The sequence below is a fragment of the Scomber japonicus genome, chromosome 15, assembly GCF_027409825.1.
Source record: "Scomber japonicus isolate fScoJap1 chromosome 15, fScoJap1.pri, whole genome shotgun sequence".
Classification (NCBI taxonomy): Eukaryota; Metazoa; Chordata; class Actinopteri; order Scombriformes; family Scombridae; genus Scomber; species Scomber japonicus.
In genome coordinates this window covers 26,405,442-26,693,799 of record NC_070592.1, presented here as the reverse complement: position 1 = coordinate 26,693,799, position 288,358 = coordinate 26,405,442, and the positions used below count along the sequence as shown (strand labels likewise).

Genomic DNA, 288,358 nt, shown 5'->3' with positions numbered 1-288,358 from the left:
CAGGAGAGTATCTCTGTAAATCTCTACATATCTATGGAGTGTTGTTTTTGACTGTGGCATGAGTTAATATCCGGACTTGTCTTTAAAAATAGGCACAAAAAGCAATGTTTTCCATACTACTTGAAACCTAAAAGGGTTGTTCCCTTCCCACCAGCAGCCTGAATTTACATGGCTGAGTCAACATGTGTATCACGCCTCTTCAAAATATCTAAGAAACCCCCGTTTTCCAGAAGTTGGCACGTCTGACTCATGCCATCCGCCGATGTCTTACGATCATATGGCTCCCGCAGATTGTCCGAAAACTATATTTTACTTTTCTGCAACCATTTGCAAAAAACATTTTTTTCTCCAGTGCGTGTGTGTAGTTTTATCATTAGGCTCTACTAATATTTACATAGAGGTGTCATAGCTTTTAAATGTTAGAGAGATCCTCTTCTGGCAACAGTGACTCAGCCCGAGCAAACCGGTCATATATTTGTGATGTGTTCAATAATACTCTGAGTAGACTATGACCTCCGGCTGATGATCATCAGTAGGCAAACAGTCACCAGCGTAAACAAACATGAAGGATATCTGCAGGAAAGCATTTGTTAGCTTCCTTAAATTCTGCTCTTTTTTAACAATATTTAACAATAAGACTGAAAAGTGGATCAAATCTATTCACCACATAAGTTGTCCTTGAAACAGAACACTGTTTGTGTCCTACATGCACATGCACATGCACAGTATATAAAGTCTACAGTGCATAGGTTGTCCTTCAGTTTGCCTAGTCAACAAATGGCATGCGTTTGTTAGCTCCGGCAAGGAAGCAAAATGAATCTGAGAGGATAATAGCTGCTTCAGATATGGATGATTTTTTAGCAATTGCTGGCAGAGCAGTGCCATGCTTGTTAGTGAGGCTCAGGAGGAAGATGGCTGTGTGAGTGCTGTGTTCCAATCAAATCAAAATGACAGAGTGACCTTGGAGAGGCAAAGAGAGAATATATTTTTAGCCAGTCATCCTCCTAGGGATGCTCTTTTTCCTGGCTTCTCTCTTTTTTTTTCTTCTTCTTTTCTTGTCTTTTTTGCTCAAATACTGTCCGCCTGGCTTCTATAGGGACGCCTGTTTACAGAACGGAGCTCATGAGACGATCAGGCCTTTCAGCTGAGGGAGTAGAGCGGAGGGTGATTGACTGCTTCACATCACTCTCAGGTCTTTTTTTCATGCTGTGTCAATAATAAAAAGGCATGTCTTTGTGCGCTGGGTGCAGAAAAGAGAGCTTGACTTAACAACTGAAATGAAATGTCCAAGGTGTTTGGGGAGCTGTTTATTGTTTCATGAGTATGGATGAATATTGGCTCTATTGCATAGATAATATGTAAGGTGATGGAGAAAGTTGGTTTAACTCAAGTCAGTTGCATAATGTTAGAGCCCGACCGATACTGGATTTTTGGGGCTGATGCCGATACCAAAATTAAGGAGTAAAAAACGTCTGATATCGATACATCAGCCGATAATTTTATATATATAAAGAGTATATACATAAATACATTTTTCATTCATCGGGGTCTACATAATATACTTGCTTTTAACTATACAGATGTGTGTGCATGATGTCTACCCAAGAATATAGATGGTGAGGTCAGTTATTTAACACAAAATCAATGGTGAAAACTTTAGAAAAGAAGCTAATTGCAATTCCCATATTAATATCAATAATGCAGTGAGCGCTAAGACATACCAGTGTCCATGAATGATTTTTCCAATGATAATTTTGTGTATTGTGACTCATAAAAGAACCACTTGTTCTAACAGATTTGTCCTCAAGTGGCATGTACAAGTCATTTAAGACTTGCACTTGTTACACTCACTTCTCTCTGAGCTACCAACAAAATTCATGAGTGGTCCAGACCTGTCGTATGAGTCATGAACAGACAGTTTGCCTTCTTCCACAGGGCAAGAAATACTTGCTTAACTAGTATAATATAATTATAGTATAACTAATATGGAGTTTAAATATGATGCCAAAATCAACAGAAAATATATTTAACTGAAAATCAAACAGATAAAAATTCATTTTCCGCTCACCACATTATCATCATCATCGTGGTTGCTAATTTACAGGAAGTGTTTTCGATTTAAATATTTATCAGTTTTTACATCTCCACAGCTGCCTCAGGTCTCTCTGCAGGTCTCTGTCAAGTATCATCTTATGTTGCAGCTGACAGTGTAATATCACCTAATGTAGGCTATCCTCACCTCTACTAAAACAAGAGAAATGACCAAATAGATAAAACTAGAATTATTACAGTAATAGTGACAAGTGAGGTAAGGATTACTAAAACACTGCAGAATCAAGTGAGGTGAAAAATGAATAACTAATTCAAGTGAAAGCAGGTTGTTGGTTGGACGTCGTCTTGCTGCAGCATTTTGAACTAGTTGAAGTTTGGAGAGGTTGTACTGAGTAGGACAGAAGTACAGCAAGTTACATTAACCTAGGTGGAATGTAATGAAGGCGTGGATGACAGTTTCCAGATTCATCGCGGAAAAAAAGATTTAATTTATAAGATAATACACATTTCCAGAAAATACGATTGAATAACTGATTTTAAAAATTAAGTTCATTTTCAAAGATAACACCCAGAGAAAGATTTGACCTAGAGGTAAACATATAAATAGAGAATAATAAAGGGCCAATTACTACATAATAAAGGTTAAATGAGAGGTAAAGGATTTCAAATCACCAATGGCTACAAATAATTTTCTATTAGAAAGATAGGAATAAACAAGTCTGAAATCTGATATGCCTACTCAGTGTTTAAGATATTGAAATCACATGGTAAACTATAATAACAGCTGCAGTAAGATCTAAAAGCAATTCATTATTGTCAGTTCCTAAACTAATATCATTGGAACTTAAAAGGCATTGTCTCAGTGCTATGACTCACCCTAAAACCTGAATGCAATTTATCATAGAAGCCTGTTGCCATTCATATGATTGCTAAGCTGCCCAATAACATTTTTTTACAGGACATTCACAAGAAGTGAAGTTTAGATATTGGGCGGAAGATAGTTCAAATGGATTGATCAAGAGATGGTGCTTTTTGAGAAGTGGTTGATTTAAAGTAATCAGGTACCAAATAAAAATGAGGGATTGGTAATAGCAAGACAAATGGGGAGACTGAATGAAATATGTCTTTTAAAGGTGTGAGTTGGGAGAATATCCAGTTAACAGGAGGATGGTTTCTTTTTAGTAATGACAATGGTCAGATAGTTAGTAGTGACTGACTTAAATTCTGGCAGGGTGCAAGGTGTTTCATAACTAAAATGATAAAAACTCTTCACCTTTGGTTCATGTTTATTGCGTCATTTTTATCTTTAGCTATACAATCTGAACTTTCAAATGGATTTCAGCATTAAGCCAGGGCTGATGTGGCTGATTGTATGCTTTTTAAGCCAAACAGGCAATATAATCTAAGATATTTATATAAGTGGAATTAAAACGTTTTTTAAAATATCCGAAGTGTTCATTGAGGAGCTGGAGGCCTGGGGTTCGGCATAATTTACCTGCTGAGGATGAACTGATAAAATAAGACCAGTGGGTCATGCATGATAGCTCATGGTAATGGAAATGAAGTATTAAACACACTTTTGTTTAAAAAGTTGCAAAATAAGAGAATAAACCAAGATCAGATATAAAACTTTAAACTTTTAATATTTTATACACCACTAAACCACCCCTGCATATAGTTACTGTGGGTTCATTTACTAAAGTGTTACCTGTTAGCAAGAAAAGCCAATTTTGTAAGAGGTAATGGGATCATTGCATATGAAAGATTTGTAAGCTAGTGACCTGACATTGAGCAAAGCGAAACTAATGTGCTCTAATTGATTATTGGCCATGACAGTGCGGCTGCAGTGAACAGGGAAGAGGTTATCCATGTTAACGGATCTATGAGGTAGATGAGTGTGTTGCCTGTTATTGAGAGGTACTGGGATGTCAGATACGGGGTCAGAGATAGGGGGTCTGTGTGTGGATAGTCAGTCAGTTGATAGACTACTAATTTGTCATATAAGTCTAATTTCCGGTAGGCTTGTGACCCACATATCATCGTGAAGGTTATCATTTCTGAAAAGGTCTCTCCCTGCTCAAAATGAATCAAAATGACTGATGAAGCTGTAACCAGTAGCAATGCAAAAAAATCTGCAGCCACTGGTCAATACCATGAAGATGACTGAAACACCTTTCTTCAGTGTGGATATTAGTCCAGAAGAGATACACTGTTTACCCAGACTTTAAATCATTCTTGCAAGGAGTTTAAAGTTCTGATGAAGCTTTATAGGTTGTCTATACTTAAATGTCATTTAGCCTATACACAGTAACAGTGTGGACAGTGGGGTGATGGTCAAGGACAGACCAAGAGTGACCAATGCAGCTATGTCCAAGGGTTGTACAACCTGTTGCTATAATGGGCACCACTCAGCAGCTTGGGAGACCATGACATGGGAGTGCTTCCTCTTGGGAGATGTCGCTGGGAAGTTGTTGAAGGAATGGAGACAGGCACCCTGCTTCTTGACCCCTCAAGAGGCTCTCTGGGGGTAGCCCTGGGGAGAAGATGATCTGCCATCCATCGAGTAAACCAGTGGTGCAAATCATCCATTGGGTCAAAGACAGGGAGAGACTCCTCTAGAAACAACAGTAGCACAGGAAGGCTGACAAACAGTACATCAATTTTCATCCAGCAAAAGAACCAGAGAGACACCTGGAATGATGCCAGTCTCGAACGCAGCCAGCCGAGACCCGAGTTGAGCTTGCCGCTGCAGGAGTTCATTGATCAGAGATTCAATGGCTCTTAGCTTTGATTTACACCAGACAAAACATCCGTAGTAACCATCCTGGCCAGTGATACCACACGTCTGGGTTTGGTGGTTTGGTTGTTAGACAGAATCAGGAATAATATCAAGTATTATTGTCTCCCTCAGGCCTCCCAGAGCTGTGCAGTAGTGGTGACTGCCAATGACCCAAAAGCCCCCAGAACCAGGCACACCAAGTCCGAGATCTATACCAAATTGTCAGTTATAAAGACTTAAAAGTTATTAACCCAGCATTCATCTCAGTTCAGTGCAAAGAAACTTTTAAAATATCAAGGATTATAAAGAGGGTTTGGTGTGTTTGTCAAAGCAACAGTACTGTGAAGAAATCAAACTGTTGCAGAACAAGTTAGGTCACAATGTCCCCACTATGTACAGCTCCTGAAAACAACTTCAAATTCAGATGTCCAATGACTAAAATCCTTTATCGGGTTAAAAGATGTAGTTAAAAACAACCAAGATTTTAAATGCATATTATAAAAATGTGGCTTAAAACAGAATAAAATGTTAATTTAAGAGAGAGCTTCTGGCAGACAGACATAACACATTGTCAGACACATTGTCTCAGCAACTGTCAAATGACCACCTCACATATTACTCATGTAGAGCTTTGTTTTGGTGAGAATTGTTTTTTTAGCATCTAACTTTGTGTCAAAGCTTTATTTCTGTCACAGAACAGCACTGCTTTGATGACACATCATTGACAGACATACTATTATTACTCTCAATGCTAAGGGTCCTCTAATAAGACTACCGACACAGATACACTAGTTACATTTTGGTCGGCTGATTTCTGACAGCAGGACTTGCAGCTGCACAGTATACAAGTAATTTTTTCGCTTCTCGCAAATGGAGTGGAATATGTGACGTGGCTACATGTCATAGCATGAAAAACACAGGTGTAATCAATACCACAATCTATGCTTCTATTTCATTTAATGCTGACTCAGTGAAATGGCTTCCTGGGGCACTACAAAGGAACTAAGCTATAATTAATGCAATGAGTAGCATTTTAATACATTATAACAAGAACTGATGATGGCTCTGATCATTTTAGGTGTTTTGTACCTGAACATAGCCTGGAATATTCATAATTATTGAAAGGTCAATAGTAAATATGACAAATTTGTGTTCATGTTCATCCATGATTTGACTCCAACAGAAAATGAAGCGCTCACATAATATGCTTAAAATGTAAAGACCCATGGTAAACCTACACAGTTGTTTTCAGTTAGTTTCAGTGATTAGACCTCCTCTCACAGCAGTGTTGGCATATAAAGACCATAACAGATTGACATTTTCCTTATCTCCTTTTGAAGTGGCTTCAAAAAAATCATGTTATATATCTGAAGCAGCAGACAAGAGTGGGCTTCAATATCAATCATAAAAATGTCACACAACTCTTCCCCAGCGCCATTGCATTCTATCTTGACTTCATCAGGGTTTCCTGGACACCTTATGATGATGGTAGCTATGGTAGGGTGGACATGACTTCAATAGCAAGGGAGGGCAAAATAAGCAAATGGTGTATAACACTCTGATAAAGATAGGTGACCATGTTTAGGGAATAAAGCCTTATGTGTTTGAGTAGACTTGTGAGATATATTTAACTTTGGACAGCTCAGACCTTTATTATTACATTAGTTGGATGTCATCATATACTTCTCAGTATCCTTCCATCCCCCTTCAACCTGAGATGATGTCTAATCAGTCAGAATAAATGGAAACCCCTCTCTGGATCAATATGGCCACTGTGCTCACTTTGCTGCTACAGCCTTACTTGGTCTGGTATGACCACACTACCTGACCTTTAAATTCATCAGATCACTATACTCTTTATACTACACAACTTTCTGTCTGTTAATTAGTAATCTTGGGGTCATTGAAGTCATGGTTTGCACACTACATGACTGATTGGGGACAGGGAGTAACACATTAGGAGGAATCGCCAATGAGTCTTTCTAGTCTGCAAGTATGCTGATTTGTAGCAAAAAACAAGTAAGAAAAAGAAAAAAATATGGATGAGAGAAAGGATTGGGATACACAGGCTGCAATGATTGTCTGTTCTGCTGAGAGAGAGTTAGAGGTCAATACATATTTTTGAGAAGACAATAGAGAATAAGCTTTATTGTCATTACACAAGAAATACAATGAAATTTACTGTGCCATGCCTGGATATAAAAAATAGAATAATAAATACACAAACACACACATGTACATAATCAACCCAAATCAATAAATATAGAGACAACGCATTTAAAAGCAGCTTGATAATGGAATGCAATGAAAAAGAAGCTGATTCTTTTGGAAAATTAAGATGTCTGTTAGCAAACATACGGTAGACTTTGCTTTGTTTACTGACATTTGAGTCATTTTGCTGATTTGATAACTCTTCTCCACTTCTGTAACACTAAATTTGCCAGTATTACATAACTGTCTTGTATCCATATTGTTACTACAAACAAAATAATGGCATGCTCACTTGAAAGTCTTTTAGGAGTATCAGGTGCTGACCCAGAAAAATCAACCAACTAATTAAATGACATTTTAGGGTTCGTGCTTTTATGCTGGTTTGCTCAGTGATATTCGATTATTTGAGTTCTGAAAATCAGAATTCCCAGTAGGACTACAGTTGGTGTTAGATACTCTATGTAGGTCTAGGTGGAGTGTGGATCAGTCTTTCGATCTTTCTGGCTCTTGGAGATCTTGAAGGTTGGTTCTCTAGGAGATCTTGAAGGTTGATCTTGAAGGTCGGTTGGCCTATTTGGCCACTGGACAAATGGGGTCTTCTTATCTCGATCTTTACTGTTTACAGGAAGTTGTAAATCTCAATGATGTCTTTTGGACCAGCATTCTTGGGGGTTGAAGAAAGAGCCGGTCCTGTTGTTTACGGGTTGTACGTTCAACATTGGAAACATGCAGGGACTTTCCCCATACAGCTGTAATGTGAATATAAGGAGCTGATTCACAACAATGTGACGTAACTGAAAGAGCGACCGTCAAACCTCAGACGGGAAACCATGTGAAAAACATGATGACAGTATGATATAGTTTGATTTGTATTAATATACGGGAACCATACAGTCTGCTTATCGCTCTAGTTCCACCATGTTATATCTCTTCAATTGAAGGTGGTTACATACTTTCCAAAAGCATTTTGTAATAACTAAGCTTAATATTCAAATATCTGAATTCACAAACTGAAACACGTGACATGGAAACACATCTAATCTCCTACTCTGACAATCAACTTTCAGGGCCGGCAGAGTCAGAGAGTCAGTACATTAAAATGGAATAACCTGAATTTCTATGATAATCAGTTTGAAGTGTGCTAGCCCAGATGACGAATTGTAAATGCCATGGAACAAGGTTTGGTCTGGTCTGGTTGGTGCCCTCTGTTTTTCCATTACTGATAACCAGTAAGTGCTGTTAGTGTATGGAAACAGCTGTCAGATAAAACGTGTGCACATGACAAAGGAAAGTGAAAAGTAGTTCTCATTCATTGTGATCCTTTAGATAACCTGTGTTCAAGGTGTTTAGTTGCACCTATCAGAGCATTAGTGTGCATATAAACACAGAGTAAGAATAAAAGAGAGAGAATAAGTTGGGGGAGGGGAGCTTGTAGTTAGTGAGTCCTCAAGGACACAATGTGCTGTGGGAGCCTGAACTGAGGTGTTTGCAGGGAGGCAGCGTGGATAAGAGGAGGAGGGAGGGGGATGGGAGGAAGGACTGCTGACGCATTTAGGAGCTGGTGGAAGGGGGGTTGCTGACGTCTGGACAGCCATGCAAATCTAGGAAACCAAGGAGATGGCCCTGGTCCAAAGTCTGTGTGATGAACCGTGGAGATTTCTGGCAAAAGATGAAATGAAGCAATGGGGAGGCTCAAACGACAAGTTTGCATTTCTCTCTTTCGTTGTTTGGCAGCGCTCCTCTGTGTTTCACAGAGAGCGGTCCACTTAAGTGAAGAGCATCATCTTGACAAGGGAGTTTTGGATACAGATAACAGAGCACTTCGCTTTGCTTTTTCTAAAGCACAAAGTGGAATGAAAAACAAAACGGATCTAGAAGTGCCTGATGTAGAACTGGTAGCATTCACTGTCACAAATGTGTTAAATTTGATTATGACAAAAAGAAGCCTGAGGAAAGTCACGTGAATGATAAAACCAATCAGTTGCATGTATATACAAAGATAAAACAAACACAAACACATTTCAGCCACTCTACTGATAAGACTCAATATGAATCAATACAGCTGTCTACACTGTCATTGCATCTTGTCATTACATCTTGTGCTTCACGCTCTGCAATATCACACTTGCACATTTGGTGCAGGGTTAGGGTCAAAGTTATCATAGCAGGAGGAAATAAAGTTAGAGATTGTTGCAGCTGCTCTGGAGTGCTCAGTTTGGAGTGTTAGCAGTAGGGTAGCAGCAGTGTTCTAGCATAGATGTGGCTCCAAATCAATGCATTTAATTCCCTCAAACCTACATTGTCATCAGCTTAATTCTGTTTGACTGCACATACTGTATGCTGCTGTGTCTTGTATGGACAAATCTACAGTAAATAAGTTAATCATTTACTGAGTTAATCCAGTTTAGTTTTAGATTGAAGTATGAAGATACAGTGTGGGTGTTGGCTGTTGAAAACATAACACATAGTTATATTATTGACAGTTTTTGAATTGTTGGGGATAATAGATTCTATTTATTGGATATTGTCTCTTTACGTCTCTTTTCAAACTAAACTAAAAAATATGTTATTCACTTGCAAATGTCAGTTTAGAATATTTTACCTTCACAGTGAACAAGAGCAATAAATCATCAGTAAAAACCTTTTATAACCACACATCTTTTTCACCATGTATTTAATTTTTTAAAAGTATGTGTAAATCTGAAGTTATTTCTATATGCAAGAGCCACCTGTGAAAAATGTATTTGAGTTCCGTGTTTAAAGTCAGAATTTTGACTTTAAAATCAGAGCTCAAATACATTTTTCACATTTGGCCTTAATAATCTTCCGTATCTTCAGCAGCGTTTCCTCATATCAAAGTGGACATAGTGTATGATGCCTTATTTCCTGGAGTGATACAGGGGTCAGAGCTGCTATATATAATACAGATTTCCACAGATACACGTTGCCATAAGGAATAGTCACGTTACATAAGCAGTAAACATCCTGAAGAGATTATTAACATTATTTACATAGTCATATAACATTTAAACCCTTTCACCCTCATTCACATACAGCAGGTTTGATATTAAAGCAGTTTTACTCCTGAGTGTATTATCTTGACTAGGTAACTTCTGTCAAAGTGAATATTGATGGAATATTTGCTGCTGTGTTACCACTGTGGCTTCACACTGACGTTACAGACCTTAAAGCCAAGGCTGCAGTAGCCGCACCATGTCAAATATTGACTTGTTTAGGTATGCATGTGAAAATGCTTTACAAGTTCAAGGCTCATTGAGCAAAGAGAGCTTCTTCACTGCAGCCAACGGCAACAGCAGGAAAGGAAACGGGCAATAAATTGTCATAAAATATTAAAGATTACCCCAGTTCACCTTAGCTTACATCTTCATTTCATATTCTTCATACACATGACTGTACACTCTGTTTGTATCAGTGCTATACTTAATCTAGAACACATTTTATTTTAGTTACTGTCATTCCTGATTAGTGGTAAAGGGATATGTTTGCATAAAGTCACTATAAGGAACAATTTAGTGGCCCCTGTGGACAAAAGTGGTAGTGCTGCATTTCCCATGAGTCACAAAGATCTGTGTGAATTTGTTTGGAGTCGAGGGAAAAAAAGAGACCCTTAATTTTTAATAGTTGTTTTTTTTTTAACCCTCATTTTTTCCCTGGGTATCCCAAGAATAAACTACTGCAAGATACAACCATCATAGCAAAATATTAACTTATTTCTTCACAAAACATTATTAGTTGTGTAATTAATGTCATCTGAAAAAAACTGCTTATTTCAGTAAAGTTACAGTTAATTTGCATGTTGCGTAAAACAAAACTATATAGGCTACTTTCCTTTAATACAAATTTCAGCTTTTATCCCAAGTACAATCTGTCAACAAAGTGTCTAAAATGACCCTACCACCCTGATAGTGTGTGATATTTTCAATGATCCATGGCAAACAAGAACATGACATCAACATGAACAAGCATAGGCAGAATTGATTGCGTTTGACTGAGGTTTGTTTATGTGGGTCATACAGAGGCATCAGATGCATTGTGAAACTGATTAACAGTTAAATGTTCCTTGTAGTAGTTTAAATGGTTCTACCTCTAAAAAGGTGAATTACCCTATTTCTGAAATTGTATGATGTCTGTGTACAACTAAAGTGAAGACATTGTGGAAATTATTGAAAATTTCCCCTTTTTAATAGATCATGTAGTACTGTACTAGTTGTCCTTGATAGCTGGGAACCTCTTGCTTATTCAGGCATTTTTTTTTCATTTGGGTAAGGTGTTATGAAATCATGTTGTGAAACCAAAGTAAGACTCGTATCTAAGAAAACATACCAGATGACTCATTGTTTTGTCTCAGTTCCAGAATAACACTACAATGTTAATGGGGCAATGATCAGCTTACTCATTGTAAGGCGTGCGACACAATCCTGAAAAACAGTTTTGTAATGTTTTTTGTGGCTCTAAAGGAAGCTTTCTAAAGTCTGAAAAAATATTACCTGATGATGTCATCATGGTTTTCATCATCTTGGGCATGACAGGGGCGTTTACCAAGAAGGGAGGATTCAGAATATTTGGAGCTTAACTCATATTAGGAAGTAAAAGTCAGATATCTCATGCTCTATTTCTTCATTGTTAGCTCATTCTTTCTATTATCCATTCTGGTGGCCAGTTGTCTGTCCACCACTTTGGCCCTGACTGAAATATATAACTATGGCATGGATTGCCATGGGTACACATATCCATGGTCCCCTCAGGATAAATTAATCACATTTGGCGATGCCCTCAGATTTTGTCTACTGTCACCATCAGGTCAAATTTTTCAGCTGTACTCTGTGTTTAGTGCTTATTAGCATGCTAACACACAAAACAGGCCCGTTCATTCCTATGAAAGCTGCTCGGTGGCGCAGGAAGTTAAAAGATGTTCTTCCAGGTTCTTCCTCTGTCGTTTTGCTTCTGCATTCCTGGGCCCATGGAGCAAGCACACTAGTGACTTCAGCTAGCCAAGTCGCCAAAGTGTGATCCGACCAGAAGTAATGGATTAAATTCTGATGGTAAAACCAGTCATTTTGCATTTTGGGTTTGTGATACTAAGAAAAATGTATCTTTGTATGTATGTATGTATCAATGTAAGTCTATGGAAAAAAGTATTTTTGGACCCAATAACACCACATGACATTGCAATTACCTAGTTTGGCAGCTATGCCAAATTAGCTTCAAAGCCTGGTGCTCTTCCTGGGGGCTTGGTTGTTGCTGTGGACATGTTGCCATGCTATTAGCATGGCTATACCCACTCATACATCTTCTGACATCAGATTAGGAGGGTCTTTGTTGGGCTATTTCTGTAACTTTCAGAAAACTACCACTTCATGCTGTGTCTGGCCAGCTAGTCTGAGGTTTAACATCTCCCTCTAGCGCTCCTTTTTCATTCATGACACAACTATTCCTGTTCACTTTTTGTGTGAACACCATGACTGTCTCCCAGGAGAGACTGTCTGAAAATGTGCACCGTTACCCCCATTCCATGACTTCCATGACTCCACCCTCAAGTGTGACCATTCAGAACAACAATAAACACTTTTGACTTCTGACATGGTCGGACAACACATAATACAAACTAGCTAGTGTTGTGCAAAGAGTGGTCAGTTGCACATGTGTCCTTTCTCTTCAAGGTGCAGAAAGCCATGATTCTCAGAGTGAGCAATAACCTTTTGAAAAATGCAAATTTTTTCTTTGGTGAAACTTTGTCACCTTATTTCATTAATTAATTACAATTAAATTATACTGAAATTACACACATCAAATTGAAATTCAATGCCAAAATAGCTGAATAACAATGACTTAAATATGATTCTACATGACTAAAATTGTTCAAAACAGCAGCTATAAAAAGCCTCCTTAAAGTGGTGATGGGTCAATCCACTGTCTGCTAGATCAACTGAACACTGACACCACCTTTTAGTATTAAATCACTTTAGCTTCCTACAATCACCTCAGGACAGAAGTGAGTTTGTGGCAGTGAGAATAACACTTGATCTGTGTTGGCGTACAATCACATCAGCAAGCGCAAATCACATTTCCTCAAGCTGAGGGGCATCTCAAACCACTCGCACCATGTCTTCTGTTCTGCCAGATTGGCCCGGTCCACATTTGATGACCTGTAATTGAGGACAATTGCAGCTTGTTGCTGCACTCATTATCCAAATGACCGCATTCTGCATGTTCTGCAAGCAACTGAGAGACTAAAGACACGTTAAAAGAGAACTGAACACCTCTCCTGGTATTTAATTGTATTTTTAACCTACAAGTTTCAATTATCAATCAGAATCTTAGTACTGTATGATTTTTTGTTTGACTACACCTTTATCTCCTTAACTTTCTTTTTCTCTTGGTAGAGACAGCTTTATAATGCTACATCCTGTATACCTTACACAAAAATATCACTACTTGCTTCCCTACAGTCTGTCCTTTAAAGGAGATGAAGGAGATGTTTTGAATCTTTGGGTTTACTTTCATTTTCACTTACTGGAACCTAAAACTTTAGGCAATGTAGGGAAAGACAAATATGGAGTTATCTACTCCGATCATGTAATGTCAAACTGTAAACATACCCTTTTGAGCAAAACAGAAGTATTCTCAACAAAATATTCAGCTAATTTCTAACCACTTTATATATTGTTGGATGCATTATATTGTATTTGTGGATCATAGATTTTGTGTTTCAAATTTGAATCTGCAAAGTAAACTGTCAAAAAAATGCAGTAAGATTGCAAATTCAGTGTTGCACTTGCAGCTGCCTATCTTGCCTAATAGTAAAGACCCCCCCCCCCCCCCGACAATGTTAATTACAATTAGAAATGATGGCTAAAGCCAAACCAGCATGATGTAATTAGTTGAAATGATCCTTAAAGTTACGTCCTTATCAGCTTCGGCATTTAGCCATAGTGGTTGGCAATTAGCATCATCTAGGCCTGACCACACTTAAAAAACATGTTCCGTGTCCACTGGACAGCTGTAGACCTGCTAACAGACCGTGGTCGCACATGTGGTTCTATTCAAACTTTTCGGGGGTCCGCAGACACAGACACGTTCCACATGTGAGCACTGGTAAACAGAGTTGCAGATAACTTTCCAGAGTTGTAAAACACAGTTTGTACAAACCACTGTGCAATGTTTTTTTCAGATAATCCTTTAAATACAATGATCTGTTACAACAACCAGACTTGTTGGATCATATTTGATTGTCTCACTGTCTCTTGAAACAATACGCCCACACCGACACATCCTCACGTATTGTTTTACACAACTCTTTTCAAGAGTTCCTGTATGTTGCCTAACAACAACAAAATGTTGGAAAAAGAAAAGCAACAGTACATAAATACAGTAAATGAGACTGATTATTTTTCTAGCATTTGCCCAGTTGGTATGCTTGAAATGTGTACAGTCCACGCAGTCACACATTTTATAGGCTGCACATGGATGTCCGTAAAGGGTTCTACGTGGACATGAGTGGATGACATTTACGTCACATGGACCAATGTTGCCACATGGACACAAAAAGCCTGAATTGGCCTTTTAGGGAGAATCTTCGGAGCTCGTCTGGGTGGTGAATCACACCGGTCAGTTGGTCTTTGGAAATTACCTAGATATCCTGAAGTCAGTATGTCAGAATGTGAGGAATGAAATATTCTAAAAAGAGACAACTTTGAGTAAGCAGTTCTTATGAGCAGTGCGTATGTGAGTTCTATCAGATAACCATCTATGATTAAAAAAAATAAAAAATAAATGGGTGAGATACACAGTGTACATACAATGTCATAATGAGATGGAGTCATCTGTTAATAGACTCATTCTTTGACAGCCAATGCATCATTGCCTACAGCTGGTTAACAGCATCATATGATCAGCTGATTCTTTATTCATACATCCTCGCTTTATTTCCACAATAGACAAATGGACTGAGTGTGACACCAAGCCAAATCAATCTGAGGCAACTTCAAACAAAAAAGCATTCCCCAAATTTGGAGGATGTTGTTCTTCCACAAAGCTTCAACTGAATTTAAACCATTCCCAAAGCATCTGAGTAGATTCATAGCACACAATGAGAGTTATTTGTTTTAGATCTAGTTTAGGTGTAGGGATACTGTGATAGATAAAGATAGTAAATCATACTGATCTGATTTGTTATGGCTGTTCCTATGCCTTTACTGAGTCATTCAATAAAAACAGCTGATCTCTGTATGTGCTGGTCTCTGCCTGATCCTTCACACATTTCAGGCATCCTAGAAAGGAGGAAGTACTGGCAGACAAGTCTAGTGTGTACAGAAACCTGTAATTATGTTTGAGTCATGGCTGCACCTGAACAGGGACTGGGTTATCAAAAATGAATGTTTCAAGACACAAGCTGCTGTCATGTCTTCTACTGACTCATACAACAACTCCTGGTGTAGACAGACAGATTTTCAGTCACAGTTTTAAGTCTGGTCTTCTGACTCAGCACTATGTAACACCGTTTTAGAATATGTAACGTTTCGCTTCATTTTGAGTGTAAAGACACTCTTGCTGTCTCACTACAGTAAGGCCATGAATTAATGTTTTTCTTGTGGGTGGTGCTTTAGAAAAGGGTATGGGATCATTACATTTAGTGGGTTCGGAAACACAAGTGTACTCAGAATATTTCCTAGCAATCCATCAAATTAGACTTTTCTGATTTGTACTTTTGATATGTGTTATTTCTTATGTAATTAAATCTTAGTGACACAAATAGCATAGATCTAAGGATGGTAGTGTCAGCTGGTCTGTCCACCACTTTGGTCTAGACTGAAGTATCTAAAAAAAAAAAAGGGTTGAATTGCTGTTAAATTTTGCTAATGACTTTGGTGATTGTACCACCAGCAGGTCAAAGTTCACAGTTGTCCAGCACAACATCTGGATTGGCACAAACCTTTGTATAGACATGAATGGTTCCCAGATGATTTCTTTGCCGATTCACTAACTTTCACCTAGTACCATCATCAGGTTGATATTTGCGTCAAAGTGAAATTACTATTAGACACAAGAAATCTGTCTAACAGCCATGAAATTTAGTATTAAAATTTGTGTTCCCCTAAGGATGGATTGTAATAACTTGCCATCATCAGTTCCCAATTTCATTTTTGGATTTTTGACGAAATGCCTGCGAAACTAATGACATACCCAACAGCCTCAGCTGTACTTTGTGTTCAGTGCTAATCAGCAAACATAAATGAAGATGGTGACTAGGGTGCCATTATCTGATAAAAAGCATCAGCATGTTAATATAGTAAGCATATTAACAGCTAGCAGCAGTTACCACCCATGAAATTTTGGCCAGTAGGTGTTGACATACTAAAGTCCTGGATGGACTAATAGATGAACTGACTTACTGACCTGCCTTGCCATTTTTAAAGGGGGCAAAAATATCACTTTAAATGTGACAAAAGTCAAAGTTCAGGTGTCCACAGTTTAATATAACACACAATAAAGTAAAAGTGGAACACTCTCCCTTGTTGTTTGACACTGTAGTGACCTTGTTGCACATGCCCTGGATACTTGTGCATCATCACTTTTCTTTTGTCTTGGCAGTTTTAACTACAGAAGCACCTACTTCACTAGAACGCTGAGTTGACTCATCTAGTGAGCTGGTGAGTTGAGTGCGGGGTAATGGTGATGAGGCCGCTTTCTCAGACGGCTAGACTCAGCCTTTTAGATTGGAGTGAAAAACAGACATGAGCAAACCTGAGAGAAACACAAAAGTAGTACAGCTCCAATAGTCATACCTGATTGTCAAAGCTGTTGACAGGAAAACATGCAGATGGATGACACCCAAGCCTAGGAAAGGGTGTGGTGTATGCTCTGGTATTCTTGAATCACACTGAACTCCTGAATTTCATTTTCAACTTTTGCTTTTAGCAATTCAGTATCACTGGAGAACAGAATGTTTTAAGAGGTTACACTTAGCTATCATTAATCTGCAGAAAGCTGTGTTTAAGAGCTAAAGTCCACCACTAAACCAGGTACTTAACTTATTATGAAAGGAGGCATTGGGCTGAGACAAAGTGCATTGTATGACTGGGATTAATGTATTGTCTGACACTCTTTCATCAATGGTGACACAAGAATGTTGCCTTTAGTAGCACTTCACCAGGCATAGCCCCCCCCCTTTGGTACCTAGCTTGAGCCAGGAGGCTATCATAGCATAAAGGTTAGAAGCAGGGGGACACAGCTAGGTTGGCCCTATTCAAAGTTAATAATAGACTATGTCTTTTAAAAAAATCAACCTAAAGCTAACTAATAAACTTGTTGTATCATGTTTGAATGAATCAATTCACAAACAAAGGTGTAAAAACAACAATGAGTGATTTTAGGGGAAGTTACAATGTGTTACTATTTCTTGATAAGCAACAGTTTCACTCCACCCAGCACTTCTGTTGCACTGTGTCCTGTTACAGTTTGGTTCCCACACATGGTTAGTGAGCACATGTTTTATTGTAGCTTTCTTTGCTTGCACAATAGTACTACTTCACTGTGATGAGAAAGACTACAGGAAGTCACTGCACCTGCCCTTTTCCTGTTAATAGATAGCTGCAACACATAACTCCGCCTAAGACCACAAATCACCATTGTTACATTTCTTTTTATTTTAAGGATTAAACAAACAAGATATAACACATGAGGCATAAAGGTACAAAGCCAATCTAGCTGTTTCCATCTATTTTCAGAGTCCTTTTATTAAGCTAGGCTAACCATGTCATGGTCAGCTCTAGCATCTATCATTTATTTCTTTATTTCTTTATTTGGATCTCCATAGTGGTTACTAGTGTATCAGCTACCCTTTGTAAAAAACACACAAACATGAGAGCTGTATCAGAGCAATAATTACTGAAGTGTAAATTATGATATTTGTATCAGTTTAAATGCCAGTAAAGTGGAGCGTCATATACTTATTAGTTTTCTACTGTACTATTACTTCTACTAAGAAATGTACTTTTGTTACGTTTAAAAATATTTTTTGGAAAATTAAATTTTTTGACAAAGAAATTATTTAAGGTCTGCTTCTGAGCATTGTTTCAGAACTTTAAGGCGCACCTAAAAAAGCTAGTAAGTGGTCCTTGAGTTACACCTATCTTTTATTTTTTGTTGCGCTACTGTTTCCAAAGTCGAGATTGAAATTCTGTATATAATATTACTGTAGAGTAGTAGAGTATTTAAAGTAAGTGTGCAAATAGTCAGTGCTACTTCAATTGTAAGTTGGTGTATTCTTTCAAAGTACCAAACAAAACAACACAAGATAATCACAGACACGCCTGGGCTTGTGACTGTTTGCCAGTTGTTGCTGAACAGGCCGAACTGACTGCTGTCTAACTCACAGACGTCGGTTATCTATGTGACATTACACTTTGTTTCACATCAGTCTGACTTCTATCTCTCTCTCACACATAAAGACATGTTTATAAAAGCAGAAGGAGACTGTACCTGGCTATTACAGCAACCTCATCTGTTGTGAGTCTAAAAAGCCCTGGTGTCAGCACTGCTTTAAAGTATTACCATGTCAGAGCCGATGTGGCGCACAAAGCCACCCTGCTGTCCCGCCAGGTGGACTTGGCAGTGCCAGCCCAGCTCTGTATCCTGGATTAGTCTTGGCTGGCAGACATAACAAAGAGATTGGGGCTAAGAGATGGTTGCACATGCAGGACAGTGCAAGTGACAACAGTGACGCTTCTGTTTGAAGTGAACCAGTTTGGTCAGGAGAGAAAGCACACACTTTACAGAACACTATCATAGAACACATGACACATTCATGTGTATACTGTACACAGCGAAATGTGACGCCTTGGTCTGTAAGTTACTGCTTCACTTTGTGGTGAACAGTGCGACCGCTTTCACGTCAAGACTGATGTCATTTCTCTTTACGCACATCCACACCTACCAGCTCAATGCACTCATTGCCACACATTCTACTTTTCTTTTCTTATTTTCAGTGGTTTGCAGAAACAAATCGTTTGACTGGAGCGGCAGCAGAACACAGGACAGACTCAGTAAACAGACAGTACAGTACATTGTGCCCTAGTCCTTCAAATTGCATTGATGATTCATGCAATTACTGCTATTGTAAACCCAAGATTCAATCATAGATTTTACAATACATGCAAATGCAATTTCAGATTTTGAATACAGCGACAGTAGATGTTATTATAATAAATAGACACCTGTCTAATCACAATAGAATAATCCATTCTGACTAAGACAGGTATGTTCACCCTAAAGAGGAAAAAAATGGAAACTTCAAGATAACATTGGTGCAATTTATTTTCCTATTTCCGTTCAACGGAGCTGCTGCAGTAACTACATGGTTGAGTGGTTGTGATTGCAGTAGCCCACCACAGTAATTTACTATGATCATAATTGTTGTCTTGCCTTCGCATTAACATTGTTGCTCTTCATTTTCCAGTCAAAGTAAATATGTTTTCCAGTGTTATACACATCACTCCCAAAGCAGTTTGCTGCTCATGATCAATGTGGCAACAGGTAGTTTTTGGCGGATGTACTTTTCTCATTTTATTTACTGGATTCAGTATTTATTTTGTATCTGCTGTATATGCTTTGGTTCAAGATGAAACAACACTTTCTATGGATGCCACTTTTTGAGCAATGTTAAAGGGCTGCAATAGATTTGTTCATAACCTAGCTGATTGTTGCAGTTGTTGGTCACTTGCTGTCCATACCGGCCTGTTAAGAGTGAGCAGTCAGCAGTCAATTGCAATATAAAATGTGCTATAAAGTAGATTTTTCAACAATTGTGAATCATTGCAACCACAAGAGATCCTTAAACATATAGTCATATGTGCACAAAGAATATTAGGCTGATGTATCCAGTAGTATGCAAGATTTGTTACGGACAGATAAACTCACAGAGACATGGATGCACAGACACACACACAGGACAAAACACTTAATCTCCTCCAGGCTTACGCCTAGCAGAGATAATAAACCTTATTTTTAGAGCACCTTTCTAAAACAGGGTTTACAAAGTGCTTCTCAGAGAAAATAAACAGATGAGGAATTATTTCCAAGAATGAAAAGAATAAAACAAGCAAGAACAGGTACAAGAATAACAGAATAAAAACTAAATACAGCATAGAGCAAATTAAAGACAATTAAAAATTACAATATGACACAGTTAAAGTTAAGAGTATATGATAAAACCTGATGTCTTCAGGGAGGCTGTTCCAAAGTTTAGGAACTCTGACTACGAAGCCTCCTTTTCAGTCATTTTTCAGGCTACAAACTGCCAGAAAAGCTTTATATGTGGACCTCAGAGTATGAGCCACCATGTATGGCTATGGGGCTTTAAAAGTAAGAAATAACATTTTTAAATCAATCCTAAAACTAACTGGCAGTCAACGCAAAGTTGCTAGAATGAACGTGAAGTGCTCTCTTTTTGTACCTGTTAATGGTGGTATAGAAAGGCTAGCTGCAATAATTGAGGTATGATGAAATGAAGGAAAGGATAAGAATTATGGTTTAAGGTGGATAGGAATGACTTAATCTTTGAGATTCTCCGAAATAGATAGGAGTAAGATTGCACAATTTAATGGATATAAGCAATGGACTTAAGATTGTTGCCAAATAAAGTACCAAGATTTCAACACTGCTAAATGGAATGGCGGGGGTTTCTCTGTGATTTTAGGATAACACCATCATCAGCGAATACAAGGACATCAGTTTTAAACTAGAGGTCCAGTTCTCACTGCAACCAACATAAAAAAGGAGTCCTATCTTTGAGGTAGAACTTAAACCAACCCAGACCAAAGACAAAGTCACCAACCAATGAGAAAGATCATTATCGTATGTAAACCTTTATATACATTCACAAATGAGTATCACACTTCCAGGACAAAGGCTGATCTGGCAAAAACTATTGAATTATAAGTTGATTTTGGACAAAATCCACAGTTAAAACTATTTTCCAGCCACTACGTTTATGAGAATAAAAGAGTAGTGTGAGCTAAACTGCAGTTAATGGCCCATGAATGGTAAAATCTGAGATGTATTCATGCTCTGTATCCATTGTTCTATACTCTGGGCTCACACTGGGCCTAAAGGGACATTACATTAAGATTACACCACGTTTTAAAGTGCACGTACCAGTGTTACTACTGGGCTTGCAATGATTGTTTTGTTTTTTTTTCTTCAGTTGGAGAGAAAATGACTCAAGATTGACACATACAGCTACAAATGGCTCTGCATTAAAAAACAAAGAGAAAAGAGAAAAGGATGAAGCTGCGTGTCGGGGGCATGTTGCTACAAGTAGTGGTGAGACAATGAAATACGATCCAGGACAGCTGGTTTAAGTGATACATTCATGAATTGGGGGGAGAGTCAGGATTCAACACCTCTGGATAGTTATCACAGGGACAATCAGTTTATCCTCAATTTAAATGGTGGCTTGGAAAGTCAGTGTTCACAATGCAAATAAGTGTTGTCGGGCAATTTTGTGTTGAACTGTGGCAAGGGTCAACATTTTTGCTGTTTTTTTGTTTTAGGGTTTTTTTTTTGCTTCCTGTAACTTTGATGGTGTTATGATTGTGGCCTTACAGCTAGGTACAGCCAAAGTGCAAGTTCAACATTTCATAGCAAGACCATCATTTCTAATGGCAACAGTGTTTGCACTGCGCTGCGCAAGCCATAGCAGTGAGCACTAAATTCAACTAAATCTGACTTCATGATGAGACCATATACCCAGACCTTCACAATGCATTTCAAACCATTATAACCCTAATCCTAACCCCCTAATTTAACCCTGATTCTAGAGAACAATGATGCTGGTAAGAAACATTTCTTCTGTTGCAATTTTGGTCTGAAACCAGCGTAAAACAGCAACATATATGGCCAATTTCCCAGACAGGGATTATGTCTCGTCCAAGGCTAGACTTGTTGCACAATGGATATTTTCACAGAATCTTGTCTGTAGTCTAGGACTAGTATAAATCTTTATCTAGGAAAAAAAGGTCCATAATCATCTGTTAACCCATATACACAGACCTCCACGATGCATTTTGAACCGTGAGAACCCTAATCCTAACCTCCTAACCTCAACCCTAACCCTAAGCCTAGAGACAGTGATGCTGGTTAGAAACATTTCTTCTGTTGACAGAGGTCCATAGTCATCTGTTAGACCATATAGACAGACTTCCACAATGCATGTTGAACCATGAGAACCCTAATCCTAGAGAACAATAAGGCTGGGTAGAAACGTTTTTTTTCTGTTGCATTTTTGATCTGAAACCTGCATAAAAGCGCATTGTATAGGGCCAATTAACTGCACAGGGTTTCAGTCGAGTTCAAGACTAGACTTGTTGCTTAATGGATATTTTCACAGAATCTTGTCTTTAGTCTAGGACTAGTCTTAATCTCTGAGAAACCGGTCCATAGTTATCTGTCAACTACCGTACTCCTAGTTTGACCCATCATCAATGTTATTACTGAGAAACTCAACAATATGTACCTATTTCCAAATATAATTTTACAACATTGATGTCAAAGAGTCTTTTCAGGCTCATGAACAATCAAAGAACGTTTTTTTCCCTTTTCAATCAGTCAGTCACAAACTTAAATCTAGTCTTCCTCACCGCCACTTTTTTCAGTTAGGTATAGACTAAGAACTTTGGCAGTCTTTCAATCACTTTGACGCATGGCAGTACATCTTTTAAGACCACCGCTGAAAAAGTTCAAACATTTCGGGTCACAGTTTGTTGATCTTCTCACACAGACCACTTCCTCCACCCGTGTTAAAATGAGGCATAGAGGAGGGAAGCACGATACCAGAGGAAGACTTTCGGAAGAGGGGTTAGATAGGATTAAGTGATGTTCCATCAATGCTAGACTTGAGCTCATTGCATATATTCTTCAAATACCATGCTGAATTGGATTTACCCTTTCTATTACAACCACATCTGATACATGTCAATTGAAAGACCATTGAAAACAAATTGACAAAATGATTTTGGTTGTGCCCAAAATTAAAGACATTGTTGGTGAAACAATTTTTCATCTTTGACTGTGCTCTTGCTGTAATGGGTTGCATTGTGTCCCTTTGAGTGACCATATGAGGCCCAGAAGGCTCTCATGTTTGGTATGCTTACAACTTGAAGGGTTATTCTGAGAGTGGCTATCAAGCTCCCCTCATTTGCTGTAGGAAGTAGCACAATGATACAGTTTCCTGTTTATATTTAGAGGAGATAAGCTTCTTCTCGGCTAAGTCTTATACAGAATGTGTGCAGATTCGAGGACCTTTATCAGCAATTCAAATTATACTGGTGTAAGCTACAAGGTTTCAACGTGTGCTGCAACGTGTGCTTCAACATATATTTCGGGGCAGTGGAAAAAGCTGTAAACACAACATTCACTTGGTACCTTGCTAAAGCTACTGTGGCTAATATGTTAGCAAACGGTTGCCTTTTTTCACATCCGACAGACACAGAACTGTCATGAGACTCTTTGTTTTGCTGCTTTACGTTGTTACACTTTTATTGCTTAGTCCTTTGAGTCATTTGGTTTTTGCTCATTTGTTGTTTGACTTTTTTTGAAGGCCTTTCCAGATTTTTTGGTTAGCTTGTGGTGTTCTGGGATGGTTTGGTTCATGCTGTGTTTTTATTTGAGAGGTGTTGTGTTTTCTGGGTTTCGGTTTGCCCCACTTCGCACCTGTCCTGCATTTTCCTCATTAGCCATGCCCCGCTCATTGTGTCTTCCCCGAGACTAGCAGCTCTCAGCCTGTCTCTGTGTTGTGCCACCTGTTCCTTGTCTGATTAGTATGGTTTGTATTTAAAGCACAGTGTTCAGTCCGGTCTCTGTCGTCTGCTCAGTTCAGCCTGCTAAGTCCATGTGTGTCTGTCTCTTTTGATTTTTTTTGCCTACATCTCCCATAATAATTTCATCCTGCTGTTGGTTTTCGATCTTTGCAATTGTATCCACCTGCTCTGTTCTCCTATGTGATACACAACATTAGCATTCATCACATGTTTGTGTCCATCTGAAAAATACCATTTGTGGTGCTGCACAGATATCTGTGCCTGCACATCATATTCTGCAGATCTCCACAATAATCACACCATAATCATTTTAATATGTTTTTCAATGAGGATGAGAATAATGATGTAAATGTTATCACTCCCTCTCATATCATTAATCATATCGCAATTACAATATCAGTCAAAATAATCGCAATTACAATGATATTTTTTCAGCTCTAAACTAAATGGATTTTTTTTTGTGTGTGCAGATAGTTGCTAATTGCATCTATCGGCTGTTAGCTGCTGGTTAATGTAGAATAAGTTGATTGCTTCATGTTTCACAGTAAACAGCGTGAGACAAGTTTGATGAGAGCTGAGAGACTCAATCAAAACAGCTAAAACTCTGTAAAGCTATAACCGTGTAAAACTTAGGGGAATTCCACAGCCAGGTGATAACTCTCTGTGTGTTTATCACTACAAACGACACCTTTCACATCACCTTGATCAGGCGCTATTATAAAAAATATTGATTAGTGTAGTGTTAAATTATTTCATGCTCTTATATTCCTGCAACTAGAAGCAGGGAGATGATTCCTGATCCTGTTACTGTACTGAGACTTAACTTCATATATGGCCTTCTCTGTTAATATATCACTCATTTATCAACCTCTGTGTCAGTGTATAGTCACACTGCATGCATATATGGCGAAACAGTGCAGGAATATTCCTATCCTTTATATAAACCTGTTATGTGAAGACTTCAGCATGAGCATTTCTGAGAACAGATCCACGTATCAAGATAGAACTGGCAGCTGGCAGGTTTTTGCTGTAGTGTTTTTAATATTTTCTGCTGCTCCATTTCCTTCTGCCTCTTTTCATATAGGTGGATGGGCTTTGTGCAGTTTTTATCTACTGAAACAATGCATTTTATCCATTGTGTAAGGCTGCATACTTGTAAGGTGCACTGAACTTGCAGGCATAGCACAGTGTAAGTGGTGCATTTCAGCAACAGCAGGAAACAGGTGTGAGACACTGGAGAACCACACATGGAAATGGCACATATGACTGTAATAACAGCTGGTATATAGGGTTAGGGTTTTACATAGTAGTAGTATAGTTTTATTTATTTAACAATTTACTTCTTATAATTCCTTTACTGTTTTATTGTTTCTCTTCTTTTTTCTCCATTAGGACTGTTTTTACTACATTGCTTTGAAAAACTCCATATTTGTTGGAGCTCATATTCTCATGTGTGTATGACTGATGCCTGTGCTTATAATATTCAGTTATGTGTGATTGTTTGACCTAAAAAAGCTCTGAATAGGGTCGATTTTGGTCTTGTTTTTTATTTTACAGCCAGGATATATTACAGACTTTTTATCTTTTTGTACTCGAACACAGCAGGAGACTGTCCTGTAATGAAAAACAACAGCATTTTGGTGTAATCTCACCGACCACACACACACACACACACACACACACACACACACACAGTGGATGCAGTGGATGCTCTATGACTTTTTTCGGGGAAAATGTTACTAGTGATACATTTCCATGGAAATGATTACTGAACAGGATGTTTGTTCATCCGCTTGTTATTTACATTGAGCTGTGGCGTCTTCATTATCTGACATTTCTCCAGCCAGGCATTCTGACCAGAGCTGATCAAAGTCTTTTTACATGGTAGCACAAACGTACAGCAGAAAATATCCACATACAAAATGAAACATAAAAAAAGTTTTTTTCCCCCTTTTTTTTGTCTTTTCAACTTAACTTTGCTGTGTTGCTTTTTTTAATTTTGCGATATTTGTATGTAACATTAATTAGGTTAATGATATTAATGTTTATTTTAATATTCTACCTTGCATTATCTTGCACCTTATTGTGCTTTATCTCTTACAGATAAACTCATAGTGGGTTTCTACCTCACCTGCACGTGTTTTATTTTCATTTTACTATTTTTTAGGGAAAGTTCAATAGAGCTGCAACGCAGACATTAGAAAGTAACTTTGGAGGGCTCTTAACTACTGTAGATATTATGTTTGCATGAATATTGATGATGCATATGTCATATTCTTAGACTGTCCTTTTAAGCAAATGCAAGTAAGTGACAAAGCCCTCTAATGGAAAAGCGAATTAGGTGCTGTAATTATACAGCAGCCATGTCCAAACTATTCTATAAAGGGCAGTGTGCCTGTATGTTTTCAAACAATCAAAGAGCACACATGATTCAAATCAACTGTCTGAAGGATGAGATCAGCTGATTAAATGAGGGAAGCTCCTGCTGGGTTGGAATGAAAACCTGCAGACATCCCTGTTATATAGTGTATACATACAGAGGATGTCTGGCTGGATGGATGAGTTGACCAAATGTATGACTTTAATACAAGAGACCATCTGTTTTGACATATTTTTTCCAACCTTTTGCTTTCCTCTGGATAATATTTAAGCATTGCACCAGCAGCAGCAGCAGCATGGTAAACACCTGCAGCTGTGCTTTCCTAGAAACCTCACCTCCTAGCAGCTAATGACCAGCACGCACCTGCAGAAACTCAACACTCACAATGTAATGGTCACAATATCAGACCACTACACTACATCTGTAATTCACTGGCTCTCCTAGTTTTTCAAAAGTCCATTAAGAACAAACTCAAGGACGAAAGCCGCTGCCTTTTTACTAACGTCATCTAGAGCAGCACGTGTATTCCAGGTCTTCTTAATATGACTTTACTGCGCAGCTAATTAGAATTTTAATGAGACTATTTTTATATTTGTCTCCACAAATCCCCACAGAAATGCTTCTTTTCTAACGGCGGCAAAAAAGAAAAAACCCTGTGGGCTGATTTGTGGCGAGCTCTTCATTCAGTTCAGATTGAGGCGAACTGAAGTGACAATGTCGATATATACGGTCGTATTAAAAGAGAGAATACATGTCATGTAGAATGATTGATTACATCAGTCAATGCGGCAGGATGTCTGTATGAGCTGTTAGTGACAGATTTTTGTTGTGTTTCATCACATCAAATAAGCTAAAATTGAACATGGCAACTATAGACTTTAAAAACAGCTGTGCTATGATTGACACTTTGTCATTTTTTTTGTCATATATTACATAGTTACCTTTAATAAACAAACAAAAACAATGTAGGTTCCAGCTTTGTGTTGACAAAGTGCTGACTCATCACTGTTTAGGACCCATACAGTAGTTTGTACTTTGCTCTCATGTTTACTCATCACTTCTCGTGGGTGTGGAAGTGTCGGTAAGCAACAACAGTGAGAAAAACTCAAGCAAACAGGATGAATCAACAGAATCTCACAGCATCAAGAAAAGCAACATTTCAGTATTATCTCCACGTCACCTGTTTGATGACCAATGGAATAACTGACGGACAAAAAAAAGCAGTTTCTTTAAATAAATATTTTATTTGAAAATAAATACATTTTCTTAAAATAGAATCAATAACATTACAAAAGCTTTGAGGAAGCGGGAAAGAAGGAGGAGGAGGAGGAGGAAGAGGAGGAGGGTTTACCCAAAACGAATCATGTGTAATTTGGAACAAGGAGTACAATCTCACACGTTTTTTTTTTTTTTCTACCATCTTAAGACGAGTTCCCACAATGTTTTTTTTTTTAGTACTGTACATTCTCAGCTGCTTTGTGGGGATAAAAGTGGTGGCATCACCTCACGTTTTGCTTTGAACATGCAGTCCACTCGGTCTTAAAGCTTCTCAAAGGCCACGCACCCGAACCAACCGGTACACTCAAGACTGTATCTACACACTCGTTTCGTAAAAATGTTAGGATATAATCTCTTAACACGTCAAAAAATCGGCCACTGATTTTTTAAACTTTTTTTTTTTTTTAAACATTTACATTTGACAATGTTTTTTTTGTTTTTTTTTTACCTCAAGTACCTTTTTAAATGTGTCTAGATCAACTTTCACCTCTAGTCTACAGTACAAAGATACAATACACGTGAAGGCGGCGCTTATTGATATAGCGGTGATCGCAGGCCACTGTCTCGCTAAGGCCAGAAGTATTTCTGTCTTTTATCGTGTGAGGTCTTGACTGCAGTTTGCCAGGCAGAAAGTGCCACTTCAACAGCACTGTTTTTCAATGCCCACTGTTTTCTCTCAAGAGCTTCGAGATGGCAGATCTCCAGAGTAAAAGAGGGAGAGAGAGAGAGAGAGAGAGAGAGAGAGAGGCAGGGACGGCGCAGTTGTATCGGAACAGATTAACACAGTGCACCAAGCGCAGCCCTGACCTCTCCGTCAGCTCCACAAATAGCATTACGACAGCGCAGGAAGTTCTCCCTCCAACCCGGCAAAAGCAGCAAACCTTGACAAAAAAACCTAATTACTTTACTGTGCTAAAGAAGAAAAAAAAAAAAAAGAAGGAAAAAGGCGCCACAGAACATGTCCGTTTTATAATTATTGAGTCATTGGAGAATGTGCAAGCCGACCTCAATTAAGACAAGCGTGTGAGAACATGTAATTTAAATCTAATCAGTAGAAAAGCAGCAGAGTAAGCTAATCTACGGTGGAAAAAAAAAACCTAAACACAACAACTTTGCACGCTTTGTGGTCTTCGCTCGCCCCCTCCCCCCCGCTTAATGAAATCAATGCCACAGGTAGCGGCGGCTTTAAATAATGATTAAACTAAGTGCTGCCGGGGAGTGCTGTGTCCACACATTGTGGGACTCGCCAAATTCTCTCTCTCTCTCTCTCTCCCTCTCTCTCTCTCTCTCCCCCTCTCTCTCTCCCCGCGCAGCCTCCAATCAGCTCCAGCACAGCCGTCCGTGGTTTAGGGAGGACACACACACACCGCCATTTGATGGGTTTTAAATGCCTCACTGCGCTGACCACACACACACACAGATGCGCACAAATAACACACAGATGCAAACTTCGCAATCACGCACTTGTTTTTCTTTTTTTTTCCTTCTTCTTTTTTTTTGAAAAACCAATCCTGCTTTTAGAAAGAAAAAAAAAACTCAGATGCGAAGCCAAACAGCTCTTGATAGCACTGCCTGGCTGCTTTATTTTTTTCTCATATGGCTTCTCGTGAGTCTTTTCCAAGAGGCCACAGTTTCTCATACTAATTAGCTTCCTCCCTCCTTAACTCCTCTCGCTATTCTATTAAGCGGTAACCCAGGATTGGCTCGCGACTAGAACCGAAACGTGTGACTCGGAGTAGCGAGGGGGGGGGGGGGGGGGGGGGGGCAGAGCCATTTTCTACAGATGAATGCTTATTTTTAAGCTGACACTCTCTAAGCAATGTGCCGCTTTGCCAGTGAATCAGCCACAGTTAATTAGAAGGGAACAGATGCGATACATTTAATGATAGCCGATGTTATCGGAGTCAAGGTAAATGACACTGAAGGCTAAACAATCAATGTAGCACATTTCACCCAGACAATCCCCAGATAACCCCCGCCCCCCCCAAAAAATCAGTCAGTCAGGAATGCAGTGCAACCTCAATCTCTCGTTCTCGTAGGAAATGTGTGAATTACTTGTAGGAACCTTCTCGGTTTTTTGAAGAGCCAGCCTTCAATATGCACATAAATTTCCAGAAAAAGAAAAAAAAAACTCCTCTTAATCCCTTCATCCTTGTATAAACAAAATTCAGAGGACAGCCATTTATAAATTTGTAAAACATCTGCTACTAGTCTAGTTGAAGGTGTCATCAAGAGATAAAATACATTTAGAGATGCCACAGAATGTAGCAGACCCAGATGGACAGTCTTTTCAGGTCGCCTTCCCCCTGTCGTTGTGTGTTTAGTTTACAATTCTCCCAAAGCCTCGGCACCGCAGGCACATGTGCTGAGGGCCAGATGGGTACAGACAGAGTCGGCTGCATCAGGATGCCTCAATTTGGCCAAAGACGACAGATCTTACTGGCACCGGCTCAAAGAGGAGATACTTGGTGCTTTCGGTGCGATTTTATTCGCGTTACATTTCAACTGGCAGGCAGGGTCAGTGTGAAGTCATACTAGACACTGTCAAAAAACACAGACACAGAAACACCCAAACAGAACAGAGAGATTGTCTCCTCTTGCTGTGCTACTGTGGCCACTCAGTCATTTCTTTGGGGGCGTCCAGTCCAGTCCAGTCTAGTCCAGTCCAGTCCAAACAGACCAACCAGCATCTATCCATCTTTGCTTCAACAGCTCACCGTGCTCGGCTGCTGTTTGCACACAAAGTCTGATATGAAGTCAAATTCGTTCTGTCCTAGGAAGAGCTCCGGCAGCTCCTGAACGCGGTCCAACCCAAACTCCAGCACCAGCGAAGTCAGAACTTCCTCGTCAATCAGGTCCATGTCCATGCCGTTTAGACCCAGAGGGGCGCCTATGTGCTGCATGCTTGAAAGCTGGGCTGGACCCATCCTGTACTGAGCACCGTTGGGCATGTGGTGACCGTTGGCCGAGCTGAGCGGGTGTCCATGGTATTGAGTGTTGAGTTTCTGCAGGTGCATGCTAGCCATGAGTTGCTGGGAGGTGAGGTACTGCTGGGGGTGTCCACCCTGCTGCTGCTGCTGCTGTTGCTGCTGTTGTTGCTGTTGCTGGGGGTGCATATGATGGTGCTGCTGCTGCTGCGGACCCTGGTTGCTGTACATCATGTTCCCAGACATCATCTGGTGGTGATGGTTGGCCATCTGAGCTCCGTTGACGGGGCCGGCCATCCCTCCTGGTCCCACCATACCTTGCCTTTGTCTCATGGCCGCTTCCATGTTGCTCTGAGGATTCCTGCTGTAGTGCATCACCTGGCCGTTGGGCAGGCTGCGCATGGGGGGCTGGCCGTTGTGCTGCGGTGGTCCGTTCATGCCCATCCTGAAGCCGTGGGTCATGGGCATCATCATGTGTTCAGCCATGGCTGCTCTTGTTACTCTACAAATGATATTAGTGAACAACAGTCAACACCAGTTCTTAATACAACACATATATGTAACTAAATGTACTTGGGGGGGGGGGGGAACCCACAATTTAAAGGGGCATTCCACAAATTTTACACATTATGTTCAGTTTTGTCATCATCTGTAGCTTTAGCCTTTAGATGGCGTCATCAGGATTTCATCTTGACTCAATCTATATTACAAACTGGACGTGTGAGGTTGGAAGATGTGAGCATTTAGTAGGCATGGAAGGTCTAATGAAAGAAACGCTCCCTAGCTGCATTATGGGAAATGTAGTATCCTGGTTTTTTGTAGCTTCAACCATACTAGAGACTAACAGCTAAGATATCTGAGCTCCTGCAGCTTTGATTTAAACAATTCTTTCTTTAAACTGTCTCCTGTGAGTCATCTAATGTTATAGCAGTGCAGTACTTAACTACTTGAGTACTCCTTTAAAACAATCATATTCATTGTCTTGGAGCTCTATTGCTGTACTGAAACTATTCCTCCACACCTCCACAGTTCCTCCTTCTTTATTAAACACTTCCAGTTACATCAGAAGTGTCCTGTTAAAAAAATAAATAAAAAAAATCCCACTTCAATCTTCCCAAAATTACACCATCAGTGAATTACCACTGGATATCCCACTAGACGAGGGAGGGCAGCAATACCCTTGCAGCCAAAAGGACGCATTGGAATGCTTCTCCAGACCACACACACCTCTTCCTCTTTACATACACACTCACACACACACACACACACACACACACACACACACACACACACACACACATTACCTCTTCATACAATCATTACTAAAAGATCTCCAATTAAGATAAAATACAGATGACAAACAGATTCAGCTCACGCGGAGGCCATAATTTGTCGCCAAACGTGATTGGCTTGTTAAACACTAGATCGTATTATTTTACAACCTGCCTCTGTAGAATGGAGATGATCATGAAATGAAACATCAAGAGACAGAGCGAGAGTCATGTACTGATATCCTTACTGTGTGTCTGGCTGCGAAAAACAAAGACATTTCAGGCTTTTAACCCCCCAACCACCACCACCAAACCCCTTTTACACCCCCCCCCCCCCAAAAAAAGAAAAAGAACAGTGGTGGTGCTCCGGGCTGCTTGTGGCAATTCAACCCTTTTTACTGCTGATCAAACAAGACAGCAACACTTTCCTCAATAGCCTAAATCCTCGGAATATTATGCTCTTGTGTTACCTAATTACAGCCTATCAGCGGAGCCTTCTCCTGCAGATCCATTCAAACAAATGCCACTTTGTAAATAGATAGCCTGCTGGAGGATGATGATAATAATAATACTAATAATAATATAAACTGGCATTATTACACACGCTTCAAAGCTCTTTTTTTAAAATCCTGCATGCGGACTATTTCTTTTAATTCGAGGAATAAATGAGGTTGATCTGTGTGTGTAACCACATCTGATCAGTGTTGAATGTATGAAAAGAAGAGATGAGAAATGACAATACAAAAGGGTAAAGTGCTGCTTCTACCTGCTGTAGTAGGAACAGAAAACGACACCTACCCGATGTAATAATGTGGAATCCGTAACAGAGTTAAGTTAGATCGGCGCCGGTTGGGTTTATTCTCCAGCTGATGCTCCGGCTACATGCAGCCCTGCAGCGGATTCAAACTCTGCGGCGTCTCGGTAGTCAGAGGAGTTTGTTTTCTGGGTCAACTCAGGGATTATATACATCTATAAAGCACGGAGAGAGAGAGAGAGAGAGAGAGGGAGGGAGGGAGAGAGAGATAGGGAGAGAGGAGGAGCTACCGTCCTCTCTGTCTCCTTTGTTGCCATTGGTCCTCCCCCTTAATCACTGTGCAAAGAAACCCTCACTAACTACCTCCACTGATCCACCGGAGCAGCAGCGCTCCAGCTCCAGCTCCAGCTCCAGTTCAGCCGCGCTGTGCTGCACGATCCGCCGGGGAGGTTTCACCACCGCCCCCCGCCCGCCCCACTCTGCATTACCCTTTACACTATTATCCCTCTAATGATCTTTATAGTGTCTTAAATGAAAGCTTTCTGTGTAAAGAGCAGCAGGGAAGGATTCCTCAACAACAGAGAAAATGTGATTTTGAATGAGATTCTTTGGAACACACTTAAATGGATCCGTAGCCATTTATAATAAATGTAGCTATTAAGTGTTAAAAGTCCACAATGATTTTTTAATAGCAACCGATGACACACATTTATTATGTTTACAGTTTCATTTCATTACCTTGACTTTGTTTCAAGCTCACTTTGTCTTCCAAGCAATATATTTCATAGCATTCATTTGCAAATTACAGTTAAAAAGGTCACATATGACTTAAACTACTGTTGTGAAAGAAAGTGTTTTTTTTAATTAACTCATTGCCAAGTCATTAAAACAGTCACTGTATGTATGTCATTTCTTTTCCCCACAATATCTGCTCATAGCAACTGACACATGATGACTGTTTTTATGATTATGTTTAAGAGAAAGGGTTTGGGACACATTGTGGTTTTGAGAAAAATAGCTTTTAAAAAGTCAACCCAGGCTGGAAGCAGTAGATCACATTGTTTATTATTTCAAGTCTTGGCCAAAACCATCCGCCGTCTTTCCCTAAAGTTAAACATAGCTGACTAGGTGTATTAATATTGAATATAAAGTTAATACCACATTAAGTAAAACAAATATTATTCAACCACAACATTGGTTTCCCAAACTCAGCATGTGAACAGGTTATTTTGGGACTGTGTAGCTTCATGTGTAGTTCATAACATGAATGAATGAATGAATGGTCACATCCATTTAAGGTTACATTTATGACCATACAGTCAATCTGGGCCCTTGGGAAGAAAGGGGCCCTCGATGATTCTTTACGGTTGGGCTCAACAGCAAAATGGCCAAAGGCTTGATCCTTTCCTTTGACGTTTATCATTATAGTTTCCAATTTGTCCAAAACTAAATATGGAGTTACATGGTTTCCACCTGGCAGCAGCATTATCCAATCAGAATAAAATAAAGATTGTAGCATGAGTTTCAACAGTGTCCAGGGGCCTCTGGCAGTGTTAATCCAGCCTTGGTTAAACTATTATTCAGTGATTGAAATTTGGATGATGTTAGTGGATGTAATATATTGTAAGAATATTCTTCGCCTTATAAATAAGAAGTTGAACTTATAATCAATAAAACAAACTTTTACCCAGTTCAATACGCTCAGGGAACTTTCTACATCGCCTCACAGGGTCTGATATGAGCAGCAGCTAATTTTAGCAAATGTGAACAAACTTAAGATCGATACAGATAGGCTTGTAAGGATTCACTTTGCTTTCTGTTCATTTCCTCTGCAGTAATACTATTTTCCCCCTAGCATTACACAGGTAAACATTAAAAAAAAGAGTCAGACAGGAAGTAAACACACTTGACTAGGAGACATTTTTGTTGTGTCCTGCTTGCCATGCTGTTTATGGCTGGATTAAGAGTGATGGATACCTGGCAGATAAATTCCTACTATCTCTCTCTGATTATTATTTTTACATAATCCTATTTATTTGATCTAATGAATTGCATTTTAATAAGTCATGTTGAGGTGTTTTGTTGCAGTATTTTGTAGCCATTTCTTTTATAATGATTGTGTACAAGTCTTTTTGGGTCTGGTGGCAACATGTGAGCTGCAGTAGCAACTGTGGCCACAATGTGATAACTGTCTCACTTTTTTTTTTTTTTTTTTTTTTTGCATGTTCGAGAACAAACTCTGAAGCTAGAAACTTTTTTTGGTGTACGCACCAGCCGAGCAATTCTTATCAGACCGAATGGGCACCATTTTTAATCTGGTATCCAGCTCTTGTAAAACATCCATGAGCTAAATCAGGAAAATCAAATAAAGGGACATTTAATGAGCACTGAGCATCTTGTCATTACCAAATGTGGCCACAGAGGCCGCTGTTTAGCAAAGATTAAAACCTTCCACTTTAAGGTTTCCAGAAGCTTCAATTATTTGGATAAGGGAGGGGTAACGTTGTCATCAGTGTCTGTACTGTTAAAACATGTCATAGATGAGTCGACATGGTCCACACCTATTCAGATGAAAAATATATTTTTTGAATTGTCATACAAAAAAAACACACCTGTCATTTAGTATCTCCATTTATCACCATTGGTCAAAGCTACAAGATCCAATGTGGCTTATTTTTTAAGGCAAAATCTCCACTCCATTCCACTAATGTATACGTGTGTTCAAGACATGATACCTTGTTCTTTGCAGCAAGATGGGAAATCAAACTACTTCCATCCAGCTCCAGAGCCAGCACACACCAGCTAGTCCTTTTGTTTTGGCCTCCCTCCCTGTGTGGAGAAAGTCAAGCCCCCTCAGCAGGAGCTTGGTATGTATTCCTGTTGACATACACACACACACACACCCTCTGCAGCAGAGGAATGTGTCCTATTTTTGGGCCCCTAAAGTCAGCCAGACTTCCAGCTTCTTTCTAATTCTCGATTCACTTGACCATTGTGTCTTTTTGGGCAGGACTCTGTATGTTTTGATCTAGCAGCCACAGCCTCCTCCATTTATTTATAAGGAGCTGTTGTTCTCAGCAGTGACGAGCACATGCTGCAGCTCGAATCAGGCTTACATTGTTTATTGTGCCAAATACAGCTGGAGTTTGGGTGCAGACTTCCTAGTGATGGAACCAAGGATATGTACTCAAGTATTAGCTTCATACCTCTACTCCATCGGAAGGATTTCCTTATACTCACATTGTTACTCTACACTGCTTTTAATGAACAACTACAGCTACTAGACACTTTTTCATAGTAGCACCCAAACAACTTACAATGACTTCATAAAATATAATGCATTTCTTAAAGATTTAAAGGTGCAGTGTGTAGGATTTAGTGACAACTACTGGTGAGGGTGTAGATTGCAATCGATTGAATACCACTTCCCCCTCCCGTTTGCCCTTTCAAGCTTGCAGGACAACCTACAGTGGCCACGAAAATTACGAAAATTTCAAAAGTCTCTCTCAGTCAGTGTTGGGTTTGTCTGTTCTGGGCTACTGTAAAAACATGATGGTGTTACATGGTGGCCTCTGTTGAAAGGGACCCACTCCCTATGTAGATATAAAGGGTTCATTCTAAGGTAATAAAAACACAATGGTTCTCATTTTCAGGTGTACTCATGATTATTAAAGTCCATTCTGATAGATGCCAATAAATTCTACACATTGCACCTTAAACCACCAAGCAGTATAGAAAGTAGGTGTGAAATACACTTAAGTACTTAACTGCCAACATAAAGCAGTGTCAAATGTCAAACTAGTCCTCTAAAATTGGATCCAGCTGCAACATTAAAGTACTGCTTACAAGTCAATAACAATTATTCAATAACACTTGACATTAATTTTGAATGCAAGGCTCTATGTAGTCTTTTTTATATAGTGTAGTATTAATATTGCTAGAAAGTTATCTGAATACTTCTTTCAGATTTCAGACAAAGTGCCACTGTAAAGGCATCAGAACAACCCGCTTTTGTATTATGTCAGTAAGAGTTTGATCTGGGGATAAAACGTCTTTTCCTAGATGCCACAGGACAGTACATCATTCATTTGTGCACTGCTCTGCTGAATGCTGTCAAGTGCTGTTAGACATGGCCGGATGTGATAACATGACAACCCTTCAGACTGCTTATTTTACCTCATCTGCTTGTCTGAGAATTACTCGCCAGGTCCTAACCAGACGGCAAATGTGTTCTGACAGTTAACCAATGAAACGGTTACTCTTACTGGTTATCGATCATGTGCGCTGCGCTCCATCTTTATTGGTGACTCACCTCTCTCCAAAACATGCTAATCTTCTGCAGCCTTGAGCCAGCAAATTCAATCAAGTGAATGTTATTGTGTCTTTATGTAATGACGGCAGCTTCCATGCAAAAGGTAGGAGGACGGATTGGATGTCATTTGTTTATGTGCAACTGCTAGATAGAACAAAGACAACAACAGCAGCTCGCACTGATTCACTACCTCTCTGCTTGTTTGTCTCTTATTTGTCTTTCTATCAAGCCTACTTCTTTTTCTTATTTTCCTCCCTCGCACTGTATATGTCCAGGTTTCATATTACTCATTGCTTCTTGTTCCCTGTTCTTCCCGCCCCCGCATAGCCCCCCCCCCACCACCCCTGCCCATTCACACTGACTGTCTCTTTTTTCTATGCTTATTCCAATAAAGGCTTTATGTATTGTCACAACATGATTAATGCAGTTTTTGCAAAAGGCAATTATTGCCAGCAGAAGGGCAGAGCCACACACGAGGTAATCACAACAGACCACTGCTCCAACTGCAGCTCCTCACTCTGCCACTTGCCCTCATCTAGAGAGAGAGAGAGAGAGCACTGGGAAATAGATCTGTAAAAAGGTCATTGGAATAAATTGCCTCTTAGGTACAGTAAATGTGTTTCTGTGTGTCCTCCGGCAGCGAAAACTGCCTCTGAAGTCATTGAGCCATATGAGTGGCATATTCATTAGACAGTCTCTCATGACATTTGTGATAAATAAGAAGATTATGGGTATTTTCACATTTTGTTTATATGATATGAAGTGCTTAAGTACAGCTGTAAGGACATATTTTATTTCATTCTTTAAGCAACACAGCAGGGGAAGTGAGGCGCTAACTGCTGGGCTCTAATTAGCTGGTGTGTTGACTCGAGTGCGGCTGAAATGTCTTAGGGCATGACAGTCATATAGTGATATTTTAGAAAAACCTCCAGCTTCCAGTGTTGAGAATTGTAAGCTATCCTAAAAGAGATTTTATTTATTTATTTTTTAATATTATGGGGGAAAAAACTGATAGCTATGTCAGAGGGAATCTAATCTTTCTGATGTTGTGAGTGTTTGGATCATCAAACAACTCAAGATGTATGATGGCACAGTTGGTGGTATGAGGGTTAAAATACTGTGCATTCACAAGTAAATGAAGTAAACAAAGTAAATGAAAGAACTTAATCAGGCCGTATCATGCTGTGTTTAAGTACAATACAGTGTTGCCGCTATGCCTTTAAAAGAGAAATCTGACACTGAGCTGAAAAGTTAAAGGGCCCATTAGTAGGGCTGTCACAGTGTCAGTTGCACTACACGATAATTGTAGCCAAAATAATCCACAATAATAATATAATCAAAATATCTAAAGAAAATTTGAAATAAAAGGTAACGATATCAGTCTTTAACTTTGTTTATTGTGTGTGTTTTGCCTATTTTCTGGCATATTACTCTCAAAATACAAGTGGAGAAAGAGCCTGTAACCACAACAGTACAAAACGCCTTGGAAAAGAAGAATTGCACTTAATGGATGGTGAAATGGCAACCAGATGAACTGATAAACAAAAGATCCTCAATGTGTGTGTGGGTCGTTGGAAACCAATTGAGAACAGGAGGAAATGGAAATGATTCAAGAGGTGCTGGATTGTTTACACAATATTATCAATGTTTCTTTTTTTTCAAGTATCACGGTTATCGTCAGTATCACGATATTGCAATACCCCAACACTGTAGGTATCTACGCTGTAAACAGGTAACAGGTAGCATTAATCTGGGAACCTACAGCCGTTCATGCAGCTCAGTGACACTATATGCACTTTTAATGGTGTGTTCCATTTGTACTCGGAACTCAGAATTTCCGAATAGGACGAATCTCACCAGCCCTGACCTCAAAATCGAAGATAGTAGCCCTGTGCATCAACAGTGTGAAAGTTGTAAAAATACCCTGTTTATTAGCAATTTTGTCTTATTTGTGTCACACAGCACTGTCCAACTTCTATCTATGGACATATTGCTACAGTTTGTATGCGCAAAATACAATGAAATGCGTTTTTATCAACTGGTATTGCTATCAATGGCTAAGGTAAATGGAACGCAGCATAAGTTCAGCCAATACTTTGAGCTAAAAGGTAATGCTACCATGCTCACATTGACAATGTGAACATCTTGTTTGGTAGTTTAAATTTAGCATATTTACTACAAAGTTTACTATTTAGTGTGGTTTTGCTGTTTTGCTAATTTGCCCTCAAAACCAGTAGTCTACAGTGGAAAATGATAGGAATGTTATTCATCTTGCAAGTCCTTCAGTCACAAACTGGTTGTACACACAATCAACAAAATGATCACAGTTCATCCTGAGGGGAACATGAATGTCTGTACCAAATCACTTGACAATATATGTGATAGTTGAATAGACAGATTATCCATAACAGTTATCCTTTAGGGATGTCAAATATATGTCCAGAATATATGCCCCAAATGCTGGACCACAAACCAGTGACATCGCCAAGCCTAAAGCCGCACAACTAGCATGGCAAGACAAATATAATACTTTTAACAGATTTTTTTTAAAAGTGCCCTTTCTATCAATAAGTGTTGTATAGTTTGTCCACAGAATGCTGCTCTTGTGAGGTTAAACAAGTTGGATCAACATGCCATACTGAGACCATGAGACCATAGAGCATTGTGTATTTGACCTGTGAATTCAACAGTGAATCAAACTGCATTCTACACATCCTTTCACCAGTGGACAAAGATGAGAATACCAGCTTTATACATCTGTCTAACCACAGTGTTCACTTTCTTGTTGCATGTCCAACAATAGAGGGGTGGGCTCCTATCCCCTTTCCTTTCCCTTCTCTTGCACTACTCATTAGGGAGGGGAAGGGGGGGGGGGCGGGTCCCACCTGCTGCGCCAGGTAGTAGAAACAAGAACATATGTTGTTTTATTAGGCTGTGTTTGTGTGTGAGCGGCCATGTCCGTTCATGCATGTGTGCTCGAGTTGCTGTTTCACCACTAATGCCTGTGTTTGCATGGTGGGGGAAGGGAGGGGAATGGGAGGAGAGGGGGGGTGGGTGGGCCAGCTCTCAGATTCCTGGGTCTCTTGGTGTGAACTCTGTTTTGCTCCAGCAGTTCCATTTGGCCAACATCACACCCCCCCCCCCCCCACCCACCCACCCCTCCATTCTAACCCCCTCTAACCATTAGGCAATCTTGACAAGTTTTGCCTGCCAAGATCAGGTCTGATCCTACTCTTTGCTTATTATCTCCTCACTTGCTGTAGCTTCAGATATACACCGGACATGAAGGGGTTGTTGCTGATGTGAATGTGACATGGGATAACACAATGCAACTGAACACAAGGCTGCAACAGGAAACTGGTTAAGTGGTGGTTACTCTGTCAAACAACTTCCCTTTTCAGAGTCTGAGAGAGACACAGACAAATCTCCTCGAGTTAGAATATCAGATATTGAGAATAAGATTGTCACACTCTACTTTTTTTTATAGAACCTAGACTCTGGAAATTTAACGAGTGTTTTGCCATGATTTAATTGAAAGTGTTGAGATAGATATCCATCCTAGAGATTTTTGCCTCCTTTCAATACAATGCAGGTGAATGGAATTTTCCTCATGGTGCTTACTCTTCCCAGAAACTGTGTCCCAGATACTGAGGATAATCCACAGAATACACTGTCAACAGTTTCACAGGAACTTTTTTCTTTAGTAGAGAGTGGTTTCACTGAAAACTGTCCCTGTAAGAACTGTGGTTTTTCTAGAGAAGCCAACACTTTCAATGACTGTCAGCTCACTCTCCTGTAAATAAATGTTCATTAAGAAATTCCATTTATATGAGCAATGCAGTTTCAGTAATAGGCGTAGGTGATCAGAGAAACGTGATTTAACTAGAAAAATGATTAAACGTGGAATAATGAGGCTGTCTGCTTTGTTCAAAATGATTAATACTTATGTTCCTGACAAACCTCCTTTCACAGTCATGATAACTGTAATGTAAGGTTTGGTTAGATGTACAAAACATGAATGCAACATCAGTTTGTGTCCATCTTCTATACAGTCAACACTGGTTTCTTTAAATCCCTAAAGGAATTATTTCATATTGTGGGAAATTATTTGCTTTCTTTCCAAGGGGTTTGATGAATGAAGATCCAGAGGCAGTTTTGAATATAAAGTTGGTGGATGTCTTTATCATAGTTTTCACATGTAAAACACTCTTGTTTCGGGTCTGTAAGGTACGCCAAAGCACAGGCATGAGCAGTCACTCATTTGTAACATCTTACATTAGTAACTGCTGAAATTTGCGAGCACAGACCCCCTAGTTCCTCCTTTGTTTGCCTGTTTGTTTGCTTTCTCAAATGCCACCAAATAGGGAGATGACGAGAGGGTCAGTGTCCAGGGATTTGCTAGAAAAAGCATCAGGAGAAGTCATCAGATTGGGTCTCTTTGTACAGAGTGTGGCAAAAGCATATTGCATAAGCCCTGTCTCTTTGTACAGGTATTGTAAAGCAAGGACAAGCCTGGAGGAGAAGGGGAGCTTCCAAAGTCAGCATATAAGAGCCACTTTAGAGTCTTTTCAGAGGAGCAAGAGAAGAAACTAATGACTTATTTGATGAGGGCAGCTGCTCTTTACTTTGGATTTTTCCCTAAGGAAGTGAGAATAGATTGAAAAAGTAGTAGCTTAGTCATCATACACTAAAATAGAATAGCTGTTTTTGAATTTATGTGGTAGGTAAGAAATTCATGGTCTTAAATTCAAAATTTAAATAATTCAAACTTAATTTGATATGATAAAATGTTATGTGAAAAGTCATATGGAGATGGAACAGTACATGGTACATTGGAAGGCATTTTTCAGGACTGCAGACTTGCATACCAGCTGGCAAACCAATACAGCAGCAAATACCCAGAGGTATGGCAAGAGAAAGAAATGTCAGTGAAGGATAGACTCATTGGATTCATGAAGTGGCACCAAAGCTTTGTCTATACAGCGTCCACAGGCTGCTAGCGTTTTCCATACCACCAGCTTCAACCAAGTCTACGTCCAAGCATTCTCCAATATGTGGAACATGGAACAGACTGGCATTACAACCAGTTCAGACATCAAACAAAATAATGTCCACCAAGGGTGTGACACACAAAGGGGCAATCACCTTCGCAGAGTGGGGCACCCTCATCACCATGGCCTTTACAGTTAATTCACTAGGTAACAACATACCTCCCCAATCCATCTTTCACAGAAAGAAGTTCCAGCCCCTCGTGATTTATAGCAGACCCACGGCTGCACTGGCAATGGTTCAGGCTGGATGCAGGAGGACGATTTCAATGTATTTCTCCAGAATTTTGTGAAGCACTCCCATTCCTCACCACAGGCCAAGGTGATCCTTCTTCTTGACAACCATGCCTCACACTTGTCCGTCTAGGGGATTTACTTCTGCAGGAAACACAAAGTTGTTTTGTTGTCTTTCCCTCCCCATTGCTCCCATAAACTCCAACCTCTGGACAGGAGTGTGTACAGGTCTCTCAATATGTGTATCAACACCACCACGGACAGCTGGATGAAGAACAATAGTAGTAAATAACAAATTCAAGAAATGAGAGAAAATGTAATTGACCAGCTCAGCATTTTTCTTTTCTAAATGAAATATAGTTTATATTTGGTTATCTGTGTTGTGTTATGATGTGAACATATATTGTAATGCATTTTTGAAAAAAAAAAAAAAGTATATTGAACAGCTTGCATGAGCAACCTCATTTCTGGATGAAATGTTGTTCATGCATTGGAAATATCATTTGTCTGTTCAATGTAATGTTTAAATTCTGAGAGGAAGTTGATGTTTTTTCATACTACGGCCTTGTATGTCTGTTTTTTGTCATTAAACCTTGCCAATACCTATGGACTGTGTGCTGGCGCATAAACTTCAAAGCTTAGTGATTGTGTTGCTACATTTTTGACCCTCCAGGGCTCAGTGTGTAATTACACAGGGGCGTCACCAAAAAGCACAAGTTATATTAGCCAATACTCTGTGTTTAGTCAGATGTCATTCAATTATCTTCTAAATCAAAGCTATATAGGTGTAATCAATCCAACAAGGAATGCACATCCACTAAGTTTTAATAATATCATTATGTTTTATACATTATCTGATCACATCTTTGGTATGAAATCTGCATAAAAACTGTTGTTTGAGTGAAAAATTGAAATGTTTGATGCTGTATTTTTAGCCACGCTGTTTCAATTGAGACTCACCTGTGCTTCAATTGTAACATCTACTTTCAGTTTAATTCCTCATGATTTGTTTTCTGTATTGAAAATCTTTAAGTGGTTTATGATAGCAGACACATGTGGGTTGCTTGTCCAAAAATATGACATATAGGCTATAGGTAAAGGGGGAAAAATCAGTAGAAGAGTGAAAAGTGACAAATATGGTGACTCTCCCCTGCTACTCTCATGAGTAAGTTAAATAAGTTCAAAGTAACAGTCAGGAGGCAGTTAGCTGTTAGTCAAGAAATATTTTTAGCACACAACTCTTCCCTAAACCCACAAATAGCCATTTTTACATTCATGCTTGCATATAGGTTAAACACATAAGTGTTAAAGAGTGAAATAGAGATGTTGGTAAGTGTATTTTTTAGTTGTTTCCCCTAGCTTCCAGTCTTTATGCTAAGCTAGGCTAATCATGCAGTCTCTGGATGTAGCTCCACATTAAACCTTCAATAACTGATTTTCTTGATGGGAACAGCAGAAACAACACACAGCACTGACTCATAATGAAGCTGACATGTTAGCAAACAGTTCCTTATTTCAACATCCAGCAGTTACAAATCAATGTTATTATTCATTTTGTGTTTCTGTCCACCTGCCAAATCTCAGTCAATAAATATCTGAGTCTTTAGCTGCTAAATGCTCCACTTTGTTAACAAGTTACAGTAGTCGCACATCACACACTGTGATTTTTTACAGTTATAAAAATATTGATTATAGCCCCTTTAAAGCAGCAAGGTGGTATCATCTAGCTCTTTAAATGAAAGCAACTAAGCATATTTCCCTGAATGTCCAACTGAAGCCTAAACAAGTAGTTTCAGTTGCCTAAATTTAACCACACCTGTTTTTTTTGGAACAGTTTTCAGGTCAACATGAGAGGCTCTTGTACTTTGACTTGTATTTAGAAAATCTCTAAAACCCAGCATTAACACCAATAAGTGCCTCTGGCCCTGTTGACACAGCAGGCCTTTACTCCTTCTGTCTGATTCTTTTGGATAATTATTCATATCTATTCTAGGACACAACCCATATCTGATACCAATATGAGCTGACAGCAAGGTCGAGTAGACCTTGCCGTCTGCGTCAGAGTAAGAATAAAAGATGTCACAGTTGTTTTTGTACCTACACCGAGCTTCTCCTGCATGTTTCAAAAACCCTTTGGTTGAAGTCAGCCCACACACCAATCATATCACCATTTGGCTTTTTTCCATCATTAGGTTTGGTTGTCTTCCACGCTGATGCTGGCTCAGCCAAACGGTGCGAAATGAATGACAGATGATTTTCATATTGTCATGGCAATGCTAACTAATTCCAATTTGAGCTTTTAAATACTAGTGGCATGTGTGCATGTTGCTTTTCATTTCAGTCATGTGTTCTTGCAGATCAAGCTTGAAGTGAAAAATGTGCCTTTACCCTGGTTATAAAAATATAAGACAAATAAGGGAAAAAAAGGAAGTGGAACTCTTGCAGTTTCAGCATGAACACGGATACTGAACCACATTTGTACAGCATTATGAGTAATAGTAGCACAATGTGCCTGTTTGTACACAGCCATCAAGACTGTCTGTTTATTCCGGGTTGTGGTAATGTCCTATGAGTCATCGCTGCATGGTCTCCCCTGCTGAAATACTTTATCCTAACAGATACTTATGAAATAAACTCTGAGATAGATATGCTGTTGGTGTCACATAGGAGAACCACACATGATGCAGGTCTCATGAATGTCTGCTCTCCTTGTGTCTGACCTGTTCATATGACAACAGCTGTCTCAGGCTAACCTCTTGTCTCACTGTTAAAAGGGACATCATACACCACTGTAGTTTCATAACATTACAGCAAAACCATAGAATTACACAGAACTACATCAGGCTACATTGAAACCAAATTCAGTTTCAGTTTCACTCATCTCTGTATTTGTTCTTTCTCACACAATCCTACATGCCGTCTTTCACTTTCCATCTTTTTAATAGATACATGTTTTATATGCCATTAATGTAACAGTATTACTGAAATGTGTGTAATCAACATTTTGGCCACTTGCTACATATGTTAAAGGGAACATATTGTGTTGTTCTTATATACTGTTATTGAAGCCTGGATTAGTACCCCTGGGCACTAAACCCCCTCCCATGTCCTCTTTTTCATTTTTACCCTTTTTGAAAAGGCAACTTATTTGTGGGACATGTTTTTTTTGGTTACTGCCAGCATTGTCCACTTTGCACTAGTTGATCATTTTTTCCCACACACTTGTTGATACAACCAACCCACAGTGCATTGTGGCCCACTAACCAATCATTACTCAGATTCAAACTGACACATAAAACCCATCAGACTTAATTTTATTGAAAACGGCTTTTATTTTATTCTAATTGGATAAGGCTGATATCAGGTGGAAACCTTGTGAATCCATATTTTGTTTTGGATATACTAGGTGTCTGACAGTGACTATAATTATTAAAAGAGAATAGGTCATTTGCCCCCCCGCCTCCAAAAAAAAAGTGATGAATGATGTTGGATAGTAAAGGTGGTCAAAGTTCTAAAACTTGACGTGGAAGTATGTAAAATACTCCCTGCAAGTCAACATCCAGGGCTTCAACCTGCTCTAAACAGTTCATTTCATAATGTTACCTTTACTTGCGCCATGTGATGACATCATTGTTAGCAGATGCCTACAAAAGGCTGTCAGTTTTTTCTGTAGTTTTTGTTGCTAAGGTAATTCTGTTGATTTTTTTGCCTTGTCCGCTTGCATTTTACAGATTAGAACAAGAAAAATACATGAAATCCTACTATTACTGTTTGTTTACATAGTGTGTGCTAGCCAATCAGGACACAGTGGGCTCATGAGGAGGCCTTAAAGAGACAGGAGCTGAACTAGCCTGTTTCAGGCTGAACTGAGAAGGCTGTGTAAAGGGCCACTATAAGAAGAATTGAGGTTTTCTTAACTGTTTATCATGCAAAGATATTCCAGCAAAGCCCCAGATCCATAAATATAGATCTAGAAATGTGCAGAATGTCTCCCACAACATTTATCATTATGATGAGAGAAAAAAGTAAAATATGTTTGTGGTTGCAATTTAGCAGTACTTAAATGTCATTTCTGGGAGAGAGGGTTGTTAATCTAAAGTTTGGATGTTGCCAAGTCTCAGAATGACTGTGTTCATAACTACTGTGTGTGTATGTATTATATATATCACACATGAATAATCATATCATTCTAATTTATTCGTGTTACATTTAAATGATCGCAGTAGCTTGAATATTTATAGATCATGCATTAATACAAATGTATACTATAGATCAGTAGTTCCCAGTTGACTGAATGAAAGCTGAACCACATATGAAAGTTACCTTAAAGCAAAAAAACCTCAAGATGCTAAAAACAAAGACAACTAATAACTCATTTTTACATCACATATATCAGTTTCATCCCTCATGACGACTCTTGCTTCTTTTATCTGGGTTTTACTTGTTTCCAGTGTAGCGCGCACACACACACACACACACACACACACACACACACACAAACACTTGCCCAGAGTGATACATCATATATTTTTAGCACCGACATGCCAATAATGACAGTGAACAATATTCACATATGTATGTTTACTGCCAGGAATCCCAGGGCAGTCCTCGCCTGGGCTTCCTCATATCAGACAGCAGCTGTTCTAAATAACAGCAGGTACATTTAATAATATATCATACAAAAATTGTAAAGTGGCAGGCGAGCAGGCCACTCTGGGATTTCTGTTGTTTTGTGTTATTCTTATATTCTTACTATAGAGTATGCAGACATTATAGGTTAGTCTTTTCTTAGATATAAACATAATATTTTGTCTTTACTGCAAACATGCAAAGAAAAGAAAACATAATAAAGAAGTGGATCACAGGTGTAGTCGAGCTTATGAAGTGGCTCAGTCTCTCTCAGGAATTGTCTTTATATTGGAAGATTTGTCAGCATAGAATTTACATCCAGTATCAACATTCAGCGCAACATTCACAAAGACGGAAGGAGCTTGAAATATGTTTAATGGAAGTTGGCCAACCTTAACCCTACCTTGACCATATAGTTGTAGCCATGCACAGATATTGTTTGGATGATTAATATAAGACATACTGGATGTAAGCCAGTTTAGATAAATCCAGGTAGCCGTTCCTACAGAGGCATCTCACTTCCAAACCAGTGTAGTAATACACATATAAACATACATAAAGGTATGGACAGGTTTTTATCTTTAACTGGTTTTGCCAAGAAGCCTGACCACTTTTCAAACAAACAAATCTTATCTAGTTTTTTGTTTAGCTTCTCACCTGCTAATGAAAAAAAAACAACCCTGACTGTTGATCATATCTATCCAACTCCTCTCTTGGTGTATAGTGTAAAGGGAGATGAACAAGGTACAGTATGTGTTTCATATTATTTTATCATATTTGGATTAATAACATTTTGTATTTTATTTAGTTCTTTTTTTTCTGTCTTGCTAACCTCATCATGTATTTTTCTTGTATAGGTCGGTATCTGTATTGTTGTATATGGTCAGTGTGGACCCCAGGAAGAATAGCTGTTACCATTTATAATAACTAATGGGGATCCTAACTAACTAACTAACTAACTGTGCCATTATCACTAGGTCTGTCCAATAGCTACTTTTATTGGACGATATATTGTCTCAGATATAATCGCGATAAACAATATTATTGTCATTTGTAGGCGCTACTTCCATAATGGGCCAGGACAGTGTTATTTACCTTTAATTGAAGGGTTTAGATTTCATCTGAAGTATGTTTTCTGATTTACAACCATAAGCAAGCAAGTAATTAACATCCACGCTATGGCGGTCGAACAAAAAGGTTCAACATTAAACATTGGAGCTTCCACGGTCAGCAGGTTCAATTCTGCTACCACAGACAGAAATTCCCATTAATCAGTAAGCAGATCGGTCTAATACAGAACTGTAACAGGGTCATTTCTTTTTTCAATTGGTGTTCACTTAAACATGTTTAGCTCACACTTCTGTGGTTTATGAGTCACTGCGCTGTACACACCAAGTAAAGGTCAGGAGAAATGTAACCTTTCAAAAACAAAGAGAAATTCAAATCAACGAACACGATGAGGAAACATGTGCACATGACCTAAGAGCTGAAAACACATGCTTGCTCATTCTAAGGCTTGTAGGAGTGTGCACACTGCAGATAGTTAATTTGGACACTACATGACCAACTTACTGCAGTACAATTTAGATTTAGAGGAGTATTGACAGAGTCCACAGTGATTTGTCCAGGTAACAAGTCAAAAACTGACTGCAACCTGCTTCACTTATGTGCATGTAAAACACACTGAGTGAAATTCAGTACAGACACTTCTGCTGCAACTGAAGCCAAACACACTCTCTCCAGGCTCACAGCTGTCAATCTGTGATGAACGTCTCTTCCTGGAAGATAAATCAACGAGGACGACGTACGGCAGATCTGTTCTTCTTTCATCTAGGTTATCTTTCACTTCTAGCAGCTGTTCAACTTTTTCAACACAGTAACTGCTAGAAGCTTTTATTTACTTGTATATTAGTCTTTGCCACAACCAGTGCAAACATTTCAGCCATTGTTCAGCCATTACTGAGCCGCTACTGTGGAAGCAATGCTGATAAATGATCATTGACACTGGGCTCCAGTTGTTATTTATACTTTAGAATGAACGTGGTCTGGAGCTATAGTTTAAAGTCCTCGGCTCGGCTCGGCTCAGCAGGCACGCAGCAACTTGGCAATGTTTTAGCAACGTGCTCACACTCACTCTGCTTGTTGTTGCTAAGACAAGTTGTGAACTTAGTGCCGGGAGCTCAGGGTCCAGTTTGCTATTCTTAGCGCTCGTGGAATGCTGTTTCTCCGCCCTGTTATTTTGTTTGCTCTCTCTCCTCACATCGGTCATGTTAGGGGAAACTTGTGGTTGGCTTGACTGCTTATAGCCAGGATAACAAGTGGCCCCCGAGGTCTGTGACGTACTCTTGAACTGTTACTGATAAGAGGAATTGTGAATAACAAGTTGCTTGGTGGTTCATTTTGAGGGAAATCCCTGGAAGTTATAAATATGTTCTTAAGGATAAATGTTCTAATCTTCAGACCACTCAAAGAACTCTACACTATATGCAAACATTCACACACACACACACACACACACACACACACACACACACACACACACACACACACACACACACACACACACACACACACACACACACACACACACATTAATATGATGATAGCAGAGGCTGACATGCAAGGTGTCAACCTGCTAGTCACCTGCTCAACCTCTTCATATTTGGGGTTCAGTATCTTGAGATTGAACCAAACAGAAGATTGGATTGAACCACTGATCTTCTGACTGGTAAATGACCCACTCTTCATCTGATCCACAGCCACATGTGAAGACTATGTCATATAGATTATCTCCCTTATCTCTTTTGAAACATTTCCTCCATAATAAGAACTGTTTTTGAGCAAATAATAGATTTAGCTTTTCAAATTCCACTAAATAAATACCAGTTTGACTTTTCTGACACACACTCCTCAGCGTTAAAAGGCACATTTTCTGCTTGATGAGGGAACGTCTTGTTATAAATGGTGAAGATGTGAGTGTAAAGTCAGTAATGACATGCCCTGCAGACCAGGAAGTAGTGACGCTGTGTGCATGAGCAGGTGATTACGTGCTTGGGAGAAGGTGTGTGTGGGAAAAGAGTGAGCGGCACTCCTGACATGGCCTTAAGCAAGGTATTAACTCTCTCCTGTAGAATAGTGTGGTTGTAGAGGGCAGCTGTCAAGTGTGAATGTGTGGAGCTGCATGAATGGAGCAGAGTCTTACTGGAGGAGAGGTTCACTTCCACCTGGATAGACTAAAGGTTAAAATAACTTGAAGTGCTGCAATAGATAGATAGATAGTATTCTGCACCAATCACACCAACAGTCATCTACCTTACACAGTATTTATATCTGTAATTGTACCGTAACTATTTCCCACATTAGTGTTATTATTGTATTATTAACAAGATTGCCAAGTCTTTGGTCAGGATGTAATAAGTTGAACATCAGCTGGCACTACAGAATGAAAACAACTTACCCAATACTCAAAAGAGCTTGAAACAACTTTATTCAAAACAGCTGGTTGGAAACATTCACTGGCATTCACCAAACATATGATATTTATTGCTATATAAATATAAGTCTGTCCTTATAGGCATTCAGATGGTCCTTGGGAATATAGTTTTAGCACTATTGAATTCTTGGAGGACATTTTGCTGTCTTCATTATGTTTAACTGGCCTTTTAATTGGCCTTTTATTACTTTGCACATATTGCATCGTTTCCTGTTAATGAAAAACAGTATACATGAAAGTATGTTGATTTCTTGTTTACTGCAAGAAGGTACACTACAGATAGATTATAGTATATAGTTTACAGTTACAGTATACAGTATGGATATTACACTGGACTCGTAATGGATTCCATAGCTTTTAATAAAACCTGCTTGCCTAGTGTAAACCAACCCAGTCTCACAGTCTCACAACAGTTTGTGAAATAGTGTCAAAATGGAATCTATAGATTCATATACATGGATATGAATTTGCCTCCTTTTTTTGTTAAACTCAGCACAACTTTCAAACAACTGTATTTCAATTGGAAGTATGTTTTGTGCCTGCACCATGTGCCTTGTTTGTTTCTTATATATCTGCTATGTAATCAACAGATGTTATCCATGTTTTTAATTATTTATTTTACTTTTAACAGTACAGTCAGTGGTCGATGTCAATCTGGTGTGCAGGTAATTCATGTACAAAGAATAGACAGAAGCATGTGGAAAAAGAAAAGAAAATTAAACAAAATAACATGACAGGAAAAAAGAAAAATCCCAAATGAACTGCTCACAGAGAAGAACTACAGTATAGCTAAAGAGCTTTTTCTCCTCTTTTCTAAGGCTTTCTCCAAGTCACTGGCTAATTTATATGTTTCATGTAATAAATGACCATATACAGTTGTGTGTGCTGACATAGGTTTCATAATAGTGGTCTATTGGGAAAATGCTTGAAGGGCTGCACAGAATTGTCTTTTCTTTTTTCTTTTTGCTGCAGTACTACAAACAATTTAGCTTTGTGCTAAATGCTAACGTCAGCATGCTAGCATCTCACAATGACAATACAAAATAGTTAAACAAAAATGTTGTAGTAGGCATAATATTTTGCTAAATTAGTTCAGCATATCATCATGCTAACATTTGCTAATTAGCTATAGCCGAAGCTGGTGGGGATGTCATTATTTTAGGTTCCAATATCTGACTTGATGAGAAATCAGCAATCACCAAAGTCATCAAAATTCAATTACATTTTGGGAACTTGAAGGTTTGTTGCAGATTTCAAAGCAATCTGCCCATTGCTTTACTCAATTTCTGATATGACACTGGTGGTAGATTAATATAAAGAGAATAAACTAAGTACCTCATCCTAAAATTATTTTTCTAGGCATTATGAATGTATGTAACAAATATCATAACTATCCATTCTACAATTGTCAAGATACTTAACTCAAAATCAAAACTGTTAACCTCATGATAGCACTAAAGTTAAAGTCAGGGGATTACCAAAGTCATTAGGATTTATCCTCTGGGGAATATGAATGTCTGTATCAAATTTCAAGATAATCTATCAAATTGTGAGATTTGTAGTCTGGCCCAAACTGAACAACTAACATTGTCATTCACACAGAGTTACACTGCTATGGCTCAAAATGTAGTCAAAGATGTTGTGGCTTTGTAGTAACATGTATGTTCTTCATGTACTCTTTTATTCTCATGTACAATCAATTATTTATCATATAACTCTCCAAGGCCTAAGGACTCACGTACTGTACTCAAATGAAACGGTCATTCCTCTTAAGTAATCAGTGACTTTAGGCAGAATCTACTTGTTCTCAGGTCGAACAGAATGTCCTGATAGTCAGTTGTGTCAGATTGTTTTCCTTGTTCCTTCTCTTCCTCCTCCACCAAAAACACTGGCTGCCTTGAGTTCTTGGTATCCAGCAGGGTGATCACATGTCTCTTAGTCTTGAGTAAATCACACAGCACAGAGCAAGATGGGCTGGACAAAGGAAAAACAGGCTGATAGACAAGAGAGGAGAGAGGTGGTGGTGATAGGAGGAGGGAGGGAGGAAGGGGGTTGGAAGGGTGGCACTGAGCACGTGTTTGAAGTAGCCCTGCTCATACCCATCCAGATGAGCGAGAGAGCACGTGGACGGGGGAGGAGGGACCGGAGTGACGGCTGGGAGGCAGGGGAGGGGAGGCTGTCTGAGGGGAAAACAAGGCACCTCTGCAACAGGAGGCAACAACAGCACTGAGTCCATGTGACAGCTCCATTGTTGTTGCAAATAACTTCACTTTCACGGTGAATGATAAGATCCAGTGTGTCATGTGATAGGAAAGCAGAGCTCAGAGTTGTTATCATTATAACTGAGAGCTGGCCAACAGTCACTTTGTACGTAAGGAATAACACAGCAGAAGTTTTTATTAAAAATTAAGTTTTGTTTTGACAGGTTTACCAATAATTTCTATCAGTCACTACTTTAATTACTGAAATATTGGAACACAGCGACATTGTTTAAAGATGGCCGAGAGGACAAGAAATAACAGTTTAGATAGGTTGTAAAGTGATTCAGTAAAAACAGTAAAACATAAAACACAGTAAGGGTAATTTTCAGGCCAACTGCTAGCTTTTCTTTCAACAAAAACAACAAATTTGAGGTCACTGCTTGAATTATTCGTAGAATCAACATCAGTTCTACAACATATTGTAGGATTAGGCATATGACTTCAAATTAGTTTCAAGTGGCAGCTAGCATGGCTTGAGGCTGAAGCCAATGCACCACCTACCTGACTTTGCTTCAATTGACTCCCATTCAAAAAGCCTTAACTCTGGAATTATACTTCAATGGTACGTGACGTCATTCCTAGCTCCAACCTCCAACTTCTAAGGTAAATGGAACACAGCATAAGTCAATGTTTTTTTTTTCAATGTGTCGTTATCGTCTCAATGGCTAAATTCAGGCCCTCTAGTAAGTGTGTTAGTGGACATTTGGGAAATGATTGCTCCATTAATAAGATTTGAAGACTTATAGTAGCTTTGATGTGGGCACTGATTGATGGCTGTGACAGTTGGCTCACTTGTGGCTCACCCCATCTCTGAAACTTGCACTGAGTCGGACAGTACTCTCACAATAATTTGATAAGTTGAGAGGTTTTGAGAAGTTTCATGTTACTTAATTATATTACCTGCCCTGTTAGCACAATTTAGCAGAGTAGCTAACGTTAGCCCAAGTGTGCAGCATGAAGTGTTCCTAGTAAGCTTGCGTTAGCTTGGGTCTAAGTTAGAAGGACATGTTTCCAGAGTTTGAAAGGTAACACCTTGCACTCCTTATCCAGAAGAGCCTGGCTCCAAATGGAATAGATGGAGCCAAGAGCTGCAAGTTTGGGCTTCAAACCAGCTCCAATGCAAACCAATTGGTGATGTCACACCTCAGTACGTTCAGCTTTATATACCATCTGTGCTTATTTCTCTTCATCTGTGTTTGAGTTTGTGAAAAACCATCCAAGCTAACCACTGCAGATTTATCAGAGTTCAAAGACCAACTTCCTGGTTAACAACATTTCAGGCACTCTCAGTTTCAGTTTTACCTTAAGATAAAGTTGGCTAAGCTGTTGGCTGGTTTACAACCTGTCTAATCATCTTACCCAGTTGGACTTTGTAGCAATGTCACATCACAATGCTGCCAGGTCTGAGAAATAACTTTTGTGAGTACAATGTAACAATGAGAGATAAGAATGATGGTAAAAACTATGCAAATAAGACCCTAGTTGTAAATTGGAAAAGTGGAATCCTCTTTGTGTTTCTGAAATAATTATGAATAATAGAAGGCAACTGAATACAAAGCACAGGTGATACCAGGGTTGGGCAGGGTGTGGAGACATTACATAATTTAGCAGAAAAACAGACTTCCTTAAATTGTTTATCACTATGTTAGACCTTATTGCCAAACTGGCTACAGTGTTTTACCTCTTATTTCTTTTTCCTAAGGTTCTGCATCAATATGTGCATGATCTGAACAACAGGATTGAAACTGGTTCACAGATAATCTATCTGGCAAATCTTATTCGGGTTAAGTAAACATATTTCTAATTGATTTTTCACAGTATGTGCAGCCCTGGGCTAAGACTTCTTTAAACTGGGAACATGGTAACATTTCTCAAACTGAATCCAATGGACAGGAAACACAAGATATAAGGACTTTCTGAGTTTCACATTTTCCCATGATTAGCTTGTAGCTTTTTTGGATGTTGAATTTTAGCTTCCAACAAATAAATAATGACACAAAAAGGAAAACAAACAGATACATAACAACACAGCTTGTATCTTTTTAGCTAGGTTGACTGCATGTTCTTGTCTTTTGTTATCTTTAAAAGGCCAGAGGGAACAGTGGAAGCATGCAACTGTTAGCTAGTAGGAGGGTTTGTTTCATATTAGCCCTGGGCTAATAGTTGTTTCACCCTTACAAACTGGAATGTGGGATGTCCCACTCTTTTCCCAGAGCACAATTAACATCACTACAGGGCAGAATTATTAACATTAACAATGGACTTTTCTCTTTTTTAGTGAAATCTCAACAAGTTGCTTCTTGTTAGCATTCTGAAAATGTGAACATGAGTGAACACGAGGCTTACTGTCAGCCATATGTGTATAAACAGAAGTGTGACAAGGCTTTGCCATCCCAGAGCTTTTATTTACCAAAGGGTTTAGGGTAGCCATGCGGGGGGGGGGGGGGTTGTTATGTCATTTGTGGCTGTTCCTAAGATTAGCCAATTTCACAAGTGTTTGATTAACCTAAAGTCATGAAATATAGTCAGTGAACATAATTTTTACCCAGACACTGAAGCCCATGTTACAAGTAGGAAACTCATATATTTTTTAAGAATCCCATCGAAGTTGATAGTTGTGTGACCTCTGTCCCTGTTTCTCACACTGACACATTTAGATCATTTATAGTGGGTGTAGAAATGTTGGAAGCAAACAATATTAGATGCAGGGGCAGTGCCAAAGCTTAGGGCTGAGCGAATTAACAGCCATGCTCAGCAAGGTGAAAAATAAATCAGCATCACTGTAACCTTGCTGAAGATTCACTGTATATTTCCGTGCTGCAGAGGCTCCAGCATGTTCGGCACTGAGCCATGCTGACACATTACATGCTGCTGGAGCACACCTGCTGGGTTTTGGTCTCCTTCTCCCTTTTCTCCTCCTCCTTGCCCCCCCCCCCACTATCTAAACCCAACCCGTTTCCTGGCAATGTGGTGAGAGAGAGCCGTTGGGCTGCGTCTTTGTTTGCGTTCCCTTGGCTTCCTCTTTTTTTTTTCTACTGAGTGCTTCAGCAGAACAGAGATAGTTAGAGCAGCGTACACCCCTCCCCCCACCACACAGTATCCACGCCTCAGCATGGTGCTACATGCCAAGCGACCTGAGACGCTCCCTGACTCGCAGTTCAATCCACTGACTTTTACTGGCACGGCTGTTTATCACAAACACTGTGGCCAAAGCACGCACCATAGCAGCTTCTGCATTCAGACTACAATGAGGTGCTCTCTTGGTTGTTTTGATAGATAAATAATTCAATATCCTCACAGATTCAAAACAGATTACCGTTTGTATCACTATCAACAATTATACATTTGAGAGAATAGATTATACAGTTGTACATGCTAATCAGTATTTATAATGATGAAAAGTGCCTCCAAATGTGAGATCATGTAGTGTTTGTATCTGCATGTTTGACTAAGATTATAGCAGCAACTGTCAACACTAGCATTCTTTAAATTCTGTCTTCCTGGTTGGATTTTCTAGGCTTTTAAATGCTTGTTGTTGGATAATATGGCACCGGCTTGACTTTTTCTTTACAACAACCCGTATAATTTAGCAGGATATAAAGGGATTTTTACACAACAGTTAAACCAAGCAATTTGGGAGTCATTTTTGTCCCAAATTATGATGTGACTAAATGAACAAAACCTCACTAATTTTCTTGTGTTTCACTCCTCTTAAAACTAATAGACAGGGATTGGATTTCAGGAAGCTCATCCCAGCATGCACTAGGTGTCTGTTCACACCTGTGGGAAATTTACAGTCACCATTTGACTTGAGCAGGATTGTGAGAGGAAATCTAAGCACCAAGAACACAAGGAGAACATGCAAATGACAACAGAAAGCCACCTGCAGATCCCCTGCCTGAATAACAAAATTAAAAATGTAGTAGAGGGCGCATTATATTATATAATATCCTCACTTACAAGTGTGTGAAGCCTGGCTCATTGTTCAACTTACCCATGATGGAAACACATGCTCCATGTTGAATACATATGCGGTAGAGTGAGTTATGATAGGTGACTCACATTAAAAGAGGACATCTTATGGTATGAGAGCTACTGCACATTGTATGGGTTTGACATCCACAGTGTTAGTACTACTTACCTAAAGATCTGGCAGTTTAAACTGCATTTGACACCTCATGATTATATATTGTAAGTGTGGTTCTATGAGTACAGAGAGAGTCATCCAACTCTGTGTACACTTAAACACTCCTCTCTTTAGAGAATGTATATTTACACAGAATATGTACCACTTGTTTTCCAAAAGTAACTACTGAGCTCAAACAAAATGTGCTGCCAGACTCATTTTACAAGTGAACAGGCACAGTTGGAAATAAGAGGGAGCAAAGTCCCATCTCTGCCCAAAGCCAACGCTCTTTGCAGTATAAATAAATAGTATAAATATTTAATTGCACATTCTTCTTTCTTTAAAACAATAGTTCCACATGTAAGGAATTACGTGTATTCTCTTTCTTGTTAAGTCAAGTCAGTTTTATTTGTGTAACATCACATATCACAAATTTGCCTTTAAGTGGCTTTACAATCTGTACAGCAATACAACATCCTCTGTCCTTAGACCCTCTTGCTTCTTCCGGAAAACTAGATCAGAAGATTGATACCACTCTCATGTTTGTACGGTAAATATGAAGCCACAGCCTGCAGCCAACCACCATGAGTTGGCCAGGCAACCAGCAGAGACTCAATCAGTATTAAAGGTGCAGTGTGTAGAATTTAGTGGCATCTAGTGAAACAGACTTGGCAAAAATTGAATATAATATTCAGTAAGTATGTTTTAATTAATGTATAATCCCATGAAAATAAGAAATAATTGTATTTTCGTTACCTTAGAATTAGCCCTTTATATCTACGTAATGAGTGTGTCTCCTTCCACTGGGGCAGCCATGTTGCACCACCATGTTTCTACAGTAGCCCAGAACAGAAAAACATAGCTCTAGAGAGGACATTTTTCACAAGTTTCATGGACACTGTAGGTTCTCCTACACATTTGGAACTACTCCTTTATACTCTTAATATACATTCACTGTTATAGATATATGAGTAGCTCATTTTCAATTGAAGAAGATCAGACTGTATTTTTGTCTTGGCTAAAGATAGCATGTTTTTTTAACAGGTCAGTGGAGCTGTTTGAGGAAAGTTTTTATCACAATATATAATGAAAAAACAATCGAGCTCAGCAAAAATATAAGTATATGAGTGAATAGAGGAGAAGTGCCATAGTTCCAGGGATAACTTCTATATGCTGCATTAGCTGAGAGAACCTCCCATTGTACTGGAACCATGCCATCTTTTTTCTATGACTTTCCAAGTAGATTAATAGATGTTCATTAGCAAAAGACAGCGGAAATTGTCTGTGGAAACATTAAGTTACACTTATTCCAGTAATGTATATATGATGTTTCCGTTTGACTGAGAAGTGAAGATGTGTGAAGAACATCTGTGATTTAAGGTTTAAATCATAATAGGTGAGCTTTCATATATTTATACCACGCAACACCTTTAGCTCCTACGCAACAACCTAGTAAAAATAGAAATGTTCCTGTGAGTCCTGACTTACATTACAACCACTTCATGTTTTTACCTCATCAGTACTTTCTTGTAAATTAATAACTTGACATTTCGGGAAATGGAAAAAGTTTTCTTGCCAAACGGTAGACAACAATACCACTCATATATGCCTGTAAAATACGAGGCTACAGCCACTGCTTTGCCTAGATTATAGACAAGAATTCTGCTAACAATGGTAACAATATTCACATAGCAACACCTCCTAAGCTCCCCAATACATGTTATATCTCATTTGTTTAATCCTTACAATAGTTTGTTGTTTTATGGGGGGTTATGTAACTAGGTGCAATAAATATGGAGATGATTATGGTGTCCTATCAGTAAGTGTATTGACCGACTGGCCAATCTCCAACTGGGTGTATTCTTGAACAATATACAAGCACAAGCAAATATAAAGCGGTACAAGACATTTACTGCAATGATGCTTACAAGCTCTGGAAGAAAAACAGACACAGATTTGAATTATAATTAACCAAGTTAAATCCATATTTTATGAATTGTTAGATTGGTTCCCCATACAAAACAGGCAGCATGTTAAAGATTCATCGAGGAGCGCAATCAACCCCCAGGGGTAACAACACAGAAGAAAGCAGATACATAATGAGCTCTGGAATATACATAATTTCAAGAGACAGCCTAAAGAAATAAGACAGCGCAACTAGATTGATTAACTGGAACCAGACAATAGTTGTGAATTTGATTAATGTGTGTTTGGATCCATTATGGATCCCTTATTGAAGTGTACTCAGTTTGTCTTGTGTCAGTTTGTTATAGGAAGCTCTAAAAACACCTTGTCCACAATATCCATTCATGTATCATTTTTTCCCCTAGCTTGCTAGACTCTGGAGCCTATCAGAATGCAGTTTGGCTAGATGTAAACAGGTCATCTGTCAATCATAAGCTTGAAGACAATCACAGGGAATCTTAGATCTCAGTGTAACCTGCATGAGAGAGTAAGGTGTAAGGTATGATACATTGGAAAACCAACACCATGTGTGCTTCCACTTCCTGTTCTGAGGGTGAGAGAATGAACTAGTCATTAAATAGGTCCTTGCAACAAGGTTCTGAGTGACATCTCTATTTGGAGAGTCTTGTTTGGTGCCAGAAAATAGCCAGAAGTGAAACAACCATGCAGAACCAAAAGGGTGTGACTGATCATGTAGCATGATCAGCCGCAAACTCGAGGAACAAGCTTATTGTGGTTTGGTCTCAAAGTGATGAATTCACAGTCAGATGCCTGCTGGTCACTCTGGTCGCCTTTATAATGTTCTGGAACATGTATTAAATGTGTAAACGGGTGCTTATTTACACATCCAGTGAGAAACATAAGTATTCTTTTGGAGTCAGGTTTTGGGCCACCTGATGAAAGTTGTCCAATATTCACTCTCCTTTGAAAAACACGTTTCAATACCTGTTAATTCTGTCATTTGGCGCAGGGCAAGTAATGTATTTCAATGAGCTGACAAATGCTAAAAAAAAATCTATAGAGCTGAAACAAAATACAGATGGGTGATAATTCTCTGTGTTTGTCAATATGAGCCACTCCTCTCACATTACACATATAATATTTTGGGTGCGGATGAGTGTGGAAAAATGCAGTGCACTATGAGTACCCAGATGGTGAATTTAAGACTAGGGCCAATGCCGATACTGATATTAGGCAATAAAAAAATTCTGATATTGAAATATCAGCCAATAATCTTATATATACAGACTATATACGTAAACAAAAAATTTTATCCAAGGGTGGTTACCAAACATTTGTGACAAAGATGTGTAATGGAGGCATGATATTTTACAGTTAAGAATAAACTTATTTTTTATTAATTGACGTCAGTATGGCATTTAATATATTAAACTTGAATTGGGAAAAAGGATTAAATATACATGAAATGCTGCCTATATATTAAAGAAAATATCGGCATATATCGGACAGCATAAGGACCCATACCAATATATCTGTGATAGGCCTGTATCGGCTGATAATATCTATTGACAGATATGTCGGTCAAATATAAACCATCAGTAGGTTTATTGGCTTAATTTAGCAGTCTGTAATGATTTGGTGCCGCAAACACAAACCTTTGTGCACTGCACAAGCAAGTACATAGTGTACACAGTATACTAACATAAGTGTACTAACAGAATTATGAGATTTAAGAGTCATATTCCCAATAATTCTCAGTAGTGCAACTTTAATACTATATCTGTGTTTTTAACTGGAAAAACCAAGGCCGTCACCAAAAGAGCAGGGCTTTTGGCTCAGCACCCATCCAGTCCTCCTGGATGTTCTTGTTTTCACACCATGCCTCAAACACAACAACAGTACTGAGAAAATACCCTTCACTCTTCTTGTTTGCTTGCTTTGCTCCACAATTAGTGTGCGAATGAATCATCCTGAAGGGCTTATTTTCACGACGCCGTTGCTGCTCTTGTTTTCACCGGCGTGATAATGATGAGGAACAGGAGTTATTAATACACACATTTCCTTTGGGGGCTCAGTCTCACACACAGTGAAAACGAAAGTTGACAGTGCTCTGAGAGGTTTTCACTAGCTGCCCGCAATAATTTTAATGTTTTGCTTATCTGCAGTTGAAGATAAACGGTTGTAATGTTTGGGATCCCCAGGTACTGAGAGAATCTAAGTCTACCAAATTACTTAAAAAAATGTTACAAATGTCAGCTGGGTATTATATACATAAGCCGAAATGAGCCCAACAGGAATATTGCAGTTGTTATGGTATTAAACAAGATCAAAGATCAAACAAACTGTTTAAGTAAAATTGGACATTATTAATAACAATCACATTAGAACCAGTGTTCCCTCTGCAACAACTAACAGATGTGGCCTACATCTAAAAGCTCATTATTAAATAAAGAGTAATATCTTGTCAGTCAGCATTCACCACTCCATTTTGTCCCCAAACAGTAAAAGGGGGCATAAAGAAATTTTGGAAATTTGTAAGTTTATAGCAGCAGACTGTGACTATTTGCTGAATGGACCCATGAAGAAAAACTCTTTATTTTTGATGTTCTTCTCATTACAGTGACTGAGGAGGAAACATCCCAAAGTAAACACATGTCCATTTGGCTGAAGGATCCCTGCTGTTGTTCTTCTAAACAACCACCCCCCCCCCCTCCCCGACTCCAGTTTCCCAGTGCATTGTGGGATGGCAAATAAACAAATCCAGGCGGAGGAGGAGTCCAATGTTCAGCCTCCACACCAGGGATCTGTGGTAAGAGTGTTTTCTCAAAGCCAGCAGAAGCACCATAGCTGAGTCATTCTCACTGTGAATCAGCCTGTGCTCAAACATGTCATTTTCAACACATCTGTGCGTTCAGGCAACATAATACATCCATTCATACATTTTAGAACAATATCAAACTGTTGGATCCCTCTGAAGATACCTGCTGGCTCCAGGAACAAATTGTACCAAAATACAGGAACGAAATAGAGAACATAAACACAAATAGAGCAAACGTACACATAATAATACTGTTTACAATGGAAATATATACATGACTGCCCAAGGGTGTCCAGTAAAATGGTGGTTTAGAAAATCTGAATATTATCTATATGTATGCATGAAAAATAGAGACAATATGACATTGTTCATAGATATATGTAGTTTAAGTAAGTCATGATAGAGTCTACAGCCATACTAGCCTTTCTTTGACTCTGTACTTAGTTTAACTTGGTTTTGTAGCCGAGCTTCGAATGTCAATGCTAACATGGCCAGCATGAATTAAATGTCAATGCTAACATGGCAAAGTGCTCACAATGAAAATGCTAATATGCTGACAATGTTTACTTTGTCTTCCATCTTAGTTTAGCATATTAACATACTAGCACTTGTTAATTAGCACTGAAGACAAGTTACAGCATGAAAAATAGAGACAATATGACATTGTTCATAGATATATTTAGTTTAATAAGTCATGATAGAGGTAAGAAATATTAACAATAGTCTGCAGCCATGCTAGCCTTTCTTTGACTCTGTACTTAGTTTAACTTGGTTTTGTAGCCAAGTTTCAAATGTCAATGCTAACATGGCTAGCATAAATTAAATGTCAATGCTAACATGGCAAAGTGCTCACAAAAAATGTTATAATATGCTGACAATGTTTACTATGTCTGCCATCTTAGTTTAGTTTAACATGCCAGCACTTGTTAATTAGCACTGAAAGCAAGTTACAGCTGTTGCTAACGTCATTAGCTTTGCTGCTATTCGGTCATAAAGCAAAGTAAATTTGACCTGATAGTGCTAGATGAGTGGACAGGGATCACAATAGACCCTTTTCACAACAGACTTTTTGTCTTGTCATAGCAGGAAACGGTACGTAATGGCTTGGTGGCATTCATTTTCTCCCTAAGCCGTGTCAGTAAGGTAGTCACAATAGCAGGTCCTTGAACTGCCTCACCTAAATGGAATGCAGTCATTATTAATGTTATTAATTCCACCTGTGCTTGTCAGGCTTTGACAAGTGAAATGTCAGCTGTGAAAAGGCTCCATTCATTCTGTGTGGGACACACACATTTCATGGTGATAAATTTAATGGTTGTTGAGGTATTGTACTCATAACCATGCCCTGGCACTGGCATGGTTTCTGGGTTTAAAAGCTGACAATGAACAACAACAGTTGATGGTAAATTATTTTGTTACATGTCTCTCTCACTCATTTCTTGCCAATTCTCTATTGTCTATAAAAATAAACAAATTAATTAAAATGCCACACGAAAAAATACTTCATGGCATGAAAGGAGCAGTCATGGAATCATGAGAGCACATCCATTGGGTACCATGAACACAGTATCTTTGCCAAATGTTATGACAATCTGGCCAACAGTTGTCAAGAAATGTACTAAAAGATATAAATGTCAACATCATGGTGGTGCTACAGGAAAAATCTAGTCACCATTCTCTGGAGACCATGAATATTTGTTCAAATGTAGCAATCTATTCAATAATAATTTGGATATTTCAGTCTGGATGACAGACGTGGTTAGAAATGTTTAATTGTCCTTTAAAAAAAAAAAACAATACTGAATTATACAAACATTATTTACATACAGACATTATGTAAACATATTCACAGATGCACAAAGACATTTATAATGTACACAATAGATTTTATGAATAACTTGTTTTGCTATATCTTGTCTTATAGCTCAAACATCCCTTGTACATCCAATATATGTAGATAATAACACAAACTTTACATTCTGAGTGTAGTGGGAGTGTGTCCTGCTGCTTCAGCACACTGTCACCATGGCGATCCCTGGGGAAAGGTCATGAGCTGCCCGACTGGGATGTTTGAAGGTCTGCAGATTGGCTATTGATGCTGATGACACGAGACTCGCTGGCACATACTGGTTTTCCTTCAGCTGGCTCATATTCAAACTTGGCTCTTTTAGAGGATCATTTTCACAAAGCTCCTCAGTTCTCTGCACTGCTGTAAACATACAGCCAAATTCAGTAAGGAAGCCTACTGTTCTTTCCTTTAGCCAAAACCAAGGACAGACATTAACAATAGGCTAAACGAGTAAGTAGGTTAAGTATTTGTATAGAGCTATTCATAGGCCTTGGTCACTAGTTAGGGCATTACACAACATACAAAAAAGAAAGAAAATCATAGCAGATGAAGTGACCATATGATTACAAAAGTGCAAAATGGAAAAAACACAATGTACAATCAGAATAACACAAAGAAACACAATAACAATACACAGTAAAAAAACATAATGCTGCATTCCATAGTTTAAGTGTTGCTACCTAAAAAGCTTGATCACCGTACTATACTGTAAGATATAACGGTAAAATACAGTATTTCATTTTTGCTGAAGCCATGTGCAACCATCAGCACATTTATTATTATTATTTTATATTATTATTTATTCTTCTTTGTTCTCATCAACCTGAAAGATCAGTCAACATTCGGGCTTGATATCGTCATTAAAAAAATGACGATATCATTACCAATCTAAGTACCATTAAAGTGATACTGATACCAACTGATTACTTTATTTGAAACGCATTACGCATTTTGTACACTTTATTTTAGTGTAGACACACTTTAGGGCATTTAGGTTGCATATTGGCTGCTGCACTGCAAAGCGCGCTAACTCAAATTCTCCATGATTTGACCACCACAGACGAGTCGTAGCTGCTGTGGCAGTGGGCCAATCACATGTTGCATTAAACTGAACAACCCCTGCATTGATTGGCTGTGACCAAGTCCATACAAATGGTCATATTTTCTAGCTCTGTCGATCGATTGCAGGTATCATTTGACGGGAGGCGTTTCGATTGATTTTGGTTGATACTTTAAAGGTATCGAGTACCGATACCCAACCATAGTATGATCAGAACATCATACTGAGAAAATAGAACTACATTTGTACTTCTGGTTATCCAATTGGTGAGTACGATTAATTTTTTGCTAACATTATTTTATGCTACTGTAGGTATAATCCTAGCAAGCATCTGGCAGGCACAAGAGAGCATGTTCAGGTGTGTTCTTCAGTTGGAAGTTGGAAGTACCGGTATTTAAACATTATTCTCAGACTTATACCTTGTTTATCCCACATAACAAATTTGCTATATCCATGCTGATTAAGATATGTTTGCTCCTGAGCCCCCCCCCCCCCCCCCCCCCCCAAAACACAACATGATCCTGTTGATTATCTTAGCTCAACCCAATTGTATTTCTAAGCTGTAATTTAGAAGGTTGTAGCAAATATACTGTAGGTTGTTGCCAATCTGTACGGAAACCTGGGACATAATAGGTGATTTGTTACATGTTATTTTCAGGTATTTCATTATGATTAACCATGAGAGAGGAACAGAGACATGGCCAGGGAAGCCAATGCCTAAAATGACAAACAAGCAGTAAATCCCCATCACCACTCTTCTGAAGAATTTAACATCACTTCAGAAGGGTAAGTTATGTGCTCCACTTGAAATGTTTCTTTCTGCCCTTCAATTGTTTCATTTCTCTTTCTCCCACTCTGTGCTCCATTTTCATTCTTGCTTCTTTCTCACTTAGTTAGATGTGAGGTGGTAAGCTGGTTGCCAACCTTATGCCAATTATAACAGAGGGCATTTGAAGCCACTACAAATTGTGTATCCCACAATCTGTTTGTTTGTGCTTTTTAAATATTTTTCTACACAAAGCAGGAGCTGTTTAGACTCATTACTATGTTTTGCTGGCAGCTTGGGATATCATAATTAACACACTGACCCCCTGTGAAAGGGCACAAACCTTGAGAATTATTTTTCTGATTGAATATTCTTGGCATATTGAAAGCTTTTGATTAAATGTTCAGTTCCATAAATACATCACTTGTCTCATTTTCTTTTATGATTAGATGTTGAGGGTTATAAGTTCTTTAAGTGTAAAAGAGAGCTGATCTCATTCTCATTAAATTTCATCACTGCAGCATTAAGATTGAAGACACGTTGTTATTTATAGTGTACATTTTTATTAATTTGAATAAAAAGAAGTCCTTGTTAACTGTAGCATTTATAGTATGGAAGTGTTTATTTAGATAGGAACACACACATACATTATTATACTGCAGGTGTACATACAGTATCAATATAAACCTCACATTCTACATCAGAATACTGACAGTTACAGTAATTGACTCTTAAAGTAAATTAAGGTAGCGACATGTTTCTTAGCATCCAATTATAAGCATTTATTTATGAGTTACCAATGATTTAAACATTAAAATGAGCGTTATTATAAGGTGTGTAAAAGACATCACCATTTACTAATCAAATATTAACATTATAACATTTATAACTCCCAAAGGAAAACATCATTGTAAAGGAAAACACATCACCAAATTTTCTAATCTGCTGCCTGACAAAGTGACAAAATAGCTAGATGTGATAGCCTATTTAACCTAGATGGATAAGAATGCAGTAGTATAGTATACCTTCATCTTGCCAAATAGTGACCCCGAATGGATGTATGGGAAATTAGGTTGTAACTCATTTACAACTTTTAATTAATGGTTTATGAAGGTTTACAATCTAATTAATAACTCACAACCATTTATAAATCCTTTATAATAGTAGTGTTATTGTCAAGTGGTGCCATATATTTGAAACAATGCTGCAAATACCTGACATCTTTACAATTTGAACATTTTTATGTAAAAAATGATGAATACTGAAACTCACACTCATAAAACTGCATTAGGTGAGCTAACAGCTCCTCGTACACCTCCTGTGCAAATTCATTTAGGCAATCCAGTAAGTGAAGAGCACTCCTGGTCCATTTAAAAAACACAGAAAACATTACCCACATTTTACAAGTGTTTAGATAACAAGACACATCTGCCCACTTAGCACTCGCTCATTTATTTCCGTACAAAGTGCACATTTCACTTCTGTCTATAAAACCTTCATTTTAGCTTTCCACGCATTTGTTTACATTTGCTCCACCAAATGTACACTCATTATCTCTGGTAACAGAAATCTGCATTCTGCATACATTGCAATGCAAATGTAGACACCTGCAGGCATGCTACAGTGTTTTCCTCCCATCTAAAGGCTTTGCAGAATTGACAGATCATGAGAAGCGGTGGAGTTAGGTGTGCATGTAAAAAGAGTGGAGAGTAAGAGAGCAAAGGAAACATTAACCTACATGTGTTTTGGACCTAACAGGCCTTCAAAGTCTATCAGCACATCTAATGTTATGCAGAGAAGATCTAAATTTAAATAATAACAATGTAATGTAGCATCAGATCAACCAGAGACTGACTTGAGTGAAAAATGAATAATATTCAAAGAAGATAATACTAATGAGATAGTAATTCCATTGCATGTTTTCACACATGTGGCTGCTGGAATTTTAAAGCATTAGGGAGTGACAGAACCTCTTCCCCCTAATTAATATGCAAAAGTATGCAGCAAGATGCCAGCTCTATACAGGTGTACACGTTTCATGTTTGCAAAAATGTGGCTACACACACACACAGAGACAAACAACAAGGCATACCAGTATTTAAGACAGTGGAGGAGATGGAAGAGGTAAATGTTTAGTTTGAGTTTAGTTCGGTGGATTTTGACATGCAATGTGACTCATAGCTGCTTTCTTTTACGCTCTTTTGCCGCAGTTTAACAAAACCCCCGGGAACAACGCTGGGGCAGCTGGTTAAGAACAATTAAAAATCCTGTATCAATAAATTATTCTCATGCCATACATGTAGGAGGGGCAGGGAGTCAGTCAGCTCTCTGAGGGACTCTATATAATGTGCATGCTGTATGCTGTATGCCTTAACATATGGAGGCCTGAGGAAGCCAACATAAGCTTTTTAGTGTATAAGGAGATTTAATTGGAATGAAGAAAAATTGGAATGGACACCATCTTTAATCAATCAATTCATCAATAAAACTTTACTTGTACAGATGACTGATAATAAGACACTACAAATGTAAATATTAAACTATTACAGTACAATATCAGTATTTCAGGTACACCACTACATTCAGTTTGTGCAATATATAATTATACTTTTTCCCCCTTTAAAATCTGGGCAATAACAATATCAAACTCAGGTATATTATCATTCAATACCAATAATATTCTTGTACATAATATTACTATTTTTTAGCATCTTTTTTTACTGCTATTATTTTATTGCTTTTGTACAGACTTATCTATTGTTCTTCTTTTTATTGATGCTGTGTCTATTTTTGCTAACCATCTTGCTGCTGCAATACAGTAAATTTCCCCACTGTGGGACTAATAAAGGATTATCTTATCTTATTTCAAAAGAAATTATGAAAATGTAATAAAACCGATTAATTGATTTAATAAAATAATTATAAAATGAAATGAAATACAACGTAGATAAGATAAAAGACAATATTTTATCACAGTTATTTTAATGCATCAATGAGTATAGCTTACTTTACAAAAATAAATACAAATGCAATCAATTCTAGATGGGCTATTGAGGCTAGCAACAGTGGTTTACCAACTAGCTATGTAAGCTCTGTAAGTAGCCTACTGTGTTTCCAGTAAAAGGCAATTACAACAAATATACATTGCATTATTTATACATAATGCAGCTTATATTTTAAAGATATGCATATTCCACCATGTACTGTCTACCAGTCCAGCAGCTGCACTGCATAGAATTGTCAGATTAACAGAAGTCATTGTGACAGTAATGACGGTCTGGTTGCACATTATCAAAGTGGAGAGAATCAACTTGACTTCTACATATAGTCTGCTCACTGATGTCATGCAACAGAGACAGAGCAGTCACCTCTCATTAGACATGCAGGTATCACACACCAAAAATACATACATCACAGCATGGAGTTCAACACCTACAGTTTTATATTGATGGAAGGGAGGTAGATTAGTTTGAATGTTTAACATTTTAAAGCCCCGCATTACAAGATGAAACTATATGTGTCTGACTTTGTTGAGTTGCTGAGTTGAAAACCAGATGAAGTTATGACCATTCCATGAAATTTCTAAAATTTTTCTAACAAAATTATAATATTTCTCACTGCATAGCAGACGATAGAAGTATTTCCACTCTTGGTTTATGTTCAGCTTATCAAACACAATCCAATTTACCAGCCATCATGCCAACTATTAAGCTAAGTAGTAGTCATATCCTGCCAGGACTCTCTATGTTTTTGTTCAGACCTTTTAATTTAGTTCCTGTTTTATTTTGAAATGTTTCTCCTTGTGTTTTGTTACCTTGGCTTTCTGTGTTTTCCCGCCTTTGTTGATCATGTGTTTCACCTGTGTCTCGTTTGTTGTATTTAGGTCCAGTTTCCAGTCCAGTCCTTGTCCAGTTCTTTTCAGCCCTGTGGTAGGTTTTGCTTTGCTCAGCCAGCTTTTGGACCTTTTTTCCCCACGAGTCTTGCTTTTCTCTCTTTATTTGGGTGCACCTGCTCCACTATTGTGACAAGTACAGTCAAAGGTAATTGCCAAGTTATCAGGAATTGCTCAAACTACCTGGAATACTAGAATATTATGAGTTGTACAGGTTTTTCCTCTTATCTTGGAAAAAGCAGGTGACAAAACAATCACCTCTTCCTGGATGATTCTTTCACTTTTGATTTTATCGTGTAGTCTTCATCAGCAGATTGAGTCAACGCTTTTAAAAATGTTTGGATGTTATTTCACCAAACACTAATCATGGTCAGGTGCTTTTCTTGGATCCACGTTACAAGCTGTTAGTCATGCTTTAACCTGATCTTCAGCGTCAGTGCATCATATGAAAAATGTGAAAGGTTTTTGCAATAACCCAGCTGAACAACATTTTAGTAGTTTAATCTTACAATAAGCTGTTACCCAAGTTATTCACAACTTCACTTCTGTCACTTTCAGGGTGTGATACAGCTATGATTGTAATGTTGAAGTATTTTTAGCCATGCTAGCTGTGTGTTGATTGGTCCGTGCACTACTTTAATCAAGAATGAAATATAATGGCATCTGGATGAATTGGACAATTTTTGGGTCTTTCTAAAACCAACAGGCTAGCATTCATGCACTTCACGCACCAATTGTCCAGGTGTACAAATGATGTATGAATAGGGTTTGAATTCCTCCCTTGAGCTCTCTTTGTCATTCTTAACTGCAATATGTCAGTCAATTTTTGTGTGAACAAAAGAACAACACTAATGCTTTCCAACCTGCTGGAAGGCAATCTGGCAATTCTGGCAAATGCCAGATGGCCGACCCACCTAGTCGACCGCAAGGCCAACGGCAATGTGGTAGAAAAACGTGTGGGGGGGAATTCAACCTGCCGTCAACCTGCCAGCTACAGCCTACTTGATTTTAGAAGAGCCCAAGTGACTGGGGGTTACATGGTCTCAATTGTCGCTAGGCTACTTATACAATTAGGCAGGTGTGAAAGTGCTACCATCATCTCTTCTTAACCCCTTCAAGTGGATGCGTCCATCCATGAGGTAGTAAAAGCTAGCCCATAGGAATGGATAAATGTGGCTGCTGGAATTTAAGGTAAAATAAAAGTTAAACGGTGGATCAGGAAATATCAAAGAGAAAAAGAAAAAAAATCTTGTTGCTGATCCTGCAAAATACGCAACAAACTTCTGTTAGCATTAGCATGCCTAGCTATAGCGATAACATTAACGGTCCAAAACCAACCAAGTCCAGACAGATGAACAGGTTGATTCCAGTGGAGAAAGGGGGCAAGAAGAGGAGGCCACTGCCAACGATAAGGGAAATGTGCTCCAGCAGGTGACACTGCTAGCGTTACGAGTGGCATGCGAGTTCAGCTTTTCAACTTTAAAACTGATGAAGAATATATTACGCAGCACTGCATCTTGTAGCGTCCATGCTTATGACTGCAGAAAAATACATTCTTATGGCTTTGGACACTGATGGATTAATCAACTGGATGGATGGCAAAGAGTGTACTGAAGAGATGTCCTCTGGCTGCCTAGGTTGGACCTGATATTCTATTCTATTTGCTACTTAAGGCTGCTGTGCCTTAAAAAAGTCATTAGCTGATTAGTCACTCTGGGTCTTCTCCAATCAGGTACATGCATGCTGCTTGTCACAGTCTGATAGTACCAGTGAATGAATGTTAAAATAGTGTTGGTAGCATAGAATCTGTTTAGCTTGATGTGTGAATTGCATCAGATCAGCTCCAAACACTATGTTGGATGATTGATTCTAAATAGCTCATTTCCAGATCATAATAAGAGTGAAAATGATGTTGTGGTGTTATGTAACATGTTATTCCACGTTGACAGCGTTGCATTTTGTCATAGACCATTTTATTTGTGAAGTTGCAGATTGTAGCATACAGTGGCGGTTCTATCTTGTACAGCGTCTTGGGCAAACCCCCTTTTCGGTATCCCCCACCCCATACATACCAAAATTATATACACTCATAACAATCACAAATACCAAAAATGTAGTATTAAGAATAGAAACAAATCTAGTATATATTACAAATTACATAGAGAACCAAATTATCATGAATTATAACATATTGCTAATAAAAAACACAAATAAAAGTAAATCGCACAAATCTTCTATCACACAAATACACAATTAGAACAACATTCTTAAAATAAATTGTGGTTTATTTGGTAGTGTCTAATTTAAATGTATGCATCATTAGGCTACCATACAAAATGAGTTGCGTTAGATTGCCCCGCCCCCCCTACTCAGCAGGTAGAAGCTATTAGTTCTCTAACTAGAACAACAACGTTAATGATCGACACAGTGACATTATAGATAGAAAAACAATCTTTTTTGTTTGTTTGTTTGGGTGGCTTCCCCTATAGCCCATATCTAAATCTACTACTGATAGTTTAAGTGTGCTGAGAGTTGAAGTTGCCAATTGTCAAACAAATGAAATACTAATTGCGCCTCTTGGGGTGCCAACTTTTACTCTAGGCTATCTCTTATTTATTTATTAATTATTATTATGTTATGAAACCCTGTAAGTACACCTGTTGTTAAGGTGTTAACTTGATATCTATTGCTTAGGCTATTCATGTATATATAGCCTTATATTGCCTTATGCAACTCATGCATGCGTATGTTGTGGAAAAATCGGGCTGATCCAGTTGAAAATTACCAGGGCAAATTTTGTTCCCAGTCTGACCCTGCCTGCCAGGAAAGATTGTCCAAAAGGAAACACAGTTATTGCTTTTTGTGTGATTCATCATGTCGTGGCCATTGACGTCCAACTCTTCACAGTTTTGGGTGCAGAACAGCTATTATAGTTCTACTTTTCAACATAGTTGGGTGACACATTGTATGAATTCTACTGCGTTTTGGAGAACCTCCTTTAGCTCTTGTTAATTAACGCTAGATGACACATTTGATTAATTATGCAACAAGAAGAATGTGACAATATCAAGTTAAGCAAGAAAAACTGCAGGGACCCAGTGGGGAAGCTTTTGTATCCAGTAGTTAATGACTGTTCAGAAATGCAGCCACTATGAAGCAATATTTCCCACCTGCGCACGATGGGAAATGTAATGTGATTTATAACATTTTACCTGCTTTTACCATTTATTCTCTTCCCATATTCCCTCTCTCCAAATATAGGCTGAGTTACCGAATGCGTCTGCGGGCCAGAGTGAATGTGCAGCGGTACTCACATTGACACATCAAATTGGTTTTTACACATTCCAGACTTTGCATTGGTAGATATTTATTCATGTTTTTGCAGCTATGGTTATTTCTAGTGTTCAATCACATTAAACTATCAGGTATTCAGACACATTTATTGTACATGCTCCAAAATAACAACAGAAAGAATCATGTTTCACTTTGTCAGGAAACATTTCTCATGCACCAGGTGGAAAAAGGGTTAAATAGCAAATCATTTAGGAGATGCACAGTTTGATTAATTGCTTTCCACAGCAATGAACTGTCTTGATTATCCACAGGCAACGTCCCCGCTCGCTGTTTGTATTATGACCCACTTCTGCCTCCAATTTCAAAACACTTAGGCAATGTAGGGCAGCAGTTATGCAGCTCCAAACCATTCAGCCAGCCAAACAATGACACGCAGTTACACTGTGTAGTAGGGCAGTATTTTATCAAAGCAGAATGATTTGTTCCAGCAGGTACCGGAGCCTGCAGGGACAGGGAAAAAAACAGATGGAGATTCAGGAGGGAGGCGACATTTTTTTGCTGTGGAGTTAGCAGAGCAGCATTTGGCAGAGTGGGGGTGAGAAAGATCAGAAGTCAGGCTGATGAAAGACAACAGAAAACTTGTACACTGTATAATAGACGTACAATGGCTTATGTGTGAAGTGAAATATGATGGTGATATCTGGAGAAACGGCTTCCAAGGATTACTCACACATGATAAATATGATGTGTGAATGTCATATAATTGAAACTGAAATTTAACCAATCAAAACAGCCAAAAAATAGAAATCTGTTTAATATTTTTTAATTAATGACCATGACCTCTGTCTGTGCAATGTTTCTTTTTCCTAATTAGCGTTTCAGCTCTCCATTTAGATACTAAGTGTCTATAATCAATATACTGTATATAAGTCTATTAATACTGGATCACATCATTACTTCTATATGAGATAAACTAATGACAAACTCCCAAAGAATGATCACACAGCATTTTTTCCTACAGCTGTACGTGATTGAAAGGTTTAGGTCATTGTTTGAACTGATAGTAGTGAACAAGTTCCACAATGTGAATCCACTGTACACTACCTGCCCAGCACCAAACAGCAGATAGACACAGTCATGACGAGCTGGGGAACATCACTGTTAGCATTTGTTTAGATATTTCCCTCAGGAGTTGGCAGAGACCAAAAAACAGCCATTATTGTTGATCTTGAAGAAGGCCAGAGGGCCCCAACGTCATCTAAATAAAAGAGACGTTCATATGTGGAGCCAAAGTGTACAGCAAGTCTTTCTCCTACTGTCAGAGACCAAAACCAGACTGGAATACTGGACTTTATATTTGTCAGTTGGGCAGAATGACGACTCCAAATGAATGCTAATGTTGCTCTGTATCTACTGGAGGTGTAAATAGATGCGTTTCCAAGCAATGAAAATATTGAGATGAACAGACAGGCATGGGGATAGAAGACAAAGCAGAATGACGGAGAGCTTCTGATAAGATCAACATGTTAAATTGTTTTTGTTACGTAAACTGCACAAATTGCAAAAGTGATAGATGGAGAATGTTCATTAATCCCATGAAGGAAACCTCCTGTTTTGCAGGAGTGCAACTGGCTTGAGCAAATCTGGCCAGAACCCTGGATTTTATGAAGGAGATGGATGATTTTTACACAAAAACTGCAAGAAAAACCAGACATGTTTATTTGAAAAGATTTGGATTGCAATTTTCTACATTTTTCTAAGTGTCAGCAACTATGAACAATGTTTCTCAAAGAGCTTCAGTACAAGGTTAAGAGGTTGTGTTATGTAGCGCAACAAGCTAGTGAAGTTCTATGACTGTAACATTGAAAATGTGCATGGCTGTGTCTGAAATCACTCCTTATTTACTATATAGTGCTCTACATTTACCCTCCACCATTTTATTTAAGTGTGTAAACATCTCTCGCTATATTTTGCCCTCAAATATTCCACCATGAAATGAAAAAAATAATGTCCATGTCATGTACATTACTGTCTGCTAATAATCCCACAATGCAGTGCTCCACATTTTAAAGACATGAAAACTACTGTCATGTGACTTTACAGCGGATGACAACAACAAAACTGAGGATTAGTTAGTGTCTGAAATGTTGATTTGCAGCTCACTGTTGAGTGAACTATGTAGTGTTTATTATACAGGAAGTAGTGAATGAGTGAATACACAGGGACACACAAAACTAAAAATGTGTGTGCTTCTTTAAGATAGAACTCATAGCAGAGCTGTTTTATTGGATTGAATTAGATTGCACATGTTTACCTAATGAAGTGGCCAATGACTGTGTATATATATAAGATCTTATTTTAAAATATTTGTAATGAATTTCAAAATCATTTTCTGTTTTCCCACAAATATACAAATCACTTCAACGTGATTTTTGACTGCAAGCGACTGTGATTTCACCCTGAGTCGAAATTCACCAAGTGCTGTACACGGTTGAAATTTTTACGATATTACTCTTCATGACTTAACTAAGCACAGCTGTAAAATTCTGTAAAGTACTTCAAAGCCTTCCTTCACGGTTCCTTTCATCTGTTATGACAGGAGAAAGAAGGGATTTGTGCATCGATGAGAAGACAAAGAGAAATAAATGACGTGCCAAAAACAGACAAGCAAACATGTCGCTCTCCATAAATTATCTAGGCACCACTGGGGCCAATCACAGATAAGATAAGTATAATCCCTTTAACATTTTGTTCAAATTAGACCTGTCATATGGAAGCATGAAATTTTTGACCTTGAAGTCTAACCAGTTTTTTTTTCAAAGAGGAACTACTAAAATATTCTCCCTCATCTGACATTGTTCAAAACTACAGAACATTTAGGATTTTTGTGACCATCAGTTATTATATCTCCCAAATATATCAGAAAATCTTTGTAACATTGTGCACTGGATATGATTGTTTCATTTAATTTAAAGGAAAAAGAAATTCACATCTTCTTTATAAGATGTATGGTAATATATTTTCCAGTTTAAATAGTCTTACACACTGTGAAAAATAAGTATATATATACAATATACAGCAGTCAGCTCAACATTAGCGCAGGCGTGTTTTCACCTGTCTCACCCTGATGTGTCTCTGAATTTCACAGGCCAGGTGAAGAGATTAGAACTAATTCAATGAATTAGAGAGGAGGCAGGGAGGATATGCTGCTGGAATGACACACACTTAATGTGCCGCCAGAGGCAACGTGAGCACTCAGGTCATCAAACACGCACTTGTAGTTATCATGTTTGGTTAGCACATATGATTAGTTTACACATGGGTAGGTTGGCTTTGTCAGGCAGTCGTAAGAATAACCTGTTAAACGTGAATAATCAACTGTTAACAGTAAAACTCATAATACTGTCCACATTTTCATTTAGCTCTCTGTCTGAGTTTGACAGATATTTTATTTGACAACCCTGTAATGCATTTGTGAATCATTATGTGTGCATTGTCAATATTGGAAAAGTAACTTGTTAATAGAATCTACTCTTCTGTTTGTAACACAGTGTTTATCTTTTTAATCTTTAAAATATATATTTTATATTCACTGATTCTCATGCTCATTATTTAAAAAATGCCATTTGGAGGCTTTGAACATTGTGACATTATGAAGTTACTCACAATGACAATGCTAGTTTTGCATGTTAGCATGCTAACAATTACTAAGTGCTAGCTTACACTAAACAGCCAAAAACCAAAACAAATGGTTACAGTTCAAAACCCCAAATGTCAAGTGACACTGGAAGAAAAGTCATTAGGATTCATCATCTAGAGTTCTCTGCATGTCACTAGCATGGCTAATAAGAAATATTGATTAGCACAGCTTTAAATTCAACTGTGTGTGTGGTACCAGAATGTTTTAGGGTTTGTTCAGCCAGTAAGTCAACATATGAAACCCTCTTCCTCCACAGCTTTCCCATGTGGGAGTCCAACCATTTCTGTAGCTTTCCAAAAACTGAATATACATGTAAACACTCACCCACTTTACACAGGGATTGGCCAGGTGTGTGGAGCTGAGAAAGTGTTTTGAGTAAGTGTAGTGTTTTGAACCACTCTCTTTTTTCATTCTGTACACAGGAATATCCAACACTGTGAATGATACTGTGCTGTTATCCAATATTAGAACTATTATCCATCTTGTATGTGAGCGCAGGCTATGTTTGGTATAGCTGTAAACACTTTTGCCTTCAGACATTTAACAAGAATAACCCCAAACACATATGTCTCAAATCTTGTATTTCTGTACTTACGCTTAATATGTTGAGTGTGTAAGTGCGTTCACACTGAGAAGTATGGAAAAATGCAGTGTACTATGAGTACCTGGATGGTGCACTCAAAACTGTCAAAACGTTGAGTGTTGAACAATGGACACTTCTGGCCCTCAATGGTCGTCATCTTGGCTATATAACGGAAGAGGAGGGACCACAGCCTTCAGTAGGTTTATTGCGTTAATTTAGCAGTCTGTAATGATTTAGTAAAGTGAACAATAACGTGAATGCTAACACCAACTTGCTATTGCTAGCTTGCTATCGCTAGCTTGCTAACTAGTTAATCGTTGATGCCAGTAAGTGCGCAACAGCCGTGTTACGAAATTACTACTAAATTATCGAAATTTGCACACTACACAAGTAAGTGCATAGTGTAAACAGTGTACTAACAGAAGTGTACTAACAGAAGTATGTGCTATGAGACACAACAACAGTTTAATGGAGACAAGATTGATCTGCATTAGGGATTACATTTTAGGGGGAGAACTAAAAGCTGTATTTGTTTAGATATTTTTAGATAATGCAGAACACTCTTTCTGGCACTTTCTTGCACACTGAGTATTTTATTATTACATAATTACATATATTTTTGTTTTAATAGTAAAAATTGTTTTGGGAATTTCCGTAATTATTTTAGTTTTTTTTACCTACAGATAGTTACAGACCTTTTTTATGTCATGTGTGGCTGCCTTAACCACTTAGTTTTTTAACAGCTTATTCCTTTTCGGTGATTGTTCCAACAATATTCAGTCTTTTTAAGGTTAGGGACCAATTCTACTCATAACTACATCTGGAAAATCAGGGTCATTTCCACCTCCATACTCTTACTTGTCACTACACTTTATTTACACTACTACCTCTGTTGGTACTGAATGTTCTGTCCGGCTTCATTTTTGCACAAAACAGTCGAAAATAGACGCTTCTAAACACAGTTCTAAGAAGACAAGGTTGATCTCTATTATGTGTCTAGAAGACAAAGTGTAAAGCCACGCAAAGGTTTTCCCTGCTTTGTATTATAAAATGTACAGTTATGAAGGACACAGTGACTGCACAGAAGCCACAGTTCACATGAAAAATTCAAGTTTGACGTACAGGAATTGAAGTTGTGTGAAGTGCATACTGAAAGCACAAAGGGCAACTGCTGAAATACACTGTTAAAGCATGAATGGCTGGTTATTCACAAAATACAGAAGGCGCACATATGTGATAGAGCGCTCACTAACTTTTCTTCACATTTGATATTAATCTTTTGGTAGAAAGTAGTTCCAATTAAAACTGTTCCCATTGAGGTTTGTGGATTTTACAGTTTAAGAAAGAAACTGTTTTGACAAAGATGTGTTGCCGTGGTGACTTTTTTAAAGGTCGTGTTTTAATGCTGTGAGCAGAACACATTAAATTCCAATCACATACATTGTAGGGGAGTTGCAGGCAGAAAACTCAAGACATTAGTATGCATCGAACGGCAAAAGAACAGCAAAAGTATTTATACCTCTAACGGACGGCCTGCCATTATAGAATAGTGGTGGTGGTACAGTAGTAGTATAAATAGTTAGGGATAACAGCGCACACAGTCTGTCCTCGAAAGCATTGATAGGGCCCTGTGTGGACTGTGTGGGCGTCTCCCAGAACACCTGTTATTTTTGGTTCATGTACCATGTGCAGCAGTGCAAAGTACAGAAGGGAATGAAGTGTAGACCAGCGAGTGTGATGATTAATCAACAGCCACAGTCACATCACCAGTGTCACAGCTCTGAAACAACTGAGCCAATCACAGTGAAGCGTGACAACATCATATTCTGCAAATTGAAAGAGGCTTCATTAGGAAATATAATATTGTTGTATGGAAGGTATAGAGTGTCACAATGTTTGTGTTTGTTTTTTACAGTTGATTAGTACAATGGTGATATAAATGAATAATAGCAATTTAGCATTTTTAGGTTAATAATCACATCAATCTGATACTCTTTCTACTCGATCTCATGTTGATACTCAACACAATGTGCGAGACCAAATTACCAACAACTGGCTTTGTGCTGCTTCATTAAATTGAACCTCACACCTGTTTGTACCTCTTCTCCCACCAAATGTGCATCAAAATACCACAGGGACACCCTAAAGTGAATTTCGAGGTCAGGAAAATATTGAACTGTCTGCTTGTGCTGATCATTGCACCACCCCGAAATTGGGGCTCCCTCGATTGTACACGTGAAAGGTTACAGAAAATGTTGAGGAGAATATTGAGCTCAAAGGTTGCACACTTCAGGGAGATATTTTATCATATAATTAATAACATGAATCATGGCGGCATTCCATTTACATGTGAAGGTTTCGTGGCCTTCATTAGGTCTGTCACAATAATTGCATCATCGACTTATCGTTTATATATGGACTTATCATATAATACATGGACGTGACCTAGATCTTTTTTTTGACCTACTATTGCCACACTTCACATTAGCAACTAAGAGGCTATTCATGTCATATTGACTAAACAAGTAGTGTCCTCCATTCCTCACTGTGTACATCCTGAGTGGAAACTGTAGAAGAATTAAAGGTAAATAACTCTGTGCCCAACCATAATGACAGTCTGTGTTTTTTTAAGTATAGCACTCTCTCTCCAATCCACCCACCCCACCTTGCATTATTATACTATTATATCATCATTATATCATTGATATAAAATGATCTTCAAATGACAATAATATCGTTTATCGCGATTATTTCTGAGACAATATATTGCCCAACAACAGTAGTGATCGTTACAGGTCTAGCCCTTGTATCGGGAATGCTCACTGGCTTTTGAACAGTGCTGTGACAAAAGTCTATTTCTGCATGAAGTGGGAGTGTTTGTGGAATTGTTGGTTTTGTTAGAAATACTGTACTATTCCTGACGCAAAACTCCAGACACTTACTAAGAAAATGGGATTGCGTAAACACATACAGCAGTTTTCATTTAATTTTGCGGTTCAATCCGTATGTGTTCAGTGGCTGATTTACGACTATGACGGCAGCTCAAAGTCCTGGGCTGCAAGATGCATTCTGTGGTAAAATGGGACAAATGTGCAACTGAAAAAAGCTGCCAAAGGAAGGAAGGAAGGAAGGAGGCATCAAGGAAGAAAACAATATTCATTCAAACCCTCACATGACTCTCCAAAAGAGCGTGGCGAGTAGGCTCACTATGGCCTTGTGTGTGTGTGTGTGTGTGTGTGTGTGTGTGTGTGTGTGTGTGTGTGTGTGTGTGTGTGTGTGTGTGTGTGTGTGTGTGTGTGTGTGTGTGTTAAATGGAGGAGGGGTCAGACTTTTGTGTTTCAAATTGGGCCCTGGCTGAGGAATGTGGGTCGTGAAGGGCAGGAGAACAAAAAAAAAAAAAAAAATTGGATTCACAGGGATTAACCGTCAACACTGAATGACAGCGCTTTAACTAATTCATTTTCTGTATCTCATGTTTTATTCATCCTCTCTTTAATCAGGTAGTTTAACTGAAATCAAGATGTCTTTCTAAAGGAGTGCCCTGCCAACAAAGACACATTGATAGAGTAGATTTGAATGTAGTTCGACAACAGAGTTTAAATCAGCGAGGTGTGGGGGAGTGAAAGGTAACGACATATCAATCCTAACATGTGTCTGAAAGCCCCAGCTGACACAGAGCATTTAGAATAGCAAATATGGAAGCTTTCATGAGCTGGCGAGAGGCTGAATCATTACTGTGTTCTATCAATCAGCCCTTGAATGCAGCAAAAGAGCCATTTATTCATCTGACAGTTTCTCTGTCTATTTTAAAAAGCTTTGATTTGGACTGCTCCCTTCGTGTCTGCTACAAAATTACTGAAGCCTCTATATTGAGCGCTGACGGTAACAAAAACACAGTCTCATGCATAGTCACACAAGGATTGACATACGCCAGCCGGAGCGAGCGAAGCAGCTTGGCTGGGCTTGTTCACGGCCTTAATCAATGGGAGGCTTAGCTGGTGACACAAACGATCATGGCAGCAGCAGAAGCCACAGACTGTAGCAAATCCCAGCTCATCTCATTACCACAGATGCATGAGAGGAGCCATATTCTGCCAGATCTGTCACTGTGAACGTTCAGGGGGGGTGGACAAAAATATGAAACAGCTAGCTATAGACAGTATGAAAACATCTGGCGCTATGTAAATATCCAGAAGCTAATCAACGCTGCTGATACGTGTGTGTCTGTGTGTGTGTAGATTGTGTTTGGCATATGTTGTCAGTCTTCATGCTGCTCATCTCGCTACATTACAGGTGCTACAGTACGTGTGGCATTTTAACACCGAAGAATCATTCATGTTAAAATGCTACCCATACTGTATTTGTGTAATTGTGTTGTGTGGTATTTTTTACAAGGCGTTAAACAGCTTCATAGGGGAAAACAGCTTTTACTACAGGCAATCATTTACAAGTCAACACAAATTAAACTTAAGTGTGTCACATTACAAGCATGGTATGCTAATTGTATGTTTTCAAAGGGGAAATATTAAAGTTTTTCAGTTTGTGCTCTAAATGGAGCGACACTGTGGAGATAGAAGGGGAACAGTAAGTTATCTCTGAAATGTTTGTATTGTAGTAATTCTGGCTCGTCAGTAAGCAGAGCTCAATGATTGAAGAGAAATGTCCCTCTATATATCCTTCTCTCCAGCTATTAACTCATGTACATTGATGTATTATATGAGCTGGATAGGGCGCTGCCACTCAACCTATTAACTGACCTTTCCCAGTGGCCAATCATGGTATTACAACAAGAAATCCCTCTGCGGCCCAGAAAGCATTTTCTTCATAGACCACATAACATAGACATCTGTAAAACTTTTGAAAGGACAGAGTAAATTACGACTCTTTCTATTATGAATTTTTGGAACTTGTGGACAGGGTCAGTGGGGGAAACACTTCTGCACATATTCAGTGGGCCATTTAACATGGAAGTAATCCTGGAAGATAGAAACTTTGTGTGCTGTATATGCCAGCCGAACAATTCTTATTGGATTGAAAGAGTGCCATTTTTGGTCTAGTATCAAGCTCTTATAATAGAGTAAGGCAGTTCGGCATATCAGGAACTACTAAAAAACTGATGTTAAATCAGTTCAACTGGGAATCAAGATTACTACTAGCTTCAGTATGTGGTACATATACTAATATTACTTTACAGACTATAAGTCAAACAGTTCAGTAGAATGCAGTATGTACCATTCATTATGGATGATCATACTGGGGCTGAAATTACCAAAAGGAGTTAGGGGGCTATTTTGTTACGTTTAATTTGTGAGTTAACAAAATGATCACTTATCAATTTTTAAATACATCAGAAATACCCATAAGGTTATAAAAGCTTTGACATTCTCAACTTGTAAATCCCTAAAAAGTCAAATAAACATGGATGCCTAACATCAGCCATAGGATATTATCCAAGGTATGGATGTGAATTTAATAGATAAAGTGCTCCATTGATCACGCACAGTATTTTTCAAATCAAACTCTGCAAGTAAGATTCAGTGGTGGGTTATATGGCAAAAATATTATATCACAATTTTTTTAAGGCAGGATCAAGGTCCACAGTGTTATTGTGATTTATTTTTTTATCATGATTTTTCAGATTTAGCATAAGTTACTAGTACTCAAGATTTAAGATTCAAAAAACGTCTATCTCAGAATTATAGAAATGTGTCTTAGGTTACGGGCTCACAAATAACATGTACCCATTAAAGACATCAAATGACATTAAAACACAAATAATTCCATAAATAAATGAGAGCAGGCATGGAACGCTGCATTTAAAAAGTAGAGAAAGTCTGTTTGGCCTTGTTTAAAATAGATATTGCAGTGAGAAATCAAACTAACAGTATAACCAAACTAACTTCACAGCTGAAAAGCAAACAGCTGATGTTGACAGCAGGTGTTAGTGTGTTGTTTTGATAGCTAGCAGGATGTGCACTGTTTAAAAAAGGCACTAACACAGTACACCAAAGCTAAAATCATGCTAGCTTGCGGCATCACAGCAGTTTGTGCTGTGTTGGTTTTGTTGCCCACGGCATTACTATTATTGTGCGGCTTCACTGTTTATTACAAAGAAAAAGCTCTAATCAACCCATTGTAGGCCAGGAGTTGGTGGAGACCCAAACTGAGCTAAAAGGATAGTGAATATTAGACTTGTATTTATCGGGTGGAGACGAACATGAACACGACTGAAATATAACAACTTTATGTAGACAAGAACATCAGTGATGCAGCTTTAAGATTTGAAGACGATGCTTGAGTTTCCTTTTTAATTTAGCTAGTTTCCACGAATGCCCATATGGGTATGTTTTGCGATCGAAACGACAGAGAATTATAAGAGTTAGACTGTAATACACCTTCTACTGTATGAGTGAAAAGCACAAACATAATAAGACTGGCAGGTGTCTCATTGAACAAGTGGTAAACATCTGTGTCTTTGCCATTTTCACATTCAAATATGTGAACATGCAATTATCATAGAAAAAAAGGTAACAACGTGTATACAATATAATTTCTATTCCATTGTGTATACTGCACTGCTGTTTTTCACTGTAATATCCAATATGTTGTTGCTATGGGAACAACAAGACACAAAGAAGTATGGGACAGTTTTGGTCATTCACTGACCATCTGCTCAACACTTAAAAAATTCCATTCATGCTGTATAACCATACTAGCGCTGCACATTACTTTGAGAACATTTAAAAGCAATTACTGATAGATCTCTTCAAGCTGACACATACTGTTACTCATCTTCATATGACAGGCCTGTACAGCTGTGCCTTTGTAGTTTAAATGTACTTACTTCAAAGTAAAAGCCTGTTTCAATGTGGTATTTCTAATACAGTTGCAAACCACCGTTGTGTTTGTCTTTTTCGGCACAATCATGCTATTAATACATTCAGTAGTCAGTCATGATAAAAAACTGAAAGCCTTTTACATTCAAGAAAGATCCCGATAAGAGGAAGCACAGGTCCATCTCCTTTGTAGCCCGAATCAAACAGATATATTTAGACCTGCTGCTCTGAGCTCTACAAACCTAGTGGTATTCCCCTCTCAATCTGTACGGCTGTGTTCTGCCGGCGCAACACAGCCAGGGGTCTTCCACACTGTCAGAGGCTTTGTTGAAAGAATACCCACACTGAATCAATCCCTTATGTAGTGGACACAGGAGCCGATTCACGGCTATAGGTTCCTCATAGCCGATCCATGTTTTTGTACAAAGCCCGCTGTTGTGTAGACAGGAGCCAAGCTGTCTTCCCATGACCGGCAGGACCGGCCATGTCTAAAGCAGTGTCAGGGCAGTGTGACGGTCCAGTGTCATGGATAACAGGACATGAGTAGCCACTGGCTCCCACTCTACTGTGAAAAATAGTGAGCAGCTTGTGTCTGAAGTGACCCAGAATATTTGATAACGGGGATTGAGAGCGGGGCACGCGAGAACACTGGGATATAGATTTCTAATCATTGTGGATTCATGTGGAAGTCACAAGTATCAAAAGTACTGGACATAAGTACTAATTGAATCTCTTGAGGGACAATAAACCCTGGCACGTACCTGAACACTAGAACATTGTGACAGCTCGTATGAGAACAGGGAGAAAGTGGTTTTGTCTTCCTTTTTGGACATTCTGTACAGTACCGCTGTTATTATCTGCCTGCTGTCTTGTAAGCCCCAGGCAGAGTAAGCTTCAATGTCCTCATTTTGGGCGTTGGGTGATAACATGCAACCACATTTTATTTCACTACAGCACAGTATATTATTGTTTAGGCTAGAAAATGTAATTGTGCTTTTCAAATATTGTCTTTTTGACTTTCAGCTGGTTGTTAAAAACAATGCCTGTAGCACTCATAGGACATTATAGTCAAAAAAGGCTACTTAGATGCATTAGTGTTATTGTGTTGATGTAGCAGGCCTGTATGGAAAGAAATCTACCAGATGTGAATGCCTTGAGAATACTGCTCATCTCACCTGTGAACCCTAATTAGTCTGTTTTAGCCAAGCTTTCCAGCTTAAGGGATGGTTTGTCAATTGAACAATTTGGTCCACACTGAAATATCTCAACTATTTAGATGTTTTGCATGACATGTTGTACACATATTCAAAGTCCTAGCAGGTTGAACCCTAATGACCTTACTCATCCCCCAAATAGTCCCATCATCAAGTCAAAATTTGAATTTTACTAGAACTTTGGTACTAAATATTTTCACGAATGGCATTCCCATCAGACACATACTTTGTACTTAGTGCTATGTGCATGGTGCTGAGCTACAATGGTGAAAATGTTAATACTATACCTGCTAAACATCAGCATGTTAGCAGTGTTATTAGGAGCATGTTAGCAAGATGAAATTAGCATGTATCTCAAGTCAGTGGTCTGCCTAAACCTCACAGAGCTGCTATGTCTTATTTATCTGACAATGCCAATACAATTCCTCCTAAAATACATTGGTGCACAGCTGATTAGCATTAGCAAATTGGTTATGAAGGAAAATCAGATTATGATTATATATGTTATAAACTAGGAAACATTTATATTGAATGTTTCTACAAACTGTTCACTGCCAAAATGTTCATACTGAACATAATGTTTACTCCCTTTACAATATTCCCTCCTGGCAGCTAAGACATGACACTGTTATGGTCATGCTTTGGCAACTACAGTGAACACAAGCTGATTCACATGGCACCTAATGAAGCCAAGCATCATTCTCTGTAAATTTTTATTACCTCTCATATGTACTTTCCAGTATTGTGTTTTCCTGGTTTCTTTCTGTATTGATTTATCCTCAGTTTTTAGAATGTGTTGTATCTGTGAGGTTCCCTGTGTGGAATCCTATCATTTTGGCACTGATGGTCTACTATCTTCATCATTAAAAGCTTAATTGAATCTCAGTGTACAGAGCCTTCTTTGCTCCACATATGATGTAATTTGCCCTTTTGCACTTTGTCATGAGTGCAGTCATGTTCTTAAAAAGTATTTTTAGGACATTCAAAGCTCTTGCTTAATGTTAGGAAAAGATCTGTCATCCCAGTAAAATATTTTTAAAAGGCAACACTGATTTGAAGCATGAGTAAGTACTCAACTAAAACCAAATTTTTCTTAAAATATATCATGGTACCAGAAGGCCATACAGACTGAGGCCTCCTGTTTGACAGGAGCAATAACAGAACCCAACAGACAAAAAGAGAAATCTCCAACCACTGATAAGCAGCCTGACCTTATCTAACATTACCTATCATATGATACTTGAAATCCCTCCTGTGTTCTGTCAATGGGCACAGCAACCTCCACTGCTTTCATGTTGCTCTATTCTTTTTCTTTCTTGTTGCACTTCTGCAGTTAGTATGAAATATTTATATATATTACAGAGTTTGAGACTTCCTAAACTGATGAAAGAAAAGATATGATAAAAAGACATCATCAGTTTTTTTATGGTCATGCTTTGGCAACTACAGTGAAAGCAAGCTTCTCTTCCTTTTTATTACCTCTGATATGTACTTTCCAATGCGTGTTTCTGGTTTCTCTTTATATTAATTTATCATCACTTTAAAAAAAAAAAGAAAGTTGTATCTGTGGAGTTTCCCGGGTGTTAACTGCCGTGGCAGCTGTGGTTCAGGAGGTAGAGCGGGTCTTCCACTAATTGGTGGTTTGATTCCCGGCTCCTCCAGTCTGCATGTCGATGTTCTTGGGCAAGACATTTAACCCCAAATTGCTCCCAATGGCTGCGGTGTATGAATGTGTGAGTTAATGGGTGAATGTGACTTGTAGTGTAAAAACCATTTACCATTTTACCATTTACTTGCTATAAAAAGTTATCATTATAAGAATCCTATAATTTTTTGCCCTAATGAAAGTCTACTGACCAAAACTTTATCTTCCTCACTAAATACTTGAATTTGACACATCCTTCCTTGTTCCATATTTGATGATTTGGGTTTTTCTTGCCTTTTTTGGCACATTCCTCAAAGTATTTTTAGGCCACTCAATCACTCTTGCTCAACGTTAGGAAACAATCTGTCATCTTGGTTAAATATTACAAAAGACAACACTGATTTGAAGCATGAGTTAGTACTTAACTAAAACCAACAAGGTGTTTTTGTTGCCAAACCACAAAAACAGGTAGGAAGCAGTGTGTTGTTAATGTCCTGTATTCTGTATGTCCAAACTTCTAGCTCAGTCTTATCTCCATTTGACAGACAGCAATGAAGTTTCTACCAAAAAGTGTTTGGCAAATCAAATTAGAGGTATAGAAACATATTTCCTCAGAGATATGGTGACACATTTCATGTCGAGCACAAACAAAATTGACAGATCTCGACAGCTGCAGATGCTTCCAGACGTTCAACCATTCGTTAATCACTTATTTACATCACCTACACACGGCTAAAAGACAGTGCAGCTGGCTTCAGTTAGTTTTTTCCCTCATATTTCTACATTTTCTTGGGATTTGTCACACTGTATCGCTGTGTCTCTGTTTAGCCCCCCCTCGCCTCCTTTTATCCCGACAGACAGAAGGTCTCTTCAACGCACACAGTACAAACTCAGAGTGGTTAAGGAACACAAAGGGGGATTGAGATGATGGGTGGGGCAGAGTGGAAGAGGACAGAGGGATAAGTGTCAGAGAGAGGACAAAGACAACAGCATCTGACTGCGGATGATTGTTTCAGTCATTAGCATGGGTTTGGGCCTTCACTGAAGTCTCAGCAGGGCTTTTCTCTAATGACACAGGCAAAGCTTTTATTGAGCAAATGATGATGTTGCAAGTCAAGCTAATGTGACTACTCCCACTTCTCCATCTTCGTGTGATGACTTTAAATTTCGAAATGTTTTTAGACAAATTTTCCATCCAATACATCATGCTACTAAAAAACTGAGGCCCTTTAGTTTGACAGCAGTAAAGTGGCACCATCACACAAAGAAGTCACAACAAAAAGAGAAATCTCCAACCACTGATAAGCAGCCTGACCTTATCTAACATTACCTATCATATGATACTTGAAATCCCTCCTGTGAATGAGCACAGCAACCTCCACTGCTTTCATGTTTCTCTACTCTTTTTCTTTCTTGTTGCACTTCTGCCTTTAGTAATAATGCAATAATGTAATGACAGGATATTTCAAAGTGTTTGAGAATATGTAACCTCCTCAACTGATTAAAAAAGTCAGGACATGCTTTTAGACTGACTTTGGGTGGCTTGTGATAATTTTACATAAAGATATAGATACAGCCTTTTCTGTTCTCCAATTGTTGAGTTACTGATACCTGATGACCAACTTGGTGGTGATCTACCATACTAGCTATCTGGTCATGTGCCAAAGGGGCCCTTTAGCAGAAAGGTGCCCTCAATAATGCCAGAAAAATTTGCGTGCCCTTTTTTGGGACGCAAGTCAATCAATAAATCAATCTATCGATCTTTAGTTATATAGCAAAGTCATCTCATGGCACTTTACATATAGAGCAGGTCTAGACTGTACTCTTTCATCTCTTAATGTTGATAATTATGGTCGACGTTAGGTTTGGGTTCACCTCATTTTGGGGCAGCGGTGGCTCAGGAGGTAGAGCGGGTCATCCAACAATTGGCGGTATGATTCCCGGCTCCTCCAGTCTGCATGTCGATGTTCTTGGGCAAGACATTTAACCCCAAATTGCTCCCGATGGCTGCGCCAACGGTGTATGAATGTGTGAGTTAATGGGTGAATGTGACTTGTAGTGTAAAAACCATTTACCATTTTACCATTTACTTGCTATAAAAAGTTATCATTATAAGAATCCTATAATTTTTTGCCCCTAATGAAGGTCTACTGACCAAAACTTTATCTTCCTCACTAAATATTTAGTATTAGCTGTGGCTCAGGAGGTAGAGCGGGTCATCCAACAATCGGAAGATCAGTGGTTTGATTCCTGGCTCCTCCAGTCCACATGTTGATGTGTCCTTGGGAAAGATACTGAACCCCATATTGTTCCCAATGACTGCGCCAACAGTGTGTGAATGTGTATGAATAGTTAGTCTCTTCCTGGTGAGCAGGTTGGCATCCTGTGTGGTAGCTCCTGTCATCAGTGTATGAATGTGTGTGAATGGGTAAATGAGACATGTAGTGTAAAAGCACTTTGAGTGGTCAAAAAGACTAGAAAAGGGCTATATAAGTACAGTCTATTTACCATTTAAATTGTTCCAATAAAATAAATAACTTTTCATCTCACACATGTAAGTACAATTATCTCCTTACTGAAAATGTCAACAAAAACTGATAATATATAAGCTTTGTAAAAGTAGAATGTATGTCAGAGGTGTGTGTTTGGCCTGCTTGGTGTCATTCAAATCTGTCAGCAGACTGAAGTTTTAACTGTGTCACAGCAGAGATCAATAATGTAAACAGTCACCATTCATTACCTCTAAGTCCTGTTTTATAAGTCCTGTCCTACTTGTCATGTATCTGCTTGATGATCAGCTGCTGGGAGGTTTTTCCATAGATGTTTGACTTGTTTCTTATGTAAGCTTTTTGAACCAGAGTGTTGGACTGACCGACCCATTGACCAACATTAAGACGCTAAATGCTACACCTGGCACAATCATCCATGTAGATTACTCCCTCACATCTTCATTTATTCATGGAGGTGTAATGGAAGGTTTGCAAAAAACACTCAAGACCACCTTCGTGTGAATTCTCATACGCAGATAGAAAACACCTCAACCAGTACAATAATAACCTTCACATGCATGTCATCTTCACAAACAAGAAATCAACCGCAAAGATACAAACAATGTGTCTGTGATTACTGACACTCGTTGTCACTTTCAGACACAAAGAACTTTTTTTCTGGAGAGACGATGAGTTGAATCAAACTTGTGGATCTTTTGTCACTCTGTCATCTCCCTGACAGCATTGTGTTTTATTATATAACACGTTGCGCAGTGCAGCAAAAAAAGTTGATTGCCTGTAAGCCAACAGAGTAGTGGACATGAAATCCGTTGGGACAGGATTTATTTCTCAAGAGGGGAGGTTGAGTGATTTTTAATACGGCAGGCAGTAATCCTGTATCTGTGATTTTTCACCCCCTTGCTCTGTAATTACAGCACCACTGTTGCCTTCTGTTTTTAGCAGGCGTGTTAGTCCTGCTATCATCCCAAAGAGAAGCTTGCATTTTAAAAGTGTATCTCTCCATTTCCTGATTTTTTCTTTTTGCTGATAGATGCTAATTTGTTAACGCCAACACTCAAGTCAACTCATCCGCTGACATTAGCAGAGCCAGACCTTACAAGCTCATCAGGTGGGCAGCTGTAAATTCATGTGGTTTGGTTTTGTTTAGTCTGCCTTCATAATGAGTTAAATGTAATTAAAGCCTCCGAAAAGTTGGTTTTGAATGTTTAATTTTTTTGTATGAAATATTCTTGACTAAACAAGCAAAAAATATGCTTATTTACTCAAGAATGATGTTGACTCCCATCACTCTACTACTCTAAACTCTGCTAATCTTTTTAAATGGGGACTGTGTGGGTGTGGCAACTTCAGCAAACAACCGCACAACTATCATCATGTTTAGATTCAGATGTTCTTAAATCCTGATTGGTGCATGAAAAAATGTGACTTTTTTTCCAAATGAGCCTTGCCAGCTTTGAACCAGTGAGAAAAGCCCAGAAATACAGAAACTTTTCTTGAGAAATAACCAACAGTCTTCTAACTTTGGCAGACACTAGTGTGTTCATGTAGGAGCCCACTGATCACAGTGAGAACCTAATTGAGAAAATATGTTGCCAGGGTCTTTAATTATGTCACCGTGCAGACACCAGACCCTTATTACTGTAATGTCATAACAGGAGCTCAGGAAGAACGGTCTGAGTAGCACACAGCAGCCTGTGTATAATCATAATATAATAAACACTATTACAAAAAGTTACAAGGTGCTTCACATAATACAATATACACCATTTAATGAGCAGAATATCATACACAAAAACACAATAAAAAAAACCATCAAGCATAAATAGATGAAACTAATACAACATCACACATTAAACAATTTTTTTAAAAGTTTAATAAAAGGTAATTATTATAATGTTATTACTATTATTATTATATTATTATTATTACGTATTACTAATTATTATTAATAATAATAGTTTTTACCTTTATTAACTATTTTTATTTTTAATATTATTTTTGTTTTTTCATTATTTTATTGTTAATAATAATAATGACATCATCATTGTCAATATCTATTTATCAATCAATATATATCTCAAAATATATCAATCATATATATATATCAATAATAATATATATCAATTAAATATATATCAACAATAATACATTTCAACAATAATAATATTTATACATTAATGATAATAAATTAAATACGTTTGATAAAGATAGTGGTTTAAAAGGGTCTTCTTGCAGAATGTTCTTGTATATTACAAAAAGCATCTCCCTCTATAGTAGTAATCCCTTCCAAATGGTGATATAATGTTAACTGTATCTCCCCCATATCACATGTATTATAATCTATAATTAATTCAGTTTGAAGGTAATATGGAAACACTCACCTCAAGCACATTGTTAAATATTGCTCAGGGTTGTTTTTAGTGCTTTATGTGCAGCCTCATGCATTGTAAACAATAACCTGCTTCTTTTTAGAATATATTTCTTATAACAGATGAGCTGAAATGAAAGTTTGCATGCAGAGATTCTTTATGAGCACATTTTGCATATCCAGGAGCTGTAAAACCAGCCTTGGAAACTCTCCTCAGAGCAACATTTAAGTCAGGATTTGAAACAAAGGAAGCAGGTAGCAGCTTTAATGTTAACTATGTGTTTACCCAGGGTGTCAACACTAGTGCAAGCTGCCCTATCAGCAACTGATCAACATGTTTGTTGGGGAGCGCCTCTGATAAGACAGATCATTGTGAATTTCTGACAATGGGTTGAATGCCGGCCCTTAGAGAGACAATAGTCTGCAACAACAGTGCACGATACAGAAGATGTAACATGAGCCGTGACCCTGCCAGGAGTCAGGGAGCCTTTGCTGAATCTTCCTGAAATACTAGTTCCCCAACCAGCTCATTGCAATGACACCGGCTGTCTTTGACTTATGCCCTCTGCTGTGCTCTTCCCAGGCAGCCTGATTATGTAAGCTGTTATCCAATCGAAGCCTGTCTGGATCGCGCAGTCCTCTGTGTGCCTGTTTGTTTGCATAGAATATAGCTGAGAGCTGTACAAAAAAAAAACCCTGGAAATTTGAAAGAGCTTTATGTAACTAAAAGCCACACAGTTTGCCATCACAATACCTGCATGAGCTGACTGCAAAATCACGTGGCACTGTTTGTAAGGTGAGAGACAATTCAACAGTATAATGATGTGGGTGGTATTGTCCCAGCTTTATTCATAAAACTTCCCTTGGCTCGGTTTGTCACGAAAGCTTGAAAAAGTGTGTCCTGTACTGGCAGAGATGATCGAACTGGGAGGAAAGCCAGTTAGTGGGCAGGGAGTGAATGGCAGGTTCCTACTCAGAGTACAGTATGTAGACCTTTTAGAGGAACAAGAGGGAATGTTCTGCCACACTTGAAATGTTACTTGAATGTCTTCTTACAAGTAGGTATGAACCGTGATTCTTTCAAGGCTTGGAAAGACAAAAGGTGAGAGCTTAAGGTCACATATTGCTCTTTTGGAGTAGATCAGTAGGACAACATAGAGTCCTTATGTTGTTATGGAGCTTAGGTTCAGTGAGGAAGACTATCTTATGCATGCTCAGGTCTGTGATTTCATTCCTCAAACCCCTTGTCCATGCTCACTCATAATATCCTTGCTATGATTCTCCTGGGCTTCAATGAAAACATCAGCTGGTCACATCCAACCAATAGCAGGGTGCTTGGTGCTTTCATGGTGCCGTTTCTTGTCAGATTCATCAGCACATCATTTCATCAACTACGTCAGCTTTATCAGTCTAGGCAGAAATCATCAGCTACCACCACCACCAGCATCTGGACTCCACGGGGGGGATTTATCTCACTGCTACTCAGGACTGATGCCCCTTGATTCAAAATCTCCCTGCAGAGTGTAAGACTTTCGATAACACTTAATCATGAACATCATCTGCATAATAAACAATTCTTTTTGCTTCATTCACTTGTCTCTCCTGATAAAACTTTATTTACAGCTGAGCAGCAGTGTCATTTCAATGTATTCCCACATTTGACCAAATAGTTTTTGGTACTTCAGGTTTCCATTTGCATCATATCATGATATCTGTGAATATGTATATTTATTGAGAGTGGTGGTGGAGTTACAGGCCCTTAAAATTGATTAGAACATTAATAATGTTTGAAAGTGATTAACGTATCATCATTCATCATTAATAGATATTAAAATAATGCTTTATTTACATTGTAGTCATTGAACAATCAGTTTGTTTTTCTTGTGTTTGGCAAGAATCAACCATCTAAAGCCTCTGTATTGCCCCCTCGATTTACATGAAATGGTTCAGTCCTGCATTCAGACCAGGTGTGGCGCATGCTAGCAAGTGAGCATTAGCAAACATGTTTCAGCAGCTTCATAAAATATAAGCAGGGTTCCAAAAACAAAGAAAATAAAGACAAGAGAAAGAACTGAGAGGACATTTTTCATAAAAATATGGGTTTAATCCATCAGTGGTGGAAATGGTTAAACTTAGTCTACAGTGAAACAGGCTAAAGTTACTTTTGCTCCTCCAACATTAATTACTGCTAACATATTCACAGAAAACACTGAGTGTTTGTATTTCACTCCTCTTTCAGCTGATATTTAATTAATGCAGGGGAACTTTTAGCAAGTTCATCATACTAACTTCCTGCTCCTGGTGCCCAACAGATATGTATTGAGGCTCAGCAGGGCCCCTGTCCCTCCATGATAATGAAGCAGCCCTACTGCAACCTGAAGAAGCAGGTGAGCAGCATTGTGTTAAATGACATGTCACTTAACATAACTGAAGGAGGTCTGTGTGAATATATTTTGTCAGTATTATGAAAAAAAGATGATAAGTAGTGGTAGTTTAAGTAGTATACTTAGTCCCAAAATGTACTGCTGATGTTATTATTTAGTTGGTTATGTCATCCTATAGCTAACAACGTTCATTTATTTTAATTGAAAAGGTTAATTTAAGTTATATTTATTTTATGCTTTTCATTAATCTTAAGAGAATTTTCCATTTAAAAATGTTCCATTAAAATTACATTTAGCCTCTAAAAGACAGTCTAAAGCACAGTACTCGTAGAGCAGGGATGTCAAACATACGGCCCGTGGGCCAGAACCGGCCTGCCAACGGGCCCAACCCGGCCCACTGGATTACTTTGCAGCAAATGAAAATTGCAGGAAAGTAATTCCAATTTTTCTGCCCCTTCAGAGATTTTTTTCCACCCTGACCCGAATGCAATTATAAAAGAAAATACAACAATACAATACATACGTACATATTGTGGTCATATTTAAACCATTCATATATTGAACATTGTACAAAATGTTGTCAATGAGCAGCTTCTGTGAAAAATAATCAGAAAAAATCTGAGACATAATATTGTTGACATTGCACTCATTTTTTATAGTAAAGTCATAATATATGTTATATTATTTATTATTTGTAGGTTATTATGCAGTTGTTTTACTGGCCCACTTGAGATCAAATTGGGCTGTATGTGGCCCCTGAAGTAAAATGAGTTTGACACCCCTGTTGTAGAGGGTGTCAGCTTGCATCAAATAGTAAATTCCACTGTATGCAGAATGTTGCATACATGTCTACACAGTGTTATAGTTTCACAGCTCAATGTCAGAAAATATTGTACAGTTAGTATTTGACTACAAGAATATTTTAAAGCTTTGAATGGGTCGGTTGGGTTCTGCAGGTGTGGTTACAGCAGTTGCATATAGTTGGTGTGGCTCTATCTTTTCATTGGCCCTGGATGCAGGCATTGTTTGGTTGTCTTGACTGTTGCATGACTCATGTTGCAATTAATGAATGCAAAGGAAGTATGTATAATGTGAGTTGGGGTTAGTAAGTAGCACAAGGTGTGTGTTTGATCAGTTTAATCATCTCTAGTCACTGGGCCTAGCTGGGTTCCTCACTTCAAAATGCAGGTAAAATTCCCGAGTGCTTAAAATGGTTTCTGGCTACTGGAAAGGCTCCTGTGTATAAAGCCAGAACAGCGTCAGTTAAATGTTGGCATTGAAAATAAAACTGGGCATTGGAAACCAAACCTGAACTAAAAAAGGAAAAACTGGCATTGAAACACTTGTTCTAGAAAAAGTTGTTTTGGCACTGAAAAAAAGTGAAATACAGGCATTAAAAAATTACAATCTTATTATCTTATTTTATTTTGATAATTTTTTCATTATGGTTGTTTTTTTCAGTGTCCCTGGTTTTCACTTTCAACTTGTCAGTGTTTTGGCGTAGAGAAGAGGGATTTGAGGGAGAGACTACATCCAAAATATGCCTTGCAGTCTGACAAAGTTACTCGAGGGCGATGGCGGAGACTGTGAGCCAGTCTGTTGTTATTTTCGCTCTAGGACTGTTAATATGTCACTTTATTAAGTTTTAATGTTTTTCCTTGGGAGAAAGTAACCATTTAGATTCCCAGTATGTGGTCTCATCCACTCATGCAAATAACGCCTGTTTGTAAATCTGCTGCAACATTTTCGGAGGCACAACTGACACTTTTCATGCGCTCTCATGCCACACATCCATTTTCTCACGCAAAACAAATTCATAACTGATAATGTCACAGTACCAAAAGCACACAGACAGACAAGACAGAGCAGCACAGCGATATAGACAAATCAGTTATGAGTGTGAGTTGCTATGGTTACGGGGATGCTGTCTGTCTTTGAAACTTCTTTGTGATTCCCACTCACTTCGTTTGTGGTGCTATTGAGAATAGCTAGAACCTGTATGTAAAATTAAAGTGGGATTGGAATGAGATAGGTGTTGTGGGGCAATGATTGTGCTCTGTTACAATTGTTAGACTTTGAAGCTGGCCTTGAGAATAGCAACCCTCAGGTTTATTATTGTTAATCAGGTTTAGTTATCCAAATCATACTGTGATGTGTTGTAAGGGTATTTCATTTATATAAACTGTTTGTCCTTGAAGTTAGACTAGTAGCCTTCAACCTACTATTATTTTCAGGCTTCACCATGTTTTTATGAATATAATTTTAAATATGAACTAGCCATTCTTCTGATAATCATTTCCTGTCCTGATCCACCCAATTACATACTGTTATACATACTTGATGCATTCTTGGTTTTCATAGCACCCTTAATCTAAGTAATCTAGGCTAGTAGAGGTGGCTGTTTCTTGACTTAATCCAAGAGGTTAGGTGATATGTAATGTAGAAAATTTGTTTTAAATTATAATCCACCCCCAAACACCACCACCACCACCACCAAGGCACCATCCCTCAATACCTTGCAGACATCTAAAGTGCCCTGTCATTGTCTGACAGTTTTTGTAATTTCTAAAAATCAAGAATCCGAAGAGCATGCTCGCTTCATAGAGTGAATTGCCAGGTGTTCAGGAGTGAGAAAGGAAGCAGAATTTAAACATCTCTGTCAAGCCATTTTTATTCTTCACGCAATTACTTCTGTCACGTTTTGTGACAAGTGCAACACCGTGAATGCCTTTGATGAAAGAGGTTCGGAAGGTGTGCTCCATTACCCCGTTTGTACGATTCTTCATCTTTCACGCCTCTCCAAGACAGTCGGTTTGTTACCTCATTTTTAAATGTGACCATTTATAACACAAACAGACACACCTTGTGCAAACTAACATTCCTACCATACCCTGGTCTTTAATTGAGACCCTCGTTTCTAGAGTCCGAAATAAAGGTAAAGTTCCTGGATGGTTACCAGGTTCCTGAAAAAGTTTAATGGGACATTAATGATTGCAGTGGGTATGTTACAGTTGAGAAGGTGGTAGGAAGTGATTTTTCTTACAACAGAACCATTCCCTGCTTCTAACCTTTGCACTCCTAATCAGTCATTCATGGTGTGCACCGACAGGAATGAGAATCCACTGCTACCCTTCTAGTTGCTATTGGCAATGTAAAACAGGACAATCTTACACATTGTGGTATTGATTCAACTGGAATATAGAGAGAATAAGCTCTGACAGTGTGATGATTGTGGTGTGTCTGTATTCATTTAGTCATGAGGTGAGAAAAGGAAGAGCTGATTCTGTAATCAGAGTCACACGGTGCCAGATCAATACGATCCAAGACACATGTTGCTGCGGAATATCGCTCTGCTGACTCGAGGGTCACTTGCAGAGAGTCACGCTTTATAATCAAGCGCTCAAATAACATGAGATGTTTTTACTCCTCTGTGAAATCAGAAATCAATCATTTTTAGCGTTGGCTGTATCCTGTGTGAAATGGACATAAAATAAGGATGAGCAGCTGCTGCCATGAAAAGGTATCAGTCAAGTGGAGCAGAGGAGCTAAAAAGAAAAGGACGTTAGAATGAGGACAGTGGATCTTTGCAGCCTTTCTCTCCGGTCTCTGTCAGTTCAGTCAGCTGTGATTTCCATATCAATATTTGAGTGACACTGAATAATTTAGAGGCGTGCAGTGACACAACGGGATGCAAGGCTGAGTGGCGCCCTGCCACCGCTCTTATTGTTTGTGTGTGTAAGTGTGTGCGTGTGTGTATTATGCGCATTTTCCAGGTTGCATTCAGAATATATATTTGGAAGTCGGCTGACAGAGATTGAAAAAGCAATCATGTACGTGCACGTCAACATTGGGGAATAGGCTCTCAAATGGCCTGCCAAAGAGCCATTTGGCTCCATAAGAGCAGGTCTGACTAATACAAGTTCGGCTCAAGGAACATTCAGAGGTAATATTTATAAAGCAAACATTCACAGTGTGACTGATGACATCTGAACACAACTTATTCTCAATAGTGTAGAATATTCACAGGGAAGAGAAATGAAAACATGACAGAAAAGTAGCATCCGTTTCCCTGTTGGTCAAAACAACTTACATTCTTATCTAACAAAAGTGCATTATAAAATACTATAGCTGCAATTTCAACCTGATGCTCCTGTCCTGTGTAACATTGTTTTTGTGCATGCCACTAAAGTTAGATTTACTCACATTTAAAGTGGCTATAATTGATATGTTTTATAGTAACAATGTATCAAATTACTGTGTATTGTCGGAAGCATCGCTCATAGTGATGAACCTACAGAAAATTATCAGTTCTTATAGAAAAGCTGTAAAAAGCTACTGTACACTACCTGTTTAGCACTAAACAGCAAACAGACACAGTTAGCTGTACACTAGCTGGTGAACATAGTGGAGCATTTAGCAATTATAGAGCCAAATATTTCCCTCAGGAGTTAGAGGAGACCAAAAACATAAAAACTATCGGAGAGTGAATGGACTTACAATGCTCACTACTTGTTTCCACTGCCCCCAAGTGGCCAATAAATAATGTAATGCTGTTTTAAGTTAAATATAGATAATAAACAGCAGTATAGCGTATAGCTAGTGTAGAATGCTGTATTACCATAATGTTAGAATAATGTAGTATATAGCATAGCATAGCATACTATAGTATGTAATTGTATCGCCTACTATCGTTTATCTTACTATATCATGTCACATATTGTATTGCTTCATAATGTAGTATTTTGTAGTATAGTATATTGTTCCATACTCTAATATACCATTGTATGTCATAATGTATTCCACTGAAGTATACTAGAGTGTAGTGTACCAAAAAGTAGCATACTGTGATATAACATAGTGTAGAACAACTTGATGTAGGATAATGATGTATATCATAGTAGATCATTATGTAGCATACTGTAGTATACTACTATATACCACAATATAGCATACTGTAGTATAATGATAATATCACATACTGTATTATAGTACAGTGTGTAAACATGATGTACAATTAACACTAGATACAATACTGTAGTATAGTACTGCAGTACTATATTGTAAAGTAATATATAGCTTCACTATAGTATAAAACAGTAGTTAGTAGAATATAGTTTAACACAGTGCACACGTAATGCATTCTAAATGATACTATAATATATTATGCACAGAATTGATAGTGTAGTATAGTGTAGTGCCAGCTGATTAAACTGCAGGTACTGCAGTCAGTGTCTGGTTAGAGGAGAGTGAGCGGCTGCTCTTTGCATTCCACTCAGCCACTGTTGACCCAGAGACTTTGCCCCTGTCTCTGTGACTGATCAGCCATTTATCAGCTTTGTATCTTGTGACTGGAGGCTGCTGTCACTGCCTCCCTCCCTCGGAGTTGCCTGGAGACTGTTGCTCCTTTATCCACTTCAGGTATGAGCTGGATTTAAACTGGGGCAGGGCTGTCCAGTGTTCAGCCCCTGCACATGGATGTACATTTTTCTGTAGCATTAGATGAACTTTGCACATCTTCAACAATGTATATATTTTACTTGGTCTTAATATATTCAAACAATGACTAAAATATGTTTTCTTGCAAACATCAGAATTGAGTTTCCGTAGGTTTCCTTTAAAGCTACCAAGCAAGAAAAACAGCTCAGGAACTGAGAGAACATTGTAGATTGCTCTGGTACTCTGTTTAAACAATGTTTCAATGTTACAAAATGATACTATAACTTTAACGCATGCTAGTTTGCGGCAGGTTGCCTCTAATCTTTGGTACCTATCTGGTACATTAAGAAAACTAGTGAGCTCTAGTTAACTGTAGCATTAAACTGTCAAGCCAGCTAGCACGCATTGAAATCTGTCAGCATTATTAGGACAATTGTGGTTTGAGCAGAAGTTCAAAGCAACTAAAATTACACCATTACTAGGTAATGCAGGCTAATCTGAATATTTCCTAATTATAACATTAATCAATGAATGACTACTTCTGGTCTTTGTCCTGCCTCTAATAGGAACAATACTTTAGTTTTGTGTAGCCTCTATCCCCCAAACATACACACACATGTGTTTGAATAGCTATCCTAGTGAGGACATTTGTTAACATAAAGCATTCCCTAGCCCCTAATCTTAACTGCCACAACTAAATGCCTACCACTGAGCCTAAACGCAATTCTAACAATAACCCTAAAACAAAGTCTGAAGACTCAAATAGCTCTTTGAAGGTGTGTCACAAAGTGAGGACCGGCCAAAATGTCCTCACTTCTCAGGTATAAAACTCAAATTGGTTCTCAATATGATAGTCATACAAGAACACACACTCACATAAAACAAATCCTTATTTTTAACCACTTTGTAAAAGGACAAAGGGGATGATGCACTAATCTGCTCTGGAATATTGTGGCACCATGCAGTGTTTCTCAGTGTGATGCCTGATTATTGCTTAACATGAAAAGAGAAAGTCAGTGTTGCTGAATTTAATGCCTTCAATTAAATAATGTACCAACATATACTGTTGTCATGCAGCTAAATTATAGCAGTAAGTTAACACAAATTACTGTGTAAAAATGACTTTATATCAGCATGAAAGATATCAGAGTCTACTAAAATATTCTCTGTCAGGTCTGAGCTGCAGCATCAGAGTCATATCAGAACTGAGTCAACAATCAACCCTCCAATCATCACTTAACTGCACATAATAGTCACTGAAAAATCAACACTGAATATTTGGTGTGCACACAATCAATCAGTCTGGATACTGTCGCCGTGCTTCCTTTTTCCTGGCTTTCACAGAGAGCAGCGAATGCTCACTAACATATGCCGGATTTTCAAGGAAGTAGGAGTGCCGACTCTGTGGTTTTGATAAACCGCGCAGGACGTCAGTCAACCAGAAAGCAATAATTATTTTGATAAACACGGGTGTACAATTGAAGCTTATCAATTAATAGCACAATGCGCTGGCTTATTTTTATATCTGATTTCAGAATTTTCAAAATGTCAAATTTTCTCAGTCTTTATTATTTGTTATGATTGATTCAGTTTGAATAATTAGAAGGCTGAGCAGGGAATGTAGATGTGCATTTGTTTACTAGTTTTTCTCCGCTGCCTCCAGAATGGATGGTGGGCAGCAGAAAAATGTTCCAGCTGCTTTATTTCATTGGAAAGGGAGAACAGAGGATTACAAGACATTTATGGTTATAGTGGCCCATCACAGTTAATAGAAAAAGAGGGACTAACTATTGCCGCAAGCTGAGAGAAGACCACCTAAAAAGTTCTGGAGAAACTTCTTCATGTGGCCCTTAACTTATTAGTTTTACTACTTGTATTTCATATATTTCAACAGCGGATTTTAGCTGAAATGCACAGAATTGCCAAGAAAAACTAGGATATGGCAACTTTTGTTTCAGTTGAAAGCAGTTGGCACGAGGCTGATACAGTTTGGCAAGTTTTTTTGTGTGCAGGCTAAATAAAAGTCCCCACCCTCCTCCATCAGCGCAGATCCCCAAGCCAGAACTTTTCACATTTTGTCAGTGATGGCCGATGTATTAATAGATATTGGATGCCTCCACTCCATCAAAAATCCCATATGTGACCACAATGTTGCCCATTCTTGTCCAGACAAGGGGCTCATGTTCTATGTTAAATTAATTTTCACTGTGGCTCTTAAAACACTATAGGAATGAATCTGCAGAAGGGACAAATTCATTACAAAAACACAAATGTTTTCTCTGTGTGTCTGTTTGTAAAGAACCAGCCTAAGATTCTAGGTCTAGCCCAAGAGCCTACTTCCATGCATGCTTTGGCACTTTGGTGGATTAAATACAGTCTTTATCCAGGCTATCTTGAGTTAAGTAAAGATTATATAGGTTTAAGTCAGGAACACCAGTTTTAATTATATAAAACTTTTATGAGAAATCATGTTTTGTCCGTCACTTTAGCATGGTGGACCGATCAAAATAATACAACACCTATGAGACAAGGCCGCTGTTGCTATGGAGAAGAAGCCAGTGCGAGGTGCGAATCAGATCAGTAGCAAATTCAGAATTCAAAACACAAGCACATAACGAACTAAAAATATAAGTGAATTGATTTATAATGGAGTTTGTGCAGTTTTCTCCAAATGGTATTCCTTAGATTCCACCACTAGCCCAACATGTAACTTAATTTTAAGCTCAGGGTTTGGGTGTTTCATTTCAAAATGCACCTTGGAAGTCTTCTTTGAATTATCTATGTACACAGTGTTGTACGTTCAACTTTTTATCAAGGAACCAGATTTTTTTTAAATCAAAGTTCATCTCTTATACTGATGACGTAACTGGAAGAGTTTCATGCCAAGCAGTAGAAGTGCTCCAACTGTCCATTCTCTATGGGCTGAATATATGGCATATTTACCCTCTGGTATCTGGATTCCCAATGTAGCTCCTCCCTATGGAGATAACAGTACACTCATTTGGACAGTCTCTACTCAAAGGCACTGCAGGTGTCTCATTCACTTGACTCAGTTGTATATGTGGCAAAGTGACAGAGGAACCTGTGACATGCTTACGAGACAAGGACACACCCTGGTCACAGCCAAATAAGCAGTTTGTTTGAAGCATACTGATTCATTTACTTCCCAACATTAACTAACTTTCCAGAAGTTTCCAGAAAAGCAAGGACTTTATCACATTCACTCCCAGATCAGGACATCCTTGATACTGTGTACATCCTGACTACTTCTTCACACATGGCATGGTTTGGTTACATTTGCATTTATACTACTTGCACTTCAAGGGGTATAAGTTGGATGTTTCAACATTAGTTATGACTATAACTGTACTTAGTACTTGCATTTTCTGTACTTTTTCAACTGTTTATCCATTACTTTGAACCATTTTGACCATCTAGATATCTGTTAATTGTTTACATCTGTGTTCAACTGTTTTTATTTTTTAAGGTTTTTGTAAATTTGTAATTTCCTGATTGAATCATATTAGTTTAGCTACTCCCCTTTGGAACAATACCCCTTGTTTGGAAAGCTACAACATGATACATCCGGTGTGTGTTACACTTGAATTATTGGTGCTTGATTAAATATGTAAGTATGTCACATCCTCTTAATAAATAAATGTAGGTGATGAAATCATGCACTGAATCATTGTGTCAATTTTTTTAGAAACTTGCATAAAACTTGAATATTTTCATGGAAACACACTGAAAAACAGACACAGTATCTCCACCATCTGCTTTAACTGTAGGAAAATAGCTCAAAATTCAGATAATTATTATTTTAGTCACTATGTTGCTCCTGCAGGCATGACTTTATGCCAGCATTAGTGGATTTTGTCATTATTCCTCCATTGAAAACAATAACAAATTTCAAACCATTCCATATCCAGCTTGAGCATCCACCACTATCTCTGGCCACCAGCCACTAAACATCCTTTGGGGACTTTATTCTGGCTCCACGAACATGATGGGGACAGATATGACTGCTCCTATCTCCCTTTGATTTTTTCCCCTTCATCTCTCTTCCCATTTGTCTGCCTTGTCAATTTCAGCCTCCCCAGGCAGCCATATGGAAGCATGTAGCCAGGCTCATTGTTTTGTTGCACCAACTATTTCCTTCTCCTTTATAGCCTCTGGATACATGAACCAGGCTTCATTTGGCACACACGTGCATTCACGGATAAAAAATTTAAAAATTGACAGGAAATCAAGAGGAAGAGAAATCAGGAAGGGAGGGGAGTAAGACAGACATATGACTCGGGGCCATGTTTCCAATCTAATCTTGTGTTTGTCTTACAGGATCTCTACTTTTAAAGGGCTTGACATCAAATTCAATAAGAACATCTGAGGCCAGCATACCATGGAGCTCATTGGCTTTCAGTCCATGTCTCTCTCTTTCTCTATCTCCGCTTCATCCTATCTCCTTGCGAACTCTTACCGGTCAATACTGTTGGTTTTTTTGGAGGTCACAGTGACGAAAGCCCCCGCTCTGATCCGATTTAAAAGGACAGCCATGATCCGAGTCCATCGCGATGAAAAGTTAACCATAAAAAAAGATTCCTCGTAGCCCTACACCTCTTCCACTTTTAAACCTGACCTCATAATGAACTTTATTCTCTTCATACTTATTTCAAGAGGATAAGCGTTTATATGCAAACCCATGTCCACTATGTGTGGTCTGAAGTGTGTCTAAATTTACAAAAGAACTTCTGTTTTTCCACATTTTGCAGATGTGAAAAAGCCTTCCCACACGTAGTCCTTGAGTGTGGTCACCTTCCCCATGGTCACACATCAAAATATAGCCTGGAATGGAAGAAAGGGAGAGAGAGAGGGGGGATGTGGGGATAGAGGACAAAAGGAGATACTGAGGGATGTTGGGGAGAATAGAAAGGGTGGAGGCTGTTGTGTTACTCATTATGAAAGAACCAAGGTGGTGAATATCCCTAAGAGCTCTTGGGAGCACACCTAACTGGATGTCCTACACTCTCTGCCAAGAGCGCTTGTTAAATTTATGCGTGTTCAATATATTTTAACGCCGTCTCTAATAGGGAGGTTATATCTTTTGTACTCATTTTGCCTGCTTGTAGAGTCATACTGATTCTTTGCACAGTGCTTGGTCTCTAGTGGAGAAAAATGATAGAGATGATAGAGTGTATAGTCATGCCAGCAGCTCTTTGAGGCTGTACATAAGCACAATGGTGCTTTGAGCTACACAATGACATGCGGGTGTTTTATTGTAGGCAGTGATTCCGATTTTTTTTCCTTCCTGCATAAATTTGGGCAGCCATTCAAACTGTTGCCATAACTGCCATAAAAATGAAAAATAAACCTCAGATGTTATAATATAAATGGTTCCTAAATACCATATTGGCCTAAATATAAGGTATTCTTGATTATAAGGCGATTCCCCCCTTTTCCAACACCTGTTTTGTGAATATAACTTACATCATAGTATAGTTGCATACTCACACACTCTCTTATCAGCCTCTTGGAAGCAGTTATAATTTATTTTCTCCAGCAGTTAGTATTTATAAGACTGCCTGTGTCTTTTTGAGTGTCTTATCATCTGTCACAGTGGTACTTGGCAGTGTGACATGATACATTTCTGCAGTACAGACGTCAGAAGGCGCTTTTGGACTCGTTTTTGCTCATCATGAACTTATTTCCTCTGTGATAGAAAAACATGTTATCCTTCAGAGACTCCTGCAGGTTTAAATTGAGCTAATTAAACACTTTTAGTGCTCACTGACTCTAACAGACTCACTATAAACAGGCTTTAAGACACTTGCTAGTCTAGTGACTTTAAGGCTACAAACAACCCATAATGTGGTTTTACACAGCTATTTAATCCATTAAAAAAAATCTGATGTTTTGAACATGTAATTGTCTAGACCACAAATTCAAGACAACACCACTACTTCAGACATATTTCCAGAAAAATTATATTCAGTAAACTTTTATTCCTGTCGTAGTCTATTCTTTAAAGCCTCTATAGTCTAAATGTCTGTCTTTATTCCTGTGTTGTCATTAAGACTTTGCTGCAGGACTACTGGTACGCATTCAGCAGTCACATCATTCTTTATGTCAAGTCTGAGAGAATAATGTCCCATCACTTGAGCCACAGTGAAGCGGTGATCAGCTTGACTCTACAGTTGGCGTGACATGATCACGTTACTACAGTAACCATGGCAGCTTTATGTTTCCTATCTTAGTCTTGCTTTAGTTTAGTTTTAATGACTTTTGCTAATGAGCACTTAACCCAAAGTACTGTGGCTTATGGGAATGTCATTACATACATGAAGGTTTTTGGTCATGAACCAGACTATTGGAAAGTTGTAATTTTGACCTGACAGTTGCAGTAGATGTAACAATTCATCCTGTTGGGTGCATGAATGTGTACACCAAATTTTATGTACATCTGTCAATAGTTCTCAAGTCATTTTACTCAAAAGCTGAGATCACTGAGATCCCCATTCACTTTGTTCACAGGCACTTAAACCTCCACTCAAAACTATTTCTTTCTTCTTGTTACTTCACTGTAATGTTTGAGCTTCACTGTGCAGAATGATCTATGAGCAGAGTTTGACACTTGAAGGTTGTTTTCACATTCATCTGCTGAAAGTAGAAAGTTCCTGTGGTGTCATAGAGAATCCAGTTTTTAATGGTGGATATATGAGAATGATTTGTAACATCACAACTTGTATGGAAGCCAATTCTAGTCCAATATTCAACTCACACAAATGTGATGATGGAAACTTGAAGCCTCCAGTGCAAAAACACTGAAAATGAACTCAACAGTGAAGTAGGAGACATCTTGTAGATATCATTTTAATTTGAAGGATTTTAAGCTGGTAAGTATAATTATTTTGTGGAAAAACCATGAGAAATACACATTATTATTTTAATGCATGTTTGGAGGGGATCTTTAAGTAACCAGGTGACTCAGAAAAAAACAGGTCACATGAGTAATCAGAGAAGATGTTTACATGCACTGTGGTCACATGGTTACTGTAAATCCACATATACATGCAGCAGATCAGATCAGTACCAGTAACTACATTTTCGCCCTTTCCTGACCTTATTCATGAAGAATGGCTTACGGGTTTTGACTGTGTAAGTGATAGACACTCATTTCTTACTTTTTTGTAGTTGTGTGTGCGTGTGTGTATGTTTAACAAATATGGTTAAATGCTCAGTGGTGTAAACTGACTTATTCAGTCTTTTACAGGCTAGATTCAGTTTTTGTTGACCTTTGGATGGATCTTTTAATACTTTTGTATTATTAATATTATTATTGACAAAAACAGAACAAACACACTAAAGGACAATAGACATGGTCACATAGGTGAAATACTTAACATAATGTAAAAGACAGCAAATAAAAAGAAAACACTGCAGTATGAGAGTCCATGAATCTTTCATGTCCTATGACTCATAGAGGTCCTTGACGGGAAGCAACATAACACTAGATTTAGTTGGTAAAATAAAGCTATTCATTAACAAGGAACATTACAAAGAAAGAGGGCCTGGGAGTGTTGTTCAAATCTATAACCAATTATAACCAAAAGAGAACTCTTAAAAACAAAATCTACAACTTCCTGTATCTAAAAGAATCAAAACCAAAATGAAAACCTCACGCCTAACTCTTTCTTGACCAAAAACCAAAACAGGAAGTTGGAAGGAGCAGCCAAACCTTTGGGTCTCCCAGACAGGCACGCAAGGCAGGGCTTGTCTGTAACACAAAGCTAAAATACTTTTAAGGAAGTTAGGCTCTTCCACTCAGTTTTAACCTAAAGACAATTCTGTAGATATTACCACTGACAGAAATAAAACAGGGATCTTCAAATAAAATGAAGACATAATAAAGAAATCCCCTCAGATTCAAATATAATATTCAGTGTTTGCAGTATTTTTTTTACATTCTTCAGAGGTATGTTGCAGAGAAAAAGTCAGTTCTTGCATAATAATAATTTCCCTGAACTATTTCTATCCATTCAAGGTTTGTTGGTGAGTGTTTGTTCAGCCATTTCCTGGTTATTGCTTTTTTACTTGCTGACAGTAGTATTTGTAATAAATAACAGTCATGCTTTTTGAGCCCAATTGGACTGTTTCCCAAGTAAATAAATCTAACCTCAAAAATCAAAGTCATCAAAATCATCAAAGTCAGCTGATTACTGATTGTATCTGTTATTCCATCTAACCAATAAGAAGACATTTAACACTCCCCAAAAATATGAACATACCAAGCAGACATGATCACATATTCAACAATGTTCAGGGTTGTTACTTTGTTTTTTTTATTTTATTTTTGGAGTTAGGAAAAACCTCCAAGTGTTTTTCCAGGAGAATTCCCTCCACAGAGCTTAGCTGGAGGTGGTAGACTGTGTTCTACATATGTTTAACCAATCACTGTGTTAGCGTTACGTTAGCTTCTTTCTCCTACCTTGATTTATTGTTGAGAGATCCCCGTCTGCTTGTAAAGCTGAGTAAATCTTGGAAATCAGTTTCCTGTTAATATTGACTTTGTATGCATCAATGAGTACTGTACCTTAATCAGACTTAATCCTTTCTATCTAGTGGCTTTGATATTGTTAAAATCATTTCTCTAATTCCTCAGTTTTTGATGAGATCTTCGTTCTTTAAATGATAAGCGTCTTTGCATTGTTGGGAGGTATCTAGAACTCTATTGAAGGATATACAGCAGTAGCTTGGCCCTGGACCCTGGTCTTTCAACAGGACCACATGTGGTAATAAAAAAATCAAACATTGAAATAAAACATCAGACAGATTTCGTCACATGGAAGTTCAGCATATTAAAGGTTTCTTTGCCGTAACTGGCTTCACAAGTCGCGAAGGCCATTCCAGAAAACCAGTCACATAAAGCTGTCTATCAGGACATCACTATATTTTAATATGACATGTAAACAGATAGGTCTGTATTATTTAGTGAAAATAAATCAATCAATTTGTTTAATTGTTTAATGATTAAGAATAAAGATCAGCTACTGTTCAACAACTAATGATGGATCCATTGCTAATCTAATGCTTTTGTTTGTTTGAGCTTTGACATAGAATTTCAAAGTACATTTTTTCTCTCTCCACCAGCCATTTGTTGCTATTACATGTCCATGACAACAAGACTAGGGATGCAAATTGTATGTTTACAGTATACTTCGACTATCTGCGACTATCACATGACAAAGATGATAAAACAAATCTATTTCTCACTGAAATGAGTCTTGACTGCAGGCTAGTTAAAGGAAAATGACAAACGTATCCATTTCATACTGACCTCTATGACTGACCCAAAATGAATTCAAAAATAAAAACACAAAAATACCAATGCTCACAATGAGACCAGTTAACAACCAGCTATTTGTGTCCATTATGCAATCATCAGCAACTTTCTGCTTCCCCGAAACATCCACCAAATATACTTCAATGTTCTTGTCAAATCTTGCCCAGAATAAGGCAACAAATAAATGTTGTAGGTAATTGGAGTAGTGTCAGGAAACATTCTGACTTTCACAAAGAATGGACACACATGGAAACGGAGCCCCTTTTCTTTAAGTGCTGTTTTGATGGTGGAGTACACCTTTCTTTTAATGAGTATTTTGGTTGGGTAGTCTTGGTCCAAAAACACTCTTTTGTAGTGAATCTCTTTCTTTTTCCAACCAGAGACAAACACAAGTTCCTTAGTTTTATAATGCAGTAACTAGATGAACATAGATCTTGGGGTAGAACCTTGTGGTGGTTCGGGTGCAAGGGACTGGTGGCAGCAAGAGACAGCTCTTTTTAGAAAAACCTTTCTAGAAATGCCTGTATATTGTCTCCTTCACCCTCCTCAGGGATTCCTAACAGTAGATGTTCATGTTATTTCTGCATTAAAAGCAACTCCAGGTCTGATAGTTGGGTTTTGGATGTTCTCTGGAAGTTCCAAGGTGTGGGGAAGTACCTAACTAATTCAGCTTCTGGCTAACTTCTTTTCTGAAATCAAGCAGTTCTTTCCTTAGTAATCCCATAGTTTCACTATATTCTTTTTGCATGTCTGGACAAATCACCTTTATTTTAGCAATGATGTTAGCTTGTTGTTAAGCTGATGGTTTATCACGTTAACCTCATGTTTTGTTGTTGCTTTCTTCCATTCCATGTTTTGTTTACCCCTTTTGTGTCCCTGTGGACGCATGTTGTTTTTGGCCAAAAAATCTGTTTTAGAATTTAGCTGCCTTAATGTGGACATAGTCCTATCTAACCAATGTTATATACAAGTGATGTATTAATGATTCTGCCTCACTCTATATTTCTTTGTCACTGTGATATAGCTGTTGTCTCTGTTCATTTTGAAGATTAAGGGGTTAAGAATGTACTGTACGTAAGGATGAGGCCTGTAATTGCCAGATGGGGAGTGGGGGGACTGACTAGGGAGTGCAGGGGGTAGCTGTGGGGTGGTCAGAGGGGTGGGGAGGCCTGGCTCATTGATTTCTAGGAATTGTGGCCAAGCAGTTTCCTGCTGCCCTTGCAATAAAAGGTCTGTGCAGGAAAATAATCAATGTGCAGGGATTCTTGCCTACTTGTTAGTACATTCTTTTTCCTTGCTCGAGGTTCATGGCCTTATTACACCTGACACATCCGGCAGCAAAGACAGCAATTGCCCCAGACAGTATACAATGGATTATAACAGCTTCAGCAATAATATAGCTCTTGAAAAGAGAAATGTTGTTAGGTAAGCAGACTACACAGCCTGGGAAGCAGCTGCTGCCAGTGGACTATGTATGTGCACAGTAATCCAATATAGTCATGAAATGTTGTAAATAAATACATTTCAGTAGAAGTTCAAGAATCGAAATGGTTTTCATGCTTCATAATATTGACTAAATGTGTTTAGGTATGTTTATGTTATATATATATGTATATATTATATTTTTTTAGGGGACACCCTGGCAGCCTTAACAAAGGACCATCAATGACAATGTGATTCAGGGATGCTGTTTGAGTAAAGCACCCTTTTAAGGTCAATGTTAATTACTATGAATGATGAAAATACAAACCCAACAGAGGACAGATGAATCTCAGCAGCTGGATTTCTACCTACTGTCACCCAACTGGCCAATCTTTACGTAATGTTAGTGTGATTGTTAGATTGTTTCAGACGCTGTTTGACAGTGTGGCTAGCATTTTGTTTGAAGAATACTGAGTCAAAGTATAAGTACAGCTTTTGGGAAGTGTGGTGCCTTTTGATAGACACTTTTCACTTTACGTTCACTTTTTCCAACTGATGACCTGATGGTCACAAGCCCGCACAATCTCGTAACCATTGTCACACTCTGTAAAGTGAATGTACTCACACAGGGTCGCTGCTGTTTGAACAAGTTCATTGACTAAATCATAAAGCAAAGGCTTGTTTTCTTGTGAGTGTCTCTTGAATCTATCAGGCTATTGAGGCTTGACACAGACAGATGAGAGACGCAGAGCAGATGCTGTTGAATGAAAGCCCTGTCAAGACCAGTGGTCTCAGACAGTCCCTCCTTTCTTCTGGAGTCTTTCTGTGCCGACTTAGAGCCCTCCAGCCACGCAGCCTCTTCCTCGTCATCTGTCGGTGGCAGACGTCAGGTCAGCTCAAAGCGACAGCAGGTGGTCTGTAGTGACAGTCAACCTCTGAACTCTGGATCTGCTCGACTTGCAAGAGTCTCAATTCAGCTCTGCTTTATGAAGTGAACCTGTGCAATGCAGTGTTCCCATACCTGCAGTGACAGTGCAAGTCAACAGCAGTTGATATAATTTGACAATAGAAAGTCCCTTGTTTTCCGCTAACCCGACAGACATGGAGCTACAGTTGAGAGCTTCAGTATTGAGTTTCAGTACTTACTCAAGGTGTGTGTGTGTGTGTCTGTGTATGTGTGTTTTTTCTCACTGTTTAATCAAGCATACAACCCTTCCGGTCAAATTCAAGATTGATTTCCCTTTGAGTCATTCTCTGACAAAGATGGGGAAAAGTTACTCTTGCTGATGTAGAAAGACCACTTCAAACAGAAAAAAAGTTTTAAAAGTTGGACTCTGAGGATGACATGAATCATCTGGTTTACAAAGAAACTCTGTTAAAATGTAGCATCGACTGAATAGGTTAGACTTCAGTCTCCTATTCCCACTGACTGATGATGTAAACACACTAGACTGCTACAAAGGTAGATTTTGATCCACACGAGCAGCTCTAGGGACACCTCTTCACTCCAGACTGAAATATATCAACAACCATTTGAAAGATTGGCAACAAATTTGGTGCATTCATGATCCTCAGAAGATCAGGTCTACTAACTTTGAAGGTCCAATTTTTCACTTATCTGGTGAAATGTGTAATAATCTACTGGATGGATTGGCACATTTATGGTTCCCATTCCCAGTGGATAAATCAGTCTGACATTACTGATCATTGATTTTTTTTATTTATCCCTACCTGGGGCTTCCAGTTTGTGGTTTTCAGAGAAATGTCTTTTAGATGGATTGTTATGTAATTTGGTTCAGACATTCATGCCCCCATCAGGATGCATTGTAATCATTTTAGTGATCCCTGACCTTTCATCTAGTGCCATCATCAGGTCAACATTTGGATTTGTCCAATATTTTTTTTAGTTTGAATACCAGGCAAAATTGATGGTATTCCAATCATCCTCAGCAGTACTTTGTTTTTAGTGCTAATTCGTAAATGTTAGCATACTAACAGACTAAGCTAAAGTGAATATGGTAAGCATTATACCTGCTAACATTGTGAGCACGCTGACCTTTGTTTAACTCCAAATTTGTCCAAGCAGAATTTAACGGTAGACTCTTATACTCTACTGAGACTGATCCAGTGACAATGGTTAAATCTACATTGGTATGGGTCTGTTTGGCTCAACTGGCATCAATTGATCCCCTTTCACAACACGCCTCAACACCAGGGTTGGATGAGGGTCAGTGGCTATCTTTCTCTTTTTCTTTTTTTCTTTTTCTTTTTCTAACCCTAACCCTTGTCTGGTAATTAATTGATGTAAATCAGTGTAATTCCCAGACTTATTAATCTGGAGTCACTATGAAGCAGGTTAACAACAACATGGATATGTTCAACATGGGTCAAATTTTGACCAAAGAAAGTGACATTAGTCTTGCTTTTACTAGGCCACCTTGGCAACTATTTTGGGTGTTAGGGTACCTTTCAAAGGCAGTTCAATATGAGTGTTGCTGGGGAAACATACAGCCAGATCAGAAGTGTTATGGTAGGGTAGTTTATACTGTATCTGTGGTCTCCAGAGATCTTTCCTCTTTGTCTCTGGTCTTGGTACAAAAATAGAGATTGTACTGAATAATACCAAACTCCAAATCTATTATTGACTTTATCATTGTTAGTAAATACACATTATTTACTGCAACTTCAAAATGCTAGTAGACTGAAACGTTAATATTTTATTCATATGAATGTCGGCTGTGGAGAAAAAGAAGCATACTGTTGTGGGCTGAAGGTGCAAGGTCTGCCAGTATCTAATAATTAAACACAGTACTGTAAGTGTGTCAGACTTCTAAACTAGCTCAGTCAGGTCTATGATTTGGACTGTGTTATAGACTTATCAATTGGTCATGAGTAACATATTATTTCTCTTAACTGCTTATACAGTATACAAAATCATTTCTTCATTGTTTTGCATCAACAAAAAAATCGATCATCAATAACTAGGAGCTGGCAGTAGCACATTTAACGGGTCATGCAGCAATGAGGAAATCACTGATGCAACATTCCTCAAAACATGATGAACAGGGGGAAAAAATACTGAGCTCTTCCTTCTGTTCAATGATTTTCTTAAGTCGGTGACACTGGGTTAAAAGCCCAGCGGTTACACAATACAACAGAACCTGCCTGCTGCTTTCAGGTCAGATCTACCTGCAGGCAAGTCTAGCACACATCCAAGTTAGCTCTCAAATCCTCATTTTACACCTAAGTCTTGCTCAAGACTACAACTCTCTGTTACCTTCTGTATTTCAAGCAAGCCTTTGCATCACATGACAGATTAACAGCAGTAATTCTTGCACAATGAAACATTAATTCTTAACATGCATACCTCAATCATGCCTCACATTGCATGAGACAATATGTGCATGCAGGAAGCAGCTCTTGTGACAAGCTCAAATTACAATGAGAAAACATCTGTGTTTTATGGCAGTCTGGGATGGTATGGTACTTGCCACACCCTGGCTCAAATGGTTTCAAAATGTGTTTGGTAGTTTTGATGTTGGAGTGACTAAGAAGTAGAGCAAACATCAAGAAAAGATCCCCCAGAAATCCAGTGTTTTAATCTGTCATACCAGAGTTGCCTTTAATGTGTCTCCTATTCACTTTGCCCAGCCCATTGACAAATGATCCTGTCCTTTAGAACAAAACTGTTTAGTCAAAGGGTTCAGTAAAAAAAAACACCTAATTCCAGTCCATTTATGTTTAGTTAAGTCTGATTTAACTTGTTGCACGTAACCCTTACATATTGTTCAATATTCTACACACTTGCAGTATGTTCTGGGTCAATTTTGACCCGGTCTTAGAATCCCCTCATAAAAGTGTCTATACCACATTTTGAACCACAGATCTATTTAGAAAGCACCAATAGTCGATCTTTATTAATATTTCAGACAGCACAGAGTGTATTCATTTTTGGAGAAAAAACATCTATCACACAATATCATCTTCTATTTGACCTAAGACATGAAAATATAACATAGCAATAATGATGGAAATGTATTTAATGTAAAGTGAAAATGAACTGTGGGGTTTATTGTATAATCATTAGAGCCATCAGTCTTCACTGCTACATCATAAAAAGAATGATTCAAACTATGAACTATTCATTTAACATAAACACATGTCAATAGATGCGGCTCAAATTTGACCCAGAACAGACTCAATGGATAAAAATTTGTGACCTATACAAAGGTATAATATATTAAAATATTTTCATTTTTTGTGCATTTTGGGCCATTTTAGGAAAAGTCATCAGATTTCAGGGTAATAAACATTTGTTTGTTTTTTACAGGTGTCAAATGTCAAAACAGGTCAAATTGGACCCGAACAGTATGTAAGAGTTAATTTAATCTCTCTCGAGTTAATACCATTTAGGAATGCATAATGAACACTTCCATTTTGGGTAGTGTAGTACATTATTATGACCATTTAGCTTAGAGGAGAAAAGCCCAGTATCATGCTTCAGCTTTTCAAATCGACCCTTTAAAAACATTCTATGGCAGAATACATTTAGAACTTAAAGCTTTTAAAACTGAAGCTGAACTCTTTATAAGGTGATACAATTAATCATGAAACAATTATAATTTTAACTAGCATAATATATTGAATTTAATTGGGTGAAACAATTGTCTACATTCACATGTTCCTTATTGCTACTGTATGCAAACTGTGAAATCAATCACAGGTTATAGTTTTGAAACATTATGAGTAAGTGGTCTGTGCTTCCTGCCTAATTACATTTAAACAGTTGTTCAATACAGACAGTCTATCAGGTTAAGAGCATTTTCACACCACAAGTCTAATGTTAATTCATTTATCATGTAAGCATACATCCTTGATAATTAAGATGTTACATTTTCATGCAGGCAGACAGATTCAAAGTGAATGAAATCATGTGTACGTTTAAAACAATGTCTTTTTATACTACAAACCTGAGTGTGAAATGTTTTGTGTTCATTTGTGGCCTTGTGAAGTTGACATGACTAGCATGTTAAATGGAGGAACATTAGCATGCACTGGTGTGCTTCAGTGGTGGTAATTCGAAACTTAAAAAGCGAAAACTCACAAAGTCTTTTACCCTTTGTACATAATCCATAAATCACTGCTCACTCTCTGAAGCCATAAGCAAACAGAACCTCCCTTTTCCCAACGGACACAAACTCACCACCGGTCTTGATGAAGTGAAATAAGCCTCTTTCAGCTTAACCCAAGAACGTCTTCCCACGGGTTTCACCTCATAGTGGGTCTTATCAATAAAGTTAAAATAAATTAAAAAGCATGTACAATAAACAAGCCAATTGAAACCTTTCCTGCTGCATCTTTGACTCATTCCTGTAGAATACATTGTAGTATATTCTAGAGAGGTTCAACTGACTGTATTTTACTGTACTGTATTAACTGAAGTATATTTAAGGTTTGTCCTTTGCATTTTGTGCCTTGTCAGTCACAAATGTGTCATAAAAAAATCCAGAAAGCAACACTCAAGTTACAATTAACCTGAGAATGATGCTGAACAGTATATCCACCTTTTAAATATTGCCTACTGCCTTTAAAGCTGTGGATGGGGCTGACATGAACTGTACACTTGGTTGAACTAGAAGATTACAGCCTTCCTCCTCTGATATCTTGCGAGTACTATTTCTAACCACATTCAAGTTGAAAGTGAATTCTCTGAATTTCCTTCCCGTTGAGTGTCCTCTTTACAAATGCATGGAATGAGAGTAATGTCAGCTGCCTGTGGATACGAAGCTGCTGTTTTCGGTGGTAGGTAGTCGACTCCCCTAGAAGAGAGAAAGTGGACCGCTGGATGTGACCTCCTTTCTCAGCTTTTACCGTTGTTTCTTAATGCAGTCGAGAAGCTTGGAAACCTTTCGGCTTTACATTACACTGTTTTTAGATGAAGTTGGCAGAGTGAAGAGAGTGTGTGTGACTGTGTGTCTCCTCCTGCCAGGATCCATCATACTGTTGTTAAGGGGCTATGAAGCTTGCCACTGCCACGGACCCAAGTTTAAACACTTCCCCTCATTGTCTGTCCCTGGCTAGAGGAAGGAGTGGATGGAGATAGATTGCATTTCCTTTCAACAAACTGTCACCTTGTGGGTTTCTGTTGAGCAGAAGTGCTTTCAGGAGGCTAATAGGCAGCTGCTGGTGTCTCTCTCTTTTTTCTCTTGCTCTTTTTTTTCCCTTCTTTGCCCAGTGAATGGATGTAGTGGTGGTGGTGGTGCTACATGAAGGGATGTTAGGAGGTAGATTTGTAACCCGAGCAGAGCATCCCTAGGGTGTTAAGTTTAGAAAAAAAGGACAGGAGCTGGTGAGGCGGAGCGTGAAAAGAGAGATTGTGAGGGGGGGGGGGGGGGTGTTGCAACGGAGGAAGAGTGAGGTAAAATGATCTGATTGAGTTTTAATAACTGCAAGCCACAATAGAGAAATAAAACAACAACAACAAAATGACAGCTGCCCAGGAAAACTGAGGCAAGACTGCAAAGGTTGGCCTTAAGTCAATGATTACAGCTTTGACTCTAATCAACACTTACCTCTGTCTATCTCACACACACACACACACACACACACACACACACATATATTTACACACATGCACTGACACTCTCTCATGCCATGCTCACTCTTGCACGTCCCACATGAAGAAACACTCACCGCCACGGCCGCTATATTACATTATCTACCACAATCTGGTTAGAGCAGGTCAGAGTGCTGATCCCAGGATGTTGGTCATGCTCCGTTTCTACGGCAACAACATTTTGATCAGGTTTAACATGATTGTGATAATTGTATTCCGAAACAAATATATTAAAAATACTGAATTTTTCAGGTCGGCAACTTTTTGGTGTTTAACAGACGCACGTTGTTCCAGCTCTAAACAACACATACTGTGTTATGCTGTTCTCTGTGTGTTCATAGAGTCATGCTTCACTCACAATAGCACGTGTGCACCGTGTCCATGAATCATTAACCATCTCCTGGTTGTGTGGAACAAGGGAAGAAGGGAGGGAGGGAGGGAGGATGACACAGAGAAAGAGGGAGAGAGAGAGAGAGAGAGAGAGAGAGAGAGAGAGAGAGAGAGAGAGAGAGAGAGAGAGAGAGAGAGAGAGAGAGAGAGAGAGAGAGAGAGAGAGAGAGAGAGAGAGAGAGAGAGAGAGAGAGAGAGAGAGAGAGAGAGAGAGAGTGTGTCTCGAACAAAGTCTGCTTTTTTTATGGTATCTCTAAGACCCAAAACAAAGGATCTGTTTAGTTGCCTGCAGGAAGATGGGAAGATTGGGATGCGAAGATAGTGGGGGAGTCGGGGGAGGGTGATATGGGGGGGGGGGGGGGGGGGGAGTATACTACAACAGGCAAGAACACAGAAGCCCAGTAATCAGTTATGGTGGTTAGGTGAGATCTGAGATACCACTTTACACAGTATTGTTATCCAGTCCAGCGTGATGAAAATGAATAGATAACTTGACATTATAAGCATGGAAGCATGATCTTGGCCTTCATGGAAACAGCAGTTTAAAAAAAAAAAAACAACAATAAAAAACAATCCCAACTCACGGTCCACTTATTGCCTTTTTTTTCAGACTTTCAAACGTATCACATGGTGTTTATCAGCAGGTGGCGTTTGCTCCATCGTCATGGAAATGAATCTGTCAAACATAGATAGGACGTAGTTGATTTCTGTGGCTCTGAAACAGTGGTTGACAAATAGTGGCCCCTGACCCAAATCCTTCCTACAAACACACTTGGCCCCGTCAACGAAAGCTACAGTTTTTACTTCAGCTTTTATGTGATTTTTTATATAAATATAATAATAATAATATAATGTTTATTATATGTGGAAACACTATAAATGAACCTTTCATGCTCTTACAACACATCACTAATTTACACAAAGGTTTTTTTTCAGTTTTCAGTTCACCATAACAGCTCTGTTAGGTCATACCTACTAATGTGAAAAATGACATTGATCATCTGTTACAGTCCTATTGATGTTGGCTGAAATACTGGAGGTTTTGGTGCACAGACAGTCCTTCATGTGTCTTTATTCATGGCATAGTGTGTTGATCTAAACATCATAAACACATATAATGCAAGTCTCTTAATTGTACTGTACTCTATCCAAAATATGCAGACTGACTCTGCAGTACTGAAGGCATGCCTGATTTGGTTTGATGACTTACTGAAATTCCAATAACTCAGTCATGATTGCTGCTGGATCCAGGGGAAGGCAGCGTTTCCATGGCCCTGGTAGAGAAGTGTCCACATGGTTGGAATGTGTGATGATGCTTAAAAGCAGCCTTGTCTGCTTGGAAGTCAAGTCCACCACCATTTTCCAATTCCATTGCAGCTGCAGATTGAGAGCAACTGACTGAATGTATTGGCCAAAAATGCAACATTTGGCCATGAAGTCCTTGCTTTATAAGATGTGAAGGTGGTCAGGTGGGGTGTGCAAGTTTCTCTCTTTGAGGAAATGTATTACCTGGTCATACAGTTCCATGAAGCACCTCAGGGCATCTTCCTTATTTAATCATCTCACGTAATTGTACGGCAGGAGATGGTTGAGTGCTTCATCTTCTGATACGTCACGAGCTGTCGGAAAAGAGGGTATTTTGACAAACTTTATCACACGCATGACACTGTCCATAAAAATGTGTACAAAGCACACTCTTATGAATGAGAATGCAATCCTTTTAAGCTACTGATCACTCTGATGTTTTTTTCCCACCATGTCTGAGCCCCATCAGTTATATACAGTTATATACTTGTCTTTTTCAAATGACAGTCCGTGCCAACCAGTGGTACGCCCCTCAAGAGGGATCAATGCAATTGATTAGAATAGCAAACAAAAATACACGGTTGAGCTACATAAGTCTTATCAATACTTCCATGGGCTAGGCTTTTGGCCCAGTAATGCCACCATTCCAGTTTTCCCTCTCTATGGAAGCCACTTCCTCTGCCCCTCATTGACACACACACCTGGAGACTATTGCCTCATTAAGAGCAGATATATAGAGGTACCACATTGAGATCTCACTCACGAAAGAAGAAAATCTCAGTCTTGATGTATTTTTTCTTCTGTAGGTAGGGAACAAGCTAGGCTCCTGGAAGATATTGTTTAAAGCTGACTTTGTTTCAACCTTGATGGAAGTTTTACTGATCAGTTTTACCTCTTTTACTGTAGGCACTTTAAGCAGTGTGTTGCCTAGGACCTGCAGGCTGGATGACCTGCTTTTGAAGGTATGATTCTGTATACAGATAACTGCTGTACTGGAGCTCATCAAAGTGAAAGCACTGGAAGTTTATAATGCCACTGAGGTAGTAGTAGTCTCAGTCATTCAGTTGTATGTATTTGTCTGATGTATAACTTTGGCTTATGTTACACTGTTGTCGCGTTGAACATCCTGTGGTTGCTTGATATAGCATTGACTCTTGAGCCAGATCTGGGTCACCATATACTGCGTAATTTGAGGTAAATGCTGTTTTGCCAGTCACCTTGCTGTAGTTTATGCCTCCTTTTGTACATACATTAATTTATTTTAGTAACTAGATCTAGCATATAGGTGGATGGTCCGTGAAAATGTTGGTGCCAACGAGGCTCTTCTAATGTTTGGTCACATTGTTATCTGGGCCTTCTAACCCCAGGTGGCATCGTTCAATATTGAGGTCACTACCCTCTTTAACCAGCCTCAGATGCACAACGAAAAGAACTCTACTCAACATAGTTCCTCAGTCACATTATACACATCATCTGCCAGTCACAAACACGCCACTGCACTGACCTCGCAAATAGCAGCACCTGTTAGACTGCAGCAATCACGCCATTTATGGACTTATCAATAGCTAGTTCATCCAAAATACTAACCATGCACTCCTAGAGCATCTGTGAAAGGCATGTTGTACTTGGTTAGCAGCCAAGCTGCTTAGAGAGATGCCAGCTCTTATCAGTTGATAAACTCAGTTACTATGAGAGTATCTGGCTGACAATGCCTCATTTTTGTTCTTGAGGCCTTGGCGTCAGGCATTAAAGCAGTCTTGAAATCACCATGCCTTGCTCAGAACTGTTAAGTTACAAAGAAGACACACAGGCTTGGCATTGGCAAATGAAGGTCAGACAAATGTATACTTCTCTGTCCATTAATATTTAAAACTGCTGCTTTCACTATCCACCTTCTGTGTGATTTTGAGAAAGACCTTGTGTATTTTATCAATAGCCGCTGGCTTGCTTGGCTTTGATGGTTGCCCAACACTCACCTGATTAGTCAATTAAGAGATTTATGCATGTCGTAACTTCACAAACACTGCTGGGCTACGTCTGTACTCTAGTTTACAGCACTGGCCATAACTTGCCCTGAAACCACCGCAAGACTAATTTAAACAGTAAACAAACACGGTCCAATCTTGAATGAATTAAAATTATAGTCAAACACAACATATTAAACATACAACAACAACATGCCTATATTCTCACTATGCTTGTACAGTACTGAAAATATCTGGCCAATGGTTGAACCGTATGATCCCTGCTCTTAAATAATTAATGTTATAGTAGTACAACAGACTGCATAGACACCATAGACGGTTTGACCCAACCAAACAAAAACATAAACTCAAAATCTAGTTATCTTTTTCTGGAGCAGGCTGAGTAGTACTCATAATGACTAAACTGATTCAGAGGTCATTCTTGTAAATACTTACCAGCTTTTCATGGAGCTTTCAATAAAAACAAGAAATTAACTCTTACTATAATAAGATTACAACTAGGCCTACTTCCTTTGATTATGCATTTGCTTCCAAGTGCAACACCATGAATGTCTTTAAGAAGAGACTGCACAAAGGTACACCATTATCCTCATTCAGACTGCTTTGTTCACTTCAAAACATGCTCTTTATGGGCAGACCACTTAACCAACTGTATGTACAGTATGTCATGACTGAGCTGATAATGGCGTTTTCAGTCACAAATGAAGGAAAAAGCAGCTGATCAGGTTATGTCAGCGATGATTATGTTCACTTTGCATTGAGCATCCATTCATGTACTGAACACCTCTAATTTCATTTTACTGCAGATAATGCAGGAACTGGTTAAATGTGTGTGAGCCCAGAGCAGCTCAGGGTGTCTCTCAGTGCCAATTGCCCTGCAGCCTAAATTAGTAGGTAGAAATATGTGTCACTGAGTGTTGACTCAGCCGCGGTGAGCGAGGGAGATGAATGACAGCCGTGGCAAATGCTATAATTCATAGGTATCATATAACTCTTTATTGTGGCATTTTCTTGCAGCATATGAGCCAGTGGGAGAAACCATTCAGTCCCACTAAACATTACTGACATGTTCACTTTAAATTAATGCACAGCAGTAAAAAATATGTTATTGATTTCTTAATGGGGCCTCGTGACAGCTATTATAAAGCAAAATGAAAACCCAGCAGTCACACCATATAAATCACTCACCTGTGGTTAGTGTTTAAACACCTGGCTGACAGTGTCAACACAAATTGAAATTCATTAGAAGCTGGGAATGCATTCTTCTAGGGCTGTATTGTACAGATGTATTTAATAAACTCTGTGTAAATATTGGATAGGATAAATTCTTCAAGTTGACTTTGACTAATTTGAGAGAGGACTTAGATGAATGAGGAACAAGGTACTTTGGAGGTAAAGCCTCAGCTGTAGTTTGTGTTTATTGCTAGTTAGCTAACCTTACGCTGCTAAAACACTAAACTAAGATGGTGAACATGGTAAAAATTGTACCTGCTAAACATTAGGAGGTTAGCATAATCATTGTGTCTACATGCTGATATTAGCTTTTAGCTCAAAGCACTTCTGTGGCTAAGTAAAGTTCTCATAGCTGCTAGCATGGATGTAGCCTTACTCTTGTTCCGTGCTTGTTACCAGAGCTAAATACTGGGGATCTAAATGCCAAATAATAAAGCTAATAGGCTTAAAATATATGCATAAAAGTATGACTGGGACATCCTGACTCCTGAAACTAATGTGACGCAATCAGCTGGGTCATTCTTCAGAATACAGAATAGTGTTGAAGTGTTGACTTCCATCAGAGGGTGTGTTTGATTTGGTTTCACAAAACAGACTAGGAAGAAATCAATTAGCTTCAATGGAATTGTGTCAGCGTGAAGTCAATCTGCAGAGCTTTAGCATATAATTCAACTTTGGTGAACTCTTTATACATATGAATTGTTTTGTACCATAGTCACTACCTCACCAAACTTCCAGCACAACCTTTTTTATGAAGGTGTGTGAATGAATTTCGCTGTGCCACACTCTGGTCTGACCAGGTAATCAGCTGACTTACCTTTTCAGTAGTAACTGCATAATGTTTGAGTGTTTACAGATACAGAAAAAGCAACTGAATGGAACTTGAGTTAGGATGATTTTGTCACACAAAACACCTTGATTTCATTTAGCCTTTGCTGAACACCGAAAACACTCTGAAGATAATTCATAGTATTGATGCATTTTTAATACTATATATTTTTTCTGCACAGTCATGCAATTACTAAAACACATTGAGAAATTATAAAAAAGACTGTCAATGATCACAAATTACAACTCAAGCCGCTGAATATTCATTATTTTGGCAGCAATGATAACAACAGCAACAAAAAGAATCCCTCTCGGTGGACTTGTTCTGTGTGCCACAATGCGTCATTGTGCACAAGATAATGCTCACAAAGTGTATGTGTGTGGCAGCAAACAACAGTGTGTTGCAGTAATGGCAGGGGGCAAGGATCGAGCGTAGCTGCAAGCTGTCACACTCCTGACTTAAAGAGGCAGTGCACTAACTCTGCATACATACACACACACACATACACGCACACACGCAGAGTTACACACCAGCTATTATACCCAAGCAGCCAGTCTGGAGGAAATGAAGCATCATTGTCATACGCAAGCACACACACACACACATCACAGCCTGAAGTGTTCTCTTTTGTTGAGGAGGGCAACAAAAGACAGTGGGACAATGAGAGGAGGAGATGGCTGCCTCTGAGGGAGGCAATGAATGAAAAAAGAAGAAATGGAGGGAGGAGGAAAGGAACAGAGGTGGTGGTGTTGTGATGGACAGGTGAAGACAGCCAGGGAATGAGGCACTGGATGAGCAAATGCTTATTTGTATGGCATTTAACCACAGGCCCTATGTCAATAACCATGTAGGTGGGGTGGGGAATGTTAGCGTGCAGCACAAGACTAAGATATGCATTAGGTCACTTGCGTGCAAGCTCTCCAGTAACCTTGTCTTTTTATCTTGGAATGGAAGTTTTGCATAAACAGCATTTGTTGAAAGAAAAGCAAAAGCCAGGGACACAGTCTGTGCCCCGAACTGCTTTTATTTCTGGGATTTTATCGCAGCCCAAGGTTATTAACGTGTCCTTGTTCTGACCAAACCCTGTGATTTGTCCTTCACTTTTTAAATCCCAGCCTCTCCACTCAGATTGCCTCAACATTCACATCACACTTCTACCTTCTACCCACCGAGTACTTGTGCAGTACACACACACACATACACACACACACACACATACACACACGCACGCATATATATGTGCGTGTCTGTAGACAAGACATACATCCAGATACGCACAGCTCCCCACCCACACACCCTCCAGAGCAAAGCAAGAGAAGGGCTGCGGATGCCTGATACCTCCCGTGCTCTGTCAGAGACCCAGTGGCAAGAAAGTGGCCAAATGCGTGTGCAAGGATGGGGGTGGGATTAGAGCTATTTAAAGCTGTACGCGTCTGTCTCTCCAGGCTCGAGCACCAGATACGTACCCCCCCCCCCCCCTCCACCCCCTTCTCTCTGTTTTTTTTTTTCTTTTTCCACAGAAAGCATCCCATGCACCACTGTAGCTCGGTAAAGCAGGCATGCAGGCCTTTGCTCCTGGGCTCAATCCACTTATGTAACATCGTCATTGGTGGAGAAGGAGCACCATCTGGGCCTGGGGCTACTGTACTCACTGTCCTCAGTGTGTGTGCTAGTGTGTGCGTGTGTGTGTGTGTGTATACATGCCTTTTTTGAGTTTGTTTAACAGAGAGGGAAAGAACATTTTTTGTTATCTGTTTTCTCAGTCATTTAGGGTGTTAGAGGTCACATTTAAAAATCTGTCAGTGCAACACAATGTCTACACAGGTTGGATAGTGAAAACAGCACATAAGCATCGTAACACCTTTAGTTCACCTGTTTCTACTGAGGATAATACACTTAGTATGTCATCTGTGTTGTGACAGCGCTCACAATCAACACAAACCAATCCATAATTGCTGTCATTACCTTGAAGAAAATATGAAGAAAATAGTGGTTGAGTGTGGATAGATGTGTATAGCGCTAGTGAAGCATGATTCATTGCACAGTAGCCAGATTGATTGATTGATTTTATTGATAACAGAAGTCTATCTTTTCTCTTAGACGCAAATGAGGCAACTGAAAAATGGCTGCTATCTATTTTTTCATACCTTCCTACCTTACTGATATTTCCCCAGGGTATATAGTGATGGTATATGTGTTAAGGAAGTCATTGTACCATATATGATATTGTCAAGCCTACAATGCTGTGTGTCTAATATGCAATTAGCCTACTTAGACAAGTCTTGCTGGGTTTGAATACTTACCATAGAATAATGAATAGATAGGAAATAAGTGTCCTTCTGCCATAGATTCAAGCTGGAGGACTTGATGACACTTGTTGCTATGGTGGATACAAGAACAAAAGTGGGCTGAATGGAGATTATGTGCAGGTGGTGGTGGCAGGCTGGCAGTTGAATAAAACCATCTGGCTAATAAACTGCTTTCATAGTTGGAAGAAATCATCTAAAGACAAAATTGTTATATTTTCATGATTCCAAACCACTTGTAGTTACCATCTTTCACAGCTCAACTGTGTGTTCCATTAGTAGAGGCTGCCCTGTGGAGATGCGTGCTGGGCATAATAATACATCACCTCAATATAGCATCTCCATCAGTTTAATAGAATGAGTGTCTGTATTTTTGACAGCGTAAAAAATGATACCTTAGGGATTCTAAATACCCTGGTGTACTGTATTACCTTAAGACTACCAAAGCCTAAGCTATAATATTGTTTTAAGACTGTGATGGTAAGTAAATGTGTTAGAATTAATGTATCTATCTGTCTTTTCATCAGCCTTTTAGCTTCTCATACCCATTTGCACTGCAGGATTTGCAATGCTGTTGCTATTGCTATTGGGGTAAAATTGGGGAAGATAAGTTATGAAGTCTGGAGTGCCTCAGGCCCTGTCCTTGGCCCCTAATCATTTTCTATTTAGATGTTCCTCCTAGCACATGCCGTCTATAGACACAGTATCAGCTTTCACAAGTTGTGGTATGATACACACACTGGTTCAAATGATCCGAACAACCTATCTAGAAAAAACTGCACAACTGACATTCAAATCCAAATGTTTCTTAATTTCTGTCAGAGAAATTATACCTCAACGGCTCAAGTACAATTTCAGCTGACTGTCCCGATATCACCGAAAGGGATTTGTGTCACTTTTAAACAAGGGTCTTATTCTTATAATTATGGCCTTTCTGACTCAGGGTCATGTTAATTTTGCACTCAAATCAACATAAATCTGGGAAAGCATTATCTCATAACTCTTTTGAAATAAATGTAAGTCTTCCATAATTTATTTCGAGCACTTGTTTCTGAATCCAATATAAAAAATGGATGCAGAAAGAAGCTCCCGTTATTGGCTGTGTTGGGATATATTTCTGGAACAACTTGCAAGCTTACCAAGAAGCTTTCAAAGTCTCTTCACCTTCTCATTACATTTGGTATTGTTAGTTAGCTCATGAAAGCATTGGTCTTCTGCACTCAACAATCAACACTTGCTTGACACCATCAGTGCCACAGAGAAACTATATTTATATTTTTTTCTGACATCAAACGTGATTACAAAGTACTGTACTTCAGCCTCTGCAATCAGATCTGTATGACATTTTTAGTTCAGGACTAGTGTGAATAAGTAATAAAGGCTCACCTTCTAGTGTTGGTCTTTTCTGTTGCCCGGCTTAAATTTACAGAGAATTGATTTTAACAGAATTCCACATAGCAATGTTATAACTGAGATACATGTTTTATGCTTCAAAGGCGAAAAACATAAGAACTAAAAGTTGTCTGGCAGGCTGATGTGTTCCCTTGTATGTAAGTTAAGAAAGACTTACATCTAGTGAATTCATTTAGGTGCCAATCAAATCACAAACTAGCCTGCCTTCAAAGACAGGCAGTTGTTTGTTGCCATGCATCCCATATCTCAGCCAAAGTTAACTTTAGCTGAGGCAATTCTCCTACTGGACAGGAAAAACTGTTTCCATATTCCTCAATCCTCAATATTACTTCACTTGCATTGATTGTAAGCCGCTTCTTCATGTTCTGAGACTCTACTTCTATAATGTTTGGTGTTGAGAATGACAGCCAGTTATGGACCCTGCTGTCAGCTATCAGCAGCAGTAAAAGTGCCAACAGGAAATTATATGCAAGTAGATGTCCGGGGCTATTGCCACCCAAAATGGGTTATAAAAGGATTCTCACTTAAACCCTTTTGAACTCTCTAGGTTGTTTTTCTACCCTGGCGAAACAATTTTCCACTGTTCGCTTAGTCACAGTGCTAGCATGTTTACTTCAAGAGTGAAGTCTAGAGTTCTCCAAACCCAGACCTCCATGATTTGGTTGAAAGTAGTGAAAGTTCAGCACCAAAATGAGCAACAGGAGTATTCTTAAGTAGAAATTGTGGTGGTATGTTCTGTTGCTTTAGCTAATATTCTTATGCTTGTGCTCCATGAAGGTGGTCCATCCTCCTCTCTTGCCTCTTGTACCTTTTTTATTGATCTTTGTCGTGTGTACACACCTTGCCATGTCGTTCCACGCCTGCCATTTCACACCTGATTAGCGGCTTCTTCAGTTTGCCGCCACAACATCACCTGTCTAAGTCAACTCTCCACCAAGCTGCTGTTCTTTTGCTGCCAGCTGCAGTAAACTGAGGTAAAATGGCAGTCATTAGTCACTTAGGTTGTCCTTCAGTGTTTCCCCTATAATTGTGCAATGGGAAGCCAAGCTTCTTTTTTAATGCCATACCTAATGGCAAATATCCATTCATTCAGAAATCATTTGTGTTTTGGAGCCTCTCTGCAGTGCTGTTCTGAACATGAGTCAACCTGTATGTCATTGCCTGGGAAATTCTTGGCTGTTTTAGGGTGGTGTGACAGTGAATGGCGAGCAGAGGAAAAGGTTTGGCAGTAAATGTACAGAATAGGCTATTCAGGTCAATCGATCAATACCGCAGCTTCTCAAGACAAAGAAAAGTCACGTCTGTTTTTTCTCCAACTGCTAGAAAAGCAGAGGCCTGAATTTAGCAACATTTGGTCAGCCTAACCTGATGACACTAAACAGAGTAACAGAGAAGCGGGGAAATGTGTGGCTGCTTAGTCTCTCCTGTGTTTTGCTCAGTGCATTAACCCCCTCTACCCCCTAAAAGGCCACCACCCCCCTAGAAGCAGTCACCCTAAGGGTAACACTGCCCTTTATTTGTTGCCTTAATTGTCCATGCTTTATTCTATTCTGCCTGCCTGCTGTAGCCCTCTGGATTTGTTTTCTATCTGCCTGTTTTCTTGTAAACCTGCCTTTTGACCCAGTTTTAGACCATTGTCATTATCACAGCTGCTCTTCTTTCTCAGTCTGCTTTGCAGTACCATGTCTTTGATTCAGCGTTACACCTGCAGTTTGTGTGATGATTCTTTTCTCATATGCAAATCCATTTAGATGGCATCAAACAGCGGTGGACCGTACTTCTGAGTTCATCTTTACATCTGAGATGGCAAAGCCTGCTTTGGATAATAAACCTCATTACTGTATAATCAGAGTAATTATTTTATTATCATGTTTGGTATGATGTTTGATGCCATGTGTGCTGTTACCAAAACATCAGGACAGCTAACTGACTATAAATCAAAGACTAGTGAAGCAGAAGTTTTTTAAACCTCCAGGATATGAAGAAGTCATTTTCTGCTTAGATTACTTATAGATACCTCACAGTTGGAGTACAACCAATGCTGGTAGACAGATGATCGGTGATGGATAAATGGATATGAAACTCTGTGGGGTGAATCATTTGTTCACAACATGAGCATGGAGGTCCACTTTTGATCTTGGAACAGTATGCCTTAAAAAATAACCCACAGGTCCACTTCTTAGTTTTTGTCACAGCTTCCAACTGCATGTCATGGTCTTCATCTGTCATTGAGTCAGTAGAATAATAGCCACATTTCCCACTTGTAATCATGTACAAACTATTTATACTGATATAATGAATGTGGACCAGGTTTTAACTCAGGGCCTCTCTGCCAAACAGAGGCGTTAGATTAGGTAATAATGCTAGTACCACATTAAAGCATAAATATGAATCTGTAGTAGTGTATACAGCTTTAAACAAAACTGCAATGTAAGACATTACCATAATCTAACCGTGTGGTACAACTGGAGCCTCCAGACCCAGGGGCAGTTGCCTACTTTGCCAGGTTGATAATCCAGACCAAAGTAACCACCTACAGAAAGTTCACAGAGGCCATTAACATCTGACCATCATTGAGGAGACATGTATAACACTGTTTATTGAGGTTAGCAACAGAGATGGGGATTAGATGTCAAAGATATGAAGAATCTTCACTATTGACCCACATAGAGATGGAACAAAGAACAGGATTCCCCAGAGTCTGGATTAAAGTTTGATGGTGACTGATGGAAACTTTTAGATCTCACTGAACAATTTGGCAGTCAAGTTGATGATGGGGAGATGCAATAGGTCAGAAGGATGGAATGACATTAAAAGAACAGCATTGGCTTGAGTAATGCAGACAGAAAGTTGAAGTCAGAATTTTGGAATGAAGGGATTACATGTCTGGGAAAACAGAAATAACAGAAATGTACTTTAAACAATATTCCTCCTGTTACTTAACATAGGAACAAGGGATTCTCTCAGATTATGTAATGATCTACATGGATATGTATGTTAGGAGCATCTGTTCTCAGTCTTGTTTCTGAGTAATTATTCATCTTTTGTGCTAATTATTTAACCATGTCAATCCAAGCTGTAGACCTGTTCAAACAGAGTCTTGTAACTTTGTCCATGTGAATACTAGGCAACACTTTTACTTCTGGAACCAATGTTGCCAAATAGCACCTTCTACTCAATAGATATTCAACCATAGAGCAATAAATGTGATAGCCTATATCTTCCTTATTGAACTTGAAGCTTCATTTGCTGATGAAGACCATGACTTGTAGTTGAGACCTTTTAAGACACATAAGCATAGTTTGGACAGGGAGAGCATAGTGGAAGACAAATGTGGAACATCCTCAGTTCAATGGTAGAACTGTCTTCCTTCATGTCATAGAATTGGCAAACAGCCTTGACAGCCTGGGCAGCTCTCATGTCTTTGCAGTTTCTTGGGATGGTAAAGCACTAACAAGTAGCACTACAACTCCACTGATGGCCTTCCCTGTGTCATGTATGTTTTTATCCCTACCAAGGAAGATGTTTCACTCCACTCTGTTTGGTTGTCTGTTAGCAGGGCTACTCAAAAGGTTCTTATCCAGATTTCACAACAGTTTCACGACTGGGTACATGCCTAGGCAGAGATTTAACTTGTAATGGGTATCCGAAGGGGGAGCACCTTAATAGGCATTTTACAATACTGTGGGGGCACCTTAGACAGCACTTCATCATACCTCAGATGGCACATAAACTTAACTGGGGATAGTTGACCTTCCCAAACAAAGTCTGCCAGATATTCATCAGATCTTTAATAATGGGTCAATAGCAATGTGCAATCAATGGCAAGCTGAAGATAAAAATCACACATTGTAGAAACCTGATAAAACCGTATGACAGTGATATAGCCTACAGAGTCATCCAATCATGTGCCAAGTGTTCTTTTGAAAGTTCGTGCTCTCTTACAAACTATTTTCAAAGGACGACTTCTCTGATGTTTCTCTGTAACAAATCACCTGGCTTGTCAGGTTATTCGGACTCTGGATCTATATTAGATTAATACAGCAGCTTCAGTCCTCAACAGTAATGTGCCTCAGGAAGTAGAGTGATCAGCCGGTTTGATTCCTGGCCCCTCCAGTCCGCAGGTTGATATGTCCTTGGGCAAGATACTTAACCCCAAATTGCTCCCGATGGCTGTGCCAACGGTGTATGAATATGTATGAATGTTAGTCTCCCTCCTTGTGAGCATGTTGGCACCCTGTGTGGTAGCTCCTGTCATCAGTGTATGAATGTGTGTGAATGGGTGAGTGTGACATGTAGTGTAAAAGCACTTTGAGTGGTCAAAAAGACTAGAAAAGTGCTATATAAGTACAGTCCATTTACCAATTAGTATTTACCATTGGTTTCTCCACCACAGCAACATTTATTCAGGGGTATTGTAGTATTTAAAGCTATCCTTCCATACACAGGTGACATAGTCAAAATAATTAAACCTGGACATAACATAATCTACTGTAATATAATCCCATGTGCATTGATACATACACTTTAAACAACCTGCTCCTCCCACTTCACAACCCTATTATAAAATGATCATCAATAGGGTCTATGTACTGTGGACCTGTACAAGATCTGCATGAACTGACTTAAGAACTTTCTGAGGTATTCACCGCATGAGTCAAGCTAGTCATCTTTTCTCCAGTTTTCAAAATCTCCCTGAGTCCTCTGTCCATGTTATTTCATGCCTCAGCAACTAAATGGCACACAGTTGATCTGCTGCAGGTTACGAAAAACTCAGTAAGTGGTTTCAGTTCATATGTTGACCTGCTGCATTTTAGCAGAGGAAAAAGGCCAGCAGATGAGAGTTTGCGAGTGCTGCGCTGAGCCCTACAGCCTACCCCCCCGCCCCTCTCTCCCCCCCCCCCCCCCCCCCCTCTCTCTCTATGCTTCCTCCTGTGCAGAAGGGCCAGCAGTAATGACCTCCCTGCGCTCTGCAGAGCACCTTCAGCCTGGCCGTGGGCTCAGGCAATCTGTCGCTTGTTTGTGCCGGTGACATCTGCTCCCACGGGGGGACCCAGGATTATTTCTCCTCTCCTCTTCTCTCCTTTTTTTCTTTTTTTTTTTTGTCCCCCGAGCTCTTGAATGCAAACCTGCACGATCGTGGATTTCAGTGTATTTGTGGGGGTGTGATGAGCGAGAAAGACAGTGAGAAGAACACTTGCATACACAAAATATTGTTGTTGTCAAGTGAAAATTACAGCGTGACCAAGATGGTCAGTTTGTGAAAGCAGATATTTCACACTCATTTGGAGGGTAAATATATGCATGTAAACAGGACGTGCAATTTCTTCTGAGATCGGGTGTTGACAAGTTTACAATTGCTTGATGACACTGTGAGCTGCAGTGCTGATTTGTTTCTGCATTTTGATGAACACAAGGCTTTTCAATGATGGAGCTGAGCCTGTGGGCTTGAGTGTGCTTTTATTCATCATATACTCTGCTTACTGTAACATATATATATATCCAACACCAGCTGCTGCACTGCTCACCTGTGACTGGTAGCTGGTGCAGTTAGTATAGCTCATATAGACAGATTTACTCCTTCCAAAAATCAAGGATGTGCAAGCAGCAACGGTGTAGAAAACACAAGCTCTTACAGGTGGTGAGCAATGAACTGTGGGTGTCGTAAACCAGTGTGTGTGTGTGTGTGTGTGTGTGTGTGTGTGTGTGTGTGTGTGTGTGTTTTATGACCACAATAAATGCCTCTCAAAAGCTCCCTAAAGACCCTTTTTAGGTTTTTAAAATAACTCCAACTCTGTGTCATTTCCCCTCAGTCTCTCAGGCCAAAGTGGTAAATTAATGGAGCAAAAGTTCTATTACTGGGGAAGAATAGATAGAGAGAGAGAATGAAGGAGAGAACAGGTAATGAGATGTGAAAAGTTGCAGAAAGAGCATGTTGAAGAGGAAGAGGGACAAAGAGATGAAAATGTGTTTGAGAAGAAAGGAAATGAGTGGAGAACAGGAGGAGTGAAGGAGAGCAGAGGTGATAAGAGCAGATGGAAGAGAATAAGATACACATGTACTCATTTTTTACATCTTAACGTTAATGATGAAAAAAGTTTTCATATTTTCTTCTTTCAGTGGAGGACATTTCCAAGTAAAATTGAATCAGCTGAGAGTGAGAGAAGTTAGGAAGAAAAGAGGAGGAAAGAACAGAGTGACCAGGAATAAATCAAATAAAGTACCATGAGATAATATTAGTTCTCTATGTTGTTCTGTTCCCTAAAAAATCTAATATCATTTCAAAGTTTTCAATGTTTTTCTATTGGCCTAATATGCAATTCAGAATACTGAAGAGCACATTTATTTGGCATAGTTGGGCATCCTTAATGTGCAATTAGAGCAGGCCATATTATTATGGGATGGATACAAATGTAGCAGAATATGAATATATATATGACATAATATGTCAGCTAAACATGAATTTTGTGAACTCAGTGCTATTTAAGTCTAATTGCTACCCTATGTGTTGTAACTTAAAACAATAAGAGTTGTATCAGACAGTTTTTGACTCTTTTTGGCAACAGGAGTGAAAATTAATCATCCTCAATATTTCAGATAGACAGATGGAGAACAAGTATACAGAATGTCAGGGGTGCCACTCATTTTAACTTTACTATAATAAACCATCTATTTACTTAAGAAAAATGCAATCTTCAGTCTTATTAATATTATGTCTCATTTCTTTTTACAGATTATTTTGCACAGATGCTTCTGATTGACAATATCTATGTTTAATATATGAATGGTTTCAATATGACCACATACTGTGTGTATTCATTTTTTCCCCAAGAGTTGGATTCTTGTCAGGATGAACAAAAACCTCCGAAGCAGCAGAAAAAACTGAATTACTTTTCCGCAATTTTCACACTTTGCAAAGTTATCCAGTGGGCCGGATTGAACCCCCACGGTGGGCCTGTTCTGGCCTGTGGACCATATGTTTGACACCCCTGATGTAGACTCTGCAAGATGATGTTTTAAAAATGAGAAACTATCATGTTTTTTCCCAAAATATATACAAGAGTTTTTAGGTTTTTAGGCATTCTATTATGTCAAATGGCTTCAAAAATAGTGCATATAGCTGCTATAAATAGGGATAAGGCCCGAATCTGTACAACACTTGGGTCTGCCTCTGATCCAGATAAAGAGCACAAACGCTAAAGGAAACAAAGTGAAGTAAAGGAAAACACTAGATTGCAACAATATCCCTGGATTGTGAAACAGTGGGAATATATTGTATGTAGTCAGCTGGGTGTGTGTGTATGTGTGTGTGGCGTGTGCGTGTGCATGTGTTATATATTCATTGCACGACTACACAGCAGCTCTGCAGACCTAATCGCAACTTACTCTCGGTCAGCATTCCAACAATCTCACTTGCTCCCCGCGCAGCAGATTCAAGCCATCGACTTACTGTGGATCAAAAGCAATTATGTCTGATCAGTGACACAAATGGAGACAGAGAGAGGGAGAAAGAGGCAGAGGAAAAGACCGGGGAGGGAAGAAAAAAGAGCAGGATGATTTTCAGATGATGGCAGTAAGTAAGCACTGATGTAGTATTTATATGCAGGTTTTACATTGACTCACACAGTCGCCATGATTACTCATGTGTATTAAAGTGAGCACAGATAGAGAAATGATGTGATTATCAGACATTTGTGTGGTTATTTGGCAGGAGGTGCTGGCTGCATATGATTTAATCAAGGTAACCAAGAGAATTATTGCGCATAATGACTAGCTATGCCTTGTTGTGGTAGTTGCCTAATTAGGCTGCTGATGTATCACGTATTTGGTCACACATATTTTACTCTGGGCATGAACATAACAAACACTGACTTCAAAGGCTGCTGTTAGGGTGCAAGCACAAAATGTATGTTCAGTTTTGTGAGGATTAGAGGTGTTACAGCTGTAGCCACATAAGACAAATTAGTTTTCTGTTACATTTCATTACAGAGCATTTATATACTCTTTATTGTCATGTTGTTTTGAGATATTAGATTGGAATGTTCTAATTCAAAGGTCCATTGAAAATATTTAGGAAAATGACTTGAGCGTTTAATCACATATTGACGTCCAGCAAGATTGTCGTAACTTTGCTTAATTTCTTCTGGAAATCAAGCAATTACACGCCTGAAAACAGCACAGCCAATGTGACTGTCGACTAAAAAAGGGCAGTGAGTCAGATGCAGATTTTGAAACGCGTAACTACGTGTGACAGTGTTTCCATACAGTTTTACTGCCGTGAAATGATGAGGTGGCTGCAGGTCTTAAGATCAATGTAGCGTGGCTGTCTCCCTTTATTACCCCGTTTAGACGTAGCCTAAATTAAGCTGTAGGCTTTTTATGAATGGGTAAAAGGCTTGGTTCACTCAAATTGTAAAAAGCATTTTCTCACTGAACTCTCATGGTATACTTATGAGATATCTGTCTCTGAGATGCTGATTCCATCTTATAGTTACGCTCTCAAAAAAAGTCAACAGTAATAGGTATGTCCAGAAACAATGTCTACTTCAGCAGAAAGTAGTTCCAGTGAAAACCCTTCACAGCGAGGTCTGTGGATTATCCTCAGTAACATTGGTTTCCGAAAAACCTAGTTGCCGTTGACTTTCTAGCCACATTAGCACCATTACAGTGACTGGTTGGTCTTTGAAGCACTTTGGTCTAGACTGATATATCTCCACAACTACAGGATTGATTGTCATGAAATCTTGTACAGATGTTCATGGTACCAAGAGGATAAACCCTGCTGACTTTGGTGATCCCCTCACCTTTCATCTTGAGCCACCATCAGGTCGAAGTTTCCACATATCCAATCCAATCATAGCAAGAAGGTGTTGGGTCAGTGATCTAATTGTAAAGCACTTGAACTACACTAGCCTGTATTAAAGGTGTTATATAAATATTGATTGATTGATTGATTGGGTTCGATACCAGGCCGGATTAGAGCCTTTCTTTGTGTAGTTTTCATGTTCTCTGTGTGTTTGCATGGGCTTCCTCAGGCGTTGCGTAGTGGCTGCCCACTGCTCCTAGTACTAAGGATGGGTTAAATGCAGAGACTGAATCTCACTGTACAACTGTACATGTGACATGTGACAGTGTACATGTAAAGTAATTCATGGTTTCTTGACAATGTAACTCAATGACTTTGCCGATCCCCTGACTTTACCTCTTTATTGTGTCAAAATTTCAAATGACCCAATCCTTTTTATGACCACCTACCTGCAAAACTAATGGCACTCCCATTGAGAAAATTGCCAGCTATTATAGATATCGCTCTAGCAAAGCAGAGCTTCATAAATTCATGTAATGCTGCACTAATTATCCCCAAACTCTACACTTCTCTTTACCTCTATGAAGCTTTTAGTCTCTTTTAGCCCATTGTTTTAGTTTTTTGGTCAAAAACCAAGGTGTTTTCAGCAAAAAGGTCCGATAAACATTATTTGACCAGCACCAAATGGCAGATAGAAAAAGTTAATGAGCAGCTGGAGCATTTAGTTGGAGTTGGTTGAGACCAAACTGAGCTAAAATAAAGATGACTCCAAATAAATGCTCATGTGTCTCCAATATGTACGGTGATAATATGTCAATGTTGTGCTTCCAGCTTGTTCTGCAGCCCTCAAATGACTGAAACCACCAGTTAAAACGTGTTTAAAAGAAGGCATGAAGAGACTAGAAATTATGTATATTCAAAATAAAATTGGTTTGAGGTTAAAAAAAAGAAGTAGAGCAAGGATAAATGACTCTTTAATTAAAGAATGGCGTAATATTTTAAGAGGCTAAAAGACGAGGATTTCCCTCGGCTGGGCTGTGAGAGTGTGTTTCTGGTCTGGCGAATGCCTGCTGTGTACTTGTTTTCCATTTCACTGTTTTGATGACACAAGATTTACAAGAATTTGTTTTGGAGCTGAAGGAGTAATAGACTGCGGTAATGAGTGTTTTTACACACAGACCCAGAGCCTTATCTGAGTGTGTGTTTCTTGTTAGTATGAGACATTTTGTTCCCCTGGGTCATGTTGGGGGGTGAAAAACAACTTGTTACTGTTTTAGAACACAAACAAGGTGGACTCAGAACATAGACGGGTTCAGCTGATGTATTTCTCTGCCAATACAGCAGATTAATATCGTCCTGTTGTACTAACATTTCAGATATTGTACAACCACAGTCAGTTCTCTCAACAATTTCCCACATGAGTATATTTCACAACTGATTTTATGCAATCACTAAGCTTGTTATCATCCTGTCAGCCTCTTTCAGTCACTTTAAACAGCAGTGAAGTTGTTTTAATCAATTAGCTTAGTGGTTATTTATCAGGGACATGTATCTTTAAAGTAGGACATACAATCAGTGTAACAAGCAGAATGTTACACGCACTGACGCACTGACGCACTGACACACTATCACACTGTCACTGTGGCTTCAAACTGCATATGATTGTGATTTGCCACACAAGTAGAGTCAGAAACCAAGGAATGTCAATGACGAGTCAAAGCTTTTCCCCACCCTGATGTTTACTATGTTAGGCATCTGTGTTACCAAGCTTGGTGACTATCTCAGATAGAAGTATGCAGTTCCAGAGAAGCATGAGGACAGACTTCAATCATTCACCCTGGCATTCATTCACCACTGTACAATCAGTGGCTAAACTGAAGGCTTTTTTTCTGCTTTTGTACTTTCAAATGGCCCTGTACTCTTAGAAACTTAACGTCATACTGGAACATACTGCAGCTATTTACATCCAACACAGACATTCATTGTCAATGCAAGAAAGAGTGTGTCCTTCATGTGACAAGGCGGGTGTAGAGGGTGTTGCGGGTGATGGATCGCATCCAACCTTTCGAGGTGGGGACTGCATCCCCTTAAAGACCATCAGTTAAGCTTTTTTTAGACTTCATCATAATCTATGCCTAACCTCTAGCATTGTAATTAAAAATGACTTAATCTTGGATAAAAAAAATCACTGCTTCCTGGTAAAAATGATGTGCTTTACAGAATCATCCAGTTATCAGCTGTCTGTCTGGTGATAGGGCAAATCAAATGATCATACTCAAATTCTTCAGTAGATGTTTTAATCCTGCATTGTATGATATGATATACAGTGTAATCTAAAGCATATGCTAAATGATAGCTAGCTTGGTAAGTATATAGTAAGCCATGGTCAGCAATCTTTGGTAGGCTGTAAGACCATTAGAGTAGCTGTTCATCTAGGGCAGGCATGTCCAAACTATTCCATAAAGTGGAATCCAACCAAGCAGGATCACACCAGGCTTGACTCATTTAATCAACTGATCTCAGTTTTCAGACAGCTGATTGGAACAAATCTGATCTAGGGACTAATCTAAGGGCCATATAAAACATTGCAGGTTTCATTTGAAGATATTCGTTGCAAGTTCAGAGCAACAAAGTGACCAAATCCATTGTTTTAACAGCTGATTGGACACTACTTGTCATCATAATGGATTTAGCTAGTATGATCAATTTAAATTGTAAAAAAAAAAAAGTAATAATACATTTGACTCTTACCAAGATACAAAGTCAAGATGAAACAGCATTTTGACAGTATTTAACTTCCATATTGTGACATATTTCTGAGTGAAACAGGATAGACGACAGGACATAATATTGGAAGGAATTTGATTTGAATGTTGAAAAGTGGGAGTATCATAATTAATCATGGCTCTGTGCCTCAAATAGTCCAAAGAAGAAGACTGATTGATGGGTCGATGTAATGATATTGGTGGTTGAAACTGCATGGTTCAAGCCTATATGTAAGCACATGTCATGTTTTTTTACATATATTGTTAAATTGGTATATACTATGACCAGGGATGTGATCTAAAAGGGTTAAAAAGTTATTTATTTCATCTTGCATTTGACTGTGATGTTTTTGACCACTAGGAGTGCAATAGAGCAATATATAAATAGATGCGTGCACATTTAGTTTGAAGTGTTTGACATGATACACATTCCAGCTGATTGTTTTGTTTAGTACCATTTCACTGATATACTACATCAATATAATGTGCCACAAAGGCCAATGAAGATGACAGCTAGCAAGTAATTATGGATGTATACCATGTAGCCTACAAAATAAAAGCAGGAAATTAGCTTCCCAAATGTTTGAAGGAGGAAGGAAATTGATTCAACACATTTGTTAGAATGAGAGATCTTGTTCATGCATGGAACAGCTTTGTGTTCATTAGACTCTCTTTTTACATGTGAAACAGAAATACTGATGTCTTTCTGCTCACAGCTCTGTGTACACAGTAACTGTTCTGTGTGCTCATTTCACAGCTCTGTGCATGCAACATTTATGGAACTAAATAAACACTGTAGCCTGTCTTGTGCTATATGAGATGACACCACATGGTTTGCACTGCCTCTGTAATCTTCATGGAAATAATAACAGTGCAATGGTACAACACATAGCTGTTTTCCAGTTTTCATTTTAATTGAATCAGTTTATTTTAAATAGCTCAACCTCTTGACACTGATTGAGATTTTCAGTAGGACTCCTTGTGCATTTGATGAAAGGCTTTTTTTCATTTTAATATCTTCTAATCTGTGAATGATTGGGTACTCAGTGGTTTACTTGCAGTTAGTTCCTCATTCATTCCTCATTTGTTCCCTGGTAACTATTCAGTGATTAAATATGTACATAAATAGCATTTTAAAAAGGCTCAATGTGTCTTTGTCCCCACAAGGTTATGTTCATTATTGCTGGACTCAAAAGGGACCCAAGCAGAAATCAAGATTGGATGATTTGAAATACAGAAACCACGGTTTGACTATATGTCATTTGAAAGTTTCAGCCAGCAGTCCAAAATGTTAAAATTCTCAATTTGCCTTTCACAGAAATATCAGCAAATGTTAACTAATGATGTTGCTCTCTGTTATCTTTTTTTACCAGCAGTCCAAAAAAGCTCAGTTTTCAGTAATGTGAAAACAAGCAGTATCAACAAGCAGTAATACATTACAAACAGCAAGTATTTGGCAGTTTTGGTTGAGAGATGACAAATCTAAAAATCCATCATGTTCAAACATCTTCTTTGGTCTAGAAAACAGCCCAGAAACTGAGAGTGTTAAGTTTGCTGTGATTTAACATTAGAAAATGTTCAAAACTGAGAAACTGCAGACAAAATGTCACAACTTTTGAAATTGCTTTTTTTGGTCCAATGAGTCTGAGAGATGAGATACTCAGTCAACAGTTGTTCATTGAACCTAAACCAGTCTTATCGATTGCAGGTTAGATTATTCATGTATCTGCTTTCGAGGACTTTTGTGGAAAACCTGTTGCCATCCGACTCCATTTACACTTTTTGAAGAAATTGAAATATGTATTTCAGATCATTTCGATAGCTCAAGTTTAGACTGACGATCACAACAAGCTGAACTGCGTACCCATTTACCACATCTCTAAACATCCTCAGAGGATATGTTGGCTCTGCTCCATCATGTCAAATGGTATAGATTTCCAGAACCATTCCCTCCATTTCTCTTCTTGCACCAGGATCATAAGAGATTCCCAAATTTTTACATTTGAGAAGTTGCTTGCAAATTACTTATGAATGATTGAATGAATGAACAAATAAATACTAATTTCGTTCATACTTATTAGTTTGTGTGGTTATCCAACTGACAGAGCATCACTGTACATGTTTACATCAATCCATTTCCCACAATAGAATACACAGTCAATGACTGAAAAAGCAATAGGCTGATGCCCAAGCCTTATTTTTGCCTCCTCCTATACAATATCCTATACAATCCTATACAATCTATAAATTATTCCAGAATATCAAAAGAAAAAAAGAAAAGAAAATGTACTCTAAATTGTAATTTAAATTTGTATTATTGTACATCATAAGCCTTAATTATTTTACATTTTACTCCATAGTTTGACTGCTAAAATACATCTATACTTTACATTTGGTTCTCACTTTACATGTTACAAAGACACGTCTTAAATTATAATTTCTTTCTCTTGATTAAAAAAAAAAAAAAAAAGAATACAAATGGGAAGGCTATTATTCCTAACTGGAAAAAGTATTTCCAATATATATAAATACACAATATCTAGAAATATAAATGTGTATGTATGTGACCCTATGATTAATGGGTTAGTAGATCCATAGTAACCAGTTTTATTTATTATTCTAATAGCCCATTTCCCAAGACTTCAAAACAGTATGACATATATGGCATTACACTTATGCACTATATTGTTATATTTGCCCATTTCTTTGGGTGATCGACTAATCCTATCAATTTTTTTATCTCTGACTTGGGAGATTTGGACTTTCCTTGTTAGCACTGGCAAAAACATTACAGAAAAACCCACAAACACAATGTACACAAGCAATAACAGGTCTTACTCGACCTTCCCTCAAAGAGTGCCCAGCTGATATACCAGTTAGAAATAGAAGTGCAGAAATTCTAAAAACATGTTTGAGCTGTAGGCAGAGAAAAGAATAACAGGCAGGAGCCCTTTGACAGTTTTGCAGCATAATTCTACAAGCTGACATTTCAAAACACCTACAGTTATTCAAGACTTATCAAGCCGCAGAGCCTTGCATGTGTACACGATGATATTTGAGCCAATTTAGAATAAATGACACCATTACATAGATTGACAACCAGAGAACAGAGAACCACAGAAGTTAATGTTCACATGTAAAATGTATCATTCAGTACATATATATGTTGTCATGATTCTAATCAAAACTGTTTGGTTAGACTATAGTTCATCCTCTATAATGCAACTTACTTTTTTAACTTAACTTCACTTAACTTCTTTATGAGAGAGCTGGGCTTTTCATTGAGGTATCAGCAAGGTCCTTTTCATTTTCAATGCTGAGATTAATCTACACGTAACTACACACACACTGTACCACGTTCACAATACAGATCTTATTCAATCTAAATGCCAGAAACCAATCACAAGGGATCATATTATGAAGTTCCTGAATTGCAAAGAAAATGATGCTTAGTTCTGTGCACTGCACTTTTCATTCACAGTTCATTCACAGGGTCAAAAACATATAACATAAAAAATAACAAGAGTTAAGATGAAAGATGAAGGGCACATGAAGAATGAACTGAGACTAAGCTAATGTTAGCTGACACCAGTGTTGGAAATTAACTTTTTTGTCCACAGGCCATAGTAGCTTCTGGATTTTAAATTCCACATGCCAATCATAGTTTGTCTTTACATAAATAAAAGGTACTTATTTAATATTTATTCACCTCTGGCTAACCACATACAATGATGTCCTTAATTCAGCAAATGAATGTACACCTAGTCTTCCTAAGACTGTTGTTTGTCTCCAGTTCTGCTGTGGAAATGAAACATTCTCTGCATTCCTGACTCTCGGTGCCTCCATTCACTATATTCACACAGTGGCCATTTATCTCTGAAAATGAGTAAGGAGCCTTGAAACTGTAAAATAAAGCCTGAAGAAGAATGGTGAGATGGTCCAAAACCTTAGCATCACTTTGCTTTGACTAAATCGATGAATATGCCAGGATTCCCAAAAAGATTTTAAAAATTGAAGCCTACATCCACCATGCAGTGCACCCTGCATGGGAAACACATAATGTTAATATATCAAATCTGAAGTTTGGAATTTCCATTACTGTAAATGTTAGTGCTGCTAAAGTTGTCAGATGAAAAATCAATCCACTGGCTTGTGCAAATGTTAAATAGTAACTAATGCTATATGGGTTCATGAATCAATGGAACAGTAATATGACAGCAGAACAAGTGCATCACTGCTTCCTGGCTTTCTGGCATCAGAGGTGCCTGCAGGGATGGAGAAACATTGGCTGTCTCTTGGTAACTTCTCATCCTTTAGACTCATAATGGCTGTCCTAATTAAAGAAATAGTTGGCAGAAACAAAAGGAAATGACAGCAGTAAGGCTTCAATCTGGACCCACCTGTATCATTTTAAACCTACTGTAATTAAACTGCTTTGGATTGGCATGGTGCACTAGCTTATTGTATGCAGAACTTCATTCAAAAATGTATTTGTTGTATTTTAATATTGCTGTTCTTGTCTGAGAGAAGGCTGCTCACATGAAACATGATGGAAGCTGACTGACTGACTGACACTTCATATTGGTGTGAATTTGACAGTTTAACAACCATGACAGCAGGATTATGGTCAGAGATATGAGATAAGATATTAACTGTTTAGCACTCAAAAACAGTGAGTGTGAGAAAATCTCCCCAAATGCTTTGCTATTCTGTATTCTGTGTTCATCTCATTATCAGCGATTCTTAGCTGTCAATAAACTGTTACAAGCTGTTTGTCTTAAATACTGGAGAACGTGCCTGAATCAGGCTAGCTAATTATCTTGTGAGCAGTTTTTTTTAACACTGGCAGTAGCAATTGCTAACAGGCTAAGCTAACAGTGTGTCAGGTGTTGCATTGGCAGCTGTCAGGACAGAGGAGCTGCTCACCAGCCTGAGAAAACTACAACTATGGTGGTCCCACACAGATATAAACAATTTTCCATATAAAAAAATGAATTTCATCTCGCCATTCTCAGACAACCATACTTGACAGCTTGCCCACACTGAGCATAGCATCAGAAGAAAATGGCCACCATGTGATTATGATCTACTGAGGTCACTCCCTAGGCCACTGGGCTAATTCACAACACGTCTCAGCAGCAGCATCACCAACGTCATTATTTCCCAACCTGGCAGCTAAAAGTAGCACAGATGAGTGAATAGCACACTCATACATCTGGTGATATGTCAGAGCCACAAAACACATGCACACAAGACTTACTTGTACCGTGAGGTGTTTTTGGCGCAATCAACAGATTTCAATAGGCTGAAACAATTCCTTTATTCATTAGGCTGTGATTCTCTACCGAGCCAAGTTGTATGACAAAAACCCATGCTTGGTCTTGATTAGGCTGTGGAGAGCCACTTACTGATTTTCCCTTACGGTCTTGCAATCAGTGTAGGATCAGGATGAAACAGTCCAACTCTCCCCTGACTACACCCACATCAGTAAACTGCCACTAAAATCCTCACATCATTTTATGACTTCTGACATGTTATTTTAATGTGCTGCTCAAGTCATTTTGTTGGCCAAAAATCAATCAAATGTGAAATGTTCCTCAGCGGGATGCTATAGTAATCATTTTAGACATTTTCATAGAAATAGATATTTGTTTTCCTTCTCACAGTATTCCACTATGTCCAAAGTTACATACCATATTAGTAACAACAAAATACTTGCCTTGAGTTTTGTCTGAGATACACACAGGTTAGATTTTAATCATATTTATCATAATATGACCTTCCATTGTCTCCTCATGTGTATTAATCAACAGAGCTCAAGTAATCCCTGTAGCATTTTCAGTAAGTAATGTATAATGGCCAAGTAAAAGCCAACACAAATAAATAAAGGTTAGGTAAGAACCATTAAGAGGAGTTTGAAATAATCTGTACTATAATGGGCCACATGGGAAATTCAGCACAACGTATATTTCTGTCCAACCATTCGTCCATTTTTTGCTGCTAATGCATGTTGTTGTCTATGAGCTAAGCAGCGGTAGCAGTAGTGGCTACTTCAAACACCTCCTCCTGGTGGATCCCCAGGCACTCCCAGCCCAATGAAAGAACACTGGTTTTACTCCAAGTTCCAGATAGATGTCCAAGTTCCTCAATCCAAGCCAAGACAACCTATGAAGGGCTTTCATTTGATTGTATCTGCATCTCATTCTATGATTATAGATGATGGTTGGAACTTTTTTCTTCATGCTTGGCTCCCTCTTCATAACAACAGCTCAATACAACCTCGACATACCTGCCACCACTGCATCGATCTACTTATCATTCTCACAGTCCATCTTAACCTCACTCATGAACAAGACCTCAAGATTCCTCAACTGACCTTCCTTACCTGAAGGGGCCAATCCATCATTTTCTGGAAGAATCAGACTTGGTCCATCAAATTGGAGGGTACAGACAACTACATCATTAGCAAAAAGAAGACATGCAGTCCTGAGGTCACCAAAATGGACATTCTTCACTCCTCAGCTATGCCTGGAGAGTTGCTGAAGAGTTTGTTTGTTTTCACTCCTCGCACAATTACTTTTGTCACTTTTTGTGTGTGCAACCTGGTGCAACATCATGAAAGCCTTTTGAGGAGTGATTATATGAAAGGACGCACCATTATACCCTTTCATCTCATTCATTCTGTCTCACTTCTCCCTATGACTGTGGGAAGCGTTTTACCTACCTACCTATCTTTGAGTGTGACCAATGCTTGAACAACACTTTTGTCTCCATATGCTCTTGTCATTTCAAGTGTTTGACAATTTCTCTTACACCTAACCACATATATGTCTCCCATGGTAATCACATTTAGATTACATATCTGAATACAACCCATCTTGGTTTTCCTGGACTACATGCAAAATAGAAGCGACCCTACTCCAGTTCAGAGACTTCTGGTAATACACTTCAACTTGATTGGTAATGGTCCGAAACACCAGAGCGGAAATAACTTGCACACTTCATAAATATGTTCTCTGCTATCTGCTAATATTGTACGTAAACACGATTCAGTATTCTGTACATTTGCAAGATTAATTTCATTAGTTTAGATATGACATCTCACATGACAAAACATATTTCTGTTTCAATATTCAATATCAAAGGATTATTTTTTTAAACATGTATAAAACGGCATTCAGAGTGGATGTGCATTTTTACCCCCCTTAATGATGTGCTCATGCTGTGTTGCCATAGAAGCCTGATTCAATGTGTAATTGCCAATGGTCTCATTAGTGAGGGGGAGAGATGTGAGACGGGAAACGTCCAATGTTGTGATGAAGCTTCTTTTCTTTTCTGCTATATCGATGCAGTTAGATAGGTGCTCTTTTGAGTTTTCTTGTGCACCAACATTGCCTTTGGTTGTTTAATAAGAAAAACAGAATTTCAGCCTCAAAGGTGGCCACAATGTATTGTCCCAGTGCCAAGATTTTGGACATGGTTTTACAGATTCCGTCTCTTCTAAGTAAACATCCTCACGCCAGAAATATTGTTATGCGTGTTGGTACTGATGAAACCACCAATCAGTGATCTGAAGTACTGAAGATTTTTTTATTTTTACAGTATTTTTTATCTCTAGGCCAATCCCTTTGTCTGTCAAGGTGTATGGTGTTTTAGCAAACTGCTCAATCTCTTTACGTATAGCTACAGTGAGAATGCTTCTCACACAACTTTGTTTTAATTGACAATTTTAATCTTTTCTGGGAGTGTGCATCCTTTTTTAACAGCGATACCATTCACCCCACTCATGTCCTTTGCTTCAACCATTCTCCATGCTATCTTTACCACCACACACGACAAATCATTCCTGCTGTTGCAATAGCAAGTTTCCTATTGAAATTATCCTATTCATAATATTTTAATTGATTTAATGCAGTGGTACATAAACACAAGGTTATCAGAAACTTAATGACTCTGTAATCCTGCAAATGGCTGTGATGTACATATAGGGGACTGTGCTAGTAAGACTAACCTTGGGCTACTCAATAAAAGGTGCCATGCAATTCTTCTGACTGTAAATCATGCAAACATTACATGATGCTAAACCTAAAGGCATCTAAAGTTGTCATCTCGACATTTGAAGCCCATTCCTTAAACATGATGAAATTAAAACACTGCTAATAGAATCCAATTTGCACTTTTTGTGCCTCAGTGACTTCACAATAGGAATCAGACCAGACTTGGTGTCCCTAGGTATAAATTATTTAGGAAAGATAGAAAAACTGGTAAGGGGGGGAGAAAGAGAATTAAGTTGGTGTATGATGTGCAATTTGAAGTCTTAATGTCTGTTTATTGCCACAAATGCATTTTTAGATAATTAATTTCCAATAAGTAGTTAGTATTAGTTTGTTGGTGATTTTAACATTAGTTGGTTGGATAGGTGTTACAGAAAAATAGCAATGATAAAGTTTGATTTTTGAACTGTTAAAGTTGCTAATTAGATATTGTAATTAGACTTTTGTAATAGAATTACAAAATATACAATGTCACAAATTGATTACATTTTTTTTCTAACAGAGAAGAACACATAATTAAGACATACAACTTGGGGTTTGCTAATACTGGAGAGTTAATTAAATAAGATAAACTAGAACAAAGCTCGGGATAAAAATGATACACATACTTGTTGTGATGAATTAATAAATATGATTGAATGGATTGTTGGCAAGCTTCTAAAATAACATAATTCAGTGAGTCATTTCGAAAACATAAAACAAAGGGATCTGAGACTTTGAACTACAATGAGAAGCTGCTGTAACACTGATATGGCCTTGTGTAAAGGTCTAAGAAATCATGTTTGTAAAGAATTGAGAAATGCAAAAGCTCAATATTATATCTCATTATCACAGAGGCAAGAGGAAATTATTACCATGTGGAAACAAATAAATAGCATGATAAAGCCATGTGGCGCACCAAAAGTACCAAATGGTGATATATCTAATTCTAAACACTACAACAAAGGCAGGAGTCCTTGCAGTAATTGATAAACTTGCCACTAGACACTCAAAAGATCTTTTTCAAATGCATTTTGAAAACAACATGTATTACCTCCTACTCACCTCATCAATCTCTTCATTGCCAGTGTGAATTTCCTCACTGGATGGAAGCAAGGAAAAGCGATACCAATTATTTAATCAGGAGCAGTTGATCAGGCATATAGCTGTAGGCCAATTAGTATCCTACCTGTGTTTTCAAAGGTTTTGGAAGAAATTGTAGCACAGCAGTTAATGAAGCACCTGGACTCAACAATTATCTACATCCATTACAGTTTGGTTTCCGTCTTACTCCACAAAGGCAGCAAATTGCTTTTGTATAGAGCAGTTTAAATCCTCATTTGATAAAGGTGAAGTGGTTGGGGCATTTTTTTCTCCATCTTAAAAACGCTTTTGAAACATTGAACCTTGATATTCTCATGTATAAACTTACTATATTGAATTTTGCTGATACAACTCTACAATGGTTCAAATCCTACCTCTCTATCTGTGAACAGTGTGTCATTACTAATAATGACAGATCATCATTTTTAAAGAGTAAAACAGGAATCCCACAGGGTTCTGTACCTGGCCCACATCTCTTCAGTTTATATATAAATGACTTTCCAGGATCATGTCTTGGAGCAGGTTTCCAGATGTATGTGGTCATATATGTAAAAGTGCTTTGTCAATTTTTACCCAGTTATCACAACATTGGCAGTCCATAGTAGCATGGTTTGAAAACTCATGTTTTCAAAGATTTTTTCTAAAGATTAATGAACAACGTATTGAACATATTCCAGAAGTAAAGGTATCTCAACCCAGTTCGATTACCTCCTAAAATCTGAGAATGTTAATATGGTGAGTAAGGTTGCAAAAGCAAACTTACACATATATTCACCATATCATGCTGCAAATAGTTTTATGCACTCCATGATCTCCTCAGATTTAAGTTACTGTGTTACTGTTTGGTCTCAAGTAGCATCTTCAACAAGCATGTTCAAACTATTCTATAAAGGACTGTGTGCCGCCAGGTTTTTGCTCCAACCAACACATGATTCAACCAATTAACTGTCTGAAGAGTGAGATCAGTAGATTAAATGAGTCAAGTCTGGTGTGCTCCTGCTTGGTTGGAATGAAAAACTGCAGCCACATGAACAATGGAATAGTTTAGACACCTCTGATCTACAACAACCAAGCCTATTATGATCCTTTATAATCAAGCAGGAAACTAATAATATCACGCCCATGTTCTTAAAAAATTAAAAGTGTTAACTTTTGATCTTTTCATTAAGTTTGCTAACCTTAAATAAATCTATAAATGTCTAAATAATCAGGCAAACCTGCTCAGTGACCTGGTGGTACTTTTCAGTGCTTCTGGCTCAGTAACACAAGGCGCGTCTACTGGGAATTGTAAGGTGCCCTTAAGTAAAACCTCACTTGGACAGATGGCTTTTTCTGCTTGGGGGATCAACATGTGGAACTCTTTAGCCAGACAACTCAAAATGTATCATAACTGGGGACATTTTGAATTTAAACTCAAGCAGCTTTTAAAGAGGGATCAGTCATGTAGTCATGAGTGACCTGGTGCTTGTTGTTTCATGAAACTTCGATGGGATTTTTGTCTTTGAGTTATTTGTGTTTTGTGCTGTTTTGTATGTACTTGGTAGTGTGGTTTCATATTTTAATGCATATGTATTGAGTCTGAAAACTGGCTTAGGCTATAAATGCTGTGTTATGTGGCATATATGTTCATGCTATATATTTTTCCCACAAATAAACATTAAATAAATAAATGTGCAGGCAGATTGTGATCCTAGTAATTAATGGCCAGTAATATCAAATTCAGAGTAAACAAAAGGAACAACAACAGGAAATCATTTTTTTCAAGATCTGGAAATTCTGCTCTTGTAAATTTGGCAGTTGCAGTTTGTTGTTATTAGTATCATTACAAAACCAGCAGAAGTACACTCAGGCCTTAGCAAAACACACAGTTCCAAGCACCCAATTGCTCAAGGAGCAAACAGAGGACACTGTGAAGTGCTGTGGATAAATATGTGGACCCTCTACACACCAGCACGTAGACAGATGGTCAGAGGAACAAGTGGCGACAATGTGTGCATAAAAATGCATTCAGAAAAGAATTTTGTGGACTGAGTTTGTTGTGTTGTCATATGACAAAATTAGTTTCTATCTCTTCATAGAACTTAGTCCTCATAATAATAATAAGCTATAATTGGGTATATATATATATATATATATATATATATATAGGGAAAACAAAGACAAAGTCTGTTAGAATCTCAATTCTTTTGAGTTGTTAGTATTTAACAGTTGTAAAGCATGGCATGTAATTCCCCTTGTAGTCAACAAAGAAAACAATCATACTGGAAGTAGGGTCACACTGTTGGGAGTCATGATTGAAAGGAGTAAATGGTTAATTTCCTGCAATTTTATACTACCAGAACAATAGAAGTCTAGATTCAGGTATACATTAGGACCAAAAGAAAACATTCTTTGAAAGGCTACCTACCCAGGTCACTACATCCTATTTGTAATTGTTTTGATTATAGACCAATTGTTCAATTCTCTTATCTCTAAAGAAACCTTTTGCTTTCTATGTCATAGTACTTGGAAGCATTGTTAAACCAACACCATTATTGAAAGAAAAAAAGCAAGCTGAAAAGTACAAAAGTGGCGGCAATTATTGATGTGAGTCCAAGAAACGGTTTATTTCCTAGAACTATATAATACTTGAATACCTTTCTTTGACAGTTTTTTGTTGGAAAGGGGTTTTTCTACATTCAAAATACACATTTTTAAATGGCTTAGTTGGTGTGGCTAGCTTTTAAATGTAATTCAACTTAGAGGCATTTAAAGCAGCATTGGCTAATGCTTTTCTAAATACCTGTTACTGCCTTATTATTATGATGAACAATTTGGAGTTAAGAGTCATGATTTTGGCCACCTGACAAATGTAAGTCCGACATTCACTTAGCCCTGCTTTGGTATATTTTCTAGTATAGCATCAGTTTTTGTTTCTCCCATTGCTGATATTTTACGTTACATATTTCTTGCTTTTTTTGCAAACATGACCAGAAAACAAATTCTGTTATCTACATATGTTAAATAATATTTAAATCAGTCCTTAGTACTGCTTGCATTTTCTGTGTCGCAAGTCCATAGGTGCTTTTTTCTAAATGTAGTGAAGAGCTTGTTTTCATCACCTGTTTAGTGCCCACACACACTCTGTCCACTGAATAAATCAAAGGCACCAAGTTAACTTTTCATAAGTTGTAAGTGCTACATTAACCTCTGTGTCAGGAACAAAGGTGCAGGCAAAATGAATAAAAAATGAAAATGCAGAAACACATTTATTTAGTTTAGATCTAGTTACGACTAAATAATAAACCTTTACCATTATTCCAATTACAAATGGCTCTTTTTCAGAGCTGTATGAACCAGTGTCATTAACAACCCTGAAGTAAAAGTTCAATTAAGTTAAAATGAGTAAAATGTCTCATAAAGCAATATACCAACATACAATGCTGCTTGAAAGTATGTGAACCCTTTGAGCAGTTTAGAGTTTTCTGTTGTTATGTCATGATTTTTCAGTTTTTATTTATATATGTAATGTCAGGTTTATGTTTATCAATTGCATGCATTAGTTTAGAGGAAATTGTGTGAGTGCCCAAAAAAAAATTAAACATGGAATTAGTCTATGTGCAAAAGTAAGTGAACCCCCAGCTGCATTGGTGAAGTCAAGTAGGAAATAGATTCATGAAACACATTTTGGTGCTAACTTAACCAATTAAGCAGACCAATCAAATGAGACATCCTTTGGAAAGGGTTTGGGCAGCACTGCTTAAAAGAGAGAGGAAATCAACCAAACCACTGTAGTGCCACGGCATACTGACACAGATCAACAATGGCGAGAGGAAAAGCGCTATCTGAGGATATAAGGAAGAGGGTAGTGACAGGCCATCAGTATGGGGAAAGCTACAAGACCCTCTCTAAAAGATTCCAGCTCCATCCATCAACAGTAAGACTAATTATTTATAAATGGAGGCCATTTAACATCACCGCAACATTGCCTAGAAGTGGACGCCCATCAAAATGATCAACAAGAAGCACCAGTAGAATAATAAATCAGGCATAGACCAACCCACACATCACATCTAGAGAGTTGCAGACCTCTCTGGCAGCATCTGGAGTAAAGGTACATGCGTCTACAATCAGAACTCAATGGAACAGAAATGGCATTCATGGAGGGTTGCTAGAAAGAAGCCTCCGCTCTCAAGAAAAAACAAAAATTGCCCGTTTGAACTTTGCTAGAGAGCACTTGGACGAACCAGAGGCCTTCTGGAAGTTCATTCTCTGGACAGATGAGTCCAAAATAGAATTATTTGGTCACAATCAAAACTGCCATATTTGGAGGAAAGTCAACACTGCATATCAAGAAAATAACCTCCTCTCTGCAGTGAATCATGGGGGTGGAAATGTGAAGGCGTGGGCTTGCTTTTCTGCCTCTGGACCTGGACGGCTTCACATCATCCAGGGACCCATGAATTCTCAGGCCTATCAATAAATACTTGATCAGAACTTAATGCCATCAGTCAGGGAGTTGAAGCTGGGTCAAAAATAGATTATGCAACAGGACAACGACCCAAAGCATTCAAGCAAAACTACAAAGGATTGGCTTAAGAGAAGGCAGATTCCTACTCTGGACTGGCCTAGTCAAAGTCTGGACCTAAATCCAATAGAAATGTTGTGGCAAGACCTGAAGCGGGCAGTACATGCCAGATGTCCCTTCAACCTCTCTCAACTGGCTGAATTCTGCAAGGAGGAGTGGGCAAAAATCCCCAAAACCAGATGTAGAGAGACTGGTTAGTGGTTACAGAAGACGTTTGGTTGAAGTAATGGCTGCAAAGGGAGCTGCCACAAGCTATTAACTGAAAGGGTTCACATACTTTTGCACATGTCAAATTTTCAGTTTTTTTTTCTCTGATAACCATTTTGGTTGAATAAATAATTAAAATACATCTATCTATTTTGTTTGTGTCTAGTATTTGGAAGGTCACGTATATTTAATAAGGTTATTTTTTTATCTTTTACAAAACAATGACCTTGTCTGGAGGGTTCACAAACTTTCAAGCAGCACTGTATATGCTCATTAGTAACTTTTGCTTTCATGCTGAGATTTAAATAAGAAGATTGATGCCACTCTTATGCTTATACAGCAAAGATGAAGCTACCACTAGCAGCCGGATAGCTTATAGGCCAAAGACTAGAAACAGTGAGCTAGCCTTTTCTGACTCCCATAAAACCACAACTTGTCATTTTATTATCGCCTTTTGCTGTGTTCAATTTACATCTGAAGTTGGAAGTCGGAGCTGGGAATGATGTGACACCCAAGTTTAATTTGTTCCAGTTAGAAGTCAGAAAACCAGTTCTAGCCAGGTTAGCTATTGATAGCAATACCAGTTGATGAAAAACACATTACACTGTATTTTGCTCATACAAACACAATTCCACCGATAGGAGTTGGACAGTGCAGTGTGTGCGACTGATTTAATGATTTAATGATTTAACAACTTTTAACAACTTTCACATTGCTAATGCATGAGGCAGCCATCTTGGATTTCGAGGTCGAGGCTAGTGAGGTTTATCCAACTTTCCGAGTCGGAAATCCAACTTCAGGGGGTGTTCCAGTTTAAATTTCCAACTGGGAACTCAGAAATTCAAACTTCTGAGTACAACTGGAGCGCACCATTAGCGCTATGCTAAGCTAACCAGCTGCACGAGAGTTATATTTACATAAGAGAGATATGGCTGCAGTAGTATCGCTGACTCAGTAAAAAATTTAATAAACGTGTAATTAAGGATGTTAAATTATCCTGTAAGACACATTGTATATAATTGGTCTTTTCTACAAAATTCTGACTTACTTGAAGGTATGATTTGTTTTAATAGTTTGTTTGAAATAGATAGTTAGCATGGCTAGAAAGTCAAACTTCAATAACAGAAAATTCCAGGGAAAAAATGACAGTACTGTCCACAGCAATGTAATAACAACTTTATTTAGCTTTATTTATATAGCACCTTTAAAAAACAGAGTTTACAAAGTGCTTTAACAGACAAAGCAAAGGCGGTACAATACAAAACCAAATACACACAACACACAAAGCAATAAACATGGCTGACATTTAAAAGCAATGAGCCTTAACACCAAAGATATAAATAAAAGCAGTTTTTTACTTTAAACGCATTAACAGGAAGAATTCCAGATATACAGTAGGTTTCCCAGGAGGAGGGCTTCTTTGGATTCAGGCCACACGTCCATCAGCTAAGTTGTGATGACTCATGCTGTTACACTATGCCTACGCATCTATCCCTCTGCTGCGCACCAGCTTGATCTGTTTCTGTCTTTCCCTTTCCATCTCCTCACTGCTATTGTCACACACACAGACACACACACAGGTTTACTTAAATCATTTTTGGGGTTTTTACATAGACGTGGATCTATTTCCTGAAGACCCTAACCAAGACCACTACTTACCTAAAGCTAACCTTTAACCTAACCTTAACCACTGACCCAAAAATGTGTGCTTTACCAATTTGGGGACATGACTTTTGTCCCTAATTGTCCCCAATCAACTGGTCTCAAGTGTGGCTTGTGTCCCTGAAAGTAACGTAAATCATACACACACACACACACACACACACACACACACACACACACACACACACACCCACACACACACACACATACACACACACACACACATTTATGGACATATTCTCCTCCCCCTTTTACTCTGCGAGGCAAAAAGCTAGAACACAGTATTCTTCACTGCCACCAATCCGTGCCCTCATTTTAAACATATCTCCTGCTTAATTCACTCAGTTATGTAACAGACAATTATACAACCAATTCAGTGCACTCCTCAAAGACTAGCCTCGCAAGGGCACTCCAAGCGCAGCGGTAAGCAGGGCACTGGTGGTAGGGGGAAGAGGAGGAAATGTGTAAGTAATTTTAATAAAGAGATGGAATACAGTTAAGACCCATCATGAACTAATGATAGGAAATGAATAACTGGGGAGGGAAGGAGTCGGTGTGAAATTGTCAATTAGGATTTTCTTTCCTGTGGTGACTACAGGGAATTCAATAAGCCAGAGGCAACAGCAGACCACTTCTTTATGGAGATCACAGAGGCTTGCTTCCCCCTCTCTGTGAGCTGCAGCTCTACAGGCTAACTTCAGCTTATGAGATCACCTTTAATAAATGCAATGAAGTGGTCCTGAAGTAGTTTTTTAAGGGTTTTTTTTAATATGCACTATTTGACAGTATTTTGTAGAGAAACCCTCTTAATTCATACTGGTCTGTGGTACTGTCATTTAGACCCCACAGTTATCCTGATGACCATTATAAAGTTAAGTTGTTTATTTATAATATCTTATGGGATTCAAGTATCTCCAAATATTCCAGCTGAATTAAATATTTGAAATAATCATCTTTGTAATTCATTATCACATGATTGTATTTTAGAAATCTGCTGATCAAGGCAGTATGTGGGTCCCAACCCCAAGATTCAGGAATAGTGTTTGGGAGTAAAGATGCTACAAATAGGAAAGCTACTAATTTAAAGGGGAACTCCACTGATTTAACATATAAACAGTGTTTACAGGTAGAATTGCATATGTAAACAATTTTCATGCAGGACATGATAATAAAGTATTTCTATTTCTATTTCTATAAGTTGTCTGATAAATTTATACCTCTAGTGATGTCACCTACTTGAAGTTAGCGGCCCCAGGCTACATTAGCTACCACTAGCATAACACACCCAAATCGAGACAGTCAAATGACATCATGGGTAATGTTGGCACCAGGTTTTGACAAGGAACAAGAATGCATGGAATAAGAAAGACAGTATTTTTGATTCTGCTGCATCAGTTTTGATCCTTAAAAAAATCATGACTCTAACAATGACGCAGGAGTGTGATGTTAAATTGATGGAGTACTCTTTTAACTAAGTTTCCCAGTAGCAGGAAGCATAGCTAGATTTTAAATTATGCAACAATTTCAGTAGACAACAAATGTATCCACTCAGTAGCAGGGTAGTATGATCAAAAACTACAATACTTTTTAATAAAGCAAGCTGAGAAATTATTAATATGCAGTACCTGCATGAAGTATTGTGCTCCAGGAACCTGCCTGCAAACTGGTTTAATGGTAAGAAACAAGGAGAGAGCAGGACCGACAGAAGACACATCTTGAATGATGCATTCAGCACTGGAGCTGCTCATTGAGGTATGAGCTGGTCTCCTTCATTTTCTGATGCAAGCAGTGCACTGGGAGCCAAAAAATAATCACACACTATATTGCTTTTAAGAGCAACATCAGACACACACACACACACACACACACACACACACACACACACACTGTTCAATTAATTTAATCAGTGGGTAGTGTACACTGGGTTTTTAGCCTTTTCTCTGTAAACTGTAAGCTGCCTGTTGCAGCCAAAAACAACTATGAGAGCGCTGACAGTGAACCAAAACAGTAAAGTTGCAGCCAGACAGCTAAACAATGAGCTGAAACTCACTATAAAGCTCTGTAAAGCCGAGGGGAGCTGTAGAGTAAATGATAATTCTCTGTAGGTTCACCACTACGAGTGACATTACACACTGTCATTTGATACACTATTATTATTATGATTAAAAAATAGTCATTATAGCTGCTTTAGTGTGAAATAGTGTCAGTGTGTAACTTTGATGGAATACGTTCATAAAACGCCCCAAGGTGCTTTAAAGACAGGCCAAGGGTGCCACAAGATTGGTTCACTTCCATTTTTCTATTGTAAATTTTTTGCCACCTTAATTAAGGCAAAATTTACATTAATTACCTTCTATGTTATGTTGTTAAAGGTGCAGTGTGTAGAATTTAGTGGCATCTAATTGACAGGACTTGGCAGAAATGGAATATAGCTTTCATATGTATGTTTTAATTAGTGCATAATCCCATGAAAATAAGAATAGATGTGTTTTCTTCAGCTTACAATGAGCCTTTTATCTACATAGGGAGCACGTCTTCTTCTATGGAGTTCGCCATGTTTCTACAGTAGCTCAGAACGGACAAACAAAACACTGGCTCTAGAGAGGACATTTCACGGTTTTTGTGAGACTGTAGGTTTTCCTACACACTATTGGCGCTTTTCCACTACACAGTTCCAGCACAACTCGACTCGACTCGACTCGGCTCGACTCGACTCAGTTTTTTTCGCGTTTCCACTAGGGATAGTACGTGGCACCTGGTACTTTTTTAGTACCTGCTCTGCTGAGGTTCCAAGCGAGCCGAGCCGATACTAAATGTGAAGTCAACAGACTGCCGGCCACTGATTGGTCAGAAGAGTTGTCGCTGGACGAGTCATGAGTCATCCCACACAAGAATCAAACCCGGTATTTTTAAATACCGGCAACAGTGTTACAGCCATATGGCTCAGTTTTCTTGCTTTGTGTGTGACAGAAAGCCACATACAGCAGCAAGTACACCACTGCCTCCATGTCACACAATACACAATGTCCTCCATTGTTTATGTGTTTGTGTCGCGTATAAAACGAAACTGCAGTTTCCATAGCCGTGCTATGACAACCCAGCCCACGTTGAGTAGGTACATCTTTGCAATGGAAAAGGTCGTTCCTGGAACCGTGTCGAGTCGAGTCCAGCCGAGTAGTGCTGGAACTGTGTAGTGGAAAAGCGCCATATGAAGGGGAGGGTGAGGAGAGCGGTATAGTTTTCTGCAATCTGCAACCTCACCACTAGATGCCACTAAATCTTACACACTGGTTCTTTAAATCAAAATCAAATGGGTTTGATAAAAATAGAGGGAATAAGCTATTAACATCATAATTACTAATAAAAACAGTGTTCAGTATGTATTCATGCTGTAGCTAAGATTGTGACTTGACAGCCCTCATTGTCTGTTGTCATAGTAACGTAGCACGCTTTCTAGCATATGAGTCTTCCAGGTTTAAACTAGTGAAAGCAGGAACTAGTAAGTCTGTTGTTGTGACTACGTCATACAAATAGAACCTATTTTGTCTTTTAGGTATAAATAATTCATCCAGAAATTTTTGTTTTGAGATAAAAATGTTGGTGTTTGTTTTGATTTTCAAAAAAATCCAGATGAAAACAACCCAACGTACCAACATACTTCATATTGCAGCACCCCACTTTCAGTCATACTTGTCTGAAAAGCTTAATAAAAACTACTAATGAAGCATTGTATTGACATTGTTAAGTTTAAAGTGATTCACTTGTAACTGCTTATCTTCTCAGTTGGAAAACAGCTCTGAATATGGCCTGTTGTGCTCATCTTGAGATTAACTGAGCTCCTCCACTGTTTTCATGCTGATGGCCATGAGCTTCCCACTGCTCACCCACAACAGAGCCTAACATTCCTGGGAACATGTGATTTTCCCCTCTGCTTCCCTTCCCTGCCCCCCACCACCCTGACCTCCCTGACCACCCAGCCACGTGACCACAGAGTTGTTACTCTTTGGAAAACAGCCTGACCAGGCAGCTAGGAGGCCAAACTGCAAGGAGAGCAACTTAAAATGTGCTCAGTGACTTCAGATAACACTGTTATTATTAATGCTGCTGCTTATACTGCAACTGCTAATACTACTACTACAAGCTGCAACTGCTGCTAATACTTTCTGTTGCTGCTGCCACTCCTACTGTACTACCACCACTGCCACTAATATTACTACCATTACCAATGCAGCTAATATAACCATTCCTATCAATACTTACATGCTACCATTATAAATGCTGCTTTTATCACTACCTCTCCTAATACTGTCGCCACTACTACTTACTTATGTACTGCTTCCAGTGTTGCTAGATTGTTTTGATGGTTTCTATCCCAATAAGTGCTCAAAAACCAGAATTGATAAAAACCCAAATGTTGTAGGGAACAAACAATGCAAATTAATTCATAAACAGTAGTAATGCCATTGTGGCTCACCACAGTGTGTTCACAAGTGCACTAGAACGCAGATATTAGACACAGAATACATCCTATAATGCGATGATAACACTATATACCCATTTGTCTTCTAAAAATGAAGAAAAAATAAAGGGAAAGCTCAAATAGCTACAGAAATAATAGGTTTTACCTATTTTGGCAAACTGCAACACAAAGCTTGACAGTATGCCAAATTGAAGTGGACCCCCTCCCCATCGTACTTCAGAGAGAGAGAGAGAGAGTGAGAAAGAGAGACAAACACAAGCCAAATAATTAATGATAATGAAAGCAACACAACTGAATCATAAAGGTTTCTCTTAGAATGAAAATGCATTTTAAGGTGATAGGTGACAACGATTTCAACTTGCTAATTCATGGAGGAGTCATCTGCTGTTAGGGTGGGTGGAACATGGCAGACGTCCATCCTTTCTGTATAAGACCTGTTCACACATTCATGAGAGCAGAAAGGGGTGGTGATCCCACACAATTTGTCGGACCATTTTTGGGAAAACCCAATCTGACACTGTCTGCTACTACTACTGCAATAACTGCTACTGCTAGTGTTGCTGCTATGTCCACTACTACTGCTATAGCTACAGATGCTAATATTGATATTGTCACAACTACCTCTACTGCTAAGGCTTATAATAATACTACTAAAAGGCTGCTTCCACCAGTCACTACTGCTGCTGTTGCTACAACTGCTACGAATACTACCCCTCCTGCTGCTGATACTATACTACCACGACAGCTACAACTACATTTGCGATAAATATTGATGCCAATACTGTTATCGCTCCTGCTACCATGCTACTTCCACAACTGTTCCTGCTAACTGCTTACATCACAGCCACTGACACTTCTGTTAATACTACTACTGCTACGACTGCTGCTGTATTGCTGCTGTTACCATGCTACCTCCACTGCTACAAAAAAACACTCAGGAGTTGATAACGTCATAGTGATTCGGCCAGCCCACATTCTTCAGGGTACTATATCATCTCAGGTTACAATGGTCTCAATCGAGGCTCAGTTTAGATATGTGGAAGTTTATTGTCACAGTTTATTGAAGCAGAAATAACACACAATAACAACTGGAGGCTTTTATTCCAGTTGGATGTAAGAATTGGCTAGGATGGGGCAATCTATAACACTCTTCACCAAAATGAAACAGCTGTGGTGCACCACACTCCAATCATGTAGTGCCCATCATATCCAAGAAGGTCAGTGGACCAGCTGTTAAAACGTAGCCACACATCTGCTTCTTTGAAAAGAAATCATATACCAGCCCACTTGTGGAATAACTTGTACTATGTTACCAAATTAGAAAAAGTGAAGACACAAGCATGTTATTGATTTTCTGCTGCTGCAACACAAGGTCTAATAGGTTTTGTGGAGCAAGACAACATACAATTTAACAATCACAAATGTTTTTTCAGTGTTTTGTCCTCAGGGGGGTAACAGATTTATTTTGGATTACGTTAACTATATATTAGTACAATATTCTCCTTGGTTTTTACAGTTGTCAGTTACAATCTGTCAGTCAGTATTGTGGTGGCTCCAAATGAAATGCAAAAGGTTTGTTAACATTAATATCTCAAATGGATGAGATTGTAAAAAGCTTCTCAGGATGGAAAACTAGATGATTTAATACTCAGATTTCACTCTTCAGATTTGATACATCACTTCCTGTTGGTGGGAGAACCGTCCAGTTGTGACAAACTTGATTTGTGCAAATACAGTGTGTTAACTGACCACTGTGCTACTGTTGCTACACCCGTTCAGATAAAGGTAGCAGTCAACTAATATTAAGATACAGTCAAAAAGGATTGACAAAAAAATAATAGACAGACAATAGACATCACACAAGACAGTTAGATGATGTAGAGTAAACCCTGCCAAATGTCTTAAGTATGAACACAAATGATGATACTTACAGCTTACAGCTCATCAGCAAAAAGTAATTGGTCTCACCAGCTTTCAATGTGTCTAGATCTCTAGTTAGTACTAAATATTGGTTGAATGAATGATTAATTGAAGCAAAGATTTGCATACATTAGTACACCAGTTAATTATTGATTGTAATTTGCTTGAGTCTGGTGTTTCACATAGGAGATGCTGTGCTGTTCCATCTTGTCATGTGAAGTTAAATGACGCGCATTGATTTATGACTCAATAGTAGCAAAATATTTGTCAGTTCAGGAGTAATATAAGACTCATGCAAATCTGTCTGTATTGTACACAAACTTACCTCTGTCTGCAGGAAGTGGATAAGAGGTGAATTCGGTTGTACTGTTTGAATCTATTTATTTATGTAAGATATTTATTAGGTTTATATTTGGGTGAGTTTGTATTTACTAAGATTGTTTATATTTTTGGTAATGGTTTTATGTTAATATTGCATATTAATGTGTTAAAGTAACTGTGTAATTGGTATGTGCCAGCCAGTTATTTGAGCAGACATCTTTTATAAAGGCAGTCAGTCCATAGATACAGAAATGCAGATACCTTATTGGCCATTACTGTATATCGCAGCAATCCATCTTCATGTCCACCATCCTAGGGTGGTCAAGATACGCTGATAAATAAATACAATGTGTACTCAGAGATGTAGACTTTACTACAAAATCAACTGTAACTCACTTATTTATTTACAGATTTTCATTACATTTGGTTTGTTATAAACATGAGAAATTGAACATGATGCTAGTTACTTGTTGGAATTAAATTTGGTTACTGGGGGCAGATCTAATCAGCTCTATGGAAAAAGACCAAGCACATCATGCACTGGCTGCAAAATCTGCTGTAACCATACAGAGTTCATCTATAAACACAATTTCCCAGGTCTGACAATGATTGTTTTTATTTTAGTGTTACCATCTCTTTTCAGCAGGGAGCTACTTTAATTACCTCCCCAACTACGACAGCAATGTTCAAACTCAACCCCGTCCATATATATATATATTTTATACATTGCTGTATCACATCTACCTATAATGAGAAAAACAACACTAACATCCTGAGCCTCAAACATACATGGATGCCTGTCAGTTGTTCACATCGAATAATGTACCAAAAACATTTCAGAGAGATTTCGAGTGTATCTGCTGCTTGATGCATATCTCAATAGAACTGTATGTGGTTCTCACAAAGATAGAACTCCTTCGCACATAAACTAACACACAGGTCTAAAACTCAAAATTGTCCTTTATGTATTTGTGTGTGTGTGTGACTGAATAAACAAACATACATATCAATAGGTTGATAGGCCCCACACACATTGAGAGAGATAACACAATGGTTGTGCGAAGGCCATTACAACAGATATAAAGGTATTGTCAGTATCATTTGTAACACCACTACAATATGACAAAACTACAAACAGCTAATAAAATGTGTTTACTGGCTGTTCTGTATAGTTGAGGTAATGTTCAGAGCCAAGGAACCAAACAGTTTTAGCAATATAAACAATAGAAAAACATGTGCAGGATGTTAGTAAAAATGAAGTCCCAGTGTTTTTTCAAATGAATATGATTAAGATGGAAGAAACAGGATAAAGCTCAGACAAGACAATATTCAAGAATTTTCTCAGGAAAAAGTTTTTCATGAATCAAATGTAGAATCATATGCTGTAGAAATATATAAACAGATAAGGAGTTCCATGAGTTAAGCCAGTGCTTGTTGAGATAATATTTCTGTGTTATCTTAGTGTATTAAATAGCTTTGTCTACACTGACATTTGACCAAAATAAACAATATAAAATACTAGGTCTAGATTGGACTCTTCAGTTTACAGAGACCCAACATTACCCCATGAACACTTGGCAACAGCAGCAAAGAAAAACTCCCCTTAAATGGGAAGAAACCTCTAGCAGAACCAGGCTCTAGGTGGGCAGCCATCTGCCTCAACCGGTGGGATTGAGAGAGGTTGGGTCGTCTTCTGAAAACGCTCCTGCCCTCACTGGTTTAATCACTGTAGTCAGGATACTTCAATTGGACGAGACATTTTTTTTTTCAAACCTATTGAAAAAAACCTCTTTCTCAATATGTAGTAGCAACCATGAGCCTCTGCAACTCATTTACTCTTGCTTCAACTTCAGCTAATCTTATACATCTCATATTGGACTATATCAGGGTCAAAGCCATAATGATCTTATGAAATATAACACTTGTTGGTGCTCTACAACACCAGTCCAAATATATTGGAAAAGGGATTTTGGATAAGAGCTGCTTTGTAATACTTAATACTTAATACTGGTTCAGGAGATTCAGAAACAGATACAGGATCATTACCTTGCCACCTTGTATTGATGTCCAAGCTGACCTGGATTTATTGGAGACCTTTTACATTAAGTAAAATATCAACATTAGAAAAATCTGAAAGGGATGTTTACTCTAAAACCAAGGTTTAGTGGCCATGTCAGTCCTGTTATCAAGATAATCTGTATGCTCATCATTCTAATCAGCTTCCACTTTATATTAACACAGTTTACCACAAGTAACACTATAACCTGTAGACTTGAAAGTACATTTACCTTGTTCAGATGGTCTGGAAAGGATGTAAAAACAGTTGGGATTACACGTAGTTCTATCAAAATAACCTGCCTTGAAATGACCACAGAGAACTGTAGAGTCATTAGATTGTAAATCCTTCAGTCTGACAGCAACGGCCCGAGCTTTCCTTCGTCCAGGATCTTTGGGGACAAAAACAAGGCCATCTCAAAATTACTTCTGGCATGTAGGTGAATAATACAGCCAATGCATTAAGCTAACAGCACAAATGTGGTTCACTAGATCTAGCATGTATAATCTCTTGAGCACAAAACACATTTCAGTTGATAATTTTCTATAAAGTAAATGATACAAATAATGAGGTCAATGTTAAGTAAATACCACAGTTAACCTATGGTCACGTAGTGCTTTAATTATTATTAAGTAACATCATGTTTTTGCTAGTTGGCCATTATCATGACAGTGTCAGGTCATTTTCATGATATTTACTGTTCACTAACTTACATAACAGTAAAATAAAATAATATCATTGGCACCTTCTGTAAAAGGTTATTCAGCAATGCCTGGTTTGAATGTTTTATCTGTTTGTACAGCCAAATGCAGCACATGCCTGCAGCATTTTTTAAAGCAGTACACTCTCTCTGACTCTTTACTGTTGACTGCCCCCAATATGGCGACCATGCAGGCACACAACAAATTTCGAATGTGCTATCAACATTTCTATACCTATGACTCAGCATGTGTGTGGTAGTGATGCCGGAAGGTGTTACGCAGATCTATTGTACATGGTGTTATGTAAAATAAATGGTTCATGCTAGACTCGTGCTTCTCCTCGTTTGCCTCATTTGCCCAAACCCAGAATTTGTTTGCGACAGGGCTTGACACCACTTCCTCTAAAGGCTCTTGGTCCGCACTAAAAATACATCAATTCCTTGTTGTTTTTGCAAAAATAGTCTTGCTAAATGCATGTTTAAAGTGGTGTTTCATACAGTGAGTGTAGGTCACTTGTGGGATCATGTACCATATATAAAACCTGCAATGAAAACCTGTACCAAACTCAGCAAATGTGCTTAATTAGGACTGTGCGGTTGGGGTTTATTTGGTTTGATTAAATTCAATATGGATGTGATCTGGAACATAAGATATATTGGCTTAGTGAAATAACCAAAACTGTTCCATCTTTGGTAAAAGATTGTGTGTTCTAACCCATTGCTCATAGTAAGAATCTGAAAATGTGTTTTTAGGGCATTTAACAAGATGTCAGCCCACCCTTATCAGTCTGCAATGAGTCTTCAGAGGTTCCCATGCTGGCATATAAACAACTGAAAGCTTATGCAAATGGTTTAAGCAGTTTTTGGAATATTTCAGCTCAAACTAAACAAAATATTGAATAGTGGAGCAAGATATAGACTAATGGCCAACTAAATCCAATTATACCTTCAAAGACTTGTATTGCTAAATATGTTATCATTCAGTGTCTCATCTGTGGCTGTGGTTTGGGGGGCTGGTTTTTCAGGTTTAACAGATATCTTTGGAGCCTCCCCCTCACCAGCTGCATAACAAGGGGACGACCAGCTGTGGAGTTGTAAGGTATTCATGGTCAAGACAGTACAAATGGAGGGGAAAACATCTGTCACCAAAATGGATGAAAACAGACTTTTCTCTAGGTTTAGTTCATAACTCAACAACCCCCGTTTCCAACTAATATTTATATGAATATGAATGCAGTCTTAAAGAATAAATAAGAAGACACGAGGAGTTTTGCCCTTCCCTTCCCTCTATCTCCATCAATGGCAGCAGGGGGAGTTTTGATTTATGTTTCCTAGGATCTGTGCTCCAGGAACAACCCCAGCTGTTCCATTGACACTGCAGAGGCCGGGGGGAGATGAGTAATGTAATTAACCACTGAATGAATGGAGGAAGATGGAGAGATTGGTCTTTGAGGCATGGGGGTACAGTTGCCCGCTGATGTTCCCATACGACAAAGCGATATCTCAGCGTGTACAAAAGCCCTGCTCCAGTGTCATCCTTTCAGCATAATTAAACGAGATAAAAGTCACAGTGCAGGAGTGAGCCTTAAAGCCCAACGATGGTTTCAACGCGGTGCTCTGTGGTGTCAGTTCATGTTTCTGTGATATAAACATGCTCAGCTAACATCTCTGCTGGGCTGGCTCAACAGCTAGTGCACATGCTGGAGAATCAACAGATGGAGTATGGTATGAAGTGCAAGGTTTCGACCTATACAGGCTAGCACCCATATTGATAGATATCTGTCTATGAGTCTGCTCTTAAACTATCATCCACTAAACAGACAACATAAATGCAGATACATTACTTAATGTATTGATGCACTGGTGTTGCAACCAATACAGAGCAACCCAACAAAACCAGCCAGCCTCAGTGACTTTTTGCCGATAGTAGTTGTCCAGCAGATGAAAATATCAACGGCCAAAATGTCTAGTGGGGAATATGTCGATTGCCAAATCAATAAACAAATTTATGAATAGCCTATTAAATAGCCTAATGTTGTGTGTGACCTATACTATACTTATACTTGCATTATGCCTCTACTGTTAAAACATTGAGAAGTTCACTGATTGTTCGGTAAAGCATAGCACAGTTCAAAAGCTCATTGGCTTGACGACAATTAGTATGATCCCGAAAAGTGTTTCTCTCTGGTAATGTTACATTCAGCATTAGCACAGTGAAACAAACGGGTCAGCCTGGAGTTCCACAGTTAAATAACATATTGTTGATCAGTAGAAGGTTTAAGACCATGGTGACTGAGGAAAATTAGGCAAATCTTTGACTTATTTTTACTTATAGCAGGCTGCATCAGAGTTATGGCGCTTTTCCACTACACAGTTCCAGCACGACTCGACTCAGGGTTTTTTGCGTTTCCACAACCCCGCCCACGTTGAGTAGGTACTTCTTTGTAATGGAAAAGGTCGTTCCTGGAACCGTGTCGAGTCGAGTCGAGCCGAGTTGAGCCGAGTAGTGCTGGAACTGTGTGATGGAAAAGCGCCATTATAGTAACTTACAGGGCTCAAAACTGTCCCAAAGCATAGTTTTGTATGTTTGGTTCCTGCGTGTATTAATCTGTAGATGTGGAGTTTAGAAACATGATGTAGCTGTTTTAATTCTTCCTCTGCCCTTGTGAGGTGTGAATTTAAATGCAGACTATTCTCTGACTATTTAAACATTTATCTGGTAGTTGTTTTTATATGGCTGCAATTCTGGAATATTAAAAGCCACAATGGCCATCAAAAAAAGTCTAGTGTAAACTCTTTTAATTAAAATATTATATTCATTTTTGATATCAGATTTAAACTGGTACAACCACTGCCAATTTTTTGTTAATGTAAAAGCCTGAGAAACAGCATTTGGACCATCATGGGGACGTCAAATATGGCAGAAAACATCAAACAGAATTGAATCCTGTTGCAGTTACCAAAATTGCAGGTTTGTGACTAAAGAAAAGCAACAACTTTAGGCTTTGATGACTGTAGTGTATGCAGGCAAGGTTTGAGCTTACAGCCTCCTCACCACCCCTCAAAATGCTGTTGCACATTAAGTGGTTAATGATGTCATGTAATCAGTGTTTCCTCACAGTGCTGCTCACCAGCTCCTCAGACTGAAGTGGACGTCATCAAATTAAATCAGTGAGTGTACTGGTGTTTGCACACAGCGTTGTAGTTTTGACGCTAATTTGACAGATTCATACATACATACATGTCAAATTTGATGTTATTTGGCATCAACTCTCCACTGAAACCCAGGAGAATACAATTCATGTAGGTGGATAAGCAGCTTTTCAAAGTGGAGTGACAAACTGCACTAATAAAGACACTAAAACTGTATTCCTTCAATTTTTACCTTTAAATGCCATTACTATACCTATTAATAACAAAAAAACATATTTTGCTTGAATAGACCTGTTATCAGGACTGTGTGGGCGTTTACAGACTGTGCTTGATTGACATCTCACAGGCAACCCTCTTAGCTTTTCACACCTGTTGAGGTGGGACAAAGAACAACATTTTTAAAAAACAGATTTACCGTTTTTATTGGAACATGGAGTCCAGTGACCTTATGTAATTCCAGTATAACTCTTCCGAATATCAACCAGATCTGAGGTTCAATCTGACATATTATCTAACAACACCTGTGTGTTGGTAATTCGTGCAGGGCTTTTCATTTTTTCCTTAAATTATCTCAATTATTCAATTAAGCTGAAAAATTTAACTATTAAATTCATGTTATTTGACCAAATTGAAGACTGTGTCACCCCTTAAAAACTCTCCAAACATGCAGAAATGCCATTAAAGCCTTTGAATATATTATAATCCATTATTTTACCCATTAATTAACTCCAGATTTGGGGTGAAGCCTGCACTTATACTTTAATTAAGGACCTTTTAAGTCCAGAGGGGTAAAAACTGCTTCACTAAAATTTGTATAATCCATTTGGTTTTCCTATTAATCATGACCAAATTTATGTGTAGGCCACCTAATGATCCAAACACCATGGAATACTATTTCCTAAATTTATAATTCATTTTCACCTGAAAACATTTTTAGAGATTTGTGTAACCGCTAGATTGTAATTGCTATGTTAATTAAGGCTTTTCAAATTAAGTCCTAAAACAGGTTTGGTTTACACCTTCTCAAACACAAATCCACACAGTAACACTAATAATGCTGGTATGTTTTCTAGGTGTAAATGAATAATTAATACATTTACGTGAATTTATTAAATTCTTGTTCCATTTTAAAGAAGAGAGGAGCAGAGCAGGAAAGAAGACTATGAGCTCGAGAGAGAAAGAGAGACATCATCACTATGGTGTAAGTAATCTGCCCATCCCCCTTCACAGCTCTACTCTACTCTGCTGTGGGCTCACGCACTCGCATGTTAAGGCAGTCCTCAGCACTAAACAGCCTCAGCATGGTGTTTAACCCCCCCACATTATTACTAAAGCTTCAGTAAGACAGATCTACATTTTTCACGGTGGATGACTGGGATAAGGCTTGTACCACGCACATGCAATGTGATGGATTAGACAGCAGGATTGGGCTGATCTGAGATTGCCCGTATAAACTCATATTGTCTTGTCATGTTCTAACTTGACTTTAGCAAATGAAATATTGAAATCTCTGTTGCCTTGTTTTAAAGGAAGAATTTTGAGTAAATTAGCTTTTTCACTGTCTCACCAAGAGCTTGATGATATATACCAATCTCATGTCTGTCTGTTGATTACAGACCTTGAATCAGGATGCGTTTAACCTAGCTTAGCATAATGACAGCTCTTGACATTTCCTGTTTACATGATGTGTCTTGTTTTGATAGCTCAAACGTGAACCGAGCTATTGGAGCTATTTTCTGACAAAAATGTTGCCAGACATGGTCAACAACAGTTGATCTATACAATTTACATAATATAATTTAGGAGGCGGGACCTTTACAGGAACGTCCTCTCACTCAATCCTCTAGGCTGTTGTGTCTCCATAGCAGATTAGGACCGTGATAGGACCCGCCGGAGTCTGACCGTACAAAACGACAAGAAAACGACAACAAGGAAGTAAACGCGGAAGGAGCTGAGGTGGTTGCTGTGTTTCTGGTTTGTGTGTTTGTGTACATGGCGGTGGACGCTCTGTACTTTTTTCCGGTAGTGTAGATGCTTTCTGCTACTGTTCTACTTCTGCAGGGTTTTTAAAATGCTGCTTATCTTGTCACTTTCTGTTGACGCCACGTCCCGCTTTGAATATACCCAATCAGCACCGAGTAAACCTCAAGCCCCACCCAGGAGTTTTTCGGGGCCAATCGGAGGACCGACCCCGAGGCAAGGACTCGTTTAGCCCCCCTAAAAGTTCCTAGAGATTGCCCTTTGGGGGAGGTTCCTGCTATGGAGACACGCGCTAATGGTCATGGCCCCGTAAAATTACCCCAAAGTTTCTGCAGTGGAAACTAGTGCCTAACCTTACTGTGACGAGAAGAATAAAGGTGTCGTGGCTGTCGTGGCTGGCCAAGAAATAGTTCAATTTTTACATTTTTGTTAATAGGTTAAATAAACGAGTCCAAATATCTTAATAAGTGAGCTTTAGCAGTGCTGGTAGGCATTTTTATCTACTAGCTAGGCTAACTGTTTCTCCTAGCTTCCAGTCTTTATGCTAAACTAAACTAAGCTAATCCTTACTCCAGCAACAAAGGCATGACATTGGTATTACCTTCTCTTTCTTAAAGATGTGTATGAACTCTGATGATTTCAATATTGTGGTTTTCAACATAGCTTCCCATTTTTGTAAAAGCTGCCTTATTTTTGAAACTAATACTGTGCTCAAATTTGGATGGATTATATGGTTTTAATTTTACTCAGATGTCAAATTTAAAGACATTAAACATGTACAGGTTATCAACTGTGTCAATACAAATGTATCATAGTCCAGTAGCTTCCATCTAGTAGCTGAATATCATCAAGTCCAGTCTTCCAACAACCAGCAACCAACTCTCAACCTCAGCTAGTGACTTAAGAATGATTGTGAAGAACCACAGGACAGTAATGATGCTAATACTACCCATGTCTCTCACAGGGAGTCAGCAGAAGTCAACCAACATGACAAACAGATGTCTTATATTTGCCTGCAAAATGCATTACTTTCTTTGAGCAAGAAGATTTGTTCAAAGGAAAGACAGCCATAAGTAACCCATGTATAAATTGATGGAATAACTGGTTCAGATGCAAAATGGAAATTTATTGACATGAAATATCTGTTGTGAATAAATGTCAACCAAATGACAGCAACCGTGACCATCATTGTAAATGTGACTACATGTGTATTAAGCTTATATTCACTAAAACCATGAAAAAACTGTTGAGGTTCCCTAATTCTGAAACCCCAAGGGATTGTTCAACTCACACAGCAATTAATCCTTAAACTAAAATTAGGGCATGAAATTGGAGTTATGATGTCTTGGAAGGACACTATGTTTAGACAAAACCCCTCCGGCCCAATGTGTAAGGTACACTATTGTGAAGGAATGAGAAATATACTTTTTTCACTTTCACACAGGAATTAGATGGGTAAATCTCATTTTATGATAGGTATGCAGTCTAGCTTAGCATAAAGATATGAAAACAAGGAAGTGGTTAGCCTTACTATGTCCGATTTAAAAAGATTAGATAGATAGATAGATAGATAGATAGATAGATAGATAGGGAGGAGTAAGGGAGTGTTTGGCGGACTGAGAGCCGGGTGTGGAAAAGCACTGTCCAGCTCGCTTTGTTGTCCCTGTCCACTCATATCGTCAGGAAGCTGATGCTGGCAATACAGTCTGGGGTTGCAGCCCGTCAGCCACGTCTCTAAACTCCAGCATCCCGTTGGACAACGAGCCTACCAACACCACTAAAGTACAATAATAAACCCAATGTGTCTCAATTCATACAAAAACAAAAATGAAAAATGTCTGTTGACGAGCATTCAAGGGTTATCTATCCACCAGTGCCTTTGTCTACAGTGTTGGTTCTAGACGGTACTGTACAGACATGGTGGTACCAAACCTGGCAACCTCACTGTGATGACAAGCCATCAGTAAGCTGAGCACAGCACATAACCAGTCTGCTGTTTTCTCTGCAGTCTTTATGCGAAGCTAGTCAATCCATCTCCTGGCTGCAACTCTGTACTATGAGACACAATATAAATAAGACAGTAGGTAGTAGCATATTTCCCAAAATATTGAAGTATTTCTTATCGGGAACACTGCAGCCGCGTCAAAACATTAGAAGACCACAAGTTGCACCAGCAGCAGAGCAGACACATAGTGTCTATAAGAGTATACAGCATGTTTCCATAAAGAACAGTCAGTTTCATCTCAGACTGACCTGCCTCCATGCCTGCTGCTTCTGTTAAATCTCTAATAGGAGGAAATGGCTTGTGGTGAGGAGAGGATCCAGCCCTTCTGTGGGAGTTTAATTCAATCACAGCTCCGGTCAAAAATGAATTAAAACTCTCATTAAGCCCCCCTCTCAACCCCCCCTCTGTGTTCCAGAAAGTAAGCTTGGCTGGTAAGGCTCACAAAGTAGAGATTGGGGTGTTACATAGAGGCATCAGTCGGCTCTGCAGTTATCTGCCTGTGAGTCAGCCCCATCAGTCACTAACTCCCATCATTTTGTTATTTTAATTTGCAGTGCTCGCGCTCACCCACACAGTGAGCCCGATGAACCCGCTTCATGGATGATCCAAACAGCGGTAATGTGGATGTCGTGTTGTTGTTTAATCTGAGCGAGTCCCAGTTTGACAAAATTGAGACCGCAGTGCTCCCTGCCTAGACTTTCATATCTGGCTGAGCACAATGAGGATAATACACTGCGATCCGCATCATAGGGCCATTGACCTTTCCACAGTACACTGTAACTAACCACTTTGGACTGTGGCCATTTATTATATGGAGCAGAGAAGCAGAACGTGTTGTTTTGTGTAAGGGAGAGGAAGAGTAACCTGTGTGTATTGTAACCCCACAGGAAAACATCTCTGTGCCTCTGACCACTAAAGTGTTTGTGCTGTGGGACCAATTCAGCATCTCTATGTCGCTTCTGAGCAGCAGCTTACATCATCACTGGAGTCACACTAAACAAATTGTTAGATCTATTGTAAGGACGCAATGGCTCTGACACTCACATTTAAGCTCATTCTAGCACGCAAGTTATTCTCTCTGGATTTAAGAAAATAAAACATTTTGAAGACTTTTTTGACTTTTATTTTAATTCTCTTCAACATGGAAATATGACATGTAATTTATTCATAAAAGGTCTAATGACCATAAAAGCCATAATACAGTCTGTGAAGTGAAACCAAACATTTAGTCTTTATTAACTGCCTAGAAGCCTTTATACATGGGGGAAATGCGTTTTCAATGGTAAAACGTGAGCTCCCCCTGCTGTTAAAAAAATGCATAACATCTCCTTTGTGCTGCCTTCAGGTGCTCATAATAATAAATGGACAAAAGGACGAAGAGTGGATGTGAGGAATTTACCTAAGTACATTTTAGTATTGTAGTGTAGTGCAATTTTGAAGTACTTCATCATTTTTATATCCTCTTTTTTTTAACCATAGTGTTTTTTATGTGTCTTGTTGTATGTTGTTTTATGTTTGTCTGTTGCTGTTTTTATGTGCATTAGCCACAGGGGGCACACCATTTCATTGTACTGCTGTTCAATGATAATAAAGGCATTGAACTGAATTGAATACATAATAAAATAATACTTACTTTTGATGCTTGTACAACTTGTTGCTGATACTTCCAGACTTTTACTTAAGTAAAGGTTTAAATGTACTATAGTTTTAAGGTACTTTACTGAGGTAGCCTATATGCCCTTTAACATACTTAATATTTCTCACTACAGTTTAGCATCAAATACCATACTTTTACTTCACAAGACTTTTTACTGCACTGATATAAAGAATTTACATGCAAAACATATGATCAGTTTATGAAATATGATGCATTATCACATGTCATATATACTCTGAAAGAGACTGTTCTGACAAGCACTTCAACTTGGCTTTTGTAGCTTCTCTATTTATGTATTTTCTTGTATGTACTCTTTTATGTTTTGAATTCAGGGCGGTGTTGCTATTTTCACCTTTACAAAAGGATCTGAATACATATTTCACCACTCACTGCATGTAGGTGGTGCCGAGCATGGCATCGGAATAAACAGCTGATAAAATAGCTATCATCAGAATTTTGTATAATAATCTTTTTTGCTTTAATACTTGTTTTGATATTTTTGACACATGGTGCACATATAGTAGTATAATAGTAGCATAAACCCTGCAGCCTCATGATTCATATAAACAGTGGTCATTTAAGATCATCACATTAAACACTGTAAGCTCACCATTAATGCTAAATCTAGGCTACTATAAAAAATTCTCTTCACAGGAAGGAGATGGCAACCAAATTCCAAATATTAAGACCAACAAATAAGGTAATAAAATAAAAATAAAAGCTTCGTCATAAGAACCAAAAATTGATTATATAAAAAGTGGCATGTCCTTAATGTGAATATGGGGACATCACACCTAAATAAAGCTGAATTTAAAACTGTTGGGGAAACTTTTGTTATTTTGTTACTGTGACTTAAGTCTGAGATTGAGTCTGAACCAAAAGGTAGTGCTAAGTTTTCCCTTGTCCCTCCTTTCTTTCACATGTTTGGGGATTTTCAACAGTTATTTCATGATCCTTGTCTGTGTGTCTAGGTACTTCCCATACGACTCCTAATTTAGACTCTGTCATATTCAAACAGTTTCAAATTTCCATTAGAGTCAATTGACTAAGCTTGAATAACTGTTTAATAATTTACCATTATCTCTGATCCTTACCTGAGTTTAAAAAAAAAATATGGCACAAGGCTTTTATTAACTTTGATTCACAATATACTGTTTGCATGAAGAAACTCAATTGATTAACAGAAAATATAAGGGTTTCTTACAGAGGTAATTGAGTTTTTCTTTATTGTGTTATGTTTTCCTTTCTTTAGTAGTATTTTGTATTCTTTTGGGCTTACTATCTAATTACTCTCTTCTTTTAGATTTGTATTGTATTAGGTCGATTTATCGCTTTCCACAGGAGTGACATCTGTGTTTGTGGCAGAGCACTGACTGGGCATCTTATATGTTATTATTTGTGTGTGTGTGCGTGTGTGTGTGTGTGTGTGTGTGTGTGTGTGTGTGTGTGTTGGCGGAGGCGTTATTAAGATAAGATTTATTAGTCCCATAATGGGGAAACTTGCATTAATACAGCAGCAAGTGGACAATAAAATAGATTAGAAGTGCAGCAATAACAAAAGAATAAAAAACAATAAATAATAAGTACAAAAACAATAAGAACAATAATACTCTTGTACTCTTATTGCACAGATTAAAGTGAAGTGAGTAAACTTATTATTATTAATTTTTTTTTGTCTTACGTGTATGGTGTTGTAGTGGGTTCACTATGGAAATAGTGCTAAACCCCGGCCAAAATATAAGTCTGCATTGACAACTGTACATGTGAATACTTCAAGTGACACACAAAGGTCAGGGTTGAACACAAAGCTCCCACTTTTGGAGAGGTCATGAAGGCAGCACAGTGTAGAGAATGATGCGCTGCTGCAGCTGAGTCGTGCTGCATACACGTGTAGAGTCAATGTGGATGGATGAGTGTGTTCATACACAGTAACTCAAGGTGTCTGCTTACTATCTCGCCTCAGAAAACAACCTTGTGAGCTGTTTCGTCGGTGAGAAAGCGTTTTAAGAGGAAGAACTATTTCGGTGAGTTGAACTGTAACGCTGTTATGGCATTGTTAGTGAGCTAGCAAACACTGTTACATTAGCTATAAGCTAGTAACAACGAACAGATACGGCTTCCGGCAAAAAATCAAAATAAAATGAATTTGCTGGAAAGTAGCAGTGTATTATAAGAACTTATTATATTTCAGCAGTACTCTGGTAACTTTGAAAGGAGTTTATAATAATGTCTGCAACTTCAGGATATTTGTTTCACATTAAATATAATGAAGAGTTAACGTGGCTTTTATTTTGAATGTAATATTCTAATGTAATGTCGCTAGCTTGAAAATGGAGAGCATGTTAGCACCTTTATATTTAAACCCAGCAGTATGACTGCTTCAGTCAGCCAATCATGTGGCGGTTTCTCCCCCCGCGGTCTGTAAAAGGGACAGTTTGATATTTAATGTCGTACATTAGTTTTCTACCGAACAGTTAGCCTGATGCTAACTGTACTGGCCATGCTACTTTTTATCCCGTTTCCTTTAAGCATGGCGGTATCCCGCACGGGCGGGTTTGCTAATTTGTCGCGTTCTCCCTTAACGGAACTCAGGAAATTCCCACCAGCTCGGGCCGCGCTGTGTATGTAACCAAGCGCGCTGAATGTACCACGCTTTGTGAATAGTTGCGGGAAAGATGGAAAATGTCCAAACCGCTTTTACTTATACTTGGATCAATCTGGTGACCGTCGAGATACAGTACAAGTGATTTTAAGCGGTAAACGTTCACAGTTTATTTAGCTTTAATAAACCACGTTTATAACAAGTAGGACATGAAGTTTTAACCGTTGTTAAAGTTAATCAAGTAGCTAAACTGTCTTTACAGAAATAGCCCGGATTAAGTAGCTGCTGCCAATTATGTGAATTACATGTATTAATCTCAAAAACATTTTTTATGTGCATTCTGTATTCAACATACCTTTCTACAAAGAAAAATGTGAAATGTTTTTATGTTCTCTTTAGTTTTTGGATATTTTTCATATAAACAATAAAAGATGTGTTTGTAAATATTCTCATTATTTAGAGAAAAAAGTCTTAAATCTAGGCACATTCAATAGATTATTGCCGGAGCTTTCATCCACATGATGTGGCCTGGTAGATGGACTTTGCTCTGTTGTCATGACCACACAAAAGAAAGCAATGATGCTTTCTTTTATGTGGTCTGCTGTTTTATTTGAATCTGTCGTCTTTCTCCACATACCAGAGCACAATGATGAAGTACGTCCTAGTAACTGGAGGGGTCATCTCCGGTATTGGCAAGGGCATCATCGCGAGCAGCGTGGGAACGCTCCTGAAATCATGCGGCTTAAATGTGACCGCCATCAAGATCGACCCTTACATCAACATCGATGCTGGCACATTTTCTCCCTATGAGCATGGTATGTTAGTGGAAATGATGAATTTGATGGTTTTGACCTTTTTATAATTAAACAGTTACATGTAATGATTGTGTCATGCCTGCGTGATCCAGGTGAAGTGTTTGTGCTGGACGACGGGGGTGAGGTAGATTTGGATCTGGGGAACTACGAGCGCTTCCTGGACATCCGGCTGACCAAAGACAACAACCTGACCACCGGCAAGATCTATCAGTCTGTCATCAACAAGGAGAGGAGGGGAGACTACCTGGGAAAGACCGTGCAGGGTAAACATCTGCTGCTTAAGTTCGGAAGCAATTTTCACCCCAAAGATATAACCATTAACCAATAATCTTGTTTTTTTTTTGTATTCTAGTGGTGCCACACATCACAGATGCCATCCAGGAATGGGTGGTGAAACAGGCCAGAGTGCCCGTCGACGACGACGACGTGGAACCTCAAGTTTGCGTCATAGAGGTGAGCCTGAGATTTTTAAAGAGTGGTTCCGATTTTATTCCGTCTGTTCCTCTCTGGATTAATCTGCTGTATCGAAGGCTGCCGTCATCCAGTATTTGTGCCGTGTTTGCAGTTGGGAGGCACTGTGGGAGACATCGAGAGCATGCCGTTCATCGAGGCCTTCAGGCAGTTCCAGTTTAAAGTGAAGAGAGAGAACTTCTGTAACATCCACGTCAGCTTGATACCACAGGTGAGAGAGAGCGATGCCTCCAGGCCTCCCTGAGTTCTTATTTGAGGAATTTTTGTTGCAACATGTTCTGACTTGTATAAACACTGGAATAAAAAGAAAATCATATCTGAAGTTTCATATTTCGATGAATAAAACAGAATCTGAAATAGAGACATTTTAGAGTAGTGGTGCTGACCAGTGGAGGAGCAGGAGGCAGGTGAGAACATGTAAACCAACATGTGACTGCTGACAAGCTCCTAGATTTTTACACTTACACATTCAGAGAGTCAACATATCCAAAGTGAATTTGTTGTGACAGTTATTAATAGGTGATAAAAGAAATGCCATGTTAAGGAGATGATACAGCCTGATAGATATCAATTGGTATTAAAAAAAGAGTTTTAAATTAAATCTCTTATTGATGTAACATATTCAACTCCTCCATATCAAAATGACATGGCATAGTTATGGAGCCTATCATGCTGTAGGTGCAACATTAGCCTTCAGTGCAGAAATATAAACCCAGTTTGATAATTGTTTTAACAGTTTTGACCAAGATAAGTACTGGCAGCTCATTTCACAGTCCCAAAATAAACAGGTGATGGATATATTTATCATTCCTGTACTGCACTTTCTTGTTTATCCGCTGATACTAATATGTCTGCTAGTATCAGTGGGCTGAATGATCTGTCCAGTTCTAGGAAAGAAGTCCACTAAATAAGAGTTTCTCAATCATGCTGGATTATCAGAGGAACACGTTTATTTCTTCTATTTAGATCTTAGTGTCTGTTTTTGTCTCCCTTTATCACATGTCAGATGTTCAGACAGTAGTTTCAGTCACTTTAAAGTACATGTTATCTCCATCAGCCCAGCGCAACAGGAGAGCAGAAGACCAAACCAACACAGAACAGCGTCAGAGAGCTCAGAGGACTGGGTCTGTCCCCTGATCTGGTGAGTCCAGCTTTCTGTCCACCTGTGTTTTCCTCTAATGTGTCTATGCATCAGTGTGTTTCGTTTTATTTGAGTGTGTTTCAGCAGATGAAGTGAATCATATTGTGCTCCTCGCATTTCAGTAATGTCATGGAAGGTCAGGGTATCACTCACAGACTGACAGTCACAGTGTAAAAATTAAACTGTGTGATTCTCATTTGATTTACTCACTCTGTTCTTAACACAGGGAACATAATGGTGTGAATGACTGAAATCAATACGTTTTGACAATTATTGAATTAATGCTTGTTGTCCTCTTGGGTCAGAATTGACCTGAGGACAACAGGAAGGTTAATAAATACTGACAGGGTCAAACTCTGTTCAACAGCTCAATGAAAAAGTAACAGAACCAGTAAGAAGTTTGTCAAAAGGTGTGTCAATATCATTACATTCATTCATTACAAAGATTTTAAGACATAGGAGCTAAAGAAACAAAAGCTGCAACTACATTTCTAAATATTATTGAGGGCAAAAAAGCTTTACTAAATTAAAAAAAACTAAAAACTTTGTGAAAAGTTGACTAAGTATGACTAAAACTCAGTGTTTTGTTGTCAGGAGGATGACAGAGCAGACACTTAACAGGATGTCACATTCACCTCTCACTGCCTGAAATCAATGAGGTTGTGATATTAACTACTAGCTCATTGACTGCTACAGCTCATCATATCTTTGTTTAACCTAATCTCTGCTTACAGATCATGTGCCGCTGTTCCACCGCTCTGGAGAACTCAGTCAAAGAAAAGATCTCCATGTTCTGCCACGTAGAACCCAAACAGGTACGCCGTTTAGACAGAGCCATGCTTGTTGTGTTATCTTAGTAGAAGCAGAGCAGTTGGCACTGACTCACCCGTCTGGTTGCAGGTAATCTGCGTCCACGATGTGTCGTCCATCTACAGAGTGCCGCTACTGCTGGAGGACCAGGGTGTGGTGGGCTACCTCAGCAAGAGACTCAACATGCCCATAGAGACCAGACCCAGGAGGATGCTGACTAAGTGGAAGGAGATGTCTGATAGGTCAGTAGGTCAACACAGAGTTAAACAATACAAGCGATGAATAATGTGATTGGAAGAGGAGCTTTAGTTTGAAATGATGCACTAACACACACACACACACACTCACTGTCTCCACAGGTCAGACAGACTGTTAGAACACTGCTCTATAGCTCTGGTTGGGAAGTACACCAAGTTCTCAGACTCCTATGCTTCTGTCATCAAGGCACTGGAGCATTCAGCCCTGGCCATTAGTCACAAATTGGAGGTTAAGGTATGTATATTATGAGCTCATTATTTATCAGACTGTGTTCATTTATGGTGCTGCAGTTGTTTTGTGCAGACAAAAAGAGACAAAATGAGTTTTATGGAGAATAAAAGAGCTTGAGAGCTACTTTCTCACCTCTACACCTGACCTAATACAACAAAGCAAAGTGTCAGGAAGTTACAAAACTCGTCAGCTGCAGCCGTCTCCCAACTCTGCCATTCAGAAAAAGGGTTCAGATAGGGTTCAGCACTGAGTTTGAAGCATCCTGACTGTGTTGCTGTTGATGCAGCAGCAGAGCACTCATTCAGATTGAGGAGTGACAGGAAGAAGCATTCTCTGAAGGTGAACCACTCTAAGACAAGCCTGCCTTCGTATAGAGCCCCCCCCCCCCCCCCCTGCGTCGAGCTGAACGTCTTAAATAATGTAGTGCTTTTTATTGATTGATAAATAATGTAAAGAGCCATTTAGCTGCCAAACAGTGGTTGCTTTATGCTGTCTCCAGCCTGTAGCATCCGCAGCTCACACATGACCACACCCAACCAAGGTGATCAGACAGAAGTGAAACAAACTTGAACTATTTACCTCACAGAGGTCAATGCTTTCATTTCATATTAGATTATATTATTTTAATCATTACATTAAATGTGGAGCAAAATAAATAAGCAAGAGTACATTTTAAGACTTCAAACTCATGGGAGCCCCCCACTAATTAATTAACTTATGAATTGACACCAACCCTTTTACATATTGCTTTATCAAGTATTAAAGGTATCAGTTCTATAAATAACTATTACAAAGTTATTCGCATTTATTTATCTTTGTTTTTTTGACACAACACAACAAAAATGGTGCTATCTGATTAGAAAGACCCTGCAGATGTTAGCTCTCCAGCTAATCAGATGGCTAGTCGCAACCACACCCGAGCACACACACAGCAGAAAACTAACTCTATTAGTAAAAGCTAAAAACTTAACCTTTTTGTTTTTTTCTGTTGGTAGTCCAAAGGAGGTAATAAGTACACATTTCCCAGCACACTACACACAAGCATACAAGCTTAACGTCAGCAGGTGTCATTATTGAGAAGGAATTTCAGATTTCTACATACAGAACCTTTTAAACTGCGTTATTTAAACAGAAGCGTGTAAAGTCTGATTGTGTTTCAAAGTGGGACAATATTTTGCCAATGGGCAACCCAGTTAAACACAGAAGTTGGTTTCTTATCAGTTCATTATAATTAGCGTTGGGTCTTGTTTATTGGACTAATCCTTCTGCCATCTAAACATTTGCTCTCTGTTCTTCAGTATATAGACTCGGCGGATTTGGAGCCAAGCACTCTGCAGGACGAGCCGGTGAAATACCACGAGGCCTGGCAGAAGCTCTGCAGCGCTGAGTGAGTTCTACATGGGTACAGAGAAGAGCTGTAATACAGTCTGGATATTAAAGCAATACTTTGATCAACACGTGTTTCCTCTGTCCTCAGTGGCATCCTGGTCCCTGGAGGTTTCGGCGTCCGAGGAACTGAAGGAAAGATTCACGCCATCAACTGGGCGAGAAAACAGAAAAAACCTTTTCTAGGTACAGACTTAGCACCATGACAACCATGATCACACTGTGTTTAACTTCATGTCATTTACATATTATTACCATTATTGTTATTATGTATTGATATGACTGGCAGCATCAGTTGATTGGTCTTCATGTCTCTACAGGTGTGTGTCTTGGAATGCAGTTAGCTGTGTGTGAATTTGCCAGAAACGCAATCGGCTGGAAAGGTAATATTAATTCTCCCATGTAGTAAATAAACTTATACTGATACTTTGTGGAATTACAGCTGCTGAATATTCTTTTTATAATCTTGTCATAACAATCCCTGACAAGGTGAAGAAATAGAGCAGAAAAGTTCATTCTTGAACTTTGGGAATTATAGACAGTATCTTCACTTTATAGTCTACTTGCTAGTGTTTCTGGTGCTTTCTGATCAATGCTGTTAGATTTGGGGGAAAAGCTAGCAAGTGGACCTTGAGTTAACTTTATATGCAACCTCAGAAGAAATTAGCTTGCCTCTGAATCTGAATGGACTGAGGACATTCTGGTGTGGCTTACACTTCCCAAGGACATCCTAAACCTCTAAAAAACTACGAGTGGTCATAGAAAAAAAGACAATACAGAACCTGCCTGAGAATCATCAAATATTTAAGTTCTCTTCAGTATCAAAGGAATCCAGCGGTAGTCGTCTGTACATCCACAGTTGCATTGCAAACAGGAACTGCTAATGAGCAATTCAGCAGACTTTAATGGCACCAATTAGCCAGAATGTACACTAATCTAGTCTAAAAGCAGGGCTCAAAAGAGAATAGTAGGAACTAGCTGTAGCTGACATTACAACTTCGCTACGCTTAGCTGATAAAATGCAGTAGACGGTAAAAGCTCAAATAGAAGCTATAGAATATGTCGCTCTAAATTGAAATAACTGGAGGAAGTGTGTTTGTTTAACAGCAGATAATTACAGCTGTAATTATTCCTGGGGTGGAAGAGAGAAATCACACATTCATGCTCTGAACTGGATCTGAACCTGTCTGCCTTCCAAATGGTTGGTAGCAGTAGTTATTGATTACATACTAACATAATTGATGGCATGTCTTTTTTTCCTCTCACTTAGATGCCAACTCTACTGAATTCGACCCAGAATCAAAGCATCCAGTGGTAAGCGTTCTAACATATACAAAACAATTAAGGTACAAGAGTTAAAATGTGTATTAAATTGATATTGTGTGGTCGAACCTTTGCAGGTGATCGATATGCCAGAGCACAACCCAGGGCAGATGGGTGGCACCATGAGGCTCGGGAAGAGACGGACCATCTTCAAGACGGAGAACAGCGTACTGCGTAAGAACTTTTTAAAAGAATTCACTTTGAACCGGTCGTTGGATCTGTTGCTTCCTCCCTCCCTCCCTCCCTGTGCTCACAGCTGTTCTGTATTCCAGGCAAGCTTTATGGAGATGCAGAGTATGTGGATGAAAGACACAGACATCGCTTTGAGGTACGTTCTCTCTCACTGTATCGGCAGCACAAACCACGACAGTCTTTTTTTTTTATGCCTCTGCGCCGACAACAGGAGCATAAAAGGTTGTCTGTACATACATCCCATTCTCAGGAACACCTTGAGGGAATTTCTTCAAATTTGGCACAAACATTGTTTTAGACTCATGGATAAACTGATAAGATCTTGGTGGTCAAAGGTCAACCTCTGTGATCTCGTAATGTTCTGCAAAAAGACTTTACTGGCCAGTAGTCAACCTCATAACTCAGGAACAGAAGGTCAGATTGATCTCCACCTCTTGGCAGGAACATCCATATCTAAAGCATCGTCTACTGTCATAACTACAACTCCGTGTTCTATCAGGATCAGATTTATAGGCCGAGCTTGTGAACATGTACAAGGGAAATCCACTTAATACATTTTTTATTAAATTCCTTCAAAGTCTTCACTACTTGAGTCTGAACAGACATAAACCAACATAAATTGTAACTAGGCTGGTTGATGAAGGCATACAACTGTGAAGTGGTACTTGTAGTCTGACTGTATGTTGTCTTTGTCCAGGTCAATCCTGAACTGAAGGGTAACTTTGAAGAGAAGGGCTTCCGCTTTGTAGGTCAAGATGTTGAAGGGGAAAGAATGGAGGTCATAGAGCTGGACGGTAAGGAAGATGCTATTTATCACATGGATAACGTTTTTAAGGTCAAGAATTCTACTAGAAGTTTTTCATGCTCTGTTTTCAGATCATCCATATTTTGTTGGAGTGCAGTACCACCCCGAGTTCACCTCTCGCCCCATTAAGCCATCACCCCCCTATCTTGGTTTGTTGCTGGCTTCCGCTGGGAAGCTCCCGAGTTACTTACAGAAAGGCTGCCGTCTGTCTCCACGGTAAACAGGCAGAATCAGATAACACTCTCATACATGTTAAAGTATACAGTGTGTTTTTAGTCACACCTGGTTCAACTTTTGTGCCTTTGGGGAAATGTGTCTTGCAGGCTGGTAAAAAACACATTACTGAGTCTTACATTTTGTCTTTGACACAGGGACACATACAGTGATCGCAGCGGCAGCAGCACTCCAGACTCCGAGATAGAGTTAAAATTACCTTCCATCTCAAATGAATGACGGGGAGGTATAGAAGGACAACGTTTTATACAATTTCACTGCATGTCTCACTTTCAATAAGTGTACTTTTCAAAATAGGTCAGTACTATCCTCCCCCCCCCCCCCCCCATTACCAGTGTTGACTAAAGGACTGTTCAAGGCAGATTTTTCTAAAATAAAGACTACAGAAAACTGAACTTCCAGTCCTGAATGACTTTTGAAACATCTCTACATGTTTGAATCACACTGAGGCTCAGGAATTCATTTGACTACTTCTGATGCCAGAACCATCAAAACCTGGTCCACTTTGACTGTTGTGGCCTTATTGTAAATAAATACTGCTACATGGAGCTTAAACTATTTCAGCTAATGAAAATATTGTCTAGTTCTTTAAAAATCTGAGTATCAAATAAAACAAAGGGATTCCAATAAGTCATTTTGTCTTTTTATTACTCATTGACATGACATTTCATACATTAGGACTGAAAAATGAATATATTTCATGGGGAGTGATGTCACTCCTACAGCAGAACATTTTCATGCTTCAGAATTAGTTGATGTTGGCAGGGGTATGGCCACTCCACTGTAGACTGCCCTCATCAGTTCAGCCAGGCTTGGACTCCAACATGTCACTGGACCTGAAATATGAGGGGGAAACAAAATAAATTTAGTATAATTCAATAGCATTCTCAGAAGATGCAAATGTAGGCCTGATCTCAGTCCCATATCCGCAAGCTTCATCCAAACAGTCCTCATTGTGTTAAGTGGTCATCATGGATCAGTTTTCCCATGTAAAGCCATTTGACTTGCATTTACGTACCATCACAAGCCAGCAGTGTAGAGAACCCACGCAGCCCCATGGTCAGCCTCGAAAACCCGGGCAGATTGATACCTACAAGATAGATATTCTATTAGATTCATTAAACACTTCTGCTATACCAAGATCACTGTAGGATAGGCGAGTGACCGCTGATGGCAGAGAGGGCCACAGCAGTCAAAGACTACCCCATTATCTTGCATGCACTTGGAGAACCTAGAGCTACGAATAAGCTCCGGTCCTTAGGATAGCATGCTGTAGTACTGACTCAAGTTATTAAAATATTTACCTTGACAAAAGTCGTCCACATCGTCACTTGTAGTTCAGCCATGAGGATCACCTAATGAGCAAACATAACTGTTTAGTTTGATTCTTTTGTTACATCCTAAAAACAATTTTAGCAAATGTGGCTCAGTTATATAAATGTCTCAATCAAGCATGTCAGTGAGGGCAAGTTTGTAATCACAGCCAAGAGTGTATGGATCCAAAAAAAAAAGTGGTTCACACAGTTACCTCCATGTGATGTGATCCATGTCATCTTCTTGTCATCCAGCTTCAGCATTAACCAAACACCTACAGAAAGATAAAAGTACATTAGGACATTGATCACTTCTCCTATAGGCTTGGCCAATAATTAACCCTTTAAGTTTTGTCTGAGTGTCCTTCCCCAAAATGTTGCTGGACCAGTTATTTTCAAACTGAACAGCGACCGTCGGTGAAAGTGTTCATCTCGGCATCCTGTTGACCGTTCACTGCTACGTGAGAGCATGAACGGCTTCGATAGGTGCCTGTGTATCGAATCAGCAGTGTGAGGTTTACACTTACATTTGCTCTACAGTGATGTCCATGGCCCAGAGGACAGATTGCACCCCGGATTACTGATCGCTTCTGCAAGAGAAAAGTCAGGTAATTAATGCATGCTTTACAAAGCTGTACGAGTCATTGGGTACTAGGAAATAAGTTTAAAATGACTACTTTCTACACAGTTAGACATGTAAGGCCATTTTTTCCAATGAAGGCTTGACAGAGATCGTGCCACGTGGTTCATGAGCATTCAGCTAACGTTAGCCTAGCTTAGACACACCAAAAAGTCACTGAACCTAACTGCAAAACGTGAGCGCGCAATGCGGGTTAGTTACACTAATGTTACATGTTATATTGATAACATATTGATATATTGTTACTATTCTTAAACCCCGCGTGACTACGGTAGCACTAAATAGCAAATGTTAGCTTCAGTTGGCCCGGCTAACCAACAACTTTGCTTAAATATGATACCTTCCAGTCTTTGAGACATAAAAGCAAAGTGTAACAAACTTTTACAAATGTACATAATAGTTTCGAATTAAAAATACATGAGAAGTTGAAGTCTCACCAGAGATCTAAGTCAGCTTCACTCCTTTCTCGATGAAGACTTGAACGCGAAGAGGCGGAAAGGAGGGTCCCGTGCTCTTTTATACGCTGGCGCTGGAGCAGCAGCCCGCTGATTGGCCCGTAGAGCTCACGCGGACCAATTGCACGACGGGACATGTAGTTCTACAGGCGTTTTAGAAAGCGACATCGGTTTATTGTCACTTAGATAGCTTAAAACAAACACAAACAGAGATTTTGACCGCACTCGGCTTTCATGGCGAAAGACAGAAACGTGTAAAGTCATGAATATGCTGTACATTCATTCAGCAGGCTGTGGCTGTACTTTAACTATAAAGCCTTTAACCTACTTCAGAACCACGGACAGCAACCTGCTTCCTGACGCTTTGTGGCTTCCAGATAACCACAGTGCACAGTTTGTGAACCGTTGCGAAATATTGCCCTCACATAGCTGTGTCGACTTAATAAAAAGTAGTGCTAGAATTTCACACAGTGTCGGTAAAAGCCTCCTTGTGAAAGCTACTAATTAACGTTGACATTCCTACTGGAGAAATAAGCAGCTGACTTGTGTCTAATAGAGCTTATACAGCACTTTAAATCCCACTAAAGCTTATCTCTGACACTTTCATACAATAGTTTCATTCACGGCTGCAGCAGGTTTTACAGTAGCGGTATCTGGTGTAGTAGAGCATAGGTAAATCTATCACATGAGTGCTGCGGTCGCTCTGTGCTCCAACAGCAGTGGCAGCAGCAGCAGCAGCAGCAACAACGGGAGCTTCATGTAAACACGCCACGCACAGGGCTTTGTTTCACACACACACTCACACACACACGCTCTCCGCTGGTATCCCCTCTTCTAGTCATGCCATGGATATTTTGTGGCAATATCAGTTCAGGATCATTCTACTCGGGGATTCAACAGTGGGGAAGTCGTCGTTGCTGAAGCGCTTCACGGATGGAATTTACAGCGATGTGGCGGATCCGACGGTCGGGGTGGATTTTTATGCCCGCTCGCTTGATATCGAGTCCGGGGTGAAAATCAAGCTTCAGCTCTGGGACACCGCTGGTCAGGAACGATTCAGGTATGAAACAGAAGAAAGGTTGCTGAAAACAACATGTCGAATGTGATGAATTTAAACATAATCATCATTCTCAACCGACTGTATTTGAAATTCTGAAATCTAAATTATGAAGAGGCCTCACTTGGCTGTCGTGCCTGGCTGCTATTTTATATATAAACGCCTTTTGAAATTAGACGCAAGCCGTTTCCGCTCTCATTGTGATGTAATGAAGTGAGTGCAGACAGTGGAGAAAAGGGTCAGGAGAAGATTAGGCTTTATAGGCCTCGATCTTACAGTATTGATGCTCTGGCCCGTGTAAAAACACTAGCCTATAAATTGAGTTGCATCATTGCATTCATTCATGGATGATGGGCAGCCTCGTCATATTTAGGCCCCACTTTGACTCCCTACATATTCAGCCTACACAGTCTCCAGGACAACACTAGGATGACAAATCTAATTCCAAATATTGTTTCCCCTCTTTTTTTCTGCATTTGTTTTTTGCCCTGTTGCATGTTCTGTCTCATGTGCCTCTGCTGTCATGGGTAATTTCCTTTCAAGCACTCCTCTGTGTAGAGAAGCAGCTCTGCTTTTAGATCTGCTTTCGCTTTTGAAGCCTGAGCTTCAGAGGGTGTTTTCCTTCAGGCTTCACCACAGTCGAGTCTTTCACTTCTGAGTTAACGGCCTGATTATGACAAGCTTTTGTGAAATCAATCAGTAATTTCAACATGTGTGTAAATGGGTTTGTGCAAGGCTAGGCCAAAGCAGGCAACGACTCTGCCGCCCTACATGTTTAGGGGCACCAGGGGACCCCGGGTTTACTATCTGTAGTAATGTTTGTGGTAATTTGATTAATCTCAATTCAGTATCATTATTCATCACCAGCAAGGTAATGTAATATGCACCACTAAACCACAGTATTAACTGAAGGGATGAAGACATAAAGGCAGCGTGTGCATTTTTGACTCATTTTAAGCAAATGTCTTTTTAATAACCAATTTTATGATACATATGCCTAAATATATTTAAATCTGCTTACACAAAGTGACACAGCAAACCTGACAGGGTGGGTACTAGTTAGATTTGGGGGCTCCGCTCCGGGCAAAATATAATGAAGCTGCTGTTTGCCATCTGCAGTGTGCACTCTACATGGAGGCACGGTAGTGAAAATATACACAATTCACTAAGTGTTGGACTACTTTATGATGTGGACATCCAAACATTAAAAATATTGAAAACAGTGCACTAAAGCTGGCAGTGTGGGTCATTTACAGTACGTTCTGTTGCTGTAAGTATAGTGAAGGAGAATGTGGGGTCTTATCAGAGCTGTATTGAGAGTCACAAACATGAGGTCATATGACTCAACGTGGACATTCTTTTACATGAGACTTTGCTCTTTAAAGACCTGACATGAAATATCAATTAAAAACATTCCAACAACGTCCACCTCCCAGAACAATATAAATCAATAGGAAGCAGGCAGATGAGCCTTGCATGGTCCCACACCCTAAATATTTAATTATTAGAGCTATGCATTGAAGGGACTGTATCATTCTAGTGGTCAGCATGGTGGTCAGACTCGCTGCTGGTCTGGCATGTTGCTTATGAAGCTTTGAGACTTGACTGGAATTGTGATCTGTCAAGAATGACTTGCACTTGCATCAACTGATTTGATGCTTGACTAGACATGGACTTGTCTTAACTGGCGTTAGACTTGAATTAGACTTTTCTTGCATCAGTTGAGGCTCGACTGAGGACTTGCTTTGACAAGTCTTTGGGCTAGACTTGGACTTGTCTCCCCAAAAGACTTATAAACAGCTCTTAAGCTTAGTTAGTTTCAGTGTCAGGATAGTAGAAAACCTTTGCTGGTCAGTCATCTTCAATAAAACTGCCAAAATGTTCAGAAATGCTTTGTCAGGATCATCTTTGCCTTGAGTTACTAACATGTCATCAATCTTTCTGCCCACCAGGTCCATCACAACATCATACTACCGTAACTCTGTGGGGGGGCTGCTAGTGTTCGATCTCACCAATCGCAAGACCTTTGACCATGTGAGGGAGTGGCACAAGGAGGTGAGTGAGCACATCCTGCCTCACCACATGGTCTACATCCTCATCGGCCACAAGAGCGACCTCAACAAGGATCGTAAGGTGAGCCGGGACGAGGCGGAGCAGCTCGCGGCCGAGCTGGGCATCCGCTACGTGGAGACGTCGGCCAAGTGCAACAGCAACGTGGACCGGGCCTTCGAGCTGCTGACCAAGGACATCTACGAGCTGATGAAGATGGGGGAGATCGTCACCCGCGACGGCTGGGACGGGGTGAAGAGCGGCCTCACCGCCAAGGTCCTCTACCCTGCTGACGACGAAGAGGAACTAGCTGCCGCGACCGCCGAAAAGGGCTGCCACTGCTGACTCAGAACGCTCCGTGTCCGAAAACACTGTCCCGTCCCACCAACAGCTCACCTCGTCAAAACCAAGTCACTCAGGCTCAGCACCCATGATATCACCGTCCATCACTTCCTCACCCTGTGCTTCATGCCCTCTAACGTGTGCGGCTTCTACTGACAACCACGATTCTTATCTAACAGGGAGGGCCAGTGTACATCCTGATGTGTATCTTATAAGCAAGTTGTATCTATAAATCCATGAGGAGTAGCATGAACCGAGCTGTTTTGGGCCTTGTCAGGTTCAGGAAACGCAGAAAGCATGCAGAGGTGATCAGGCTTTGACGCATAGAGTGCAGCCAATAATACTCCTATCACAGCTGTGGAGTTAACGGACTACCGAGCATACTGAAGATACGTGGACTATGACTTAATGTGGTCTGGCATCACTCCCATTTCATACGGCACTATTGTGGGTTTCTACCTGTCAAAGTTTGTGCAATGCTTTGCCTAATTTTTTCTTTGTGACTGTAATATTGTAAATAATAGTGAAATCTATAGATGAAAGCTAAAAGGTTACTGAAAGCTACGTCACTGAACAGACACAGTGCACTCAACAATAAGTGTCACTATATTAAATCAATGTGCTCCTGCTACTGTAAGCTGTAATGTGCACTCTCGCCAAACTGACTTTCTGGTCAAATTTGTGAACAGATGATTAATGTTTTTGTTAAAAAAAAAAGAAAAAAAAGATATAGATTATATCTAGTTAAGGTGTATACATAAAGATAGGCCATAATTAGGGTAGGCGATCCGATTTAGGTTATTTGTATTGAGACATCAGGTGTTGGAAATTCACCTCTCAGTTATCAGACCTTTAATGACATTGTCAGCATTAGTGATGATGTGTTTGCTTAACACAAAGATGAGTTTGAGTTTCATCTGCAGCTGTTTGTAGGTCAGTCAAACAGCTGTTTCTTTTTTTCAAATCTCAAACCATAAAAATAATATTCCATTCAGGCCTGAGCTGATGGTGGATGCCAACTCTGGTTTCCAAAAAGAACATGGCATCCCCAAGGTTTCATAGACACTGGTTCCTGATGTCATATCAACAGGGTAACATACACCTCATACATTAATTAGCTTAGTTTTACCATGGATGTTACAGTCAGTTCATTGAACATGATATAAAGCAATGGCACCCCCATATTTCCAGTTTACATATTTCCTTCCATAGCAAATATATCGATGAAAAAATCAAGACCCTTAAAGAATAATCAAACATTTGGGATTTTCTTTCTTTTCAAGAGTGAGATGAGACGATCGGTGCAGAGCTAACTCAACATACATTTAGCAGCTTGTGACACCAATAATAAAGCAGCTCACAACGGAGACTTTCCGCTTCCTGTTCTGAGCACTGAGCTGCATGTCTGCACACACGACTCCCTAGCAGTAACTACCTTTAACGCGGAGGAGGATCATGTATGCTTTGGAGTCTCCGGAGGCTTTTGACTGCAGACGTTAATAATCTGCTGTTTACATTTAGCCTGGGAGAACTCACCTCTCCTCCCACCGCTCACTCACCGTTCACCAGCATCTCACCAGAACACCTGTTCACACACACTGCTAGCAGTAACCCGCCGATTATGCATTTTCAGTTCAGTTCAAAGGCAAATGCAGCTTTGTATTTTGGGTAGGAATGTATATGAAAACATTTGCACCATCCCTTTATTTGCTATTTTTCAGTACAGATTCAGAAGAAACGGTATTCTTCCTGATATAGCCAGGTTTAAATAGAGTTTGCCATATGTTTTCTGTTTGTTTGACAATCAGATGTTAGCATTTCATGTTCTTGGTGCAGATGAGGTCTTCATCATAGGGGTGCTACATCTTGACATCTAGCTTGGAATTGAGAAACATCCCAAGTCACCATTTGACAGCCAGTCTTGACTGTGTTACTTCGACTACCTTTCTCACGTTTATCACATCTGAACAGGGTTCAATTCTATAATATTGTTTGAATTTCTATGTTAATACTGTGCTGTTAGACAACCATAATCCAACCGTGATTCCGCATGATTCCCATTCCTGAGCACTGCACATTTGAAGGGACCCTCGCACCGCTCCGTGTGAAGACAGCAGCCTCGCAGCATCGGAGAGCACTGCTTTAGATGAAAGGACAACACTGGAAAGACAAGAAGAAGAATAACAAATTTGAAAGCCGGACTCAATGGGAAGAAATAATGTCATCAACCATTAGTAGATGCCTCTATATTCATCATATGGTAAAAATTGAAAATACATTAACAGCAGCAATTGTAATCTTTAAGACTGTGTAGATGCATAAACAGTGACCGTCCTGAGTAATGACGATTATAATGATGGTGGTCATAAAGCAAACTTAAGTCTCCATCCAGCCTCTCTGTCGCTCTAATCTTAAAGGAGTAGTTCAACATTTTGGGTACTTTGTTAATTAGCTTTCTTTCTGATAGTGAGATGTGAGGATCGATACCACTCTCTAACAGGAGATTGATATCGATTTCGTCTCACTCTCAGAAAGAAAACCAATAAAAAAAAGTCCCAAAATGTGGAACTATGCCTTTAATGGTGTGCTTCATGTTGTCCTCTGGTGTATACAGCTCTAGAATGATCAAACTAATGCTCTGATAAAGCTTCTATACCAGAAAACATCAACAGCTGTAATGTAAGGCCTGCAAGACGGTACTTAGCACAAGACTGTCCAGCTTCAAAGCTCCAATGTCACATTTCACAGCTTTATTGAATAGATGTTATTTATTTTATATATTGTGTATAAGGGATTCGCCTTTTATTTTATGTGATTTTATTGATTGGTTACAAAAAAATAAATAGATGTCCAATGAAAAGGTGTTTGGTTTGACTTTTTTTAAACTAAGGTTTGGCGCCCCCTTCTGGCAGATTAAAGGAGGATCATTATGACCTAGATTAGTCGTTTTTATTTATTTACGGTGATCAAATTAAAGATTTGGAAATGTCCCTTTTATTACAGGGACCATACTAAGTGTTCCACGTATGCCACCTTTCACCCAAAACATGTCACATTAGTCCAGGTTATATGTAGCATATAGATGTTAGATGTAATATATAGATAGGGAGATATTGTTACAATTAGGTGCCATGGGTGGAAAAAAGAAAATTAAAAGTGTTTTATTTTAGACAGCTTCAGCTCTGAGGTCACCACAGAGAAAGTACACTGTAAATTAATTTCACAAGATTTAACCATAATATTTCACAATAACTAACACACTACTGTTTCTTTACAGGGTTTAGTCTGAATTTGCTATAATGATATTTTAATGTAAAATGAGATTAACAGTCAAAAAAAAGGGGGGGGGGGGGGGGGGGGGGGGTTTAACATGAACCCCACAACATGTGTTCAGGGTCATATAGCCTGATAGGCTACTTAGATCATTTAGACTCAATATCTTTAACTATCAATATCATTATATTTGAATTAAATTGTACATCTGTTGAGATGCACAATTTAATTCAAATATAATGAAATATTGAAAATTGAAATAGATGAACTATGTAGAGACGATTGACAGAGTGCTGCCAAATGTAATGAATGATAGACGAAAACGTTCATATTAATTTAGAACAAAACCTCTCAAACTGCAGACAAGACCTCTGTTTTTCTAGGAGCTCATCGGTCTGCCTACGTTACCTGAACGCAACAGCAGTAGCCAATGACAGCCAATATAGTGATGTGACACCGCCTTTTTTTTACCCATCAGCCTCTTCCACAGACAAACCCGCACATCCAAACGCACTCCAATGTCCAAATAGTTGACTAATGAATAAAATGTCAAGTAATAGTTGTTCTCCTATATTGATATTACACATTGAGTCATAAAAGAGTCCTAATCAGAGGTAACATTGAAATTATGCACCTCTGAGTGAGGAGCACGTTACTGCTGAACAGTATGTGGGGTATTCACGGTACCAGGTTAAAAGGGCTTCTGCTATGTTTTGCACAGGAGGGGTGGAGAAATCCACTCCTCCTGCGGAATCGACATCAAGAGATTTCGGAAGCACAATTTTTACCACAGGGGTTGCTAGTGATCACTTGTCCTGGCGCCCCGTCTTATTGCTGTTCAAAAGAAATGTTCTTTTAGTATCACTTGAGAGGAAGGGCGAGAATTTAAGTAGTTGAAGTTGACCACAGCGTGGTCTAGAGGTAAAACAGATTTACAGCCTCAGACATGGCAACTTAATTTGAGTATGAAACAGGGAAAGACCGCCAGTATGTTTTAACAAAATGCTGAAAACCAGTAATTAACATGTGTATTTGCTCAGGAACCTTTAACTTTTGGGACACACACCGAAGCTGTTGTTCTGTGTCAGTATTCAAACTGCGTATTCAAATTTCACAGCATTTCGACAATGAAGTTACAAGCCTCAACATACACAAACTACGAGTTGTAGCTTCATAAAAACAATACACTATACTACACATAAAGTGTAACCAAACATGAAATAAGTCCTCGCCTTCATATTGACAAGAAAATTACTTCATTCGTCGTCGTTAAAGTGATCTCCGGCTGATTTTATGTCACAGTTTGAAAACAAGGCGAGCGCTGTTCAGCAGGAAGTCAAGCTATATATCAACCGTCTGCGCATGCGCGGCAGCTCTTCACAATCTAGGGATGCGTTCTCTTCATAAAACGGTAAGGACGAGCTAATTCTTCACTATGTGATTTTCTATTTATTTGGACGCAAAATGCGTGAGTCTTTCACGACTAGAAAGGCAGTGTGAGCCAGTGGGATGCGGGTATATTTCGGGAGGGGGGTTCAGCCCGGCCAGGCTCGTACAGAATGGAGGGGCAGCGCCGCCGCCGCCGTGCCGTTGTTTGCTGTACGTGCCGCCGCACAGGGAGACGTCATTTTGAAGGGGAGCGGAGAGTTAAAATGCAGAGTTACGAAGGGACGTACGGTTCATAGACAAGCGGCACGTAATCGTCACACTGTAAATGCACAGCTTTACCCGTCTCTCGGACAGTATAGTTCACATTATTGTTCAGATTCCCACACGTCAAGTTACGCCCTTTTGCGTTAGCCATAATGGCTACCGTCGAGCCTAGTCTGAGTAGCTGTGAGGTTCTCAACGGCAAATAAAGCAGTCAGCTGCCATCCGCGGTTTCATATCCACCTAACTTTTTAAAATAGGTGCCATTTAACTGCAACTGTACAGATGGATTGAGCTCCAGTGTAACAGTGAATGGTATCTTGAGACCATGTCAGTTAGCGTCACCCAGAAAACACGCAAAACTGCTATTTGTATTCCCTAACGTGCTAATGTTACACTGCACAAAATATGACAGTTAGAAAAGTGATATAGTCTCTTAATAGCTGTAGCACACTACGCAACTGTTAATAATAATATATATATATTTTTAAATTACATTATTTTTTTTCTCGCATTAGCTTGTGTTTGGAAATGAAAAAAAATGGTAATTAGAACTTTTTTTGTGAAATATTAAATTTTATTACAACAATAACTGCTGGTTTATATCAGACTGAAAGCGTTGGTATGAACTATTTCTTAAGCTAGCAAGGGTTAGGGTTAAAATAACGCATTTCTAAAGGAAGTTTGGTTTATGGTTCTGTTGATGTTAAAGCTACAATTTGGCTAATAAAGCTTATTGTGTTAATGTATTTACTCATTTACCAACATACTTGCATTCAACGTCTATGTGTACACTTTGGTTAATAGTGTCAGTTTAATTAGGTAACATTAGATATCTAACTAGCCATTTAGGGGTTGTGAGTTGTGTTCATGGGTTGTGAATGCACTCGTTTCTTTGGGTGACTAACAAAAGGAAAAAACAGTACAGGTCTGAATGCTTGACTAACATGGTTCAGGGATCCCACGGTCATGAAATTCCTGGAAAAGTTATAAAATGTGAAAAGCTGTTTCCAGGCCTGGAAATGGTTTGGAATTAGGTGAATGTTTTGGAAAAGTTTTGAATTAGGGATGACCCAATCTGATATCAAATATAATGGATATAAGACAGGCTGCATGAACTTGGACACCCCCCCCCCCCCCCCCCCCCCACACACACACACACACACGCACATACGCACCATACAGTCTATGACACACACACACACACTTTTACCATGTCAAAAATCAATCATTTAATATGAATATACTTCTCATCAATTTCTATATTTAGCTTTTTAATATCTTCTAATTTGTGATCTGTAGCCAAAGGCTTGCTCTGGATGTAATTGCAACATGCACCCATCATTTAGTGAGATCAAAGTGTCAAAACATCTGTTAAAAGGCTCCAGAATACAGGAAATGACATCTACTGTGATAGATAGATGTGTCATACCCACATTCCAAATGCTTCCATGCTGTACAGTGTACACAGTCATGTTTCTTTCCTTAAAGTACAAATTGAGTAAAAAAGTATTTGACGTATGGTTGTGACCATGAAAGCAAAACTTTATTGAAAGCCCCCTGCGAATCTCGCTCCAAGGTTTTCTGAAAAGTTCACAGCTCTGGTTATAATGTTCAACAAAGCTCTCCAACTGAAACAGTTGGACCTTACCATCCAGATTTGGGATGGGGGCAGGTAAAAACCCGATACTGTGCCCTATAGTCGCTATGTCGGCCAATCTTTGATAAACTACTGAAATTAAGTCATGGAAATGGGGTCTTTATTTCTCACCTTTCAGACACACTTCATTTAGCCTCTGTTTAATTGTGAATATAACCTTTGCTTGTCTATGCTTGTTTTAATGGTATTTCTATACATATTTATTCATTTCTTTTCAGATGAACAAAGTCCTGGACAACTATAGAAAAGTGGCCCCTCCATTCTAGCATACTGTGAGTGTGATGGCGACCACTGACGAGGTCACGTTGTCCATGGGGGAGGTGGTGATGGTGAAGGCTGATGGCGAAGGTGACTCTGATGACCCCAATAAGACCCAGGTCATCCTCCAGCTCCAGCCCATCACAACCGGGTATGTAACCTAATGAAGACTGGTAGAGCAGTAAAGTTTACCCAAAACAACAATAATAATAATATTGAATTTGAATTCCAATTGGTCAAACAGCACAAAATAGATACCTTTTTTTTGGTTCAAGTGGTGTTAGAACATCTTCGCAACTACTTACCTTGCGAAGTAGCTGGATTCGCCAGATCATGATATTACAAGATAAAACAAGATTCAGGCCACTCAGTGTCAAAAACCCAGCTGCTTCACAAAGTATTACAGTGACAGATGGTTCAATCACCTGCCAAGTATTTTTTCTGTAACAGTCTGCTCATTTCCAAACAATCTCCATTGACAACTTCTCAGATGGTTCTGTGTTACAAACCATGAGGTTACGAAACTACTTAGCAAATATTATAATGAATAATGACAAACTTTTTTTTCTTTGCAGAGATGAATCCGCTGAAACAGATGCAGCTGTCATGGCTGTCGAAGCACATCCAGGTACAGTGAGAGTTTGTCAGAATGATGTTTTGCACACCTTGAGAGATGCATACATTTCCACCTCATTTTTAAGTGATATCTGTATCTTTTTTTTTTTCTTAGAACACACTGAGGGAGATGACGTTGAACTCGGCTGTCCCATAACATGCGGCGACTGTAAAGCTATGTTGCTAGTGAAGAAATTTGTGTGCCCGGGAATCAATGTAAAATGTGTGAAGGTTGGTATTTCTCATGGTTTTTATATCCATATAGAACTGTACCAGGGTTCCGCTGACATTGCTTTTCAAAGACTTATCCATATGCATATTTTAAGTGACGATGTTTCACATTTTACTGATGATAAAAAAAAGAAAATAAACATGTACAGCTGACATGTAAAACACTTTCATTCACCCATTTATTTCTTCTCACTTAGTTAAACATCCTGTCACAAGCTGTAGGTAGTAAGTGTTTTGAGTATGTGGTGTACAATACAGTAATTTAGCATAAACACCCACACAAGAATCAAGTTACACAGGAAATCAGGCAACATGTTCTCAGGTCAGCATTGACATTGCTCCACTACCCCAAACTTTATTTCAGAAGCATGTATAACTGTAACTGTACAGCAAGCAACTGTACAAGTTATGCAATACCCCGCTTCCTGATTTTTAACGTGCATTTACAGTGTAGAAACAGTGTAAAAAGAGTAAACACATGCAGTTGTGCATACCAACAATATGTTCTTGATGTGGCCAAAGTCTGTCAGTTCCTGTTCAGTGCTTTAACGATGGCGTAAAACGTATCTGGAGCTGTTGTCATGATAGCAAGTAACCCCAAACCTGCAAAAGTGCACATTTATTCACATTTCACTTCACACTTGTCTTGTGACTTTGACCAATGGGTTAGACATTGCATTTTGTGATACTAATGATTCTCTTTTCTATAGGTATGTTAAAAACAAAGTTGATGTCATTAAGTTAAAAACCTATATATGTTAAAGTAAAAAAAAAGAATGAAAAATGAATTGTGAGTACATTTATAAACTACAGCTAAATGATTTGAATAGCATTAATTATTAAACTCACTTTGCTAAAGATCTTCTATCATTAGCAAAAGCATGACTACTAGTATACAGAACACAAACACATTCACCCGTAATAACAACCTGTATAAATAGTAAATGTGGAAACAGCCAAAACACTGAGGAAACACATAAAATGACAATTATGTCTATGCTTCTTCTCCCCTAGTGCATGCTGGGAGGCTCCCCCTTCCACTTCACACCTATCAAATAAGTGCAATCACACGATCAACACTCAGCCAAATATACAAGTGCTGATCCTGGTTTCAACTCTCTAGTGTTGTTGTCTTTATTTCAAGAAAAGAAAAGAAAAAAATAATCTGAAATCAATCCACAAACTACTTTCAAATAACCAAAACCAGCTGCATGAGACATAACAGGATTATTTAAGCCTCATCACATGTTAGCCTGGATTAGTTAAACCTCATTTGAACAGGATCTCGATTTAAAATAAAAGCAAACCATCATGATGATTCTCATTTAGCTTTTAGTTATTTCTGGTGTTGAACCCTCTTTTTCTGTCACGTTTACGGTTCACGGTGAACTCTTACCTAACCAATACTCTCTCCACTAGTTTGAAGACCAACTGATCAGTCCAAAGCAGTTTGTGCACCTTTCTGGAAAAGCCACTCTGAAAGACTGGAAGAGAGCCATCAGGATGGGTGGAGTCATGCTAAGGTGAGGGAACCAGTATTTGTACTGCTGTCTAAATCCATTGGTTCAATTGGTTTGCATGCACGACATTGTATTCAGTCACCGTCACAGTCTGCGCCTCTAGCTCATGCACAAAGAGAAAGATCTGGCTCAGACCTCTTGAATAAATATGTAAAACAATGACGAAATGAAATATACACATGAGTGAACCTGGCATAATTCAATCACTGTTGAGCTGTAAATAAGATTATATCAACGACTCCAGGCTTTTCTTTTAAACCTCCTGTCTGTTTGACTGATGGAAATGTTCAGTATCTGATAGAAATGGAATATTTAAGTAAGAAAGTAGCCATCTCAGGGATAAAACAAATACAACCTCCTGTATGCTTGGTTGAGCAGTGTGCTCTAGAAATGGGAATGTAATATCAGACACCGAAAATCAGTTTAAAGCTGCACCCATAACTTTTTCATAGTAATGAATTCTCTGCTGTTCCACTCAGTTACTGAGTTCTTTAGCCTCTTTTAGCTTATTTTTTTGGTTATCTGACCGCTAACTGTATGCTACCTTACCAGCACCAAACAACAGACGAAGCTAGCTGCTAGCTGGTGAAGAAAGCAGAGCCTTTAGCAGCTAAAGAACACATTTTGGTTGGATTTTTAGATTTGTCAGTTGAGACCAAAACAGAGCTAGAAGTAGAGTTCATATTGGACTTGTTAAGAGAGTGGCAACACAATTCTAAAGTAATACAAATGTTGCTCAGTGCTAGCTAGTTGTGTAAATTAGCAATTGTTTGCAAATTTTAGCCAAATAAGCCTTCCAGAAGCAGCCAAAAAAGATCTCTTAATGCAGTTTTTAAAGATAGAGTTACAACTTTTCTGCTTATATGAACAGTGGAAGTGGTTTGCCTTGCTGTAATCATTCCTCCTGTTCATACTGGCTATTAAAAGATCACCTTCAAATCTGATTTCAATGGAAGAAATGGAGGACAAAATCAACAGTGCAGAAATCAATTAAAAAATTGATTTAAAGTTGATTCAGTCATGTCAAGTGATATCTGACACATGTACAGTCTTTTTAGCATCAAATCCCCTCTTATTGTTTCCCTGTTGAGCTGTGGTGGAAGTATAGTAACAAAAAGACTAAAAACACTGTAACGTTGAAACATAGAAGATGAAGATTTGACTCATTTGGACACTGAAGCTTCAGATCAAGTTTTAAATACATTTTTTAAGGACAACTGTGGATTTAGTCCTCCATCACTTCCATTGTAAGTGTATTATGAAGGGATCTTCTAATGGTCAGTATGAACAGGAGGAATCATTACAGCAAGATAAACATGTTTCGATATTCATCTGGAATCCTGACTGTATGTTGGTTTAAGACACACTTGATAGTTGTGAGCTCACCTTCAATTATTTACATGTTTCTGTTTGTTTAGATGGGACTCTCTCCTCTGTTGCTGTTGCTTTAAATATTCTAACTTCACTGCCTGCACTGTGGGATGATTGTATGTGCCTCTTACTATTTTTTTCTTCTTCTAAGAGCTTATTCCTTCACCACAGGCTGTTTGTGTGGGCAAGGCCTGCGCATGAATCAGTCGTTCCGCTTCATGCTGTTGCCCTTCAAGTTACAAGTGCAGGACAAGTGGCATTAGTGTAGAGTTGGGGGAAATCAGTTTGCTTTTTTAGACTGTAAAATTCACGGATGTTAAAAAGTTCAGAGGCAGCTCAGGAAGTAAGATAAAGTTCTAAATGATGTAAACATCTGAATCAAACCCAGCTTTCTTCTTTTCTAACTTCTCTTCTCCAGGAAAATGATGGATTCAGGCCAGCTCGACTTCTATCAGCACAGCACTCTGTGTACAAACACATGTCGCAGCACTAAGTTTGACCTCTTAATCAACAACACACGCTTCCCTCCGGACGGCAGCGGACTCACCACGCCCACATCCTCTAATGGTGACAACACGCCATGTTTACCCATATATGTTAGCTGACAAAGACATTTCATTCAATATTAGGGCTGGGTATTTTTAGCTGTTCTTATTGCCAATAACAATTATTTTTTATTTATTATTCCAAGTCCAACGTTTTGCTGCTTTTTGCCAAATTAATTTGATAAGATGAAAAAAGGAGGATTTTAATGATGAGGGAAGGCAGTTTTTGATAAGTGGTATTTTGTAGTTCTCTTAATAATAAGAAATATATTAAGTATTCTCTGTCCTGCCATGTATGAATTCATTGTTACTTGATGATAGCATTAGCTGATTCTGGAGTGTCATGACTTCTTATTAAACGTACCTTCTGATGTAGTTTTACTGTCTAGCTTAGAAGTATAGCTTCTTGTAAAACCCAGTCTCACTTCACGGTATTGTAAAACCTATACAAGCACAACAATGCGAGCAATAACTTGTAGTTTTTATTATCGTAATGGGTGACTAGGAGTCAAAGAACAGCCTGATGAAAAGCTAAAAAGATAAAACGTATTTTACCGGTTACACAAATAACCTTAGTCCCAAGCTCATTAGCCACCATCACTGTGGCTGTATTTACCTGCAGTTTAATACTGGGGCATAAATTCACAACTCCAAACAAACTCTTGGTCTGAGGTTAATAAAACAGCTGCCAATCAGAAATCAGAAACAAGAATTCTCAATGGCCGTGGTATAAGTCTGGATGACCAGAAAAGAGGTTGAAACTTGCTACTTCACAGAAAGCCATTTGTTTCCATTCATTTCACTTTGTTGTGGAAGACATCTTTAGGATTTGAAATGCTGCTTGATACAAAATGAGACATTTGAGGGCTGTCATGATAACTACTTTTATTAGACGATATATTGCCTCAGAAATAATCACGATAAACAATATTATTGTCATGTGAAGATCATTTTATACCACTGATATAATGATAATATAACAGCACAGTGAGGAATGGAGGACACTACTTGCTTAGCCAAGGTGACATGAATAGCTTATTCATATATTGAGGTCAAAAAATAATCGAGGTCACGTCCATGTATCATATGCTAAGTCCATATATAGACGTGATGACGTTGATAATTATGTTATTGTATGATAAGTCGATAATTATTGTGACTGACCTAATTTGAGGTTGCATCTTGGGCTTTGGGGAACAATGATCAACAGTTTCACACTTTCTTACATTGTATAGACCAAACAACTAATCTTCTACTCGACAAAATAAACAGATTAATCGACAGTGAAAATAATTGTTCAAAATTGAAGTCTGATCCTCACATTTAGATATGGACAGCTGGGTTGTTTATTCCTTTGTCTGTGTGTTCCTATTGTAATCATAATGTGTGTGTACTTGTGTGAACTGCAGCTCAGGTGATTCTGGGTAACGGCGGGACAGTGGGAGAGGACAGAGGAGACGTTCTGAGCGGGAAGTTGGACTGGAGCTCGACCTCGCTGGAGTCTGCAGACAAAAGGGAATGTAACGAGATCTCAGGTCACAGAACACACACACACACACGCACACACACATCTCAACGCATCTTCATCCCATCACTTCTAAATGATACACAAACAGCTGTGACTGACACTTGTGTGTGTGACGTCTGTGTTTTTCCAACAGAGGATACACTCAATTTCTGGAAGGGCATCGCTGACGTGGGTTTGCTGGGTGAAGTGGTGACCAACATCAGCACAGAGCTGCTGGAGCTGCTGAGAGGCGTGCAGCAGCGCAGGGACGCAGCTGCCTTACAGGACACAGGTACGCAACAAGTGTGCAGTGGGCTGGGAACTCTAACGGGGCTTAGAGCTAGTTCAGAGGTGACCGAAGAAAGAAGTAATGGAAAGAAAGAACAAATTCAGCTGCTGTTTGAAATGTGACGGACGGGAAGAAAAACCCAACAGCAGAAGGCTTTGGGGAACGGCTACTGTTGGTTTCTGTAACAATACACACTTTGAATACATGAATGATTGTTTACAACAGCTGAACTTGTTCTGTCTTTCTGACTGACCATGTGACCCTTTGATTGATTGCCGCACTGATCCCAGATTCCTGTCTGGTAGAGGTGGCGGTGCTCAGTAACCTCGCCCAAGTGTTCGGCCTGCTCGACTCAGTGAAGAAGACCCTGGAGAGGAGGAGGCAGCAGACCGACCCCAGCCAGGAGCACATCCTCAGCACCCTCAACAGTGAGTCACACATTAAAAAAAACAGACTTCCACACACATCAAGTCCGTTGTTCTTCTGAAAGAGTGACAGGACACTGTTTGATGATTTTCTTGTTTAATCAATGGATCATTTGGCTTTTTAAATGTTAGAAAATAGTAAAAAAATGATATATAATTTCCAAGAGTCAAACGCGATGTCTTCAAATGTCTTATTTTTGTCCAATCCACAGTCCAGAACCCAAATATATCAGTTTACTATCAAGTATGACCAAAAAAAGCATTAAATCATCATATTTAAGAAATTAAAACCAGCTAATTTTCTGCATTTTTGCTTTTAAAAAAATTACCAAAGCCAACTAATTGACTAATCATTTCAGCTCTAACTCTAAACCAGGGAACAGTTTTGGATAAGGCCAATCTATTATTTCTTTTTTTGTCTTTTTCCACAATAAAAAAAAAAGCTCAAAGCTCTCTTGACATCATAGTCTACCTACCTGTATATTATACACCTCATTCAATGTGAAAAACAGCTGAAGTTAAACTAAACATAAAATAAGGCCTTTTGAATAGCACAGTGTATTTTGAGCCTTCTCCTGGAAGTGCAGATGGATGATGGTGGTGGAGTTTTTTATATCAGTTCCAAAAAAAAAAAGAGTAACAGCATAAATAACAATGACAAACAAGCTCAGAGTCACACACGACAACAAATCCACACAGCTTGGGTTTCTGCTGGGTTCAGTGCTTCTTAGAAGAGAGGAAGTCACCTTATTTCAACACTAATGAGACTTATGATTTTAAAACACAATACAAATGACATGCTCAGGTGAGAGTGGTGTTTTCTGTGTGATTCAAACACTGAAAATAAAGACGATAGAAGGGTTTCATTAAATTTAAGTACACATTTGAATTTAGTGTGTTTTGTACCCTGAAGGTTAGGTTCAAATTTTTAAGTCAGTCTAAAAACGTACATGCCCACATCTACATTGACAGGGTTATTGGTAGCTATAATTATTTCTACAGCCTCTTGGCTGTAAAGAAATCCTCTCTTAAAGTGATTTCAGTGCAAGTGTCCTCGTTTAGTGAAAGAATGAAATCTCACATTCAGCAAAACCTAGTGTGAGGCTTTAGCAGCAAATTAAGTAGGTGTCCTCCAAACCTACTGTCCTTTTAGTATCATATTCCCTCTTTGTTTGACTATCATATCGCTGTGTCAGCAGAAAAAATGCAGTTTAGGAAGATGATAACTGTATCTGTTCTCTGGCGACTCTAGTGGCAATTTGTCCTTAATTTGATAAACATTTGAAGAAAAATGAATAAATAAACTCAAAATCAAACGGCCACTGATGCCACTGGTGAAACAATACGTATTTTTATGGTACAGAATTTCTGAATGCATCCTACAGTAGAATATCTCAGCACTGTGCCACCTGCTCATGGATTACTGATATGGATTAGGGTCAGACAAAACTTGTTCCAGTGTTTTAATTCCTGCTAATCAGTCATATTAAAAGAGATTATGTGTGACTGTGCTGCGCTGACCTGAAATTACTGATATGAAAACTTACAATAAACTTTTTGGAGCTCTATTATGACAGACTCAGTAATACAAATTAGAAAACTGTCCCACATTTTAGGGAGGATATCCAGCTACAGTGTAGTGGGATGTTTGAATATGAATATGAAAAAGGACAGTTGACATTTTTATTGAGTAAATGTTGTTTATGCTTTGAGCTGGGAATTGACATTTGCTGGCTTGAGCGTGACCATCATCTCTTATGAATATTGATGTCAAATATCAATCTTGAAAATGTATGTGTAATGCTTATTAATCAGTACTCGGCTGTCATTCTAAGCACTGTGTGTGTGTGTGTGTGTGTGTGTGTGTGTGTGTGTGTGTGTGTGTGTGTGTGTGGTGTGTGCAGACCTGGAGGTGCAGTTGGAAGAGCAGAGGAAGCAACAGCAGGTGCGAGCTCTTCTGTCCTGTCCGCAGCCTGCCAAAACCAAGACGCCCACCAAGCGCCAGACCAAGCGGCCTCGTCTCCAGAGGCCCGCCTCCACCACCACCCTCCTGAGCACCTCCGTCAACCAGCAGGCCACCCTGCAGCCTCAGCAGTTCACCGTTCTGTCCCCCATCTCGCTGTCCTCTGTGGGTCAACCGTTCACTATGGCGGGCGTGCCCATCGCCTCCCTGGCCCAGTCCTCCAACACCGTCACCCTGCTCCCCACGGGCTCGCAGCTCTTCACCCGCTACATGTTGACCGGAGACGGGAAAACCGACACCATCACCCTGCACCCGTCCTCGGGCCTGACGCTACTGGGCACCGCCATGCAGGACTCCGGCCAGCTGGGCACGATGATGAGCCCAGTAGAGCTGGTGCATCTGAGCCAGCAGGCCGGCGGTACAGAGGTGGTGCCCATAGAAGGCCAGGTGGTGGACGGCACCATGCTGGTGCAACAGGAGGTGATGCAGGGCGAGGTGGAGGCCAGCCAGGAGCACACAGTCATTGAGATAAACCCGGCGCCGGTGGAGCAGCCGGTTGGAGTGATGGAGCTGCAGCTGTCCGGGGAGTCGGGCAGAGACGGGGCCACCATGATGGTACAGAGCGGCATGGAGGTGACCATGTCCACAGAGGGGGAGGAGACACAGTGCCAAATGCAGGAGGTACAGACTGAAGGGGTTCAGGGGCTGCAGCTGGACGCCAACGGACAGTTGTCAGGCGTACAGATAGTGGTGATAGAAGACAATACTCAGGAAGAAAACAAGGTGAAATGAGACACACCCTCCTATTCTACCCGCCAGAGCAGACATGGACTGAGCTATCACAGACTTGTGAAATTGTAAATACAAAGAATTTCCAAATCGTCAAATTGCCTTGGCTTAAGACCAGGCACTAGGGTAGACGTTTTTTCCTTTTTCTGGTGTGTCTGTACATGCTCCCCTCTCAACCTCTCATTGGTTTTTATTGAAACAAAGGCGCAGCACAACACATAGTAGACTGTATGCTTCTGTTTGTTTTGTAATTAAAGGATCTTACAGGTTTTTTCACAATTTAGCTCTTCTTTTCGTAGATTCAGCTGTCATTTCTATTGTTGATTGTGACACTGTACTCGCCAGGTAAACAGCTGAGAACTGGGAAGATGGAGACGTCACTAAGAAGAAGTCAGATGATAAAATGGGTTGTAAACGAGCTCCCATGTGAACCAATCTTAATTTGAAAGAGAAGGTGAACTGTAAAATGTTTAGCCAAGCTGTCTGTTGCAAACAAAATCCATCACTCCAAAAACTACCTTTGTGGTTAAACCTCAGCCAACTGCACTTACTGTAGTTGTACTCACCTACTTTTTGGGATTATTACCAAAATTTCAGCTGCCACCAAATTACATGATTTAGAGTGCTTGCAAATCACAGACTTATGGAGCTATGGAACATCTGAAACAATATGATTTGGTAAAAAAAAAAAAGCGGAGTAATGGTTATATAACTTAGTAGGGCATTGTTGTGATAGTGACCAGCTAGTCTTCTCTGTGGGTGCTTTGTTACTGATGCAACAAGCTAGCTAACATGTAAAAAACTAGAACACATTGAGAGTTTATGGTGCATGTCATTATATCCATAAACTGGATGTACTTAGTTCTTAGTGTTTTCTTGTGTTATTGTGGTCGATTGGGAACCCTGGTTTAGGTAATCTGGCCAAACAACCGTCCCAATCATCTGACTTTCTTCGTAGTGATGTTGCCATGTTCCAAGGTCTCAGCTATCACCCTGATGAGCGTGATGTAAACGTAACCTTTAGAAACAACGGCCGAGACCACGAAAAACACTCGAGTTGTAACAAACCACGATGATCCTTGAAGCCTCCATGAACAACCCAAGTATAAGAGAAAGCACTGTAACTACTAAATCTACACACAGGGCTCTTAATGGTGCTGAAGATTTCGTCAGTTCACGTCTTCTTATACTGACTCGTTACCTATTACAGTGTTGGCGTCACTTGAGGCTGGGATTAATTGCACTGTATGTTGTGTTGTCGTGTCGCGTCAAGCTGTATTTGTTTTTGCACTGTTTGACATCCTTTCGGGACTACGGGAAGATGTTTGCGACCATGCCTGCTCTCTCAACACTTCTTCACAATTTTCACTGCACTGTTGGGCGTGCAGCGTTTTTTCTTTTTTTTTTTTCTTTTTCTGTGCATAGTTAAATGGAAACAGACTGAACCTTTCTCACTGGAATTGCATCGCTTATGCACTTACTCTCTCAGTGGTTTCTTACTGCCTGATTTCATTCACAAACTCCATGTATTTCCTTTATTGTGATCATCAATTGCTTTCTCTCATCATTGGTAGTGCGAGCTACTGGACTGATTGTTTAAGTCATTATATTAAAAAACAACAAAACATATATATACTTAATGTCAAACTTGGTATGCCTGTATTTTACAGTTTTAAAGTAGTGTCATATTTATTAGTTCTAAAAACTGAAGAGATGGGCCTCTCTGTTTAAGGTGCAAACATGGATTAATTTATGCTCTGGGCTGTCGCTCACATCAGCAAAAACCTGTTCAAGACTGCGTTTTCCAATAATTTAATTTAACAAATGAGGGTATTTGCATACTGACTTTGTAATGTGTTTTAATATCAGATTAAAACCCTTAAAAACAAGTGTGAGTGGTTGTTTTGGTGTTTGACCACCAGAGAGCGCTGTGTGCTCATTCCAGGACGGGCTGAAACTGAAGACGAAGGCTACGGCTGCATTAATAGATGGTGGAAATAGTCTGCTGCCGTAATCTCTGACTTCTCCATCTGTCAGGCTTATTGCAGTAAACGGTGTAATCTGCACCGTTGTGGGTGCTGTCCGTGATGGGCAGGCCTCTCTAGAGGCTGAGCCGTGCTGACAGGGCACCAGGGCTCACTGGCTATTACATTCCCCCTCTTCTTGTAGCCCCTGACACTCTCAGACAGGCTGTATGAGGGGGAAAGACATGAGGATTTGGGATATACAAGCACAAAAAAGGCACATACACAAAGCAGAGAGGCTGAAATAGGTGACCTAGATGAACTGGATGTGGGCGTGTGTGGGGTACAAAAACAAACCATCTGTAGCTGAATGTGAAAGCCGCTGGGGGCCAGGCGAGGGCTAAAAGGTTGAGAAATTTAACCACAGGGGTCATTGTGTGGTGTAAAAGGACGAGATATGATGTCTGAGTAATTACAGAGGTCTTCCATAGATTATAGATTGGGTTTCCTCACATGTTGTGCACAGGACAAAGAAAAGTGGAGCAGCAGAAGCATCGGTTACATGTCGGAAATGTCTCAGAGATCCGTGAGGGGTTGAAAGGCTGTTAAAAGAGAGGCCGACACGCCTGACATTTTGTCAGTATCACCCTGGCTACAGCAGGTTTAGCTGAGAATAGACACATGAACTTGATGTCTTGTAGTCAGTGTATGTTACAGGCAGGGCAGCTCTGAGCTCTATCTATAGTATCAGAGGAGGAAAACAGGCTCATAAACAGATGAAACACATGCAGTTGATTTAACAGCATTAGAAACTAGTGAACCATATGTTGAGTAAAAAAGATTCAGGATAATTTATTTAGATCTATACATACTCAAAGATGGAAGTGGAACTGTGAAGCCAATCAACATAAAACCTACGTCTTTAAAAATCTAGTACCAGTGTTTCTGATTGATGATTTATTTAGCTTTTATACTGCTATGCTTATGGAGAATCCGAAAAATGACTACGAGTCAGTTGTAACTCTAGAACTGTGTGCTTGTATGCGCAGAAGCCATTTGAAACAGCATTTAAAGCACTGTTGAAACAGCCAAAAAATGAATTGATGAGTTGTAACATTTTGATAATTGATTTCTCAGTTAGAGCTGTGTTAATTAATTATTTGGCAACATGGAAGGAATGAGCTGGAAATGCAACAACTAGCTTATATATTGCCTTATAAAGTTGTCATGGCTTACAAATTAGCCAGCATTTGCTCATTTACACCTCTAGCAGACACAGAGTAGCATTAGCATTCATTTGACATTGTGTTTCTGCTTGTCAATGAGTGGCAGTCCAATGCTTATTCAACATTTAGCTTGGTTTTGTCTCCACTTCCTGAAAAGCAAGTGTTCCAGTATGTTTAGCAGTTGCTAACCTTGTTTGCTTTTTGGTGCTGAGCAGGTAATATATATTTCGGTTTATTAGAGCTTTTCTGCTGAAACAAGGTTGACAAGAGAAAACCAAACCAATGAGCTAAAGAGGCTAAAAGCTCGCTGGGGTTGAGGAGAACTGCATAGTTGGGATATCTTTGGGGTCGCTACTTCGAGTGACACTACATTGTATGTAAAAGTTTGATTCCTGCAGCTTTAAACTTTAAATAATTGATTTTTTGGATTCTTGGTGCTAGCAAACAGTTGCCTATTTCAGACATCCCAACTCTCCCGTAGGTTCCAGAGGTCTCCAGCCTATTGATAGCGGCTCCCTGACGCTCGCAAATGAGAAACTCATCCCAATTTTTCTTGGTCACACCAACTCTTGAAGGAAATATGCTGCTAAATATTCCACTATGTTCACCAGCTAGCCTCTTAAACAATTGAGAATAGCCACACTTACAACACTGAAATAGAAAAAAAGTCTAAAAGGCTTTTGCAATGAGCTGGGCGATAACTCTTTGTGGTTTCATCACTTCGAGGCACACCTTTCACAATTCAAGTAATTTGTCCCTTTGTTAATATAAAAATATTGATTAGAGCCGCTTTTAGTCATTTGTCAGGCAAAATCAAATAATTGCTGGATCCAGCCAGGGAAATGTCAGGAGTAGCTGCTCTGGTTTTTGCTATTGTAAATTTAATGTTTTGGGGTTTTAGACTGTGAGTCCAATTATAAGAAATCTAAAGGCGTCATCTTTAGCACTGGGGATTTGCGATGGACATTTTTCAATATTTTATGACATTTTATAACTTCATAAAATTCACTTAATGATTAAGTGAATGAGCAGCTCTTCAGAGCTTTACTAAGCAGGATTTAAACCTCTCTCATTAGTTTAAAGTGCCAATTATAGAGAAGCAGTGAAGGCTATAGCTGCTGCCAAAAGATTTTCTGAACCACCTTCACCCCTACTTTTGGTCCCAGTAGTATACAGTTTAGTGATGTAATATGACTTGATTTCTGGGTAACAAAATCTCTCAGATTTCAACATGTAGACAGCAGTTCCTCAGGGCCTCCTGGGGTTCCCAGGTGCAGCTGGAGGGCAGGGTGAGGCAGGTGTTGCTGGAGTAAAGAAGAGTAAAAAACCCTTGTGAATGTCAAGTAAAAAACACAAGTCTAAAGCCCCTCTAGTGGCCTCAAGAGGGTTAATAGTTCCTTACCCGTTTAAAAAGTGAACAGGTAGATTTTTCTATTTGAGCGTTAGCAGTAGTAGGTCAAAAAAATTAAAAATAATCATTCTTGTTATTTATAATTGGAGTCATATTTTAGTAGCTCTGAGCATCACTTCTATCTGTTTGGTCTTGCCTGACAAACAGGGCAAGAAAAATAAGTAGTCAGATGACCAGACTGGTTATAAACAAACAGTTTAGCAAGATTATTTAAACCACTTAATTTAAAGGTATATATCAGTAATAATCCTGGATTGAAAACATTGTAAACAATGATGCATGTTTATAATAGACAGTTACGGTAATATTACTGATTGTCTTTTGTTTGGCTAGTTTGGCTAACCTGGGACTCTGTCTACATCCTGTCTGATCATCTGACTGTTGCTGTAACTTGCACCAGCTAAATTTGTTGTAGCTTTCTTTGTGTTCTCAGACCTGCAGATCCAAGTTGTAATAACAGTTATAGTAATCAGAATTATCCTTTATATTTGTCCTGCAAGATGGCACTAGATAAAGTCAATGAAAAGTCATGGAAAGGGTTCATCTTCTGGGTATCATAACTGTTCTAACTTCATTTGATGACAGTCTGCCCATTACATTTTGATGTTACTTGGGTTTCAAGTCTATATTTATATTCTGGGGCTCAACCAGAATATATTTTTATGATTTACATTTCAAAGGACTCTGTATTGAGAGCATTCTGAAGCCCTGACTTATGACTTTCAGGGGACTGTTACGACTATTGTTACAACAGCCAGGAGCACTAATGAACCAAGTGGTATCAATGACCCCACAGAGGTTAAATACCTGGGACCAATCAGAACTGAAGAAGCCCCTTGGATGAGAGGTGAAACATCCCCAAGTATCTACAACCAAATTCAGTTGCCCTCAATTCAACCCTTCTTGGAAGACTTTCAGGGAGCATTTATTATATATGTTCACCTCAAGTTTTGGACCTTTAACCATCTTTAACATAGACACCCATCAAAAAAGTATAATTACAGAAAATTCTAAAAAGCATTGTATGTCCACTTCAAAGATACAGTTAGAACCAGTTGTCAAGAACCACCAGGGGAAATTTTGATCTAATGGTGTAATCAAGAGGATTCATCCTGTCAGGACTTTAATATCCAAATTAAACATGATATTAGTCTGATCATGACAATTTAAAAAATGAAAGAAAACACCTTATGAAAATAAGAATTTAGAGATATGCTCTCCAGTATCAGTCTCACACTACTTAAAACTACTGACGCAAGAAGCTGAGCTGTTGGTGGGCTGCTAATCCAAGCTACTGTATCATCCCAAACACTCCACTCAGTCTTGCTTGAAGGGATTTCTGGCTCTAAGGACTGCTGTGTTTACAGCGCAGACAAAGAGGATTGTCGACCTTGTCTGATTTTTTTTGGGGGCAACTGGGGCTGTGAGGGGAACTAATAAAACTCTGGCAGCCTGTGCCACCATGTGCCACCTCATCTCCTCCCTCTGCCAGCCATGTTGGCGCACACCAGCGGCAGAAGGTGTGACTTCCCTTGTCCCGAACCTTGACAAGCAGGCAGGAAGGCAGGCAGGCAGGCAGTGGGGAGGAGAGGGGGTAGGAGGGGAGGGGCCCTGTGAGCGATGATGTGAGCCAGGCTGATGGACAGAGGTGTTAACCCCATCGTCGGGAAGGGGAGAGATAGCGGCATTCTTGTTTACACACACTGGGGCTGGATTGTCACCTTGTCTGTCAGGGAAACATCCTATCTGCCTCCTCTTATCTCGCCGCGAGACAGCCAGCTACTCTGTTGGAGAGACCTGCTGCAGCTTCACATCACCATAAATCATTTCCCCCTGCCATACTATTGTTGGTTTTTATGTCATTTTCTCTCTTCACTCCCTCAGATACTTTTCCCTCTCACACAATGACCCTTTGGCCTCATACACCCACGAGGCACTTAAGTGTATGCATATCCATAAAAACTACATACTGAGATGAAACCTTGCCATGAAAACATTAGGGTGCTTCTTATTTAAGAGGTGTGCCTCTCCATTTAACATTATGAATTTCATTTTGCTTTTAAATTGCACTCACTGACTATCTGTATGACACATTTAGACTGTTTAAATGTTGCAACCCTGCACTGAACGCATTCTCACACTTGCAAAGCGGATCTTGAATATTAACTTGGCGATCCGAAGGGGCGCAGAAGTCTTTACGAAACGTCTTTATTTTGGAATTAACACATGCAGATATTCGTTAGTTTCAGTTTGAGCGCCCTGGGAAAAGCATCAAGTTCCAAAAATACACCAGGCAGGTTAAAACGAATTAAAATAGAGCACTGCGGGAAGCACATCGGCGTAAATGAAGCACACACACGCTGTATAAGAAGAGATTAAAGAGCCTGAGGACATGAGGAGGCAGCGTGGATGTGCTTGTGCTTGTTGCCGTGATGGACAGTTACTCTGGCTATAAATTTCAAGGGCTGAGGGGGCGAGAGCAGCCAGAGAGAGGAGAAAAGAGGAGTCCCAGGAGTTGAACACTTTCCATAAATTGATGACTGCTATTGTAGGAAGTCTTAAGTGGAGAAACAAATTGATGAGCAGGGAAGATGAGGATTTTGAAAAGAGGAGAGGCGAGGCTCGTCTGTCTCTTCCCCTCTCATTAAAACGCAGGAGATAAAATATTATCAACGGCAGAGTGGGACTTCACATTTAAAATGAAATAAGACAAATGTGTGTGAGTGTGTGTGTGTGTGTGTATGTGTGGAGTCATAAAAGATAAGACAGAAACACCAGATAGAAAGAAGAGGACAAGAGGAGTTAGTAAGTTGTGAAACACGAGGATGCTGTTGGAGTTGTGGTGATGTGGTCAGTTAGAGGAGCTGTGAAGGCTGTGATGTTCTATTCCTGTATGCATGAATGCCTGTATGAGGGCACATGTCCCTGTGTGTGTGTGTGTGTGTGTATTTGTGTGCACATATGTTTTTTTCCTATTGCACAAGTGCAGCTTAGTCACAATGAAACCACTGAAGCACAGAGGCACAGCACGCTCTTAAATTACTAACAGCATACAGTAGGTGTTTGCTGTCTCTTAAAATGAAAGCGTGAACAAAGTCAGCGGCAGGCTGACGGCAGTGTGTGTTTAAACCTCAGTAAAAATCAATTTTTATATATTATACAAAACATGATGACAAACTATCGATTGATTTAGGTGAAAAGTGGGACGCTGAAACAGTAAATAGCTCAGAATGAAGAGAGAGAGGCCTGCTGAGTTCATTTAAACACACAAGAGAGTTTTAATGTAACATCAGGTGGAAGAGTCAGCAGCAGTAGTGGCTGTACTTATGGGAAAGGGAAAGGAGCTGCTTTGGTGGGGATTGTTCCCTTAGGGCAGATACATACTACACTATAGGTAGTGAATGCAGCCCCAGGCTTTACTACTCATCTCCTAATCAGGGCTAGATCATTGAAGACACCTGGTTACCTTTGTTCTTCTTCTTCTTGCTCCTGCCATGTGCCCTGCTCAGAGGTAGGTAGGAGATGTTATATTTTCTGATGATTAACTTTGGTTGCTGTTGTTTGTAGCTTATAGACCCTTCCCCTACCACAGTGGTAAGTAGACCCTGGATCATTTTGAGTTGATTGTCTCTACAGATGGTAGACTAACCCTGTTTCTACTTTGTAGGTTGCCACCTGCTCCTACTTTTGCTTGACTCTTAGTGTAGTTGTAATTGTCTCCTCTTATGAACATTGTAGAGTCTGGGACCAACTAGTTTTATTTTGTCTCACTCTGTTTTGTAGTTTTGTTTCTTTAATGTGGTGGAGCTGTGGGCCAGTCTGCTGGATGTGTTCCCTTCACTGTCTGCTGTGTTTAAAGGCACTGGGACGCACAAGTGTTTCACCATTTTGCTGTGCGAGTGTGTTTATGTTTAGATTATACTGTAGCACCCCCAGACACACCTCTGTGTAGCCAACAATTCAGCTTACTTTTGCACTCTTTATTTTGAACCATGTCTGTCCCTCAGTGAATGACTCTGTGGACCATGTTTAGCCTTGAGCTCAAGAATATTGGTAACACTGATTCTTCAGTTGTCAATATTTCCTGGGTGTTATTCCCCAGGTGGCGTATTTGGTCCCTACCACATCTAATCCCTCTCAAACCCTTAAGGCCCATTTATGTTCAACGTAAATATACAGACGGGGCCTTCTGTCCGTGCTCTGCGTTCATTTCGTCTGTATTTCTGCACGTTTCCATAAAGCTTACGGATACGGACCAAACGGAGCAGTACCACTGGAAACCATGGGGGGGCAGAGTTGCTGTCACTACTCGATACGTAGCTCTAGTGAGACACGAAGAAGAAATAACAACAATTGTGAAACTTTTAGAGGAAAGGTTGTGTGACTTTAAACATATCGTTTTTGTCTTTTATGCAAGAGGAACATTATCAATATCTCCTCCACAGTCGCCATGTTTGTTTTTGAGTTTGTTGTTGTCATAAATGTCTGACTCTGTGCTGCCCCCTGGTGGATGTATTGGTTAACATCCATGCCAACGTAAAGGACGCATGGAAGTATGTGAGCAGTGACGGTAACATCGTTTGTAAAGGACGTATACATTTTCATATGTACATTGAGCATAAATGGGCCTTTAGCCCCCCCACGCTAACATGCTTACAGTGACAATGCTAATTTTGCTAATGTTAATACTAATACTGATTTTTAGCAGGTGGAATATTTATCTTCCAATTGCTTCATTTGAGTTTAGCATGTTTGCTTATTAGCACTAAATTAAAAAGTACAGCTGATGAGAATGGCATTAGTTTCTGAAGTACGTAACCAAATATTGGTCAAAAGTGTTTTGAGTGGATGAATGTGCTAGATGAAGAGTTAGGGGAGTTATTAAAAATCATTCTGTAGGGGACAGTGGTGAATTTCTTGGCAGTCCATCCAAAAGTTGTGGGAACATTTCATTCAACAAATATCATCAGCCCTATAGGTGTTCTACCATCACATCAATAACATCAAACATGGGTATCTTATCATTAAACACAATGTTACTGTTTTACTACTAATGTGTCTTTATTGCTTGATCACTTATAATTTATTCTCTACTCTTTCTATTGCTGTTCTATTTTTGCTCTCCACTTGCTGCTGCAATAATGTACATTTTCCCACTGTGGAACTAAATAAAGGAATATCTTATCTTATCACCAACTTCTTCTGTGAAAAATCCCTTCCAGACACGTGTTGATGTGTTATATAAATGACTCTACTTTAAATAATTTGTTTGATATGGTTTTTCCACACTCCAAAAAGTTACATAAAATAATTAAAATTGCATCTACTCCTTCACCCTCATTATTCCAGAATCTGAATATGCAAATTAATTTCACTTTAGAAGTGTAACTGCTGGACAAGATGTCTCCTATGTCACTGTAAAGTCCATTCTCAGTGTTTGTACACTGGAGGTTTCAAGTTTCCATCATCACACTTGTGTAAGTTGAATTGGCTTTCAAACTATTTGTGATGTCACCAATAGTGTGTGTTGTCCTGCCCCTTTAAAACTGGAATTTCAATTAGCTCAGAGAAACTTTCAACTTTCAGCAGATGAATGTGTCAACCTCTGTACATGCATCATTCTGCTCAGTGAAGCTCAAACATTGAACTGAAAGAACAAGAAGAAAACATTTTTCTTTTAAATAGAGGGTGACTTTAAAAAAAACGTCTGTCATTTCATCAAGTAAATGTGGAGCTATCATTGTTTAAGTGAAATCTTTGACCTGCTGATGGCGCTACATGAAAAGACACATGATTATCAAAGTCAATTCATCCAATAGTTGTTTTTTTAGATATTTCAGTCTTGGTGGCCTGACCAACCAAAAGAATGACCGAGCCACACTAATACCTTAGTCAGATAACATATTTAAAGCCTATATTAGCTCAAACTTTAGCACAATAAAACATCGAAATTCTGTGACAGCTCAGCCTCCGATCTCAAACCCCGCCAGGAACCCCTATGCTTTTTGTTACTCATCTCCAGACACCTCACTCTTTTTCTTCTCGTCTCTGTCTGTTCATGAACATTCAGAGACAAGAGGAATGTTGTTTATGAGCAACATGAAAGCAGCAAAAAGAAACATCTTACCCTAAACCATTTTCTTTGTAGATTATAAGCACCACAGTTGTTTTTCCTCCTTCCTCGAATGTAAAAATGTCATGAAATATCCTCATGCATTACAGTCACACAGGTGGGATGTTTCTCTACCAAACAGTTCTCTCACCATCATCTGTGCTTTTTATAAATTTGCAGACTTTCTACTTTCTATGACGTGACAAAGCAGGACAGGTGCATCCATCAAAGCCCAATCCAAGTGAGCATCAGTGTCAATCATGGGACGGAGGCGAGAGGTGTGAAATGATGTGGTGTTTCAAGTGGAAAAGGTATGATTTACTGCCCGACGTCCTGATGTGAGCATCTCCTGTTTGATCAAGCTGGAAAGATCACACACACACAAAAAAATATCCCATCCGCCTAACTTTGGCACTGGTACGGTTGTCCATGGGGAACCCTCTACTCACACAGAACTTGACAGATCAAACAGGTAAAATACAGAATGTCGCCTGAACAGTGAGCGGGACTTCCTACCTGGGGAGGTTTGATTTACTGAACCCATTTACCACCATCCAGCTACCTACTGCTGCGTCCATCCACAACTCAGGCTTCTCACACTGTGAGAAAATAAAGTCAAAAAAGAAGTCCTAGTATGATGTGTCCTGCTCACACTGCCAACAGACTTTCCAACATTTTCAGGAGATTGTATGCTTTTAAATAGATTTTTTTCAGTATGGCGCTTTACTAATGCTTGTTTAAACCTCTAAATGAACTGTTTTTGGTGCTTGTGAGCATCCAAACTAACATTACATGAAAGTGTAGCGTAAAGGTGAAGAAAAGCTACAAACCTTTGCTCCCCTTTTATTTTAATAAGGGCATGTACTTTATAACTGTAATGTGAAGTAAACAGCAGAGCAAGAGGCATGCTTATGGAGCCCCAATTGATTCAAGATTCAATTAATAAATAAGTTCATTATTATGAAAAACACCATTCTGAAATAAACTATTATGCAATAAACTATGTTACTGTGAAAATAAGGAAGATGAAATTATGATAAGATTATATTTCAAAATAATGGAAAATATTTCACAGTACTCTTTGCCAATGATCAGAACATAACAAATATGTGTGTGTGTGACTCATGATAAAATTTGAAATAACTCCTTTTTTGTCGTCTTTTGACTCTGAGATGAAAATCTTAGCCTGTGGCAGGGTTTCTACTTATTCCTGCTAACTTCTGTAAGTCATAAGCAATGCTGGACAGTAAAATATAACTTTGATGTTGTACAGCAATGTGTTACAGGCATTGTAAGGATTGCAACTTCAAATTCAGTAATTAGATTACAGTTACTAATTGAATTAACACTCCTTTAGTTGACAACTTGTTTCTGTTTGCGAGGTTAATATGCCTTTAACCTCGCTACATTAGTAGACAGACTACGAGGACCATAAGGTTACCCACAATCAAAAGATGAGATGCAACCAGTTGTTCAGCATGTTGTTCCTTCTCAGTTAGCTAGCAAACATTACCTACTGTTAAGCATGTAACATTTTGAGTGATTTTAAAGGTGCTTAAAGATTCAAGATTCTACTTGTCATTCAGCCATGTAAGTACATGAAAAAATGAAATATAATACTCAGGTTCCAGTGAAATAAAAATCATATATACAGTACTGTGCAAAAGTCTTGTTGTTTTAGCAATGCTATAATGACCATATCTAACTGTTTGTCGTTTTATTAGAATACAACCAGAAAATACAGGAAATGTTGTATGCACTGTTACAAAACAGGGAAAAAAGAGTTCAAGTTATGCTTATTGCCAAGAGAGGTCACACTAAATACTGACTTTTTCCTATAGAAGCGATTGTGTTCTGAAAATTGTGTTTTAAATTGTGTACATATTTCCTGTATTGTAAAGTGACTGAAAAATAAACATGGATGCTCATTTAAACTTTGCTAGTGGTGGCCTCAGACTTTTACACAGTACTGTATATATCTCTCAATACACATATTAATATTCATATAAACATACATACATATACACAAATAGATGATAAAATAAAGAACATCAAGCTGTAATTTACTTTTAACCGACTCTTATGAGTAATGTATAAGTGATTACATTTTTCAAGTAACTTTCCAAACACTGTTCTCATATGATGGCTTCATGATCACTGTGGATCATGTGAGTCTAATATGATGAAGAAAGTATGCAGAATAAGTTGATATTGAAACCTGTGATTTTAAATGATAAACACAAATGAAAAGCACACACATCTAAAACATCCTCACCACACACACACACACACACACACACACACAAAAGCAACAAGGGACTGATATTTTTAGTCATGCCATTCGATCAACCTGGCTGGCCACTATAATGAGGTGAGGGAGATGGAGGCTGGTTCCTTTCACAGGTCAGCGGACTGACAAAGCCCAGTGTCACCGCCTGGAAACCCCGGGAAGCTGTCTGCTCGCTGGAGTTTGTCTGGGCTACGTGTGCTACGCCTGAATGAGAGCGATTTGTATTCATCTCCACTGTGCTTCTGTTTAATATGGGCCTGCTGTAGCCCCCCCACCCCACCCCCCAATCACCTGGCACTGCAGAGTTCATTCTCAGCGTGTATTTTTATCAGCACCCCTAGTTGCTCAGCGCTGATGAGAACGGGGGCCCCCGGCTCAAAGTGCCATCTCATATCGCAATTATACCTGTTGAAGTGCAGGAGGGAGGGGAGGGGAGGGGAGCGAGGAGGGGGACAAAAACAGTGAAATGAAGAAACTAGCAGGTGTGGCAGGTGAAAGACTTCATCTCGTACCTCCTCCCCACTGACGCTGATAGAGGACTAAAAGTCAGCCATCTCCTTGGGGGGGGGTAAAGACTTTTTAAGCTGTTAATCCTCAGTGTGTAGATGATTGAGGTGAACATCTGACATTTGAGGCCTTTTATGTTAAAGTCTCCAAAAGCTTCCAGCTGTGTCTGTGTGTTCTGTGGCGATGTAGCTTTGCCAAGACAATACAGGTGGTAAACTTTCAGAGGAGCTCTTCCTGTGTCCTCTCTGTGTGTGTGTGTGTGTGTGTGTGCGTGTGTTAGACGTACAAAAGGGGAAATCTGAGTGGTGCTCTCGCGCCCAGACTATGACAGCTTGCTGCTCCCATGCTTATGAAAATAAATGCTGACGAGTGTTGAACTGGCTGGGGCGCGCAGGTGTCAGCCGGGGAAGAGAGACGACTCTTTGGGCTGACAGGCCGACGCGCCTGGTTTGCATTGAGATGCATGAAGAAGCCCTTCGCCTTAGCCCTTCAATCCAACCCCCCCCCCCCTCCTCCTCACCCTCTCTCTCCTCGGTTGCTGCAGGGTGGGGGGCGAGAGGAAGTGGATGGCGGATGGGTGAGAGCTGAGGCCAGGGTAGCGCCATGGCAACACGTCCCTGTATCAGTATTCCACTGTGTGACAAGTGCTGATGCTGCCCTTGCTGTCGCTTCGCCTCGCTGCAGAACTTCAGCTTGTCTCTGTTTTTTTTTTCGGGGGGGGGGGGGGGGGGGGGGGGTCATTGCACTTTGTCTTCTGACATCCGCCCGCTTTTCGCTTTGAGGCTTGTCTTTGTGAATCTGTTTTCTCTTTATGACTCTCAATGTTGCTGAATACTGAAGTGGCACGCCGCCAGCTGCTTTTGTACACACAGGCCCCCGAAAATGTGATAAGCTGACCCGTGCTTATATTCAGAAATTTCCTACAAATAAAACCTATTATACCACTCGTTCATGAGCTGCCAACACCAATTTTGCTGCATTTCTTGTCCATTTCTAGCAAGATAAATGTGATAAATAATTGATGAAAAACTCACTAGACAATGTCCTGTGGTGGTCTGTGCAGTGCAGACCACTTAAATACATAGAACTCTTCTACCTGCTGCACAAAAGAAGTCTTGTTGTCACATGAACAGATGGTTGGCCTCAACAGCAGGTGGGTCATTGATGTTTTTTTGTGTCCGTGTGGTTTAATCAAATTTAACCTCTTAATACACGCCCCTTTTTACATAGTTAGAGACTCAGATATGTGTCTGGTATCATTGGAAAGGTAACACTCTCAGGATTCTTGTAAAAGTGTCTGTGTGATTCTGTGACTTACTGACAAAGAGTGGCAGAGGTTACAATGATGGGGTTGTTTACTCGCCCATAGGTTTGCCTTTACAATGACATGTGTACAGACATTCAGGGACCTCTCAGCAGGATATAGACACAATGAGGCCACAGTTATTTTTCAACAGGTATGTCCATGCGTTTTCCTCAGGTCCTTTTTGGAGACTCCAAATGGACACTTGGTTACCAAAGCTGTATAACCACAATCAAACACCTATAACTTCACAACCCCTTTGCCTACAATCAAAATCTTGGTCTCTAATGAAAGCTGACACCATATCATTATTATTATTATTATATACTATATTATTATATATAACCATATTTTTTTTTGTTTGGCCATATCTATCTATCTATCTATCAGTGGCGGCTGCTGGTGTTTTAAACAGGGGAAGCTCACTTTACATCTTCATCATAAAACTTGTCATATTGAAGCGAGGCAGTTACAATAAAAGGAGTGTTTAATTGAGGCTGTTGTATGCTTCATCTATGCCATAGAACCACATCAACACACAAACACTTAACACCTGAATTATTCAACATAAACGTGTTAATTCATATTTAATATATAAGACCTAATCTAATCTAATTAATTAGACCAATCATATTGTTTTCTGTACCATTTTGCAATGTAACTCTCCTCTCTGCTCGGACTGCAACTGGGACTGCTGTACGAGGCCGCTGTGAACCTGACCGTCTGTGAGTGCTTTGGGACGGGGGCAGCACTCGCAGCAGCACCCGCTGCTCGTTGAGGACAGAGTGATACGTGCTTTCATGTCAGAGTCTCTATAACACCAGAAAAACTCGCTAGATATGTCAATAGTCGCCTTTGAGAAAAAAAGTCGCCAAGAAGAGTTGGAAAGTCGCCAGATTTAGCGAGAAAGTCAAGCTACACTGGCAAAACTACACTAAGAAGAGTCAGCCTATCCAAAGCTGTCTGTCAAGGGCTTTGAGCTCTATAAAACATTTCATCCAATCATCATACAGAAGCAGAGCGTCCGACCCCGCCCACTGCTCCATTGACCGCCAGAGACGCTCAGCGTCCAGGGGCGGGACGAGTTTGTCGTATTATCCAATGAGCGTCTTATCCTGGCTTGTCCCGCCCTGGCCAAAACAGCTGTTGGGAGAAGCTTCATTGACCACCATTGACGCTCAGCGTCCGGAGCGGACTGCAAGTGTGTTATAGGGAAATCACGTCGGAAAATAACAGTGTTGGCAATAAACAGCTGGTTACAGGATGTCATAGTTGTAAAATTGAACGCATTCAAGTGCAGATTTGATGTAAATATAATTTTAGTGTGAATTTAATATGACAGTTGTGACAATTTACTTGATGAAATTTTAGGGGAAGCTGAGCTTCCCTTGTTGTCTCAGAGCAATCGCCCCTGCTATCTATCTATCTATCTGACCGACCGACCGACCGACCGTCCGTCCGTCCGTCCGTCCGTCCGTTTATTTTGGTATAAGTCATATGTCAAGTCGAAGAAGAACCAACCGTGTACCAAAATGCAGAGTGCCTAATGATATATGGTTCAACTCTTTTACGCACCGGGCGCACGCCGGTTACGCTTGGAGTTTGTTTATGGACAGCCAAACTTAATAGCTTAGTGTCCTACACATAGACTGTATATAAGAGGTCATATATAAGAGGTCATATATAAGGTCATACACCGTTGGGAACCTCAGACTATTGGCTAAAAGGTTATCCACTTCATTTCACCGAATATTTCCATAGGCTGGAACAGCTGTCAATCAAAGCCATGTCGTCATTGTTGTCGGTCACATGTCCTCATTGGCTTTGGAGACATGTACTGCCTAATCCTAAACACCGATTGGCTTGTGTGTGGTGTCGTCAGAAGCAGAAGAGGCTCACGGTTGTAAACATCTAGTCACGTGTACTCTGAGATGGACGTGCAGGTCAGGAAATGACGTAAACGGACCGTATATGGTTTGTTATTTGTGTTATTACGTTACGTGTTGGACTAAATACATGTTGACATATTGAGGAAAGTATTTCGGTTTTATGGAAACGGATTTCATATTTCACAAGAATGGATACTTGGCGAGCTGTACAGAAAGTGCTGAGTCATAAGATGATCGTTGTGGATAAAGAGAAGACTTTGAAGGTATGTAGGCATTATAGCTTTTCTCACTTAGCTGAGTGGCTAGCCGAGCTAATCGCTAATACTATTACAGCTGTGAGCAACCATATCAGTTGTGAGTGGTCTTGAATGAATCAGGACAATCTAAGCTTTCCAACGATGTACGGCATGAATATATATGTTTAAGGGTTGGTGTTTAAAACATTCAGAAGAATGTGTGGCTACCTCCTAACATCCGTCCTGTCCCGTAGACGGAACAGCGTGCGTTAAGAGGTTAAAGGGTTAAAATGTAAAAATAAACGTATGAATAACTTGCACACATTCTTTTTTTGTGGACCCAGCATCAAATTTCTGCTTTCAATCCATTTAGAGAGAATATATTAGAGGATTATGGCAAAAATGTCTAAGTGGTGTAACCATAAAAACTTGCTTAAAAACAGTAAATAGTCAATAAAACACCATATCAACTAGTTTGGCATGATCTTACATTATAACTTTTATATTAAATAAAGATAATGGAATAATATTGTTCTAAATATTACGTTTCATCTGGAGAATCATGGAGATCAGGAAACATTTACATGTTTTAAATGAAGTAATTATTAGTATAAGTCCACTTAAATACACTGTAGGTGGATACAATATTTAATATTTATCATTCCTTTGTGGTTACACCATTTGACATTTTCAGGAGCATTCAGTCTTGCTTTTGGTTAAAAAATGGTGCAAATGTCAAGTCAAGTTTATTTATAAAGCACATTTAAAAACAACCTTAGTTGAGCCAAAGTGCTGTACAGTTATTAAAATACAATATAATAATAAATAAAACAATAAAGGAATAGTAAGAGCTCAATTTAAAAACTAAAATTATGTCATATGTTAAAAACTAAATTATGTCATTTCAAATGATATAAAACCAACAAAAATACTAAATGTACATTTTAACAAACCTGATGCTGCTTTTAAAACAACATAACATCAACATATTTTTCAATCTTGCCAACCCTTACCTGTCACTGACCCAGGTGCAGTGATGGAGCATACTGATCTGACCTGAATTTGGCTTGTGAAGGACTCTCCTTCCTACACACTTTATTCAGCCAACATTATGGCATTTAGATCTATCAGTAGGGGAATAACAGTCATTGTTTTTAAGGATGGAAAGTCACCACAACTTTAGATAAATATTTTTAAGGCTGTTAGAATTGGGTGATTATTTTCATGTGTATTATTCATTTCTTTAGATTTCCACCTGCTGTGTTTTTGTTTTATTGCTTTATTTCGTTTTGCCTTCTGGCTTATTGCTTTTCTGTCATGCTTCACTCTGTTGTCTTAATAGTCTTGTTTGCTTGGTTTTATTCTTTTGGCCCTTTTACTGTAGCTACTTGGCTTCATCATTAGTTTCTTATTTGAACCAATTTTTGCCCTTTATTCTTTTTTTCAAATTAGTCTGGTTCTTTCTCCTCCTTCGTGAAGGTGTTGAAACTTAATCATATTGTCTCTTTACTGCATGCTGTGGTTGAAGCTGCATCAAAATGCTTTTTGGCCACTCCAAAACTTAAAGAACAGGTACATAACATTTTAAGTGTGTCTTAAAACACCAGTTAGGTTTCCATATGAGCAGGTAAAGAGGTTTTCCTCTCTGTAATCGTTCCTCCTGTTCATACTGACTATTAAAAAGATCTACTTTAAGTGTGATTTTAATGGAAGCCATTTTTTAACATTAAATTGCCTCTTACTGTTTCCCTGTTGAGCTGTCGTGAAAGGTTCCATACAAAAAGCACTAAAAACTGTTACGTGGATGATACACAACTGTACATCTCTTCTGAGCCAAATGATGATGCAACCATAAACTCCATTAGTACCTGTCTTCTGGCAATAAATACATAGATGAGCAATCACTTCTTAAAGTTAAATGAGGACAAAACCAAGATCCCTCTAGTAGGTCTCAAAACAAAAAGAGAAACGCTGCACAATAATCTGGTGAAATCAACTCCATGTATTAAATCTGAGGTCACAGGTCTTGTTATCTAGAATTCAGATTTAAGCTTCAGGTCTCACATGAGAAAGGTGATGGAAACATTGTTGTTGTTTTTTACCTGAGAAACATAACTGAAGTTTGACCATTCATCTATCAAAAAGATACAAAAAGACAGATTCATCCCTTTATTACAAGCTGACTATTGTTTCTATACTTTGTGCAGACTCACATCCAACTGCTGAAACATGTATGAAATACATCTATCCAACCCATAGACTGTATAAAAGAAATAGACGTAACATCCGTGACGTCACCCATTGGTTTGTGGAGTGCTGCTCGGAAGCCAATAGTTTCAAATCTAGGCAGCGCCATCTTGAAAATTTCAGGTGCATGCTGGGAAAAATAAAAACACAGATTCTACTTATATGGGCATGAGGCAGGGCCATGGGCGGAGCCAACAGCGGAGCGGGGAGGTTGCGATTGGTTGCGAGGGCTGGATCTCGAGGACATTGGTCAATCAACCTGTCAATCACAATGTAGCCACGCCTTAATGCATACCCTGCTTTATCGTCAAATATAAAATCAGGGAGGCCAAAATTTCACAAATGAACATCATACTGCATTGAAGAAGGCTTTAAACTAGCGATTGAGACCATAAACACATTTTGAAAATGTTTACTGGGGTTAGAAATCAAGTGAGAAGTTGGTGAATTCTCCATTGACTTGTATTGAGACAGTCCTTTTGACACCAAAACTGTCGCCCCCTGGTGGCCTTTTGCTAGAATGCAGTTCTAAGTTACTTCCGCGTTGACCTCATTTCATTGGACCGGAACTCCCCACCAGAACCAACCTATAACAGTAGTTTGTCCAAGTGGTGTTGCCGTAAGTAGCTGTCCAAGATGGCCGACGATGGCGGACGGGACTGCGCATGTGTGACCCACATCAGGGAGCATCTCACTTCGGGTAGTGACACACACGCTCCCCTGATGTGACACTCCCGGTAGATCTGTGGCAGGGAAGCAATGGGCATAGCCGCTGCTTCAACAGTCCAGGTAACTCTCGACCACACTGAACTCACGGGAACTCACATCCACAAACGGACCCCGACATCAGCGACCGAACTGCCACCCGCCTCTAATGATTCCTGCATATGAATGCATTCTGTAACCCTTGTTACGATGTAATAACAGAGCACAGGTAATAATCAATAGTAATAACTGGACCAGTAACAGAAGACACTGAGTTTTTAAGAGCCAGTATTTTGAACATCAATAATGACACAGACACAATAGTTTGAATTTTTGTGGCCACTTGTTATTACAAATTAACAAGCCATCTGTAAATACAACAGTTTATTAAAAAATAATGAATGAAAAATAACAAACTAAAATAATAAAGACAGCAAAATAAAACCCTTTTTCCCAAATTAGTCTTTATTACGTTGGGGCCCTTCTCCGATCAATGTCGGTGTATCAGTGTTTATTTAAGTCCTACTTTGTCCGTGAGGGAGGGGGAATCAAGGAATCCTGCACACGCCTTGGATTCAATACCAGTGGTTCGGTTCGCCACCCAGTTCACGCTGGATCTCTGGATCTGAGGACCTGAAGCCTTGCACTAGTCCGGCAGGAAGTGCTCCAATAGACGGTGGAATCCCTTTTTAATGGTATCACCAAAAACCTGACCTAAGGCAGGCCAGATGAGATCCAAATGTATTATTGCATTCATACTCTGTCTGCATAAATCATGTTCATTTTCTATTCTCTCATGAATTATTACCAACTAATAATACTATTTTCTAAAATCATCGTTCAAATCATTTTCTCAAAAGGTTTAGTTCTACAACAAAAATATATCTTTAGCTTCAAGTGTTCATTTGCAGTTGTGAAACTATAAATACATTCAAAATGCTTCTAATAATCATGTTCAAATACTCAATTGACATCAACTATTTACAAGTACTGAAATTATATAGTTACATTAGTAACTGACAAAAGTCCATTTTACAATAATAAAATAAAAAGTACTGCTTCAACATTGCATTAAATGCAGTAACACTCAAAAGTGACTAGAGGCATTAAGGCTTAACATGCTTAATTATCTCCCCCTGCACCGATAATAGTGAGAGAATGCACTAAATATTAACCTCTTTATTCACCATAAACATAAAATAAACATAAATGAAGTAGTCTCAACATCATCTCTTGTAACAATAACCAAACTAATTGGTATCTCTATTGCACAGGGCACCAGATAATCATACCAGCTAAGTGGCTAGGCCCAAGCGAACAGGCCATTAGCATCACAAACAATCAGACTGCTAGCACCATTAGCACTTTTTCATGGCTATCAGCGCCAATTAACATAAATATCAGCTGCCTTATAGACAACTTAACAGGTTTTACAGTGTTCTCACTCACCGCTGAGTCAATGTATGAATGAGTTTACAGCATTTCACCTCAGCAGACCCGCGAAAATTCATCCTGTCTCTCACGCTGCTCTACAAGGTTTAGATGTTACAGCATGGCGATCAGCAACTGTTTAACACCATCAAGAATTAATATAACTTCGTTTAGAAGAATATTTTTATCTTTTACCCAGCGGATGACAACAGATTTGATCTCTTTATGTTCAACAGTGCACGAGGAGGCCAGCGCGAGATGTTTTTTTTTCCGTAAACAGGAAGTGGTGACAGGAAAACGGAACTAGGGCCCGATCACCTGGACTCATGGGGTTCACTGATTTGCTAATTGGGGACCTGTCATACTGAGCCCTTCACTGCTGCTTGGAAAACACAAGGTTGGTTGTGTTTCTTCCTTTATATACATAGTTCTCAATTTTAAACAGCTTTTAGAACAACTTTTAACCGTTTTTTAGTAAAATAAAATGAATTGTTTTAAAGATTTTAATGACTTTCCAATGAATTATTTTAAAGGGATAGTTCTAATATTAAAAGGGCACCATTTTAGAGGCTGGGCTACAATTCCCTATCAACCTCAGTCACATTAATCCACATTAGAGCTTCATTGTTTACTCAGCGGCAATAACAGCCACCGGGTCTCCCGCGCTTCTGGGTTTTTGCCAAAGCCAATCACCATCCGGATCGTCACTCATGACGTCACATGGCCGGGAAACCCATGGCCACAGCCTCCTCTGGTGGGGGCCAGGTAGTATTGCATGGCAATAGTTCGTCATTCTACAACAGCACGAGACATCAGTTCTCCTCATCCAAGTACCAGGATCACCCATATTCGACTTCACTGATCCCTGCAGCTCATTTCTCCCAGGCAGTGACACCAGGATGTCATTGACCCCAAGCACCACTCAGCAGACAGAACCATGCACAACAATTTTGGGGGTTCCATAGTGGATGAGCGTTCACTGCCAAAAGGCCAGCTGAGACCACCCCCTTTCCCACTTTCAACGTAACTTACCTGTCGTTCTATCCTGTCACTACGACCATTTCATTATCAACGCCCCTTTTACACGTTTACCTACATGTTGTCCTATCTCGTCACTATTAACTATTTCTGCATCGATGCCTCTTTGAGCCTCTCTTCATCTCAGAATTCAGACAAGCGCCTAATCATTCCTGGCTATAACAGCAATTTCTCCACGTATCATCATCGTACCATTCTTAAGATTCGCTCAGTCCTGGTGGAGGTTTTTGGGGGTCCTCGCTGCCCGGGTGCTGCGGTGTACCTTCTACGAGCTTCCCCACAATGCAGTCAGCAGCAGAAGAACTATGCCCATCAATAGTTTTCTTAAGTCGTTCAAGCGCATCACGTTGTGGGTGTGGTCCTTGCTAGTGTGCTCACTATGCTCCATTAGTCAAACCCACTGCTCCATTTCATAGTTTAATATGAACTCATCACCTATCAGTTCCATACATCTGCAGGTCCAGGTCAGGAAAAAGTGTTACTATTCATTACTGAAAAAATGAATGACCAGATAACACTCCTTTGTAAGGTCCCATTTTCTACCACAAATCAAATCGATATTTCATTTCCTATCTCTGCTGGAATAGTTCCACCTATCATAGAGTCCTTTATCCAATCAAACACCTTTCCTCCCACACCCATCAACTTCTTCTGAGGTCCACATCATATTTCAGGCTTTCTTAAATTCCAAAAAATGCTGCCAAAACTTTGTATATGTATTTCTTTACAAATCATATCACCCAGAAACCAAAAAGAACAAGTTTTCCCAATAAGATTAAATGACTCTTTATTTTCTGGAATTTCATATAATAAATGTACCCAGAGACGTGACCCTGTATTGGCCTGTATGTTACAAACATGCTCTGTTGAAATTTACATAGGTAGAAATCGATTACACAGGCATCTGTAGGAATAACAATGAACTCAGGAGGCAGAGTGTTTGAGAAAGAAATGTGGGCTAGAAAATGTATTCTCTTCTTGTAGAGTCTGTTTTAAAATATAATAGACATGAAAAAATACAAATGATAGAATCTAGAGGTCCTCTTTCTCTTCCGAATCCCACTTTGATGATGTGTTCATGGTAATCTCTGAACTGTTAAGTGACCCTTCTCTTCATGATCTTACAAACATGTGATGTAAAGACTCCTTCCCAGGTTTTCTTGTATGAATAACTATGTCCTCCTTCCATGTGTTTGGCAGCCTTCTGTCCTCCTACACTCCCCATTGTGTCAACTTTATGTAACATCTTTGGTCTTTCTCTGTAGACATATAGCTACATTTACATCTAGCTCCTTGCATTTCATCTGAAGTGAAAGGGGGGTTGATGGGTTGATCCTCAAGTCAAGTCAGAACAGACAAAAATCCTTCATAGTCCTCCTCCTCCTTCCCAGTGCTCCTATATGTTGTCTTTGTTATTTCTCCTCTGTGTTGTCTGTCTGTTTCTCTTCCTTTTCTTCTTCTTCCTTCTTCAGTCAGATTTCTTGAACCTTCTTCTTCTTCATCTCACTTTTACAGAATGTCTTTCGTGGATTGTGGTGTAGTCTGTCTATCTTGCTGCTTTGCTTGGCTACACGCGGTGGGGTGCAGACATCACTTTTTTAGCCTGGCTTTAACCCCCCTCATTTCAATTATTTGTATAATTCTATTAGTTTTTTTGTTTATTAATCAGTTTGGTTCAGCCGCTCATTTCATTTCTATGGCTGATGTTTTTGGCTAAGTTGTGATTGATTTTCTTCTTGTAATGTAGATATTTGTTTGGGGCAATGTTAGTTCTTTGTTTTCTTTACATTGCTACTGTTAATTCCTATTTTTCTACAATTTAGTTTTAGTTATTATTTTATTCAGTTTGTTTATGTTGTAACCTGCCTGATCTCTCTGTTTGTCTATTTTGGTTCATTCATTTTAGTGCAACTCCACTAATTTGTGTTGTCCCCTCTTCAATTGCTGAAAGCTGCTGGTGGTGATGGTGGTGATCTGGATGGTGGTATCCCTCCTTCCTGTGTGCTGTGCTTCCCTGCGGTGTGTGTGTGTGTGTGTGTGTGTGTGTGTGTGTGTGTGTGTGTGTGTGTGTGTGTGTGTGTGTGTGTGTGTGACTGTCACATGTGCCTGGGTGACTCATATTTTTGTTGGATCCCTCTCCCCTCACCAGCTCCTGTCCCCCTTCCTGTATGAATAGTGTTTTGTTTTTGTTTTTTAAAGGAAAATAGTTTTGATAATAAATGTATACCTTTTTAAAACTGAGAACCACGTCTCCTGCCTGTTGAGTATACAAACCTGTGTCTTATTAAAGGTAGGCTAAATAATTCTTTGGGTTTCATTTCTCTTCTAAACAGAATATTGTGCTTCGATGGATCATATATTATTTATTAATCATATTTCTGATAACCATATTTATTAGCACTGTTTCCCACAATGCTGCTGGTGACATGGTGACACCATGACTGAATTCAGTAGGTACATTAGTGACATTCCAGAGATTCCTTAATATATTTGTGTCTATCTATATATATGTGGTGTACCTCTTGCAGTTGTCCTTATCTTTGAATTTCCTCACCTTGGAAAGCACTTCCAGCCCCTCCAGCTGGATCATGCCACCAAACTTAACACTTAACACTAAAACAACTGTAATATTACACTGCTGTCCAACACATATAATAATAACACTTTAACACATTTAACACACTTATGCAAAACATAAAGAAAATGCAAACATTTCAAATAAAGTCTTTATTAGATCAAATGACTCTTAGCTGGGTGTCCCACTCTGGCACATAAACAGACAGCCTTTACCTCTGCTCAGCTTGTTTTTGCCTGACCAAAAAATACCAGAGGGGTAAAGACTAATTAGAACATAATGTACTACGTTACATTACGGAAAAATAATTCAAGTTTAATGTTTGTGACTCTAATTTGATGAAAATGACATATAGCTCAGGTGAGGTTGCTTGATGTGAAATATTAGATCAGTAAAGTGTCTGACAGCTCTCAGGCATAATGCTGCCTTTTACTAATTAAATCACTCATCAAATAACTTGTGCAGGCTCGCATTTTCAATCGACCGTGACTTTACAGTTTTTGTTGATGCTAAATTTATCCTGGAAAGAATTCACCGCATGATGTGCATCCCAGCCAGATGTTGCTGCTTCTCTCCACCGCCACCAGAAGAATGTACTGCTGAGAAAGCCTAATGCCATTAAAAGTGACAAGTAGCTGTGTAATACTGCTATGTTAGGACAAACTGCAACTCACATGCTACTCTGTTTGATATACAAGGCAGCTGTAGCCCGTGTCTCTGTATACATTTCATACCAACTAAAAATGGCCCCTCGACGTGGCCAATATTTCCAACTGAAGTGTTCTTCAGGGGCATTGTGCCTGGACATTCATCATAAAGGCTGGCTTGTACTTGATGTGGATATGCATGCAGCAGAGTGCACATAGTCAGAAAGATACAGCCAGAAAAACATGATGTATTTGAATAGTGCAGCAGTGTGTGCACTATCTGAAAGCATGATAAAAAAAACACCCTGACAGAAGCACAGGTGGTGGCTGTGTGCTACATTTCAGTGAAAGAGGACCTATAAAACATTGTCTGATTCATGCTTTCTGTTCGCATCAGAATATTTTTGTGGTAAACAAGATGATCATTTTTTAAAATTGATGTAATTATTTAGTGTGTTTATATGCAGTTGGGTTTTTTCGAGTGTCCTGATTTCAGAAACTAGGTAACTCCTAATGTTGGTGTTGAGAACCCTGGATATAACAGCTAGAGTTTGGGATTCTGTGACTTGTAAATACTTTATTCGGGTTTCTGTTTATACCGTCTGTGCACAGGTGCATTGTTAACTTTAATGCTAGTTTGTTGGTAAAATAAGAGCATTGGTACACAATGTAATCTGCACTGAAGTCTGACATTGGTCACGCAGTGGTTACATTTTTATTGTTGCTCTCATCTTCTTTTGCAGGTGATAAAATGGAGAAGCTAAATCCAGCAGAGTGGAGAATGCAGCAGAGTCCAAGCTGAAACCAAAGTGGATCCATCTTCAATTGTTGAAGTAACTCAGTCGATACAGAAATGACAGAAAATGGCTTGCAATTACACAGTCGATACGAAATATTCCAAGTAACATTGCATTGCATTAGCTTGCAAAGGTGTACTTAATAAAGAGGCCAGTGAGTATGTAATGCACTGTATGTATAAATAGTTCATTTTTAGCCGGACAATTTAAGTATTATGTGGACAATTGCAGGGTTATTGAGATGAAGTATTGTGCTCAATGGCTGTATTTGGAGAAATGACATCAAAGACCGTTGCATGATGCATATATGTTGCGGACATAGAAGAGTTTCTGTAGGCATGTTAAGAGATATGATGTCAATAGAAGCTGCTCCAGAGCAATTTCAACACTCTGCAGATCCCACAAACACTCGAGGTACCTTGAGTGTTCAAATTCAATTCAGATATACATTTTACCCTAACTCAAACAAAAACATGTCATTCAAGTCATTCACACTCAGACAAAAAAGTAAAAAAAAACATTTATAAACAAGACAATAGCAAAAAGAGAAAAGTTAACCACTGTGGTTGAGTCACTACTTGGTATCTTCTAATGGTTAGTATAAAAAGGAGGAATTATTAGGACAAACCCACCCCCCAAAAAACAAAAACCTGTTCCAATGTACATTTCGGCAGCTGACGGTTGCCTGGACAGGTCGCCATTAACCATAAAGTCAAAAACATAGAGTAGACAGACAACCATTCACACCCATGGGGAATTTAGAGTGACCAATAACCTAAGCTGTACCCAGAGAGAACCCACACAGGCATGGATAACATGCAAACTCCACCCAGAAGGGCTCCAGACCAGCCATTGGTTTCCAATTCAACCCATTTGAGGCGACAGTGCTAACCATTGCACCAACTTTTGTCATGAATTACTGTTGTCAGACTGTTTCTGTGTTTCAGTGAAATGATCGTTTCTTTAGTTTTTGATACGTTTCAACGAGGAGAGATCAGAAAATGAAGTAAAAAGAGTTGTTTATTACACAGATGATTCTTTGGTGCATGGACTCTTCAGGGAGATTTTGAATCAAAGATACGTCAGTCCTGAGCAGCAGCAAGGTAGACCCCCCATGGAGTCCAGACACTGGTGGTGGTGTACTCCTTAATTTAATTTAAAGAGACCCAACATTCCCACATGAGCAGCACTTGGCGACAGAGGCAAGGAAAAAGTCCTCTTTAACTGGAAGAAACCTCAGGCAGAACTAGGCTCTAGGTGGGCGGCCATCTGTCTCCACCGGTTGGAGTTGGTGAGAGAGAGAGAGAAAGGGAAAGGGAGAGAAGGAGAAAGGAGAAATAAAGAAGAAAGGGAAAAGTAGGAGAGAGAAGAGAGAGGCAATGTGACAATCCACTTCAATCTGACTTCTGCTGAGACTGATCAGCTGATGAGGTTGATGCAATGATGGTACTGATAAATCTGAAGACTGGGTGGTGATGGGTCGCACAAAACAGCATCAAGAAAGCACTAAAGGTATGATAGGCTGACAAAGAAGCTGTGTCACCGTGCTATTGGTCAGATGTGACCTGATGATGTGCATGCTAAAGGAAAGTCTTCTTGTCTAACCTTTCACTAAGCTTCATTTAAATCCAAAAATGTATGATTTTAGAAACAACCTAACCCTGACCTATTTTCGTGAGGACTTAAAATAACTATCTACCATGTAGTTGTGGTAGAAGGTCTGCTTTCTACCTTTCTATGTCGGCAAACTCAATGCATACCCAGTTATGAAAACCATCATTTCAACCTCATTATGCATGTTGTGTATATATATATTTCCATGTCGCCTCCCTCCCCTGCAGCTATGAGTGTTAGTACACTTATTAGGATCACGGTCTCTTAACACTTGATTACCAACCACATGTTTCCCTCCCTAACACACCAGTTTTATTTCCCCTTTTGACACTGATTAAATTCCCCCCACAAAGCTAACTCAGGTTTATTGGAAAATTGATGTGTGAGAATGAAAACATTGCCCACAAAATGCTCCATAATTACAGTGTTGGTTCAATACAACACACTACTGAGTAGGCTTTTTGCCATATTAACTAGGCTACAAAAATCCTGTAAGCTTTAGATCGTGGGTCACACTCAGCTCTGTTAGAAAACTTTCACACTTTTTTTTTTAAACAATACAAAATTAAATAACTATATATAACAATGTAACTTGCACGTCATCTAAACAGGAGACTGTGACTAAAAGGTCAGCTTGGAAATGTCAGTCGTGTTTGGAGCTTTATGTGCTTTGCTTGAGAAAACATTAATATGGATTGAATAGATGAAATAAAATTTCCAAAATGTCACGTATGATTTTGTCTACCATCAGTGAAATTGTTCAACATATTTAATCCAGTCTGACAATTGAATGAGATTGTGAAGCGAGATGCTCATATATTGAACTATTTTGCATTGAGGTCAAGGCATTCAGCGAAAACCAGCAAATAATAAAACATTTCAAATCAATAGGTTGCACTCACTTGTCCTGTATTTGATGATACGTGTGTTTCATAACTGTAATCAGCAACAATGGAACACTGCTGCGCTTTTGAAAAATGCCTTACTTGCCCTTGGTTACATAAGACTTTAACAAAAGTTGGCACAAGCTCCCCTTTCAATCAACCGTTCATCCACAAAAAAGAAAGGCCAGTGCTCATGAAATAAAATATTGTTAAGGATATAGAATTGTATTACATAATAAGTTTACAGCTTCACTGAAAACTCCTACACAATGACTTTTGACTTGTGTCCTGTCAATGTAAGCCCACTTACCTGGACATTTGGACATGAGTGCCTATTTGGGTTGGCAAGCTGCAGTATGGAACATTTCACCCTTTTTGTGGTTCTTTTGGCTTCTCTATATAGCACAGAAAACAACACAAAACATGACAAATATCAAGAGCATCAACAAACATAACTTTAAAAGACATAAACACAGTTATAAAAACTATTTTATGACCTTGTGTGGTGCCTGCATTGCCCAAACTGGATCAGTAATAAAGTAACATTTTGGGCATGTACACTGACAGGTTTATGGCCACTTGTAGGCTGGCTGTAATCTGATACTCAAACTCGATGGCCTTTTCATTACTACACTATACAGTCTGTCACTGCCTTATGTGATTACTTTGGAGGGAGATGTATATTTGTAGTGATTGTACAATGATTGTATGCGTATGAGGTTCTGGATTCGGCTTAAACTAGCAGTAGCCAGCTAGTCTGGTACTGTACTGTTTGACCATAGTTTTATAGACCCTAGACCATTGTCCTTTTGTATTACACTGTACTGGACTGTTGTAGCTGCTGTGGCAGTGGGCCAATCACATGCTGCATTAAATCGAGGAATGTTTGCGTTGATTGTCATATTTTGTACCTCTGGGTGCAAAAAGGATCGATTGCAGGTATCATTTGACGGGAGACATTTTGATACTACTTGGTATTGATTTATTTTAATTTAATTTAATTAGTTTATTTGTCAGGGACAGTGCATATTAATAAACATAGCTGTAAATATGCTAGAATTAGCCCAAAGGCTAGTTTTCATCTGTTGTCCCTTTTTAGATGTGAGTTGGCAGCTTAAGATCAAGAAGCAGATTTAAAACATTATATGACAAGTTAGTTACAGTAAGTATAAAACACAGAGTGACATAAGCAGCACACAGTAAAAGCAAAGCAAACTACGTCTGAACAAAGCGACAAGCAACAGTTGCAAAACAGCTTGACAGGAGCAGACATATACAAGAACAAATGTGAGCAAAAATGGACGTAAGCATAACACATATGAGCAACAATCAAACAAGAAGCAGGACAACAGTAACACAACCGGACAATTCAACTGCCTAAACAGGGACAGACATAAGAAAAACAAGTGCAAGAAACTTGATAAAACTAAAACTAAGGCAGGTCAGGAAACAAGACATTTTGACAGCAAACACAAAGACAGAGTAGCAGGAACAAGTAAAAACAGATAAAAACAAATATGAGTGACATGACAGCAGTTTTAGCAGCAGGACAGTTTTCAAAGGTGATGGGTTCATCCAGATTAGTGCTGACAGATTTGAAAATTTATGAGTCATGTTCTTAATTGTCTAGAAAAAGACCTGTAAATGGTTATGGTCCCTGATGTGGACTGGTACAGCATTCCATTCATGTGCTGATCTGATTGAGATGCAGATTGACTAAAAGCAGATTTTTGAGGATGGATAATGCAGTTTCCTCTTATGACTTCTCTAGTGATCTGATCTCAATTTACTCATTACAGAACAAAGCAAGCGAGTGGAGGAGGAACCAGACCATGAATTATTTTGTAAATGAGGCATACGTTTGCATATTTTATTAGGTTTTCCCAGCTCAAAAGATGATATTCTTCCAGTATGTTGCAGTGGTGCAAGCTTTCTTGTCGTTTCTTGTCGAGGGGTTTCATGGTTTGTTTATATAGTGATTCCAGTTGCCTCAAGGTTAAGCTACCAACTTGTTGAACAGTAAGTTGGGTGTGATATGATCATGGCATTCGTGTACACTGTAGCTGCCTCAGTTGACATACAATTTCTAATGTATCTAAAATTTTCCAGCTTATATGTTACCCTGTTGCAAACCAGTGTACCCAGTTTTCAAAGATAGATATGAGTCGATCACAATCCCAAGGTGTTTGACCTCTTTGACAATTTCTAGTCTTTGTCCAAGTATGAGCATGTGTGGATCAACAGTATTACTGGCTTTCTTAGTAAAATACATGCTTGTGGTTTTTGACACATTTTAGTTGTAGACAGCAATGGTTTAACCATACAGTAATATAAGTTATTGCATTAGTTAAAATGGAGACAACCTGACTTTTTGTATTGTTGTGTACATATATTACAGTGTCATCAGTGTACATTACAGTCTCTATCTCAGGGCAAACAGATGGCAGATCATTTACATATAGGCTAAGTAAGAGTGGGTCCAATATGGATCCTTGTGGGACACCAGTGGAGAGGCTAAGAGCAGTAGATTAACAATTTGCGATCGGTTGGAGAGGTAAGACTATCCAACTAAGGGCATCTGGTGAGAATTTAAAATAAGATAACTTAGAGAGGACGACAGCATGCTTTACAGTGTCAAATGCTTTCCTAGGATCTGAAAACACAACTCCAACAACAACACCCTTATCCAGTAATGCTTTAACTTTCTCTTCTTGATATCTTAAAGGTATCAAGTTCTGATACCTAGCCCTAATAATTTTTCACTGATCATTACTGCTATAAGTTCACAGTATTCACAGCTAACAATATCTAATGTAGTAGCTAGGTTAGTAAGCAAACCAGCTTCCTACCATGGCTGTAGTTAGCTAGGTTGAGTAGGCAGGAAAAAATTGTATCAACATGTCTGCTGTGAAATAGGTCAATTAATTTCTGTCATTCCCTTCAAAATTTGCCTTAAAATCACAGCTTTTGTTGAGTTTTTATTGAGTATAATATAGTCTAAGGTGTCTTTATAGAGGAAAACAATACACATGCTTAAGTAAGTTTGGCATGAGTTCTTGACAGTTTTTCATCATAGCATATTTTAATCCATTATAGCCTGTATATGTTGTTTTAAATAAACAACTTTAACTGTAGTTCTCTGTAAACTTGAACTTGCAAATTGAAAATGAGTCAAGCTGACAAACATGTCTGTCAAAATCCTCCCCCATAGAAAACATTTTCGAAAAGGGCAATGTCTAACTGAATAATGAAGTGGTAACAAAATTGACATTCAAACTGAATGTTAGGGCCAGCTTTCTAGATGTTGCTCATCACTGGCTGGATGGTGTTCCAAGGATAGCTATTTCAAGATGAGTAACGAGGACAGATTACAATTGACACCATCTATTGAACGGAAGGTTGATGGAACTGGATGTTCTGTACACTGTATATGTTGTGAGTTACTACAAAAGTGAGTGAAATGTGGTCCTGACTCCAAGTGGATTCATCTATGAATATATTGCTATAAGAATACAAAAGGGTCATAGTAGTTAACAGAGCAATATAGAGAGAGATAGGAAGAGATGTGTGCTTGGATATCAGTAGGAAAAACCTTTCTTTTCATTTCCAAAACAATGTGGCTGAAGTCTAATTCATTATCAGAAACAGTGCTGGATTTTGAAACCAATTTGACATAGTGGCCAAATCATGGAATTACAGCTTCCAGGCCTGACAGGGGCCCAAAAAGCATTTTCCCTGCACACAATCATGGGACAAGGAGCGGCTGTAAAACAATGGATACATCTTTTTGAGTGTCACAACCTCAGGATTTGATTCATTTGGTTCAATCTTATTTTGAAAGTCTAGAAGAACCACACGATTTAATTGTTTCATCTCCGTTCAAGTTAGCTTGAGGGCTAAATTGGAAGTTAGCTGTCTTTGTTTCCAGTGCAGTATGTTTTCATCTGAGTAATTTATTAACTGTGGGAAGTGGCTTTTTTGGCTTTGTGCCACTGAGCGACTTCCATAGAAAAGAATGGGGCCCCACCTCCAATGCAGTACCCAGTTCTTGATATACATCCATACGCCATCCCTTTGATCTAACAATAGGTGACCTCTGTTTCTTTCATCGGCTCCAGATCACAATTAGCTCTGTAAGCACCCCCACCCTCCCCAACACTAACAGCTAACATTGCTCTACCTTCAATATTAATGGAACTAAGAACATCATTCATTTACTGAAAGGTCCTAAGTTGTTTGAATGTGATACAATACCATGCATAAGCCAACATCGTTTGTGGGTTATTACATTGGTATTACCCCACAAACTAAGTTTGGGGTAAGATGCCCCTTTTTAGTAGTTATGTTTATAGGTATTAACATAATGCACAATATTTCATCAAGAGCATTTGCAGTACAATTTGACAGTAAAAAGAGACACGTTTCAACAAAACACCAAATGCTACACCTCAGGACATCACACCATTTATTTCTTTTGACCAGGCCTGTGCACCAAAGAAAAAGCTGGAGAATAAATATGTGGGGGATGCAGTGGCCATGAAAACTGTGTGGTTCATACACTTTCAAAAGAAAACTGGAGGTGAGCAACAGTGCATTCTGGCAGTTACACAAGACTCCTTCTGTACTATTGTCTGTTGGTGTTTGTGATTAGTAAGCAGCGCATGAAAATTTGATAAGCGAGTTATTATCGTCATATTTATTACTGCAGCTTATGTTATGAATCACTTTAACTACTTCGTAAAACTGTGTCATTGCATTTGATGTAATACAGGAATAGTAGTAACAGGCTTTCATTGGCCGTTCTGGGTGTCATTGAGAAATCCAATTGGTGACTGCAATGCACCACAGAGGCATACTGATTGTATTAAACATCTTAATAGGTTGATTGGTTCAAGCTCAGTGTACACTATCTGCCCACCTAACTGCATCAAAGGAGAGTTAATTTTGGACTTCCATTCATCAGGTGACCAGATACAAGCCTCCAATTGAATGTTGCTCCATGTCAAAGGTGACTATTTGCTGACATGGTCACCATAATAAATTCATCAGGTGATAATATCTCAGTGTGTTGAGAAAAATCAAATAATCTAATAATACAGGTTTAAGATTATCATCATTCTGTCATGTAACCCCATGATCTTTTCAAATCAAACAGAGGTCTTTTCTCTTTAAAGGGACACACAATTCACGTTCTCCATCTTTTGCAATACTCATTTGCTAGAGCATCCTTTTAACATCCACCTCGCCCACTGGAGATAAAAGATACTGAACCATAACATTTTAGATGCAGGAGGAAGGTACAGCATTTGTGGAGTTCTCTGTGCCAGCTTAGGTTTTGTCAAAAGAAATTCTTTGCAGACTCTTCTAAATGAAAATCCCTGGGGTGTAGTTGACTGTTGTACAATGCTGTGTAATTGTTTCACCACATGGTGGATTAAAGTGAGGCCAGCTTCACATGAAAAACAGCCTGTGTTTGTACCTAAATATTTCTATTCATCACTAACAGGAGAAAACTGAGGCAAGCTGCCCTGCTGGCCCTATGAATTATGAAACAGTGGAGATCTTAGGTTGACCTATGACTTATCTCCTGAATTGCTTGTATACATAACATATTGTGGTTAATAAAACCACCGCTAAATGCCTGATTCAAGCACTGCGTGGCAAAAAAAAGTGCCATTGCAGCAGCTCTGCATCCGCTTGCTCAAAAGCTTCCTCTTCATTTACCTTTCCGCTCATATTAAATCACTCCAAATATTACACATACACCAAAACAACTGCAGCGGGGGACTTTGTTTGGTTGACCTCAGCTGTGTGCACTCAAGGGAGAAAATGGCACCAAAAGCAGAGCACAACACTCTCTGCAATGCACTGATCTGTGATGTGCTACAGGGAGTACTCACTTACACAATCTACCTTGACTTAAAGTGTGTTGAATTATAAATGTTTATTAATACAAAAGTAGAGAAGAAAAATAACAATACAATCCTTGACCAGCACCAGACAAAAGTCTCAACAAAGAGCTCTATGTGCTGCAGAGAACATGTCTCGGTATGTTTATGAATACAGCTAACAACTTGTTGTAACAAGCAGATATTAATACAAGCATACCCCATGTATTGTATGAGGCCACTTCATGAAATCTGTAGTCAGTGAGACTGTATACTTTGTCATGAGAATCCCCTGAGACTGGACAGCAGTTATTTTGGTCATGGATGCCTGTTGCTTAGTGTAGCCTGCCATTTAAAACCCTATGCAGTACTATGACTATTTTAGGGTAATATTAAATTAGGGTATAAAGATATATATCCTTGATGTTTGGACTTGCTTATTCGGTCAAAATTGTAATCACTAAAAAGTAATTGATGTAATGTTGTTTTTCACAGTGATAGGCCGCCTGCATAAGTGTGCTACTAGGCGTGTGAATTTTCTGTACGGACTGATGAGTTAATGTGTTATTTTATTGGTGTGATATCTTTAAGGGCAGGTAGAACTGTCCTGATAACTACTTTTATTGGACGATATATTTTCTCAGAAATAATTGTGATAAATGATATTATTGTCATTTGAAGATCATTTTATGCCAATGATATAATGATGATATAATAGCATAGTAAAGCAAGGGGGTGGGGGATGGAATTGTAGAGTGGGCACTACACTTCTGTAAAAACACAGACTGTCATTATGGGCCAGAACAGATATATTTCCCTGTGATTCCATATAAGCGGCACCACTCACTTTTGCAGTCTCCACTCAGGACGTACACAGCGAGGAATGGAGGACACTACTTGTTTAGTGTGGCAATACTGAGGACAAAAAATGATCAAGGTCATGTCCATGTATCATATGATAAGTCCATATATAGACATGACATGTTGATAATTACATTATTGTACTATAAGTCGATAACGTAACATAATTGTTGTGACAGGCCTAAAGGCAGGCACGTAAAATTGTTAATATTTCTTAAATACCAATGGCCACATAGCGAAAGGTTAAAGCTGGAGGCAGGGGAATGCTCAACAAGAACTATTTCCACACTCTCAAACACCCTCCCTGAAAGAAATTCATATTACACTTGGTGGTACACATGAAAAAAGCCAACAATAGTTGTGTAATGAATAAAAACGAACACTTAAGAGAGAAGTTCAAATGCCGCTTACCTTCTGGCCAATCATTGCGAGAAGTGGCCACTCTTGCCAGATTTATGGTTTCACAAAGTTTAAGAAATTGTGTAACACAGACCACCGAATTCTGATGTTGGAACAGACGCAGTTTCACCATCTGACAAACATACCAACGCCTAATGCTAGCCTTAACTTTACAGTATGTGAAGAAAATGAAGTTTTCACAGTTTGAAAGTATGTTTGGTCTCCTCTGTTAATCAACCAATACATGAGAAATGCCCACTGTGAAGCTTGAGCCTTCTATAGCGCTTTTCTAGTCGTTTGACCACTCAAAGCGCGTTTGACACTACATGTCACATTCACCCATTCACGCACAGTGTGCCAACCTGCTCATCAGGAGGAAGCTAACATTCACTTGCACAATCAAGAACACATCGACAGGTGGACTGGAGCAGCCAGGAATCATACTTCTGATCTTCTGATTGGTAGATGACCTGCTCTCCCCCCTGATTCACAGCTGCCCTGTATGAGTCACAGCCCCCTTAGAAACTAACTGATATATAACAGTTTCATCCTGTTTTAGAGAGTGGAAAATTATACTAAAATAGCTGCAGTACAATTTCTTCAAATGAAAAAAAAAATATAAGTGACTTTAATTTTAAAACTGATATGAAATAATTAGACTCTTGGAAGTAGAATCAAATTGACATAAACCCTAAAAATCATGGAGTGGAAAAGAATAAATTACCTCCCTGCAAATGTAAATAATTTCTGTTACTGCTGGTGCCTGATGATGATCACCAGCTGAGATTACCACCTTTATGGTTTGCAGTTACACAGCCGGTGACACAGCTGACATGAAATACAGCAGTATTAATGATCAAATTAACTGGTTATATAACATGTAATATAGGCACTTTATGAGCGAGCTGTTAATGTAAGCACCGGAGGAAGTTATTAGATTTGAAGGGCATGTGCAGCACATTATCACTGACACCAATATATCAACCTCTCCCAATAGTTTAAAAATTTACGTTGAATTATTACAGCCTGGCAAATGAAGCAAGCTCACAATATGCCCCCCACCTCCATCCTCCAAGAAATAAATATCTCCCAGACACTAGTTAAAAGCCCCAAAGCTACAAAATCAATATTTCATAGGCAGGAGGTGATAAAGAGTCTTGATCCGACTCTTCCTGTCTTTGAATCAGCCGGTAGTCCAGTTGCGAGCAGCAGGATGGCTCGATGCCATCTGAAGCCACAGCCAAGTGGATTTGGGCCACTGCACAAATTTAACAGGTATGGGAAAAAGTTGGCTGCACTTCAACCTGCTGTGTGTAGATAATTTTTTTGGAAATAAAGGGCCTGAGTGACCATCACAGGCTGTGTGAGGAGCTATTTATCCACCAGCTCCCAAACTGTGCCCCTGTCAATTTAGAACGACCCCGCAGAGAGTTGCAGAGAGTCCCAGACCGGGGGATAAAAGTATCTGACCCAGGCTGTGTGATTACACTATTGCTCAGCTGTTCAAACTGCCACAGCTCAACATTAGTTTACTGGAGACCAATTCAATACCATTACCAGCAGTTTAGGTTCGTCTCAGATCAAAAGGCGGTTGAAGCTAAAAAGCTAAATCTTGTTTGTAGTATATTGTCACACATTAGCTTGCAACTTAACCGAAATTTAACTCACAGACTACTTACAGCTTCTATACCTTATGTATGGCTGTTCTATGGGTCAGTGACAGAAAAGTGTTGGCCAAGATGAGCAATTCAAAAATATGTTTAAAAAGTAGTTTAAAAGCAGCACCAGGTGTGTTAAAATGTACATTTAGTATTTTAATTGGTTTTATGTAATTTGAAATGACGTTTGCACCATTTTTAACCAAAAGTAAGACTGAATGCTTCTGAAAATGTCAAATGGTGTAACCACAAAAGAATGATAAATATTAAATATTTCATCCACCTGCAGTGTAAGTATAAGTGTCCTTATACAAATAATTACTTCATTAAAAAAAGTCAATGGTTCCTGATCTCCATGATTCTGCAGATTAAATGTAATATATAGAACAATTGTATTCCATTACCTTTATTTAATATAAAAACCTAACCCTAACTAGTTGATATGGTGTTTTATTGATTTTTTACAAACTTTTTTATGGTTAAACCATTTAGACAGTTTTGCCATAATCCTCTAATATATTCTTTCAAAATGGATTAAAAGCAGAAATTTTATGTTAGGTCCAAAAAAAAAGAATGTGTGCAAGTTATTCATATGTTTATTTTCAAATTTGAACCACTTTAAATATGACTAAACCACATGGACACAAAAAACATCATTGACCCCTATGTAGTTGAACCAGCTGTTAAATCCCATGTTTAGCTTTACATCAAAGCTCAACAATCAGCTCCCTGCATAGATTCCCCCAAGGGTTTCCAAGAAGTTAAATAAACTCATAAGTACTGGTTTAATTGAGCTCAATTAAGGACTTTTCACCCTTATTGTTTATTGGTTTAATATTTCAGGGATTTGTTGAAGCGTTTAATTGATCATTTTGTATTGTATTTACATGAGATTTCTATGCTTAGTAAGGCTTGAAATTGTACCGAAATGCCAAGATGGTGAACGCATGAATTGGTATAAGTGATGACGTGATCTTGATTTTTTAAATTTAATTAATTCAATAGCGTTTTACCCATCCATTCATCCATCCATCTCAAATATGGTTCTCTCAGAGGTGAAGGTAAGCAGTATTTCACAAGAAGAAGGCCAAAATGAAAGAAAAGCCAGAAGAAAAAAAAGAAATATTTCTTCTTTCTTATCTGTTTTAACTATCTGCTGACCTCTCCAATTTTTCTTGGGGACCTTTGACCATTGACTTACAACAGTCTATATTAATAACAACATTAGCGTTTAATAAAACTACCACAGCAAACTTTGGGGCTAGACACTGGAGTACTGTTGTTTTTTCCTGAGTCTCACTTGTGGCTAAAATATATATGGAGCTGTCGTGTCTTGTCATACAGTTGGCTCTGTCCTTGATCGGTAGGTCGACTGGAAGGTAAACAAATTGCATAGAGAGCATAAGAAATGGCGGGGCCCACCTCTCATTTTTGCCCTCTGGCCCTTTACAGCAACTCAGCCGTTCCCTGCTGATGTGATTCTTTCAGCATACTTTGTTTCACTTTTGTTACTTGTTGTGTTGTTGTTGGCATATTTCCCTCTATGCCAGGTTGTATACACCAACTTGAGTCTGAACCTGAGAACAGGGTTCGTACTACGAAGCAAGTTTAAATAAATAATAATAATAATCTCTTTGATTGAGCTGTCTTCACTTAACCTAACCTTGGCCATCCTGGTTAACCAGAATCATGAAGCTGGCTATCATCTAGCTCAGTTAATTCTGGATTTTCCTGATACAAGTGAGTTCATGTGAAAGAGGCAGGGTTGTTTATTATGAGCGACATCATCAGAACCATGCATGAAGTACTTAATATGATATGAGATGAAACAATGATACCAAGTACAGCAAAAAGTCATATTCAACAAAGTGAAACAGCTACATGATCTTGAAACAGAAGATATAGAATAGATTGAAATAATTTAGACATATTAAAAGTAGGCTATGGCTTAAAATACGTGTACATAGGACCTAACTACTGAGAGAGTATTTTTTGCTATTCAGCAGCATAACGATGAAACTATTCTGAATATGTCACATTAAAAAAAAGTAAGTAATGTCAGGCTGTTTCTGCTACTAAAGCAAAGATTGGAGAAGTAGTTAATGCCTGATGAAGCCTGTCTGTGACTGAAATGTTGCATTTATATCCTGAGAGCCAATTAACGCTGTGGATTATTTTTTATAATAAAAGACAATCTTTCCTTTTTTATTTCCAATTATCGTCACACAGTTGTCTCGTGTTATTTTGAGCTGTGGTGATGGAATCAGAGTGTAAAATCATTTACACTGTCAGCTGTCACTCTGGGATAAAATAAACTTTGTACAATTAAAATGCTGCTAGATTTATTTGTGTTTAGTGTCATAAAGATGGTTAGAGACCTTTATAGAAATATATATTGCTCTCTTTTTTAATTGTGACTTTTGTCCATGGCAAAAGATCCTGTAGGAATGACTCATTTATTTCTGATCTGATTGGTTAGGGGTTTGGGTACTGATCTTTTTAGATTAGTTCTTAGTTATCTGCTCAGGAACAGTTTGACCATTATCCTAGTTAAAAATGAACCAACTTCATGATACTGGAAAACCTGAGTCAAGCCCCAAAATAGCTGCTTATCTTGCCTCATAGTACAGTCCTGGTCATGGTCAAAACAGACAATAAGCAGTTCACTCCTTCAGAAATCAGCATCATAAAAAGAAATATAGAAAAACATGTAGTGAAAACATTATATAAACATTAATTAAACCAAATCCAGTTGGCAAGGTCAGAGGTCAGGGTCAGCAGCACGACAGCACTGCTGGAGCTGGGAAGGGATTCAGTATTTGCCACGGGCATTTCAGCCATGGCTTAAACCCAAGCTGTCCAGGTGAAAGTCAGCTTCATTTTATTGCATTGCCACCCTGCTGTCATCGCTCAGTGTGTTTAATACTGCAAACAGTCAGAGAGAACAGCTGCTCCGGTATCATATTAATAAAAAAATAAACACACACACACACACACACTGATTTTATGTAGCCTTTGGCAAGGTGTTACTCCCTGAATACCTCAGCACAAGTGAGTCAGAATTTAATCTGGTGCTTTTCAGCAGCAGCAAAGCAGAAATGAGCAGAAGACTGTTTCACAGCCAAAATGCACTTAAAGAGACAATTCAAGGAAAAAATACGCCTCCTGATGTGACAGTGTGGTGACCTACTGTATGTCTAATAATTCTCTTTGCCTGTAGAAACTGATTGGTTACATGCACATGACACCATGAGCAAGCGTTTGTCATTGTCTTCTGCACTGTGCTGCGTGGCTGTCACTTCCACCTGCTCGCCACGTGGAGGCGCCGCAGTCCCGCATTCCAGCGTCCCACTCGCTGGCTTGACAGTGCAAAAAATAGAAAGGAAAAAAAAGAAAGTAGTGGAGCCGTTACAGAAAAGAGGCTCCTTTTGAATGCTTTTGCTTGAGATCAGATGCTCCCTGTGCGGGCTGTGGAGGGAGCAGGCAGGCAGCGCTTCTGCAGGATTCAGGGGTGAATGGAGCTGAGCGCACAACTTCTCTCCAGTCCTGCTGCTGCTGCTACTGCTGCTGCTGGAGTTTCCTCTAGGATTTTCTTCTTGTGACAAAAACGAGCTGGACTTTACTTCTTCTACCAACATGTATTCTGTAGCATTGCTGCTGATGCTGGCCGTCAGGATCTACGCAGACAGTATGGAGGGACCAACAGGTAAAAGACGCAAAAACCCCCCCCAACAAATGTGTGTCTGTGTTTTTGGAAGCCGGGAGACGCACTGTGCGCATCTGTACTGCTCCACGCAGATACAAAGTTGATTGTCAGGGGTTTAAAGTCGCTCTTCCTTTACAGTCCAGACACATATATTAAAGCCAAGACTGCTCTTTTTTCTCTTCGTGGGGTTTCTAAACTTAAAAAGTTGTCTGCGTGTGTGCGTCCAGCTGTTAAACTGTTAAACTTTCTCCTCTGTGCGTTTCAGCGGAACGTAAATATTCCATCGGGCATGAAATATGGAATTGCCTGCATCCCTAGAGTATAATCACAGCATCATGTCATTACACGACTGAATGGTATTGGAGATGACTCGATTTTCTATTTCATTCCTAGATCTGATCTGCAAAGTTTGAAAAAAAAAATCAGGCTTGAAAATGAAAGTGGCTTAATTATTTGAATGCTGAGCACCCTCTCTTCCTCTGCCCCCCCCCTCCTCTCTGTCTCTGTCCAGAGTATTCAGCATCATGACGTTCTCTGTCTGTCATGTTGTCATTGTTCAGGCTTCAGGAGGAGGCAACTCCATTCTCTGCCTTAATGTGTCATCCCAGAAAATGTACATTTGCATCTCGGTGATTAAGTCATCCTTCACTGGAGTCTTTCTTGCTGATGTACATGAAATGAGGCTGTTAACTTGCCAGCATGTTAATAGTATTGATGGAACATCTTGCATAATTGCTTTACTGAGATATAAGCTGATGCAAGGGGGAAAATTGTGGTCGGCCGGTTCAGTTTGGGACAAAATCTGAGCCATCAGAGCTGTTAGGGAGGAAAAATTTGGATAGAGCAAATCAAGAGGAGTCTGTTTCCTGCTGCTGCAAAGCAATACAGTGGGAATGAATAAGTAATGTAAGTGTTGTGCCCCAAATAACAGCACTGGCAGCTGATCCAAATATTCTCTATGTGTATCAGTCAAACTCTGATAGGTAGAAGTAGACAGTTTTAAAGTGTTGTGGGAGAGGAGGGGGTGAGTGAGAGAGATTTTAAGCCATAATATGTGAAATCCACAGAGCCCATCTGAGATAGGAGTTGAAATCCTCTTCACTTTGCCCGTGGCTGGTTTAACATTTGAATGGCTGAAACCGATTTTTGAAGATTTTTTTTCCAAGGCCTCCGAACCTCCGTCTTTTGAGGAATGTTTTGGAATACTGTTGAAAAAAAAGCCTCCGGTCACACCCTGTCAAGTTGTTTGGAGTAAAAGTGCCAGTTGGTTTATCTGAAGAATGCTTTGCAACTGGTGTGAATGCAGTGCCCACGATATAAATACTCTGGTGCATGGGTGTCAGTTGCCACTAGAACCAGTTGCTGAACAGACGTGCAGTGAGCCACTCCCTGCTCTCCAGGATTGAGCTGGTTCTTTAGGCAAGATATAATGCAAGTTACATACATTTAATTAGTTAGTTAATATAAGTGAAAGCTTGCCTTAATACTTTTTTGGTACTGACTGAAATATGTCATTGGTACTGAGTATCAAAAACTTTAAGTATTGAAAGTTGGCCACATAGTATGATTTATAATCTTGGTTACTTACTCTTTAAATACTGAACACATCTTTTCCTCATTTAAATCTAAATCATTTTGCCAGTTTCTGATGATTTCAGTTTGACAAGGTTTTTGTATGGTGGCTTTTAGACATTTTTACATTTGTCAAAGTAAGGTATTGTATTGGCATGAGCAGTAAAAAATACTTCAACTGGATTGTTAGTATATAGCGTCCAGTCCTCCAGACTCCAGAGATATTTGATAAGAGTGAGTTAGAGGCCCAGAGTGCAACACTCATCAAATGACGTACATAATATGACGTGCATCAAATGACGCCCATATGCATTGCGAAACACATCAGATTGAATAGTTAGGAGGGTACAGTTGAAGGGTGAGCACCCCAAAGTACAAAATGTTGCTTTTCTAAAGGTTTGATACATGTTGATGCTTGGAAACAGGAGCATGGTGAATCCTGACAATCAATCAGCCCTTATTAATGCATGTCAAGATGCTGTCAGTCTGTGTCTTACACATAAAACACGTGTGCTGCTATTTTGACACGTGTTATGTTGCTGGTGTGTGTTGCACTCAAGAATCTGACTAAGCATTCCTTGCCAACTTTCAATAGTCACTTATCTACTCAATGCTACAGACACATAAAAAGTATTGAGGCTTCATGCACAGCTCTAGCTATAGATCATCAAAGCCTGAGCCTTGCAGTTTGTTGACATCATATGGCAGAATATGTGGGTAGTGAAGTTTAAGCAAATGCCTTTTGGAGCTGCCAGCAATTGTGTCATGCAGCTTTTTAAATGTTAAAAACATGAGAAGATGCAGTGCCGCCCTCGCTTTGTATTCCTGCTGTAATCGGTCAAATGCTCCAGTATCAAAGTGGAGTGACTGTGTGAGGTCTCTTACCTCCGCTACATAGTTTCACCTACAAAATGTGTGGCTGCTGAGGTGAAACCTGGCGTGTTGTTTAAGTGCACCGGGCCCCGCTTGTTGGCGGGAGTCTAGAGAAGCCGGAGCAAGAAGGTAATTTAATCTTGGAGTGAAACCACGTGAGCGAACCCCAACACAGAGCAGCGCTGACACCGAGATTGGAGGTCGGAAGGAGGTTAGCTTGAAAAGACCACATTGAAATGAGAGCTGACGTGAGAAGGTGGGCCTTCTCAGGCTGCTGGGAGGATGTAGAGAGGGTCTTTGGTGTGTAACGGTGTGGATCCACCTGTGTTTTAACCCAACAGAAAACAGCCCCGACGCACACTCTCTGGCTCTCCTGGGGCAAATGTTGAGGCTGCAAATGGAGAAAATGGAATGTATGCTCACACAAAAAGCAATGATGAAATGTAGTTGTTCTAGAGGAAATAACACAAGATTCTTTAATAGAACAATGGTGAATTGCATAATGGCTACATGTTGTTCAAGAAAATGAGTACACTCTGTAATTATAGTACATGATAATGAGATGGCAATCGAACAAGGGTTGGTTGTTTCGACACCCATTTCATAAAGGAGGGAGAATCACAGAAATCTATCAATACAGTCCAATACACACAGCTTACAAGACAGCTAAAAGCCTTCAGAGTAGTTTGACTAAATCCCAGATAAACACATTATCTGTGTTTATCTCAATTTAATTATCTGTTTTAGCTGAAGAAAATGGGCACAATTAAGCTTGAAATTGATAAAAAGTGATAATTGTGAAATGATAAAGCGAAGCCCACATTTCACTCCTCACCTCCCTGATGGGCACATGCAGTCTCCGTGTGCTTGTTTTTCCTATCTTCAGTCTGAATGGGTGGGTCAAGCATCAAATGTGCGGACATATTCAATCAGCCCAAGCAGCGTGACAGACAGAGGCGGTGAGAATGAAGCAGCCCTGCTGAGGTGCAAGTCAATAAGGCCTTTTCCCTGCTTATATTCCAACACTTTGATGGCTTTTGAGAAATTTTAATTGCCTACGCTTGTTCGTTGCCAGTCATTCTCTTCTCGTCTGGGAGAGTTTTATTGGCAGTGTGGCGAAAGCAAAACTTGTATAGGTGTTCGATGGAATTAAAATACTTTTAATCATCACAGTTTGAAGACTTCATGGGCTTGTGGAAGCTGTGAGGCCTGTGAGACTTGGCAAACTCTAATGATTTTATATATATAACCAGCATGATTACTTCGACTTATCATAGAGGAGTCAGGACTGCTGTTGTGCAACTGAAGTCCAATTTTTCTCCATTGGCACTGAGTTGGTGAAATGCAATGTCACCCGCAACAGGCTTGATTTTGTCCGTCTAGATTGAACCTCTAGCTCTTTGTAACCATCAGTTGTTGTCCAAGTGATGGAGCCTTCTAGCGGTCATATTAATGGTGACTGGAATCAAATCATTTAGACGTGGAGGAGTGGTGGCATTTTATGCTATTTAATGTCTCTATTCACATGATGGGTGTCACATGAGTTACTCAATTGGTATTCGTATAACTTTAAGGGTATTTGGATTGGTACTGTTAATTTTTTAAACAACACGATAGGAGGAGTTGGGGGTGGATGAATGGAAGGGTCAACAAGATGTTGAATTTTGTTGTTGAAGATTGCTTACTGTTTTTTCCTGACATCACTATCAGGATGACCAAAGATCCCTAATCTTGATTGGATAGTTACCATGATCCTTATCCTAATCTCAACCAAGTTGTTTTTCTGCGCCTTAAACCGGATTTATGCTTGATGCAAGGGCTTAATGGCACCATCACGTTGATTTATAGTTCAACGTCAGATTTCACCTGCTTGGTGGCACTACTGCAACACGAGACAGATGTATTTTATGTGATCGGGCTGTTTTGTGAATTAATTTTATCCCCCACTGTATCATTTGATATTCTTTAACTTACTTTGTGGTGCAAGTGATGGTAGGAAAGCTTGTCTGTGTTTATTTTGGAAACTGTGATTTCAGTCTCAGGCCTCTGTTATACTTCATGAGCATCATGGTTAGATGGCAAGATCCTGTTTAACACATAACCAGATGGAGCACAAATTACGCAAATGAGTATGTGAACAATGATGTGGGCGTTGCAGCTGTTGCCTATGCTTACTTGTTGGTTAAAAGCAAGTAAATCAGCAACTTCAAAAGGGACTGACAGACAACGTCATCCTACTGGTAGGAGTGTCAGATCATGGTTTTGGGGGGCAGTTACACACAACTTTGACGCTTACATTTATAGAACTTGCTGGTATCAGTTGTTACTAGGGCTGGGTATTGGTATTTCATACCTTTTAAGGTATCAACCGAAATAAATCGATACCAAGTAGTATCGGAACGTCTCCCATAAAATGACTCCTGCACTCGATCCTTTTTGCACACAGAGCTGGAAAATACGACTATTTATACCCAGCCCTAGTTGTTACACTAGATTATCTGGACCATTTGGGTCATTTTCAAGCAAGACATCTTGTTTGTTCATGGTGGTTGCAATCAGACCATCCCCAACCATTATCGCCTCATGCAATACATTTATGATGTTAATCTACCAGTGCTGCTGCTGCTCATGCATGCCTGTCACCACCACGTGTTAGTAATAGAGCTGACAACATTGCCAGACTGTCTTGGCCTGCACCCACGAGGTGTTTTTGTGTAGAGAACCACAACCGCCGTCGACTCTCCAGGTGTTAGGAAAGTGTTGTTTCGCCCTTCATAACAACAACAACAAATAATTATTGAGCAGATGGATTAGAGCCAGCAGGCGCCGTGCTGCCTTTTTATCACTAAACACGTTCAGACAATAAAGTTAATTTGCTGTTTAGACATCCTCACGTGTCGGTGAATGCCAATGTTTGCATTCAATTTCGGTTATTTTAAAGGAGGCTGCTGGGTTTGTGATTGCTGTTGCTCACTCTTCCCTCAGTGACTCACTTCATTTCTTAGAAACCTTTCCATTGTATTTCAGCAAGCTATATAATGATCTGCTGGATGAAATGCTTTGCAAAATCAGGAAAACAGTTGAGGGGAGTGTATTCATATAGCATGAACTAAGCTGCCTCAGATTCAGCTGCTGGTAGAATTTGCTGTCTGTTGCTGATATGCTGAGTGCCGCTAATTGTTAATTATAGAATTCTAGAATACTGACCTGCAGCTCTGGCAACAAAAGCCCGGGAGCTGAAACTATCCAGACTTTTGAACTACAGAGAATACTCAGATGTCAGCTTGCTTTTTGGCAAATTTTAGACAGGCTCAGCAAGACCCCCTCTCCCTTCACCCTCGCTCAAAAACTCCTCCAGCCCGTCTCTTCTTCAACCGGAGAGCTCGCCGTCTGCCACAGGTCATGCCTCAAATTGTGCGAATGTTGAGAGGGAGAGGATGGGGCTTTGAAAGCAACCGCATAGACAGCTTACCTGACTGCATTGAAGTAATTTCATCGAATCTGTCTAAATTTCATTCAGTGAAGTGTATCTTAATTTGTCAACTACCCCTCATGAAAGGAAATATCATCAAGCCTGGCAAGAACAATTGTCTTGTCAAATCCGAAAGGAATGAAACTTCACCTTAAACCCATTTTAACACGATTAGGTAACAGATGGTGAATTGCTTTGGATTCCTGGGGATTATTTTGGTGTATTGTCTTTTCCCTAACTAAGAGCACTGGAGCTATTACTCACATACAGAACTTATTCTAAGTGGGGTTTGGGTTTGTTAAGCTTTCACACAAAGAAAGAACACAGAATTAAGGTTACTCAAAAAAGTCTGCTTTTGATGTACACTGTTGTCCCAGTATAGGCAGCACAAAGGATTCACAAAGAGTTCTGATGATAAATGCCTTATCACAAGCACACACTATTTATAATTCTTTAAAAAAAAAATCAATCTCTCCAATATAATGTTACTCATTAAGAAATACCATTAATCTAGGTGATGAGAATGAGAAATATTGGAACAAAGTTTATTTTACTTTGAAGTATAACACTACAGGAAAAAAGAAATGAAACAGATAGAGCTATGTGCGTCAGCCAATTGCAAGTCTGAACTCAGAACTACAAGTAAAGAAGATACGGTGTTTGGTTTCAATAAAGACAGAAACACACTTTCATTTTCATTTCTGTTCCGGTTACTTTTTTGAGTAATGGTCCGCTCTACAAACTGTCAGAAAATGCTGAAAAAATGCCCATCACAGTTTGTTTTTTAAGCCTGAGCTGAGATCCTTTGCTTATTTTGTTCAGCCAACAGTTCAAAGATTTTCATCCACAAGACAAAGAAAAGCAGAAAACACTCCCTATTGAGAAGTTGAAATAGGGAATGTGCAACGTTTAATGACTTAAAAATCTATATCTCATGGTGCAAGTCCTATTTCCTGTGCAAATTGCATATCATTGGGATGTAGTATTGTATTGGGAAGCTGAGCACTGTGTCTTTTCTAGACACAATTCTTGTAGGTGTGGTTATGTTTGAGAACTCCCTTTGTTAAATGCAAAAAATAACACATTTTTGAAAAACATGTTTATATTCCTCAATGCAAGGCGCTGAGAAAAAGGTATCATTACTGAAAGTGAGGTATGGTATTAGCGCTGTTATCAATTTTTTTTAAATGATACCCTTCCAGCCCCGCAGACATAGACAAAGCAAGCTGAAGGGAAACGGGTACACCAGAAAAATAAATTAGAGCACTTCATCAAAATTTAAGTTCTGGAATGCACTCAACATCACAGATTGATGATATATAAAAAGTGCAGGAGTGTTTGAAAGAGGGAGGATTTTTTTCTTTCTTTCAAGGATAATTTACCCTGTGCTATTGGAATCATTGCTGTCAGCACACAGACATGGACAACTTGTAGAAGAATGGCAGGTGAGATTGATGATGTAGGATGTTGTCGGATGTAGCTATGACTGTGCGCTTGTATTAAGGATGAGCTGGACAAAGAGATGAGATATGCAGGAGCATGACTGTTCTGCAGTGATGGCTGTCTGTCCATTTAGTCCGGCGCTGCTCTCTGTCAGATTCGGCTGCTGCTGCCATTACCTCATAGATTTGTCACTGCCACTGCCAGCCAGCAATGAATAATCTTTATGAATATTCCACTATCGCTCGCGCTTGCCTAACCGACAGTATGTTTACACCGTGGCTGAACCAATTGTCCAAGCTGTTCCCCGGCCATGAAACCTGTGGTTGGACCTGTCACGACTGATGACAGGTTGATGCGAGTCGTGACGCTCGCAGCAGAGAGGAAACTGTCGCTCGGTTAGCGCTGCAGTGCCACGCGGCCAAGCAGCAGTTTCTGCAGACGGGGTCAAGGTTCAAGCCACAGGATGATTTTGTGGCGGCGCTGTCAGCAAGTGTCACTTTAGATTGAGATGACATCTGGGGCCAAACTGCAGGAATAGCATTCCTCTTGCTTCTTTTCCTCTCTGCAGCTCCTGGGAGGAAAATAACTGCATGATGCCAAAAGCTATTTCTTTTCAGCTCTACTACCTCCTCCTCGACTCTTTATCTCCCAGAGTTTTCTCCTCTGGGGCTCACGTGTTTAGTCCCCCGTGTCATTAATGTCGAAGACCACAGTGCAGATAAACTCAAGTTGGATTAACTGCCAAACTACAAAATTCACTCCGTCTCATATCTTACCCTTAATTTTCGTAAGATAAGCGAGGAAAAAAAAAAAGTCAGTGATATGGAGCAAGACCCGGGGTGTAGAGGTCCCAGGGTAGCTGTAGATATTACACTTTAAAGAGTAGGCGTTTAAAGTTATCAAACCTGTGGGCCTCCGAGTGTCCCTGTGGCGCACAAGAGATATTAAAAGTTGAAGGGGAAACTTGTAAGAAAAAAAAAAAGTTAAATAATTAAATAAATAATATGACACGTCCCCCAACGGAGTGAACAAGGGCACTGCGGCAACGCCTGTTCACCCTTGTCAAGGTTAGCAGTGACCCTCCTGTGCACAGCGGGGGAGATTATGCAGCATGAGCAGCAACACCTGTGTGTCTGCTATCACTGCGGGACGTCTTCATCACAACGACTTCTTCATTTCCTCCTCCTGTAAGTAAATTTGAATCAGTGCCACTTCTTGTTGCTCAATGTCGCCCTTTTCTGTAGCATCTTGCTTTGTAATGGTGTACATGACTGCCAGAGCTCTGGAGTTCAGGCTGGGGCACCGATGAGTAATACTGTTCCCTCCTTCATCTGAAACTACTCTAGAGGTACTTTTGAGCACATAATCTCCAGCTTCTCCAGTGCAGCTGCTCAGCGGTAGGTTATTCTTCACATGCGGGGTTGTTAGGCCACATTGGGAGGCAAAAGTTGCTAGAAAAAGTAACTCTTACCTGAGGTTGTCTGCTAATACCAAGTACTGATCACCACTAGTGCTAGAACTAATAAGAAATAGTGCCACAGTAATCCCTAACCTCATGGTACTTCTAATTAAAATGATTCCGATGACAGTGATGAAGAAGCTGGAGATATCGGTCACATCTTGGCTGGTACTCAATCTGCTTATTAAAATCAGTATCATGAGAGATATGGATTGGTGCGTCCCTAGATGGGGACAATAGCACTCCTCGAAAACATTCTTAGTTCTGACATCATTTGCACATATTAAAAGAGAAAACTTCTGCATACTATTCTCCTGTTTGCACACCTGGCATGTCACTGCAGGGAGCGCACTTGATTGCTGGATGATTGGTTTCGGAAAGGTCCAAAAATTGTGGGATACAGCCCCTACCAACAGCGGTATCGATAGGTGTCGGGGTAGGGGGTTACAGATGCTGTTCGATGATCTGACAGGTACTTCGGTCACACCGTGCGGCTCCCACTGTGATTTGGAGGAATTGTGTCAATTTGCAGCAGGATGAAGAAAAGAAGTTGACTTTTCCAGGATAATTGGGTGTGAAAGTGAAATTAATAAACACTTCAAGCGTAGGCTCTCCTGCTGGGAATCAAACCTTTAACCCTGTTAGAGTTAATGCCGTCGCTTCTCCATCTTGGCCCTCTCAACTCATCTGTCCTTCTACTTGCACTTTTCTTGGCATGCACATGTTTGTTAGTTGGCTCTCTTTTTCTGTCTAACTTCCCTCCGACTTTTATGCAGAGGGGCCACCTTGGCAATGATTCAGACGACAACGGTGTGTTGGCAGTTAAAAGAAGCAATAGCACCTGGGCCAGCATCTGCTCTGTTTGCCTTCCAAATGCTGTCTGTACCTGTAGCGAGTACGCAGGTTGCAGCCCTCACGGCCTCTGAACTCAGACAGATAAATGTAAAGGATTACATTCATGAGCAAGGAGCTGACAGATCATGTCCTGCATGAGAATGAGCTGGCTGTACCATCTTTGCATTCATGGACGACCACGTTTGCCTTGCCAAGATGACTGGAGGCACATACCTCTAAAATCCTCACTCTGTTTTATGAAATGTATCACCGCTAGTGCCTGGAGCATGCTGTTGCTGTTTTTATAAGTTTGCCATTACAGGAGGCCCTGAATCATTGATTCAATAAGCAAGACCCTCCACTGTAGGTGCAGAATTTCAGGTGGAGACAGAGAAAAGGAGACAGAATGAAATGAAGGAAGTGAGAGAGGATAGTGTGTGAAGTACAGGGAGGGTAGGGGGGATTATTGATTATATTGGTGGAAGCTGTTGGGAAACAGCATGGAAATCAGCTGGTGGTCAGCTTTCTGTCTGTGCTGCAACTCTTCGCATCACCTTTCATCTTCCTTCCGCCGTCTGATCTAGCAGGCTGGCCTGAGGTGAAAGTGAGTCAGGGAAGGCGTCTCCAAATCTGCCACCGAACATGTGTGTCCCTGTGCCCTGCTAGCCTACACCCCCTAATCTCAGCGTCAATGGAGTCTGAGCAGATGGCTCTGTAGCCGGGGTCACCAAGCCCATACACAATAATAATAGGGCATGAGAGGATGATGAGACTGGCCCAGACACTGGAGGGATGATGCAGGGTTGACCCAAGTAGACAAAAAAACAGATCTCCGTTGTTTGCCCTTGTATAAGGCATCAGTTGACATATGTTGTTTGTGAATTGGTTTTAACACGGCCTCCTGTATGTTGACCTAGAAAAGTGATGAGAGCAGCAGAAAGCTTGCCATCAAAAGGCTCCACTGGTTGAATTTTTTTCTCACTCTGTTTCATCTTGAAGTTTCTTGCTGGTGTTAATGTATTATGAAACTAAAGAAAGCTTAAAATAAGTTACTCCTGGCCTTAAACTGATGTGGCCTTTTTGAAGATGGTACCCACCTCTAAGGATTGATGTTGGTACTGGTAGCAAGTTTATTATGGTTTTATGCTAAATTAATGCCCACAGCAATTCCACAAAGGTAATTACAGTGTATTTGTAGGCTTGATTAGTCACTAAAACAATTTAGGGTTTAGAGTAAGGTTTAGCTACTGTGGATTTTAGAGGACAGATGCTCATATTATGCAGAGACTGATCATTTATGTGCCAAAACTATTCCCAAAATATTGAGTAATGAGTTTAATACCAAAATATAACACCCACCAGGGTAGAAAAGCCACTGAAACAGCATTTAGCTAATTGGAAGGTGGAATCACAGGCAGGTTTTTCAGTTCATCACTCCCAAAGCTGCTATGGACAATGCTGCTACATCCTACCTTTGCTTCCTCTTCTATTTTGTATAGAGCATTTGGTTTTCAAATGATGCCACGTGTGCCTAACAGTAGCAGTAAGAGAGAAGACTGCAAAAGTCTATGAAATGACTCATTAACATCAGTTTATCAGCAAGTTTTAGCTGAAGTTTGCCAACATTAGTTAACATTAGCCTCTGGTCCAAGTTAGACTGATGCCACAAAACCCCAGGGTGTATTGAATTCATTAAGGGTGTTTTATTGGATTAAAGTTGTATTATAGCCCATTTCTTTATATAAAAGTTGCATATAGACTTTAAGTTCCTTATATTAAGAGTTATTCTCACTGAGTTGGAGAAAGTTCTGTAACGGGAAGTGATGTCCTTGAGGCAGTTAATGGAGTTTGTTAATTTATTGTAGTTAGAGGCATTAAGGATAGGTAAAGCTAGGTGTCGTCAGCATAAGTGTAAAAGAAATATTGTACCTATGGATAATGTGGCCTCAAGGGAAAATATAAATGTAGAAGAGGCAGGTAAAGTATCAAACACAGCAGGAAGAGATTATTCTTCAGCCAAAAAGCGAGTTGTTAGAACAATTTCCTCAGTCAGCTGACAGAAGAAGGTCATTTGTCACTTAAAGTTATGCAAATTTGGTGTCTGACATCCTGAGTCTCTGTTGCTTCTCTTCACATCGGATGCCATGTACTTAACAACGAGACTACTTTAACTTGTCAGTAGCCTGTTACTTCAGCGGGAGAGGGGTTACAGGCAGCCCTTTTGTGGTTAGCGCCCAAGAGGAATGCGTATGTAGAACAATGCGTGACATGTTTGTCATTGTCACTCCTAAGGGACGGGTTGCACATAAATTGCTTCTGCCTGAATCTCCGCAGCCACGCCCACACGCTTCTGTAGAGTCCCAGACATCTCTAATTATATGCACACAAAAACTAGGCTATGTATTGTTTTTCATATCTCCACCTGCCCCCCCCCCCAAATCCCTCTACCACTCCCCAACTCTGTCACCCACTTTCTGCCAGGCCGGAAGACCTGTTGTTAATTAAACCTGCCAATCACAGAGAATGGGATAGAAGAGGGAGGGAGGCAGAGACCGAGAAAGAGAGCTCTTCACTTTTCCAGAAAGTGTTTTATGGCAGTGCTTACTTTATGGTAATGAGTCAGTCACATCTTTATTGAAGTGGCTGCAACCAAGGACGGTAACAGTTGACTTAAACCATGTTTGTGTGTGACTGTGTGTGTGTATGTGTGTCTTGTCCTCAAGTCTGTATATGCATGAATGCATTTAGGGAGGGTAGCGCAATTAATAAGGGGGGCAGATTAGGAGTGATGTCAGAAGTGCCAGCTCTTCTTTATTCTTTCTCCAGTGGAGGGAAGAGAGGTTGAGTAACGAGCTCTTTAGCGTAGTCCAAGACAAGTATGAGCCTTCTTGTGCCTGTATGTCCTTGCAGTCTGGGCAATGTCTTTGACCCCATGTGTTGTCCATGTTTAATTAGAATCCACTGGAGAGGGATTATAATACAAGGCAGGGTGACTCTGTAGAGGCAAAGAAGTGAGTATAAGTAGAATCACTAATAAAAGGTTTAACGTGGCTGGTTGGCTGAGCACAGCAGAGTTGGCGTTGCGGTTAGGGGGGGAGGGGGCGGGTACTGACACAATCTGCCACAAGTGGACAATCAGTGGAGTGAAGGCAGGCATGTTTGTCATATACAGGGATGGCCGGCGTGTTTTGGGGTGGTTTACAGTATGTAAATCCTTAACTAAGAGGTCTACTGCCTAATTATCTTGATTTGTTTGTGCTTTTTTGGGCTAGAGGCATGCTCCAATTGCTCACCTAATGGACTGCTTCCTGTGGCACAGATATAAGAATGCTCTGCGACACAACTCACATTGCAGTGATGTGAGAAAATGCACACTGGCACACAAACCCTGACAGATACGCATGCCTGCAAGGGAAAAAGGAAAAAAAGAAACTTCTACATAGTGAAGGAATTAAATCTTTTTCCTCACATTTTTTTTGAATGAGTAAAATGTTTTTAAGATATGCTTGATTGACCACCACTGCAACTGTTGCTGCTACATCTACTACTCTCACTAATTCCACCATACCCAAGCACATATGCTACTACAAATAACAAGTCTACTGATAAGTGCTATTGCTGCTGCTTCTTCTAATTATTCTACTAATACTTCTACATTTTAATACTGCTGATGTGTTTACGTACTAATAATGTTGCTACTAGCTACCAGTTCATTCTGCTACTACCACTAATACAACTGATAGGCGCTAATGCTGCTTCTAATTGCTTTTCATTATTCTACTAATGCTTCTAAATTTTAATGCTGTTGATGCGTTTAAGAACTTATACTGTTGCTACTAGCTACCAATTAATTACTACCACCACCAGTTGTACACAACAACTACTACTGCTGCTACTACTGTCACTAATTCCACCATACCCAAGCACATATGCTACTACTACTAATAAGTCTACTGATACGTACTAATGCTGCTGCTACTAATACTTCTACATTTTAATGCTACTGATGTGTTTACGTACTAATACCGTTGCTACTAGCGACCAGTTCATTCTGCTACTACCACCACTACCAACATTAATACAACTGATCGGTGCAAATGCTGCTTCTAACTGCTTTTAATTATTCTACTAATACTTCTATATTCTAATGCTGCTGATGCGTGTCTTAATACTGTTGCTACTAGCTACCACCACCAACACAAGCTGCTGCGGCTACTAATAACGCTAGTGCTACTTCTGCTTGTAATAATGCTAACACTACATACAGTACCAGTCAGCTATTTGGACCAACTTCTCATTCAAAAGAATTGGAGGGCATTTCCAAACTTTTGACTGCACAGGTTATTGTTAATGCTGCTGATGCTAATAAATATGCTAATGATGCTTCTACTGCTACATCTGCTGCTGTTTGTCTACTACTAATGCTACTGTGAACACTACTACATTTCTAATGCTGCTATTACTTTTAATGTCTATTCTATTAGTACTGCTGCTGCCACTACTACTATTAATACTTCAACTATTGCTGCTGCTATGCTTCAACAATGCAGATGTTTCTACATATATAGGCCTACCTCTACAATACTACTACTACTGCTACTGCCAGTGCTACTGGTATTACTATTACTATTATTAATAGTATTTCAGTTTAACTGTGTCACTATGTCACACAACTACTGAAGCTCAACACACACCTGCTGTGTTACATCATTTGACGCCCACAGCACATACAGTATATGAGAGCTGTTCATCAGAAAATGAAATATTTAGATCTGGTAAAAAAAGCCAATAGTGCCTCATTTCAGTTTATTAGTTGTGAGAACTTTCTGCTTCTTGTAGTCTTATTTGATTTTAAAACTGAATATTGGAAAATTGTCTGGTCAAAATAAGAAACAGTATCTGAAGATACCTTAGGCTTTAGGAAATTTTGAATGCTGATTTTCTATATTTTCTGATATTACATAAAACTGTTTGAATGATTAATCAAAATAGGTTGAGGATCAATATTGTTGCTTCTCTGGAGCACTGACATTGTGTCAACGCTGAGAAACAGGACACCGGCATGACCTGATGGCCCAACACATGTCATATGCTTCCACCGTGTGTGTTGTTTCTAATGTAATGTTGTCACAATACTAGAATTTTAAACTTTGATACAATACACTTTGAATACTTGTATAAAAAATTTAAAAAAAAACCTCAACACCTCTTTGGACACAACAACATTATTAAATATGCCATAGATAGTGCCATGTGACCCACCAGTCATGTGGTGGATTGGTTGCTGGAGAGAATGCCATAACAGCCGCAGGTTGAGGACCTGTTGATTTTCCTCCCTCTTGTTTCATCATTGTGTGGAAAATCTGATTGTAGATCTTTTTTTTATAGCTTCGGTAATTTTGATACTATCTAATGTGTATTGTTTTAAACACATGATATCGAAAAAGTATCAAAGCAACAATACCTTTGACAACCTCATTCTAATGTATCTATAAGTCCTACTGCCACTGCTGATGCCTGTTATGTTTCTACTACTGTTACTGATACTATTTCTACCCAAGCTACTGGCATTTCTACTAATGCTATTATGGCTGTTGCTATTGCAACACTACTAACACTACTACTGTTACTACTACAAGTAATCAGTTAAGGATAAGGTTGTCCTAGAAAACGGTTGTAGTATTGACTATGTCTACAGTTCATCTCAATCTACCCTCATCATATCCTTGTATATACCTCTATAACCAAAGTTTAAAGTCACAAACTTTAACATTGTGTTCTGCTGGGGTCTTTTCCCCTGTGGCTCGTCCATCTTTGACAGGACCACTGGACACCTGACTCAGGACTGACCTCTAACTTCTGCTGGTGCAAGACAAGACCTGAGGTCTCGGGGGAATTAGGCGTTGGGGTTTGCCAGAGGGCACCAGGGCTGTCTGCTTTGCCCAAACCGTGACCAGGTGTCTGCTGGGGTGGGGGAGGCAGAAAAGAAAAAGAACTCATCGAGTGATTTTGTGGGTGTGTGTGTGTGAGTTCTGACCTAGCCAGGGGCATGAATAAAAATGTCCAGTAATTGCTCGATTCTGTCACTGAGATCATTACCGCAGGTGTTTGAGACCTCGCATATGCAAGCAGGGATGTAAGCCTGTGGAGCTTTGACAGAAAAACAACATTTTCCCCCAGATTTTTTTTAAAGACTTGGCATGAGGTTATAATGATTAGGTAGGTAGGGGCCCTTTCACTGTCACTAACTTTGACAGTTGGTCTTAATGATGTTGACATTTCAAATATGCTTGAGAGAAAATCTTGTTCAGAGCAATCGCCCTCTCCCTTCATGTTATGAAAAACAAAATCACTGGCATGTGAAATTTGCGTGGTGGAGTAGGAGGAGGGGAGGTGGTTGTAGCAGGAACTGGGAGGAGGGCACAAGTTTTTTTTCTAGTTGATTAGGCAGCTGAAATCATCCTTTGTGAAGGCAGTGTAGGCAAGGGAGGGAGGGAAGCTAAATCTCCCAGAGGAAGGCCTTTTGGTTTCATTGCTGCTGTATTGGTGCAAATGAAGGGAAGAAGAAGGAGGGGTTGTTCTGGGCTCGGTTTCAGGGGTGTGGGCCCATTCAGAGGCGAGACTGGAGGCTCCTGGATTTATTCCGGCCCAGTGGATAGCTGCAGCGGTGCCGGCGGCCTGCGCTGAAGGATTTAAACCCCTATCGCAATGGCAAAAGCAGCATGCTGCTCACGGAGAGAACACGAGAGCAGGGAAGCAAAACCGCATACTCTCATTATCAGAGTCTACAGGAGACTGAAACGAAGGGATGGACGGGGAGAGAGAGAGGTTGCCGCAGAAAGAGAAACGGAATGAGCTGAAAGAACAAAGAGCGGCGGCGGCGGCAGTGGTGGAGAGAAAGTGCAAAGAAATAACAGAGCAGAAAGTTTGTAATGCCTCTATAAAAAAGTATATCTGTCGTCAGCTGCACACTGAGGGAAGGGGGAAGAGGAGAAGATTAGGAGAGGTGGAAGATGAGAGGGCAACTTTTAGTGACTGTGCAAGAGATAGAGAGCCTGTTGTCCACTGTCTGAACACAGCAGAGCCACTGTCTGCAGCTGCATGGGCCTTTTGGCAGAGCTCCGTCTGTGAGACTATGTATATCAGAACAAACACACACACACACACACAGAAAGAGTTGCACTAAGGGGATGCTCCTCATTAATGTGCGCTATGGCACAAGGCTCATTTTAGAGACCATTACATCCGAGTAAGAACTGCTCATTTGTCAAGATGAATTACAGTGATATGTCTTCTTTATCTTAGTGCTACACTTGATGCAAAGTCAAACAAGTCCACAGATACTTGGGACTAACTGGGACTTGTAATTCCCTGTGTGGAAAATATCCACATATCTTTGCATATACAGAGACAGAAAGAGAGCGCAATCTATTTATTCTCCTGGCCCTCTGCTGTATCGGCCTTCTTTCAAGACTCCAACACACCCGAGGGAGACACTTCATTTTTGTAAACCAGGTGCAGGATACAGGGAGTAGCTTGTGTGTATGCTGTTACTGTGTCTGTCTATATATAAGAGTTCAGTTAACAAACCCCTCTTTGAACTTGGGGATGAGCTCAGCAAGTTTTCTCAAGTGTTGCCAAAAGTCCATCTTAAACATGGACCTGACTGTTTTCAGGGGGGAATGGCTGAATGGTCCTGTCTGCAGGGCAGCTCCGGGGTTACCGATGATGAATGGACAAACTCAGGCACTGTGTCCTGATGTGGAGAGTTTTCAAGAACCGTGCAGCATGACCTTGGAGCGAACGCGAAGAAGATTCACGGCTCTGGTCTGATTGATGATCTGTGGACCTGATCTCTCACCTCCTGGCTCAGTGGCTGTAGCGCTGAGCAACACGTCGTGGGCATTAGGCTGATATATTGACCTGCTGATACAGGCCTTTTATTAAAACTATAAATATCAGCCGGTAGTGTCATCCACCTGTGGTATGCTGGACATGACACATGTTTACTGCAGAACTGGAAGGTTCTGCTATCAACATTTACAAGTATCTTAAGGTATGAATTACTGGAACTTAAATATGTCCAGCTTCTGTTGGCTGACAGGTCAAAAACAGTTGCAGTGGCACCCTGGTTAATGTTTACAACCTGTAGTTACAACCTGAACATGATATGTAGATTAAATGGATCTCAAACTTAGAACACAGGTGGCTCTCTTAGATTTACTGCCTTGATTCATCATAAACTATGCGCTTCAAAATAACGGGTGATTCATAATTATTCAGATAATAAGACTGAAATATTGATATGACATCAAGTTTAGCCTGGACGTTCTTTTAAAAATTGATGTGACAAGATCAATTTCTAAGAGAGGTGTCACCACTCTTGTGGTCCACTCATGATCACAGAGTGGTGGGACACAGTTATGTGTCTGCCCACTTACAAATGATCCTCAGCTGAGTACAGATATTTGCTTGCTGAGAACAACGTGGCAACAGTCCAAAAATAAATTTTTATGGAAGTAATTAGCTACAGTTGATATAATTAATCTGCAGACTGTTGCCAGGTTTCAATTCAGCTCAATCAGTAACCAAATTTCCAGAACACTGGTAAAGAGTGTTGGTTACAGCTCACACAATGGAAAACCATGTTTCATAGATTCATTTAAGGAATGTTACAGTCTCCTAATCAGTCCATGCCCTGTCCGATACAGATCTGATGTTTTAATGCTACATTTTGCTTTTATCTATCAACTTTTCCACCACAGACAAGCGCAAAAACTTTTTTGTGATATTTTGAGTTTCCACTCCTGTTTTTGTTAATATGCAAGTTGAAAATGCATATAAAACAGGTGGATGGAAGCACACTCAGTGATGTGTGTCAGTTGAGAAGCCTGCTACCTAAGTGCATTCTACATTACCTTTTGCTAATAAAAAGGCGTGAGAAGAGATATTATGTTTAATAAGAGATTTAATTTGCGTCAGAGCTTCATTAATTCAGATATTTTTCTAACCCAGAACAAATTCTGAAAAGGAGTCTGCCATAGAAACCTCACCCTACTTACTTGTTATTATCTTTAGTGAGTGAGGCTGGTATCAATATCAATACCTCTATTTCCATACCACTATGTGTTGAAAACTGTCAAACTAATCAACAAGTTGGCATGGATACCTCATCAGGTTACTAATCTTATTTCCTTATTCTTCTTCTTCATCAGATAATTCCTCATTTGAATTAATATTGGCTTCAGGCAAAGTCTGTATACATTTTTATAGAAAAATATACATTTTACCTGCCAAAGTGAGGAAACAAAAAGAATGACTTTGGCATCAGTACACTAGGTAACCCATGTATTGCATTGGTGCTACTATTTGAAATGATATGGAGCCTTAGTGGAGAATTTCACTCTTTAAAATGTCCTAACTTCTGCGTCAAAGCCTTTTCAAGCCTATCGAGAATCCGACTGTGAATGAAAAGTTAAAATACTAAATTATTTGACATGAACAGTTCAACTCAAAGGTGCCCGGTTGCATAACGGCATCATATATCAGCATGTGGCAGCTTATTCAAAAAACAGATATTTCTCTTCAAACGTCATCAGTCATATCCTGTGTATTTTTAACATATTGTCTGCCCACTACTGTTAACCAGTCTGTCTGTGGTGTCGCTCAGTGTGTCCATGGGGATAAATGCAAACTGTCATCAGTGACAGCTTTTTCACAAACACGACTGGGTGCATCAAATGTGAGCAGGAGGCTGAAAATATATCAGTCAGGTTTATGGTGCATTCATGTCATGTTGGATTTACTCGATGTACAGCGTTGGCTGCCAAGTGGGGGAAATGTTGAGCTGTCTACCGATGATTGACACAAGGACATATAGGGGTTTTTGTTTGGAAGCACTGATATCTTTGAACATTGATTGATTTAAACATTTAAACAACTTATCTCCTTTGCGCCAGTGTTATTACGAAGCTTTTGACCTTTTCCACTGATGCTGGCAGTTCTCTGACAACTTCCAAATTACAATTCCCCACTTTCCCTATTACCTGAACGCAGCAGAACTCTCAGGTCCACTTCACAACTTTTGCTCCGCTTTGCTTACCCAAAGCAATATTTTCTACCATTAGATTTCCCAGCGCGCCTCCACCTGCGCTGGGTTTGGCCACGTCTCCAGTGTCAAAACCTGACTCTGCAGATCCTACTGGAATGAGCTTGATTACTTCAGCCAACCAACACAAGTACGTCTGATTGCAAAGACCCTCAACCGTGAATAAGAGCGATCATCAAAAATTCTCAAAAACTGCACTTATCAAAGAAAAGCGCGCTATATAATCTATGGTTGTAATGTTTCATGTTATCCACGTTATGTACTGCTGATTGCCAAGTTTCTAGATCCTTGTTGAAATGGATGATAATTACAGCCTTGCTCTGACAGATCGTAAACTTCCCTTTATTGAATGTCGAGAGGAAAATGGGAAAATTGGTGGTGTTTTGTCCCTAACAGCAGCTATCATACCCTTCCCCCCAAAAAATACACTAGCAATCATCGATGCTTCATTAACAAACCAATGATCGGTGTTTCTATTAAAGGAGGATGTAGGGAAAGGAGTCACTGGTCGATATTTGGCGTATCATCCCTCTTTTGCAAATAAATTACCCATTTTCTCAATGACTCATATACAATAGGCCCTAATTATAATTGCTCTCAAGGGTTTCACAGGAATGTGTTATTTTCGCTAAGTAGGCTGTCCATGCTGAGAGAGAGAGAGAGATCCCAAGACTCTGCAGAAGCTGAACGCTCGCCTGTTGCTTTTGAGGCACTGTGTAGGTTTATTCTAGTCAATACTCTAAAGTAAAGACATGTTTATGAGTTTGGTTATGGCTCCCCCTCTTCCCCTACCCACTGATATTCTAGTAAATTCGACTGAATATCTTTAGATAAGCGTCTTCTCTGAGGAATGTGCTCCTCCACAGGGGATCGGGTGTATTTGTAGAAGCGATCTGTCTACTTGAAGAATGTGTCTCCTGAGTGCCTTAACTCTTATTTCTTCTCTTACTGCCAAAATGAAAGAAGACACACAGCGCTGTCTGCCCATTATCCTCAGGGCTTAGTCTCTCCTGTCTTTTTAGATGAGACTTAGGATGTGTGTGTGTGTGTGTGTGTGTGTGTGTGTGTGTACATGTCTCAGTCTGTTTGTCTTTACATGTGGTGCATGTTTCTGCCTTCGAGATGACATTCACACCTAGTGTACCTTCTCGTAGAAAAAAATATCCAAAAAACTAACTGAAAAATGTGATGGTAGGGTAACATTGAATTTTAATGGGAAAATCCTATCTTGTCAAATACTTTTTGTCTGTTATGAAGTCCTAAAAAAATCTCACTGTGTAAAAAGTTTGTGCTGTTTTAAATGCAAATGAGCTGATTCTACTGCAACATTAGATTAGATTAGATTAGATTAGAAAGTCTTTATTGTCCCCGAGGGGCAATTTCATTTGTAACAGCAGTCGACAACCAAATTCACACCATAAAAAAAAAAAACAAACACAAAAAAAAACCTTACAATACATAGAAACATAAATATAAATATATATAAATATAAATAAATGTCATCAAGTGAGTTATCATGGATGCACAGTATAATCAAAAGTACTGAAAATTGTGTTAACAGGATTTACATTAGGGCCGCTGATGATGATGTTTTTTTGTGTCCATGTGGTTTAGTTAAATTTAAAGGAGTAATAATTTGCACACATTCTTTTTTTGTGGACCCAGTTTAATAATTCTGCTTTTAATCCATTTAGAGAGAATATATTAGAGGATTATGGCCAAAATGTCTAAGTGGTGTAATCATAACAACTTTGTACCAAATAATTCAACTTGCTTAAAAACAGTAAATAGTCAATAAAACACCATATCAACTAGTTTGGCATGATCTTACATTATAACTTTTATATTAAATAAAGCTAATGGAATACTATTGTTCTAAATATTACATTTCATCTGGAGAATCATGGAGATCAGGAAACATTTACTTTAAAAAAAAAATGAAGTAATTATTTGTATAAGTCCACTTAAATACACTGTAGGTGGTTAAATATTTAATATAATCATTTTGTGGTTACACCATTAGACATTTTCAGTCTTATTTTTGGTTAAGAAAAATGGTGCAAATGTCATTTCAAATGACAAAACCAACAAAAATACAAAATGTACATTTTAACAAACCCTTATTTGTCACTCACCCATTTGCAACAAGTTTATATTGATATTGCATTGATATTGAGATATTTTTGTAGTGTGAACTTAAATAGTAATGTGCTTTCAAGAAAACTCAGCTACATACATGTAGAACTTGCCTTTAGTTGAAAAATTGCATGTATAGTACATACACATATTATGTAGTGTAGAAGTTTATGAATGTATATGCTTTTTATTTTGTGTAAGATTGCTGAACCTGGAAAGCCCTATAGGAAATGACATACATTAAAAAATAAACACTGAAAAACATGTTTTTTCCTGTTGTTTGGATGATTAGGCATGTAAATGGCATCACGGAGGAAAGTGTTAATGTACACAGTCATATAAACTGTGTGCATAAAAGTCACACACAACTGCTTCACAGTCCACACATAGCAGACACGAAGAGATCTATTAGAAATACCTTATTTATAGAATAATTCAGCTGTAAGGAGACATTTTCCACTCAGAATCTGGTTGTAAAATGTTCTATTGGCATACATTTGGAAGAGAAGGCTGTGGAGTAGATGGGCATTAACAATGATCTGACTGTGGAGTGCAGGGGGGTGGAAGCTGGAGCACCTGGAGAAAAAAACCCACTGACAGTAAAAATGGGGAGAACAATCATACTGCAATTAAACCTCCCCAACCTTTCTGATGTAAAGTGACAGCGCTAACAACTGATTCGACACAGTGGACTAAGTTCTGTGCGTCATTTAAACAGTGCTAAATGGCTGCATTTATATAGCTCTTTCATACCAAGGGGCTTTACAATTTGCCCCTCGCACACACACATTCACACACATTATTGACATTAAAACCATGCCTGGTGTTGACTGTATCATCAGGAACAATTTCTGCTTCGGTGTACCTTCCTAAGGACAGGTCAACATGTGGACAGGAGTGGTTGGGGATCAAACCGCCAACCCAATACCCCTTGAGCCACATATACTGTTAATTTAACCCACACAAAATGACATCTGCTACCAGTTAAGAGTTCACAAGTATTGTAACACAATCAATACCAATGACTCAACAGTAAGTAAGCCAGGTACTGAGTTTCCTGGCTTTTTAGACCTGCCTTCTGTTGTGAAACCATCCAACCCACGTCCCCTCCCCTCCACTCCCCCAGCTCCTGGCATTTTCAGCCCACTGATGGATGATACAATGAGTGCATTTCAGCCACGATAGCTAAAATGCCTCGCTCCCCAGCCAAAAAACGACAGTGACAAAGCAGCGTTTTATTACGGTATTCATCACGGTATTTTGCATAGTGACATATCACCTCTAAACCTCGCGCTGTTATTTGATCTTAGCTACAGTTAGTCTGTGACTTCATTGTTTTTGTAGCATACACAGTATATATATCTTCTATCAGCTTCACCTCAGGTCTTACCTTTTTTTTTGGGTTAGACAGAGGTTGATAGAGGTGAGGCTGCTTAATGCAGTTTCAAAGACTAATATATACAGTGAGCTTCATAAGTTTTGGAAGCGTGAAATATTCTTTTTTTTTTATTCAGACACAAAGTTGGCAACCCTGCAGTGCCAGTGCCCTGCCTGTATGAATAACACATGAAGAGGGTTGACTGGTAGCTGTGTTGCGTATCCCACGCAAAGCCCTCTGCCGTCGGCTTTCCTCGAGGATCGGCTGCTCATTAGAAGTATATTGTTGCTAATTGATGAGCTGCGTTGGGCCTGGATGACCACCCCCCCCTACTCAAAGCTCGGTCATAATAGAGAGGCGGAGATCTTTTTTTGTTTTTCAGATTTTTATTTCAGGAAAAAAACCTAAAAAACTGGCTGAAACTCCAGCATGATCCAAGCAGTGTGAAGTCTCAGAGCTACAAGCCACAGAAGCAAACAGGAATAGCTGAAGGCGTTTCTTTCTTCCTCCCATACACGCAAGCACATTCACACTCACCGCGCCTCCCCACTGATGCACTTTTTTTCTTCTTCTTCTTCTTTTCCTTCCCTGTGCTTTCTAATACACACATGGACAAACACACACATGCTTTTTTTTTTCTTCCTTTTTTGCTGTGCTGCTACCCACGCACCAGCCCAGCACCTCTTGCCTGTCCTGGCCATCAGTCAGCCTTCGCCCGTGACAGAGGAGCCGTCAGAGCATCTCAGTCAGAGGCTCTGACGCTGAGCCAGAGTGACAGAGCGACAGGGAGAAACGTGCCAAACAAACAGCCAGTAATATTGCCCTGTCCTTTCACGTACAGCTCTGTGTCAAAGCAGAGCGCTGACAGAGTGGGAAAAAGTACAGGCACCCCTTAAAAATGCACACGTCCATGCAATATGCACCAACACCAGGAATACTTAGAGATACTGATACTTAGTGATAGTCTTATTAATATTAGCCTCCATAACTTGGTGCCAAAAACAAAGACATGACATGAAAAGATGTAAAAAAGCTTCATCCGGTATTTATTTGTTATTTCAACCAATATTATTGGCTAATATCGGCATATCAGAAATAGGTGTTAAACATATATAGGCCTCATTTTATGTATATTTAATCCTTTTTCCTAATTCAAGTTTATATACATATTAACCCTAACCCTAATATATACATATTAAACTCCCAGTTTTTATGAAAAAGTATTGTATTCTTAACCTCCATTACATATCATTGTCAAGTATTTAGTAACCACTAAATGTGTTTATATTCTGCCGATACATTGATATTTTAAATTCCCTGATATCGGTATTGGCATCAGCCCCCAAACATCCAGTATCAGTCGGGCCCTATTTATTTCTATATCTATTAGGGCTCCAGTCAGTTAAAGAAAATATTTTTTAATTGAAATTCCTATTATTCAACCAATCGATTGGTTGATGTGGAGAAAAAAAGCGATGTTCATGTAACATAGTAGAACAGCCAAGTTAGTGTCAGCAACTTTTTATTGCCAACACTTGATATCAAACAAAAGCCAGAGACTATATGGTATTAAGTTAGTGTGAGCTGTAAACTCACTACTTCCAAGCAGACAGCAGAAGATAACATTATCTGTGAGCCTGACAAACCCGGCCAAGGCCTCTCTTCCTCAGGGCAGCTCTTCTCAGACTCACCCTGGTCAGCAGCTGTCTCCTCAACCTGCCGCTGGCTGAACAGCACTCTCTCCTTCTTTTGTTATATGGCGTGTGGCAACCAGCCTTGAGATGCATTACCGTCATCTACACCCGCTTTGTTAGAATGAATTAATGTTACATAAATACCAATTGCAGCTCCGTTTGTACAGCAGCTTATCAATATTTCAGTACTGGCCAGTCAGGAGGCAGTACCAATTTAATTCCGGCTCTCAATACTCATCCCTAACACACACAGTGTACACACAGCTGTTTGCATTATAATTGGATCATTTCAATGAAGCTTTCTTGCTGATGCACATTGAGTGATTTCCAATAGCTTTCACCACAAAGCTCCGGTAGCCAAACGCCAGGATTCATGAATCCTAAAAGCGTATCCCTCACATTCTGTATGTGACTTTGCCGTCATAACCCCCTTCCGAGTCGTGCTGAGTTATTTACACAGCTTCGGGTGAGGATTATGTCCACGGGGCCCTGATTGTTTCTCATGCATGACTGGCATTAATGTGTCTGGGTAGCTAAACAGGATGGGCGATGCACAGAGACATTGCCTGGCTCTTACCTCAATCAGGGCCTGGATGATCAGGGATTACCGGCGATCGCATCCATTCATTCCCTATGGGCTACAGCTTGGTGTGTCTGCAAGACGCCCGCCTAGTGCTAGATGCTAATCACTTCTGAGACTCAGCATCTGCAGGAAAGTGTACTGAAAGATTGTAGGAATGCCTTTGAATGTGCAGTTGATATTTGGGGTAGTAGTATTGAGAAAAGGTATGTAGTGTATGTTCAGGTTTGGTGGATTGATGTTACCTGCTATTCGTGTAATATTCTGATAGCTTTGGCCATGTTTCATTAATGCCACATTGAAGAATCAATGAATGTCTACTTGCTTATAGTCAAATGTGCAGTTTTTCTAAGCATCTACATCAGGAGGTAGTTCAACTTTCCCTTACTGCTGGTGTAAGATGAAACATCCCCAGCTTTGACAGTGTCTCATTTTTCTGTTATTTAGGGTACAAAATAATTAAACTGTAGAGTTCCATTATTGAATTTAATGTGGAAAATCAGTCCCTTTTCTTTCTGAAATAGTCATTGTCTCCTGGCTGAGTTCGGCGGAACAGTGACAAAAGAGATTAAGAGGCCCTAATTCTCCTCAGAAATCCACTTTAGCCCTACTAGAGAATCTAGCCTGAGGGTTGGAGAAAGCTTTATATCCCTATCGCCAGACTGAGCTCCTCTTAGCTTTATGTGTCCCCAGTTTCACTCCCATTCAGCAATGACAGGTGCATCTGATAATGTTCACCTGGGGCAAATGACTGGGATTACTTCCCAGATGCCAACTTAGAAGACCCTCTTACCTCCAGACAAATCCAATGGGTTCTCAGACGTTTTATTGCCCATGAAAGATACCATTTCCATATTTATATGACATGTAACTGCATAATTCAAGAGGCTGCGCTCCTTTTGTCCCGCTGTTTAGTGAACTTTGACCTGGGTACCCAAACAGATCAAGCCCCAACTACGTCTTTAAGCACTAAGCACTGACTAAGCACTCTTTATCTCCCAACTCGTCATTTAAGGCATGTGTCTCTGTAAGTCTAAGTGTAGCCAGTCTTGATTATAGTCAGGCACAAATAAAGACATGTCCTCCAGCAAGACCGCAGGCTACAAAGACTCTCTGGATTGCCAGGTGCTGAGATCGGGCTCCTCTCAGAGGTGACATCCGTGTTCGTTGAGTCGGCGATGAATTATTCTCCTCTTAATCAGGACAGAAAAGATGCTGTCCATCCTCAGAAAGGCTGCACGGCCAGTGTCACGGGCATCAGGGAGTGTCATAAATCACCTCACTGACTTCAGCTCTAAGTATGAATCCTGTGTAGGAGGGCTTGAACTGTGCACAACTCCTTGGATGTTTGGGGCTTGTGACCAGATGGAGCGGTTAACAGGTAGTTAATTTACCCTTCTGTTATGCCCAGCAACTACTGGGCAGCCTGCAGCCAAATTCATCTCCCTTCAATCCTCGTTTTTATCCCAGAACCTTTTGGATTTCAAGATTGTGACCAAAGACAGTAATCCCATTCAGAGCAACCCATTTGGTTCTTATGTATTTATGTGTTTCATCTCTCTGCGAGTGAGTGATTCATTTTGTTGTGTTGGAGCTTTCTGCCTGAATAAAGCATTAGCTGGCAGGTTAGCCTAATGCAATGCTCCCTTCTGGAACTTCACTCTGTGATAGCCTAAGGGTGCAAACATAAGTGGATTAGAAAACACACACACAGAGAATCCGCTGTCTGTTTTATAAGAACCCCATGTCCGGCATCTCTAGCTCACTCTCCCCTCCTACTTATTCCTTAGTACACACCAAAGGACTTGCAAACAAGCACATGCATAAGCATGAAAAGACCCACATGCTGGAACATTATTCCGTGGCGGTGCATTGACAGTGGCCTTGCGCCGAGCGTCTTAGCTTCATGCTGGAATCTAGTTGTGATGCTAACACGAGGTGAAGTGTTATCCGGCACGGTCCAGTCATGAGGCTCTGTGGGGCGGCACAGCACCGACTGTGCAACCACGGACACCGGGCACAACCTGGAGCAAGGCAGCAGGAGTGAGAAAGACCCAGAGATAATGATGCAGTGCATTCTTTATTTATTTTGACCGTGGTTATGCTGCATTCATCGTGACCTTTACCACAGGCAGGCCATTAGTGGGAGGTGATGGTGTCCAAAGCTTTCTTCAAGTGACAAACATGATTTAAATCTACTGCGTATCAAATCTTCAGTTGAAGAAAGGATGTGGTGTTGTGCCCAACACTGAGATACATCATTACAGAGCCAAATGTCCTCTTTTTCTCTATCACACTTCCCAGTGGGGTCTCTGAGGTTGTTGTTTTCTCTGCTTTAGATAACAGATACAATATGTCTTCAACACACACGAAAGAAAAACATCCATAACTTCGCTATGGCCACTGTGTGTAGTGTAAAACCTGCTGTGTGTATTAATATGTGAGGGGGTGGTGGGGCTTGTTTTTGTTCAGGCATGGCCTAAGCTGAATGTCTTCAGACAGCATTAGACAATACAGGCATGACGGGGGCTTCACTTAATTCATTGACCTCATTCCTTGATCTTTATTTGTGTTCTTCTGGCTGCTTAGCTGGCTTCTTTAATGACGGCGGGGCAGCTAGTGCCACACGATGGCACAGAGGGGTGTACCTGTCAGCCCCCGAGACGCCGACAGATGAAGAGAAGCAGTTTTGGGGCTCTCTGTGCCTCGTCCGCTCTAGGGTACCATACATAAAAGCAGGAGAGTAATAGACTTTTAAACTAACTCTGTGAATGGCTGAATTAATGCCTGTATTTCAAAAACACTAAATCAATACTTTGCCCCCCACCTTCGGGCTCAGGCGCAGCAGCTCCTATAGGATATCCATAAATTGAGTGGATGATGGCGGCCAAGTCAAAGCCACCTACTCCCATTAAAACCCCATCATGAGGAGGGACAGGTATAGGTCACATTGTCCAAGTGCTGACAGAGATTAATTGAGGCTGTGTGACTTTGTGCACCCGCGGGGGCCTCGGGGGGCATCTCTATGCCGGCCCTTAAATAACCTTGCGGTGCCCAGCCACCTTGCCGACAGTAACAGGTGAATATTTCATGAACCGCGGGGATTTGAGAGAAACCGCCACTGATTTTTTTTCTTTCTCCTTTCAGTGGCAGCTAATGATGTGAGATAGGAGGGGAAGGTTTAAGCTTTCTTACTTTCCCCTCAACTCCATCTAAAGATTTGGCAATCTATTCCACAGATAGAGGCTGTCTCCATTGCTTGGGTAAACTAAATGTCATGTTAGTCTGGCCCAGGCATTTGAGGCTTTTTCTTTTTTTTTCTTTTTTTTTAAAGGGACGGCCAAATTTATGAGAGAACAACTGTAGTAAACTGTGAAGGGAGATGCGGACTTTAAGGAAGGCACAGATGGCTACGCTGGAGGAAGATGCAAACAGCAAACTGCAATGGAGACTCTGACTGTAGCTGTCATTTGTTTTTCATATCCTCAGCTGCCTGGGAATCTGTCTCCGTCTGCTAATGTCAACCTGTCAGGCTGCGACAAACGCTTGAGTTAAACCGCTTTTATGCCGAGCCTCTTTTATTGTTTGTGGGTATAAAGCATGCAGGGCTTTCATAATTGGACCAGTGATTTTTCATTCGCGCCCCCCCCCCCCCCCCCCCCTCCCACCACCACTACCACTACCTCCCTCACACACACACACACACACACACACACACACACACACCATACACCATACACTGCCTACAGTTACACTTCTGAAGAGATGCACAGTACACCTCTTGAAGCAGTAATGCTCAAGATCTTTTTTTCTCCTCTTTCAGTTTCTGTTGCTCAGAGTTCCATCGCTGATTTTTGCGCCTCACTTCTTAGAGTTCACCTGCCAATCAAATAGTGTGTAACAGTACTGTGATTTGTTTAATTTTAGATGTTTTTCTGGTGAAGGCTGGAGCGTCTGTAGGTGGTACTCACAGTGTAAAGATAGTTGGGTGTTATTTTTTTAACAGTTTCAGCCGTCCTTCATATAAACAATAATAAATGATTGACACAGGACTTAATGGACTTGACTCTGGACTTAATAAGCAAAGGCTCAATGCTTACTTACAAAGACTCTTTACCCAACCTTCCAAAACAAGAGCAGAATTGTAATAAACCTTTTAAATCTTTGCGGGTTTTATCTCTAACCAGGAGAATTACCCACTTCCATTTATTTCAAACAAATCAAAGAACTAAAATGCATCGCTTCCTCACATTTTTTTTTATTTTTTATCCCCTTCAGGAAAGATCTAACCAGATATCGTTTTATTTTAGAAGAGTAAAAAGAGAACAGCATTGTTCTTAATGAGTCCACTGTGAGAAATCTAAGCCCATCTTGATTCCTGCTCACACAAGTTTTCATTGAGCTCCATAAATGTTTGGACAGAGGCTTTTTTTACTTTTCTGCCTTTGTGCTGTTATTAGTCTGAAAATGAAAGGACACAATAACTGGAGCATGGATCGTTGGCTTCATTTCGAAACACCTTTTTAAGCATCGTCAGATCGATAGTTACACGGTCTGAACATCAACCTGACAGACAGCGCTGCATCTGAAGGGAAACATCGTGGATTATCGTTTGTATTTACGTGTTAGAGTACATATTTGCTTTGCTGAGTATGTCTCACGCATCTCTCCTGAAGGTGTAGGTACATACACACACTTGTGTAGGTGAGGATGTGGCACATATGTGCCGCTAAATAGCGTTCGCTCTCACATTTTTGTGTGTATTTGCACACTGTGGTCGTGTGTGTGTGTGTGTGTGTGTGTGTGTGTGATTCCATCTGTCTCTGTTTGAATAAATGCATCCGTTTTCAAATTGCTCTCCATAAACGTCAGAGTGGAGTACATCAAAAGGCCCATTGCTCCCCTCTTCCCTTCCTCTCTCCCCTATACCTGGTGAAATTGCGTACAACCCCTCCTCACCCCCCCCCCCCCCCCCCCCCCCCTTAAATCTCACTGCCCGCTGTTCCATTCAGAGTAAATTACTTTCCGTACACAAAGATGTGACGTGATGTCGTTGCATGAAAAACATCTCAGGTTTCATCACTCTTTCCGACATCTCATGCGTTCACCCCCTCCCCCCTCTCCCCCCTCTTTTCCTGTTTTTTTTTTTTTCTTCCCCAAAGTCTCATTTCCGTTCTGATGAGCTGCTGACAAAACCCAGGAGAGGAAAAGGAATGGGGAGGTGGGGGTGGAGGGGTGGAGGGTCGTCTAGACGTAGTGGTTCAACAGCTGAGTTGGGAGAGAGCGGGAGAGAGAGAGAGAGAGAGAGAGAGAGGATGGGTGGGAGGGGGGGTCGGGATGATTCTGACACTGTGGGGGGTACGAGAAGAGGAAGGCTTTGCTGAGGTTTGCAGAGGTTTGTGGGGGGTAAATGCAGATGATTAGAGGCATTTTGGAGGCACAGAGGGGGGTTGAATCCTCTCCTCCTTCTCTCCTCCTCTCTTCCTCTCTTCCTCTCCTCCTCCTCCTCTATCCATCCATCCTATCACACGTATGATGAGTTGTGAACTGCAGTTTAAATGACACCAATGCAAATGCAAATAACCTCGTGAAGCAAACACCTGCATCCTTGTGTGGTTGCTGTTGTTTTTTTCTCTCCCCCCTCTTCCTCTCCTCTCACTCTCTCTCTCTCTCTCCACTTCTCATATGACTGATTACCACTTGTGAGTGAGAAGAATGCCGCAGTGATGATAAGGAGTTGGCAAAAGGCAGCTGTTCTCCACTAGGGGCAGTGTGTGCGCGTACTCTGAGAAGCGGGGGGGGGGGTTTACATTGTTAGATTGATTTCTGAGAAACGAAAGAGCGACACTAATGTGGTGTTTAGAGGAGCCTGTAAATAGGAGCTTCTTAATTGTAAACACTTTTTAAAAAATGTATTTCTGCTTTCAAATTACTAGTAAATACTGCTCAGCTTTCTGGCTGGCACCAACAAGAGTAATCAAGTGTACCGACTGAGTTATTTTGAATTCATTTCTAATTAAACCAACAGGCAGATCTGCGAAGCGACTGTAGTTGTTATTATTTTTTTCCTTCGCTCACATTCGTACACGTTTCACCTCATGCTCAAATCAAGCTAAACTCAAAACTAAGACTGTGACTAATCATGATACTCATAACTGATTAATAAGTTGATTATTTTTCTGATTAAACCTCATCAGTCCCAGTGGAACACCAGTGCTGTACACAAGTGTTTAAGCAAGGCTTGCACTGTATCTTGCATCAGTCAGCCAACAGCTAATATGTTATTTATTGGATATGATGCTTTTTTGAACTACATACAGATATTTTTATACCACTGGTATAATGATAATATAATAGTTTAGTAATATAAGGGGGGTCGGGGGTGGGCTGTAAAAACACAGACTGTCATTATGGTTGGGGACAGAGCTATTGACCTTTGATTCTTCTACAGTCTCCACTCAGGACTACACAGTGAGGAATGGAGGACACTACTTGTTTAGTCAATGTAACATGAATAGCATCTTAGCTGCCATATTATACCATAAGTCCATATATAAACATGATGATGTTGATATTTAACTTATTGTATGATAAGTTGATCCTTATTGTGACAGTTCTACTTATACATATGAAAGTAGTGTTTTATATGTAAAATAGACACTATACAGTAGTAAAGCAATACTGTACAAGTATACCAATATAAATGATACAGTATACAAAATAAATAGAAACAAACAAATACCATAATGTAACATATAACATGAGAAAAAAATACAATATAGTTGAAGTCAAGTGATGTGTAAGGTTGTGTGTAATATTGTGAGTTTCACATATCTGGATAAAAAGTATGTTATCCAATGCAAACTGACTTTTGCTCTAAACTTAAGAACACCTGTTAAACCCCCCCCCCCCCCATGTGACAGAGATCCTCTGATAGCTCAACATGATGTGTCACTCCTGATGTTCATGTGGAGTAAGCGTTAAAAAAACAAAACCCCAAGCAACTAAACTCAACAGAACCCTACAAACATGCTTCAACACGTGTCTGCGTTGTTGTTGTTTTTAACAATCAGCTCTTTTCCGACAGATATTCCCACATGACCTGAACGCAGCTTAACTGCGCCTCTTCCTTTCTTCTCCACTTCCCCTCTTCTCCCGTCTTCTTTTCTCACTTTTCGACGTTCTCACCTCTTAAGCTCACTTGAGTCTTCCTGTCGCAGCTCTCTTGAGCACATACCCGATCAGTCTTACATTCACACTCTGCTCTTCGTTTGTGTGTGTGTGTGTATGTGTGTGTGTGTGTTTGTGTGTGTGATGGCCTGAGGTAGTGTTTAACATCAGCGAAGATGAGAAATCCAGTCATCTGTTTGTCGCCTTCCTCCTCCGAGGAGTTTGGCATCATATATCACCATATATTGACATAACTACATATTGTCAATTTCCTGTAAATGAGTGTACTCCATCTGGAGTTTGGATCATGTGAACTGCTGGTAATTCTCATCTATATGCTGTTTTCTGTCTTACATCATTTTCAATTCAGTACCTTTGAATTGATTTTTAGGCTATTGCTTGTATAAAAGGAGATGTTTAATTTTTTTTTTGGCTGTGGGAAATCTTTTTTTTTTTTTTTTTTTTTACCATTTTTGACAGCCAAAAGATTAGATTAAGAAAAAGAATCACTATAAATGATGTAAGATACAATTCAACAAATACTTCCAGACATTTAGATGTTAGAAATTACATCAAGACTGCCTATAAACTGTATTTATTCTACAATTTCTCAGATTTCGTCATAAAAATTAAATAAACAAATGGGCTTGCATTATATGTAGTTTATAACAGTGTCTCTGTGTATAACAGTAGATAACATGTCATTGGTATAAATTACATACTTTTGAGACAATTTTAAAGAAACAAGGGGATCTAATGGATGAGATGGAATAAAAGTAGATTTTAGACTTCCTATCTTTCATAATCACACCTTCATACCTGAGTCCAGATATTTGGTGTGTGTTTATCTCACCACAGCCTTATATTGCTTCAATATTTCTCTCATGTATTTGGTTGTGGAGTTGAACGTCAGTGATAAGACACTGAGATTGGTGGGCACACTGTGATTAAATCTTCCCCCCTTTTGCTTCACTCCTACTGTATATCTACCCCATTCTGTTTTTTGTTTTATTCCTTTAGTATTTTGTTGCCGCAACAGTTCAATTTCCTCAAGGCGATCATGAATGTTTTATTTTATCATATCTCATCCTCCTCTATTTCTTTCTTTCTTTTTTTTTCTCCCCTCAAAGTATCTGCTGCATTCTTTTACTCTCCAAAGGACTGAGCTGCAGTACAGAGCCGCAGCATCAGAGCCGACACCCGCTGTGCGCTCAGATTATCACATGATGCTGGGTTTCTGCCTGACAAAGCCAGGGGTTTTGGGGTGGGGTGGGGGGGGGCTGGAAGACTCAATGATCCACAGGGGAAATTGTCTCAGAGCTTAATAGTGAAAGAGTCCAGCAAAAAAAAAGAAAGGAAAAAGTGTTAGAATGCAGCATTGAAACAACAATTACAAAAAGATAACAGCTGATTTATGCGTTATGAAAAACTGATATATCTACTGAAGGGTCTCTCCACTGATTTAACACAAGGATCAGTTTACTTGTCATGTTAAGTAACAGCCTGTGAAAAAACAGTTGCATAATTTGCTCTTTGGCTCAGTTGAAGCAAATAACCCCTCATGATGTAATAGTGGTGCACTTAAGACTTCACATAAAAAAAAAGCCTTTGCTATTAACTGGAACTTCAACAGACTTCATGGTGTTTGACAGGCGTGCAAGGTCTGAATAGAGAGAGACTATTTAGTTGCATTATGGGAAGTGTAGTGGTTGTGGGGCTTGACAAATACTTGGTGCTTAAAATCGGAATATCTTGGCTTCAGTTGGCTTAAATCTAGGTAATTTTAACTATGACGTCTAAACAGTGTGAAATAATGAGAAAACCTTTCAAATAAAGCCTGATCGATATCTATCAGCAAATATTGGCATATCGCGATATATTGATATTGGCGTATGTCTTGTCTGATATGCACTGATATATATATATATATATATATATATATATATATATATATATTTAAAGTTATATAAGCAGCATTTTATGTATATTTGATCCTTTTTTCTTAATTAAATGCTTTTACATACATTTTTTTTTGTTCTATTTTATTTATAGTTATTTAGAATGATTAAATTCCCAGTGGCATTTACTGTTTCAGTGTACTGATGTCATTTTATACAATAAACTTATTAAAATAATTAAAGTGTAAAATATCATGCCTCCATTATTAGCTGATATAATAGTTAATATCACTTTTTTTTTTAACTTCCTAATATTGGTATCAGCTTTGCCCTGGGCAATGAAGCTCATGCCTCCCAAACAACTTAGATTTTATTCTGATTGGATGCTGTCGGGGGAAACCTTGTTTATTTTGACATAACAGGTTTCTGACAGTGACCATAATTATCAGCATCAAGAGAATGGGTCGGGCCTCGTGTTGTATTTCTGTGGAGTCCAGCAAAGAGAAAATGATGGGGCCCCATTATTGAGGGCCCCTTTCTGTTTAAGGGCCCCTGAGCCCAGATTGCCCGTATAGTAGATTCGCCCATGCCAAAAATAGAGTATTGGATCCATATCCAAATCCAGGCTGTACCTTAAAAGATAAAATTCATATGGCCACAGTATAGCTGGACTAATACTGTATCTTTTTAGGCCAATACAAATAAAGCATTACAGTACAGTATGGTGTTAACTGTATTAAGCAGGATATTTTACGGTTGAAAAATGAATGTCAGTGCTTTTTGGTTGACAAACTATGTAATGGAGACACTATTTGTAATGTTCCTTAAACATAAAGTATCTATGACATTCCTGTACCGCACTTTGCCATAATTTATGCTGATACTCATATAGCTGCAATAAATTAATATCAGCTGATATACATTGGCCAGATCAGTTTATTGGTCTAGCTGTAGTCCTCCGGCAGTGATAGGCTCTATATCAATAACAGAAAAGAAAATAGCAAACCCCTTCCTCCCCACACACACACACACACACACACACACACACACACACACACACACACACACACACACGTCCCGGTCAAAACAACCACTTCATTTAGTCATAGAGGAGCAGAGGGCCGCAGCCTGCAAATCTCATCATATGACATTTCATCCGGCTGCCCTCTCACTAAAATGACCGCGGGATGAAAGTAACAGGATTGGGTTATCATTGAAATCAAAATGAATGTAGAGTGTTTTGACTTTAACTGCAGCCACGCGATTAGATCCATGTATTGGAGCCATCGGCGATGAGATGAAAAGAAACCTGGCTTGAGAAAATGATTCTTATTCACTGAGGACCTAGAGGGAGAAATTCTGTAATGTCTGGACTAGTAACATTGCATGGTCTTGCAGGCCCAAATGCATTTATGCACATTTACATTTGCAGCAGGTACAGCCACTTGGATTCTCTCTCTCTCACTCTCTGTTGTACTCATTAAATTTGCCATTTCGTGTCATTTAATAAGAGCCCAGAGAGAAGAACACCTAACAAATTTTTCTGAAAACAATTTACAATAGACGTATCGTCCTGATATGAGACAGAATATTTATCCCCAATATGTAAAGAACAGCCCTGAGGCTCATGTTTATCTCACGCCGCTCATTACGTTACGTTTCTTTTCTGGCGAAATAGAAGTACAAAGTATTTTTTCGTTTCCGCGCAGTCAGATGTGAGAGTGAGTGAAGAACGGCTGATAAAGCAAACACTTCCTTGTTGTCTTTTCATGCTTATTTGTACAAACTTCCAGCTTTACAGAACCACCCTCCTTTTTTCCCCCAATCCCTTTGCTTTTGAATGAAGCCAAGAAAGCGGTCAATGGCTTCAGTGGAACACTCGCAGAGAGGGTTTTGGGGTTGATTAGCCCCTGGGAGACTTTGTGCTAATGCTCTTTTTCATTACACTCCAAGATTATCAAAAGCTACTCTCCTCCGAGCGAGCTTGTTTCTTCCTTACCATGTCTTGTGTTCTTTTACAAATACAAAGAAAGCGTTCTCTTCATAGGGATGGACACACATTTACACACATATGTACACACACATGCACGTGTTGACTGGCTTGACTTTTGCTTTTCCTGTTCGCGCTCACTCAGGGATGAGAGGAGAGAAAGTGAGGCGGAGGGAGAGTGAGGCTGATAAGGGAGATGAAAGCTGTGGAGGGAGGAAAAAAAAGAGGGGAGGAAATGAGGGAATAAACTGCTCTTGAAGGAAAATGTAAAGATCAGTAATGCGCCTCTGTGCGGTGATTAAGAGGGCCCAGGGGTGGTAGGAGTGGTGGGAGGCCCTGGGGTTAGTTTTGTAAGAGCCAGGATCAAGGCCAGATTGACAGCTCCCCAATTCCCTTTCACCCTGGCTCATTTCCTCAGTGGTTCAGCACTCCTGGCTCCCTCTCTCTTTCCCTACTCGCCATGATACGCACTTGCTGACACACTCGACTACACAGAGAGCCAATGGTCATTATCACCCATGACGCTCAGCAGGACTTCAAGGGTCTTTTCTACCCGTCCCCATGCACCAGTGTCTGAGTGAAGCCATCTGCCCTCCAGCTCTGTACTTCCCCGGGGCTTCTCCCAAGCTGTTCGATTCATACGGGGAGAGAGGGAGGAATGGGATGACATAGTGTTGCTTAGATGGTTGGGACAATCAGATGTGATGACTCGAGTTCATAATGTGAAGTGATTGTGTTAAATCAATAGGGTCGTGGCTCTGTACTTATCTGTCATTACGAAGTAGCGGCACACTGTTGATTCAGCATCCCGTGGATTGGGAATACTGTGGAAAGGGCTTGTTGGGGGATAGGACTACTATTACATTGTTTCACGAGAATCATGGTGGATTTGTAGACAGGACACATGATTTGGAAAACAGATATATAAGGGTTTATTTGTTTGGAGCAGGAGGAGATGTCAAAAGTCAAAGCACAGAAGAAGGTATCCATTGGGCCACAAGTTCATCTTAGTACCATGAGAACATTGGCAGGGTGTTGGTAGTCCTGTCTGGTATTTTGTTAACCTCAATTGCTTTTGGTTGGTTGGTCAGGACATGGGACATGTGTGCCAAAGTTTTGGCCTTAAGAAGATTGCACTGAGCATCAGTATTTTGGGGATAGGCAGAGGTCGGTGTACTTTTGCCCAGATGTTCAAGTGCTTGAAGTCAGTCAATGGCATGAATTGGTTAAGGTGCTTTTTAGAATCAGTTGAAAAACAGAATTGGTAGAACTGAAGCTTGTGGTAGATCTATACTTTGATAGAAATTATCAAAAGACTTTAGAAACTAGTATGTGTGATGTTAATGACCGTTATTATCATTTTTATACCTTGATAGAGCAACGTATTCTGGGAGATGCAACTCATAAAATCTGGAAATGTTTTACTTAGGTGCAAATGACAGCAGAGGTAACATCAGATCATTTTTCCACATCTCATTTTTCAATCTTGCCCGTTTAAGGGTTAAAGCTAGATCCGTAGCAACAGGTCAAATCAAGAATCTTCCATGATACCATAAAAAGTCAGCTCACTGAGACATTCCAATTTCTTCTACCGCCCTGATACAATGGAAGCAGATGAAATTTTCAATGTGCTACTCAAAGCATTGAGGGGAAGCGGGGGAGTCAAATGGGTTCATCTAATTTTTACCCTCGGGGCCCCCTGAGTCGGTTAATCCAATCCCTGGCATTGTCAACATCGGGATGTCAACGCACAATGAAAACTCAATACACACCATAAATTTAAATTACCACTAGAAAGCTAATGTGTTCTTCTCTGCCAGTAGCTTGATATAATGTTAACACTGCATGAGGTGTAAGAGCCAATCGGTAACCCCACCCCCCCTGTTAAGGGTGGATATTTACTGGAAGGTCAGTCTCTATGTTCCGCCCGCTGACACAGGCAGCCTGAGAAATGGGAGACATATGGATGATTTGATGCTCCACATCTTTTCTTACACTACCTGCAGAGGGGCTAGGTGTTGGCAAGATGCCCACTACCTCACCTTGAAAGGACAGTCTACAGACACACATGTTGGTGTTAGCTCTGATATTATTGTGTTGTGCAACTGTAGGACTATTTGAACAGTTTTCTCTGTTATTCATAATGTTTTCATGGAAATACCTTGACTTAAAGGTCTAACAAGAACAGGACATTTTGAAATAGCTATTGGTTCCTTCAAAGCATATATATAGTTCTTGTTTTGTCCTTAGCCTGAAGCATATTGAGTGCTCACAAACACATATTCATACAAACTTGACCCTGGAACCGGTCATCTCTGTGAACGTGCGCCGACTGAACATCAGTTTAAGGTTACACTTTATTTCCTTCTGTTTAGACTTGCAGGTTGTAGTGGTACATCCCGTGTTAGAAAGGCCAGATGCCAAGTGGTACTTAATGAAGAACAAACTGATGTGTTTGCTCTGCGACCTGCCCTGGATGCCGCTCCTTGTAAATATTGGCAGTTGTGAATGCTAAATAAAGATGAGATCTGAGCTGTCAGTAGGGGCCCTCAGCGGTCCAACGCTAGTGATGGATGGAGAGCTTTAAAATATTATCTGAACAGCAGCTTAAGTGTCATAATGGATATTACCACATCATAAACTTTCATTCCTTGTTTAATGCTCCGAAGACGGACATATACAGTAAGCTACTATGTGTGGATGTGCGCCACATGCCCGTACACACACAGTGGTGTACTCGGACATGCCTCATGAACATGCATGCACACTCGCACATGCTCTAGTTAACCTCTACAGACTCCCCATTGCAGTGTAACTCAGCCCAGATGGCCATGTGGACTGTGGGCACTGGCCTCTACATTGGCTACTATTAATATGCAGCACAAATTCCCAGCCCTTGTAATTCTTTACCCTTGCTCTACAGTATTTTAACTCCTCCCCGGTGACTCGACAGGCTCGCATATCAGATCTACACTTCTGTATGACCACGGCTAAGCACCTAATTATCGGATTATACTGCCCTGCGAAGGAGGTTATCATCCGCCATCGGGCCGGGGTGGCACAGTGCATCAAGGGGAGGAGGGGGGGCAGGGCTGACATTGTCGTTGCCGTTGTGGTTTCTGATGGGCCCTTGTGAAGGTGTCAAGACCGGCCCATTGAACACAAGAGTGCAAGCGGAGCAGGGCCCCTGGCTGCGGTAATTACAGACCCCGCCACTGGGCCTATATCTCAGACACACTCGCCTCTCCTCCTCAGTCACAGTTGTTTTATGTACAATATCTCCTGAGCCACTGTCCACACCGAGGCTCAACTGTTACATATATTTGCTTGGCTGTTTTCTGGTGAAGGATTGTAATTAATGAAGCGCCCAAAACAAGTGTTTAGAAGGCAACAATAGAGTTGAACATATTGACTAATTGAACTCAAATGTATCTCATTTTGTAAGATTCTGATATATCTGCCCCTAATTAACATTTACGGTAAGTTAATTTGATTCTTCTTCACATAGCGACACCAATTATTGGCTAGTTTCTGTATGAATCTGGAGGCCGTTTAATAGCTGGAAATAATGCATGTCGAGGTTATTAAACTGAACATACACCCACGTATACCAACTTAATGGGATGTGTTCCTTTTTTTTTAATGAAAAGATACCAGAGGGATCAGAAGGCCTTGTGTTTTGATTTTCCTTCCAGACGTGATCCAAATAATCATTTTTCAATTTCACTTTCTGTGCACTGTAAAGAATTCATTGTGACAGCATAGCTTTGTATGGGTAAGTGTCTTGTGGATTGTTGATGGGTGTTTTTCTTTGTTATTCTAGCCAAAACATGAATTGAAAGCAGTATTTCTCTTGGATTTTTTGACATAGAGGATTGAAGATTGGTGAAGATCTAAGTGTATTCACAGTGAAATTAACTGTTCCACAATTTGCACCATCAGTGGCAGACTGGATGAACAGATACCTGGATCTGAGGACCTTGCGGCATCTGTAGAATGTGTATGTAAACAGGTTTAGAATAGATGTGTTTCCAATAACAGAACTGTGAAAAAGCAATGCTAGGAACTATAATGAGGACAACTATCACTGGCTTATGCTTGTTCATTAGTGTGTAAATCATGTGTGAAGGTAAGATGAGCTAATACTTCTCTAAGAAGTTATTTTTATCCATTTCCACAGAGCTGCATTAGCGGTACAATCATCTGAACTCCAACAGAAACGGCAGAGCGATGAACTCTGTCACCTCAGCTGTGTTGAGACAAACGTTTAGAAGCCTTTGTAGCGAGCCTCCCCAGCGCACGCCGGCAGTCGCTGTATTACATTCTGATGAAATATTGTGTTATCTGGCAGTTATTACATCAGCTGCTACAATCCTGTTAGAGTTGGATTTGATATTTTCAGGTCGCTGAAATTACATTAGGTCACTCAACCCTCGGACCTGGAAGAGCACGGGTGTTTTATTGTGGCCAGTTTTAGAACGGATGTCCACAAGGATCCCGACCATTTGTCATTCTCGGTGCGGCGTCCCAGGGCTAGTGTATCAGGGGACTGTTTTATTTTACACACATCCTTCTTTTCCTGTGGGACTCATACCCAATGCGTGACGGCTAGTAAGTTGAATGACAGAATGCCTGCTAGATATGTTAGCCAGCTTGACCTCTCCTGTACTGTTCAATCTTAAAGCCCTGACCTTTGAACCTCTCCTGTTTTCCCCGGTTGTTAGGCAGAGTTGCTATGTGAGCCTGTTGTGTTTCAAGGCACCTTCTTCTATTGAAGAGGACCATTTCACCTTGGTAAAATTTCTTCTCTTACATATATAAAGTAGAATTTAGAGCCAATAAATTGCGTTTTTTACCCAATTCACTCTTAGCCACTAGGGATGGGTATCGTTTAACAAAATTATGATACCAGTACCAATCCAAGTACCCTTAAAGTGATACTACTAATTGAGTACTTCATTTGATACTCATTACACATTTTTTACACTTTTATCCAGTGTAAGTGTAGTGTAGACACACTTCAGAGTGTTTAGGTGGCATCTTGGCTGCTGAACTGCTAAGCGTGCTAACTCAGATTCACCACGACTTCACCACCACAGACGGGTTGCAGCTGCTGTGGCAGTGGGCCAATCACATGTAGCATTAAATCAAATAACTCTTACGTTGATTGGCTCTGAGCAGGTCCATAAAAATAGTCATATTTTCTAGCTTTGGATGCAAAAAGTATGAATTGCAGGTATCGTTTGATGGGAGACGTTTCAGTACTACTTGAAATCGCTTTATTTTGGTTGATACGTTAAAGGTGTCGAGTACCAATACCCAGGCCACACAAACTGTCTTGGTCTATTGTGACCAGTGGCTAATGTTAGCTAATAATAGCTAACTATACATAGACATTGCTGTATCTTACTGAGTCCCTTTACTGACTTGATGACTTTTCTCTAGCTGTTCCACTGTTCCACTAAATTTACCTCAATCACTTGTAACCATATTGGCCTCTGTTCATCAAGAATTGTTTTAATGCTAAAGTAGGCTAAAGGAAACAGATAGCCTCACACAGTCGCTTTAGCAACATCCTTTTCCCATTTATCTCAACATTCACAGATGGTACAGCTTTTTTATGAATATGAGGTGTATGAATATTCATGCAAATCATAAAATGTACTCTATTCATTTGTGGTTATTGGCCTCCAACTTCATGCTTTGTGTGGAGCCAACTGTCTAAAGAGGAGCATTTAAAGGCTTTTTCGAAAAGAAAGAACACTTCATTTTCTACTTACTTTAGTTCTTTCTTCCCCTCCCTCAACCTTCCTTCCTTCCTTCCTTTCTTCCCAGAAATTGAGGTTATACTCTAAATAACTGCAGGCATTATTTCCCCGTGTGCCGGAATTAAGCAGCTCACAAAATTCTTACTAAAAGATTGAGGAGCAATTATGTCTGTATTTTGGACATTTGGTAATATTGCTTTATCATAATAACGGACAGAACTCTCACAGCTAAGCCTCTTATTATGAGTGCTCATGTAAATGTATATGGTGCGCAAAGCAAGTGCTTCTCATAATGTCATGTAAAGCCTCTTGTTACTGAATACCACTTTGTGCCACTCTGTATTTCCATGTCTTACCGTTCTTACAAGCACAGCTGAATAGTGCAACCCTCCGCTGCTACTAGAAAGAGGCTTGATGCATTCTCAGTGCAACACTTACTTGGTCGGGGGAAGATGTGGTGGTAAAAAAATAAAAAGTGAGAGCAGTGAAGACAGAACGGCTTAGAAAAGGGAGTAAACGATGCCACAGGAAGGAAAGGATCAAGTGTTCCACAGGGCATCTGAATCAAAGCCCTCTCTTCTCTCCTCTGCAGAGTGAGAGGGGAGGTGTGAGCTGTAATTAAGTCGAAGCAAAGACAGTGCGACTCTCTCCGAGGAGCACTGATCTCTTTCAAAAAGGGGCTCCTCATCGCTGTGGTTGCGGCGCCCTATTATGTGGAGTTTAGCATATTGTTTGTGCGTGCAAATGCGCGTGCTGACTTTTGGAGTGCTGTTGTGGTAACAGCTGCTTTCTTGGAGCTTGTGTGTTTCGTTGAACTTTATCGAAACAGTTGGCTTTCAGGATGGCAGCATTTCTGCATATGCTCGGTGTATAAAACAGAGCTACTGTGCCAGGTGGGACCATGTTCTGCCTGCAGAGGAGTCTGAATTATTTGGCTGAGATGCAACATGGTGCTGGAAATGTCTGACACGGATCCGTCTGTGATGACTCCATAACAGCACAGTCATGCTGCACACTAGGCCTGGGTAGGGCTGGGCGATATGGACAAAATTAGGTATCACAATATTTTTGACCAAATACCTTGATATTGAAATTGCTCTAACATTGTAGCGATGACTATTGGAGCTAACCCTAATGAGATTTTTGATTAAAAAAATATTTTTTTATGTATGTGGATATAATGACTAATATCATATATATCATATTATATGACATCCAACATCTGAGACGATATCTAGTATTATATCAC

The 288,358-nt window shown here is 39.4% G+C and overlaps 5 protein-coding genes, 1 long non-coding RNA gene and 4 other non-coding genes across 11 annotated transcripts in view; 5 read left to right on the top strand and 5 right to left on the bottom strand.

Annotated features, from left to right (window-relative positions):
* Positions 1–29,006: 29,006 nt before the first annotated feature.
* cited4a (Cbp/p300-interacting transactivator, with Glu/Asp-rich carboxy-terminal domain, 4a) lies at positions 29,007–32,686 on the bottom strand. Its single transcript, XM_053334129.1, has 2 exons — positions 32,535–32,686; positions 29,007–30,967 (listed from the first exon to the last, which is right to left on the bottom strand). The coding sequence occupies exon 2, from the start codon at positions 30,949–30,951 to the stop codon at positions 30,244–30,246; it is 708 nt and encodes a 235-aa protein (XP_053190104.1). The 5' UTR covers positions 30,952–30,967; positions 32,535–32,686; the 3' UTR covers positions 29,007–30,243.
* Positions 32,687–91,738: 59,052 nt separating this feature from the next.
* On the top strand, positions 91,739–181,774 carry ctps1a (CTP synthase 1a). The gene is made up of 19 exons (XM_053334997.1): positions 91,739–91,850; positions 93,367–93,441; positions 174,369–174,543; positions 174,636–174,806; positions 174,896–174,996; positions 175,109–175,225; positions 176,072–176,155; positions 176,890–176,970; positions 177,056–177,207; positions 177,325–177,457; positions 178,753–178,841; positions 178,932–179,026; positions 179,161–179,223; positions 180,111–180,154; positions 180,241–180,337; positions 180,436–180,491; positions 181,053–181,149; positions 181,232–181,376; positions 181,532–181,774. Exons 2-19 carry the CDS (start codon positions 93,403–93,405, stop codon positions 181,611–181,613), a joined length of 1,821 nt encoding a protein of 606 aa, XP_053190972.1. The 5' UTR covers positions 91,739–91,850; positions 93,367–93,402; the 3' UTR covers positions 181,614–181,774.
* A 251-nt stretch (positions 181,775–182,025) lies between these two features.
* On the bottom strand, positions 182,026–183,829 carry LOC128374739 (uncharacterized). Its single transcript, XR_008323017.1, has 6 exons — positions 183,785–183,829; positions 183,235–183,297; positions 182,923–182,982; positions 182,699–182,749; positions 182,413–182,484; positions 182,026–182,230 (listed from the first exon to the last, which is right to left on the bottom strand). It is a non-coding gene; the product is annotated as an uncharacterized LOC128374739 (long non-coding RNA).
* On the bottom strand, positions 182,301–182,375 carry LOC128374789 (small nucleolar RNA SNORD99). Its single transcript, XR_008323045.1, has one exon. It is a non-coding gene; the product is annotated as a small nucleolar RNA SNORD99 (small nucleolar RNA).
* On the bottom strand, positions 182,538–182,667 carry LOC128374779 (small nucleolar RNA SNORA44). Its single transcript, XR_008323035.1, has one exon. It is a non-coding gene; the product is annotated as a small nucleolar RNA SNORA44 (small nucleolar RNA).
* Positions 183,065–183,201, bottom strand: LOC128374768 (small nucleolar RNA SNORA16B/SNORA16A family). The gene has a single exon (XR_008323025.1). It is a non-coding gene; the product is annotated as a small nucleolar RNA SNORA16B/SNORA16A family (small nucleolar RNA).
* Positions 183,830–184,171: 342 nt separating the features above from the next.
* rab42a (RAB42, member RAS oncogene family a) lies at positions 184,172–190,188 on the top strand. The gene is made up of 2 exons (XM_053335001.1): positions 184,172–184,862; positions 186,812–190,188. The coding sequence occupies exons 1-2, from the start codon at positions 184,648–184,650 to the stop codon at positions 187,251–187,253; spliced, it is 657 nt and encodes a 218-aa protein (XP_053190976.1). The 5' UTR covers positions 184,172–184,647; the 3' UTR covers positions 187,254–190,188.
* A 1,027-nt stretch (positions 190,189–191,215) lies between these two features.
* On the top strand, positions 191,216–191,349 carry LOC128374786 (U11 spliceosomal RNA). Its single transcript, XR_008323042.1, has one exon. It is a non-coding gene; the product is annotated as a U11 spliceosomal RNA (small nuclear RNA).
* Positions 191,350–191,903: 554 nt separating this feature from the next.
* Positions 191,904–205,235, top strand: gmeb1 (glucocorticoid modulatory element binding protein 1). Of its 2 annotated transcripts, none has more exons than XM_053334999.1 (10): positions 191,904–191,934; positions 194,052–194,242; positions 194,667–194,719; positions 194,822–194,937; positions 196,357–196,460; positions 198,247–198,395; positions 199,783–199,908; positions 200,035–200,172; positions 200,460–200,597; positions 202,499–205,235. In XM_053334999.1, the coding sequence occupies exons 2-10, from the start codon at positions 194,115–194,117 to the stop codon at positions 203,347–203,349; spliced, it is 1,803 nt and encodes a 600-aa protein (XP_053190974.1). In that variant the 5' UTR covers positions 191,904–191,934; positions 194,052–194,114; the 3' UTR covers positions 203,350–205,235. The 2 variants fall into 2 exon arrangements, with proteins under 2 accessions (XP_053190974.1, XP_053190975.1); XM_053335000.1 differs by lacking the exon at positions 191,904–191,934 and adding an exon at positions 192,167–192,233.
* Positions 205,236–244,664: 39,429 nt separating this feature from the next.
* Positions 244,665–288,358, top strand: part of ptprua (protein tyrosine phosphatase receptor type Ua) — a 209,479-nt gene continuing 165,785 nt past the window's right edge. Inside the window, exon 1 of the mRNA XM_053334996.1 lies at positions 244,665–244,734. Coding sequence (XP_053190971.1) covers positions 244,665–244,734 — 70 coding nt within the window. The remainder of the gene's footprint in view (positions 244,735–288,358) is intronic.

Coding starts and splice junctions, on each gene's coding strand:
- cited4a (XM_053334129.1), bottom strand. CDS start 30,951: ATGGCTGAACACATGATGATGCCCATGACCCACGGCTTCAGGATGGGC.
- ctps1a (XM_053334997.1), top strand. CDS start 93,403: ATGATAATGAAGCAGCCCTACTGCAACCTGAAGAAGCAG. Junction 177,208..177,324: donor TGGAAGGAGATGTCTGATAG/GTCAGTAGGTCA, acceptor CTGTCTCCACAG/GTCAGACAGACTGTTAGAAC. Junction 179,027..179,160: donor ACAGAAAAAACCTTTTCTAG/GTACAGACTTAG, acceptor ATGTCTCTACAG/GTGTGTGTCTTGGAATGCAG.
- rab42a (XM_053335001.1), top strand. CDS start 184,648: ATGGATATTTTGTGGCAATATCAGTTCAGGATCATTCTACTCGGGGAT. Junction 184,863..186,811: donor GCTGGTCAGGAACGATTCAG/GTATGAAACAGA, acceptor TCTGCCCACCAG/GTCCATCACAACATCATACT.
- gmeb1 (XM_053334999.1), top strand. CDS start 194,115: ATGGCGACCACTGACGAGGTCACGTTGTCCATGGGGGAGGTGGTGATG. Junction 194,938..196,356: donor TCAATGTAAAATGTGTGAAG/GTTGGTATTTCT, acceptor TCTCTCCACTAG/TTTGAAGACCAACTGATCAG. Junction 199,909..200,034: donor GGAATGTAACGAGATCTCAG/GTCACAGAACAC, acceptor TTTTTCCAACAG/AGGATACACTCAATTTCTGG.